We start from the raw sequence: 247,133 nt of genomic DNA, 5'->3' as shown, positions 1-247,133 counted from the left end.
CTTAAAATGTTATGTATTATGAAGAAAGTAAACCGATAACCCACAGACAGGAACAAAAATCTTTGCAAGTCAAACATTTAATAAGTCCAGGCTTTACACCTTAACAAGAAGACTGAGTCTGTGACTACACACCGTGGCACATATTACTACTAGAGAGCATGGGATGCCCCTGGTAATGGGGACCACGTGGATGTCTGGGGACTGTGCATAATTTGTCCCACCCCTCACTGGATGCGGCACTCTAGAGAGCTGGCCCCATCTCTCACCTATAGCAGCACTCTCAAGAGTGGTCTGGGCAGCACAGTGGAGCTGCTCCTGGCTTCGAGGGTAGAGATGAGTCAGCTCCGAGGATGTGAGTGTGGGAGAGCTGACCCTGCCACTTGGCTGCCATGGGTAGCACAGGTGCAGATGTCATACACACACACACACACACACACACACACACACACACACACACACACTGCTCCGCACTACTCCTGCAGTCAGGAGCTAGCCCCACCCCCACCAGCTACAGCACTCAGAACAGTCCCTGGACCTTGGCTGGAGAGCACAGCAAAACTAACCCTGGTGTTGAGGGTGCAGGTGACCCAGCCCCAAGAGTGAAAGCTCTCGGAAAAGCTGGCTCCATCATTCATCTGCTGTGAGGTGCCATGGGTATGCAGGTGATGCTCTCCCCACCTCTTCACTCCCTGCCACCTTAGGCAGTAGAGACAGCTGGCCCCCAGGGACATCAGAGTGGAAGAGCTGGCTCTGTTCCTCACTGGCTGTAGAACTCAGAATGGGCCCTGCGTCTTGTCTGGGCAGCACAATAGGGCTGGCCTTGTTCGAGGGAGAGAGGATGGGGCAGCCCAGAGGGTAGAGTGTAGGAGAGGTGGCCCTGACACTTGTCTGGTATGAGGTGGTATGGATGTAGGGGCAATGCCCTCACTGGGCCCCTCACTGCCTGAGGCAGTCAGGAGAACTGGCCTCAGGGTCATGAGAGCAGGTGAGCTGGCCCTGCTCCTCACTGGCTGCACTTCAGAGAGCAGGCCCTGAATCTCCTCTGGGCAGCACAGTCGCCTGGCACTGGTAGAGGGGGCACGGGTGAACTCCACCCTCCCATCCCCCGCCAGGTTAAGAGCATGGGAGAGCTGGCCTTGCCACTTGTCTGGTGTGAGGTGGGTGCGGGGATTATGTCCTCCTCCCCCATCTGCAGTGGCTGGGAGAGTTGACCCTGGATCATGAGAGGGAGCCAGAGCTAATGGCCCCTCATTGGCTATAGCACTTGGATGAGTGGGCCTGCATCTCACCTGGCCAATAGAGTGGAGCTGGCCCTGATGGTGGAAGTATGAGTGTGAGAGTGTGAGAAATGGCCCAGTCTCTCACAGGCTGCAGCACCTGGGAGAGTGCACCCTGAACCTTGAATGGACAGCTCAGTGGAGCTGGCTCTGGAGGAATGAGTACAGATGACCCATCCTGAGGACATGAGAGCAGGAGTGCTGACCTTGCCTCATGCCAATGGAGGGAGGCATTGACTGGCCTAGCTGCAAGAGTGCTGGAGAGTTCACTCTAGTGGTGTGGGTAAGGGAAAGCTGGTAAGCTGACCAGCTCAGCTACTACCCAGTGCAAGATCCTGGGCTCTGAGCCAGCCCACCCCAAAATCGATATTATCTGTGAACAGTTGACATGCATGAAAGGGGCATCCCTGCTATTCCAAAACTGCAGGCTCTCCATGGCACAGAGCAACAACAGGATAACCCAGAGGGGTCTCAATGAAGATCCAATATTGATGGTATCACAGAAGCCAAAGACTTCAACCTAGACCGTTGACTCATTATAATGAACATCTTCAAGTGAAGCTGTGTGGACAGAGGGAAATACTGTAGGACACACTGTGACACACTACAGCTTGCCTGGTGAGATATTTTCTCTGCTTTGTTTTGTTGGTGGTGGTGGTGTTGGTGTTGGTGGTGTTGGTGGTGGTTGTGGTGTGTGTGTGTGTCTGTGTGTGTGTGTCTGTGTGTGTGTGTCTGTATGTATGTATGTGTGTGTGTCTGTGTGTGTGTATGTGTGTATGTGTGTCTGTGTATGTGTATGTGTGTCTGTGTGTGTGTCTGTGTGTGTATGTGTGTGTATGTGTGTGTATGTGTGTGTATGTGTGTGTGTATGTGTGTCTGTGTGTGTGTGTATGTGTGTGTGTATGTGTGTGTATGTGTGTGTATGTGTGTGTATGTGTGTGTGTATGTGTGTCTGTGTGTGTGTGTATGTGTGTGTGTATGTGTGTGTGTGTATGTGTGTATGTGTGATTGTATGTGTGTGTATGTGCGTATGTGTGTGTATGTGTGTGTGTATGTGTGTGTATGTGTGTGTGTGTATTATTTTGGGGGGAGGTAGTAAGGGTGAAGAGTAGATATGAGGAGATGGAGAGATGGGCAGAACTGGGGTGCATGATGTGAAACTCACAAAGAATCAATAAAGTTTTTAAAAACTCAGAAACTAAGCCGGGCGGTAGTGGCACACGCCTTTAATCCCAGCACTTGGGAGGCAGAGGCAGGTGAATTTCTGAGTTCGAGGCCAGCCTGGTTTACAGAGTGAGTTCCAAGACAGCCAGGGCTATACAGAGAAACCCTGTCTCAAAAAACAAACAAACAAACAAACAAAAACAAAAAACTCTCAGAAACTAGTTTTAAAGCTTATCAAAGCAGACTCTACTCGCTGTTTTACTGAATTTCATCAAGCTAAGTAACTTTACAGGAGAGAGTACCTCCACCTCAGCCTCCAGTTTCTATACTACTGCAATGTAAAATTTCCAAGAGTAAGCTACGAATCTTGGACCTGTAAATTATATTTCAACTAATATATATTCAAAACAGTGAATTATAGGGAAAAAAAAAGAAAACTCCATTTATATGGTGCTTCATTCACCGTTAGTGAGCTACTTCCCTGGTTGCCACCAGGCCACCCTGTGGTGGCAGCACTGAGTACTCCTAGCTGCCAAGTCAGTCTTTGCACAATGCATTCACATGGCGATCGAACCAAAGAGCATGTTTAATGGTGCACAGCCATATTGAAGGAAGCTTGCATAGCTGGGTGTCAACAAGTGCTGATGGCAGATTGTTTTAATACTCCATCCTGCTACATTGAAAGGTCTCCAGTTGCCTTGGGCTTGGCAGAGGAGCCTAGCGGAAAGACAGGCTGCCAAAGCAGCAGTGGGATGAGGGATGAGGGATGAGGTGATGGTTAGTCCTCCCTGTCAACTTACTAGTTTGGAATCACCCGGGAGACACATCGCTGCGTGTAACTGTGAGGGGCTCTCTAGGGAGGTTAAACTGAGGGGGAAACACCCACCCTGAATGTGCGTGGCACTATAACTGAATGCAAACGGGAAAGAAAGAAACAAGCTGGCTGGGGAGCACCAGAATTCATCTCTCTGAACTGCTCTGGGTGTGGCAAGAGAAATCGGAGGATAGTGGTTATGTTTCTGCTGCTTGCTCTCTCCACCACTCATGTCCAGATCTCTGCTGCCACCCTAATCCACCCTGACTAATGCACTGAAGAGCCCATTAATCCCTGGAGGCTGGGGCTCAGCAACTGTCTCCAAAATGCCTTTGCTGTCCAGCATCAGAGAGCTCAATTCTGTCCTCTGTTGACAATGATGGGAAAATATCTTTGGGTTGAACATCTTCCCGGTGTGAATCAGTTCCAGAGAGCTAGGAAACTTTCAGAAATGATGTGGGGAGACAACTGAGGGCTCCTGACCCACATGGGAGCTGCAGGGTAAACTAACCCCATCTTCCCTGCTCCAAGCCAGTGGGTGGGCTGGTGTTTCACACCACTCTGAAATGCAAATCTAGTTGCTGACAAAGGCCAGCTGCAGAGCCTTAGGGCCTTAGGGCAGCCAGCCAGGCATTTCCTGAGGTCTGTCTATTTGTCTGTCTGCAGATGGAGAGATTCTCTGCAAGGCTTTGGTGTGTTTGCTGCTGCTGAAGGTCTGCTCAGCATTGTTTCCAGCCTTACCAAGGCTCTTGCATCTGTTCTTCAGATTCACTGTGCTGGTACACTCTGGCTGGCTCAGTTCCTATCATCTGCCACAGTTTTCCTCAGAGAAAGTTGGGGTGGCCTTTATACAACTGCATTAAAAAGAACTACTAGGCTATAAGATGGCTCAGCTGGTAAAAGTGCCTGCTGCCAAGACTCACAACCTGGGTTCAGTCCTCAGGACCAACATGGTGAAAGGTGATAGGTTATTTCTCTGCCGCTGGTGAAATGTTAAAGGCAGGTTTATTGGGAAGCTGCTCTTAGGTGAGTTCACAGACCCGGAGGATTGAGTGCAGGGCAGTTGCCATGGGGGGAAGGGGGGGTGAGGGAGAATAGAAAGCGAGATTGGGGGCACAGATGTCCCGACCTGCAGGACCCAGTTATTCATGGGGTCTGAGGGGGACCTTGCCTGAAAGAGAAAGGGGTGGGAAAGAAGAGCGAGACCAAGTAGATCCTATCAAGGTCTGGGAAGGGGTGATTCTGCGTAACTGCCCAGGAAGGTGCTATCTACTCTTAGCTCAGGGGACATTCTGTGTTTTTTCACAGAAAATTTGCAGATACTATTATCTGATCTCGATGTTGTGTCAGCTGTCATTTCAAAAGGACGGAAGTCTCTCCAGGAGGGAGCGGAACTTTGGCTTATGACTCAGTGTCAGTCCCCAACATCTCTCAAAAGGTCCGAAGTTTCTCAGGAAGGAAGGGGAGCTTTGGCTTATGGCTCAATGTCGGTCTCCAACACAGAGAGAGAAGAGAAGGAGCAGAAGGAAGAGAGAAAGAGACCAAAATGTCTGGATTACATAGGGAAGAACCTCTGGGAAAAAGGCAGCCCAGCCCCTGGGCTGGAAAGTTCAGGGTGGGAGGCAGGGTATGTCAGGTAAGGGACTGGGGGAGGATGCTGGGAGATCCCTGAAGTAGTCAGGTCTGCTTTGATATGCAAACTATGCACCTTGTCCCGGTCTCAAACCAAAAGGGAGAGAACTAACTCTGGCATGAGAGTGCATGTGCCACATATCACACACACACACACACACACACACACACACACACACACACACACACACAAGCATGCATGCTCGCACACGATAGATAATACATATACCAATATCTGAAAAGAGAAAAGGTTCTAGTGGTCAGGACAGAGAATGGAAATGGCAGAAAGACAGGAAAGTTTGAGAACGTAGGGGGTGGGGTAGGGAGACACTATGAGTGGAATAAGCCACGTTTGGTGAACGTCTAGGTAGGTACAGAAATGCAGAACCAGAGCAGCATCAGACCAGAGCAGCGTCAGACCGGCTGCAGGGCTTTTGTTAGGAGAGGGTGTTTTAGAGACACCTGTGCGCTCTCCCTGAAGCCTGGTGCAGTCAGAGAGGAAGCTTGCTTCCCAGACAGAGATTACACAGTTTCATAACCTGTCAGACCACCTTGCAGGAGAGACTGAATCCCAGCAACCAGAACCACTTGGCTATGCATGTCCTTTTCTGTTTAAACCTAAGTCTCTGAAGACCGACCAGGGGAGTCCCTGGAATTCTTTGTTCCTCTTCTCAGTGTGGCGGGACGTATTGAGTAAATCTCTTATCTCCAACTTTCACTCTTATCTCTCTCTTTAATCAGCATATTGAGGATGAGTGGCCAAGCTTATTGGTGTTGCTGGGTCAGACAATTTAAAGGCAGTCTAGGGGAGAAGCAGACCCAGGGAGTCAGAGAGAGAGAGAGAGAGAGAAGAGAGCCAGCCTTCCTCCACTCTCAAGCTCTGGAGGGGGTCTCTGCCCTCACCCTCATCCCTCCCCAGAATCCTTAAATCCTCTAGACTGTAGCTCTGATTTTACAGCTGTCACAGACTCGTCCTACTAGCCAGAGGTTGGCTCAGGTAAGCACCACTGGGGAGGTAGCCTAGGGTGCGCTGGGGTGGGTCCAGAGGAAGAGCTGCCCAGAACTGTGGGGGAAGTATCCGGACGGACCATCAACAGGGGGACTTTTCAGGGAGAATGAGAGCAATCCTCTGGAGGCCTGGGAGAGACTGCTGAGTTGCCGGTGCGCGAGTCACCAAGTCACCAACTTTTCCTGCGCTCTCGGTGTCTGGCCAGAATCCCGAAGTGGCAGCCGAGCACGGGGTGGCAGCTTCGTCCGCCGGCGCTCAAGGCGTCCCGGTAACTTCCTTTCCCGCAGCCCAGGAGCAGATGGGGCGGCTCCGGGTGCTGCTGCTGTGGCTAGCCTGGTGGCTGTCGCAGGCGGGCATAGCTCACGGTGCGGGCTCTGTGCGCCTGGCAGGCGGCCTGACGCTGGGCGGCCTCTTCCCGGTGCACGCCCGGGGCACCGCAGGGCGTGCGTGCGGGACGCTGAAGAAGGAGCAGGGAGTGCACCGGCTGGAGGCGATGCTCTACGCGCTGGACCGCATCAACGCTGACCCGGAGCTCCTGCCCGGTGTGCGGCTGGGCGCGCGGCTGCTCGACACCTGCTCGCGGGACACCTACGCTCTGGAGCAGGCGCTGAGCTTCGTGCAGGCGCTCATCCGAGGCCGCGGAGACGGCGAAGAGGCCAGCGTGCGCTGCCCTGGGGGCGTCCCCCCGCTGCGCGCCGCGCCTCCTGAGCGCGTAGTGGCGGTGGTGGGCGCCTCAGCTAGCTCCGTGTCCATCATGGTCGCCAATGTCTTGCGCCTGTTTGCGGTGAGGGCGGGCGTCTGCCACCCGTCGTCCCTCCCAGGTGGTCGATACCTTTACTAACTTCTGGAAAAATCTGTTTCAGTCTCTCCCAATCATTCAGATTAAAAAGCTGTTGTCCACAGAGGCAGATCAATTTTCCCAGCTTGGTTGGTCTGACATCTTTGTGTGAAGGGTGCCACTTTTACCAGAAGCCTGTGTCCTGACATGGTTGGCTAAGGGCAGATTGAACCTAGTCCCCACTCGTCCACCCATTCAGGTTCTGCTGACACCTTGTGCAATCTTGCAAGGTGCTTCTGCCCGTGAGCACCCATAGGTGACAAAGGTACTTAGATTTCAGGGGAACTAGGCCCTTCTTTAGAAGTCCTTAGAAGTGGCCCTGAGCTATCCCTGAAAGCAGAGAGTATTGAAGGGGGGAGTGCCACTCCTTTTTTTTTTAATCGACATTTAAATTCCATTTCAAAATGCTTGCCTTAACTTGTTCTGGTGCGCAGGGGGTGGGGGATTAGGGGGTGGGTTGGGCTCTTAAAGACGTCCAGAGCTCCCTTCTCTTTTCTATACTGCTTATCAGCAAGGCTTCTTCATCTCCAGGGGACATTGTGTTCTTTGCAGTCTGGACACCTCAGGATCCAGGGATTGGAATACCTCTGGAGATGGCATGTCTATAGCAGCAGAAGGCCTTTCTCTGCCCTCTTTCCTCTGGTTTTTGCTTTCTTGTTTACCTCCATCTGTCTCCCTGACCCTCTCTAGTTAAACCTCACCCCTCCTCCATCTCCCCCCACCTTTCCTCCCACTTTTCTACTCTCCCACTTCCCTTCCCTATACTACTGATACACTCACCCCATCTTAGAACAGCCCCCCTCCCCCCCAACCCCACCAACTCCCTCCCCTCCCCCGCTTCCCAAGACTTCCAGTCCACACCCTGGGCTACCTGCTGGTCCCTCTTTATCTCTGGAAGGGCCACCTCAGCTATCTGATCTAATGCAGATCTGCTTCCTGCCCAAGAAGTTCAGCCTCCTCTTCCTGTTTTCTCAACTGTATCCACCCCCACCCCCACCCCCACCCCCACCGCAGGTCCCACTTTCTTGTAGCTTGTGGCTCAGTCCTATAATCCCTGCTGTTAATTTAATGGTCATAGATCAAACCTAGTTTCTATCAAGCCTCTCCACTGGACTGTCTAGCCCGATTCTCCAGCTCTAATCTACTTTGATCCTAGGAGGGGGTTGCCACTGACAAAGACTGCCTCTCCTTCAGGGCAACAGAAACCCTTTTCCCCTAGACCAGGGCAGACTTTCCCTAAACTCCAGGATCCTCTTCATCTTGTAGACTTTGCAACTATGAGTGGCCCTGCTCTGAGCCCTTCCAACCATCAGGTCACCAGATGCATTCACAGATAGCCCACTAGCCCCATACTTTTAGCATGTGTGTGTGGCCCTTCCATCTGGCCTCTAACTCCCCCCCCCAAACCTGTCCCTCATCTGTGTCACAAGTCCCTATTGTTCCCCAAAGCTATTTCCAACTTGTCTGTGATTTACCCATGTCCTGAGTCCCCAATGCCATCCTGGTTTTTGGACCCTCCAGCCACAGCCTAGCTGTCTGTCCTTTCTGCTTCAGATACCCCAGATCAGCTATGCCTCCACAGCCCCAGAGCTCAGTGACTCCACACGCTATGACTTCTTCTCCCGAGTGGTGCCTCCTGACTCCTACCAAGCACAGGCCATGGTGGACATTGTGCGGGCACTGGGATGGAATTACGTGTCTACACTGGCCTCTGAGGGCAACTATGGCGAGAGCGGGGTTGAGGCCTTTGTGCAGATCTCCCGTGAGGCTGGTGAGTTGGGAGTGGGCATGGGGGTTCCAGGCAACAGTCAACTAACAAAGGAGTTAGCCAGGATCCATGGGATGGAATATAGAGGAATGGAGGGGTTCTCTGTGGCCAGGCAGGATAGTGCTCCAGGAGGGCGAGGTTCCTTTAAGGCTGTCTTGCATCCCAAAAGCTGCTACCTGACCCTTTAATACCCTCATGTTTTGATGACCCCAACCATTAAATTATTTTTTGTTGCGACTTTAGAACTGTAATTCTGCTACTGTTATGAATTATAATGTAAAAATGTTTTCCAATGGTTTTAGGTGACCCCTGTGAAAGGGTTGCTCAATCCCCAAAGAGGTCGAGATACACATGTAGAGCATTGTTACTTTAAGGGATTCAGGTCATGCTTATAGTCTGCTTGTTAGGATGCAGGCAAGCTCTCTATCCTCCAAACTCCACAATTAAGCCCTACACAGGGTATAAGTCACACACTTGTAGCATGTAGTCACAGAAGCAGCAGGCAGGTGGTTATGTGAGAGGGAGGGTAGGTGAGATAAGGGTTGACTTTGGTATCCTCGCCATCCAGGAGGTGTCTGTATTGCCCAATCAATAAAGATTCCCAGGGAGCCAAAGCCAGGAGAATTCCACAAAGTGATCCGGAGGCTCATGGAGACACCCAACGCCCGGGGCATCATCATCTTTGCCAATGAAGATGACATCAGGTGGGTCAGGTGGCACTCTCAGTCACCATGTGTGCTCTTTGATGTTTTTCCTGAGAGACCTATTCTCCCTCACACCCGGCCATGAGCAACTCCTCACATCTCCCTAAGCTCTTCCTGTCGCCCTCTGGAGTCTTTTGTTCTGGGAATGAGACAGGCCTGACTGGCTGAAGGTTCTCCGGGCCTGGCCTGGGAAACACAGGAAAACATGACTATTTTTATTGTTCATTGTGGGAGAGAGAACTGGTAGGCAAACCCCAGAGCAGAAAATGTACAGTGGGGGACTCTGCCCCAGTAAACCCTGAAACCTACATTATCCTAAGCCAGCCAAGGCTCTTTTCCAGCCTGGGAAGTTGAGCGTGACATTGGTGGATGAATTTGTAGACAGAATGGCTTCTGAGTGCCCCAGACATTCCCCAAAGGAGCTCTCTGCATTAATCCATTGGTCTTTATTATAATAAAATATCCAAGTCAGGGGCATTTTTTTAAGGAAAAGACTTATTTTTAACATCAACTCTTGGAGGTGAAAGTTCAGGCAGCGTGACACCAGCTCTGCTGAGGACCTAGCTTGCATCACATTTTGACAAATGTTATCATGGAAAGAGGGAGTAGAAGGAGAGAGAGAGTGCATGGAGAGAAGGAACATCAGAACGAAGAGGGACAGAGTTCACTCTTTGATAGCTATTCACCTTCACAGAATTACCTCACCCTTCCAGAGGTCAAGAGCAACGTCCCCAGTGACCCAATAACCTTGCACTAAGCCACACCTCTTTTTTATTTTTCATGAGGCAGGGCCTCACTCTGTATCCCTGAACTTGCTATGTGGACCAAGCTGTCCTCTTGAGTGCTGGGATTAAAGGCATTCAGTATCAGGGCTGGTTTATAAGCTCCACTTCTCAGAGGTCACGTCACCTCCCAGCGTTTACACTGAAGTGCACGCTTCCACCAGATAGAAACAAACACTCAAAGCAAATGCAAGCTATAGCATCACCCAAGGGCCAGTGTAGAGTGGGTTAGGTGGACAGAGGGCTGGGAAGATGGCTCAGCCAGTACAGTGCCTGCTACACAAGTGTGAAGACCTGAGCTCAACCCCAGGATCCTGCTGCCTGTAATCCCAGACTGGGGAGGCAGAGATAGAAGGACCTTTGGGGCTCCTTGTCCAACCATTCTACCCAAATCAGAAGCTCCAGGGCATTGAAGAAATCTTGTCTGAAATAAATGAATACATAAATAATAAGTAAGGGGTAGAGGTCTCCTGAAGTTGACCTCTGGTCACCACACACGCATACATATATATATATATAACAATACAACACATGCGCACGCACGAACGCACACACACACACACACACACACACACACACACACACTCACTCATATATACAGTGGGCAGAGCCCTGATAAACAAGGATGTGATGGATGATGTGGAGAAGGATGGAGGGATACAGGATGGGAGGCGGCTAGGACCAAACTGGAGGATGATCTCAGGTTGTAACTCATTTCTAACTCTGTTCTTACCAGGAGGGTCTTGGAGGCAACACGCCAGGCAAACCTGACTGGCCACTTCCTGTGGGTTGGCTCAGACAGCTGGGGATCCAAGATCTCTCCCATCTTGAACCTAGAGGAAGAGGCTGTGGGGGCCATCACCATCTTGCCCAAAAGGGCTTCGATCGACGGTGAGTCCCCCACCCCACTCATCCTCCCAGGTGCTTCCTGTTTGGGATGCTCATTTCCACATTTGTCTCACAGGTACCGCTCTCTTCCAGGAGCCCCACATGCTGAGTAACTCTGAGACTCTGTAGTCTCATCCCAGCAAGCAGTTGTTTGAATGAGGTTTATGAGAGAACAGACACTCAGCTCAGAGTCCAGAGCAAAGAGCCCCTAGTGTTTTGCTGTTGCTTTAAAATGCCATGCACATAATTTTGGTTGTACCAAAGGTAATTTAAGTGGGGAGGTTGGCAGCAGAGATACCAAGGACGTAGACTAGACTGTCCTTCTGATCCAAGTGATGAAGTGAGCCAGGCCTACCTTGTCTGTCTCCTTGCCAACTCCATTCCCAGCTGGGAACTCTGAGAGGAATCCACTGGTGAGGGTTCACTTTGCAAGGGGCTTTCCTATTTCTCTGAATAGGGAACTGACTCTGCAGCCTTGATAGCATGCTTCAGGGACCCAGTCTCTATGCACTTTGCCCTCCCACAGGCTTCCATCTTTTGTGGACTGTCCACTTCCACACCCTTTCTTTTAGCTAGAGTGCTAAAGAATTGTCAAGTGGACAAGCTGGTCCGAGAAGAGTATTAGCAATCAAGGAGTTTCATCTGAAGAGATCTGGAAGTGGGTGGTGCCATTGTGGATCAGTGAGCCAATGGTGTTCTCAGAGCCTTGGATTCTAGTTAGGTTTTTTTTTTTGTCTAAAGCTCTGTATTTTTTGTGCCTCTGGTTTCACGTTCACAAGGTGGATAGTGAAGCCCTGCCCATTACATAGCCATAGCATCCCCTAACCGTGACATAAAGTGAAAAATTCTTTAAGGATGCCGGAGCTGCCATGTTCCTTCCCCCCCTTTTTCCCATTTGTGTGTGTGTGTGTGTGTGTGTACGGTGTTGACATGACACAAGTGTATGTGTGTGCCTGTGGAGGCCTGAGGTTGATTTCAGGAATCATCTTCAATTCTTTTTCTACCTTATTCACTGAGGCAGGGTGTGTGGGTCCAACCCTAGAGATCACCGATATGGCTAGTCTTGCTAGCCAGCTTGCTCTGTGGGATTCCCCTGTCTCCGCCTTCAGAATCCAGATCTTGATCACAGGGCCACTCCTGGACACACAGTGGGCCAGTGACCAAAGGACATGAGAGAAGCACACCTGGCTCAGATGGCCACCACCCTCCTACCTCTTAGGATTTGACCAATACTTTATGACTCGTTCCCTGGAGAACAACCGCAGAAACATCTGGTTTGCCGAGTTCTGGGAAGAGAATTTTAACTGCAAACTAACCAGCTCGGGTGGCCAGTCAGATGATTCCACCCGGAAATGCACAGGTGAGCACTAACCAGGATGGGGAAGGTGACAAGGGAGAGGGTGGGGAGTTCAGGCTTGGTGTCTAGGGGCCAGGCATACTTCCTCTGGGCCTCCTAGGACAGGCGAGGAACGCATCGGCCAGGACTCCACCTATGAACAGGAGGGGAAGGTGCAGTTCGTGATAGATGCTGTGTATGCCATCGCTCACGCTCTGCACAGCATGCACCAAGCACTCTGCCCAGGTCACACAGGTCTGTGCCCAGCCATGGAGCCTACTGATGGCCGGACCCTGCTGCACTACATCCGAGCAGTCCGCTTCAATGGTGAGTGGGTGCCTGGCCCCACAGGGTGGGAAAAAGCCAGTTTCCATGGGTTGACTCGCAGCCCATCAGTGGGAAAAGGGACAGGATGGAAGAGAACACACCAAGACTGGACTCTGGATATCTGAGTCAAGTGTAGGCCTCTGCTTTTTAACCCACCCAGGGGCTTCATCTTTCAGAGCCACTTTGCAAAATTCAATGTTGAAGAACTGCTCTTTGATCCATCTACCTGGACCCCACAAGTCACATAGAACTTCCTGTCCACTGCAGGTAGCTGTTAAAAGACCCAGCCAGGCTCTGTGATGTGCCTGGGGCCCAGGCCAGACCCCAGGAAGCACCCTGCTGTGGATGCACAACCCACTCTGAGTTACAGGCTTCCACATGTAGCCCCAGTCAGGCTCTGAGCTGCCGGAGTAAAAGGCATGGATCTGACATGTTCTCTGCACCAATAGAAGCTGTGAAAGGTCCAGGCTCTGAGGAATGTATCTGAGCAGACCAAAGAAATTCCCTGTGTGTATGTGTTGTGGGAAATATTAAAAAGACCAGCAAGTTCCCGCACTACGCCAGGCACTGACAGGCCACATGGCTCCAGCTGGGTGATCTCGACTCAGAGGTCTCTCTGGGCCGGAGCTCCCGAGTTCCCTTGGTGGGTTGTTGCCATGCCAGCCCCATGCAATGACCATCCACCCCGTGGTCAGCTGCCACAACACCCAGCAACTTGGCAGAAACAAAACTCTTGAAGCTTACAATTAACCAGTCAGATTTATATATCAATAAATTCTCAATTCACAAAATGCCCATATAATAATTTCAGAGCCGATTGAAAATGATAAAAGGTACCCACCTAAATCAGATAAGTTATCCCAATTATTCTATTTTTTTTCTTTTCTTCTTTTTCTTCTTTTTTTTTTTTTTTTTGGTTTTTTTGTTTTGTTTTGTTTTTTGTTTGTTTGTTTTTTTCGAAACAGGGTTTCTCAGTATAGCCCTGGCTGTCCTGGAACTCACTTTGTAGACCAGGCTGGCCTCAAACTCAGAAATCTGCCTGCCTCTGCCTCCCAAGTGCTGGGATTAATGGTGTGTGCCACCACCAACAACCCCAATTTATTCTATCCTTTATGATATTAAATCTACCTGTGGCTATTCAAAGCCATGCGGATTCTGTATCATTGTGCTCAGTGCCTTCCATCTTGCTTCTCCCCATCTCCCCAGTTGCTCCAGTCCCTGTAACTCTTAGCTCCGACTCCCTTTCCCTGTCCAATCATAAGCCACCCACTGCACTAATATTTTAATGTAATTGGACAGGGAAAATCCTATCACATATATGTGATTTGTGGGATTTGTCCTTATATTCAGCTACTATCCTGCATAGAACTGTACACTCTCTATCAGGTATTTGGGATGCTTGCTATTTTGGTTTTGTGAGATTTATGTTGATGTGCACACCTTGGGTGCATGACTATGGAGGAACATCAGGTGTCCTTCTCTATCACTCCCCACCACCTTATTACTTTGAGGCAGGGTCTCTCACTAAAACTAAAGCTAGGCTAGGGCCAGCAAGACCCAGCAATCCTCCAGTCTCTGCCCCTGAGCACCGGGAGTGAGTGCTGAGATCTGAAGTCAGGTGATCATGCTTGAGCAGCAGGGGCTGTTACCCCACTGAGCCATCTCTAGCTCCTCCAAGGAGGCACGTTTGTTCCAAGTCCTTCTCACGGCTGTGAGGCAGCATTCCTCTCCATCTCTGAAGCTGCACTCATTGCTAACGAGCACTGCTGAACATGCTGCCAGGAGCTTGTCTGGTCCTTCTTTTTAATCCTGGCTAGTCTTTGAGACTTCCCAGGAAGATGGCTTTTGGGGCTGGAAAAGCAACCGGAGATGACTGGCCTCTCCCTATAGGTAGCGCAGGAACCCCAGTGATGTTCAATGAGAATGGAGATGCCCCCGGGCGCTATGACATCTTCCAGTACCAGGCAACCAATGGAAGTGCCAGCAGTGGAGGGTACCAGGCTGTGGGCCAATGGGCAGAGGCCCTTAGACTGGATGTAAGTGGCATTGGACTAAGCTGCAGGTGGAGGTAAAGGGCTCTGAATTCCTGGTGGCAGAGGTCAGCAGCCTGTGTTTTTATCTGCCCCAGATGGAAGCTCTACAGTGGTCAGGCGACCCCAATGAGGTGCCCCCTTCTCAATGCAGCCTCCCCTGTGGGCCTGGTGAACGGAAAAAGATGGTGAAGGGTGTGCCCTGCTGTTGGCACTGTGAGGCCTGCGACGGGTACCGCTTCCAGGTGGATGAGTTCACATGTGAGGCCTGTCCAGGGCACATGAGGCCGACACCCAACCACACTGGCTGCCGTCCCACTCCCGTGGTGCGCCTGACCTGGTCCTCTCCGTGGGCCGCTTTGCCCCTTCTCCTGGCTGTCCTGGGCATTATGGCCACAACAACTATCATCGCCACCTTCATGCGACACAACGACACTCCCATAGTCCGCGCTTCTGGCCGTGAGCTTAGCTATGTGCTGCTCACCGGCATCTTCCTGATCTACGCCATCACCTTCCTCATGGTAGCCGAGCCTTGTGCAGCCGTCTGTGCTTCCCGAAGACTCTTGCTCGGCTTGGGCACCACGCTCAGCTACTCCGCCCTGCTCACCAAGACCAACCGCATCTACCGCATCTTCGAGCAAGGGAAGCGCTCTGTCACGCCGCCACCCTTCATCAGCCCCACCTCGCAGCTAGTCATCACCTTCGGCCTTACTTCCCTGCAGGTGGGTCCCCAGATTCCCCAGTAACATGGCCGAGTGCCTAAGGGATGCATAGAGTCCTTCGCCTTAAAACTCAGAAAATAAGAGACTAGGGGTGCAGTTCATTTGGCAGAGGGATTTCTTAACATGCAAACCCCCTAGGTTTGATTCCCCCAGTGCAGCATAAACCCAGCATGGTGACACAATTATACCAGCACTCAGGAGGTGGAAGTAGGAGGAGCAGAAGTTCAAAGCCATCCTTGGCACATAGCAATTTTCAGGCCAATGTGGTAGCAGAAACTTTTAAACACAGCACTTGGGAGATAGAGCACTATGGTGTACATACAGAGTTCCAGGCCAGCCTGGACTACATTGTAAGACCCTGTCTTTTTTTTGTTTTGTTTTAAAATCTTCAGAGAAGAGACTTTATAGAGTCAACTTTTCCCCTTTTGGATCCTGTGTTTAAAAATAAAAAAGAATAAGTCAAATGTGGTGGTCCACACCTTTAATCCCAGCACTTGGGAGGCAGAAGAAGGGGGAATCTCTGTGAGACTGAGGCCAGTCAGGATGACACATTGAGACTCTGTTGAAATATCCAGCAGAACAAATGCACCCTCTTTTTCTTCAGGACTGAGAGCAGCTTACATTTAAACCTCTCTTCCCATTGTTGCGTTTGTAGAGGAAACTGAGCGCCCACCTGTCTGACCGGGCTGTTATTTGCTTCAGTTAACAGAGCTCTTCCACAGCCTGACTCACAGGTATCCCTGAAGCCTCAGTCACCGTGGAGTGCAGCACTCATTCCACCAGGGCCAGCATCACATGATGCAATGAAATTAAAATGAATTAAAAACCGAGGTTCAGAGTTCTCACGGAGGTTCTCCTTAGATGCTACTGTTACAATACTAGACAGATTCCACAGGCAGGACGCTTTCTATGGAGGGAGAACTAGGAGGTGAAGGACTTGATGAAGAGTCTGTGGTGGCTGGTGTGACTGTGTGTACCCAGCCATGCACTCTGAATGCTGACACAGCCTGGCCCATGTTGACAAGGCAGATTCTCCTGGGCAGATGAGTCCTTCCTTCCTGGCCTTTTATTCCCGTGTTCACCTCCCATGACATTGGTTCAGACAATGGGTTCTTTGTGCTTAGAAGATGCTGGATCTTTCTTCAGATGCCATGCCCTGAGCATCCTGAGAAGGTGCTCCAAGACTCCCCTCACTCATTGGATAGAGATGCTTACAGGAGAGTCTGTGCTCCCCAGCTCCCTCAGACCCATCTGTCTTGCCTCATGAATTTGGATACCTCACACTTTTGGCTTTTCTAGATGGTTCTATCAATGGATATGCAGCAGTATTTCATTGTCTTTTTTTTTTTTTTTTTTGAGACAAGGTCTCTCTATGCAGCCCTGTGGGCCTCACACTCACCCTGTAGACCAGGCTGGCCTGGAATTCATAGAGATGTACCTGCTTCTGCCTCTGAAGTGCTGGGATTAAAGGCGAGGCCACTACACCCACCTTCATTGCTCCTTCAATTTACCTGCGAGTAACAACTGGTGTAACTGGGCCCTTGGAGTCTCCTCCTCTTCATCGTCAGTTTTTTTTTTTTGTTTGTTTGTTTTTGTTTTTCGAGACAGGGTTTCTCTGTGTAGCCCTGCTGTCCTGGCACTCACTTTGTAGACCAGGCTGGCCTCGAACTCAGAAATCCGCCTGCCTCTGCCTCCCGAGTGCTGGGATTAAAGGCGTGTGCCACCACGCCCGGCTGTCATCGTCAGTTTTTATCCATTGCTCACTTTTTCCTCATTTTATAGAAGCTTATTACAGCAGGGTTGCAGATTCTGTAGCAGTCATGTGAGTTGTGGCTTCAGTATGCGTGTGCTGGGGCTGCTGATGCTCCTGTGGGCCATCACCCTCAGGATCTGGTTTATTTTGACTGACTTCTCCCCTACCCTAGGAGAAGCTTCCAAGGCTGCTGGGCTGGTCAGATGGGGCAGGTTTATTTCATTAGGCCCTAGTTCCTGGAGCTGCTACCACAACGTTCCTTTGGAGTGAACAAATTAGCATAAGGTCCTGCTCTAGTTTCTCTTCTGTTGCTGTGAGAAACGCCATGACTAAAAGTGAGTTCATCCATGCTTCCCAGTCACAGTACATCACTGAGTGAAGTCAGTGCAGGAACCATGGAAGAACAGTTTACTGGCTACCAGTCCAGGCCTACCTGCATAGGGACTCAACACTGGATATCTGGCTAGATTTCAGCCCTGCCTGTGCATCCATCTGGCACTCTTGCACAGTGAACAATTGGAAATAACCCTTGGGTCAGCTCCTTTGGGGTCTCACCTTTATGCAGACATCTTGATTCCTATGCCTCCATTTCCTTTGGCTTAGGGTTTGTCTGTTGTCACTAGGAAGTAGCTGAAACTCCATCTTCTCCCTGTTAGGGCTTGGTCTTTCCTGGCCTATGATGTGGGTATATTTGCTTCATCACACATTTAACTGTAAGCTCATGGCATGACATTTTCCTGTCTTTGGAGAGAAAAGGGGGTTCCTGGGAACCGGCCTTGCCATGTTGCTAGCTGTGTGTAAGCTGGTGCTGTCATGTCCATGGAGTGGCTTGGGTTTGAGGACAGAACAGCCCTTTGGGGACTGCTCCTTATTGGTGGCACCAGCATTAGCTGTTTCCCTAAGCTACATCATGTCCTCATAATAGATGATGTGGGTTCGCTGTCCTGCATATGGAGAAACTGAGGCCCCTGAGGGGGTTCTAGAACCTTGAAGGTGCTTAGGGGCATGGCGTGGCTGCCCCTAAAAGTTCAATGCCGGGTGGTCCAGTTACTGCTTACCCACCCAGCCCTGATGTGGTTGGTCCATATGTGCCTCAAGTACATCTGGCCTCTCTGCCAACCCCATCACAGGTCAGGACACACCTCTGGATGATCCTACTTCATGGAGAGTCTTTTAGGACTAAGCATCCAACTCAATAGGCCAAGAACATCTCAGGGAATCTAACCTGTCAGAGACCTGGGCGAGGGGCTGGAGCAGACTCGTCAATAGAAGAGGATATGTCCCTGACTCTGTGTTGGTTCCCACAGGTAGTGGGAGTGATAGCGTGGTTGGGGGCCCAACCTCCACACAGCGTGATTGACTATGAGGAACAGAGGACGGTGGACCCTGAGCAAGCCAGAGGTGTGCTCAAGTGTGACATGTCTGATCTGTCCCTCATTGGCTGCCTGGGGTACAGTCTCCTGCTCATGGTCACATGTACGGTGTATGCCATCAAGGCCCGAGGTGTGCCAGAGACCTTCAATGAAGCCAAGCCCATCGGATTCACCATGTACACCACCTGCATTATCTGGCTGGCTTTCGTCCCCATCTTCTTTGGCACCGCCCAGTCAGCTGAGAAGGTAACTGGATCCCCCAGCCGGCTTTCTCTCTTCACCCCTCACTCCCTACTGAAGGTCTGGATTGTCCAGGAGCTAGGCCACCGATTCTGATGGCTCGTTGGAGTGACTGCACTCAGCTCTCTCCCTTGGAACCCTGTGTCTGCCCGTCCAGCCATTCTTCTTGCCTTCTGCTCACTCGCTGTTCTTCTAGTTCCTCCTTGCTGCTCATCCTCCGTGCTCCCTTTTTCTCTTTTCATTTGATTTCTTCCTATAGTTTCTCCCCCTCATTAATCTGCTGGCCAAGTGCTTGGCTTTCTCTAGTCACTTATTTAGCACTATAGAACATTCGTTTACCTGTGACATGTTTTTGTGTGGTATTCACTCCCTTTTGAAGGCCTTGCCTATTCCCTCATTTCTATATTGAGAACGTGTTCATTCATTAAGAGTGGGACCCTTTGCCCAAATGCCACCCAACTCCTTTTTGGTAATTTGAAAAAATTGTGTGTGTGTGTGTGTGTGTGTGTGTGTGTGTGTGTGTGATATACATGCAGGTGCTCTTGTAGACCGGGTAAGGGCACAGGATTCCCTCCTAGACCTGGGATTATGGGTGGTTGTAAACTGTCTAGTGTTGCCCCGAACCATGTCCTCTACAAGAGCAGCAAGTGCTCTTACCTGCTAAGCCATCTGTCCAGCCCCTTTTCCTTTTTTTAAAGGAAAATTTAAATGTTCATGGCTTGTGTGTGTGTGTGTGTGAGAGCACGTGTGCATGTACCACAGTCCAAATTGTGTAGATTGTAAGAACATTTGGGAGTCCAGCTCCAGTTTACAGACTTGATGGCAAGTGCATTTACCACTGAGCCATCTCTCAAGATTCTCTCTTCCTTCTTACTAGTCTGCTCAGTCCGAGCCACTCCATCTTCCTGCCCACACCAGACCCACACTGTGCCTGGCCTTTCTCCTACTAACTTTTCTTTTGTTCTGATTTTCATTCACTTGACAGAAGTAACTCACCTCCAGTCTATAGGTAGTGGAGAAAGGAACGGAAGGAGAGGGAGAAGGGCAGGGAGAGGGGGAGGGGAAGGTAAAGGGGGAGAGGGAGAGAGAGAGAGGGAGGGAGGGAGAGAGAGAGAGAGAGAGAGAGAGAGAGAGAGAGAGAGAGAGAGAGAGAGAGAGAGATCGATCATGGCTAAGTCCAGTCTTGTTCCCTCCTCCATGCTTAGATCTACATCCAAACGACCACACTGACTGTGTCCCTGAGCCTGAGCGCGTCAGTGTCCCTCGGCATGCTCTATGTGCCCAAAACCTACGTCATCCTGTTCCATCCAGAGCAGAACGTGCAGAAGCGGAAGCGCAGCCTTAAGAAGACCTCCACGATGGCAGCCCCGCCCAAAAGCGAGAACTCAGAGGACGCCAAGTAGCAAGGTTGAGTGTGGGTGCCACAGGTTGCTCCCTGCCCTTCCTTTGCTGTTTGTGGCTTCAAAGAGGAAGCTGTGAAAGATCCTCAGAGACCATCGGAGGCCAGGACTGTGTAAAGATCATGCCCAGCATGGATGGCCGTGCCTCCAGAAAGAGCTAAACCATGATCTGCGCTGGACTTGTGCTTTCCTGGGCATGCCAGCCTCATCAGCCCTTCCTTCTTACCCACAGTAGGAAATACTCGCTTCCAGCATTCTTCCTGAAGACAGAGACTAAATTGACACCATCTGGGCGGGCATTCAAACCCGTGGTAAAGTCAGGGCTTGCCCAAGTTTGGTAAGATTTATCTTGATCCAACACCGTAACCTAGGGGCTGGCCAGGATGTCCGCCAGAATGTGAAAACCCCAACAAGAAATCCAGGATTAGAGCTGAGGAGGTTCAGTTGCCACAATAGGAAACTTGGGGAAATATCGTTTCCCTGATCAGAGCCTGTAGGAGGGCGTTGGGAACCGGGTTTGAGCCTGCAGCACAGAGAGGAACGATACAGGGAACTGGGGCAGGCTCCTGTGATGTCGCTTCCCTTTTGCTCTTTTCCCCAGAGTCATCCAAAAGGTTTGGCAGTTTTTCTTTGCTGTGTATGTTTTTCTAGATTGTTCCAAGCTGAAGAAATGGCAACACAATAGTGTGGGTAAGATATGATAAAGTATAGCTGGGCTTTGGTCAGGGTGTCCGTGAATTGTCTTGTTTCTGCGCTTCTTTATCATCATCATCATCATCTAGAGTGAGGGTCCCCCTATGTAACTCTGGCTGTCCTGGAATTCACTATGTAGACCAGGCTGACCATGAACTCACAGAGATCTACTGGCTTCTGCTTCCCAACTGTTTGGATCAAAGGTGTGTGTCACTATGCCCAGCTTAATTTTTAATGATTAGAATGAGAATAAAAGCTTGCTGGCATATATTCTTGGAGCACCAACATGAAAGGTGGGTGTGAAGCACATGGAGGAAGTTATTGGAAGACCATGTATGGACTTAATTTATTTCACTGTTTTTGTTTTTGTTTTTGTTTTAAACAGATTTTTTAAAATTTAGGGAACTTTCCTTTCCTTGTTTTTGTTTTAATGCATTGAGTTAAGTGCTTGAATTTATTATGAGTTCTCCAGGATTTAAGGTACAGAACTAGTTTTTGAAAGGGAGCTGCACTTCAATGGACAGATGCTCCAAGCTATAATGAGTTGTGACCTTGAGACATAATACTTTATTTAGCATTTTAAAGACAACAGGCTTCTCTTTAGAATGTGCTTTAGCTCGTCCTCCCTTGGTGTGTTCCCAGTTTCCCATGGTGCAGAGCACCCGTCTACATTTACTGCTGAGTGCGATCCAATGCTCTGGACTGAGGCTTCTGTCCTGTTTGAGTCCTCAAAAGTATGAAATGTGTTGTCTTGGCAAAGCCTTGTCTATAGGACTGTTTTCATGGTGTTTTTCTCCTCTGTGACCTCTTCTAGAGTCAGTTAGCCAAGGTCTGAATAAAGGTTTTCTTGCACTTACGGTTTTCTTTGTGTTTCTAATATGCAGTGTTTTGACGTCTAATTAAAAGCTTTTTCTCTTTTCTTCCTCTACCTCTCTCTTTCCCCCCTCTCCTCCTCCCTCCCCTTCCCTCCCCCTCCCCCTCCGCCTCCCCCCTCCCCCCTCCCCCTCGTCGTCTTCTTCTTCTTCTTCTTTTCTTCTTCTTCTTCTTCTTCTTCTTCTTCTTCTTCTTCTTCTTCTTCTTCTTCTTCTTCTTCTTCTTCTTCTTCTTCTTCTTCTTCTTCCCCTTCCCCTCTTCCTCCCCTTCCCCTCTTCCTCCCCGTCCTCCTCCCCCTCCCTCTCCTCCTCTCCCTCCTCCTCTTCCTCCTCCTCATGTTCATCTATGGTTTTCCTGGGCTTTGTTTTCCAGACTGCACTTCACAGATTCAGCTAAGGTTACTGACTAGAATCCTGGCTTCCTGCCGAAGCCCCCACTTCCTGTCCAGCCATCCTTGTCCTCTGAAGGGAATTCCTTAGTACACAATGGCTTCCACCTTCCTCCTACTGGCTCTCTCCCCAGCAATCTATTGTTGACGTTCTCCATATCATGACCAACTTTGTATAGAGCAGTAGGTCCTCTGATATTGGGAACTTTTCATATTTAGTGTAACAATGAGATTTTTTCCTTCCTGGATTCCGCAGTGTATCCAAGCTGTGACTTCGACAAAAGGTATTTCATTCCTCCTGAAATTCCTCTGCTTGCCTCTTCCTTCCTTTTCTTTTTTGTCCTCACTGAGGGACTGGCAACTTCTTAAGAGTTCTCGTCGTAGCTTCACATTACTAGATAGCTGGCCAATCAAATGGAAATAAAGATTTATGGCTTTTTCTTCAAATTTGTGAATCTTATAAGGGATTCTGCTAGAATCAGTTGTCTCCTCCGGAATAAAAGCAAGACTATACCTGAAGGTTTTATTGAATCACCTGCCCTTGAGTTGGTCCTCCTGGTATACATTAGCGGGTCCAGGAAAATCAGAGGTTTAGATTGGAGAATTAGTCTGTATTTATTATCAGTTCTTCTGTCCAGTGTGAGTAGCTTGCATCACAGGAAGGTTGTGCCTTGGTTGAGGCCCACTTCACTCACCTCTTTATAACCTTTCTTCCCATGGAAGCTGCTGAAACTTGCAGGTAAGAGGTTTTTTATTGTATATTAGTGATGTGTTTGTACTTTTTCAACAGCGTGAAATTTTTGTCACACTTATTCTGGTTTTAAGACATGCCTGCTTCTTGCAAACTTACCCTAATAAGCTATCACAAGTATTAGTTTTCAGTGTATTGAGTAAATTCTAGTTAACAGCTATAACATTTCCCCATTTGACTTTAGTTTTCTGTTGCTTCTCTAGTTATCAGTTTGCAGAATTTCTTCTAAAAATGTAATAAAAATGCCGGGCGGTGATGGTACATGCCTTTAATCCCAGCACTTGGGAGGCAGAGGAAGGCGGATTTCCCAGTTCGAGGCTAGCCTGGTCTACAAAGTGAGTTCCAGGACAGCCAGGGCTATACAGAGAAACCCTGTCTCAAAAAAAAAAAAAAAACCAAAACCAAAACCAAAACCAAAACCAAAACAAAACAAACAAAACAAAACAAAACAAAACAAAAAATGTAATAAAATGTTCAATTGTATGTAAATATTCTCCCATTATCTGATAGTGTGAAACAGCTTCAGAAATACCCGTAACTGCTCAGCGTGTCGGCGCACACCTGTGTTTCCAGCATTTGGTAAGTAGAGGCAGGAGAATCAGGAGTTTAAAGCCCAGCCTCAGCTACCTAGTTAGTTTGAGTCCAACCTGGGCTACATGAGACCCTTATCTGAAGAAACAAAGAAGATCAATAACAAAAGTGAAATACTCTATTTTTCTGAATGCTTTTATTTCTAACTGTGAAGATTTCCCAAAATAGTTTTCATCTCTTGGGATTTGGAGGTGGGGCCTGTCTGAGTGTTAGATGAACAGAAATGAAATGCTAATAGCTTTCATAGTACCGTTGGCAATGAAGTAACTTCATCCAGGGAATCCAACTCCCTCTCCTGGCTTCCACATCCACCAGGCAAGTGCAAAATAAGCCACATAAACACGTAAGCAAAACACCTATACACAGAAACAGCAAACAAACAAAAGAAGCTTAGGTAAGGCCTACCACTTTCTAGATGGATGACCTGGGCTGAGTTAATTAATTTCTTACAGCTAACAACACCAGTCTTCTTGCAGGCATCAGATCACTTGGAGCTGGAGTTCCAGGCAGTTTGTGAGCCATCCGATGATGTCGGTGCTGGGAGCCTGACTCCAGTCCTTGGGAACAACAGCAAGTGCTTGTCCCCTCTGAGCTAACCTTCAGCCACCAAAGGTCATTTGGAAAGTAGTCAGTGGATATTTTTTTTTTTAAAGATTTATTCATTATATGTAAGTACACTGTAGCTGTCTTCAGACACTCCAGAAGAGGGCGCCAGATCTCGTTACGGATGGTTGTGAGCCACCATGTGGTTGCTGGGATTTGAACTCTGGACCTTCGGAAGAGCAGTCGGGTGCTCTTACCCACTGAGCCATCTCACCAGCCCGTCAGTGGATATTGAAGAAGGTGGCAGGTCAGACATGCAACCTATGATGGCCAGGGTCACGCAAGCTTAGATAAACAGGGGAAAGGAACCCAGGTGTAAAATCAGGGCAACCGAGGAAACCCTGACAAAGAGGAAGACTGGAGACATTTGAAAGGGGAGTTTCCCTCTGCAGGACAGGACAGCGGCTGTTGGTGGGAGTCCACAAAGGAGGGGAAACTTTAGCCTCCCTCAATCAGAATGCCACAGGTACTTCTGAAGTGAATGCCCTCTGGGCAACTCATACGGATGAAGGGAAACTGAAGGGCATATTCTGCGTGTTGGGAGCCATCTGTGTGCACTGGGTGAAGCGCAGAGGGTGAATGGGATGTTTGATGAGAGCTGATGAATCAGTGCCATGGCCAGCTTACAAGTTCTAATCTTGAAAGGCCCTGAGTACTGGTCCTTCTGCCATGGTTAGGGCACACAAGTGGTCAGTCATTAAGACGGTGGTATCTCAAGATGGAAAGAATTGCTCTCCCTAGCAATTGCCTTGAGATTAACCTGATCAGCAGGGTGGAGAAAAGCCATTCTCAGTAGCTTGAAGTCTAAAATCAGGCAGATCAGAAGAGAGCACCTGGGAGAAACTTCTTTTTTTTTGGAGACAGGGTCTCTCTACATAGCCCTAGCTATTCTCAAACTCATAGAGATCTGCCTGCCTCCTTCCCGAACGCTGGGATTAAAGGCATACGTGGTACCACTCTAGCTGGAGAATGTTGTGGATAGCCCTGGTGCTGTTTGTATTTTGTTAATTCAGCTTCTCTAAGAGGGGCTGTCTGGATGAGAAGTGAATCACTCACTCAGGACTTCAGGTGACTCTTCTAATGAATAAAGAAACCAATCACTGGGCTAGTAGAAGGGACTTCTGGGATGGAGAGAGGGAAAGAAGAGGCAGGAGAGAGATACAGGCTTTTGGATAGGGACAGTGGGAGGGCAAGATGTAGCTACTAGTGTCTCCATGGTTTAGATGGTGAATCCACTAGGATTCACCACTGGAGGATTTAGATTTAATACGGCTTACAAGATTAGGATTCTCGTTATTGGGCCCAGCGATTGAATTACCATTGATTCTGAACTAAGTTTGTGTAGTGTTTTCCTTCATGCGGTGGCTCAACTGGGTTCCAGAGAGAAAAGTACAGCAGCAAAGCGTGGTTTGCCGTGCACCCCAAAGGCCATGGGAATTTTGAAGCATGGGTCTGGTGTGGTAGTGACCTGCCAGTGGGAGCTTAGCAAGCTGGGTGGAGAGATTTTGGAGCTCTGAGTCAGCATCCACAAGATGAGAACAGGCTGGCCATGCCCGCCAGTGCCAGACCGCCAGGGCAGAGAGTAGCCGGGTATAGCACGGGATGGTGCCTTTTAAAATAGTTCCTGCACCAGGAGAACACACTTATCTCAAGGGTCCCGAGAATGCACACTAGCTGTCAAAGGTAATGCTGACGTAGCTCCATCAGCCACATAGATAGCTCATGTTGCTTCAGATTAGAAGGAACAGAATGGTACCCAGGCAATGACTCTCCTAGTCAAGGCACTGCTAATCATTTGATAGATCATAAAGTCACTGTCCAGCTAATCAGCATTGTAGACATTCAAGTTGGCCCAGGTATAACTGGCTATTTACTGCCTTTCTGCCTCTTGAGAAGGAGATGAACGAATGAATATAATGTCATGTGCTACACCTGAGGAAGATAAGCTCAGAGCATGCCACCCTTCTAGGCTGTCGAGACTGTTAGCCTGATACAGGCTTCAGCCATCTGGAAGCGGCACCTTTGTCATTAACAAAAAGATGAACAGCAAGCTTAGAGATGTGACTCTCAAGCTGGACACTTGTGAGGCTGAGGCAGGAGGATCACCATCAATGTGAGGCCATCTTGGACTATATAGTGGCTTTTCGACAGGCCTGGCTTACAGAGATCTTGTCTCAAAGCAACCCAGTACAAAACGAAAAGGAACTTGGAAACTCTCAAGAGACTCAAGGTAAAGGAAGGCCAGGGAGGGTTTATCTGACAAAGGATGGGATAGGTCATATGGCTAGTCCTGAAAGCAGGCATCAGTAGCAGGAAACAGGGTGCTGCAGACTAATGCACAATCTGCAGGTGAGATTGCAGATGGATGTGTGAGAACCCAGGAAGTGCCAAGTACCCTCTTGAAACACCCTTGACATACCTAAGTGAAGACGTGTGGTGTGAATTTTCAGTCCCTCTACAGGGGAGGCTTGCCTGCACAGGTGGGATTTATTTGCTGAAAACTGAGTTTAGGTTTTGAGAGAGCCCAAAACTTCCAGGTGTGCTCAACAACCTAGAGTCTGACTGAGAGAATAGAGAATAGAGAGAATAGAGAATAGAGAGAATATCTTCTTCTTCAGCTACTGTTTTAGGGGACAAGACTGTCTAATTTCATAAACATCACTTCTACAAACCAGGAACCAAGAACTCCCCTTCTGGAATACATTTACTGGCTCTTCCATTTTCATTGTGAAATGCATTACCACCTCACAGTAGTATAGATCCTTTCTCTCCCTTGTGGTATGGAAGAGTGTCCCCAGGAACTGCATGGCTGTGAATGTGATTTCTACAAAACATATTGACGGATTAAAGATGAAAGACCTGCCCGCAGGGCTAGCCTGTCACAGCCTTTTGGGCCTGGGTCTGGCCATTGTCAGATAATGTCAATGGTACCATCTTTTATCTCAAGACCCATGGGACGGTGTGATGTTGTTTACCACTGTCAATAGAATCTTTAAGTGGCTGGATGTCCCATGGATGAAAGGAAATGAACTTTCAAATATGTAAACCGAAATTATTAGCATTCTGCTTTTTATAGTATACAGAATTAGTAACTTCAGAAATCTAACTCAAAGCTGGGTGAGGACCTGGATGCACACTTCAATAATATGGAGGTGGCAGATACACTCTAAGGCAGTAACTACAGAGGACTGACCAGGAGCAGGAAAATAGGTCAGAGCATCTGAGAACTGACCTTAGAACCCACATCTCGTGTCAATTGTATATGGGGAGATGGCAAGTCACAAAAGTGGAAGTGGACAGGAATAGCAACCATAGCTGGATGGTGGGGATCATCCCACTTGAAACAAAGCAGGTCTCTTACTCTTGTGGACAATGACTTCACTATGGTTTGGAATGGCTAAAGGGTAACGGCTATCATGGAAAAGCCCCTACTTAGGTATCATACCAGGATCATAGTTAGCTGAGGTGGGTACAACTGGGTGATACAGTACCTTTGATGACCTTTGCCTCCAGAAAGAGACCTTGAGTTCTGAAAGTTGGATTTGGGTATAAACTCTAGACTCATGGATCTTGCTAATTCTGCAATTCTGACTTGCATTATGAATGAGGTCCAGGGTGGTGATAATGAGAATGATGGTAAGATTTGGGACTCAGTCACACAATGGTCACACAAGTCAGATGACCTTTTCCAGAACACAGGTAAGAAGCAACGGGGTTGGCAGACCCAGGGGATCTGACAGAGGGTAGCCGAGACAGAAGCGGAACCATGAGATGCTTCATGTAACTGATTGACTCGTGCTTGAGTTACCTGCAGTACACCAGGCATCAGGGATGTGGGTGAGGAGAGACAAAGGGTTCTGTTAAAGTCGGCAACTTTCTTACATATGAAAATCTAGAACAAAATTTTCTTAATTTTTGTAATTTTTCTTAAATTCCTTTTTAAGTGAATTAAGAAAATTCATTTTCTTAATTTTTTTTTTTTTTTTGGTTTTTCGAAACAGGGTTTCTCTGTGTAGTCGTGGCTGTCCTGGAACTCACTCTGTAGCCCAGGCTGGCCTCGAACTCAGAAATCCGCCTGCCTCTGCCTCCCGAGTGCTGGGATTAAAGGCGTGCGCCACCACGCCCGGCTCTAATTTTTTTGTTCTATTGTTTCTCAACCTTTTGTTTTGTTTTCTTTTGTTTCTCAATCTTAAGTTTCATAATTTTGTAATTATCTTAACAAATTGTAGGGCAGGAGAGATGGCTCAGCAGTTAAGAGCACTGACTGATCTTCCAGAGGTCCTGAGTTCAATTGAAGACAGCTACAGTGTACTCATATAAACAAAATAAATAAATAAATCTTTTTTTTTTTTTTTTAAAGAAACAAGCCGGGCAGTGGTGGCACACACCTTTAATCTGTACTCTGGAGGCAGAGGCAGGCGGATTTCTGAGTTCGAGGCCAGCCTGGTCTACAGAGTGAGTTCCAGGACAGCCAGGGCTACACAGAGAAACCTTGTCTCAACAAACAAACAAACAAACAAACAAACAAACAAACAAAAAGAAACAAATTGTAAATTTGATAAACTGACATTTATGCTTTTAATGAACTTTCATTTTGGTTCTAATAGTCAGTAATTCAGGCCAATAAAAAGGCACTGCTATCCAACTGTGGCAGACTGAAGAGTAAGGTGTGTTCACCATTCATAAGATTCTCAAGACCCTTAGCATTATGCAACCTGGCTCCCAGTAACTACAACCATGATGATAAAAGACCTCAGTGTGATTAGGTACTCTCTTCTATTCAATAATTAACGACATCATCCCCTCAGCACTTATTAACTGGCTCCCTATCACTTTCCTCCAGTGTGATGCCTCTGGTGCTGAATGAGGTTTGCAGTCTGGTTGAAGGCTTTCCCGCATGTGTTACATTTGTACGGTTTCTCTCCCGTGTGAATCCTCTGGTGTTGAATGAGGTGTGTGCTTCGGATAAAAGCTTTCCCACAGGTTTTACATTTGTACGGTTTTTCTCTCGTGTGAATTCTCTTATGTTGGGTAAGGGCCGAATGGTCACTGAAGGCTTTCTCACATATGTTACACGTGTAAGGCTTTTCCCCGGTGTGAGTTCTCTGATGCTGTGCTAGGGCTGACTGGTCCCTGAAAGCCTTCTCACACAAGCCACATCTGTAAGGTTTCTCTCCAGTGTGAATTTTCCGATGGCGCGCAAAGGATGAGTTATCTCTGAATGCTTTGCCACATTCGATACATTGATAAGGTTTCTCCCCAGTGTGGATTCTCTGGTGCTCAGTAAGGGAAGAGTTCACCCTGAAGGCCTTGCCACACTCGTTGCATTCAAAGGGTTTCTCTCCAGTGTGGATCCTCTGATGCTGCAGGAAACTTGTACTCTGATTGAAGGCCTTGCCACACTCGTTACATTTATAGGGCTTCTTGCCGCTGTGGATGTGTTGGTGTTTGGTAAGATGTGCTCTGCAAACGAAAGCTTTGTCACAAAGGTGGCATTGGAAAGGTTTCTCTCCAGTGTGCATCCTATGATGGTGGGAAAGATGTATGTTCCGGATAAAGGCCTTTCCACAAACATTACATTCAAAGGGCTTTTCTCCGGTATGGATTTTCTGGTGGTAGGTAAGGGAAGAGCTCACTGAGAAGGCCTTGCCACAGTCCTTACACTGGTATGGTTTCTCGCCAGTGTGGACTCTTTGGTGATGGATGAGGTGTGTACTCTGGTGGAAGGCTTTCCCACATTCTCGGCACTCGTACCGCTTCTCTTTCATTGGTGATTTCTGACTTGGGTTGAGTTTTTCGGTATGACGTTTCTGATGCTTCTTAAGGGTGGAACTCTTAGAGAAGGCTTTCCCGCATTCGCTGCATTCAAAAGCTGTTTTGCTTGCTTGAGACCTCTGACTTTGAATGGGCGATGAGCCCTCTGCTCTGACGCTCTGCTCACCCAGTTTTGATGGAGTGTTCTGCTGGGTGAGGACCACTTGCTGCAACTTCACCTCCTGACCTTCCTGGCACTGCCAATCTAACAAGTTAGCACATGCTCTTTCCTTTGTTATCCATCGATCCGACTCTTTTTCAGGGATATCTGCCTTGAGGAATTTCTTACTCGTGGCCATTGTAATTTCCCCTGAAAGATATTGAAAACAGAAATGTCACTTTTACTCTGGTGAAATAGCTTGACGGAATAAATGAAAAGACATTAGCAATGCTAACAAAGAAATGGTAGCTAGAGACTTAAAGTGGTAATGTGAAGGGAAATAGCCAGAGAAATGACCGCAGGAGGATGGTAGAGGCTGAAGCTATGATGAGGCAGAAGTGTTGAGAGCCCAATTTCAGAAGACCTGGCTTGGAATTCTGAGAACAGTTACTTTGTCTGTGACTAAAGAGATTTTATCTGACTTTCAAAGCTCAAAAATATCCAATATAGACCACAAAAGCTGACTCATGCTTGTAATCCCAACATGTGAAAGGCTGAGGCAGAAGGACCACCATGAGTTTGAGGCTAACCTGGGTTAAAGAGTAAGTTTTGGGGGCCGAAGAGCTGGCTTAGTGGTTAAGAGCATTAGCTGCTCTTTTACAAGATTGAGGTTCAATTCCCAACACTCACACAGTGGCTAACATCTGTCTATTACTCCAGTTCCAGGGCATTCAATGCCCACTTCTGGCTTTGCATGCACCAAGTGTGCATGTGGTAGGTACATAGACATACACATAGGTGAACAAGCACACACTCGCACAGGCACACACACACACACACACACACACACACATGTGCACACACATACAAAAAATTAAATCTTTTAAGAAAGAGATTCTGTCTCAAAAATTATCTCTAGATGGAGAGGATCTAGGGGGAAGAAAGTAAAACCATGATCAAAATATATTGTATGAAAAAAATTAATCAAAAAAATGAATTGGAAATTTTGTTTTTGTTTTTGTTTTTTTTTTTGAGACTCAGTTGTGTCATGTGATGTTTTTCTGGAATCTGTCTTATGAGAGGATGTTTTTGCTGAAGCAGCCACGTGAGAGGATGTTCTGCTGAGAACAGACATGTGGTGTTTTTCTGGAAGCTGCCTGGAAAAAGGGCATGTGATGTTGTGCTGGAGCAGATGCTTGAGAGAAGATGTGGTGTTTGGAAAGGGTATGAATACAATCCACCAGACAGTGGATGGTGCTGTGTGCCATTGGTTCACCTTGCCACTCTGCTGACCAGTGTTTCTCATGACTTAGTAGCTCTCTACTATGCACCAAAGAACATCTAGTGATGTTCTGGTGGCTTCTTACCACTTTGATGGACTTGAGCCCATTGTCAGAGCCTCACATTTTCTTCTGGATCAAACTGCCGTTGCTGATTCATGAATGATGTTTGTGAGTGGATTGAGCTACTGCTGCTGACTTGTGTGAACTAAGCTGCTGATAACCTGACAATGCAGATTTGACTCACTCCAAAGGGTTCTTTCCAAACAGGTTTTCATCCTTCTTTGTTTTATTATCCTTTCCTTTCTACTGTCTCTGATAGGTGATGGACTAAAAGGGAGGATGTCATGTTTTATAAAAAGAAAGCCAAGATATGTTTTGTAGAGTGTGGTATGGTGAGGTGGGTGGGTTGCCTCGGCAGCCCATACTGAGGCATCCCTTCCCCGTGAGGTGCCAGTCATAAGATGGGTACAGTGTAGAATAGAGTTTATGTAGGGCATAGGAAGGGGAGTTGAGAAGGAAGTAGAGATAGAGAAAATGAGAGAGAGATAGAGAGGGGTGAGGGAGAAAGAGAGGAAGAAGAGGAAGTGGAGGAGGAGGAGGAAGAAGAAGAGGAGGTCGAAGAAGAGGAGGAGGAGGAAGAGAAGGAGGAGGAGGAGAAGGGGCCAGCCAGGAATACATGGAGAGTGGCAAGGGAGAGAGAGGGAGAAAGGGCTCAGGGAAAGAACAAATAATGGGGAAAAGCAAACAGGTACATTTTAAGGTTTAAATCATGAGCGTGGGAGATACACCCTTACTGTAACTGAACATGGTCAAATCTAAAGTCCATCTAGGCACATCAGAGAAGAATGACTGAAAGCCAAAGGACATATGGAAAGTGCCAGTACAGTTCCACTAAAAGTCTAAAGACTATAAATCAACGAGCTTACACAGGACGACTGTGGAAAAATCAAAAACAATCCAAGAGAAGGGAAGAAAGATAACAGGGGATTTAAAGTGGGTGAATGAACAGTAGGAACAGGAGTGCAGAGACCAACCCCACACAGAGTGCGTGTGGCTAATCTAAACAGACAGGGCCCAGCTACAGGCCATTAGCAAAGACATGGGAAAACACAGACACTGAAATAGTAAACATAAAAGAATAGAAAAGATTTAAAATTTAAAGGAAGATGGTGCTTATGATAGTATCAGACAAACCCCACAGCATTAGAGTAAATGGATTTCTGTCAAAGGGGTAACTCTCCTGGCACGTAACAGGAACATCTCCACCTATGTGTACAGGGAGAATGAACATCCAAACGTTCAAAGCCAATATCTGAGTGCTACATCTACTCCAGTAGTGACCCTTGTGACAGGCCGAAAAGCCTGGACTTGATCCCGAGGCGAAAAGTTCATGGAAACTTAGTCTCCTGGAACTGTGACATCCTGTAATAACGAATGCTCTAAATCTGTCCTTGCTTTAGTTGGTAAATGGATTGGTATGCTTTCCCTTAATATTGATTTATTATAAGTGCCTCTAAGGATTGATTTTGACATATAGCTAAGTCAGATTCCTCACCAGTCCTAGGCAGTCCTTGAGCCAACTATGGGCTTTGAATTCAGTAAGAATGTTGCCTATTCAGTGACATTCAGAATTGCCTCTAGTATTGTAAGAGAGATAGTGAAAGAAATCAGGCATTACTATCTACTACATAGAGTTAGAAATCTCAGGGCAAGTTTAGCAAAGTATACTTAGGATTTTCATTAGAGTCGGGTATGGCAGACTACATTACTTAGTAGAAAGTTCCCCCACACAATCACTTAGAATAATAGCCAAGTTACTCCCATATGCAGGAATTTACCATTATCTAGGAAGAAGGAAGGTTGTGGTCTAAGGAGGAACCAGAGTAGATACTTAGAACTATAGATGGCTGAGTTACACCCATACACAGGAATTTACAATGGCCTAGGGGGAAGGTAGACTATACAATGGACTAGAATTGGAACTATGGCAAGGGCTGACTTCTAAGACTAAGCTGACCTTAAGTAGGGCTGCTTTTGATCCCAGTTGTTAACATTGAATTTTATCCCAGTTGGTTCCTGCCAGTCCTTTGTAGGCATTCCTGTTTTGTGTCAGATACTTCCGATGTACCTTGCCTGCTGTGATACCCTACTCCTTTGTTTTCTGTATTATACAAAACTGATGCTCATTTTGAGACAAAATACATTCAGATTCAGCACACTTCCTTGTGTCCGTGTCTGTCTGTCACCCCCTTCTTGCCAACTCTTTGCCCACCTGTAACTGGAACCAGAGTTTCACACGTAGATCGAGGACCCAAGTGAGGTTCATCTGCGGCATCTGAGGAAGAGAAAGTGATGCATTTCTGCATTACTGACACATCAAAGGAGAAATCACGACACCAATTAGAAGTCTTCTGAACTGAATGGTGCTATAAATACAGATATAAACGAGATCACAGGACAGCTAAAGCCTTCAAATATAGTAGATATATAGATATTGACTATTAGTCTGAAGAGATTAGTAAAAGAGAAAACTAAATCCAACAAAGAGGGAAATAATACAGAAAACAAGGTACCAAGAGATTATAAAGCAAGAATTAAAAAACCCGATATGCCTTTAGCAAGACAAGTGAAGCATGAAAGACCCTGTTATCTATGCCAGTTTTCAGTAGTGTTCACGGGAGGTACTCTTTGTGTTTCTCTGGCTTAGAGTATATAGTGTCTCATGTGCTAAAGCGGCATCAGGGAAGATTGCATAACGACTTGTAAGATAATGAGACAGTATGGCAATAACAATGGCTAGACTCACACTCCAAGGAGTTTGCTGTTTTAATAGACTGGCTGGAGTGCTCCCTGGGTGCTCCCTGGCATCTTTCCACCGCTGCCCTCCAATGCTAGGGTTATAGATGTGTGCTGCCATGTCCAGCTTTACCTAAGAAGTACAGATCTGAGGTCTTCATGTTTGTGCAGCAAGAATTTGCACTCTGAGCCTCTCATCCCCAAGTCTTAATCTTATGTGATGGTTTGACAAGGAGTGGCCACCCCCCATAGACTCACGTGTTTGAATGCTAGGCCCACAGGGAGTGGCACTATTAGAAGGTGTGGCCTTGTTGGAGTAGGTGTGGATTTGTTGGAGGAAGTGTGTCTCTGTGGGAGCAGGCTTTGATGTTTCCTATGCTCAAGCCATGCCCAGTGTGGCACGCAGTTAACGTCTGCTGCCTGTGGATCTAGATGTAGAACTCTGATCCTCCAGCACTGTGAGTGCCTGCATGCCACCAGGCTTCCTGCCATGAAGATAATGGACTAAACCTCTGAAACTGTAAGCCAACTCCAAATTAAATGTTTTCCTTTATAAGAATTGCTGTGGTCACGTAGCAATGAAACCCCAACTAAAAAACCTTATTAATTTGAAGTCCCAGTAGAATGAGCTATTGGCAAAAGGGCTTGGTTGGAGGAAGCATGTTCCTGGGAGTTTGTCTTTGAAAGGTGCATCTTGTTCCTGATCCCTTCTTGTTTTGTCTCTTAGCTTCCAGGCCACCATGAAAGCAGGGGCTCTCCTCCCCTACCTCCTATGGTGTTTCTGTCTTGCTGTAGGGCCAAAAGCAATGGAGTCAGCTCACCATGGACTGCAGACTCTAAAACTGAGCCTGAATAAGTCTTACCTCCTTCTGAACCACACCTCTCGGGTATCTTGCCACAGCAAGAAAATGTGATTCAGAAAAGAAACCCAGGACATTTGGCAGAAAACAAACCTAGTGGGCTAAAGAGATGGGTCCACATCCAGGGGACCTAAGTTTTGTTTCTAGTAGCCTTGATGATGGTGGTGGCGACAGCGGTAGGGGTTGTGTGTGTTGGGGTGACTTACAACTGCTTGTTAACTCTAGCTTCAAGGGAATCTGACGCCCTCTTTTGGTCGCTGGGAGCACTGCACACACATACGCAATCTGCCCTCCACCCCAAACACTATGCACAATTAAAATAATGTAAAACAAAGCCAGGCGTGGTGGCACATATTATTATTGGAGGAAGAGACAGGGACAGGAGTTCAAGGCTAGCATCATCTACAGAGAAAGTTCCAGGACAGCCAGGCTACATAGATAAACCCTGTCTTAAAAAAACAAACTATTACCACCACTATTAATCATCATCATCACAATAATAATAACAACAATGATAATAATAAATATTTAATACCGAGCTAGAGGCTTTCTGGTATACTAGGAGGAAGAGTGGTGAGAAGCCACACTGGACTCCATTTCTTATTCTCATATCTTAAGCTGGGTGGTAGGATATGAGTACTGCGTCTTTACCACTGTTTGAACTCCTTAGGACTGGGTACACAGCTTAGTGACAGAGTGCTTACCCAGCATGCATGAGGCTCTGGGTTCAATTTCCAATACTGGAGAGTAAAAGTAAGACTTTTTTTCAGGCAAAGGAACACATAATTTTAGCACATAAAACTTCAAAAATTATGTTATTTTTATAGTCAGTGTACAATATTCAAAATGAATATATTTTAAGGATTAAAAAAAAAGAAATGATAGTGCTAAGTGAAAAAATAAAATTGCAACGTGGAAGACCAATATATCAGCTCTAGAAAATTCCCCAGTAAATTTAAGACAAAAAAATGCAACAAAGAGGGAGGAGAAGAGGATATAATACACAATTAAAATGATAAATGGGGGTAGGGATGGTGGCTCAGTATGTAAGAGTGATTGCTGTAGATGTTTGTGAACCCAAGTTCAGATTCCTAGCCCCATGTAAAAGCTGAGTGTGGCCACAGCTGCCGAGACTCCAGCACTGAGGAGGAAGGGGAGAGGGACAGGAAAATCACTGGGGCTTGCTGGCCACCTGCATAGCTGAAAAACAGCAGGCTTGGGTTCAGTGAGGAAGTCTATCTCAAGGCAATAAGACATCCTCCAGCCTCTGTAGACGTGTGCACTTGCACACACACACATACATTCACAGACCAAGAAAGAGAGTAGGAAGCTAAAAAGTATGAGATGCAGAGACCTAACGGATGAATACAGGAAGAGGAGGGTATAAAAGTGACCAGCAGCGACTTGAGATGGGAAGTCTGGTCATTATCCATTGGATTCTGCCTGATTAAAAGTGATATGGGACGCATCAGCTTTGGGCTCAGTTGGCTCTGTGCTAATTCCAACCTTCCATCCAAGAGCCGCACCAGTGCAAATTCATTGTCTTCACTGGGTAGCTGCAGAGGGCACCCATTATTCTTGCTCTGTGGGACATTAGGGGTTAAACGTGTCAGCAAGCATAAATGTCTCTCGCCCAGACCACCCTGTGTGTCACTTCATTGCCAGCTCTCTCTGTCAGCTCATGGCCCAGAGGACAGAAAATGTAAAACGCAAAGCCATCTAGCATGATGTTTTTCTTTCTGTGAGTAAAAATAACTGTCTAAGAATGAGTGCTGGCAAGGAGTTGGGCACAGAGAAAGCCTTATTGGCTGCTGCTGGGAGCGCAAAGCACAGCCTTGTGGAAATCAGTGAGGATCTCTCAAAAAAATTAAATATAGAATTACCATATGACAGCGCTATCTCATGCCTGAACAGATCCCCTAGCCCTCTGCGTCCTGCCATAGCCCATCTGTGTTTACTGGTGCTTAATTTGCAATAGTAAGAAAATGGAACCGGTCGAGATGTCCGTTCATAGGTAATGATAATGAAAACGTGGGAAATACACAGAGTGAATGTTATGAAACCATGCAAGTTTCAGCAAAATGGAAGGTGTAGTGGGATGGCCTAGTGCTCCTTGTATTCTAACGCTAGTTTGGGTGTCCCCAAGAGTAGTTGCCCTAGAGAGAGGAAGACACTGAGTGGCCTTGCCCGCAGTTAATTGTGGTTGGTAAATAAAGTTGCCAACCGCTGGGTAGAAGAGACATAGGTGGAGGTTTAGGTTTCCTGGGCTTGGGACAACGAAGAGGAGGATACAGGAAAGGGAGGAGGAGAAGCCGCCATGGGTTAGCTGAGGAGAAGCCGCCATGGGTTAGCTGAGGAGAAGCCACCATGGGTTAGCTGAGGAGAAGCCACCATGGGTTAGCTGAGGAGAAGCCGCCATGGGTTAGCTGAGGAGAAGCCACCATGGGTTAGCTGAGGAGAAGCCGCCAAGGGTTAGCTGAGCCATCAAAACATGGCCGTGCGGGCTGGCCAATTGAGTTAAGAGCAGTCCAAATGGAATATAGTTAATAGTAAGTAATATCTCGGGGTTCTTGATAGGAAAGTAGATGCTAATAGCATGGAGGGTAAGCAGCTGCCCAGCTATTGTGCTGTTTAGGGTTTGTCATAGGTATAAAGGTGATGTGTGTGTATTCTATCTGGGAACTCAATAACTAAAGGTGGGGTAGGAGCTCTGAGCTCAGGATATTAAATACTTTTTACTACAAGAAGAAGAGGGAAAGTATTATATAAGTGGAGGCAACCCAGACTCAGAAAAATTACAGAGCAGTGGTGGTACAAACCTTAAATTCCAGTACTTAGGAGGAGGCTGAGGCAGGCCAGTCTCTGAGTTTGAGGCCAACCTGGTCTACAGAGTTCCAGGACAGCCTGGGCTGCAAAGAGAAACCCTGTCTTGAAAGATCAACTAACCAACCACGCAATGTTACATGCTCTCGCCCATTACGTCCCAGATTGTCACGTTTCTTTGTGTTGTATGTGAGTGCTGGTATAGGCTATGAATAAGCAAGAAGGGAGACCACAAGAGGGTGAAAGATGGCTGAGAAGGAGCGGGCAAGAGGACATAATGCAATATAAACGTGAAAGAGAGGTGGGAGTGGGGAGGTGGGTATGGGGCGATCAGACGGGTGGAGGAGAAGAACATGGGAATCAACAAAACAAATCTTGTTTGAAAATACTGTAGTGAAACCTAGTGCTGTGTGTGCTAATTAAAACCAACGGTCTATGCTAAGCCAAGAGTAAGAGGCACCATGATGAGAAAATGCTAATCTGAAAGATCTGAGCAGCCCTTGACTGAAATGCCTAGGAACCGTGTGCACTTGCATAATGCCATGTTTTCAGGATGGGACCCAAGATTAAATATGACTCACCCCTTATGATTGTGTATATCTTATTCACAAACCAAAGGTAATTAATTATATAGGAGAGTTTCAGTGTCTGAATTTTGGTTGTGACCTGTCACCTGAAGTCAGGTGTGGTGGTCTGTCAGTACTTAAAACGTTGGAGATTTTGGGCTGGTAAGATAGCTCAGTGAGTTATGGCATTTGGTTGTCAAAGATCAAATCTACAGAATATTCTATAGGAGTGAGTTAAAGGTTTTCTTTATTTCCCTGTACTGGGGACTGAACCTAGGACACCAAGCAAGCTCTACCACTGAGCTTCATCAGTGGTAAGTTAAATACTTTTGTAAATAACTGAAATTTTGAGTTATAGTTAAATTCCATCAAACATTGAGTCCTAGACATTTGAGGTGGTTAGATGTTAACTATAAAATAGAAACCTTTGCCAAATTTCACTAGATTACAGTGGAAAAAAAATAGTAAGAGGTCTTAACAGATACTTTACAGGTCAAGTATGGTGGCATATCCCCATCTTTGAGTCAGAAGCCCCAGGGGATACCACAGGACAAGCAACAGCCACTGAGCTGTCACGTTCTCCCCATTTCCAGGCAGCAAGTCTCACTAGCAGGCACACGCTGCTCTACGTGTGAGCAGTGCAGCAAAGAATATGATAATCCTGGCCCTTCTGGCACCTGTAACAAGGACCGAGCCTGGCACAGGAGGACAGTTAAACTTGGGTGACTATACCTCCATGTGGCTAAAGAACAAGGATGGGAGGACATGGATGTTTGCTTCACTAGAAAGAAAGGAACTTCAGCAAGTGCAGAACTGTTTCCAGAACACCAGAGAGGCCCCTCAAGATGGGTATGTGCAGAACATCAGAGAGGCCCCTCAATGGGGACGTGCAGGCAGCTCCTGTGTGTTGGATTTAGAATAGGCCACTCCAACACAGGAGTGCGGCAAGCAGACTGCTAATTTTCTGCGGGGCAGATATTTTTAAAGATTTGTTTATTTATTTTATGTATGGGAGTACACAGCCATTCCTTCAGACACACCAGAAGAGAGCATCAGATCCCATTACAGATGGTTGTGAGCCACCATGTCCTTGCTGGGAAATGAACTCAGGACCTCTGGGAGTGCAGTCAGTGCTCTTAACTGCAAAACCATCTCTCCAGGACCTAGACTGCTAATTTTTAAAAATTCATTTTTATTTATATATATGAACATGTGTGCAGTGTGCCTGTGGAAGCCAAATGAGGATGCAGGATCCCCTGGAGATGGAGTCACAGACAATTCTGAGCTGCCTGATGTGGGACCTAGGCACGGAAGCTGGATCCTTTGGAAGAGGGTGAGTGTTCTTAACAGTGGAGCCACCTCTCCGGCCACAGACCACTAATTTATGGGAAACAAGGAAAGAAGGAAGGGCTCAGACATGGACAGACTTCCATACAGAATGCCAGTTTGGATATGCTTGCTGGGACCATGTGACCCAGGCATGCCACATTTGCTGAGACTTCATGCAACTGCACCCACCAACTGGGCTCCTTCCAATGTCTCCCACATGCATGGCCCTTACCCAGAACAAAGCCCTCAGGAGCCTCCTCTGACACACATTCTTCCACTTCCTCCAGGGGAAAGAACATATCTGGTCGGGATCCTAAGAGACCTGCTAGTGAAGGAGAAAGAAAACCATGACGTAATCTGTTCATCCTGTGATAAAAGTCATTGTAAAGATAAGAGCTGGTCCCCAGAATATTCTAGAAATGGGGATTAGAGAGGTAGCATAGCGTGTTTGCAAGGGACAAGACGGCTTGGGACCTGACACAGAGAGCCTGTTCCCACACCCCTTTCACTTGTGACACATCTCCAAACTTCAACACAGCTCTGGGGACACCAAGGGAATAGATATACATTAGGAGTGAAGGCAGGATCATGAGCGAGCCCAATTCCAACCTAACCTGTTGTTCAGGGGCCCCAATCAGTCCTGGAAAGGTGACGCTGAGCCCCATGCTGTCCAGCTTACCTCAGGGACCCCAGCAAGTCCCCCACAGGTGACACTGAGCCCCAGCTTACCCAGTGAGACCAGGTTACTGTAGTTCTCTAGCATCACATCCCGATACAAGGCCCTCTGGGCAGAGCTCAGCCGACCCCACTCCTCCTGGGTGAAAAGCACGGCCACATCCTTGAAGGTCACCAAGTCCTGTGACACAGAACACTTCCTTACCAACCTGGGCATACCACAGAAAAGCTCAGGCTGGCTGTCTCCACAGCTCTCTTGGATCATCTTACAGGTCTCCTGCAGGAGGCTGGTGTTCAGGGACAAGCTACATGTCCTCAGCATCTCCTAGTGGCTGAGCCTTGTGCTGCAGACAAACTTTGTCTCCAACTTTGGCACCAATTGTAGAGAAGTCGTTATTAAAGACTGTGCAGTTGTTCACTGGGCCCACATCTCCCAGTCTCTCCACAGCCCTAATGTAGCTGTGTAACGTCTCAGCCCAACACATATTGCTATGTTCTTACTCATGGTGGTGTAGATAAACAAAGGGCACTGGCAGAAGTGTAAAAGCATACAGCACACAATACTGTACAGGGCTAACACTTTATAATGACAGCAAACCATACTGATACACCTAATGTCCTCTTTTTAAATCATTATTTTAGCATACACTCCCATACACTCAAGTAATCTTTCCTGTGGAATATTATGTCACGTTTCACCAGCAGCAGCCTCACCTGTTTTGTGTTTCTGCATCCCTGGATTAATTAGGAGGCCAGGCTGAATGGCTCACCCAGACTATCTGGTTTTCAGAAATGCCCTCTGTGTGTTCACATGAACACCAAACAGCTCCATGACGCACTTCTCAGAATGGGCAGAGTCCTTCTATGGCATATGCTCACTGTTTTCAGTAAGCTTTCCTTCTCATCTGCTCACCCAAACACACGTGTGAATGTACACACACACACGCACGCGCACACACACTATGGAAATAATCCTTCTGTATTGTGACACCATCTATGTCTTCTTTGATTACAACTCATCCCTTCCTTGGAAATTCTGACCAAGGACAGAAAGAGTCTCTCTAAGAAACCTGGAATATAGCATGGAAAACAGCACCTTGCACAGTGTGGTCTTCTGAGCTAAGAAGCCAGGGAGGTAGTGTGCACTGAAGAAGGTCCAAATAATGGAAGTCCAGAAAAGAAAGCAAAGGATCTAAGTGGAGGGACTCTAAGCATATTCTAGACTCCATTTCCATAGCCAAAGTCTGTTGTATCTCTGTAATGTGTTTCTGATAAATGCCTGCTTTAGCTTAAGATAGCTTAGTTAAGTTTGTTACATGTACCCAAACCCTTGGTGCACAGCAAGGAGCCAAGAAACACTTGCTGGAGGTGAAGCCATGAGTAGATTTACTAAGAACCATTGCTCATCTCTGGTTTCTGACACAGCTAATGAAGCTGATACATTGTCTATCCCTAAGCGCTTCTGCCTGATGGCAGCCAAATTACAGCAGCATGCGAACAACACAATAGTGTTTAACTGCCATGCCTGATATAGCTTATCCCTCCAAGGTCCAAGTGCCTGTGTGAATGTGTTGGGAAGTGGGACACCTTGAAGAGGTGGGGCTTATATGGGGCATGAGTAGTCTCCTGGAGCTCCATTCCCTAAAGGGTTCAATGCACATCTTGTAGGATTGGGAGGAATGGGGCAGGTCTCTCTGGATTGCAGTGGCTATTAAGAGCAGCACATTGTTATAAAGTGAATTTAGCACCTTGGACCTCTCTCATTTCCTCTCACCATGCAAAACTCCCCACACCTTTCTCGGTCCTGTCATGTGGTGCCATCGGCTACATATGATGCAGCCTAGAGCCCTTGCAACCTGGGGCTGCCCAATCTTGAACTTTCAACCTCTAAATAAAGCTCTTTGATTACCAAACTCAAGAAGAGAATGAGCAGTCAGCAAGCTGGAACTGGTTGGTGGTTCTTCCAGCTTCTGACCTCCCATAAATCCCTGTCCCAGATAGTTAAAGACTTAAAAGAAAAGGAATTAGAACAGGTTTTACCTAAAGAGACTGGTACCACTCAGAATGCCTTTTAGATCTGAGCTCTTTGTAGACAGGCTCTCCATGTAGCCCAGGTTAGCCTCAATTTTCAATCTTGCTGCAGTCTGCCAAGTATTATGAATTCGGTGTAAGCCACCATACCCAGCTTTGTGTGTGTATATGTGCCAGCTTTGTGAGAGTGTGTGTGTGGTGCTGGAGACTGAACTTAGAACCCTATGCATGCCAACCAAGTATTCTACCACAAAACTAGCCCCCTAGCCTATAGAAGTAGAGTTCTTCAATTATTTTTGTACCACTTATATATTCTTCTTAAACAAAAGTTACACGTTATCTTTAAAAGACATCAATAACTACGTGGCGTCTAGGACACCCCATGTTCACGGGAAACATTTCAAATTCCTTCTTTTAGATCCTATGTCAGTTCCTGCCTTTACCATTTTGGACCACCATCTTACTGGCTAACACAAGTAGAAAGGTTTTCATTTTATACTAACCTAGAATCCTGCCCAGATGTGCCACTTTCATGCCTTACAGAAAGCTCTAAAGCTCACTAGGAGGAGATGTGTGGTGGGAGGGAGCAGCTGGGGTCTTTAGGGACGGCTGGAAAGGAAGCTTCTGGTTAGAGCAATGAATGAAGTCAAGGACACAACTGGGGGTACAGAGGGACAACACTGGACAGTGGTGACTCACCTGGACCAGGACCGGGAACTGGCTGACAGCCATTTCTTTTCTCTGGTGAGCTGAGGAGCATTGAGCAGGGAGGAGGCAGGGGAGGAGGTTACAACTGCGGGGGTTCTCTGGCTAGACGCATCTGTACTCCTGTGATGAGAGGGCCGGGTCAAAGCTCACAGGGATGTGCCTCACCATTCACATCCTGGCTCACTTTGTGTTTGCTCCCAGTTCATACTCCCTCTAAAGGTAGCTGTCCTCACCCAATCTGTAAAGTGACTTCTCCCCATGCCAGTTCTCCTTCGCATCTTTCCTGTAGTCAGATCCTGCATGCCTTCCCGTTTTGTGTGGCTTTGGCTTTTCCCTGCAGAAAGCTTGCGGGGGCCCAGTTCTCAAACTCTACCCATTCTCTGTCCCTTCCCCTGCAGCTATGCTTTGGCGTCTTAAGACAGCCTTTCCTCCTGGGACAGCTCTATCCCAACTAGAAGGAAGGAGGAGGCAAAGAGGTGACTTTCTCCTGAAAGGGAAGGGGAGTTAAACAGGCCAGATCTCTCTCTCTCACTCTCTCTCTCTCTCTCTCTCTCTCTCTCTCTCTCTCTCTCTCTGGGGGGGGGGGGGGCTGTTTCGGATGGGATAGTGTGGGGGGCGGGTTTCCGGGAGAAGAAATCATTCACATAAGTCACCCTCCACAGTTTCGTCAAGTGCAGGGGCTGCAGTGAAGGTGTCCCTTTCTCAAGTTCCTCAGAGAGAACTTGGAGCCACGCCGGGAATATAACCAGCATCTGTATGCAACTGTATTTCTGAGTTTGCTGCAAGATGAGCTACCAACCCTTCTCAACGTGCAATCAGGTTCGGATCCCTTAGCTCGACTACAAAACAGTTCTGCTGGTCCTTTCCATGTGTGGAATCAAATTTCAGTACATGCACTGCAAAGTTAAGGACATGGGATCCACGCCATCTAAAACGGACCACAATCCACCCTTAGTCTAGGTACCCTCCGTTCTCAACTCCCAGACCTGACCTTCAGTCTCTGGACACTGCAGATCACCGTGGGGCTTCCCTTAGAAGCTTGTCCACTGCGGAGCATAGCCTCGACAGAGTAGTCAGGACACAATGAGCAGGAGCCTGCTCCTTGACGCGGAGCCGCGCCTGCGCGTTTGTCCAGGAGCCGGGAAACCTAATTCCCACAAATCTCTCTGCTGCAGCGCTTAGATTTTTGGACTCCTTTTCTCAGAGGGAGACCAGGAGCAAAAAGCGATAAAGCGCGCCTGCGCCTAGTCACTTTGTGGCCGAAACTACAATTCCCAGAAGGCTCTGCGGTGCATTAGCCTATCGCTGGGCAGACAAGTGGTCTAGTCTTGTGGAGACCAGCAGTGAAGAAAGGTCCAGGATGCTGTTATCAAGGTAACTAGACTCTAGGATCTGCAAGCAAAGCCAGAGAACATCCAGAAACGTCGTAATAGCGCCTAACGACAGAGAAAGGTCTTGAAAGACAGTATCAAGCTCTCAACAAGTGCTACAGCCTTTGTTGGAGCTGGACTGGAGAGGCATGGTAGACCTTGAGTGCAGTGAGGGTTTGAGTAGCAGGATTACAGGGAGGGGGAGGTGCGGGGGGGGGACGGGGAGGACGACGGCGCTGGAAGTCTCTGCAGAGTAAACAAGTGTCTCTGGGAGCACGGGATAGTATATAGAGAAGTTTGGATTTACTTCTGATGACTGTATTTTGCTGGGGCCTGTGAGTATTGAGTGATGTACCAGAATCTTTCCCTGAAGATGTCTAGTTGCCTTTGGATATGTACTAAGTATTCATGGAGGAACTTTCTTATTGGGAGAAAAGTGAGACAAATTTAATTAAAAATATATGATTTGAGATTGACACTTCTGGGATTGCTGGCCACCCTTTAGGATACAATGTCAGTGGCTCTGTCCTGGGCTTTAACGATGTCATTCTCTCACTTAGGGCACACACATATATAGGTTCAGGCATAGAGCAGAGAGTGGTGAAACGGAGTGACTCCTGCACTGCAGTTTTTGTGTGACTAGGGAAGGTGGTCCATCAAACAGAAAATATTCATTAGGAGTAAATGAAAGGACAGCAATGCTGACTTAGGGGTTTCAGAGTGAGAAGGGGCAGGGTGTTTGGGAAATTTTACTGTCCCAGGAAGAGCTCCCCACAAAGAATTTGGCTTAGGGTACTTGATGCTTAGCAAGACCAGCATGTTCACCAGGGACAAGGAAAGAAAAAAGGGCTCAAGATGACATTGTGTGTGACTGAGGTTCTGACCCCATGGTAAAAATGTGGATTTATTTTGTGTGTGATAGGAAAGCAATGGAAGTTTCAAGTGGACAGATGAACTTATCTGTGCAGACTATGGCCAGTTCTGGGCAGGACAGATTCAGGGTGAAAACTAGGAATGGTCGTAGAACAGTGACTTAGCATCTGTTGGCTTGATTCCTAACAATCAAAACTCATCCAAAACAACAGCAAAATAAATTAAAAATCCAGACTATGGAGTAGTTGAGGGAGAGAAAGGACAGTAGACTTGGAGTTTTCTGCAACAGCCAGTGTGTGGCATACCCTCCCTCCAGTATACACCTCTTGTAAGGCTGGGATGATCGGTTTTGTTCAGGGTGTAAGATTGTCTTTGTATTATTCAAATGGTGATTTCTGTACCAGCAGAGATCTGAGTACATCCCAGACACTGGAATTGTTAAGCCACACCTGTCTTAGTTGCTTTGTAAAAGCCTCTAACACCTTCTGATTGGTTTAATCAAGAGGTGAACAGCCTATGGCAAAGCAGGATATGATAGGTGGGACTTCCAGGCAGAGTTAGGAACTCTGGGAGGGAGCCTGAGGAGTGAGATTCCTCAATGAGACACAGAAGAGAGATTCTTCGGTCAGACTCGAGAGATGGAAGGGTCTCTATCCAGACAAGGAGGAAGACAGACATGGAAAACTGAGGAGAGGCAACCAGCGATGTGGCAGAGATTAGATTAATATAAATGGGTTAGTTTAAGTTATAAGAGCTAGTTGGGAACAGTTCCCCCAGGGACTAAATCCTTCATAATTAATAAAAAAATCTCCATGGCATTGGTGGGAAGCTTGTGGGTTACAGTTAACCCAATGGGTTATTTTCTATGACATTTGCTTTGAGAGCCTAGTGATTCCCCTAGGAGCTGTGGGTTCTGGATGGCAGACTAGTAAATTTAGACACCAGTTTTCAGATGTATCGACAATTAAATAGCATGTAGGACTAGCTGTGTTAGGCATTTCCCTAAGCACTTTATTATCTAAAACAACCAAGAGCAGTAAGGTTTACACCATTAAGAAAGGAGGAAACAGTCTCTAATTATGGAGCACCTTGAGCGAGGCCCCAGTAAGCAGGTGGGACCAGAGATCTCACCCCCGGTAATGAAGGAATATGAAGCATTCACCCTGTGTGTCTAGACTAGCTAGGAGGAGACACGTCTTCCAAAATCTTTGATGAAAGTAGTGAAACTTCCGTTTATCTGATTCACTCCTGCAGGGGCTAAGTGAAGTCATTAGGGAATTAATATCATATGGGTAGCCTTCCGTGTGTATGTGTGTGGGTGTGGTGCACTCACAGGCGCCTGCTGTGTATATCACACAGAGAGACATGCACAGCCTCTAAACAGCACTGACGTGTAGCTCAATTGGTAGAGTGCTTGCATGAGTATGTGATTTCCACACCTACTACGTGTAGCTCAATTGGTAGAGTGCTTGCATGAGTATGTGATTTCCACACCTACTACAACTGCAACTCAGGAAGTAGAGACAGGCGACAGATTGAGTTTAACAGCAGCCCGGATGAGACTGTCTTAAAGATTAAAGCAACTGAAAACACACTGTAGTGACCCCTTTCTCCTCAAATGGCTCTAGCTAGGATTCCCTTAGGAGCTTTCCTTACTGTTCCTAGCTTTCACCAGGCCACACCCATTTTCCTCATGCACTTTCTTTCATTAGGATCCAGGCTAAGAAAGAAAGGGGTTGGGGGACACCAAAACTATTTTCCTGTCTGTTATCCCTTTGAGCTCTGGATATGCAAATTAAAGTTTATATAGGACCAATCTGACTTCTTCAAGACTGGTTACTACTTAGTTCTTAGCGCTGTGCTGCAGAGCCTATCCATAAGATCTTTGCATTAGGGTGAAACACCTTCCTTTAGCTTCATTTCCTGTTACTTTGGCTGCTCTCAAATAACTAACCCCCCAGAATTTCCTAGATGTACTGTTTTTTTTGTGCGTGGGGGTTGCCATTTTTCATTGATCCCGTTGCTCTGCTATCAGTTGGCTCACTCCCTGGGGCACCCTGAAGTGGGGGCTACTTTTCAGGAGGGACCAGGGGTTCTCCATCCTATGTCTGTGAGTAGAAATGTTTGTAGTTAAGTTATTGTTCTAGTCAAATATGGTGGGCAGAGATGAACTCATGCCAACTAGTGTAAATATAGGCAAGTGCCCTACCTCAACTATATCCAAAGGAGTCAACTTTCAGGGCTGTTGGTGTTCAGTGTTACCTTGGATGATCTCAAGAAAGAGCCACTGTAGGATGAATCTAGGATTTTCAGAAGTAGCATGTGTTAGGGTCCAAGAATCGCGGAAGGAAGACCCCAGACTCAAATAATATGCCAGGGCAAATAAAGCGAAATAACCAGCATTAAGGGGTCAACCATGACTTGAGAGGCTCGCAGGCCCCTTTTATGCAGGAGCAGGGGGAATTTCCCAGAAGGAGTAGGTAACCTCTGATATGATTGCTAGGGGCAAAGCAGTGACAGTAGGCACCATTTTGATTGGTTGCTATGTTAGTTTCTTTATATGTGGTGATACCTTGAAGAGTTTTGGAAACCAGCTCAGTTCTGGCCTTGTTATCTCCTCCAGCTAAGTGTCTCGGGACCTCACTCAGCTCTGGATTTCTCCTCCCTAAGTCAGGGCGACACTTGAGTCAAGGCCATTGCCAGTGGCGACACTTGAGCAAAGACCATTGTCAGTGCTCATTGAGAAGCCCATCATGCCTTCTGGAGAACTGACTTGTTTTTATTCCCAAGTTTTTGAACCTTTCAGGTTCTCTGATGGACTGAACTCCCCACTTTGCAGAGCCTCTTCATTGTTACACAGGGGTGCCTTTAGTAAGCCAATTTCCACATACCAAAACATCTTATCTCATCTAGGAGTTTTCTGAGGGAACCATTATATTAGCAATTCTCAGACATACAATACTTTCTGGTTTGCCAGGTATGTCTTGGGACTAGGTTATGCCAAGCTTTAGTGATTCGTTCAGGAAGAGCAACTCCATAAATTTCAGGTAACAGCCATTATTTACAAAGGCTATTTCAAAGACTACTGGTGGCTTCTGGTCCTACCACTCCAGAATTCATGCCAGATACAGGTATGCTAAAATTCTGCTACACAGGCTGCCTTCCTTTTTTCCTTTCTTCAGGTAAAAGTATTTTTTTATTTGCCAGAGTAATTGTTGCCTCAGATGCTTGATGCCCCCTTCTACTAATCTAGGCCGAGTCCTTGAGGCTTCTAGCCGTCATTATAATCTTACCCAGGGCCTAGAGTTTTTTCAGCCTGGGACTTACTGCTGACTAAGCTCATCCTTTCTTGTTCTTTCTGATCACTAGCTGGCTGGTTCAACTTAGCTGTTCTGGCACAAACTCTTCTCCAAGCTGACTGATTCAATCTGGCTTCTCTCTCAGCTTCTCCTGAATTGCTGTACTTGGCAATCTGTCCTAATCTATTGGATCCTTCTCATTTTCTGGATTGTTCTGTCTTCACTGGTGTCTAGCTTGTTCTCCTCTGCAACTTTCTCTGTACATCTGGTAAATTGCCTTCTGTCTTTTTCCCCTCCCTGCATTGCCCCTTAATTAGCTTCTAAGCAGCATCCCCTTCCCCTCTCTTATCATGAGAGTTGGGCATATCTGATTCTGTCTAATCTTTCTCTGATTGATCTCTTTGCCTCTGAATTAGATATCACTTTTTAACATGGATGCTTCTTTCTACAAACTAACTTTACCTTCATAGTTTGGGATTAAAGGTGTACTAAGGGGCTGAGCCACACCACGACCAGAAATAGTTCTTTTCAGTAAATAGCACAATCTTGGCATTCACAGTGTGATCAAATATTCTGCAACAAGTTCAAGAACCAGATGTGGGCCTTCTTAGCAGCCAAATGTTGGAGGCTGTGGCACAAGAGCCATAAAGGCACAGGTAGGACCTTCCTTCCTGCCCCAGCTTATGGCCACCTTAGGATGCTGCCACAGAAGTTGTCAAAACAGTGATGCCTCAGCCTGCCGCTGTCCTTGGTGCTGATACATGATTTCCTGACTCAGCCTGCTGCCTTCTACAACAGCAGCCATCCACTCTGGCAGCACCTCCTCTCCAGCCTCCTTGAGCAGCTCCACAGAAGTGGTGCCTCAGTCAAAGTCACCTGTGGCTGGAAAGGGCTTCCTAACCCATGGTCCTGATGCAAGAAAAGGGAGATGAAAATAAGCCACCAATCCCTGAGCTTCCCACAAACAAACAAACAAACCCACTGTTGGGTCTGGAATGGCTGCACAAGGAGAGGTGTGACATAATTTGGAATTAAGAGGAGATGTACCCTCTGGTCCAATGACTGCTGCATTAATTAGCCAGGGTGAACTTGGAGACATCAAGGATAGAGGGTTAGAGCAGTCTCAAAAAGAAAAGGCATGGCTAGGAAAAAGTTAGTACTTAATTTTCCTAGTTACTTGAAGAATAGGATCTGAGAATGCCTAGAGATATACTAGAGCTAGCTGTTTTTCTTGCATAAACTTTAAAACTCGGTAAGAAATCATCTTAAACCTAGTAGTACGTCACCTCTCTGTTCCTACATGAATGCAGTTAAATAGACTGCTGTTCTCACCAGGAAACTACAAGAGCAGTGCCCAGTTACCTGTGAAGAGCAGGCTGTGTAAACATATAAGGAAATGTGCTTTTGCTTTGTATTTATTTTCTGTTTTAAGGAAGCAGGGGTAGAAACTAATGATCTGGGGTTCATAAAGTTAATGAAAATTTAAGAATTTCTAAAAGTATTAGTAATAATGATCAAAGCATTGATGATATAACTTTAGTAAATAAAAGACTGGGTTCAGACTCTCTGGTCAGGGGAAGGTTAAAGCATGAGAGGGAAGGAAAAAGAATGAGAAGGAAGAATGGTTAAGTCTCCTGGAACAGAGAGAGCACCTGAAGTGACAGCTTGCATCCACCACTGACTCCGAGTTATTATTGAATTAGCATCGCTCCCATTCCCACCTTTCCCAGGACACCCCTCACGCTAAGGGTGGACATCGGTAGACCACAAATCCCTGAAGAGAAACAACCACTAATCTATGGACAGAAAAACCCACCAATCCCTGAGTTCCCCAAGCTCAGGACTTGAAATCCCACGAAACCTCACTCTGGAAATCCCTATCCTTAAAAGTTGTCCCATAAGAAATCCTATATAACCCTCAAATAAATTTCTTTTATGAATGGGCTGCCTGGTGTGACTCTCATCCACCAAGAAGCAATGAAGAGAAGGGAAGAATAGAAGAAGGGGTGTGGGGCTGAGGTTCCTGAGCACCTCAGCTCAGCTGTGGTTACCCCCCATCCCCGTCGGGAGCTACACTGCCTCTACTGAGGAATCTTCCTCTCAGAGCTGTGTGGTTCCTGGGCTTTTATGTTTCAGGATGCCCCTTCCATTGGGACATTGTTCCTTGGGAAATCCAAGAGCTGTGTAGTCCCTGGGATCCAATGTCTCAGAATGCCCTTCCATTTTAGCTTCTCCCCTCATAGCTGTGTGGTTCCTGGACTTTGTTCTGAGTCCTAGGATACAATTTCACCCAAGCAGGAACACTTACAAATGAAGACCATTACTTGGGGGTGTTCTGCATTATGCAAGACAATTGATCGAATACAGAGAGACACTGAGGATAGATTTAGGCTTCTCAGCAACAGGGGGATCTGTTGTGGTAAATCTCTCCATCCCAAATATGCCCTGGCAATGAAAACATGACTCAGTTAATATGACTACATGCTGTGCGCCTAGATTGGGCAGATCTACCACTATACTACCATCTTCCACATTGATGAGACCCCTTAGCACTTGGGGTTTCTTCAGGCCATGTGCTTCTGCTCTGCTTTTCTTTTTCCTCCTCTGCATCCTCTCCCTCTTCCATTTTCTCCTTCTTCTCCCTCCTTCACGTTCTGTTCCACCTTCCCTTTTATCTGCCCAATCATCTGCTGTACTTTATTTTACAAATTAAGATGGGAAGCAGGTTTACAGGCTATCCACATTTCCCCCTTTCTGTCCAATTAAAATTATTTATCTCAGATATAATTGAACATAACTATTATTATTTTGTAATTTATAAAGTACAAGGAACTAACACCCAGTCCATCATCCTTGTTAATTAAACAGAACCTCTGTCATCTATCCTTATAGACTAACTTAAGACTATAGTTCTGCACCTGGCTATGTGTTGGTTTTAGATTGAATGCCATCTGAAAACCATCCTCTCAAATCTGTTCTTTGCAAAGTAGAAAGCCTATGACTATGTAGTTTTTCAACCCCATCAGAAATCCAAGAACAACTGGTATTAACTGAAAATATATAGGAAGCCTAGCACAGCTACCAAAACTTAGCCAATTTATAGAGACCGCTGGTCACTTGGACAGTCCCTTACTTCAACACGTTGGAGCATCGGTCTTCAGCCTACTGGCCAGGGTCATCTGACAGAGAAACAGGAATATTAAGGACTAGCCTACTCTGTCTCGGCAGAATCAAGCTGTCCTAACCTGTAATTGTGTCCTTTCTTTGGACAGTATTATGTCTGTAGATGAATGAGGCAATTCTTGCCTAGTGGCTATTTCACCACAACTGGAGTAACTCAAAGATGCTCAGTTTCTTCTTTGAATCCAAGACAGGGAAAGCTGTCAGGAGCAGACTGGTCTCAACAACAAGTGAATAAATAACATTAAATGTCACATTCTGTAAAGTTCTGATGTTTCTGAAAACCAACTATCTAGGTGAAGTAATCTGGACTTTTCTCTGTTACCTACTCTCAGCCATTTCTGATTAAAATAACTGAAAACCCCCTAACAATAAACTTAGAGCCATGAATTTCCTACTTGGCCCTTAACTCACAGGCTTAAATATCTCAGATCTGTTTATAATAACAGCAATAGAAGGACTGGGTCCAAGCCTTGTCCTTCAAAATTTTTAGTATCAAAGGCAACCTATAATAACCACATCCAGCCCCAAAGCTTTGGGAACTGGGACGACGACTCTTCATAACTTCTTCAAGCTGAATATGGGTGTTGAGATATTTTTGAAGGGAGAGGGAAGAGTAGGGAAATTGGGGAGTTGATTGGCCTTAAGATGGCCACACCAATGATTGTATTAGTCTCTGATGTCTGTGTTCTGACTAGATGCAGATGAAAAACCAAGACATCAGCAGTTTTCAGTAGGTCAGTTCAGCATATCTGATGATGAAATTCACCAAGACTCTATGTTCTGTAATATATAAATCTCAAAACAAAATTTTAGTATCATCAATATAACCTTTTTGTTTGATTCTCTGTAATCTAGTTCTCAGGGGGTCTCCCTCTATCAAATCTGATCCATAGAACTCTGGAAGGTATAAATACCTTAATCACCTTTTCCAAAAACACAAAGACAGACAAACCCTTTTCCCCAAATCAGCATAGCCTTCAGCCGGTAACCAGGAAAACCTGTAGCTTGCCCTCTGTCCCAGAGGAACAGTAAAACCACCACAATACTCAAAAATCACACACATTTTAGCCTATTTAGGCCTTTCTAATTTGTCATGTCAGGATATTAACCCAAAATTCCTGTGAAACCCACGTTAGACAGAACATGAGTCTCTACAGACTTTATTATATTTAAAACAATTTATTTACACTTCTATTTTCCTTTCCTTTCCCTCTTTTCCTTTCCTTACCTTTCCTCTTTCCTTTCCTTTTCTCTTTCCTTTCCCTTCCCTTCCTCTCCTCTCCTCTCCTCTCCTCTCCTCTCCTCTCCTCTCCTCTCCTCTCCTCTCCTCTCCTTTCCTACTTATAAGAAGCAGCTTGTCAAACCAGGATTTAAACCCAAAATTCCAGGGGAGCCCACATTAGACAGAATATGAGTCTCCTGTAAGACTTATTAGAGCAATATATCTTTATACCATCTTTAAAGCAATTAATTTAAACTTCCATCACTATCTGCCTATAGGAAGCAGATAGTTATTGTTAAGCTCTCTGCCTAGAATAGCCATCCTATTATACCATCTATCTGCTGTGCTCTCTACCAGGAGCCACAGACATTTATTTAATTAATACCTATTATAATATCTATCTGTTATGCTCTCTATCTGGAGCCACAGACTTCTATTTAATTAATACCTGTTATAGTGTGTTATGCTCTCTACCTGGAGCCACAGACTTCTATTAATTAATACCTGATCATAGCAGGCAATTATCACTGCTCTCTTTACTTGGAGTCAGTGACTAATATTCCCTATCTAGTACTGAACCTTTATCTCAGGTTAGTTGAATTCAAATCAATACGTTGGGCTCCATTTTGTTGCGGTAAATCTCTCCATCCTAAATATGCCCCAGCAATGAAAACACGACTCAGTTAATATGATTACATGCTGTGTGCCTAGATTGGGCGGATCTACCACTACACTACCATCTTCCATATCTATGAAACCCCTTAGAAGTTGGGGTTTCTCCAGGCCACATGCTTTTGCTCTGCTTTTCTTCTTCCTCCTCCTCTGCATCCTCTCCTTCTTCCATTTCCTCCTTCTCCCCCACCTTCCACTCCACCTTCCCTTTTATCTGCCCAATCATCAGCTCTCTTTTATTTTACAAAGTAGGTGAGAAGCAGGTTTACAGGAAATCACCTGAGTGCTGACTCATTCCTTGTTCACAGCCACTCACAGAATGGAATTAACATCAAATATAATTAGCCCCAGGGCTATTCACAACAGGGATCAGCCTCTCAAGGACTGAACACCGATAGCTTCCTAGAAGCTCTTCTCATCGTTACAGAAAAGGTACCTCTAGCAATTTCCATGTACCAAATCTTATTCTGACCTATGGTTGTCTTGAAAGACCCATCACCTAAGCAATTCCCATCATCCAAGTCAAACTCTGCCATATGAGACTTTCAGGTTTGCCAGGCCCGTCTGGAGACCAAGTTATGCAGAGGTTCTAAGACTCCTTCAAAGAATAACCCCATAAAATCTCAGATAACAATCACTGACAAAAGGCTACTTCAAAGCTTAGGTGCCACTACTCCAGATTCAATGGTGCTGCTAAAATTCTGCCTCAATCACTGTCCCACAAAACATGTTGTTATGTTTACAATTATGAAACCCAAAATAGGAAATTCAAATCCCTCTGGACTCCTCTTGTTCAAATAGTCATATTTAATCAATGAACAATTTTCTGAGTTCTGTGTCATTATCAATTTGGTATCATTTCTCCCTTCATCACACTGCCACATTCATAGCTGCTGAGAAATTGAAAAATATATAAACTTAATCTTAGTTTTCTGATTATAGCTTGCAGAGGGCAAAAGGTAAGCACACAGATAAGCCCTGAAGTAAGACTGGAGAAGCAAAGCTGCTTTTTCCAAAGGGAGAAGATATTTGCTGTTTTCCTGAAATGCTGAAATGTAGTTTGCAACCTGGTAATCTTTTGCTAACTATAGAGACAAGCTCCACCTATATTCCTCAATATTGTTTGTTTTTCCTAGACTTCCCCTCCCCCAAAACTTGAGTATTGTTATAGGTCATAAAATTCATCGTTATGAATGATGCCTTGTCTCTTCTTGGACTAACCCGTCCCTGCCATCCAGAAAGCCTGCAGGGATTTTCCCACATATTTATCTCTTAGGACTCAGTCAATATGTGCTTAATAAACCTAATATTATCATGATGTATAAACTATCCCAGTGGTGGTTCTGAGTAGGTTTAGAATGGCAGATGTTTTATTAATTTGTGAATTCCTATGTCTATTAGTGTCTTAGGGTTTCTATTGCTGTGAGGAAATACCATGGCCAAGGCAACTTGTGGAGGAAAAGGTTTATTTGACTTACATGTCTATATCACTTTTCATCACCAAAGAAAGTCAGGACAGGAACTAAACAAGGCAGGAAACTAGAGGCAAGAGCTGATGCCATGGAGGAGTGCTGCTTGCTCAGCCTGCTTTCTGTATAGAACTCAGGACCATTCGCCAAGGGATGGCACCACCCACAAATGGCTGGATCCTCCCCTATAAATCACTAATTAGGAAAATGCCCTGCAGGTATGCTTATGGCCCAATCTTATAAAGGCATTTTCTTAATTGAGATTCCCTCTTCTTAGATGACTTTAGTTGACAATCAAGTTGCCATAATACTGTCCAGCACAATTAGTGTTCAATTCATCTGTAGATTTCTGTGACTCTCCAATAAGACACAAAGATATGTATTTGATTCCTAGATAATTAAAGATTATATTTAAGTCACATTGTCATCTAAATAGAGTAAATTTATTTAACAACAGTTTAATGACTATTAGCTGAGAATTCAAAACAGCATGCTATGGCATTAAAATATGCACAATTTATCTGCCACCCAGTAGCAACTAGCTTACATTTTAAGAGAGTTAGTAATTCAGGGATTTGAAGGACAGTAAGAGTCAGAGGTAGAAAACTTTAACCTAAAACACCCCCAAAATACTATGAAATAAAAGCATCTCCATAGCAAATACAACAGCAATTACCAAAAAATTCACTGAATCTTCGTGTTGGGCATTTTGGATAATATAGATCCTACAGACTTTGTATATCCCAAATCTCTCATTACTAGATAAAGGGCTCATGGGAGGTTAGAACTGGGTTGAATCAGATTTTTTGGCTGTCCAGTTAATCACTATCACATTGTCCATTCAATGTGAACTTTGTGATGCGCAAATCAGATTTCCCAGTGTGACACAATACAGCTTCATCTTTTATGTCATAGCTACTCAAATCTGAATCAAGGGTTCTCCACTTTCACATGGTTACTCTCTATGATTTTATCATGTGCTCTGCTATATTGTTCTTCAACTAAAAAGTTACCACCACATTAGTTATATTTACTAAGTATCTACATCAGTGTGACATCTGATTGGTATCAAAAGATTAAGCAAAATGAAGGAGTTGGCGAGAACTTTTCTCATGTATGAGTCCTTTGATGTCTTGTAAGGTTTGTACTCCTACTGAAGGATTTTCCACATTCATTGCACTTATAAGGTTTCTCTCCTGTATGTATCCTCTGGTGCACTATAAGGGATGAATTCTTAATGAAAGCTTTCCCACACTGATCACATTCATAGGGTTTTTCACCAGTATGAATCCTTTGATGTTCAATAAGATAGGCGCTTTGGCTGAATGCCTTTCCACATTCAGTGCACTCATAGGGCTTTTCTCCAGTGTGTAGAACTTGGTGTACAGTTAGGGATGATCTTCCAGTGAAATGCTTTCCACAGACCATACACTCATAAGGTTTCTCACCAGTGTGAATTCTGCGATGCTGAGTAAGGGAAGAATTCTTACTGAAAGCTTTTCCGCACTGATTACATTCAAAAGGTTTCACTCCAGAGTGAAGTCTCTGATGTTCTATAAGGTATGTACTTTGACTAAAGGACTTACCACACTTGTTACATTTGTAGGGCTTTTCTCCAGTGTGATTTCTCTGATGAAGAGTGAGAGTTGAGCTTTTACTAAAGGCTTTCCCACATTCACTGCATTCATAGGGTTTTTCTCCAGTGTGACTTCTCTGATGAACAATAAGATGCATGCTTTGGCTGAAGGCCTTACCACATTGGTTACATTCATAGGGTTTTTCTCCAGTATGAGTTCTCTGGTGCACTGTAAGATTCATGCTTTGTGTAAAAGCTTTCCCACAATCATGACATTTGTAGGGCTTCTCTCCAGTATGAATCCTTTCATGTTGAATAAGGGATGAATTCTTGCGGAATGCTTTCCCACACTCTCTGCACTGATAAGGTTTCTCTCCAGTATGAGTTCTTTGATGAACAGTAAGGTTCATACTCTGACTAAAGGCTTTCCCACACTCATTACATTTGTAGGGTTTTTCTCCCGTGTGAGTCCTTTGATGCACAGTGAGGGAGGAGCGTTCGATGAAATGCTTGTCACATACATTGCATGTGTAAGGTTTCTCCCCAGTGTGAATCCTCTGATGCTTAAGCAGGGATGAACTCTGCCTGAAGGTTTTCCCACACTCATCACAGCCATGTAGTTTCTTTTGTACAAACATTCTTGAAGTTTTCATTAACTCAGAATTTTGTTTAGAATCTTTTCTAGATGAATTCCAATTACAAGGTGTCACAGGAATGCTTTGTGGTGTATTAAGCATTGATCCCTCAATGGAAGGGTTCTCAGGTGTATTACCTCCACACACACTCTTCTCATTATAGATTTCCTTTTGGGCCACTGTCACTTGGCCCAGATATCTCTCCTGTTGCCCCTTTAACCAACAGGTAGGATCCCAGACAGCCCCCAAAGCTGAATGCCAGAGATCTTCCCTGTCCATTATGACCCCATAGGGCAAAATTCCAGTAATGGTGGACTTTGGAGTTGATTCTCTTGTTTCAAGTTTTGTCTCCCAGCCTGAAAAAGGAAAAAAATTCAGATGCATATTGATTCCTGTGCTAAGTGACTAGAAGCCACATGTGGTGGAGGGCCTAAGAGAATAAAGGTAGAATAACTGTTACCTATACTGAAGAGATTTTGAACAAAGGTCTTCAATTCCTAGAGAAATCTAAAAGTGAAGAACAATGTAGCAGTCCACAAAAGTGGAAGAACCAAGACAATGACAGATCCACTGCAGAAGTGGAGAGAAGGGGACACCTCATCCAGGAGGGACGGATCAATTGCTACTGTAGAACTCGGGGACAATACCCAGAAGAGACTGGCTAGGGAAAGCGGGTGAGGATGCTGTGCTCTATTTGATGATTACTTAATCCACTTGACAGAATTCAGAATCACCTGGCAAGGCCATATCAATGCAGGATTACCTAGACTGAGTTGACCTTTGGAGTGTTATTGTGATTCTACTAATCGATGTGAGAATGCTCATCTGGGCCTGCTCTTGGGCAGGGGATCCTGTATAAGAGGAGGATAGACAGGGAGCTGACCACTACCAAGCATGCATTCATTGTTCTCTTCTTCTGACTGCTGATGTAATGTGACCAGCTCCCTCAGCCACTTGCCACTGTTGTCTTCTCTATCAATAATGGACTTTACTGTGAGCTGTGAGTGAAATGAACACTTTCTAAGCTGCTTTTGTCAGAGTATTTCATCACAGCAACAGATAAGTAACTAAGACAGAAGTTGGTACTAGAAGTGGGACCTTTAGTGTGTTACTTGACTGCTATTCTTACGCCTTTGGACACATTTGTGGCTGAATGTGGAAGAATCTGGTACACTGAATGCAGGAAGCAGAGTTTAACTCATGCTGGGGAGAGCTTACAAGAGTGAGATAAAGATGGACCATATGGTTTCACAGGAAAACAAGGATTCTATCAGGGACTGGTCTAAGGGCCATTAGTGCTATACTTTGTTGAAATATCTGCCTTTATTCTGCCCATGTCCTGAGAATGTGAATAAACTGTATTCCAAGACAGTGGAGTAATTACTGTGGACAGTGGTAGGGTAAATTGAGCACACAAGGGCATCTAGGTTATGTCTTAGAAAAGAGATGGATTAAATACATTTTATAGCATGGTAATGAGCCTGTGGAGACAGGGGTAGGTTATGGTTTAAAATAGATTAGTTTTGGTATCATATTGACAAGGGGTAAAATTGGGAGCATCGTCATTGTTAACTTAATCTAGATTTATCTGGGAAGGAAGCCTCAATGAGGAATTGTTAGGTTGGGTGACCTAAGGACATGCCCATGGGGGATTATATTGATTACATTAATTGATGTCAGAAGACCTGTATAGACTGTGGATGAGATTGTTCCCTGGGCAGAGAATCCTTTATAAGGGGAATAGCTAGCTGAGTACTGGCAAGCCCTGTGCTGTGTTCATGTGACCAGCAGTCTCTGTCTTCTTCTACCGAGTTTTCTCTGCCATGATGGACTGTAACCTGGTAGTGTAAGCTGAAATACTTTCTTTCTGCCCTATGTCAGTTAAAGAAACCAAGATGCCTATCCATCTGGCATTCCTACTAGTAATTTCTTACAACTCTACACTAAATCAACCTAATGAAATATCAAAGCATGAAAATATTGTTGCCCTTCGAGTCACACATACAAGTTTATACTGAATTTTAACACTACCTTAATGGTTTACTTGTTTACTTCCATATGGACTTTTACAGATGTAAAGGAGGATAAAATTCTCGATAGTGAGTAAGACACTATATGTAAATTGCTCTTAGCTAATACCCGCATCTACAACAGAAAAACAGAATATATCTGAAGCTCCAACTCTTAATGGAGGATGACGCTGTCTTCCAGGCTTCTCCTCTTAGCCATTAAGCAGACAGTTCTACTCATAAATGCAATAGGCCTAAACATCCCTACTCTTGCCTCAAATTTCTTTCTATGAAGTTGAGAATTCGTGCTGAGCAGAGGAAGGTGAAGAGAATCTGCTGAACTGCTTGCTACAGGTAACTGAGCAGAAGAAAGGACCCCGAAGCTGCTCAAATTCCTAAGACCCCAGTTCGTATCACAGACAAAAAAGTCCAGGAGGCAGTGAGGAATGAGGACAGGAAACTGGAGCCTGAGTACCAGCTTTAGGGCTGTCAATCAGAGTTAACAGCAGAGATTAACATGGGGGAAACAGAAAACCAAAGGCCGAGAATCAAGAAATATACACAACAGGGCTTTCCCTTTCCGTGTTGATCTGCTCTAATAAATAAAAAGAAATCAGAAGTCAAGCAGGAATTACCACCAAATATATGTCCTAAAGAACTCTGCAGAGAATGTCTATCTCGTGGTATTAGCACGCAATATGAGCTGGCAGTGGTCTCTTGCTCCATCTCACTCTGGCAGCATCCAGTTATCCAATTCAAGTTCTTTGAGAAGTGTGAATTGCTACCCAAAATCCAACAAAAAAAAATCCAGGAGAAAATCTTTAGCACAGACAAATGGTGCCACCGTAAAGAAGAGCCAGAGAAGGGAATTGTGACAGCTGACCTTGACTGTCAACTTGACTGCACTGGGGCCACTCTCATCATGGAAACGGCAACATTTTGTCCTTACTGGAATAGATTCTTTTTCTGATTATGGGTTTGCCTTTCCTGTATGGAATGCTGCCAGCAGTGCCATTTGTAGACTGACAGAAAGCATTGTTCACTGTGATGCTATTCAATATAGCATTGGTTCTAACCGAGGAACACATTGGCAGAGAAGTGTGACAGTGGGCCTATGCTCATGGAATCCATGATCCTTAAGCAGCTGGTCTGAGAGAAGGATGGGATTGCCTTTTGAAGACACAGTTATAGTGCCAATTAGGGAGCAGCAGCCTGGACGGCTGGAAGAAGGTGTATGCTTTTAGTCTTCACCCAATATGTAGTACTTCCACAGAATTCACTGGTCCAGGAATCAAGTGGAGGGAGGAATGGGAATAGTTCCACTCATTATCAACCCTAGTGATCCGCTTGAAAAAAGCTTGCATCCTGTTCCTATGGTTCCTATGACCTTAAGTTCTGCTGGCTCAGAAGTTTTGGTTCCAGATGGGGCTGCGCTCCTGCCAGGACACAACAGAACTCCACTGAACTGGAATCTCAAACTCATCCCCTGGCCACTTTGGGTTTCTGATCCTCTTAAGCCAACAGGCTAGGAAAGGAAGAAGAGCGTTAGGAGGGGCGGCTGGTCCAGATTACCAGGAAGAAATTGAATTGCTTTTCTACAATGGAGGTAAGAAAGATTAAGTCTGGAGTGCAGGAGATCCTTCAGGGTGTGTCTTGGTGCTACCAGGGTTGGTGATTAAAATCAGTGAGAAACTAAAACAACCCAATCCAGGCAGGGGGACAAAGGGTCCAGACCCTCAGGAATGAAGGTATGGGTCACTCCTCCAGGAAAAGAACCAAGACCTGCTGAGGTGCAGAATGGGTAGTTAGGCCACGAGATAGAAAAACAAATTACAATTGACATGAGTGTTTCTTTTCTATCTTGTTAAGGATGAGTTTGTGCATATATACATATATATTAATTGATATTTGTGTTTCTTTTATTTCTTTATCATATAATATCAATTGAGATAATATTAATGGTTATCATATGTAAGTTATGAGACACTAAAAGACCATCCATTCTTCAGGGGATATTGCCACCTATAATACATTTATGGTTAAAGTTGGTGTGGTTACATCTTGTTAAGTGGAATTACGACCTCATTATCATTTTCAATTGGTAACTGGCCACGATGTGATTGTGTGTCAAGTTGACAAGGAATAGACTTGTGATGGCTAATCCTGGTTGTCAACTTTACGACATCTGTAATGACTAAACCCCGACAGCTGGGCATATCTGTGGGGGGAGTTATTTGATTGGATCCTTTGAAGTGGGAAGACAAATTTGGGCCACCTGCAGTAGGGTCCCTCCCCCCTAAATATGGGCCGCAGTGGGTGGCAGTCCACACAAAAGGACGTGGAGGAAGGAAGCGTCTGCCTGCTTGCTCTCACTCTCACTAACAGCTCAGCTGTCCTGCTCCCAGGGCATCCCTGTACTGGTATCAGAACCTACTTCTTTGCGATTCCAGTACAGATTGAAGAGCAGCTGGCACACCCAGACTCACGGATTTTTGGCCTTTTCTTTAAGAGACAGCCATTGCTGGACCAGAGCCTGTATACCGCCCTAATAAATCTCCTTCCATTTCTCTAGAGAACCGTGACTACTATAGAAATTATCACAAGTCAGAATAGTGCTCAGTGCTGGGGAGAGGTGAGTGCTTGCCTGGGATGCTTGGTCTTGGTCTAGGTTCTGGACCCTGGGCATCTGCTTTCTTTATTCTTCACTAATTTTCATCATCACCAACTACAAAGAAAAGCAGGAGGGCAGAGTGGTTAGGTAATAACTCTGGGCCAGATTACCTATCCTGCTCATATTTGATTCCAACCACTATTAGCTGTGTGATTTTATGAAGGCTTCTTAACTTTTGTGTGTGCCAGGCTCCTCATCTGTTAAATGGTACTCATCTTTGAGTGTTTATATAAGAAAAAAAATAGTAAAGCGTTAATTCATTAAAGGTGTCATAGAATATGCATTGTGTCAAATAGCATATGCTTTATAAATCCTTCTGTGTGTGTATATATATACATTTCGGAAACCAAAAGGGGGAAAAAATAAATCATGTTATTCTGCAAAATTGCTAACAGGTTTTTTTAAAACTGAGAATACCATTAAAGAGCTTAGTAAGGTTCAATATATTCTTTATTATATTTAGATGCCTAATTTAAATGTAAATTCTGAAGGCTTAACTCTTAAGAAAAAGAAAAACAAAAAGGTTACCTACAAAGTTTTAAAACCCGGCCTAGGAGATCCTCTCAGGAGCACAGGATGCTCAAAGACAACGCGCCAGGCCTGCAAAGGTGAGGAGAGAGACATGTGACTTGAGACGTGAACTCAGCCATCACTGCGAATGCACAGCAACCAAGACACACCTCTGCAGTCAGACATTTCCCCTCCACCATGACACCACTGAACAGGTGACCTGACAGTGATCTGCTCTGCACCGCACTCACTGTCCTCCCTGGCTTTCATCCTGTTTTCTTTCCTAGCTCTTCAGTTTCTCCTTCTCTAGAGGATAATTCAGATCCATTCCCCGAAGAACACAGCAGAGGGCCTCTTCTCTTCCTTCTTCCCTTCTGTCTAGCCTTGATGAAACGTCAGGCTGCACTTGCTTCTGTACTCTCCCCAGCACAGCCCCTTAGCAGGGAACACGTTCTTCCCTGGGTCACACGTGGCTTCCCAGTTACTTCCCAGTGGCCCACAGGCACTTTATCTTTTCTTACTTGACACTGCTGTATTCTTTCTGATTTTCCTTTTTCCATGACCCAGCTCCTTCCTCATCCCCGGGCAGGCTTCTGTAATCTGTGTGGGAGCACTCTGGCCTTTGGTTCTATCCTGATCATTTTCCAGTTTGCGCTGGTATCAATTTCACAGATATGGTTACAGTTCTCAAACCTACAGCAACCTGACTTCTAGAAGTTCTACTTAATGCCATCCAATATTCACTCAACAAATATCATCAAATATTGACTCTGGCAGGCAGCGAGTTAGGCATATAATGAAACCGCATGCCTGCAGACAGATAGACAGACAGACAGACGTCTCAGAAGACAGGGAAATAACAGTGTGCACTTCAAATCATAAACAGCTGAGGCAGCTTTTGGATCCTTCCCGATGGAAAAGTCTGAAAGAAGGTAAAGGGGTGGGGTGGGAAATCGTCATCCAAAGCATGGGGCTCAGGATGCAGCGGAGTGGGAAAGCTTGTGCTCGGATGTGAGAGGTGAGGATTGATCTCTAGAACCGCCAGCAAACACTTCCATCCATGCCTCTAGAAACCTCAGCACATGACAGCGGGATGAGCAAAAAAGAACCCTAGACAAATGTGCTAAATCTGGGGAGTACAGAAATACATCACTACATGTCTATACCAACAAACTCCAAAACTACCGAAACGCTAACATTCCTAAAGCAAGAAAAGTCCATGCACTGCTGACAAAGGGAACAGGAGCCCTGGAGATGGCTCTGCAAGCGTGAGGACTGAGGTCCAATCCCAGCACCCACATAGACAGCTGAGCATGGGCGTTTGTGCCTATAGTCCCAGTGCTACGGGAGTCACACACAGAACTGCTGTGGCTTGCTAGCTGCCAGCCTGGCTCCAGGTTCAGAGACCCTATCTAAAGGGAACAAGGCAGACTGGTAAAGCAGGACACTGGATGTCTTCTGGCCTCCAGTGAGCATACCACCACACACATGTGTGTATGCACCACACACAAATGCATGTGTCACACACACGCACCCACACCATACACAAGTGTATATACCACACACATGTGCATACATCAACCCAAGTCAATATAACAGAGAGAGAGAGAGAGAGAGAGAGAGAGAGAGAGAGAGAGAGAGAGAGAGAGAGAGAGAGAGAGAGAAAAGCAATGCAGAAATAGAAAATCTCCAAGCAGAAAATATGTGTTTTTTCCTCTGGAGTTAAAGAACTATATTTTGAGGACTCTTTTTGCTCAAGGCTCTCTCCCCTTTAGAAGAGCAATCCCCTACATCAGAGCCTTGGTCCTTGCTGTTCCCCACGCCAGAATACTATCCTAGACCTAGGTAGAGAGAATCTCTGTGAACCCTTTGGAAGCATCAACTGTCAATAAAAAGCTGATGGCCGATTAGCAAGTCAGCAAATAGAAGGGGGGAGTTCTAGTAGAAAGACAGGAGCTCTGAGGAGTCAGTCAGGCATGGGACATTCGTCACTTGGACTCGGAGGAGATGGACATATGAAACTGAGGAGCAGTAACCAGCCACATGGCACACATAGAAAACAATACAATGAACAGATTGTGAAAGCTGTGAGCTAGTCAGGACCAAGCTTATGGCCTAGGCATTTATTAGTAAATAATTAAGTCTGCGTCATTACTTGGGCACTAGGGTGCTGGTAGAAAACAGCCTGGCTACAGACCTATGGCTTTATTTAAGCATCTCTGTTCAGAGTCTGTTCAAAGTGGATCTAACCTGGCTCTAGGCTGCTTTCTCTTTCCACCCACTCACTGTCGGTGCTGCTCCCGCCTCATTAACTGCTTTCTTCTCTCTGCCTTCTGCCACGTCTCACCCTTCTCTGTTAATGTACTATGTTCTTAACTAGAACATGAGCTCAAGGAAATTCTGCCTTCGTTGTTTTCTTGCTATAATCCCAGTGCCAGAAAGACTGCCTAAGACTGTTTGTTATTTACAAACAATAAACGTAAGTAGCAAGAGTAATCAACGCCACAGAAATCCATAATGAAAGCAATTAAGCTCCCTAAAGGGATCATATTATATCAGATAAGTGAGCATTACAAGCATAAAACGGGATTAAAGTTGTACAACAAGCAGCAAGACCTCTAAATGCATATACCCTTCAACCCAGTGAGTCATCTTTTAGAGTCTTGTTCTCAAGGAAACTCACTAAAAGCCAGCAGTAGTGGTCAGGACATTTTATTCATGTTGTAAAAATTAAGCATTCATAAAGATTTTTTTTGTGAATTTCTTCATGCAAATACCAGATGGGCAACTTCTGCATGGTGATATAAAGATAAGAATACAGAATAACAACAACACAGCCCAGTAGCCAGGATTTTTCCACTTTGCAAAAACTCATTTACAGATGGTTCCCCCACCAAGGTATACACTGTTTGTTTATCATTTCCTTTTGTCTATACCTATAAAAGTTGTAACAGCTCCCTTTTCTTCAGAAAGTACATTCAGGGTAACTGCTATACCTATACTCAGAGTGTCTGTTTTCCTGTTTCCTTGCTGAACTGCACAAACAGATGCCTCTAAGCATCTGCAGAGGCCCCCAGGGAAAGGCCAGCACATAAATGACAGTGAGACAATGGCCAGTCTCTCCCCAGCTTCCTTGGTGCATTGATAATCTTGTAAGTCTGAATCCACAGAAATGAGAGAAAAATGAACACATCTGACGCTCACCCAGAATCTCTGGCTGCAGACACTTGTGTGTTGTGCACAAGCACAGGCTTTGCTGGGCCACTTCTGATCTCACTGATTTAACACGCCACCCCTGAGTACCCCAGCATCTTCTGAGGACATTTTTCCAACAAGTCACATGGAAGGGACAATGGCAAGACAATCGCCATTAATGTAGTACTTCATCCTTTTGTTTTTGAGGCAGGGCTGATGTCGGGTGTCTCCACCACTCTCCATCTTATTGTCTGAGACTGGGTCTCTGACTGAACCTGGTGCTCACCCACTTGTCTACAGTAGCTGGTCAGAGAGCCCCAGGATTCTTCCTGTCTCTGCCTCCTCACTGCTGAGTTACGGGTGTGTGAGGCCTATACTCTACAGGCATGGCTTCTGAGTGAACACTGGGAGTAGAACTCGGGTTTTCATGCTTACCCAGCAAGCATGTTACCAACAGAGACATGTCTAGGTCCCATGCTCACTCTCTAGCTTTAAAAAAATATATTTTATAAGAATGGAGCTAGAAATGTGGGAAAGGCAAGATATAAAATGTGTTTTCTGCAGAGAAAAGCTAATGATATCACCTCACAGAGAACTCTCAGCTGTGAGGGAGACTGACCAAGGCACAAGCATGAAGAGCTACTGGGCAGGGAATAAATTGATGGTGGACACAGATGAGACTTTTAGAGAAGAAAATAGGATGTGTAAGATGTACAGCTGTTAGAATGGCAAACAAAAGTAACAGTCATTTCTCACTTTTTAAAATATGAAGCCTATTCAAAATTCCTATCAAGGAAGGAAGAAAGGAAAGCTCTCAAATGTTTACATATACAAGGGGAAGGAAGCTAGGAATAGAGGTTAGGCCTAGGAACAAAGACAGTAAAGGGAGGTGTTTCAGTCAGGGACAGACTTAACTGAACACAGATGGAGACAGAGGGGAAACAGCCACTGCTAACGTTTCCAGTGCTCAGTGGCTCCAGGCACTGTACAAGTGCTACATGTGTAGTTACTCAAGCCTCACAACGCGCGCCATCCCCTCGTGCAAGACCAGGACATAAGCTTGAGTGACAGAGGACAACTCTCATTGGCACAGTGGCACTGTCTTCATAAAATACACATCTGTAGGAGCTGGTCTTTCTAGAGACCCCACAATCCTGTTCACACTTCCTAGTAAGACACACACATGACAGTCCTTGCATCCTGACACCTACCCAGAGAGATGCAACCTGGGAATTCTCCTTTTCTCGGGGTCAGTTCTTGTTCCAGCTCCAAGATCACATTTGGTTTGGACGGCTGATACCCTGCTTGGGAAGAGGGAGACCAGGTTTGGGTTCTGACCTCAGTCAGCACGCACCCTCTGCACTGTTCTAATTTCCCCCTTGTCATGTTCTCCATTATCTACAGACTTTCCACTGTGAGAGAGGGGCACTAAAGCATTATCCTGAACAATGCCCTACAAGAGCAGGGTTTTCAAGTCAAACCTGTGTCTTCCATATTGCAGGTGGCTGAAGGTGGGGGTGCTCACCCAGGGAGAGCAGGGCGCTACAGTTCTCCAGCATCCCTCTGCCATTCAGGTTCCTCTGTGCAGAATATAGCTGCATCGACCCCTCCCAAGTGAAGTCCTCAGACACATCTTTGTATGTCAGTAACTCCTGAAAATACAAAATTCTCCTTGAGAAGACACCAAGCAGGACCGAAGGATGAAGGTATAGGCTACATTTCTGACCAAAGCAAAATATGTGTAACAAATGACAGACATTATGAGCCTGAGGAGAAAATAACACAGAGTGGTTTGAGAGTTGTGGTAGTTTCCTTTCATGTTTCTATAACAAAATACTCTGGCAAAAACAACTTAAAGGAGAAAGGACTTATTTTGGCTCACCGTTCAGGGGTGCCGACCATCATGCTGCAAAAGACAAGGTGGCAGCAGCAAGAAGCAGCTGGTCACGTGACATTCACATTTTTTTGGAAGCAGAGAGGGATGAATGCCTACTGCTCAGCTCCCTTTCTCCTCGCACAGCCCAGGGTCCTGCCTAGGGAATGGTGCCGCCCACTATGGGAGGATCTTCTTACTTCAACCAAATCAAGATGGCATCCCAAAAGCCCATCTCCCAGGTGATTCCAGATTCTGTTAAGGTGACAATTAACACTGACGATCTCAGGAACCAAGGATAGGGAACCAAGGTACACATAAGTTTGTCCTGAGGTGGTTTGACCCCAAAGGCTCAAGTGTTAGAAGCTTGGTCCCCCTGTGGCAATGTTTAAGAGGCTGTAGGAAGACTGGGGAAGATGGAGCAGTAGCTAAGAGGGAGCAAAGCAAACAAGCAGAGCTGAGTTAAGATCCTGAGGACTCAGATAAAAGGACTCATACGTTACTGGTTAGCTAACACAGCTTGAATGATGAGCTTCTGGTTCAGTGAGAGACCTTGTCTAAACATAGAAATATCATGAAGTGATAGAGGAAAATATCTCTGACCTCTTCTGGCTTCTGCAAACATAAGCATGGGCATGTACATCTAAACACACACACACACACACACACACACACACACAGAGAGAGAGAGAGAGAGAGAGAGAGAGAGAGAGAGAGAGAGAGAGAGAGAGAGAGAGAGAGATGCAGTCTTCACCGTTGCTAAACAGAAGCCAGTGCTGTAAGATTTAACCATGCTGTGTACATGGCAGACTCTCAATCCCCACCATGGAGGAGCGACATGACACATAACTGCTAAGACGGACTCCATATTGAAACATGTACCTGCATCACAGCAAATCCTCTGTGACATCCTTTCCCAGACCATGAGATGGGTGGACACTTCCTCCTTCTCATAGCCCTGACCGTCCCTTTCCTAGGCTTTTCTGACTCTTGACCATCCATAAGCCCTAGAAGCACCGATCCACCTCTCCTGTGACCTTGGTCCCCTCTCTAGACTTTGAGTGCCATTCAAGAACTCCAGTGGCAGCTGAGAACACAGGTGAGGGACAGCGAAGGGACCCAATACTCTGACACATCTCTGTCCTCTGTAATCAAGTCCATTCTCATTGTGGGAGTAAAAGATGTCTGACAATGATGTCTCACCTGAGCTGCCAATGGCAGAGGCCTAACAGCCATTGCCTTCCTTCTTCCTGGGAGGCCTTCTTAGAAAATGTGCAGTTTCTAGGGACGGCAAGGAAGCCATGAGAGACTCCTGCTGCAACAAAAATAAAATTCCTACAAATAAATAAGCATGTGATGTCGACACATATACAGTTAAATATTTTACCTATAAACTTTCAAGCTTACTTAGTATATAAACAAATGGAGAGGCATGCTCTATTCCTGAGAAGGATGGCTCAGGATTCTAAACTATTAGTCCTTGACCTGAATTTATACACTTGATACATTCCTAATCAGGTTATAAACCTCAATGACAGTATTTTAAAGTTAATTATGGAAAAATTATTAGCTAATCATGTTGTATAACTTTTTTTTGCTTTATTTGTGTATCAGTAAGTGATCTGACAGCATGTATGTATGTGTGCCACGTTTGTGTCCGGTATTGGAGGAGGTGGGAAGAGGGTATTTGATCCCCTGAAATTGGCATAAAAGATAGTTTTAAGTCACAGTGTGGGTGCTGGGAACAAAACCTGGGTCCTCTACAAGAGCAGCAAGGAATCTTAGCCACTAAGCCATGTCTCTAGCCTTTTAAAAGAAATCTGGTTAAGACAAACACCAGATGTTCTCACTCATGTGGAAGCTGAATATGTTGATCTCATTGAAGCAGAAAGTATGTAGTGGATACCGGACACTGAGAAGGGTAGGCAGGCACAGAGAGAGGTTAGTTACCAGGCACAGGGATAAAGTTAAGCAAGGGACATATCTTTTAACCTTCCACAGCACAAAAGGTCAGCTATAATTAATTCACATCAGCCTATTTTTAAATTAGCAAGGAATTTTCATTTTTTTTGATTGTGTATATGTATGTGTGGTATGTTCACATGTATTTGTGGACATATAGAGATACGTGTGTGTGTGTGTGTGTGTGTGTGTGTATTTGGTGTCCTGCCTTATTCCTTGAGACAGTCTCTGAACCTGGATTTTGGCTCCTGGACAGCAAACTCCAGTAATCCTCCTGCCTCTGTGCTTCACCTCCCCAGCACTGGAGTTCATCTAAAGCTCTCCCAGATTCTTGCATGGGCGTTGCCTCTGAATTCACGTTGTCACACATGCACAGAAGCACTTCTCCCAACCCAGCCAGCTCTTCACTTTCCCTTTTCATTTTTTGAGACAGGGTCTCACACAGCCCAGGCTGGCCATGAACATGTTGTGTAATGGACAATGACCTTGATCCCCTGCCTTTGGCTCCCAGCTGCCAAGGTTACACTCAGCTGAAGAAAGCATCTTCAATGCTCCCAACACAAAGAAATGGATTATGCTAATTTGTCTCATTTGACCAGATACAATATAATCAAATTGTAACACTACCACATAAGCATATGCACATTGTTTCAATTCAACACTAACAGTCATGAAAAAGAACTTGTCCACCAGAATTTTAAATGACATTAACTAGAACACAGCTGTCTGAGGGTTACTGTTGCTGCAATGAGGCATCAAGACCAAGGCTTGGGGAGCAAAGCCTTTATTTGGCTTACACTTCCATATCACTGTTCATCATCAAAGGAAGTCAGGACAGGAACTCAAACAGGGCAGGGACCTGAAGGCAGGAGCTGATGCAGAGGCCATGCAGGAACACTGCTTATTGCCATGCTCAGACTGCTTTCTTATAGAACCCAAGATCACCAGCCCAGAGATAGCACACACACAATGTACTGGGCCCTCCCTTCTCAATCACTAATTAAGAAATGCCCTGCAGCCAGATCTTATGGAGGCATTTTCTCAGTTGAGGCTCCCTCCTTTTGGATAACTCTAATCTGTGTCAAGTTGATACAAACCAACACTATTACTGAAGAACCTCTGACAAATTAAGTATCTTGTCAACATCAACTATGAGAACAGTGGCATGCTAAGCAATCTGAGAACAGCTGTAAATACAACAGGCAGACTCTACCACCACCACCGCCCCTACCCCCCCCCCCGCCCCCGGATGTTACAGACCAACAGGGAACACCAATGCACAATTGCAAATCCTAGCAGTGCAAGCGGTTCAGGAAAAAAAGCATGCATATATAGGAATTCAGGAATAATTCATTGAGTTATTATAGCTCAGTAGAGGCCCTGGATTTGACCCCTACTACAGTAACGGCAGAGGGGTGGGCTGGGTGGACTGAGGATATGAGAAAGTTGGCACTATCAAGAAAGGATTCAATATACAATAACACATAGCAAGGGTTGTCATTTGGAAAAGAATAGAGATGCAAAAACAGAATGAGAGTTCTACTAGAAAGTATAAATGAACATCTTCGTGATGAAGTGAAACAGAAGGCCTCTCTAATTATGGTAAACATGGTGGAAGTGGAGGAGGAGGGAGCTGGCCCTGGGGAATGGCTTAGCACTGGGCAAGCATGAGGACCAGAAAGCAAGCAGGAGGATGAAATGCCCGAGGGCTTGGAGGAAGATGGAGGATGCTTCTCGGCACTGACCTCAGGTCTTCACCTGAATGTGCATATATGTGCACCTGTTCCCATGCATACATGCAGCCATGGATACATACAAGTGAAATGTAAAACGGTTTATATGACTATAGCAATATGCAACTTTTCTGTAGATTCATCTGTTTGTGCAACAGATGCAAAAGTTAGGAATAAAATGAGCTGGAGTTTAGCATAAGGGTATTATTTGAAGGAGGGTCTTCTCACTAAGTAGCCTTGGCTGGCCCAGACTCTATGTGGAGCAGGGTGGCCTCAAACTCATCCCCCTGCCTCTGTGGGATTCAAGGCACACACTACCACACCTAGCTTGCACCTCTCCAAAGCTTAAGAGACTACTAGCACTTCCAGTTGATGTGGGGCGTCAGTCACTCTTAACACTGCAACCATCTTTAGAAACTGCTACTTTTCTGGAAAGAATAAGACAGGAGATGCCCAAAGGTCTAATTATAACATTGACCTAGAAATTTCACTACAAGGTTTTGTGGAAAGAGGCAAAACAAAGAATGACATAACTGTGCCATTTACAATGTTAAAATAAAAACAAAACGCAACAAAACCAAAAAAGCCCAAAGGTCCAAAGGGAACATGAGCTTTGGCAGTCAGTCATACTTTCCCTATCATTCGTGAAAATGACAGCTTTAACTGCTCTTAAAAATTAGTGTCTTAAGGCTATTCTCATCTCCATTGGGTGGTGGTTTAGATGCACTTCAAGCATCTTACAAAATGCCTTTTGTAACTCCATTTTTAAAAGTGAATGGAGGAAAGGCACCAACATCCTGTTTTTTTTGTTTTTGTTTTTTTCTTTTGGAAGCAAAAGGCTTCTATTTATACATATAACACAATACATGGACTTTAGGACAAATTTCGAATGATTTCGCTCGTACATTTTCTAGTTGACCAATAATGACCAATAATGAACTTAAAGAGAGGGTGGGCACGTTCTCGCTTAGTCGGGACCCATTTTACAAGCTCCTCCTTCGCCCCCCCCCCCCGCCCCCAGGCAGAGGGCGGGTCCCCAGCAGCGGTGTACACAATGGACAGAGCCCCGGACTGTGGTCCCGCGCCCTGCCAAGCTTCAGAGAGCGGGTCTACCACGCATTCATAGTGCATACCGAACCAGAGCTGCTCGGCCAGGTAGAGCTGGAGAGCAGTCGGGCGCGAATGACGCCGGGGTACGGGGGATACCGAGCTGGGGGTCTCGGTTAGGGTGTCCTGCGGCCTGGCGCGCGCGTGAGCTGCGCACCTGCGACTTCGTGCTCCTTGCGGACGAAGGATCACCTTTTGCCTGGCCGGATCTGCCCTCGGGCTGCAGAGTTTGGCACCAGAGCCCCGGGCTCCCAGTGGGAACGCCTCCGCCTCCCGCCCGTGGACCACCCGCCCGAGGAAGCGCACTCACCACAGTCACTGAAGAAGCCAGAGGCTGGCGGCACAGGCAGCCGCACTCGGCGCGCGGGACTACATTTCCCACAAGACCATGAGCCCTCGACAGGGCTTCCAGTTGCGCAGGCGCAACCGCAGGGCTGCGGGCCAGCGATTGCTCCCCTAGTGCTCAGGCAAGGTTTGCCACCTTAAGCTTATTTTCTTAAAGAAACTGGTTCTAGAACCTTTTCCTTTCCTAAATTAAGAGAACCCTGGACACCCCCTTGCATGAGGTTAGGATGAGAGGTAAGCTACTAATGTAATGTAGATACTTCACGGCGCTCTGTGACCAGGTAGTAAATGATGCACTGACTGGGTGAATTGTTACTGTGGAAAACCAGCCACCTCTGTGAGTGAAACTTGTGGGTGCTAAGGTAGTTTCGGCTGCATCCACGGCTTTGGAACTTGGAGAATATCTTAGGATAATTTCCATCCTATCTTAGGATAGAAAGATAGGTTACAGACTGTAATATTGGGTTCTTGTGTGGTCGCTTGTTTTTTAACGTTTTCTTTAAAATCTGACATCATGATACTTGAATTCAGTGCAGTGTGATCACATTCACCCCCAGCGACCCTCGTTCATGTGCCCTTCTTTCACTGACCTCCATCCTTCCCAACTAGTCCCTCTTCTATACTTTTGGTCCTTTCCCCCTCACTTCAGCATGTAAAACTTCTATTCCATGCAACAAAGACTATGTCCTGAACCAAATGTCGGACAGGCATCTGGAGGCCACTTTTTGACGAGACTCAAAAATCCTACTAGCCAAACGTGTGTGCCCAAATTCCTTTTATCCCACACCTTCCGTCTTAGGTCTTTGACATTGTGTTTCTGCTCTGATGGGAGGATATCCTGGGACTCGGAAGCTCAGGAACCACACAGCTCTGAGGTGGGACAATGTCCCAAAAGAAGGGCACCCTGAGACATGGGAGCTGAGGAACTATAATAGCTCTAAGAGGAAGCCTCCTCAGCAGAGGCGATGCAGCAACCAGGGCATGGCGTCCTCAGCGGAGCTCAGGAGCCTCAGTCCCTCTCCTCATCATTTCTTCTCTTCATTGCTTCTTTTCATTTTCACTTCTGACCAGGCATAAGAATCTCATGAAAGAGGTTTATTGGATGGACCAGGGTGTGAAGGGATGAATCCAGGGATGGCTGCTCTCTGTTCTAGGGAACAAGCAACAGGGAATTAGACAAAGTGGCAGTACTTATATAGGATTTCTTAGGGGGCGGAGCTTTCCAGGGCAGAGATTTCTAGAGTGATGATTGGTGGGATTTCAAGTCCTGAACTTGGGGAGCTCAGGAATTACTGGATTTTCTGCTCAAGGATTGATGTTTTGTTTGGGGGAGGGAGCTCAGGAATTGGCGGCTTTTTTCACCCCCTTTTCCCTGCATCAGGCCCATGGGTTAGATGTCTTTCCCAGCCGCTGGTGGCTTTGACTGAGGCACCGTCTCTGTGGGTTGGAGAGGAGGTGCTGGCATTATGGACATCTGCAGTGGTGTTTGACCAAGGCTGTGGGCTGAGGCAGGAAAGAAGGTGTTGCCACCGTGGACAGCTCTTCATGAAGGCAGTAGGCAGAGGTAGGAAAGGTGTAGCCATGTTGAACAGTTCTTGAGGGCCAGCTCCTGCTGAGGCTGCTGAGGCAGGAAAGGCGTGCACCACTGTGAATACCTCCCATGATGGCAGCAAGCTGCGGAGATATCATGGTACCATCATTTTAACAGGAGCCTCCATTTTGGACACCTCACATGGTAGGGGTTGTGAGAAGAGGCCTGCTGCCATTTTGACTGCTTTTGTGGTGCACAGCTCTGGGACTACAGACATGTCTTTAGCAGGTAGCTCCTCTTTGGTGTCCACTATGCCCTCTCCTTGTTGGCTTTAAGTCTCCAGCTGGCTTTTTTTTTCTTTAAATTCAGAGATGAGCTCTTGTTTAATGCAAGTGGCTACCCCTATTGCCAACATACTGAATAAAAATTTATTGCTCTTTACTGGTAGTGTCTGGCTTTTTTTCATAGTTGTCTGGACTATCTAAAAATATGGGAAAATGAAAAATGTCACAATTGAGGGCTTGAGAGATTAAGAAGTTAAGAATGATGACTGTTCATGTAGAGGTCTCAAGTTCTGTTCTTAACACGTACTCCAGGCAGCTCTAATCAGCTGTAATTCCATATCTAGGGCATCCAATCCAATCTCTGGCCTCCATGGATACCTGCACTCATGTGCACACACCCACACACGGACTTTTTTTTTTTTAAAGAATTGACAATTTATACAAAATATCACAGTAACCCAGTAAAAAGCAATTACAGGTGAGAATGTGTTTCTTAGTTGGGCTTACTGACCAGCATCTGCAATCCCAGCACTGGGGAGGCAGAGGCAGAAGGACTGATACAAGTTCAGAGACTCCTGAATGCTGAAATCACAGGCCTGCATGCAATTCTAGCTCAGTCCCACCACGGTTATTTTTGGCCTATCGTCTCAGTAACTGATAGAAAGGCTGACCAAAAACAACACTACCAGTGAGGAATCTTTGAAAAACAAAATTAACAAGTTTGATAGATATCTATAAATAGTTCTCCAAAATCTGAGAAAAATAGTTTCTAGATATGATTTTATATTGGTTTGAAATTAGCCACACATTTAACAGAATTGGTCTATAGATTATATTCTTTGATGATATAAGTATGATAGATACCTTTTTTAAAGACTAGAGAGTTTGTTGTTTCTAAGATGAAGAGACTATTTAGAGGAGTAATTGAAATGGAAAGAGAACTACAGTAAAGAAAAGACTGCTGACCTAGTAGAACATGTGTGACCTTAATAGTTAATAGTACAGTCAAAGATATGCTACACATACTCTGCACAATATAGTACCTCGACATCTGAGAAGACAGAAGCAGAAAGCTCACCTTGCTCTCTACTCTGAGCATAGCATGAGATTCTCCTGCAAGAATTGATCCCATCATACCCAGAGAAAAGGAAGATCATTTTCTCTTAAGTCCTGGGGTCGCAGAGAAGAGCCCGAGAAAACAGATCTTGCTATGGCTCCACACCCAGTGTATTACTATTAGACCACACCCTCTTTGTTCAGTTACATTTCTCCAGGAGGCAGAAGGAGAAATGGCGAGGTCCCACAAGGCAGTTCAAGGGCACATCCCAAATGACCTAAGCCCCACCCATAACACTTCCAAGTAGTTCGATCCTGGGAATTAGCATCTCTGCCACTAACTTGAAACATACTTGTCCTGTCTGCCATAGATCGCCCACCACCTCCATTATTATTTTCCTGGTCCTTATGAATGTTTTTTCTTAACAACTATTTTAGTAATATTTTATAAAAAACTATGAATCTTTTTTTTTAATTTGGCTTGTTTTGATGCTGTTAGATCACAGCCAGATCAGCTCTCCCCCATTATATCCAACAATATTTTATCCAACAATATAATAACATTGTTACTAACAGAACAGGGAAACTATTTCTTTGTAGTTTTTTTTTTCTTCTCATCCTAACCATGTTGTTTCTAAATAAAAATGCATATGATAGACGTTTAAATTTCTGAGCAGGAGCACACTCTTAAGAACCCCACAGCCAGAGTTCAGTGTAACAGCCCTTGCCTGTGGCCCCAGCAATCAAGCGGCAGATACAGGAAGATCATGCATTGGAAATGGGCTGAACAGTGAAGTCCTGACAGGATGGGAGGGAGGGAGGAAAAGAGAACAAAAACCAAACCAAACCAAAAAACCCTCAAAAAGTAGGCTATTAATTGGCCAAGCTCTGGTACTAAAAAGGTCAAAGGCTTTGTAACTTAGAACAGTACAGAGGCTAGAAATAAACATTTCTCTTAACTCTTATTCAGGACTTTCATGGAAACTTATATTTCAAAATGAGAAAGGTCTTTACATTTTTATGGGACATGATAGTAATGAAATAACTTTATAACCTGAGAAAGACAGACCTATTAAGTTATATCTTAAGGCTTTGAATGGCTGACTACAACTTGATTTTGAAAAACATGTTAGGCTGAGTAATACTTTTACCATTTGTAGCAAACTATCTGGCCAATTGTCTGGCTCTAAGAGCAGACCTAGGCTTTCCATTGCTCACTAAGAATATTTTTTTCTCAGACCCCCAAACTTCTCCCTGTGTGTAAGAGACAGTTTCTCAAGCTGGGGGTTAAGTCACCTTTTCAAATCAGTCATTCTATCTTCATGATCTTCATGTCTAACTTCTTATAGCCTAGACTACAGGTGCTGCTCAAGATCTCTGATGGTCTAACTCAGCTTTCACTTCAAGTACCAATTCTCTTTAGCAGGATCCCTCCACACGAGGAAGGCTCTCTCCCATTCTTCCTACAGATGCTGGATCCACACTTCCTCTGGGCTTTTTTTTTTTTTCTGGCAGTACTCTTTACTTTTATTTTATGCATATAAGTGTTTTGCTTAAATGTATGTATGTCTCCCTCATGCATGCCTGATGCCTGCAGAAGCCATGAAAGGAATTCAGATGCCCTAGGACTGATTTACAGACAGTTGTGAGCTTTGGCAGTCTCTTAACTTTGCCTTCTCCTTCCTGTCCAGATGTTGTTACCGTTCTGTCTATTGTACAGATGTGGATGATAAAATTTTCTGGGGCTGGAGAAATGGCTCAGCAGTTAAGAGCTCTGGCCGCTCATGCAGAGGACCTGGATTTGGTTTCCAGAACCCGTGTGGCAGCTCACAACCATAACTAGGATATCAGATGTCCTCTTCTGACCTCCTCAGACACTGAGAACACAAGTTACATCTACATGCTGGCAAAACACTCATATACATAAAACTAAGAAGAAACCTGACTAACACACAAACGCACACATTATACAGGTTGGCCAATCTAGACTTATTTCATCCATGCACCATCAGAATTGGGACACGTGCTGGATGCACAATGCATACCTATAACCTAACATTTAGGAGGCCAGGAATTTTGTCCTATGTATGTCTGTGTGTGGTGTGCAGGTTTGGGGGTTCATCTGTATGGTGTGAGTGTAGGGGGCGGTTGAGGTTGGGTGTCTTGCCTAATTGTTCTCTCTCAATTCATCTTGACAACTGTAGCTAGTCTGCTTGCTCCAGGGTAACTAAGACAAGTATTTAACACTTGTTAAATACTATTACTATTATTTATATGTGTTAAATACCTAGATGTCATCTATGCAGTTGTCTTCCTGGCCTCCTAAATGTTAAGTTATAGGCATGCATCATTGCATCCAATATGTGTTCCAATTCTGATGGTGCATGGATGAAATAAGTTTAGATTGGCCAAGGGTAACTACTCAGGACATGGCTTCATAGTTAATGTTTCAACTCAATGAAGGAGAATAATTCACAGCCCAAAATTAGAATATGTGTATTAAATGTGGGAAGTTAGGAAATTAGAAGAACAAAATTAAAGACAGTTCTCTTTCTTTCTCTTTAATAAAAACCATGCAGTTTGACAGTAGCTTAGGAAAAGACAGTACGAGGTAGTTTTTTTGTTTTGTTTTCCTTTCTTTAATTCTGCCCATTGATTTAAAAATGCATATATTTTAAGTATTTACTATTAAAATATTACATGTAGTAAGTATGCTAATAGCTGGTATTCCTTTTTCTAATGACAAATCAACACTCTTGAACTCAGATTTTTCTAGTGTTTCTATATTGCATATTTTATATTATGTGGATGAGATAAAAAGGTGTTTCTGTTACCTTATAAATGGCCATTGTCAATGTCTGCTACAGTTAAGTGTCTGGTCTTAAAAAGTGACTGGCAGGTATGAAATTTTCTCTGTTAATTATTATATGACCACAGTCTTATTCTTGTATTCTCAATATCCCATAGGACTAAATTAATAAGTTTCCTCATAGTCACTATAGTTATTGTCAATATGAAGAATATATTCTCTGAGGAACTTTGGTTAATTGTTTACTCATGCAAATCTGTGTTCAAGGTGTCCTCTTCGATATGAATTTTATAGTGATTGGTTAGGGAGGATCTCTGGCTGAAGAGCTTGCCACAAGCACTACACTCATAGGGTTTCTCTCCTGTGTGAATCCTCTGATGGGCAATAAGTGAGGAGCTCTGCCTAAAACTCTTCCCGCACATGTTACATTTAAAGGGTTTCTCTCCTGTGTGAATCCTTCGGTGTTGAATAAGAGCTGCACTTTGACCAAATGACATCCCGCATTCCTGACATCGGTACGGTTTCTCTCCGGTGTGGATCCGCTGATGGTTGCTTAGGGATGAGTTACACCTGAAGGTCTTGCCGCACTCATTACATTTATAGGGTCTTTCTCCAGTGTGCATTCTCTGATGTTGGATCAGAGCTGAACTTTGTCGGAAGGCTTTCCCACAAACTTTACATTTACATGGTTTCTCTCCAGTGTGAATTCTTTCATGAATAATAAGAGTTGAATGGGAACTTAAGCCTTTGCCACACTCATTGCAATTATACAATTTCTCTCCCGTATGAATTATTCGGTGTCTATTGAGTCTTGAGATAGAAGTGAAGCCTTTCCCACACTCATTGCATCTGTAGGGCTTTTCTCCAGTGTGGATTCTTTCATGCTGAATAAGCGATGCACTCTGACTGAAGGCCCTACCACACTCACTGCACTTGAAAGGTTTCTCTCCGGTGTGGATCCTCTGATGATAACGAAGGGATGAGCTAGACTTAAAGGTGTTGCCACATTCGTTGCACAAGTAGGTCTTCTTTCTGGAATGAATTCTCTGGCATCCTGAAAGGGAAGTGGATGCCTTCCTTCCTGGGTTATATTTATGAGGATTTTCTCGGGCATGGATTTTTTGGTGCAAAAAAAGGCCAGACCTTCTGCTAAAAGATTTTCCACATTCTTTGCATGTATAGGATTTTTCCAAAGTATGAGTTCTTAGGTGCTTGCAGAGGGATGCACTATGGCTGAAGGCCTTTCCACACTCTTTACATATATAGGGCTTCTCTCCAGTGTGAGTTCTTTGATGTTGAATAAGGGCAGAACTTTGGCTGAAAGCTTTCAAACAGTCTTTACACTGAAATAGTCTCTCTCCAGTATGGTTTTTCAGATGTTTGTGAAGGGATGAGTTGTGAATGAAGGCTTTTTCGCAAGTACTACATTTATAGCGTTTCTCTACTGTCTTGAGTTTTGGTTGACTAAGTAAAGTTGAATTTTCCTTGAGGCTATTTCTTTGTGTTTTTTCTCTTGCAATCTTTTGCTTACCAATTGACTTCAGGCCAACGCTTGGACCAAATTCAAAATTCTTATGGCTTTTATCTATAGTAAGAATTTTTGTATGGGTGATTGAAATTATTTCTAAGCTTTCATTTGTATCCTGTGTCCTAAAACTGTTGTCAGGTCTGCCGGATTTTCCTGAGGTGAAGTCCCAGGCCTCATCCCTGTTGAGTTGTTTTCTCTTTAATTCCTGAAACAATGACTCTTTAGTTTGAGTTGATTTTGTGGTTTGAAGACTGCTATGACATCCTGGAAGAAAAACCAAAATTACAGTGATAGCTGTGGTTAGCTCAGATTAAATTTATAGGAAGAATGTTAATGTTACCTAATTAAATACTACATGCCTATAGATATTAGCAAGAAAGAAGAAATGGAAAATAAACACTTTATAAGATACTGGATGAGTGCCAATCAATTGGAGTGAACAAAAGGATAAACAAGCTCACTTAAGGAGGTGAGAGCTAGAGTAACCAGGAGAGGGTTAGAGAGGCACAGACTGGGAAGTGTAGCCTGGTATGGAACTCATGAATTATGGTGCTTCTGCCATTCTTTTTTCATTTTGGATGTATTAACCTCTCTTTTCTACATGTTAGAGTCCTTACCAGCCTTCCAATGCAGTGCAGGTAACTCCTCTGTTGCATCTTTTCCTGACTGAGTCTAACAATCCACAGCCCTCCTCTTATTCTAGCACTTATTACAAGATGCAGCAATATGTCACTTAATGACAGGGATGTGCTCTGGGAAATGTGGCGGGTCATTCTCATGTAAGCCTCCCAGAGGATATGTGACACAAATCTAGATGGTGTAGACAGTGCATGTGACAGACTTTGTGTCTTGATGCAATCAAAGGATACGGCAGACAAAAGAGGTATGCAGCTGCTGCCCCGCATCACAGTGCCTCCTTAAGCTTTCTTCCCATGAGGACAAGCAGACTTTAATACACAACATTAAAATACAAACCCAAAGCACAGTGACTAAAGTCACTGCTATTATCAAATATTATGTACTGTAATAATTCTAATACTATACTTTTATACTTCTAGCAACCCAGGATTTTTTTTTTACATCAGCATTGCTGCAAACACATAGATGGTACATTCTGTTAAGTTTTATTTATTCAGTGTGGAGAACAGGGCTCACAGCGATCTACATGCTTCTGTCTCGTGAGCACTGGGATTAAAGGAGCACGTGGCCACTTTAACTAGCTTGCATTGTGTTGCTTTATGTTTCTAAAGTTAGATTTATGTGTTTTACTTTCTGTATGTCTTCTTGTATGTGCATCTGTATGTACAGAAATGCATACTAATCGCCTGCAGAGGTCAAAAGAGAACATCAGAGTCTCTGGAACTAGAGTTATGGACAATTGTGAATCACATGGTGTTGTGAGTGTCCAGGACACAAGTGCTCTTAACCTGGCTATCCGTGTTATACTCTCATGGCACACCATTGTATATGCAGCTCATCATTTGCTAGAATATTATTGTACAGTGCACAAGTACATTATACGTATTTAAAGAAGCAGTCAATGAGACTCTGTGTCACACAGATAATAAAGATAAACAGGACTTGAGGAATACCTCAACAGCATGATAAAATTCAAACATTTTAGTCCTAAAGCCAATCATTTTGTTAATGAAGAGACATTAAGTATATTTCACTGCAATCAAGAATGAAGCCAATATATCCATTTCCCTACTATCCAGCTGTAAGGAACTATTAATTATTGCAGTTGGACAATTAAATTAGAGAAGTTGAAAGACTGCCTGTATTTGCTGATGATATCACATCTCTTAAAACTGATTTCATGAAGAAGCATATATAGAATTGGCACACAAGAGTATTGTTATAAAGAATAAGAGGAATACAGGAAATTTGAAAAACTATATGAGTGAATTTTTATAGGCATCTTGAATGAAAATGCTACTCTTGGATGTTACAACCCCGTGTTCTGAAAATGCCACAAAAGTCAGGATATAGCTCAGAATTTCTCAGTAGCAGATGACATCCAGGGCCAGATAATTCTCTGTCTTTGGGACTATGTTGGGGTGACCTTTCCTCACACTGTAATAAGGTGTGTCTCTGCATTTTTGATTGTTACTATATACTGGCAGAGAGCTATGTCCTGGCAGTATTTGAGTGTTGTCATTTCCTATCTCTAGGTTTTCTATTTGTAAATGCTTGCCCATCCCACCTGCCCAAAAGAAGATGGTCAGATAGCCCGCAATGCCTAAGGCAACCAAAGAGATGGACCAGATGCTGTCTTACTGCTGATTGGTTATAATAAAGAGCTGACAGCCAATGGCTGGGACAACATGTAAGGAGGCAGAACTTCCAGGCAGGTGGGGACACTGGAGGGATGCAAGCAGAGTCAGGAAAATTGAGACCTGCAGGGAGAAAGCAGAAGGAAGACTAAAGTGGGGCAGGAGGTAAAGAGCTAGCCACATGGCGGGGATGCAGGCCAGGAAGGCAGGCTAAGTTAGAACTTAGCTAAGAGACTACTCCAGCCAACAGCTTTAAACTATATAGTCTTCACTTCATGCAAGACCTCAATCTCAGCATCATGTGAAGGCAGAGAATGCCCAGACTATAAAACAAGTGTAGAAGAGAAAAAGTGAACGTCAGACAATATGACATCTCTCATGGTGTGAAGTACCATGATTCTATTTCCCTCCCTGGATGGCAAGTGTATCTGTAAAATCTGTCCATTAGATTTCAAAACCCCGGAGCCTGTGCAGCATCAACAGGAAGGCTTGAGCGGGAAACTGAAGTGCATTTCATGCAGCAGCAGCTACCCACCTTTCAGCAGCCAGCTCCAAGGAGCAAGCTGCTAGCATCCCTACAACAGCCGTACAACCAAGAGGCAAGAAGGACCAGCTACAAAGCAGGGTGGGGCGGGGCTCCACTTTTATCTCCACCCGACAATTAGGGGGGCAGTGTCCTTCCCCCTTTGCTTGCCCCTCCCCTGATTTTTAAAACCAGACACATTTGTCGCTTATCATAACTAAAGAGAAAAATCACCCATCACCCCAGCAGGCCCTGGGAAGTGGAAGATTCGGATGCTTACATTTTAATAAAAAATGACAAGGCAGGGGACTGGAGAGGGGGCTCAGTGGTTATGAGCGCTGGATGCTCTTTCAGAAGTTCTGGATTCAATACCTAGCACCTCACCTGGCAACTCACAACTGTCTAAACCTCCAGTCCCTGGGGAGCTAGCACTCCGTTGTGGCTTTTGTGAGCCCTGCACCCATGTGGTGCGCAGACATTTTTGCAGGCAGAACATCCAAACACATAAAAATGAAAACAGTTTTTTGTTTGTTTGTTTGTTTGATTTTTAATATCACAAGGTAGAAGACAAACAGGAAAATAGGTCCCTTCAGAGGAAGGGATATGGCTGGAAGTGTAACTCACTGGTAGAGCACCTGCCTAGCAAGTGCAAGGCCTGGCTCTCCAGCACTACAAAACAGTTGCCTTGGTAGTTTCCACAGAATTTCTGTATTTCTCCAAACAAAGGTTTCAAAGATAGACAGCCGTGGTCTCTATATCAGAAACTGTCACTTTAGACTGAAAAAGAAGGGCTCTCGTATTCAGGGTCTATCAGAACAGGGTCTATAAGAACAATAGTCAACCTTCCAGCTCTTCCTTAATCCTCAGTGTCTGACCTGACCCAACCTCAGCCCTGTCTCCCAGTTCCCCCACTCCAGGCTCTAAGCCCTCAACTCTTCCTGTTAAGGGCAGGGAGACAGTGCTGGGCCCATCTCTGGGTGTTTATGTCTCCTCAGGGTTGGGATTCAGACCCAGGACAGGCAGCTGAGGTGCTTAGCTTGCATATCCAGGTTCTCCCAGCATCCCTCAGTCCCACCTGTTCCAGGCAAGGCTGGCTTACCTGAACTTTCTAACTTCTCTCCCAGGAGCTCTTCCCTATAGAATTCAGATGTTTGGCTCTCCTCCCCCACCTCTGCATTTTCTCTCTTCCTACTCAAGCTCCTTCCCCCCCCCCCCCCGTCTCCCTCTCAATGGCTTCCCTTGTTGTCCCCACTAAAATATCCGGGATCATAAAATTCTCCTTAAACTTCTTAGCTATCCCTGTTATCCACAGGCCAAAGCTCTTAGCACAGTACCAAAATCTAGTGAGGCCACCCAAGCTCATTTCCTTTGTCTCGATTTCATATATATATATATATATATATATATATATATATATATATATTCTGTGCAGCTAGAAAAAAATTACTTCCAATATACCCTTAAATATGCTGACTTCTTGTACATGAAAGGCAGCTCTCCTCAGAAACAAAAGGGACCATAGACAGGAGGGGAAGCTAGGGGCTGGGAGCCTGGGATTTTCCTTTCCCATCATTCCATGAGGATCAGGTACCTGAAGAGGTCTCTTGTTGAGGGACAGGCCAGTCTAAGGCTTTCTGGAGAGCCTGATGAATGGAAAAGGAACATAGTCCCTTATCGGAAGTGCTTGGCAGAGCCGGTAACGGCCTGGGGTCCGGGCTTTGGCAGAACGTCAGCTTCAGATATGGAGAAGCCAGTTCTTCTGACGCCAAGGGGCTGTGGTTCTCAGCCCCAAGGTCACTGTGCACTCAATCTGTGACATTCTTAAGATACCCTGCATTCCCCTTGTGCAAATTGCTCAATTAGCTTCCCACTGACTCCATCTCATTGTGTCATAGCTGTCTGCTCACTCTGTCCAATTTCCCCCACAGACGGTATACATTAGATGCAGTATTTCCTAATAAACTTGCTTGGAATAAGACATTCCTGACCCCAGCCTTCCTATCTCCTTTATCTTCTCATCCCTTGGTCCTTCCCCCTAGGATTCCTGTCACTGAAAAGCAACTTGCTGGTACAGCTCAGTCTCCAGGCACTGAGGCTACCCTCTGTTCTTTCTTTTTTTTTTTTTTTAAAAGATGTATTTATTTATTATATGTAAGTACACTGTAGCTATCTTCAGACACTCCAGAAAAGGGCGCCAGATATTGTTACGGATGGTTGTGAGCCACCATGTGGTTGCTGGGATTTGAACTCTGGACCTTCGGAAGAGCAGTCGGGTGCTCTTATCCACTGAGCCATCTCACCAGCCCCCTACCCTCTGTTCTTATTTTGCAGAGATTCTGGGGTATTTCAGGCCCACCCACTTACCAAGAGGGGAGCATCCATGACTTTCTTTCTCTGATTTCCAGGGTTCTTCTCCTTGTTGCAACACGGAGATCATCTTTGGTTTGGTAAATGGGAATCCTAATCGCAAACAAAAGTAGCAATAACACTAAAAATATTTGGTCTTGTTTTAACGTGGACAAGCATTAGATGCGTGGGGAACCCAGCTACACCTCTACTGGGTACTTAAGCTTTTCCTTGTCATGTGACAGGATATGTCAGGCAGAGGCCAAGTGGTTCACAGGAGAGAAATGGGAGAACTAATTGCACATTATGGAAATTCTATAAACGGGCAGCTTTAGCATTCTCGAAAAGGGCTGTTGGGTGTGCAGATAGAATAAATACAGACAGGTATCTGTGAAGAGGACTGTTTAAAGCGAGAAACCATTTGATTTCTTTTCAAGAATAGTGTGCACAGCATTTGACTGGAAAAAGAAGTGGGAAAGGCAGGAAACAGGAGAGGGGGGCTGAGGGAAGACTTTGTTTACAGGCAACACAGAATAAATATAACATGAAAACTGCTGCATCAACACTGGAGGAATTTCTACTGTCAAGTTGCAGACAGCAGGGAACAGTATGAGTATCAACCCCCTATGTTCTCCTATTTGGGGCATTTAGACACCTGGAAATGGAAAAAAAAGTTTCAATATTTAATAGAGATCTGGTTTGTACAGCCCTACAGCAAACCTCAGCTAGAGTGTTTTAATGACCATAGTCTTCATTCGGGGAAGAAGGCACCGAGGTCTCGCTTGTGAGTCTCTGCCCACAGGGCACTCTCTTACCCAGCGAGGCCAGGTTGCTGTAGTTCTCCAGCATCACCTCACGGTACAGGCTTCTCTGAGAGGGGACCAGCTTCTTCCACTCATCCCGGGTAAAGAGCACGGCCACGTCTTCAAATGTCACCGACACCTGTGAGGAAAAGCCGTTCCAACTCAGCAGCCTCATACAGCACGAGGGAGGTGACAGTGTGGAAGGTGGACAGGCGATCATGAAATGATGTCACTGAGGGTTCTGAAGAGGCTAGGTCATCTACCATTTAGTCATCAATTCAACCGGTGACAGACACACAAACAACAGCAGTGAGTCAGATCCTGGCTTTCTGTACAGGGATTGTGGCCAATAAGCGCAAGGACATCATGGTAATTAGAAGTTCTTCTGGCAAAAGGTCTCTTGGGTTCTTGGTTTTTGAGACAATCTATGAAGCTCTGAGTGGACTGGAACTTGGTATGGTGGACCAGACTAGCCCCAACCTCGCAGAGATCTACCTGCCTCTGCCTCCCTGGTACTGGGATTAAAACCCTGCACCACCATGTCCAGCAAGATTTTTTACTCTGCTTTTTCATATGCATGCAATGCCTGTAGGAAAAATAACTTTCTATGAAGAGAATATAAACGATAATCTTTGCTTTAAAGACTTTCCGAGCCGGGCGTGGTGGCGCACGCCTTTAATCCCAGCACTAGGGAGGCAGAGGCAGGCGGATTTCTGAGTTCGAGGCCAGCCTGGTCTACAAAGTGAGCTCCAGGACAGCCAGAGCTATAAAGAGAAACCCTGTCTCGAAAAACCAAAAAAAAAAAAAAAAAAAAAAAGACTTTCCGATCTAATCAGTACACAGGCATGTGTAGAAATCATTTCAACAATGTAAAAAAAAAAAAAAAGCTGTGTAGCTGGTCTGGTAAGGCCCACACACCATCTCCTGCTTCGGTCCTCACTCCAGAGACAAGAATGTGAGGTCAGCACTGCAACTGAAGATTTCCACCTTAGAGCAGATACCACGGGGGTGGGGGTGGGGGTGGGGGATAGTCTCAGTGAAGGAGATGGAGAAGGCTCACACACACAGGGATGGAGGTTCAGGGCATGAACACAACTTGACTCTCCTGGATGGAATGTAAAGGCTTAAGACAATGGAGTTGCCCAAATCTCAGCCTCTTATGGGTCCAAAGATAACCTGACCGATCCTACAAGGGGATGCTGTTATTTTTATTTTATCGGTAAGGAAACTGAGACACAGAAGTTAGACTTACTGATTCAAGGCCCATAGATGGTAACAGAGGGGGTAGGGTAAAAATCAACTGTCTTGAGCCTCACACTGTGCTTACTAATTTTCTGCCAAATATCCCACGAAACCCTCTTTATGGCTTCTTGATAAGTTGTCTCCTTGCTCTCAGAGTGAGGCTCCTGACACTGTGTTCCCTGCAGTGTGGCTTTCCCCTGTCCACGCAGCAGCTCACCTCGATGGGGGCAGCTCTATATTCCCGCACCTCCAAATGACAGGTCAAGAGTAGTTTTCACAAGAATGGTACAATCCAAACCTAGGATCCATAGAGTATAGTAGGGGAACCACGGGATGGAGGAGCGCCGCAAACAATCTTAAGGGCAAAAAGAAATAGATGGGCAATCCAGGTGAGGGCTGAGAAAAATAAACATGAGGGAAGCAGACCAGAAAGGACTTCTGCCAGCTGTGTCCCTAGTGATAACGGACATCTGCATGTCGCTGTCAATGTAGTAAGCGCAACAAACCGGGATCAGCCAACAGCAACTCAAATACTGTGAGCGAGCTGTGCAGTGTGCTTCCTAGACAACCAGCTCCTCCATGGGCACCAAGTCCTGGTGAAGGCTGTACTGGTTGGAGAGCCTCACTCTGGAAGGAAAACCAAAACCATATAAAATACTCCTTCTGCCATGAACTGAGACGGCAATGCGCTCACCTGAGACTTCCCTTCCCTTTGCTCTGGAGCCATGCTCTCTTTCTGGGCTTTTCTCAAAGATGGGTACAGTATCCAAAAATGTGATCTGAGGGAAGAAGAAAGAAAGATTGCTTCGCACCCCTCAGAAGCCGCATCTCTGAATGCGTCCCACCAGCTGAGCCTGGCGCTTCTGCTTCCAGAACGGAAAGCGGGAGCTGGGGGCGGGCGGCAGAGAATTGACAAGTCACCACTCTTCTGGTCTCTAGATTTCCAGAAACAAGACTCAGGCGACACTGGATTGCATGTCACCGAGGAGACTCACTATGCCTCCGCGAGTCAGGCATCACCCTATGCTGTTCACCACAGCTCAGTTGGCAGTGCCAGCCCCCTTCAGATCAGAGTGCACTGAGGCCAGAGTGCAGCCACAGTGGGAACACAAACGTTTTCCACCCGTTCAAATCTGTCCACGGGCCCACTCCATGTGCAGCCCACCCAACTGCTCTGCTGCTGTCAAGGGATCAATTTCCACATCCCCAGAGAAAACTCCAGAAAGGGGACCAGAGTGACTCATGGCGGCCCACGCTGAAGTCGCCACAGGCCTCCGTGTCCTCCAGCCTGGCCGCTCACCTCCCCCCAGCTCCCGCCACGCCTCATGAAGGCTCGCAGCTGCCAAGCTTGGATACTCAGACTGGGGAGCTAGATCAGAGCAGCGAATCGAGCCACAGACACCCGGCGGCCTGATGGAGCTCACAGGGGGCGGGGCTGGAGGGGGGAGTAATGAGGATGGCTGATGCAGAGGCCTCTGGGAAATGTAGTTTACCTCGGGACTCAAGGATTCTGGGATATAAAGTTGACCGCTTTGGTGCGCAGCTGCAGTAGAGAGCCCCCCTCCCCAAACTCCCAAAAGGCTCTGTGAAGTCTTAGATGTGGTATGCATTTTAATTCCATTTGTGTGGATGGGGTAATGCCAGCGGCCAGCGGCCAGCGGCCAGAAACAGACTGGCAGTTACATACTAACATCATGTTGTAAGCCTTTTGAAATAAATCAAAGAACAAAAGGGACATCACTTGGTAAGCAGTGGTTTTTAGTAGGATAAAGAGTAGACAGTGAGCTGTGGAAATAATTATATATTGATTTAGACTCAGAGGGTGTTACAGGAAAATGCGAAAGAAAGGCTAGCTGAAACCTGGCGCTCTGGGATTTAAAATAAAAATGAATGAATGAATGAATGAATGAACGAACAAACGAATACATGAATGAATGAATGAATGAATGAATGAATGGAGAATGGTAGATGAAGACACCTGATATCGACCTCTGGTCTGAGTACAATGTACAACACACACACATACACACACACACACTCGAAAGCATAGAAAATATGATTGTGGAAGCCATAGTATGGCAGTGTGACACACAATACAGTACATCCCTATATCCACATATCTTCATTTGCAAATATTTATTGCAATGAGTCATTGGTCTGGTTCAAGATCTCTGGCTTCTATGACACCATCAATGTTGGACCCTCACTGAGACTCCTCCCAATTATCCTGTTGTCATCCTATGTGTTAAAGATCCTGTAACAGCTTTGGATCGGCAGGACTGGCCCTTTCATGTGCCCCAACAATTCACACATGATACAGATTTTTAGGGAGGGACAACCAGAGCCCTGGATCTGGGCCTGGGTGGCAGCTGAGCTGGTGAGCTCAATGGTTGCCCCTTATCTGAATCACCAGGGTAAACCCTCCAGCACTGTTCAGCAAGGCCACAGTCAGCAGGAGGCAGGATCACCTCTCCTACTCCCATGCCTTTGGGTCAGCTCACCAGCACCTTTGTCATCAGGGCATCTTCACTGTGTTGCCCAAATGAGCTATAGGGCCTGCTCTCCAGAGTGCTGCAGCCAGTGAGGAGGCAGGACCGGCTCTCCTACGTCTCATGCCCTCCAGGTGCTACCTCAGATGGTAAGGGACAGGGTAGGGGAGGGTATCACCCCCCTCCCCTGTCACCCAGGCCATTGAAATTCCTCTTACAGAATAAGGTGTTCACAGGGGCCAGAGTTAAAAGGATACAATGAAAAAGGGAGGAACAGAGGCAAGGATACATATTGAATGGAATTGCAAGCAGTTCACATCAGATCAAAGAAACACAAAGTTACTCTTAATTACAAATAGAAACATTATTTAACAAGGACTTAACTAGGGACAAACAGAAACTTACTAACTAGGATTTAACACAAGACAAACATAAACTTCTTAATAACTATGAGAAGCCTTGTCCTGTAAAGACTTAACACAGGACAACCAGGAACTTCTTTTTGACTGTCTTAACTGCAAACAGAACTCAAGGTTCTGCAAGGTGTAGTTTTCTGTTTTTGCCTCCCATTACTTTCTGAGATACTCTTTCTTGTTCTGGTCTCATGGCACCAGCGTGAATGAATATTCTTAGCTCCTACTCTCTGTAGCTCCCGTTAACCCAATACTGTAAGCGTTCATTACAGTGACAGGAATTTGCTAATTCTCCTGCAGCAGAACTGTCTTCCTGATGAGCCCTTTGGCGGCTTATAAAATGCTGGTGTTGCTCGAGACTAACTCCTGGGGTCTTCTCATCACTGACTCTTGAGTTCTCCCTATTATTATTTTAATTGCCTTCGATTCTCCAATATTCTCCCAGTTTTCTTCTGAGTTCTGGTAATCCTCCAGATATGCCCTCTGAACTCTGTCATCCAGTTTTTTTTTGTTTTTGTTTTTGTTTCTTTTTGAGACAGGGTTTCTCAGTATAGTCCTGGCTGTCCTGGAACTCACTTTGTAGACCAGGCTGGCCTCGAACTCAGAAATCCACCTGCCTTTGCCTCCCAAGTGCTGGGATTAAAGGTGTGCTCCACCACCGCCCGGCTATCATCCAGTTTTAATAGGGGCTGAGAGAGGGTCTCAAGTAGCCACTCTCAGATTTGTTATACAGACAAGATGAGCCTTGAACTCAAGGTGCTTCTGCCTCTACCCCCCAGTTGTAGGGATAGAAAATCTGACTTGCACAGAGGCATTCTAAAGATTGTTGTTTTTATAAGGACTTCTACATGGGCAGTTGAGTAGTATTTCACTGTCACAGTGCCCTGGAGCAAATATTTTTGGGGTGTATTGTGGTTAACCACAAACTGACCTTGAGGCAATAATGGTCTTGCTCTGAGTTGTTGAAGAATATTTGATCATATTATGAACCCCAAGATTGAGAACTGGAAAAACCTGTTTCTTGTTGTGGTGTGGCTCAGTCCTAGCACACACCTTTAACCCAAAAGCCGCCGCCTTCTTCTTCTTCCTCCTCTTCTTCTCCTTCTTTCTCCTCCTTTTCTCCTTCTCCTTCTCCTTCTCCTTCTCCTTCTCCTTCTCCTTCTCCTTCTCCTTCTCCTTCTCCTTCTCCTCCTTCTCCTCCTCCTCCTCCTCCTCCTCCTCCTCCTCCTCCTCCTCCTCCTCCTCCTCCTCCTCCTCCTCCTCCTTCTTCTTCTTCTTCTTCTTCTTCTTCTTCTTCTTCTTCTTCTTCTTCTTCTTCTCTTTTTTGAGACAGGGTTCTCTGTTGTAGCCCTGGCTGTCCTGGAACTCACTCTGTAGACCAGGCTGACCTCGAACTCAGAAATCCACCTGCCTCTGTCTCCTAAGTGCTGGGATTAAAGGTGTGCACCACCACTCCCCAGCAACTTCTGCTTTCTTTAAAAAGTCAGCTATGTCAAAAAGGTATTTTTCCTGAAGCAGATACAAGTAAAAGAATGTTTTGCTAAAACAGACACATGAAGGAACGTTTCACTAAAGCGGACACAGGGGAAAGGAAGTTTTACTAAAGCAAACACGTAAAAAGACACCTGATGAAAGATTCTTCACTAACAACACACATATATTGATTCACCTTACACTGCATAGCTGAGCTCCATTTATTATGACAACATAGAGAAAAGCACACCAAAAGACATTTGGTGATGTTCTGGCAGCATCTTGCTGTTTCCACGGACTCAGGCCGATTGACAGAGTGATGTCAGCTGATACAGACTCACGAAGTTTTACTGAGACACATGGTGAGACAAGACCTGTAGAGGACATGTAATGTTTAGAGGGATATAAATAAGACTCAACGGACAGAGACAGGGACTTACTTGCATAGCTAGCTTTACAATGTTTCATTGGTTGCACATCTTCATCTTCACTGATTTTCACATGAAGAGATGCATGGCAAAGAACTCCTGGTGTTCCTAGTGGTCCTGGTTCCTCCTGCTGACTTTTGCTGACTCCGCAGAGACCTGGCTGTTTCTGCTGAGTCATGCCACCACTGCTGATTCTTGTTTGCTATCTCAACACTACTAAACTGGTCTACTAGTATATTCATGAACTGTTTGTGAGTAGATAGAGCTGCTACTGATTTCTATGAACTAAACTGCTGATTTCCTGACAACACAGATTAGATTTGTTCTAATGACCAATTTCTAACCAAGTCCACTTTTCCCATATCCTAATAACCTTTCTTTCCCACTACCTCTGGTGGGTGGTGGGCAAGAAGGAAGGTTAAAGCATTTTTAAAAAGTCTTATTAAAATTAAGATTTTAAAAATCTAAACTACACAGGAGCTACCTGGCATTTTTGGATACTTCTAAAATCTAGAGCTCCAACAGTCTCTAAGTGTACTTTTCTGGTATTGGTGGTCCCTGAGTTCCTTTCTTCTTATTCGCCTATTCTTTGAAAACTTCATATATGTATATGATATAGTTTGATGATAACCAGTTTCCTCTTTCTCTTCCGACTTCTCCGAGATCCCCTCATACCTTCACATCTTCTTCTTTATAGCCCACTGAGTCCAGTGAGTGCTGGCCCTGTGTGCCTCTGTGTAGGTCGATCCACTGGGGCATGGCAACTTAGGAGAGGCCATAAACTGCAGATACCTCTCAGCTAGGCTTGAAGACTCACAAGCCTCTCCCATCCATGCTGCAATGCTGATGGGCCTGATTTCATGTGGGACTTGTGCAGGCAGCCACAGCCACTCTGATTCCCTCGGCTGTGTCCACTCCAGAAGACACTGTCTCACAGCTGTCCTTACCATAGCTCTGGCTTTCCCCAGATGTCCTCTGAGCCTCGGGAGGAGGGGTGACATACACATCCCATTTGGGGCAGAGCACTCATACTTCAGGGTTCCATTTGCAGAGAAAGTGTAGGCTCTTGACTAATTCACTGCTTCCAAAGCAATCTCCTGGGGGCTTTGCTGCTTTCCAGAAAATACGGTCTGCAGAAATAAACAAGGTTAGCAGATTTTTAGTTTTTATTTATCTTTTGGAGTTTGACACCTGTCAGTGTACTCGATAAGATCTGATAAAGTCTCTTTTAAAGAGGCTGAAATACAGGCTGGAAAGAAGACTCAGTAGTTAAGGATGCTTGGTGCTCTTGCGGAGGGCCTGGGTTCAGTTCCCAGGGCTCATATGGTAGCTCACAGCCAGTGTAACTCCAGCCCTAGGGGTTTCAATAACCTTCTATGAACCCCGTGGGCACCTGCACTGCAACATGTGCACATAATTTAAAAATAAATAACGTATATGAAGCTGATTGCTTGGATGTCTTTATGGAGCTAAAGGAGCACCAAGGTTCCTGGTTAGTCTGGGTCTATTTGAACAATTTACCAAGACCTGGTAGAGTTTTGTTTTCTAATGCTATGTCTTGTCATTGTTGTTGTTGTTATACTTTACCACTGGGTCCTTAAAACCATCTAGGTGGCAAAAAAAGTAATCTTTAAAGAATTTAAGGAATTAATTTAAGGAATTAACCACTCCAGGGTTTTTGGATGTTGCTTTTAGGGACTTATAGCTTGCCCCATGGCTCCTTTAATTTTTAACTCTACCACTGTGCCATATGACAGTCAGGATTTTTCTGGTCCCGTGGCTTCCATTGGAGCGTAGGGAATGTTTCCGCCTCTGATGATGCTCCTCTTCTTTGCAGGTGGTTCACTGGCTACAACTCATCCTCTTGGATCTCTATGGTCTCTCTGATCAAAAGGACAGGTGGCTTAGAGGACAAGGGACAAAAAAAAAAAAACCCAAGCTTTTAAAAAATTATTTTTAAAGTTTCTTTATGCTCATTTGTTTAAGCCTCCAAGTTTTGGTTGTTGAGCACCCAGAAGGACACTTTAATTAGTCTTGAAGTAGTGGGTTTTAGCTTTGACTTTTCTGTAACACTTACAAAGCTTAGGAATTGCCTTGGGTGGGAAATCTGAGCGATGTTACACTACCCATCCCCCCTCCCCCAAGACAAAGCCCGCATAAGTGGAGGCAATACAAGGGAAATCGGGTCCCCATGGACTGGTTTACATGGGACATGAGAGGAACTGGTCATCACCTGCTGAAATACCCATGGGTATCAGGGACTGGAAGACCATGGAAGGGCAGGTGTGCTGAGGTAAGGCCCCAAGAGAAGTGGTGTTTGGTGTCCAGTTCACTGGGTCAGGAAGGACACTGTTTAATTCATAACAGTGGCAAAATTACAGTTGCAAAGTAGCGATGAAAATAATGTTATGGTTGGGGGTCACAGCATGAGGAACTGTGTTAAAGGGTCACAGCCATAGGAAGGCTGAGAACTACTGTCTTAGAGTGTGCAGTGTACACTTCGGACTTGATGATATACTGTGTACTAGTGTAATATGCTATATTATATGGGAGATGGGGGCAGGGAATTGTCATTTGGTCCAGGGCCTTTTCCCAGACAGTACAGTTGATAGAAAGGCAAGGGTCTGGAACCTATCACAACAGGAGACCATGAGGCAGTCATGACAGGCAATAACATGGACCTTGTTCCCGTTATTGGTTTTGTTTTTGTTTTTGTTTTTTTGTTTTTCAGCTTGACACAAACTAGGGTCATCTAGGAAGAGGGAAATTCAGTAGAGACAATGCCTCATCAGACTGGCCTGTAGACGAGCCTTGGGGCTTTTTCTTGGTTGGTGATGTGGCTGGGCTGGGCCTCTGTGAGCAGTGCCATCCCTGGCAGGTGGTCCTGGGCTGTATAAGAAGCAGGCTGAACAAGCTGGGTGGAGCAAGGACGGTGAGCGGAGTTCCTCCAGTCTCTGCTTCAGTTCCTGCCTCTGGGCTTTGTCCTTGGCTCTGGTCAGGATGTGTAAGACAAACTCTTTCCTCCCCAAGTTGCTCTTGGTCATCATGTTTACCAGTGATAGAAAGCAAACTAGGAAAGCTTTGCCTACTTTGGCCTCATTCGGGCAGAGCAGTGCAAGCTCCTCACAGAGTCTCAGAGATGGGAAGATGTGCAATGGCCCCACAAGAGCAGCAGCCGACCCCAGGATGACACTGAATAAACGTTGAATGGCTTCAGGAAATGCCAGTGTATTATAGAAGGCTAGACTAATGCCCTCCAACCATCTCACTGTACACAATGTTGCCCTTCTTATGAAACAATCAAAAGACACAATGTGGTCCTACCATGGTGTGTTGGCCCTTGCTAATGCACCCCCACCCCACCCCAGAGCTAAGAACAATTGTGACTGCTTAGAATGGACAGTGCTGGGGCCTTCCATGATCTTACCCATCTTCTGCAAGTATATATATATGTGTATATATATATATGCATATATATACATATGTGTATATATATACACACAATACACACATATATATACATATATATGCATATATAATGCTAACCTTTGATGGCTTTATAAATTTGGAAAAGCATCTTAAAGAACAGCAATTGTTGGATGAAGATCCTGATGTCAGGACTCAGTTACTTCCGTACAGTTTTTTGTTTTTTTCTTTCATTTAAAGAGACAGAGTCTTACTATGTAACCCTGGCTGGATTGTAACTTACTATGGAGTCCAGGCCAGTATCAAACTCAGAGACCTGCTTATTTTATTCCTCAAGAGTGTGAGAATTAAAGACATGTGCCACCATCCCCATAATACTCCCCTATAATCTCTTGGCCATAAACTATAAAGCCTATTACCATTATTGGTGGTTGCGTGCCAAGCCTCTATTACCAAAGACACCATATGCTTTGGTTTCAGGACGTTGAGAAATCAGGCTGAGATTAAGGGGAACGTTTCCTTCCTGCTGGGTGACTTTTAGAAGACATTGTGCAAGATCCTCGGGAAGAATTGTCATGGGTGGTCCTGCTCGGCTTATTGCACTACCAACTCGCCAGGCAGAAATCGCCTGCTCATGAAGTCATGGCATTACTGTTGTTGGCGCACCTAACTGCTTTCTGTTTGGATTCGGGCCCACTCCCTAGAAGCTCATTCACTTCTGATACCATAAGGCAAAGCCCACGGAGGAGGTTGCCATAGGCCGCACTGGGCGAAGCAGCTGCTGTTTTGTTTAGTGGATGGGAGGTACCTGTCAATTTCCCTTCTGAATATTTGTGTTTATGCCCGTATTGGTTACGATTGTCAACCTCAGTCGTGGAGGGAAGCCTTTCGTCACGGGTGGTATATTGCGGAGACTCATAACCCATTCGGGTTCCAAGTTATGGATGCGCCACAGTGGTCCAAAGCTCAGTTATAGTTGGAGGAAAATAAGCAGACCTCCCGTCTCCTTCAAAGCTTGGGCAGTTGGGGGCGGGAGTAAAGGTTACAATGTAGTGTTCTTCCTTCAGAGGGAGGCAGCAGGTTCATAAGATGTGGGAAATAAAGGAAACTTGCGAAGCATAGGGAGCTTAAGGTTGAAGGGTTCACAGGTGCCTTCTCCAAAGTTATAAAAGCAGTGGACAGTTGACGGGGAGAGGTGATTGCAAATTGTACAGAAAGCCTCCACCGTGCCAGTTTCACGAGGCATCAGCTGAACCAAGCTGGACTTTTTGTTGACTTATTTGCCTTTGAGTTACCCATACTCCAGCTGGAGAAACCCCTTTCTTATGCTCCGATAAGAAACCCCAGTAAACTCACTGGCTTGCTTAGTCAGACTTCGGGAGAATCGTTTCTTTGTTTTGTTATATTGGGTGAATACACATAAAACTCCATGAAAAGTCACACAATAGAGATTTTTAAAAAGAGATTATTATAGATAAGTACACTGTTGCTGTCTTCAGACACACCAGAAGAGGGTGTCAGATCTCATTACGGGAAGAGCAGCCAGTGCTCTTATCCTCTGAGCCATCTCGCCAGCCCCACAATAGAGGTTTTGACGTGATAAGAATTGGGCTGTCGAGCTGGGTGTGGTGGCGCACGCCTTTAATCCCAGCACTCGGGAGGCAGAGGCAGGCGGATTTCTGAGTTCGAGGCCAGACTGGTCTACAAAGTGAGTTCCAGGACAGCCAGGGCTATACAGAGAAACCCTGTCTCGAAAAACCAAAAAAAAAAAAAAAAAAAAAAAAAAAAGAATTGGGCTGTCCTATCCCAGGTGTTTGGATCAGAGATCTGTTAGAGTGTCCAGGTCTATCTGACTCTTTCCTCAAGAGTCTTTGAACATGAGTCGCTGCTTCTACAGTGCGATTGTTTCCTTCATAGCAATGATAACTATGTCAAGATGTTTTCTGTATTAGTCACATCTAGTTGAATGTAGGATGTTTGCCATTCGGCTGGTTGCATGGTCTATAGTTAAGACTATAAATGTCTAAGTAAGACTATAAATGTCAGTAAATGTCTAAGGAAGTGCTTTAGTGTCCCCTGATGCAGTTCTGCATAGTGACCACCAGAGGGCAGTGTTGTCCTACTACTTTCTGTAGGACAGGCTCTTTGCTTCCTGGGATCTTGGATAGTTGCTCCTGGACCAGAAAGAAGAGCTCTGAATGTTACCTGCAAACACCCTGGCTTGTCAGGTTAGAAAACACTATACCTTCTGCGCTCCAGATATCCCTGTGCTAGCCTCAGGCTACATTCCTATCACTCACTAGCTCATGCTCATCTTATGTAGCCTAGGCCCATCAGACTAATGTTGGTGCAGCCAACAATGGGTTGGGCCATCCCACATCAATCACCAAAAAGACCATCTTTCACGGTATGGCATCAGCGGAGACTGAACTAGGCAATCCTTCAGGATGCCTCTAGGCTGTGTCCAGGTGGCAGAGAAGCTAATAACCAGGGTCCTGTCATTAACTAGTTCTGCAGAGAGCCTCCTGTGGTGGGCTCCTGAAACCTGGGAAACTCAAGGAAGCTAATAGCTCCCTGAAAGCCTGTTACACACCATCGGGGGACTGGTATATAGCCTGGCATTTGGCAATATAAGACCATTTGCCCTGGTTTGGTTTCTTGTTGCTGTGGTAAAAACACTGACCAGAATAAGCATTTGGCAGGAAAGGTTTGGTTTGCCTTTATAGACATAGTGAATAATAAAGGAAAGCCAAGGCAGGAGTTCAAAGCAGGACCCCCCCCCCCATTTCTGCTCAGCTTTCTTATACAGCCCAAGACCACTTTCTTAGACCACTTTATTAGGGATGGTGCCACCCACAGTGGGCTAGACAATCCCACACCAATGAATAAGAAAATGCCTCACAGACATGGTCACAGGCTAGTCCAATCAGGGAAAGCCTTCAGCTGAGGTTCTCTTTTCCTAGGTGGCTCTGTTGTATCATGTTAGCTGTGACATTTTCCTGTGTCTTACAGAGACATGGAGGCCAGTTTTCAACATTTAAGTAAGAAAAATCTGACCTTGTAGGCTATTCCCAAAATAAATAATTTCATTGGTTGGTTAGGGTTGAGTAGGAAACTCCCACTACCTGGTACTTGGCTGCATGGACAAGGCCCACAGAGCCAGTGAAAACCATATGGCAAGGTTTGGGGTGTAGCTCAGTAACACGCACAGAGCCCTTGGGTCATACCTAGTACTGTATAAACTGGGTGCGGTGACACAAACCTGTCACCTGAGCACTTGGAAGGAGAAGACATGAGTCTCATCCCGCAGCTGGTCTGAGGCTAGACATAAAGCCCTTTCTCCAAATGGGGAAAAAAACAGGGCTGGAGAGATGCCTCGGTAGCTAAGAACACTCGATGCCAGGCACAAGGACTAGATTTTTAAATTATTATTTCAGCATCTGCACAATAAGCTGTGTACCCCTGCAGGTCTCAAACCCCACTGAGTGCGCCACTCAAGAGGATCGCTGTGACTCGCTCTGCCTCAGAGGAATAGGCAGAAAGTGGCAGAGGACACCCAACACCCTCTTCTAGTCTCTCTGCCTGTGCACGTGTGTGCCCTCCCGCACATGGATATGCACGCACGCATGCACATGGGCACGCCTGCACACACGCACGTCTTTAAAAATAAACTGCATGACAGAGGCATCCCCTGCTCCTTGAATTTAAGCACTGTGTATTTGAGAATCTAAATGAACTTAAGAGACATCTTCCACCCCACGGAGGGAGTGAGATGCAGTCTGTGACCATTCGCTTACTGAGGAAGTAGCTCATTGGCTTTGGGCTAGAGAATCCAGAGTCTCTGCTTCTGCTTGGGAAAGAAGGCTGGGAAGTAATGATGCACAGGACTTCGCCGTGGAAGCTCACCAAGGTCATAAACCAGAGGGCAGATGAAGTTGGCTTCCTGTGGTACACAGCAGCGATGGGGGAGTGGTTCTGTGTCTTGACTTTTTCCCTCTGTGACATGGTGGAAGGAGCCTGGAAGGAAGAGTCTGAAGGGCGATGAAGATTCTGCAGGGAGGCCACCTCACAACATCCAAATATAAGCCAAAGGGAGTGGGGCCCCAGCAGTCAGGATGCCTCTCCTGTCTGGGAGCCCAAGGACCAGAAGGTCTGTGCTTTGGTTTTCTTGTCTTCATGGCAGTGCCTTATGAACTGCAACGGCAGGCTCTCCAACTGTGCTTAATTTCTGTAGTTTGACGACGTCTTTCCAGACCACGCGCTCATGAACTCCCAATCTAAGTTTGGGGCACCAGCTAAGATAGAGGGAATCTGGTGGCATAGACTTTCACAGGAAACTCTGGAGACAAAGTGTGGGTTTTGCATACACGGGAGTGGGGAAGAGTTCTGTCTCTATCCTCGGGGACCCAAGGCAGCGCCCTCACAGTCCTCTCCAGATAAGTCCTGGTCCAAAGCGAGGGTGAGAGGGCAGATAGACGAGATGCCATCAGTCTGGTTTCACTGGCCAGCATCCAGTGGACAGGTGGGAGAGACACTGTCGCTGACTTGCTTTCAGGTCTCTGGAACACGGGACAGGACGGTAGTGTGAGAAGCCAAAAAAAAGTCCGGAACGTGATTGGGTTGCTGCAGGTTATAGCCACAGGGTGGGACCTCACAGCACCGCTTCCCTGGAACACCGAGAGGAAGGAAGAATTGAGGAGGCACATTTCCAGTCTCCCCTCCCCCCACTCCTATTACAGGAGAACAGGGTTTTTCCTCCCCAGTTCTGTAGGTTTCCAGAAAGTCAAGCACTCCTTAAAAATAAAATGGCCCTGCATTCTCTTCCACAGTTAGGCTTTGTAGGTCATTTCTGTGTTTTTATGGAGGAAGACCGATTAGCCCCGGAACATCCATACATGTCCAGGAAACCCCACAGTATAAAGAGAAGGGCACACAGCTTGGTTAGAGTCACAGAAGACACTTTGATTGCTGGAGGACACTTGGCACTGCCCGCGCTAGCCGGGATCCCAGGAGTCTAATTCCAGAGTCCTGTGATTGCTTGCAACAGCAGCAGCACCTCCTTTATAAGGAGCCCATGAACAAAGATCCTCGAGGTCTCTGTATCCCTGGACTGAAGAGAACTCTGGCTTCGTCTGGAATTAACCTTGTGCTATCTGCAGTCCTCAAGAAAAGTTGAAAGGGTAAATCAGACTATCAGAAATAAAAATAAAAAATAGAAAGAAAAAAAAAAAACCTGTCCCTGTCAGGAGACTTAAGGGTTGTGGGTTCAAGCCTTCCCTGTCCTCCTGTGCCTTCAGACAGTGCCTCTCACTGAAGTCTTCCACCTCAGAGCTCTCTTCTGGGAAAAATCACCTTGCATACCTAGTCTGGTGACAGCCTCTGGCTGTTATTTTTCCTCCTTTCTTTTATGATTTTCAAAATCAACTATTCCCAGAGAAAATAAAACTCAGATGAATGCTTCAAAAACTTTAAAAATTCCAGGCAAGTAAATGTCCGGCAGACCTGCTGTGGTGTTAGAACCATTGGCGGGGGGAGTCATCCAAGTGGAAGCTCTGGTCACACCCCTCCTTGATGCCCACGGTTGCAGTTTCGAGGCAAAGCCACCCCTCCTTGATGCCCACGGTTGGGAGGCAAAGCCACAGGAGCCATCAACGCCAACGCAGCTCTGACCCTCAGGGTTCGCAGGGCCTGTTAGAGAGGTAGCCGTTAACGGACTCCCCGGAAGCCCCGAGAACAGTTGCATAACCCTGTGCAATTTTTTTCTGCCCCATTTGACCCAGGTAGGGCAGAGTCTACTCCCACCCCCACCCCCCACCCCCCACCCCCCACCCCCGCGCGCCCATTTTCTTCATCTGCCGCAACGAAAACGAAGTGCCTTTCTAAGATGCGCTATTTTAGAGCCGGGTGTGAAACCGTAGAGTGTTGCTGGCCCAGCGTGTGCAATAGCTTCATCAAAGACAGAGCTGAATAGTAAAAAGCGGAGAAACATTTAATTCAGGGTGTTTTACTTGGGAAGAAAAGGGACTTTGGTGTGAACTGGAACTAAGATCCCAGGAAGGTTGGAATTTATAGCAGAAAGAGGAAAGTGATATTAAGATGACTAAGGGAAAACGGGAAGGGTAAGAGGGGATTCTGGGTAAAAGGGACCGAACCTCGTTCTTGCATCGCTTACATCAGCTATCATTTGGAGGTGTAGAGGACAATTAGGAAGATCAGATATGAAGAATGGAATACTGGCTATCCATCCACCTTAGCAGGATTTTTGCCAACATTGGACAGTTGTAGAAAACCTTTAAAAATCATTGTCGGATGACTCCAATCTCTGGCTTATTCCAGAGAGTTGGAGAGATGCAAGCCCTTTTGGGAGTCAGTTTAACGTATGCAAGAAACTCCACAATCTCCTCTTTTTTACCTTGCTCTGGTCTAAGGGCTCCCAGGGTCTTCAAAAAAATTCAAAAGATAAAAATAAAGTCTTAAAGTGTCTATAGCATTTTAAAATCTTGAGCAAAGATGGGTACACTAAACTTTGACCTTTCATTTGCTTATTGGGATTAACCTGGACTGCTTCCTCACTTTTTTTTTTTTTTTATGGTTTTTCGAGACAGGTTTTCTCTGTATAGCCCTGGCTGTCTTGGAACTCGCTTTGTAGACCAGGCTGGCCTGGAACTCAGAAATCCACCTGCCTCTGCCTCCCGAGTGCTGGGATTAAAGGCGTGGGCCACCACACCCGGCTTCTTCACTTTTCCTGAAGGGTGCTGTACCTGGAGGGAGTGTAGGTCACTAGACATTGGATGGAACACATTCCCCAAGATTTCTGGGCTTGCCTGCTTACCTCAAGATGCCCCTGTGTTTCTAGCCATCCTCTGCGTTCCATGCTGACTACCTCTTATTATCTACCTGGCCATCCATTCAACACATTTTAAAATTGACTCTTGTAATCAAAGCAGTGAGTTTGTTTGAAAAAAAAAACCCAGCTTCTTAAAGGCTCATTTCTTTATTTATGAATATGTATGCGTGCTACATGAGTAGGTCAGAAGAGAGTGTTGTATTCCCTACAGTTGAGAGTCATAGGCTACTGTAAGATACATAACCTGGGTGTTGGGAACCGAACCCAGGTCCTCTGCAAGAGGAGCAAAGTGTTCTTAACAGGGGTGGGGTGGGGTGGGGTGGGGGAACCATCTCCCAACCCCCAGACTGTTTTCTCATAATCCTTTTTTAACTTGTATCTGTCTTTTTGCTACTTTGTGAGTTCTTCTTTCTTTCACCCTTCTCCACCCCCTTCCACCCTTTCAACCCTCCTAACCCTGTATATTAGAGAAAAAAGAATAGAAAGGAAAGGGAGAAATGTTATTGTTAAATTACTTCCTGTTGATTAGGGCATTGAGTTACTTGGCACAAGTTTGATCTTCTCTGTCAGGATATCTTCCTTCCTTCCTTCCTTCCTTCCTTCCTTCCTTCCTTCCTTCCTTCCTTCCTTCCTTCCTTCCTCCCTCCCTCCCTCCCTCCCTCCCTCTTTCTTCTTCTTCTTCTTCTTCTTCTTCTTCTTCTTCTTCTTCTTCTTCTTCTTCTTCTTCTTCTTCTTCTTCTTCTTTCTCCTTCTTCTTCTTTCTCCTTCTCCTCCTCTTCCTCCTCCTTCCCCCTCCTCTTCCTTTTTCTCCTCTTCCACCTCTTCCTCCTCCTCTTTTCCCCCCTCCTCTTCCTTTTCCTCCTCCTCTTCCCCTTCTCCTCCTTCTTTCTTCTTTGTGCATGACTACTTAACAACCAGTGACTACAGCATCCAACAGCAACCAAAAACAGCCAACCAAATATCCACCACTAACCCACCAACCACAGCAACCCCACCGCTCCAGGCCCTAGCATTTACACACCCTCTCAAAACTCCCCAGCATCCCAAACATCACACAATCACAGAAACTATCTGCAGCTGGCAAAATCACATCCCTGCTAGAGCATGAGACAAATCATTGTCAGCTGCTGGAGACAATCTGAAGCAGCCCTATGCTCCCACATCTGGGGTTAAAATGAAAGCATGTCCCTATTTCCCTCTCTCTGTGTGTTTTTTTTTTTTTTTTAAGAAACCAAAATTCTCACCACACTTATATTTAAATTTTTTTAGTGGCATAAAAACCAATGTTTTATCTTGACTTTTTTTTTTCAAGACAGGGTTTCTCTGTGTAGCCCTGGCTGACCTGGAGCTCACTTTGTAGACCAGGCTGGCCTCGAACTCAGAAATCCACCCGCCTTTGCCTCCCAAGTGCTGGGATTAACGATGTGTGCCACCACCGCCTGACTTATTTTTGACATTTTCATACATAGGTGTGACTGTGCTTTGCTCTTACTTCCACCTACTGCTCACTACCCTTCCTATCTCCTCTTGGTTCCTTCTTCTTTCTCAATGGGATGGAATTCTCAGAAGAATTATGTGGCTACTCATTACTTTTAAGTGCTCAACATCATTAGCCATCAAGGAAATAAATATAAATTAAAACTCCACTGAGACTCTACACAGTCCGGTCAGATTGGTGTTCCTCGTCTCTGGGGGTTTGGTAGACTCTGACACTGAGTTCTGGCCTCGTTATTGGGAGACTTTGGTAGCTTCATTGCAGATCTGTTTAAATTGTTTAGAGTCTCTTTATTTAACTTTGGGAGATTGTGTGTGTTTGGGAATTTATCCATCATATCTTCTAGATTTTTCCAGATCTTTTGGAATAGGTTTTCAAATATTCTCCAATGATTCAGTGGATTTCATTGGTATGCTTTGTGACACACCTCTTTTTTTATCTCTAATTTTGTTAATTTGGATGATGTTTCCCTTGCTTTGGTTAGTTTGTCTGAGGGGTTTTGGTTTTTTTATTTTCCCCATGAACCAACTGCTTCATTGATCTTGCTTTTATTTACCACGTGATCGATGTCTACCCTGACCACAATTTTGAGATAGACTTAACTCTTTTTTTATTTAAACCCACCTTGAGGCACATCATAAGTAACTTATTTGAACATATGTGAAAATTGGTATCAGTTTTATTGTAACATTGAAACTGAAGCTACCCTAAACGACACTCTTGGTAAGTGAGTCAGATGGCACTGTGCATTGGAATTTGTTTTACGCCATCTCTCTTCCTCTTCTGCCTTGCGGTTTTAATTGCACATAGCCCTCTGCACAGCGATCCTACCATGCAGTAACCACAGCAGGGGCATAAAGTCCTGCACCAGAAGGAACACAGGGAAAAAAGGCCTTGATGCAAAAAATGTGCCTCAAGACCTTTCTGGGTTATTTGATTTTCATTCCATGGAGTCTCTGAAGCCTTTAGCTTTGGGACCACCTTACAACTCTGCGAGTAGTGATGCAAAAATAACTCAAACTAATGTAAATGGTGTCCCTGGAATGTCAATAAACAATCCTTCCCAACATATAATGGCTGTTTTCACTCCTCTTAATGTGTCTCTTTTTTGGATTGGCCCAAATAATTACTTATTCATTATCACTTAATCACTGATCACTTAATTTTTGAGAAAATATGTTTTTTTCATTGTTGTTTTTTGTTTGTTTGTTTTTCTATCTGAGAGAAGCATCATTTTACTTTTTATCAAACGTTGTTCTTTTTTTTTTTTTTTTGGTTTTTCGAGACAGGGTTTCTCTTTATAGCTCTGGCTGTCCTGGAGCTCACTTTGTAGACCAGGCTGGCCTCGAACTCAGAAATCCGCCTGCCTCTGCCTCCCGAGTGCTGGGATTAAAGGCGTGCGCCACCACGCCCAGCTCAAACGTTGTTCTTAACAATAAGCCACAGAGTGGGGGGAAACCAAAAACCAATAAGCCACAGTGATATTTGTGCTTCTCAAACAATTGAACAAAACACCAAGTCAACTCTGCCTCTTTCTTGTGTGTTTCACGGATGACTGAGGGGCCACGTGGTAACAATAAGAGCAACAGGATGGACATGGGCCACAGGAAAGGAATTAGCATATATGGTGCCTCATCTTTATTTTTAGAAAGGAAGGGACCGGGCGTGGTGGCACACGCCTTTAATCCCAGCACTTGGGAGGCAGAGGCAGGCGGATTTCTGAGTTCGAGGCCAGCCTGGTCTAGAGAGTGAGTTCCAGGACAGCCAGGACTACACAGAGAAACCCTGTCTCGAAAAACCAAAAAAAAAAAAAAAAAAAAAAAGAAAAATAGAAAGGAAGGAACATCTGTGTACATACTCATATTTTTGATGACCATAAATAAATCGGAAACAGTTGCTTATGATGATTGGTGTTGATAATGGCCAAGATCACTGTTGAGCAACTTTTATAAATTGTTTGCATATTCAAAAGGTCTTAGAACTAATGTATAAGTAGACATGCTCCACAGAGGTCAGAGTTCCTCTGTGTGCACATCCTGGGTCTCCCTCCTGATACTGGGGCTTGCTATCCCTGTGTGTGAAGAGTTAATATTTTTCCTTTATGTGTGTATATATGATAATGTATCATGCCAGGGTCATTTGTTAATTTTAAAATACTTTTTTTTTCATACTTTAAGGCTCTATGATATGAGAAACTGAAGACTTTCTTAAAGAGAAACTTCTTAGTAGGAGGCTTTTTAAATGTAGACACACACACATATATATTAAATGTAGACACACACACACATATATATTAAATGTAGACACACACACATATATATATTAAATGTAGACACACACACACATATATATTAAATGTAGACACACACACACATATATATTAAATGTAGACACACACACATATATATATATTAAATGTAGACACACACACATATATATTAAATGTAGACACACACACATATATATATTAAATGTAGACACACACACACATATATATTAAATGTAGACACACACACACACACACATATATATATTAAATGTAGACACACACACATATATATATTAAATGTAGACACACACACACATATATATTAAATGTAGACACACACACACATATATATATTAAATGTAGACACACACACACATATTAGGAATATGTAGACACACACACATATATTAGGAATATGTAGACACACACACATATATATATTAAATGTAGACACACACACATATATTAGGAATATGTAGACACACACACATATATATATTAAATGTAGACACACACACATATATTAGGAATATGTAGACACACATATATTAGGAATATGTAAAATCCCCATTTGAGTTACAAAGAACAAGTATGTTTGTATAAAGTACCTTTAAGGTATGTCTTGCTTGATCAGAGAAAGAGCTTTCTTGTTGGGATGTGGGTGTGCACACTTGTAACACCAGCAACACTCAGGAGACTGAGACAGGAAGACTGAGAGTTCAAAGCCTGTCTGGGCTGCACAGCAAGTTCAAGGCCAGCCTGCAGCACAGAGTGAGATTGTGTCTGAATAAAGTAAAACTAAACCAAACTTTGCTGAGAGACATGGAAGTCTGAAAGAAATGACACGAGGCACCTTGTGTTTGGTTAAGAAAACTTTTAACGTTATCCAGGACTCTCACACTTCAGTTGTTGGTCATTGTGGTTCTGGTACCAGGGCAGAGAAAGGACTTGGTGGCCCGCAGCTGCCCCTATACCCATGAGAACCAGTGAATGGAAACATGTGACCTTACAAAGCTAAGGGAAAGTTACAGCATGGTACAGGAGTAACTTGTTAGCTGATTGTGGGGCGGGGTAACAAACAGTAAACACAGAACTATATCACTACACATAGTAAATTAAATTTCAGATGACTCAAAGCATAATGTCGTTAACCAAATGATGAAGAGAACATTGGAGAGGCCACTGAAAGCCAAGAGCTCATCAGCTGGGTTCTTCTGCCAAACATAGAGCACAGAAAACGAACCAAACGACCCTTCTAAATTCTACCAGTTCTACAAAACGGGCACAATTCTAGATACTTAAAACAAAAGTTAAGTCCTTATATACAATAAGTGTTTAGGGAATTAGGGTTTAACTTTCTTAGGGAACCCGCGTTGAAAAAGGCAGAAAACAAGTAACAGACCATGGAAAGCAGTCTCCATATATACAAGCAGCACCCCCAGCATTCTCTCAGTGAAAGACGGCTCCATCGACCCACAGATACCCCCAACTCAGAGGCTACAGAGAAGAAAAAAACCGTAAACCTTTGATGAGCCCCCAAATCTGATCTCTCACTAGAAATCAAGGAAAATTTAAAGATGAGTAAAAGTGACATCATTCTCATTTGTCAAAAAAGATAAAACAAACAAACACCTCCAAGGATGTTCTGAAACTAATATTTTTGATGGTCTCAGGACTAGTGGAGTTATGTTTCAGCATTTGTGTGTATTGGTTCTAGACCCTTTTTCAGAGACCCAGATCCAAGAACATTCAAGTATTTGCATACTATCTACATAACCTATGCAAATTCCCAGGGGCAAGTATTTGCATTCAATTTGCATAACCTGTGCAAGTTTACCGTTGTCATCATATCCAAGGGCCTCAAGGGTCCCTGGACAGCTATGAATGCTTCCCAATACATTTGCAGATACAGCGCTTCACAAAGCCAAAATGTCGGACATGCCTGCATCATTTCTGTGTTATTTTTAAGACCTAATACCATGTAAAGCTACATCACTTGTTGCTAGGCTGAATTGCTAATAAGGACAATAAAAATCTGTGCACGCACACCTACACACACACACAGAGAACACATTTGGAATCCACAGAACGCATGTTTTTGACTTTGTTTTTTTGAGACAAGGTCTCGCTCTGTATCCCAGCTTGACGTGGAGCTCACGGTGTACTTCAGACTGCACAACTGAAGACCCTCCCGGATACTGAAATTTCAAGCATAAGCCACCCAGAGAGCTTGCACATCTAGGATCTGACTTCATCATCTTTCCCAAAGTTTGTCTGGTGAGCCACATAAAACACCATGACGTCATCAACCAGGCTATATTGTGTTTCTTGGGTGGAGGGGCTGAGACCAAGGCACTTCGGTGGAACAAAAAAAAAAATCCTTTCCTGGGAACGACCGCTTATGAGCCTGGTATGGTTTGTGGACAAGTCTGCCTCAGGTCAAGCAGTTTCTTTGCCATGAGCAGAGTATGTTTAAACCTGCAGCCGATTTTAAAGGTTAAGGCAGAGGCAGACCACGCTGATGGCATCCTGTGCTCTGCACCAGGGACTGCTCACTGTTCAGATCGGTAAAGGTGTTTTGGAGGTAAGAAAGACTAAGGGGAGAAAGACTATGAGCAACCATGCTCATAAAATAGGGCCCGGTGGCAGCACATCTGCTGAAAAGAAAGGGAAGTCGGGTGGTGATTTCCGAGGGACTGGGTCACAGCTCAGGGTCTCCCACTGGGATCTCAGTGAGAAAGCTTTGGGTTCTTTCTTGGCTACCATTCACCAAGATTATCCATCGGCCCTTTCCCCATTACCCTCCCATCTCTTTGAGCTTTTTTAGCCTGTATCTCCTACCAGCTAACCCCCTCATAGTGTCTCAGCTCCTCACCCTGTCGACAGCTCCTCAAACTCTCCCCCTACCTCTTTTTCCATTTCCAATCTTGAACTGCACCCCCACCCCACCCCACCCCACACGTTTCTAGGTTCACCTTTAGGAGAAAAGAGGGCCCCCAATTTTCTCGTGTTTCAAGAGGGTTATGGAGAGAGGGTGACTTATCGCCACTTAGTTCCAGGACTTTGGCGTCTCAAGGCTGAGGGGAAACATGGGTGGGGGTGGGGGACAGGGCAGATGACCAGTGGGGGCTGGGTGCAAGGTAGGGTACCAGTCCTCAGGCTGGGGAGGAAGAGCGAGTGAGGCACCCGTAGAGGGCTGGGAGGGGAGAGCATGGCTGTAGGGATGAGGGAAGCAGGGCGCTGGTGGAGGTGGTGTCCCATAGGTGTAGGGATAGGCAGAGGATTCTGGCAAGAAGCCAGAGAAGGTGGCTGTAGACAGATGGGCTATCGGCTGGAGAAGTGACCGCTCTTGCTTCCGTTGCTTAGCCCTGCGGTTCTGGAACCAGACCTGGGGGGAGGGAAGAGAAGACACATCACATTGGCACTCCTGTCCCAAATGGGTGACAATGTCTCATAACCCCCAACGACAGGGAGTAGGCATCTGTTGTGTCACTGGAGCAAGGACAGCTTGCTCTCCATGAGGCTTGTCTGAGTCAGGGCTGCTGAGGAAGTAGAAACCTGTCGCTTGCTTCCAACCTGCAGCCAACACTCCCAGCTCTGATAACCTCAGAGTCGGAAATGGCAGCTTCCAAATAAGATGCCATGTCAGTTTTCTTCCCCCAGAGGGCTGGAAGTGTCCTTCAAGTGGGGCTGAGAACTGAAGCCCAGGAAAGTGTTGTTGCACGGGGAAGGCTGGGTTTAAGAAAGAGTTTGGAGTTCAGGTCATCTAACCCTAGCCTGAGACGTCAGGAATGTGAGGTTTATAGAAATATAAGACTGGCCAGAGGCAAGAGAGCTACACGTGTGAACAGTTAGGGTTGCCTGTTTGTTGGAGTTGTGCCAATATTAAAGGCTGGAGTGTGGGTCTTGACTGTATTTTTGTTTGTGCAGTGCTGGAAGGTCAGACCCAAGGCTTTGTATGGGCTAGGTAGGGACTTTACCCCTGAACTATGCCTCTGCAGATCTACATCTGATATCCATCAAGGTGGATGAGCTTAGAGCTGGGGTCAGGTGCACTGGAGGTAGTGTTGACTGGTGAATATTTAAATTAGGGTTAAAAGTCCCATATAAATGAAGAAAATACCTAATTAAAAAAAAAAAGAAAATGAAAAAGGAAAAAATGTTTAGCGTGTCTCATAAGAAAAAAAAGTCCCATGGTTAGGCCCAGACAACCCCCCTTCCCCCCAATGTTTGTTTCTTTCCCGAGAACCTTAGGGTATCATCACCTGGATTCTGGCTTCACTGAGGCCAGTGTCTTGGGCAAGCCCCTCTCGAGCCCAGATGTCAGGATACTGGTTCCTCCCAAAGGCTGACTCCAGCTGTTCCAGCTGTGCTGGGTTGAAGGTGGTTCTGTGGCGGCGCCGGGAGTGGGGGCGGCCTCTCTGTGGGCAAAGCTTAGGTCTCCCCAGCCCTGTGCCAGAGAGCCTCCTATAAGCCTCAGAGCTCCTGTCTATGGAGAGAGAAAAATGGAGGGAGACCCCCCCTTATTAATGGGACCACCAGCCCATCCTCGCATCAATGTTGCGGGGTCCCCCGTGTTCTGCTTCGGTCCTGAGACGTTGCTTTCCCATGGGACTCCTCCACAAGAACCGTGTCAGCTTTCAAAATCACAGCTCCTGTCTTCAGCCTTTACCGCTGCTCTGGCTGCACGCCCACACATTTGTGTGTCACCTTCCTGCATACATATAACCCACAGGACACACTTTGAGGGGGTCCTCTTTGCTGTCTATCAAGGACTTCTCTGGTTGCCACAGTTTTCATTTCCCACGCACCTCCTTCATCTGTCTCTCCTCCTCCACACGCCCCGTCCCGCCCCGCCCCCTCTCAAGAGGATGAAGTGTTCCCCCTCCCCCTTACATGCAAACACATTCTCCACCCTGGGGTGAACTTCTTGACTTGTCTCTTCCCTCTGCCCTGGCCATGCCACCAGCCTGCAAGAACTTGAGCTCGTGGGAAAGGCTTGCCTCTCTTCCCCAAAAGCTCCCTAAGCCTTCACATTAATTAGTCTAAGAGCCACCAGGGCAGAGAGAACAGAGAGGGAAGAGGAGACACCTGGGAAGGTGGGTGCCAAGGAAAGGAGGGGTCTGGTGTAGAGACACCTGTCGTCAGGGGAAACTAATGATTTGTGGCTCCCCCAGCCCCCACTAAGGACCCAGTGTCTTCAGACAGGCACTGCACTGCCCTCTCGGGAGGAAAGCCCTATTCCTCCAGCTCCCTCCGAGGAGGAGGGACCTTGGGCAAGCAGAAGGCTTCCGCTTTGCTGCTGCCCCAGTGCTGAGCCGGTGCCTTTCCACCGCTCCCTCAGCCAGGGCCTTACTTCCCAACCTGTAAAGCGAAGGATTTCTGCTGTCTCACTTCCTAAGGTCCCCAAACCTCCAATTCTGTTTTCCACCTGTCAACCTTCTGAAGTACAAACCATTCTCCAAAGCCAATGTGGACCCACGGACCCACGTTTGCTGCTCCCTCGGGGACCCAAGCCCATCCTGGGGATTCACTCACCTACCGTGGAGATCAGAGTCCCAGAGGCCACTCGTGGCTCAGGCAGGGATCGGCCACAGGCATGACCCTTCATTTGCTTTTCCTGCTGGCTCCTTCTTTGAGCTTCCATGGCTAGCCACCCAAACCAAAGATGGTCTAGCCTGCTGTTCTCTAGTCTGTGACTCCCCGAAGTCTTTCTCTGCTTCTGTCTATCTTGTCTTGTCTTCTGTTCTCTCTTCTCCCTGTTTCTACCTTCTACCTTTTTCTGAGTCTGACCCTTGCTCTCTCTCTGTGTGTGTGTGTGTCTGAAGTATAGCTAGATATAGCTAGATACCTGTTTTCTCACCGTTTTCCCCTTTCCTAACCCTGCATCCTTCCTCTGAATTGACATCTCACTCTCTCTCTCTTGGCTTTGCCCAGTTTTCTCTCTGCCTCTACTTCCCGATGCTGCTCTGTTTTCTCTAAGCTATTTATGTTCTCACGCTGCCTTTCTCTCTCCTTTAGTCTTGGAGAAGAGACCTCCTCCTGGCCCCATGAGCCCATCCAATCACTTCTTGGTCACCAGAGCCCCCCGGCTCGGGGGGAGGATAATGAGTCAGATGAGAGAAGGTGCTCTGTCAGAGGGTCCAGGGGCTGAGGCCAAGAGCTCATATTCCCAGGGGACCAGATTCTTTTGTCCTGTTAAATCCACCTTCTGGGAGCAGGCAGGGGACAGAGGGGGGGAGACATTCCTACCGAGACACCCCTCCTCTGAACCCCACTGTAGGGAGGGGGAGTGGCGAGGAGGACATGGGGTGGAAAGAAGGCATGACACCCCAGCATGTGAGTGAGCGATGCTCATACTCACATTGAGGGTGAAAAATCACAAGTGCATGCCAGTCCTCTCGGATACCTTGGTAGCCCTAGGACAGTAGGACCCTCAGGACACACTGAAGCCCAAGAACCTTCAAGCACGACTAGGTGATCCACACCCACACCCTCCATAAAACCTGGCATCGGATCCCACACCTGCTGGCCCCTCCCTGACCCAAGCCCACCGGGGATTCACTCAGCCTCACCAGCAAGCTTCCAGGCCCCAGAGTTCAGAGTATTCTCTGATTTCCTCATTCAGCCATTATCACCTCCACGCTCATTCAGAACCCTGAGGGTACCATGACATGGCAAGGTGACCTCGATCCTCCAGAGCATTTCAATTCCAAGTGTATCCTGCCCAACCGAGACCTCAGGTCTCACCTTGAAGAGAATTCAGGTTCGCAGACTCTGCCATTCTGATTCTTCAAGGACACCCTGATACTTAGCTTCTCTGAGAGGTCAGGACAAGCTGGTGCCCCCAACGCTGTCTCTTGAGGTGATTTTGACTGTGGAAGTCTGTTCTAGTATCCTTAGGATATCTTTCTTTTTTAAGGGCAAGGCAACATCTTAGAACAGACATTAGGGCTTTCCAAGACACACTGAAACCGGGGGACTCTTTGACAACCAGGACTTCCCATCTCCGCTATATGATTCCCACCCCTCCATAAAGTCCTTGCTTCTCAGGACACACACTAACCGATGACTCATGAGTCCCTTCATAACTTCACTGTCACCATAGGACAACCTGATCCCCAAGGTCAGACTAACTCCTCAAACACAGCCCTTAAAACCATCAAGACTAATCAAAACAGAATAACCATCAAGGTCCATTTGAAAGACTAATTAACTTGGTATTATGTGTGTGTGTGTGTGTGTGTGTGCGAGTGAGTGCACATCTATAGATGCCATGGTATGTGCATGGAGGTCAGAGGAAGATTTGTGGGGAGTGGGTTCTCCCCTCCCCCCAATATATGAGTCTCAGGGATCAAATTCATATCTTCTGGTTCAGCATCAAGTGACCTGACCCACTGAGCCATCTCCTAGGTCCCAGGCCTCAGGGTCTTAATGCTCACAATATGATCCACAGAACAGCAGCACATAGGAGCTTGATGGGGGTCAATATTTTGGACCCTACTTTCCCAGTGCATCAGAACCTGAGACCTTCCAAGATCCGCAGCCGAACTGAGTGCACTTAGAACTGCAACCAGCACTTAGTCCCCATCTCCTGGTCTGCATCCCCTCACAGAGCTTCCTCACCCTCCTCAAAGAGTGGAAGGAAACTTGTGGTTGAAAGTACAAATCTTTACTCTCCTTGTTCCTCAGATACTTTGTAGAGAGGGAGGCTAAATTTCCATTGTCATTAATTTTTTAAGAAAATTACTTTAAAAAATGATTTGATCATATGAAGACTCTAATTAGAAATCAATCCAGCATATATCATATGGCTATAAAGTAGGTCTATAAAAAAAACCAAACCACAGGTGTCAACTCCAGGAGAAGGACATGTTTTACTAGGGCTGGAGTGATGGCCCAGCAGTTAAGTGCATTGGCTGCTCGTGCAGAAGGCCCAGGTTGGATCTCCAGCACCCACATGGCAGCTTACAATCATCTATAACTCCAGTACCCCAGCATCCGATGCCTTCTTCTGACCTACTGACGACCAGGGACACACATGGTGTACAGATATCCATGCAGGCCAGACACACATACACATACAGATGAAAAGAAAACAAATCTTAAGACATGTTTTATAATTTTAAGAAAGTATTTTCAAGGGAATTGCTAACTCAGCCTTTTGTGTTTCCCCAGGAAACCCACAGTGAAACGCAAAAAACTTCTTTGCTTCTCTAGCAGCTTCTGGTTTTCTATGTCAGGGACAGATTCATTGTCACAGGGATTAAAACACAGAATTGGCTTTCTGTTTTTAGTCATTACTTTCTTAGTATAAATCAGCAAACTGAACCTTAATCCTGAAGGCTTAGGGGCCATTCAGAATGAAGTCTAAGCAATTACCAGAGTGTTCAGAACAAAGCTGCCGTGAGGTTCTCTGACGTCCAATTTCATCAGCTTTATAATGGACACGGGGCACAGGACCAGGCATATGGTACGTGTGGTATGGGCCTCAGAGGACGATGAGGGTAAGTAGGACCCAGGACTGGGAAATAGTCTCTGGTAGCTGCTTTGCCCTGATTGAGCAGAACCAGCCATATGTCAAAGGTCTGAAAGGGAAGTCAGACCTGTTGTCTTGCTTAATGCTCGGCAGCTGGATTTCCAGGAGAGGGAGGATTGTGATAGCAGTGGCCCCTGGCAGGAAGGACTCAAGGACAGGCACCTTAGAAGATGGGCTTCCCTACTGTGAAAAGGAGCTGACTTTCAACAAAGTAGCAGGGGCCAAGGTAGGGTTCCACCCACCTGGAAGAATTCTTCCTGCACCAGAGCCACACCTCTGCTAGGAGCCCCTTTGAATCCTGCAGAGAGGACCAACTCTAACTTGGCTCTGAATCTTAGAAACTTTCCTTAATTTCAGTATGGCTATTGTATATCACCATGACTGCTTCCTTCTGAGAACTCAATCCAAGAATACACTTTGGTAAACAGATATTCATGTAAGATTGAATTCGATTTCATAAATATGTACTTGACAAACACAAACAAATACTGGCTATATTATGGAACCATAGATGGATGTATGAAATAATAAAAACGTGTAGGGGAGAAGAACATGGATCAGTTGGTAGAGCTCTTGTCTAACATGCATTCCCAGCCCCATGTAAGCCAGCTGTGGTGCTCACCCTTACAACCACAGTCGCACGGGAGATGGGATAACTGGCAGTTCTGGGCTATCTGTATAGTGAGTGTGAGCACAGCCTGGGCTTTGTGAGATCCTGACTAAAAGGGTAAGAGAAAAACGCCTTGATATCATGAAACTGAACTGTGTTCACCTTCTCCATCTTCTGATTTCTCAGATGGAAAAACAAACTCAGAAGAAGAATGTTGCATGTCCGGGTTCAAGTAACAAGTCTGAGCACCAAACTGTTCTCGTCTTGAAGTATTCCGAGTTCAGGGTGCATGTGTACCTCTAGTGAGGAGCTACAGGGAGTCAGCCCTGGTGGCCCTCAAAGTTGGCAACTTGATTCACATCGTCCTCAAGGAACTCACAGTCCCCAGGGAGGGAGGATCTATTAATTGGCTGCCATTCTTCTTCTTCCTCCTCCTCCTCCTCTCCCTCTCCCCTCTCTCTCTCCCCTCTCCCTCTCCCCTCTCCCTCTCCCTCTCCCTCTCCTTCCTCTTCCTCCTCTTCCTCTTCCTCCTCCTCCTCCTCTTCTTCTTTTTTCTTCTTCTTCTTCCTCCTCCTCTTCTTCCTCCTTCTTCCTCTTCTTCCCCCTCCTCCTTTTCTTCCTCCTCCTCTTCCCCTTCCTTCCTTCCTTCCTTCCTTCCTTCCTTCCTTCCTTCCTTCCTTCCTTCCTTCCTTCCTCCCTCCCTCCCTCCCTCCCTCCCTCCCTCCCTCCCCCCCTCTCTTCCTATGCAAAAGCAAGAGGTTTATTTTCTGGCAAGTTGGGGTCAACACTCAATCAGTCCCTCTAGGGTGAGTGACGAGAAGACTGCCATTCTTCTAACTGACTTGTGGAGGGCCCTGTGTCTTACTAGAGTGCTCTCCAGTGAGAAAAAGGTCTATCAGTTCTAAGGCTGAGCTGTGACTTTTCACCATCCAGGCTTAAACAGGGAGTCTACCGAGACAAGGCTTCTATAAAGGCATCTGACTGCAGAAGAAAGCAGCTGGTGAAGGGGGCCTGGGGAAGTTAAGATGCCACTATCTCAATAGCACACATGTCCACACAAGCACATGCTTCCTATAAAGTTCCCATCTTCCTTCCAAATGTAGAACTGAGTGCCACATCTAACTAATTTTCTTACTTTGTTTAAGACAAAGAAGTCTCTGAGTAGAATTCTGCACAGTGACAACAGTTCTTCTGTCCACAAGGACATTATGATGCTGTGTTACAAGGTTGGGAATAAACCGTCAGACTGGTCCTTCGCAGCCTAGAAATACCAAGTGCAGCGAGGGGTAAAGAGGAACCTAAAGCAATCAGAGTTGCATAAACAGCATTGTCCTCAGCTGAAGGGACAGATGATAGCCATGAGAGCTATGGCTATGTGGTTTTGTTTCGCGTCCTTCCTTCTGTTAAATGACACTATTTCTAACTTTCAGACTTTAACACGGTGACATGAGAAGATGTATGCCTGAAAGGAAGGGCAGTGAGTGGCTCTCAGCTTGTCTATAAATGAGACATAATGAAAATGTGGAGGAAGGAACAGGGAAGAACTAAACAGGGGCCTTAGCTGTTCTATGTTGGCTAAGTATCATGGAATCCATGACTGGGGAACACTGTTCACTTCTGATTCTCTCTCTCGCCACCTCTAGACCTCTTCATGAATTCTTTATATAATGTAATTATCAGAGGATCAATAAATAATAGTACATGAGAGAAATGTGCACACTAAATGTCCATTAAATATGATATGTGAATTAAGCTCATGCAACCAAACATAAATAAGTATTATAGAGATTGACCAGCTATGCATTTCAGCCAAATGCACTCCACAGGATTATCTTAGGCTCTGAGGATGCAGCTGGGAGGCATAGCATCACCCTAGCACATATGAGGTGACCATCATAATTTCCAACATCCCCCCACACTAAGCTAAAATCTCTTTAGTACATGGAGCCTGATCAATTACATCTTCCTTTTACTTTCAGTTACACTTTGTCCCCCAAGAGACATGGCCTGAGAGAACTAGATGACAGCTACAGAATTCCGTTCTGGGGACTCTCTGGAAAGTCAGATAAAGAAGAGATCATTTTGGGGCTGTTCTTGGGCATGTACATGATCACCGTCTCTGAGAACCTTCCCATCATCCTAACCATCAGCTGTAACCTTCATCTCCACACACCCATGTACTTCTTCTTGGCCAACCTCTCCAGTGTTGACATCTGCTTTTCCTCAGTCACTGTCCCCAAGGCTCTGGTGAACCACGTGTTGGGAAGCAAGTCCACCTCTTACGCAGAGTGTATGACCCAGATCTATTTCTTCATCACACTTATCAACATGGATGGCTTCCTCCTGAGTGTGATGGCCTATGACCGTTATGTGGCCATCTATCACCCTCTCCACTACACCATGATGATGAGGCCCAGACTCTGTGTCCTCCGGGTGGCCATATCATGGGTCATCATAAACCTGCGTGCTCTCTTGCATACTCTCCTCATGGTTCGACTCACCTTCTGTTCCCATAATGCAGTGCACCACTTCTTCTGTGACCCCTACCTTATCCTGAAGCTCTCTTGTTCTGACACCTTCATCAATGACATCACAGCCTTCACTGTGGGTGGGCTGATCTCTATCACACTATTTACATGCGTCACTGTTTCCTATGGGTATATTCTCTCCAATGTGCTGAAGTTCCCATCTATTCAGAGAATAAGGAAAGCCCTGTCGACGTGAGGGTCTCACCTCACTGTGGTCTCTCTCCTCTATGGGTGATACTGACCATCTGTTTGCACCCTTCATCCTCCTAGTGAAAAACATGGTGGCCACTGTCATCCTAACAGTGGTCACCCATGGTCAATCCCTTCATCTACTGCCCTAGGAATCCTGACATGAAACAAATCATAAGAAAACTAATAATTACAAGGCTAGTTTTGTCAAGATTCCAGAACTATTAAATTTTAGAACTAAGATCAGAGATGCTCAGTTGGTCTAAGAGGCATGCACTGCCATTTCTCTCCTTAATGCTATGTCATTCTGAGTATTCTTTGAACTGGAGACTGACACATGTTCACAAACTATGAGTGTGTTATTGACTTATTTTGTATGGTGGGGTCAACCTTAACACCACCATATAATCTCTGTCTCTGTCTGTCTCTGTCTCTCTCTCTCCTATCTATGTATCTATTTATGTATCTTTTATCTATCATCTCTCTACTTATCATTTGTCAATATCTATCATCTATTTATATCTATATATCATGTATTTATCTATATCTATCTTCTGTTTATTTATCTATCTCTATCTATCTATCTATCTATCTATCTATCTATCTATCTATCTATCTATCTATCTATCTATCTATCACCTATCTGTACATCATCTACTTGTCTATCTATCTATCTATCACCTATCTGTACATCATCTACTTGTCTGTCTGTCTATCTGTTTGTCTATCTATCTAAGTGAAAGTGAGGCTCAGAAGGGTTGTTCTACTGATAAAGTTTGATTCCCAGATGTATCTTTAAGGGTGAGTTTAGCAGCTGACACTATGATTTGGGACTGTAAATCATGAGTGAAAAATTATATATGCCAGATGTTCATCAGCATTTAATGAAGTTTGAATTCAGCTGCATCTAATCAAACATGATTAAACATTATAAAAACTATTTATTTCAACAAAGCAAACACCATAGAATTGATTAAAGTGAATTAATTTTCAAACAGCAGCAAAGGAAAGTAGCATAAAAATTTTGCTTGAGAGATGTTTACAATAACTGAAGTTCCTACATTTATTAAACCATATTACAATATGGTTGTAATCAAACTACAGAATGGTCAAAGGTTCTGTAGACTAGAAATGAAAAGCTAGACATAGCCGCAGGGGCAGAATGGTGGACCAGAAATTTCCAGAGGCTCATCTCTCATCAAAAGCAGTATCAGAAAACATCATAATTATTTCAGAACTTTGAGTCTAGATTGGCCAGTTGAACAGTCAGGAAGTTCTGTATGAGGCAAAAGTCCACAGCTTTGTGAACTACCAGCATTCCCTACTCATCAGCTCACTGTGTATGTAGGGAGAGCAGCTTCCATTTCAGAGGGACTCATGGAGTGTTTCCTACCAAAATGTGTGTCTGAGTGATTTGGTTGATCTAGCAGAACTCAGAGGGAATGGCAGAAGCATACTTTGATTACAGCCATTTATGCTGTAACGGCTTCTACCAATGGCCTTTTTAGGAGATTTTAGGGGGATACTGTATGAAATAAATCACGATGGCTCATTTTCCGTCTGGGGAATGTAATCCATCAAGAAGTACACTGGACACTTGTCTTCCCTAGCTAACAGCTGGCACCTTTTTACCTGGATGCTTCTCAGTTCATCTCAGAGTTGCAGATAGTACTGAGCCCAGAGATCTGAAAAGGAGGGACTGTCAGGCTTCGGGAAGATGGGGAATCTGGGATGGGGGCTATGCTAGAGGTGGGAACATTGTATCACTCTGAAAACTCCTGATGAGGAGGAATTCAGGGAACAAAGAAGTGTGATTAAGTGTGAGAACCTCTATCATTGTTGTGTGGTGCTTGCAGACAAGAGCCTAGCATAGCAGCCCTCTGAGAAGCTCCACCCAGCAACTGACTGAGATAAATGCAGCTATCCACAGACAAACTTTGAACGGAGGTCGGAACCCTCATGGAAGAGTTAGAGGAAGGCTTTAAGTCCCTCTGGGAGATGGCAACCCCACAGGAAGACCAACAGTGCCAACTAATGTGGACTCCAGGGAACTCCTAGGGACTGACCTAATACTGTAGACACTTGATGCACCAGGGATGGAAGATACTGGGTGGGAGGGGTGTTACTTTCTCAGAGTCGAAAGGGAGGGGACAGCATTTGAGATGTAAATTTTAAAAGAATGTGAGAACCACTGTTTTGCACTAAATAGGCACGCCAGGTGTTTTAGTTTTAGTTTTAGATTTTGTTTTTGTTTTTTGTTTGTTTGTTTGTTTGTTTGTGTTGCCTTTTCTCTAAGCTGACATGTGACTCTTTGAGGTAAAGACCTAAAGTGTTTGTCTTACTGCTCTGACTCTTCTCCAGTGCTCTCAAGATGGAGCGAGGATCAGGGTTTCTAACACTTGAACCCTTCCAATGCCTTTTCTTCTTCTCTTTTGCTCAGGCATTTAAAGAGACGCCAGTCAAGTCACTGCTCAACCAGAGACATAGGAATCAGAAACCTCAGGGAATTTCAAATAGCTAAGAACACCAAGTTAGAAAAATATTTCACATAAGTATAACCTAGTCAGCTCTGCCATGCTCAGACAACTAAAATTAAGAATGACTGTCAGGAATAATACAGTGTGTAACTGAATCCTAGAGACATTTGAAAGGAAATTAGATTTTATTTTTTGAAACAGTGCATCATGTAGCCCAGGCTGCCCTGGAACTTGCATTGTAGCCAGGATGTCCCTGAACTTCTGATCCTTCCACCTCTGCCTCTCCAGTGTTGAGGTTACAGGGGAGCTCCATCTGGTTTTTGTGACTCTGTGCATCAGACCCAGGGCATGCACAAAGGCAAGCACTCAGAAAGCTAGGAGTATTATTCCCATCTCTACTATGATCAGTTTGACAAATTGGGTGAAAAGGGAAAATTCCAGGAAAAAGGAAAAACTTCAGCAAAAAGTGTCCAATTAAATAAAAATAAACTCTTAGTCACTCAGTTAATGAAATTTTCATTTTATATCTTCTAAAATCAAAACCTGTTGTAATTCTGTTGGTGTTAATATTGTTATTTCATAAACTCAGAAAATGCAGTAGCACAAAACTTTCCTATACATATATGAAGTCAGTATAACATATATACATACATGAAGTCAGTATAACATATATACATACATGAAGTCAGTATAACATATATACACATATGAAGTCAGTATAGCATATATATATGTCCTAGTCTCCGCAGTCTCAGGCCCGCGGAGACACGAACGACACAGACACCAAGTCGGGTTCACGCAGCAAATTTACTTCGGGCTTTTCCTTTTATAGCTCTCTTCCCCAGCAGCTTCTTCTTAGGGCAAGGGCTAAACTACTCCTATTCTACTTCTCTTACTCTACTTCTACTCACAGCAAGGGCTAAACTACTCTTATTCTATTTCTGGCTTCTACCTAGGGCAAGGGCTAAACAACCACAACTCACTACTTGCACGGGCTCACCTCCTTCTAGCTCCACCCCACCTCATCCAATCAAAATTCACACACACACAAGCTCCAGTCACTAGCTTAGGTCGTTCACAGATAGGCTTAGGTCGTTCACGAGGAACTGTCCAACCTGGCAGGCAGCCCACGCATGCAGCCTCACTGCGCATGCTCGGGCAAGGCAGTAAACAAGTGGGTTTCATGGGGCCTGCCGCCACACCCGCTTCCCGCATATAAACATATATGAAGTCAGGATAACATATATACATATATGAAGTCAGTATAACATATATACATATATGAAGTCAGCATAATATTAGTACTGAAATTTTAAATGTTACAAGAAATCAAACTACACAACCACCAGTATCATCAGCATTAATATGGACTAAAGAAAGCAAAAATGGAGCCTGTATCAGGGTCTCCATCATTAGAGGAACTGGTCAATTGCCAAAGCTACAGCTGTAATAGATGCTATTATAACCATAGGCATTGGTACAGGAAAAGATAGTAACAAGAGAACATTAATAATAATAGAAATACCCAATACACTCCAAATCAAAAGACTCTTTGACCTAACAAAGAGCCTTTATCAAACACATAGAGCTGGAGCTAGGAATGTAGCTCAAGGGTGGGGAACTTGCCTAGCACACCTAAGGCTCTAGGTTCGATTCCCAGCACTGCAAAAGAAAAGACAACAGCCCATCTAAACAACAGCAACAAAATACAGGAATAAACTTAACTAAGATGAATACTAAATGTTTCTCTCTGCATAAATGTGCCTCCAAGGGAAGGTAATGTCCTACACAACACTGGTAGAAATACTAGCCAGTGCAATAAGGCAAGAGAAGATAAAAAGAAAGAAATATTAAAGTTCATCTTGTCTGTAGACAAAGTGACTTCCTGTCACACATTTTTTTTTTTAATTTCACAAAGAAAGAAAGAAACTTTACCAAATATCTAGTTCTGTAGTTAGGAAGGTGTCCTGGTTCAGTTTCTGTTGCTGTGATAAACACAATGGACAAAAGAAATTTGGATATGAAAACATATGTTTCATCTCGTAGGTCAGACTCCATCATCAGAGGAAGCTAAAAATCAGAAAAGGAAGCAGTGGCCACAGAGATCCTCCATCTGCCTAGGACTGGTGTTGCCCGCAGTCCCTAAATCTATAAGAAATTGGGAAAATGTCATACCAACATGCTCACAGCTCTTTCTGATCTAGGCAATTCTTCTGTTGAGTTTTCTTCGTCCCAGGTGACTCTGAGATGTGTCAAGTGACAGCTGAAGCCAACTATTCCAGAGGGTGGCAGGATATAAGTCAAAACTCAAAATTCATCATTTTGCTATACAGCAATGGTGAATAAGTGAAAATTCGCAGTTTCTTTTTTTTTTTTTTTAAAGATTTATTTTATTTTATGAGTACACTGTAGCTGTCTTCAGACACACCAGAAGAGGGCATCCGAGTCCATTACAGATGGTTGTGAGTCACCGTGTGGTTGCTGGGAATTGAACTTAGGACCTCTGGAAGAGCAGTCAGTGCTCTTAACTGTTGAGCCATCTCTCCAGCCCCAATTCCCAGTTTCTTAAGTGACTTTAAAGTAGTATAAAATCACTTGAGCTGGTGTAGTGGCACACGCCTTTAATCTGCACTTGAGAAGCAGAACCAGGAGAAACTCTGGAATTCAGGCCAGCCTGGTCTACATAGCAAGTTCTGGGCAAGCCAAGTCTAAACAGTGATACCCTGCCTCAAAAAATTAAAATATGAAATCGAAGTTAATAAATGTAAAGCCTATATCCTGAAAACAAACAAATGAAAAGGAAATCTGAAAAATGGAAAAAAAAAGAAAAATCTTGGAAAACCCCTTATGTACAGGAAACCATTGGCTTATCTGCAGGTTGGCTTATCTGCAGGAAACTATTGGCTTATCTGCAGGAAACCATTGGCTTATCTGCAGGAAACCATTGGCCTATCTATAGGAAACCATTGGTTCAGAAAACAACACATGGGTTTTCCATGAGCCAAATTGCTGTATTACACAGAAGAATTTATTTCCCAAGAGACCGACAAACAGCTGTTAACCTTTTCTGTGGGAAATGAACTAAAGTTGCACAACTTGGAAAAGAACAGGGTTGGGGATTGCTATCACTAGATCTCACGATTCATTAGAAAATCACAGAAGGTTAGCAGAGGCATAGACATGTGGATCATGGGACATGTTGAGTTCGTCTGTATGTCCACACACATGTGACCAAGTAGATGTGAGACAAAGTCTCCCAATCAAGCCAATGGGAGAGTATAATCTTTCAACAAATATCCATGATAATCAATTGACCATATTAAAAAAACTCAACACAGCTTAGCTTCGAATTAAATTAAAAAAATTAACTCTAGAATAGTTATTTAAAAAGTTAAAATGATATATTTCTAGGAGAAACAAATAGCAATAAATTTCTGTGATATTGTGTTAGGCAAAGTTTTTGTAGCAACAGCAACAAAAGCATGACTCAAAAACACTTTTAAAAATTAATAGTCACAATTTAGTATAATTCAAAATGTATCCTCTTCAAATATTTCCTAAAGGAAATAGAGGGCTATGGGGGAAGAGAGAAGGGTCTAGCCACAGTATGAAGGGAAGAACAAGGGGGGATAGTAGGGGAAGAACACACACACACACACACACACACACACACACACACACACACACAGGATGTCATGTTTCCTCTTGTGTGGATATAGATTCAAATATATGTGTGTATGTATGTATGTATGTGTGTGTGTGTGTGTATGACCTGTGTACATGTGTATGAACATATATGTATAACCTAAGAGGAGATGAAGACAAATTGAGGGAGAAGAAATCAGCAAGGAGGTAAGATGGAGACACAGGGGATCATATGTGAGGTGAACATGAGCAAAATGCAGTGATATGTATTCTATCATATATATACATATGTGATATATACACATACATATGCATATATGATATATACATAACACACATATATACATATACCACACACATATATACATACACACATTATATATGTACACACACATACATATATGAAAATATCAGAATGAAATCCATTATTTCACTAAAACTAATACATTAATAAAGCAAACAATTGAAAACACTCAAGGGAAAAAGTGGAAAGAGCCTCTACAGGCCCGTTTCCTGAGTCCAGGAAGGAACTGTACACAGTGAGCTCCAGCGCGTGCCTTTAATGAGGACTGCTGAGGACTCAGCCCGAGGGGCGCTCTGACTTGGCAGTGATCTTTATGAAAAGCTGGATCTCAAGGGACGGAGGCGCTGCTTATTAGTTTCCAATCACTTAAACTTGACCAGAGGGAGCCATGTGTTTCCCCAGTGAGGGAGACACCTTTGGTTTTTCAACCCCAACTGTGACTTTGTGTCCTCCAGCTTCAAGCACAGAGGCAGGAGGGATGGAGACTCGGTAAAGGCTGGGACAGCAGCATAGAAGAGCAGGTGAGAGGGCCCAGCAAGCAATGAGGGAGGGGCACCTTCACCCCCGATAGAAGATGGATTCACATGGATGCAAACGTATGAAACGATATGGAGAAAAAACAAAGTGAGGCCTACCCAGTTCCCCTGCATCGGACCAAGCTCAAGGGAGAAAAGGCCTGTTCTCCCTCATATATGCAAGGTCTCTTCTGTCAGGGTGCCCTGTCTGCTGAGAGTACAGCAAAGACACATCCAGGGTGAAAACAGAAAAGTACAAACTGCTAAACAGCCCACGGCTATCAGCAGGCAGGGCTAGGAGCTCAGAGGCAAGAGCCCACTTCACTATACCTTTGCTTGGATATCTCGGGCACACAAAGCAGCCTTGTTCACCCTTTAATCTCCATGTTTGTGTCCACTGTTTGCCCCGATCATCCTCTTTACTGTCAATTATACAACACAGTGTCTCCAAGGCAGGCCACTTAGATATTCTGCCCAGCCCCACAGAGGGGTCTTGGTTTGAACCTGAGCCCACAGATTAAGCAGCCTTAATTTTACGGTCCAGGATCACAAACACTGGTGCAGATGTGCTTGGTGTCTCAGATAGTTATACACTTGCTCAGCTCATGAGAAATAATGGATGAGAGCAGAGTCAATGTACGGAAGTCAGAGAAACTGAAATCACCATTTAATGGAGTACTAGAAACACCATCTCCCAGTGAAGAGGCTGTGGGGTGGAGATGGTGCAGAATTCTAGTGCAGAGGATGCCCAAAGTACACCCAAGCATTAAGAAGACTTAGGTACATGGCGTGCTGTACTGTGTGACTTCCTTTGGAGGCTCAACTTGCTAGGGGTTTAAACCATGGAATGATTTTATTGTCCAGCAACTCAGCCTCATAGAGCCAATCATTCTAGAGGCAGTGTAACAACAGCATTCAGCCTAGTGACAGTTCCACGTGATATTTCAAATACTAGACTCCTCCCCTGAAATCCTACTACCTCTCTCTATCTCTGACCCCACTATGGGATCTGTCCAGAAGAACAGATACTAATGTATATCAGACATGTAGTCTCCCATGTGTCTTGATATCACCTGTCTCTCGCTCATTCCTCAAATTCTCTTTAAAAATACTCTTACAATGTTTGTGTGCACATGCCAAGGTACACAAGTGGAGGTCAGAGAAGAACACGCTGGAGTTGGCTCTCTCCTTCCATCCCATGGGTCCTCTGATTGAACTCAGCTCACTGAGTTGCCTTGTTGATGACAGGCACTCATACCCTCCGAGCCTTTTTCCTGGCCCCAATCCCTCACATTCTAAGGTGCATGTTAGCCACATTCCACTGGGAACATTTTCCAATTTTAAAAAGATACTTCCCACCTCATCTCAGATCTGGGTCTTAATCCTGTGCTGATGATTTCAAATCTCAGCATTTTGGTAATTTCCCTGGTGGAGCTCACACCACGGGTGGATTCATTACCCCCAAAGTGTCTACACACTAACCAGGCTTCTCAAAATGTTGATGTCAGGCACACCAGTGTACCCTGTGTCCCAGCAGGCAGGGCAGTATCACACACATCATCTCTTCTGTTTTCCTTTCCCCAGGATTTTGGTCACTGAGAGACCAGCTCTCCTCTCTTTGTGTTTAAGCACCCTGGATCTTAGACACAGCAGTCAAAGACTTCCCTCAGCCCTTTCCGGCTGTGCTGGTTTCTCAGTCCTGGAGTTTAGGTTTAGATAGTCTGCATTTGCTCCTTTTCTGTCTGTAAATTTCTTTCTTCCAGTAGAAAGACAATCCAGCTGCTTCAGGTGTCTGCTCTTCTGCCTGAAAGAAAGGGAAGAAAGCCTCTTACCCAGCTCACTGCATCCCTGCAGCCGAGGCATGACAATGTAAGGGCAGGTAAGATGCTGAGCAAAACTGTCAGTCTGGTCTCTTCACTGTAAAGGTTTCAGCTTCCAAGAAAATTAGAACAGTTGTGGGTAAAATCTTCAGGATTCTAGAGTAGCATCAGATAAAGGATTTACTTCTTGGTTAAAATTTCAATAAATGTTAGCTACTCACAGTACAGTGTGAAAAAACAACAACATTTGGATAAATCACCGACCTCATTGCCTCCAGCTTCTGTTGTTTCACCTATAACGTGAGATATGATAACACAGTTATTAGACCAAGGGAAGTTTTGCATAGGAAAGGACTTATATATGCAAACGGGAGTGAGGAAGAACACGGTCACTGCAATCAAAGCGAAGTTAACCAGACTCTTCTGTAAATGTTCCGTTAGACTACTCGGGTTTAGTAAATTCAAAACTAACAGCTAAGCTCTTCCAAATTATATTGATGATTTTGGCCTACGTGTTGACATCCAATCATACCTCGCAATGGAACTTTCTCCCCTACAGATATGGTCAGAGAGAACCAGTCAACAGCCATAGAATTCCTCCTTCTGGGACTTGCTGGGCAGTCAAAGGAGGAAGAGGTCATCTTCGGAATGTTCTTGTGGATGTACTTGGTCACCGTTTGTGGGAACTTTCTCATCATCCTGGCCATCAGCTGTGACCCTCATCTCCACACACCCATGTACTTCTTCTTGGCCAACCTCTCCAGTGTTGACATCTGTTTTTCTTCAGTCACTGTCCCCAAGGCTCTGGTAAACCACGTGTTGGGAAGCAAGTCCATCTCTTATGCAGAGTGTATGACCCAGATCTATTTCTTTATCACATTCATCAACATGGATGGCTTCCTCCTGAGTGTGATGGCCTATGACCGCTATGTGGCCATCTGTCACCCTCTCCACTACACCATGATGATGAGGCCCAGACTCTGTGTCCTCCTGGTGGCCATATCATGGGCCATCACAAACCTGCATGCTCTCTTGCATACTCTCCTCATGGTTCGACTCACTTTCTGTTCCCATAATGCAGTGCGCCACTTCTTCTGTGACCCCTACCCTATCCTGAAGCTCTCTTGTTCTGACACCTTCATCAATGACATCACAGCCTTCACTGTGGGTGGGCTGACCTCTATCACACCATTCACATGCATCACTGTTTCCTATGGGTATATTCTCTCCAATGTGCTGAAGTTCCCATCTATTCAGGGAATAAGGAAAGCCCTGTCTACTTGTGGGTCTCACCTCACTGTGGTCTCTCTCTTCTATGGGGCGATCCTGGGGGTCTACATGCATCCTTCGTCTACATATTCAGTACAGGACACGGTGGCCACTGCCTTTTTCACAGTAGTGACACCCATGGTCAATCCCTTCATCTATAGCCTGAGGAATCGTGATGTCAAAGGAGCCCTTAAGAAACTCATGTGTAGGAGACTCACTTCTTCAAGATTCTACAACTAGACAGTTTTAGGACAGAGAAGACTGACAATGAAGCAACTGAGTCTGAGGTGAGTATAATCTTCATGATTGTATTTCTTACTCATGTTGCCATCTTTAAGTGCCACAATGCTGAATGCTCATAACTATAAAATCATGAATTTATTGTCTCTGTGTGGAACAAGTTGTGTGACCTTATTTTAGAGATAAACACAAATCTGGGGCTTAGGTGAGCATGTTTGCTAACTTCATGTGACACCTCATTGTGCTTTGCATGGTTGTGCCTAGCAGTATTAGAAGATGCTAGTAGATGCAAGAACTTGAGACTGCATATTCCATCCAAGGGTCCCATGCAATACGGAAGCTTGCAAGTGATCTTTCCTGCATAGTGTTGAATAAAATATACTACAATATTTATTGAATAATTGTAATATGTTAAAGAGTATCTCTGCATCAAATTTGTTTTGAGGCAGGGTCTCACTATATAACTCTGGCTACCCTCGAACTTGCTATGTAGATGAGGCTGGTCTCGAACTCCAAGATATCCACCTGCTTCTGCTTTCTGAGTAGTAGGACTTAAGGTGTGTTCCACCATTCCTGGCTTATCTTTGCATCATCCTATTTAAAGCTCACATCCTTGTGATATCATGCTGCACACATTTCCTGTCTACAGCTCAAGGATATTGAAAAACAAAGAAATTGACCTGTTTAGGTCTATAGAATCACTAATGACACTTAGAAGCAGCCAAGACCTTATTGAAATAGAAACACAAAAACTACCAAACGCTGGGAAGAATGAAGGAATTAGAAAGATGAAAGTGTTGGATTTTATCCCAGACACCAGCTTGGGGTGAAAACATACACGGTGGTCATTTCTGTACGATCCTCAACTATTGAACGGTGTGCTGTTAGGGACCAGTTCTGGCCCCTTTTCTGATTCTTTGGTGAGCGGCATAACAAGCCAATCATGGAGGTAGAGGTCTGAAAATTGTCCCAGAACATTCTCTAGGTCCACGAATAGCCTCGAAGCTGGCACTTAAATGGTTGTGAAGGAGACTGTGTATGGTTCCTATTTTAATCACCTCAAAAGTTACTCAAGAAATGAATACCTTTTTGTATGTTTCTGTGCAGCGTGCCAGGCACAGAGTGTGACTTTAATGTGTAATCACCGTGATCACAGGTTTTGTGGCATTCACTCAGATGTATCCATCAACATGCAGGGTGTCAGCATGGAGCTCTGAAAAAGGCACTTGAATTTGGGGCTCCTCTACATTCACTTATCAATAGCTTCCACCAAGAGGGGCTTTTGTTTCTGCTGCCAGGACACCATTTGGACTTGGCTCTTTAGGAGCCTCATGGAGCTCCCAGGGAACAACTTTTACACCAGCTCGTGAGTGCCAAGGTCAAGGCTGACCCCTCACATTTCCCTCTGCAATTCATACAACACAAACATGGGAAGACCCAGGTGTGGTAGGCCAGCCACGTGACTCCAACACATAGGACACTGAGGCAGGAAGATGCAAGTTCAATACCAGTCTGAGCTTTAAGGCTCCAGTTTTTACCTTCAGTACTGGGAGGGAAAGAAGCTGTAATAAATAAAAGACCAGCAAAAATATCTATCAGGAACATGAATATTCATATTAAATTATCACAAAAATGGACATTTATAATCTATGTTCATATACTACATTATATATGTATATATGTGTATATATGTATGTGTATATACATAACATTTTACAACAAATTCAGTGAGTATGCAAAAATTTCAGTTGATTTGAATAGAAAAGTTTAAAATTAGATCCAGGCACAAAATTGTGGGTTGGAAATCACTAAGGGTCAATCTCCTGCCCACCACAAATGGTAAAGCAGAAATCTCACACTATTTCAGAACTCCATATCCTGCTCAACAATGACCAAACCCAGCATCACTTCATGAGAAATGGCCATAGTTCTTTGGTAAGAGGTTGGTAGGCATGAACTACCCACCGTTCTCCATTGCTCAGCCCACATGTGTTTGTAGGGATAGCAGTCCACATACCTAGAAGGGCTGGTTGGTGTCTTACCAAAACCTGGGCTCAATGCTTTGTTTGGCCTGGCAGATCCCTGAGGCAAGGATGTATGTAACTACCTTGCCTCTCACATAGGGTGCAGAGACTCCCCTCCCTGAATAGCATTCATTACAAGATTTAAAGAAACAGCAACATTTTCCTACATTTCTCCCTACGTGTAACCAGTGCTATGTCTGTCCACTAGCTAACTGCAGAGAAGGTGAAAAACTCCTTCATGAACTACATATAATTAAGGCTTCCATGCACACATGCACACATGAACACATAGACATCAATGTTACGCACAGAAGCCAATTATTGATGGTCACCAATCAATAAACTACTTTGAAAAATTGACATGTGGACAGGTCCACTCTAACACAAGCAGAAATATCAATGACCCCCACAATTCCAGAGGCTTAGCCTACTACCACTAACATAACATAGTACTCAGACATAGATCTGTTTTTGAGACAGGGTCTCACTATGTAGACCAGACTAGCCTGGAACTCACAGAACTCTTCTTGCTTTTGCCTCCCAAGTACTGGGATTTAAAGGTATGTGCCACCATGACTGGAAGAAATATATCTTTAATAAAAATTATATTTTAATAAATCTTAAGTTAGCTTTATTACAAGTCAGTTGTTATAATTTCAAGATAGCCACCAATAAAGTAGCCTAAAAATAAACAGAGCAAGAGAGGAAGAGAGGCGAGCTGGCAATGTGACATTGGTGAAAGGTATGATGAAAAATCTATAGAATAAATACCCAGTGGCACAAGAAAACAGTTTTTATAAGTAACCACACTCAGTGCATGTGTATTAAACGCTCAGACTAAAAGGCAGCAGTTCGGCTACTGGGTATAGGATTCACCTGGTCCCCTAACAGGGCTGCCTTGTCTGGCCTCAGTGGGAGAGGATGTGCCTAGTCCTTCAGAAGCTTGATGTGCTAGGGTGGGAAGATGCCCAGGGGGACCCACTCTCTCAGAGGAGAAGGGGAAGGGTGGGAGAGGGACTGGGTGAGGAGGGTATGGGGGCAGGGGCAGTGATCAGGATGTAAAGTGAATAAATAAAGAAATTAATGGAAAAATATGATTCATTTGAATATGTATACACAGTTTGAGGGGCTCTTTAAAAATATGGATCTAGAGTAATTTTAAAAGGTTTATCATTAAAAACAACTTTAAAAACTGGATAAAGTATCTGGTGAAACTCTATCAGTGATTGGAAGTTAAAGACAGAATCACATATGTCAAACAAAGCAAATTTACAAAAAAAAGTGATGTGGCTGTGTTAAGACAAAAATGTATTTCCCAGCATAAAAAAGAAGTTTGTGTTCACAAGAAAGACAGTACAATTTAAAAATACAGGTACACTCAAAGTTTAAGCTCAACATGCATGTGAAAGAAAAACTAGCCGAAATAAAATTCTCCTAGGAATTGAACACATAAACTAGAAAGTCAGCAAGGGTAGGAAAGAACTGAGCACACTATTAGCCAGTTTGACATCACTTGACATTAAACTACATTGTACTTTCAAGTGGACACAGGTCACTTGACATTACAAGCTTGGGGCAAGGGAGATGGTTCAATGGGTAAGATGGTTCAGATGATTCTGTGGGCTTGAGGACCTGAGATGGAGTCTTCATAACCCTGGCACCCACATGAAAAGCCAAACAAGGCTGTGCATGCCTATAGCCCTGGCACTGAGAGATGGCTGCAGGTGGATGCCAAGAGCTTGCTGGCCAGCCAGCCTCCCTGAAACAGCAAGCTCCTATTTGGAGAAAAACCTTGTCTCAAGGCAATAAAATGGCGATGGATAGTGGAAGGCACCAGACATCCTGCTATTGTTAATGGTGGCCGTAGGTGCCACAGCAGAGAGAGAAGCTCATCAAGATGCTAAATCTTCATTTTCTTTTCTTTTCTTTTAAAATTAATTTATTTTTCTACATGCCATATTCCATTCCCCACCCCCATCCCACACCTCCTCCCCACCCCCTTTCTCCACGTGGATGCCCCCACCCCACCCCACCTGACCTCTAAACTCCCTGGGGCCTCCAGTATCTTGAGGGTTAGGTGCTTCATCTCTGAATGAACACAGACCTGGAATTCCTCTACTATATGTGTGTTGGGGGCCTCATATCAGCTGGTGTATGCTGCCTGTTTGGTGGTCCAGTGTATTCGAAATCTCTGGGGTCCAGATTAATTGAGACTGCTGGTCCTCCCACAGGATCACACTTCTCAGCTTCTTTCAGCCTTCCCTAATTCAACAACAGGGGTCAGCTGCTTCTGTCCATTGATTGGATGCAAATATCTACATCTGACTCTTTCAGCTGATTGTTGGGTCTTTTGGAGGGCAGTCATGATAGGTTTCTTTTTGTGAGTGCTCCTTAGCCTCAGTACTAGTGTCAGGTCTTGGGACCTCCCCTTGAGCTAGATTCCACTTTGGGCCTGTTGCCAGACCTTCTTTTCCTCAGGCTCCATTCCAATTCCATCTCTGTAATTCTTTCAGACAGGAACAATTATGGGTCAGAGATGTGACTATGGAATGGCAACCCCATCCCTCACTTGATGCTCTGTCTTCCTGCTAGAGGTGAGCTCTATAACTTCCCTCTCCCTACTGTCGGGTAGAATCTAGAAACAACCTAGATGTCCCACTACAGAAGAATGAATACGGAAAATGTGGTTCATTTACACAATGGAATACTACTCAGCTATTAAGAACGAGGACATCCTAAGTTTTGCAGGCAAGTGGATGGAACTAGAAAATATCATCCTGAGTGAGATTCTCAGACCCAAAAGGACGTGCATGGTATATACTCACTAATAAGTGGATATTAGCAAAAGAAAAAGAAAAGAGAGAAAGAAAGAAAGAAAGAAAGAAAAGAAAGGAAGAAAAAAAGGGACGGAATACCCAAGATACAGTCCACAGAACTCAAAAAGGTCAACAAACTGAAGTTCCCAAGTGAGGATGCCTCAGTCCCACAAGTGGGGAGGGAGGGAGGGACCTGGGAAGGAAAGTAATGGGGAAGGTTAGTGGGGGAAGAGGGGAACCTGATCTGGTATTGGTGAGGGAAAAGGACTGGAGCTCTGAGGGCCAGCAGAAAGAATGGAAACAGGTAACCTCAGGAAATAGGAGGCTGGGGTAACCCTCCAGAATGCACCAGAGACCTGGGACGTAAGAGACTCTCAGGAATCAAAGGGAAGGACCTTAGAGAAACCTTCATTTTCTGAAAGATCAGATGGGTTCATGTTTCTTGGAAAAGACTCACCCCAACTAGCTCACTCTAGTTACTTTTACTCAGGCATTATTAACTGAAAAAGTTGCCAACTACCAAAGTTATCTTGTCCTTGCTGCCCCTGAGAGCATACCACCCACACAGATCTCAGTCCCTTTTGACCGCAGCTAGCCATAATCAAAAGTCAGAACTCCTGGTCTGCCAGGAGGGTCTTAGGACCAAGGTTTGTGCAGCTGCAAGCTCTCACGTAGCACCAAGTGCAGACTTTCCAGGGAGACAACATTTCTTCAAGATTCGGTCAGTCTCAAAACAATTTCTCATCTTCCGGTCTGACCAGCACCGGGGTAGCTAGGGCGCAGGGTCGGCTGACACCCGCCAGCTACCCATGACACCCGCCACAGGATCTTGAGACTTCTGGTGAGTGGAACACAGCTTCTGCTCCAGTCCAATCGCGCGGGAACTGAGACTGCTTTGGTTGGGGAGGCAGAAAACCGGCCTGAGTAGGGCCACAAGCCTCTTCCGGTCTGACCATCACCGGGGTAGCTAGGGCGCAGGGTCGGCTGACACTCGCCAGCTACCCACGACACCCGCCACAGGATCTTAAGACTTCTGGTGAGTGGAACACAGCGTCTGCTCCAATCTTTTTTTTTTTTTTTTTTTTTGGTTTTTCGAGACAGGGTTTCTCTGTGTAGCCCTGGCTGTCCTGGAACTCACTTTGTAGACCAGGCTGGCCTCGAACTCAGAAATCCGCCTGCCTCTGCCTCCCGAGTGCTGGGATTAAAGGTGTGCGCCACCACGCCCGGCTGCTCCAATCTTTAAACAGTGACAACAATAACAACTAACCCCAGAGATTACCAGATGGCGAAAGGTAAACGTAATAATCTTACTAACAGAAACCAAGACCACTCACCATCATCAGAACCCAGCACTCCCACTTCGCCCAGTCCAGGGCACCCCAACACACCGGAGAAGCTAGACCCGGATCTAAAAGCATATCTCATGATGATGGTAGAAGACATCAAGAAGGACTTTAATAACACACTTAAAGAAATACAGGAGAACACTGCTAAACAGGTAGAAGACATTAAAGAGGAAGCACAAAAATCCCTTAAAGAATTGCAGGAGAACACTGCTAAACAGGTAGAAGACATTAAAGAGGAAGCACAAAAATCCCTTAAAGAATTGCAGGAGAACACTGCTAAACAGGTAGAAGACATTAAAGAGGAAGCACAAAAATCCCTTAAAGAATTGCAGGAAAACCAGACCAAACAGGTGATGGAATTGAATAAAACCATCCAAGACCTAAAAAGGGAAGTAGAGACAATGAAGAAAACCCAAATTGAGGCAACGCTGGAGATAGAAACCCTAGGAAAGAAATCTGGAACCATAGATGCAAGCATCAGCAACAGAATACAAGAGATGGAAGAGAGAATCTCAGGTGCAGAAGACTCCATAGAGAACATCGGCACGACAATCAAAGAAAATACAAAATCCAAAAAGATCCTAACTCAAAACATCCAGGAAATCCAGGACAAAATGAGAAGACCAAACCTATGGATAATAGGAGTAGATGAGAATGAAGAATTTCAACTCAAAGGACCAGCAAATATCTTCAACAAAATTATAGAAGAAAACTTCCCAAACCTAAAGAAAGAGATGCCCATGAACATACAAGAAGCTTACAGAACTCCAAATAGACTGGACCAGAAAAGAAATTCCTTCCGACACATAATAATCAGAACAGCAAATGCACTAAATAAAGATAGAATACTAAAAGCAGTAAGGGAAAAAGGTCAAGTAACATATAAAGGCAAGCCTATCAGAATTACACCGGATTTTTCACCAGAGACTATGAAAGCCAGAAGGGCCTGGACAGAAGTTATACAAAAACTAAGAGAACACAATTTCCAGCCCAGGCTACTATACCCAGCCAAACTCTCAATTACCATAGATGGAGAAACCAAAGTATTCCACGACAAAACCAAATTCACACATTATCTTTCCACGAATCCAGCCCTTCAAAGGATAATAACAAAAAAAAAAAAAAAAAAAAACAACAATACAAGGACGGAAACCACGTCCTAGAAAAAGCAAGAAGGTAATCCCTCAACAAACCTAAAAGAAGACAGCCACAAGAACAGAACACCAACTCTAACAACAAAAATAAAAGGAAGCAACAATTACTTCTCCCTAATATCTCTTAATATCAATGGACTCAACTCCCCAATAAAAAGACATAGACTAACAGACTGGCTACAGAAACAGGACCCAACATTTTGCTGCTTACAGGAAACTCATCTCAGAGAAAAAGATAGACACTACCTCAGAATGAAAGGCTGGAAAACAATTTTCCAAGCAAATGGTAGGAAGAAACAAGCTGGAGTAGCCATTCTAATATCTGATAAGATTGACTTCCAACCCAAAGTCATCAAAAAAGACAAGGAAGGGCACTTCATTCTCATCAAAGGTAAAATCCTCCAAGAGGAACTATCAATTCTGAATATCTATGCTCCAAATACAAGGGCAGCTACATTCATTAAAGATACTTTAGTAAAGCTCAAAGCACACATTGCACCTCACACAATAATAGTGGGAGACTTCAACACACCACTTTCACCAATGGACAGATCATGGAAGCAGAAACTAAACAGGGACACAGAGAAACTAACAGAGGTTATGAAACAAATGGATCTGACAGGTATCTACAGAACATTTTATCCTAAAACAAAAGGATATACCTTCTTCTCAGCACCTCACGGTACCTTCTCCAAAATTGACCACATAATTGGTCACAAAACAAGCCTCAACATATACAAAAATATTGAAATTGTCCCATGCATTCTATCAGATCACCATGGACTAAGACTGATCTTCAATAACAAAATAAATAATAGAAAGCCAACACACACGTGGAAACTAAACAACACTCTTCTCAATGATACCTTGGTCAAGGAAGGAATAAAGAAAGAAATTAAGGACTTTCTGGAGTTTAATGAAAATGAAGCCACAACATACCCAAACTTATGGGACACATTGAAAGCATTTCTAAGAGGAAAACTCATAGCTCTGAGTGCCTCCAAAAAGAAACTAGAGAGAGCACACATTAGCAGCTTGACAACACACCTAAAAGCTCTAGAACGAAAGGAAGCAAATTCACCCAAGAGGAGTAGACGGCAAGAAATAATCAAACTCAGGGGTAAAATCAACCAAGTGGAAACAAGAAGAACAATTCAAAGAATCAACCAATCGAGGAGCTGGTTCTTTGAGAAAATCAACAAGATAGATAAACCCTTGGCCAGACTCACTATAGGGCATAGGGAAAGTATTCTAATTAACAAAATCAGAAATGAAAAGGGAGACATAACAATAGACCCTGAAGAAATCCAAAACACCATCAGATCCTTCTACAAAAGGCTATACTCAACAAAACTGGAGAACCTGGATGAAATGGACAAGTTTCTAGACAGATACCAGGTACGAAAGTTAAATCAAGATCAGGTTATTGATCTAAACAGTCCCATATCCCCTAAAGAAATAGAAGCAGTCATTAATAGTCTCCCAACCAAAAAAACCCCAGGACCAGATGGGTTTAGTGCAGAGTTCTATCAAACCTTCAAAGAAGATCTAATCCCAGTTCTTCACAAACTATTCCACAAAATAGAATCAGAAGGTACTCTACCCAACTCATTCTATGAAGCCACAATTACTCTTATACCTAAACCATATAAAGACCCAACAAAAATAGAGAACTTCAGACCAATTTCCCTTATGAATATTGATGCAAAAATCCTCAATAAAGTTCTCGCTAACCGAATTCAAGAACACATCAAAACAATCATCCATCCTGACCAAGTAGGTTTCATCCCAGGGATGCAAGGATGGTTCAATATACGAAAATCCATCAATGTAATCCATTATATAAACAAACTCAAAGACAAAAAACCACATGATCATCTCGTTAGATGCTGAAAAAGCATTTGACAAAATCCAACACCCATTCATGATAAAAGTCTTGGAAAGATCAGGAATTCAAGGCCCATACCTAACCATGATAAAAGCAATCTACAGCAAACCAGTAGCCAACATCAAAGTAAATGGTGAGAAGCTAGAAGAAATCCCACAAAAATCAGGGACTAGACAAGGCTGCCCACTCTCTCCCTACCTATTCAACATTGTACTTGAAGTCCTAGCCAGAGCAATTAGACAACAAAAGGAGATCAAGGGGATACAAATCGGAAAAGAAGAAGTCAAAATATCACTTTTTGCAGATGATATGATAGTATACATAAGTGACCCTAAAAATTCCACCAGAGAACTCCCAAGCCTGATAAATAGCTTCGGTGAAGTAGCTGGATATAAAATTAACTCAAGCAAGTCAATGGCCTTTCTGTACACAAAGGATAAACAGGCAGAAAAGGAAATTAGGGAAACAACACCCTTCTCAATAGTCACAAACAATATAAAATACCTTGGTGTGACTCTAACTAAGGAAGTGAAAGATCTGTATGACAAGAACTTCAAGTCCCTGAAGAAAGAAATTAAAGAAGATCTCAGAAGATGGAAAGACCTCCCATGCTCATTTATTGGCAGGATCAACATTGTAAAAATGGCTATCTTACCAAAAGCAATCTACAGATTCAATGCAATCCCCATCAAAATTCCAACTCAATTCTTCAACGAATTAGAAAGGGCAATCTGCAAATTCATCTGGAACAACAAAAAACCTAGGATAGCAAAAACTCTTCTCAAGAATAAAAGAACCTCTGGTGTAATCACAATGCCGGACCTAAAGCTGTACTACAGAGCAATTGTGATAAAAACTGCATGGTACTGGTATAACGACAGACAAGTAGACCAATGGAACAGAATTGAAGACCCTGAGATCAACCCACATACCTATGGTCACTTGATCTTTGACAAGGGAGCAAAAACCATCCAGTGGAAAAAAGACAGCATTTTCAACAAATGGTCCTGGCACAACTGGCAGTTATCATGTAGAAGAATGCGAATTGATCCATTCCTATCTCCTTGTACCAAGGTCAAATCTAAGTGGATTAAGGAACTCCACATAAAACCAGAGACACTGAAACTTATAGAGGAGAAAGTAGGGAAAAGCCTGGAAGATATGGGTACAGGGGAAAAATTCCTGAATAGAACAGCAAAGGCTTGTGCTGTAAGATCAAGAATTGATAAATGGGACCTCATAAAGTTGCAAAGCTTCTGCAAGGCAAAAGACACCGTCAATAAGACAAAAAGACCACCAACAGATTGGGAAAGTATCTTTACCTATCCTAAAACAGATAGGGGACTAATATCCAACATATATAAAGAACTCAAGAAGGTGGACTTCAGAAAATCAAATAACCCCGTTAAAAAATGGGGCTCAGAACTGAACAAAGAATTCTCACCTGAGGAATACCGAATGGCAGAGAAGCACCTGAAAAAATGTTCAACATCCTTAATCATCAGGGAAATGCAAATCAAAACAACCCTGAGATTCCACCTCACACCAGTCAGAATGGCTAAGATCAAAAATTCAGGTGACAGCAGATGCTGGCGAAGATGTGGAGAAAGAGGAACACTCCTTCATGGTTGGTGGGATTGCAAGCTGGTACAACCACTCTGGAAATCAGTTTGGCGGTTCCTCAGAAAATTGGACATAATACTACCAGAGGATCCAGCAATACCTCTCCTGGGCATATATCCAGAAGATGTTCCAACCGGTAAGAAGGACACATGCTCCACTATGTTCATAGCAGCCTTATTTATAATAGCCAGAAGCTGGAAAGAACCCAGATGCCCCTCAACAGAGGAATGGATACAGAAAATGTGGTACATTTCCACAATGGAGTACTACTCAGCTATTAAAAAGAATGAATTTATGAAATTCCTAGGCAAATGGATGGACCTGGAGGGCATCATCCTGAGTGAGGTAACATATTCACAAAGGAACTCACACAATATGTACTCACTGATAAGTGGATATTAGCCCCAAAACTTAGGATACCCAAGATATAAGATACAATTTGTTAAACGCATGAAACTCAAGAAGAATGAAGACCAAAGTGTGGACACTGTGCCCCTTCTTGGAATTGGGAAAAAAAATACCCATGGAAAGAGTTACAGAGATAACATTTGGAGCTGTGAAGAAAGGATGGACCATCTAAAGACTGCCATACCCAGGGATCCATCCCATAATCAGCTTCCAAACGCTGACACCATTGCATACACTAGCAAGATTTTGCTGAAAGGATCCAGATATAGCTGTCTCTTGTGAGACAATGCTGGGGCCTAGCAAACAGAAGTGGATGCTCACAGTCAGCTATTGGATGGATCACAGGGCCCCCAATGGAGGAGCTAGAGAAAATACCCAAGGAGCTAAAGGGAACTGCAGCCCCATAGGTGGAACATTATTATGAACTAACCAGTACCCCAGAGCTCTTGACTCTAGCTGCATTTGTATCAAAATATGGCATAGTCGGCCATCACTGGAAGGAGAGGCCCATTGGACTTGCCAACTTTACATGCCCCAGTACAGGGGAATGCAAGGGCCAAGGGGTGGGGGTGGGTGGGTGGGGGACTGGGGGGGGAGTGTATTGGGGACTTTTTGGATAGCATTGGAAATGTAATTGAGGAAAATACCTAATTAAAAAAAAAACTTTCTCAGCCTTTGCTGATTAACCCAAACATATCAAAGTGTTTGCTTAAGCATTTCACTCAAAGCCAGACATAAAGGCTTTACTATACATATCACTACATCCTGCTCTGGCTTCCACATGTGCACATGCAGGGGCACACACCTAAATACTCATATGTGTATGACACACACACACAGCTCACGCATTGTAGTCTTTGACCAAAACGAAAATCAATCAAGAAATACCAATAACATATCAAGAAACTAATCCCAAATATTAGCAATCAAACAGCACACTTCTGAATTATGCATAGGGCAAAAATTATGCATAGTTTACAGTAGCATTTCCGGGAATCCAAATGAACCCACAAGAGCTGCCCTAGTTCTGAGAAGGACAGTTTCTTATCACATACCACATGTATGTGAGGTGGGAGCGGTTATTATTCTCAGTGTCTTACCTATGAAATGGCATTTCTCTTATTTCTGAAAAGGCTGACCAGGACCATACTTTCAACAAAAATCTCTGCATCCAAAAACATCAACTAAGGCAGGCGCAGGAGCTGCACATAAAAATTTGTTTGAATTGCTATGTTGGACTTGAGTGCTCCTGATGATACCCTTAGATATAATCTTCCCATCCTAGTCTACAAAGGAAACAAGAAAAGAGATTTGAAACTCCCTGTGCTGAGAGATGGGATCTGTGTATACTTCTCTGTTGCTGTAATAAAATACCATGACCAAAAGCAACTTAGAGAAGAAACAGTTTCTTTTGGCTTTCAGAAGAAGAGTCCATAATGGCAAGGAAGGAAGTTGGTAGATCACATTTTCACTCACACACAGGAAGCAGTAAAGGGAGAACAGGAAGTAGAGCGAGGCTATAAACCCTCAAAGCCTGTCCCCTGTGATGCACTTCCTCCAGCAAGGCTGCACCTTCTAAAGTGTCCCTAACCTTCCTAAACAGCGCCATCAACTGCGGGATCAAGGGTTCAAATACCAGAGCCTACGGAGGCCATTTCTCATTCAAACCATAGCAAGATCATTACCACCTACTTCAGTTTACTTCTTCCTTGTTTATAACTTGTAAACAAGAGTGTCATACAAATGTCACAGAGTTATGGATTTCCCAAGGATCCCGGGACCTCACACAAACCTATGGATGCTCAATGAAGAGATCTGGCATATGTAGACACTTAAACTAGCTTAGTTCTCTGTATAGTCAGCTATCTCCTTCCTGGAGCATAGGAAGATGCCATGAACCCGACTGTGACTAATCCTGCCTCTTGCATCTGGTGTTAAAACGTCTCTCACAGACATGATCTACAGATGGCAACGCTGTGAGCCCATCACCGTACGTGCCTTAAAGCACCAAGAACCACTGGACAGTACTGAGGATGTGAGCGGAGAAAGATGAAAGATTCATCTGGAGGAAAGAAAAGCTAGTAAGGCCAAGGGCACTAAGTCTGTGAGGGGAGGTTGAGGAACAGGCAGAAAGCATCTGAACCATGAAGATGTGTCAGCAAACCTCCTTCCCGCCACCTACTCCAACTGCAACGATGATAGTGAAGATACTGTGAACCCATCTTTCCAAAGGTATTGAAGGAGAAATATTGCTGCAGACCCTCTGGGCCCCTTTGTCTGGGTGGAACGGGTCTCTGGAGCAGGTGGGCAAAACGTCGGATGGGATGACAGACAGATGCACACAGGAGAGGTTGTGTAGAATCTGAATGTAATTTGTCAAATCGAGCATCAAACTTTTTATACAGAAGACAATAAGGAAGTTGGGTGACACACCAGCAAGGTACAAAGAGGTTACTGGATTCTTACATAAAACAGAGGAATGCAAACACAGAAGGTCTAACAGGAACCACCCGGGATAGAATTCATTGTTAACAACTGGGATCAACAGGAGCTCCACCTAAGAGTCACTTAATCTTAGAAGCCAGGATCAAGGGCTTCGTGCCCTTGCCATAGTTCCTATTTTAGTCTATTGTATAGTCCACCTTCCCCCTAGGCCATTGTAAATACGTGTGTATGGGTGTAACTCAGCTATCTATAGTTCTAAGTATCTATTCTGGTTCCTCTTTAGGTCTCAAACTTCCTTCTTCCTAGATGATGGTAAATTCCTGTGTAGGGCAGTGACCTAGCTTTTATTCAAAGTGATAGTGTAATACCAGAGGCTATTCTGAATATCACCGAATAGGCAACATTCTTCCTGAATTCCAAGCCCATGGTCTGCTCAAGGACTTTCTAGGACATTGGAACACTGGCGAAGGCTTTAGCTATGTCAGAATTCAATCTTAAAAGGCACTTATAATAAGATACTACTAAAAGAGAGCACGTGGATCCATACGCTAGACTTACGTGGGAATAGAATATTAATGTATGGGTTAGAGAGAACGCCAGACTCCAGGAGTGAGTTTCCATGAAACTCTTCTGCCTCGTGAGTAGCTTCCAAGCCTCTGGGCTTGTCAAGCTGACTGACCAGAGTGCGTGACAAAATATGATTTGAAAAAAAGGTCTTGCCATCCATTGAGTGCCCTGGCAGGAAGTCCCTGATAGCTTAGAAGTGCATTTGCTTCCTGTCCATCAGAGGATGCTGGCGTGTACCCAACTGAGTTCACAGAAAGACACTTCTTCATCTTGGCCTTCACTGGGCTCATAGATCAGACATGTGAAGCTCAGCAATGGAGCATGGGTTGCTACCATCTGTGTTGCTTTGTATGAACAACGATGACTGGTATCACTGGGGGATGCATTTGTCCTCCTGGGTCTGCAGGGGGCGCAAGTGAGAAGGTTTGTGTAACTGTGCGTATTTGGCGGAACTTGTAAAGAAAGACATCAGAGTAGAGGAATGTAAGCCCAGCATGGTTCTGTTTCCCAAACCTTCAGGCTGAAAGGGGCTCCCGTGTGGTGAAGCTGCTGCTCTGGGTGCTGTGGACCAGGTTGCAAGTTCAGGTGCAGCTACACCAGTGAGGAGATATGTAATTGGATTCAAGGATGTCTCTATTCTCAAGGATGGCAAGGGCGCCAGAGTAAACCTGAAAACAGACAAAGGAAGACCCCCTCAGATACGGACCTGATGTGTCACAAAGAAGAAAGTGGCACTGAATACACACACACACACACACACCCCTTTAAAGACTCTGCCATGCTGAGACCTGCTAATAAAATAAAAACCTTGACAAAACTGGGCAGGACAAGCTCCAACCAGATGAGTACCACCGTACAAACAGTTTCATGAACATCACATTCACTGTGAGGCTTAGTGTTAAATGTCAATCTGACAATTAGAGTCACCTGGGAATGTAGTCTCACTGAGGGATTGTCTGGATTAGGTTGACCTGTGAGCATGCTTGTGCAGGGACATCTTGAGGTGGGAGTGTCTGCCCATGATGAGCGGCAGCTATTCCTTAGGCAGGTGATCCTAGATGATGTGAGAGCCGAGAAAGGGAGCTGAGCACTACGTAGCATTCATACATTTATGTACCTCTGCCTTTCAGAGATGCAGTGATTGGCCAGTGTGCATGACTTCCTGTCACCATGACTTCCTGGAGTTGGGTGGTGGTTTGAATGAGAACGGCCCCCATAAGCTTGTATATTTGAGTGCTTTGTCTCTAGTTTGTAGAGTTGTTTGGGAAGGATTTAGGAGGTGTGGCCTTGGAAGAGGAAGTGTGACACTCAGGGCAGGCTTTGAGGTTTCAAAAGCCCATGCCATACCCAGTGTCTGTCTGTCTGTCTCTGCCTCTTGCTTGTGGATCAGATAATATAAGTCCTCAGTTACTACTCCAGCATCAGGTCTGTCTACCAACATGTACCTGGCCAAAATGGCCCTGGACTCACCCTCTGAAGCTGTAAGCAAGCCCCCAGTTAAATGGTTTATTTTATAACTTGCCTTCATCATAGTGTCTCTTCATAGCTGTAGAACAGTAGTTAAGCAAGCCATAAGCTAGAGGAAAAAAAACCCCTGTTTTCCCTAGGTTGCCTTTGTCCAAGTATTTCATCACAGCAACAGGAAATCCTGACCATCCACCAAATCCACCACCCCGCTCCCCACTCTGGAGTTGGGGCCTGTAGTCTCAGTGTGGGTGCTTGGGTGGTACAGAGCCTTGCAGCACTTCTGCTGGTGACCCCAGCATGCCTTCAACATGACATAAGCTATTGACTATCAGCATCAGCTCTGAACCTTACTTTGAAGATAGACTAACCAATCAAATCCCTATTATTTCATAGAACCTATTATTCATTATGAGACTGGGAGACACATTCAATTTACAATTGAGATAGTTTCATCCAACCTTAAACAGAAGGTGAGCTCTATGTTCAGCTGATTCATTGTGGGGAGGGTGAAGAAAGACAACTTGGATCATGAGACATTTCATAATGATCTCTTTAAAAAATCCCTCTTCTGAATAATTCCTAGTCCTCCTGACTTCCAGGAACGTTCTAGTTCCTGTATACTGAATACTGTAGCCAGAATAGAAGATGTTGGCTTTTCCTGAGGTCAAGGCTATTAGGTCCAAAGGGAACCACCAAATCCCCCCAAATGGCAGGGACATTGACTATGACAGTCAGGGCTCAGCCTCAGCCTGGACTCAAGGGTTTCTGGCTGGCAGATCCCTGCTGTCAGCATTTCTCAGAAGCACTCCTCAGAAAATACCTCTTCCCTTATCTCCCCTTGCCTCTGTCATGAGGAACCTGGTTCTCTATTGGCATACACCTATGGTGTATATCAAAGCTACTAGGCTCTTCTGCCTCTAAACATCCAGGCTGTTCCAGCCCCTCCCCTTGACAGCTCCTGGTTCTCTTTAAAACATGCAAGTCCACCCCTGCCCCCACCATCCACTTTTCTCTGCTCTCAAGAGGTAGACATGGAAGCTTTGCACTCTCCCAAAAGACCACCTGAGAGACAGCTACAGGGCAGTTTCATATTCATAATAAACCTTTCTTCTTTATACCTAGGGAGTGGTCCAGTTCAGTGGTTTCAAAGCATCCTCACATTCAAAGACATTTGTGTAAAAAGCACAACGTGAAGACTCCAGAGTCCTAGATGGCTATGGAGTCATCGAACCGACCATGCTGGGTGGTCCTGGGGTGTGTTGTTCTGGGACATTTGCTAATAGGTGTTAGCTGTTCTTCAGGATGACGTGCCCAGAACTCTAGGGAATGCTACTGCAGGGTTATAGGCTGGAGGAGCCCCTGAACTGTAATGATGATGTGCGTTAGCTGTTGAGAAAATTGCTGGTAGGAGAAGCTTTCTGACAGGCTACCATTCACCCAGGTACTGTCAACCTTAGACAGAATATGATCACATTGAAAACCTATACAGATACTACGCTTTGTGAGAAGTCTACCAATGCAGGACTCGATTGTTCTCCTGAAGCAGCAGCCTGGGACCAAACATCTTCAACTGCACAGCTATATCTGCCTGGCATGAGATTGTTGCCACCCAAGCCAGCAAGTCTCTGCCAGGAGACATGATGTTGAAGTGTGTACAGGTCTGGAATTTATTATTGTTTTCTGTGTGTGGGTGCTTTGCCTGGATGTCTGGATGTGTACCACATGCGTGCCATGTATAATGAGGCCAGAAGAGAATACTGGATGCCCTGAAACTGGAGTTACATCTCCCCAGCGCCAGCTGAGATATTTGCCCTGGCGCTAATATGACTGTCTATACTGTTTTGAATAGGGATGTTTTGGAATCAGAAGGCCTACTTACAGTTTCACAGGACATGTTTTTCTAAAAATTTGGGCTTCATAAAAAAACTGCCAGTATATTACCACAATGTGTTTGATATTTACTTTTATAATTAAATATTATGAAATACTGTTAATAAATCTAACTGTCCCCTTGGTAGCACAGATAAGAAAAATAAGGGAAATGGATGAATTCGAGGAAGCTGTGGATTATTATTTAAAAGGCTAAAAGCCCCCTTAAATGTATGAAGGATGTCACCTCAATTTTGTCCCTCTCCTGCAGGAACCAGTGCAATCTCATTTGTTTGTGTGACAACCATGTCTCTAATTTGTGCCACACACAAGTGAACCCAGATTGATAATTCTTTAAAAGTTTCTTAGAACACGAAGGATTATTAGAGAAAGCAGAAACAATATCAAGAAGTGAATCGGTGGGGTTTCCTTTTAGTTTCCCTGGTAGTATTGACTTCTACATTAAGCAAAATGGAAAATAGTAGGAGATGTGATGAAAGCCTGGTTGTCTTGCAAGCACAGAGATCTGAGTTCAACGCCTAGAAACCACACAATATACCCAGCTGCTGGGTGGCACCTGCCATTCCAGCACAGAAGGAGAATGAGACAGGAAGGTCCCGGGAGATCACTGTTCAGCTAGCCCAGCTCAGTCAGCAAGTGAGAGACTCTGTCTCAAAAGACAGGGTAGAAATCACCTGAAAAACAGCACACAAGGCCACACACACACACACACACACACACACACTCACAGACATTCACAGTCACACACAGAAATACACAAACATGCTCACACACGGGCACACACACTCACAGACATGCACAATCACACACAGAGATACCTATGCACGCACACTCACTCACAGACATACACAGTCACACATAGAGATACATATACACTCACACACAGATACTAATAATAAAAGGCTGGGGTTGCTGTCTGACATTTGTCATATTAATTGAACACCCTTCCGTGTACAGTACATGGCAAGTTTTAGCACCAGTCAGTTGTGAGTTTGCTGTTTGTACTGTAGACACCTGTGTGTGGTACTGGGGTCATACCGGGAGTGAATCGATGTCTCTCCACCTCACACACTAAAGGGAAAACCACAGTGGAAATGTGTGAGGATGTTAATTGAGTGATAATGGAAATAAATTGTATACAAACATGTGCATGTGGGCTGTTTAGAGAGAGAATGTGTCCTTTTAAATGGCGACATTAATAAAAATACAAAACTATGGGCCGAGTACTTATGCAGGAACTGAGTTTTCCCCATTCTCAGTCCTTTGGTTCAAACTGACAATGCAAACAATGAGCACTGAGCACGAGTCCCTAATGAGGACCTCTGAGGAATCAGCCCTGGGGATGCCTCAGTGCGCCGACAAACCTCCCACCCTCGTGGAAGTCCTGATCTCCAGGGACAGAGTCTTCATTGGTTTATTTTCTCTCCATCACCTAAACTACTATAAAAGACATCTCACTTTAAATGTCTTTGTAAAAAGAACTCCCTTAGATCTCACCTTTCATTATGAATTTCTCATCATCCAAGTCCAGGGTGGGACCAGCAGAGATGGGATTCTGGGAGCCTCTGAGAGCAGCAGGTGAGAGGGCTGGGGACACAGGTTAGTGAATAGTTCACCCAAAGTCATTCATTCCTGGAGGAACCCTCCACCAAACATTTCTGTGTCTAGTCAAGCTTAAAAGAAAAGTATTTCTTGTCCCAGTAGTGAATAAGGAGGGGACAACGGGCTGTGATGCTCTGGCAACAGGCTCCTAACAGCTTATCCTGGGAAAAGACTCCATTCCCCTCTCAGACATGCGTTTGTGCCAGCTGCTTCCCTATTGACTGTGACCATAACAAAGGGGTCTCAGACTTAAGCTACTTTGGACACTATTCTGAGCCCCATATAGGGAACTAGGCTAGTCTAGGAACTACTCGGTTTTAATTGTACCTCCCAGAGATCCAAGCTCAGGTACACAGCTAATGTCAGATTTGGTCGTTAGCACGGCTCACAAGAAGCTGAAGGATGGAAGCAGATCTCAACTGCTCGAGTCTCACAAATGAAGAGTCACCGTCAATAATAGCAGCACTGTCTCTAGGAGGAAGTTTATGCGGATGCTGAATTCTACTTCAGAATATACCTGGTGGGTATCCAGTCAGAGTGGGAGGGATTAGGAGTGTGACATCAGAGCACACAGTTTTTCTAAAGAAGTGCAGCTTGCTGAAGTATCACTATCACTTTCCAGCAAGAATCCTGCCTACACTAGGCCACCTCCTGTCACAAATACTATAGTAGGAGAGCATGGGAGTATGTCACCAATTTCTAGTGTGTAGGGCAAATCCCTTTCGGAAGGCGTTTCCACCCTTCTCTTTGTTTCTGCTATGGGAACTGTCTTTCCTTAGAGTCTAGGCACTCTTACATCTGTCTTGACAGCATGTGTCAAAACTTCACCCTTCAGAATATATGGTTACCATTAGCCATCAAGGCCACAGGGCCATTGTCTAGGTTTCTCTAACCATGCTCCATATTCTGTGGCTCTAGGAGTTATTCTAGGTTTTAAAAAAGTACTTCTTGGGGGTCTAGAGAGAGCTCAGTCGTTAAGAACGCTGGCTGCTCTTATGGAAGACTGGCATGGTGACTCACAGTCATTTGTAACTCTAGTGCCAGGGAATCCAATGCTCTCTTCTGACCCTGAAGGACACCAGGCATGCACATAGAACACACACATACTTCCAAGCAAAAAATGCTTGCACAAAATAAAATAAACAAATCTAATAAATTTTTAATGATTTCTTATCTCGGCACTTTCCACTTAACTTCATGAATTTAAGTCCCCCAGAAGTAGTCACCATGCCCAGAATAAGCACTTCCTATAACCAGTTCCCCCAGATATCCCCTGTTTAATTCCCTATCCCAGCAGTCAGGGCTCATCACATAGAACAGTGGTTTTCAGCCTTCCTAACGCTGTGACCCTTTCATACAGTTCCTCATGCTGTGCTGACCCCCAGCCATAAAATTATGTTTGTTGCTACTTCATAACTGCAAGTTTGCTACTGTTATGAATCATAAAGTAGATATCTGATATATAGAATATTTGATATGCAACCTCTTGGAAAGGTCATTCGACCTCCAAAGCAGTCATGACCCACAGGTTGAGAGCCACTGACACAGAGGCTCTGCTTTTCTTTGCCTTTGATCAGCGAGGCAGGCTGTGTTCTCATTTCCAGGGGAAGCTCCTTGAATTATCTCAGGAGCACTGCAGCCAACATGTTCCCACTCACCAGAGAGGATTTATCCAGCCTGGCTTAACTTTGCCAGTTAAGGCTGCATTGGATTTTTTTTTTTTATGAGTTGGTAATTGCTTTGCATCTCAGGAAAATACTCTGATATGATAGCACGTGGCTTTCCTTTTTGGAGTGCAGTGAGGAGGTGGGTAATGTAATGCTCACCCTAGAGCCTGAGAAACAGCCCTGATAGTATCATAGCTTTTTGTCTCATTTTGCTTTCAAGACAGAGCTTCTCTGGGCAGCTCTAGCTGTCCTGGAGCTCACTCTGTAGATCAGGCTGGTCTCACACTCAGAGATCCACCTTCCTCTGCCGCTCAAGTGTATGTGCCAAGCAGGCCTGACTCTGTGATAGCATCTTAGTGACAGATACAACACGGAGAAAAACCAGCCAACAGGTCGACCAGAGGCCACACACTTAACAGTTTTCCTGAAAGTAGAAAAGACAGGAAAAAAATCTTGAGGATTATAGTCTAGAGATCTGACATGGCACTTGCTCCTTGGTTAAAATTTCCATAGATGAAAGCTATTAAAATTCAGGCTAAAGAACAAAGCACTAAGCTGGTCTTGAACTTTTTATTCCATTGGCTTCACAAATGTAGTTTAATGACTTATTGACCCCGTCCTGAATTTCATCATCTATAAACAAATGCATCACCTCAATTATTAGACACAGGTAAATATTATGTAGGAAACGTCCTGCATGTGGGGCTTAGCAAAGAGGAGTGGAGTTCAGAAGCTATGGAAGCAAGAATTGCACCCTGCTGCTTAGCAGGGATTTCACTGTAAAATTCTACAATATGGGACGCATGCTTGCATTCATTCTCCAGCAACCAGTAAAGCATTGCAATATAGAAACTGCTTTTGCTTAAATGTTGGCAAATGACCTAACGGGCTGGTGATACTTTCTTCCTCATAGACATGGATGGAGACAATGAGACTATGGTGGCAGAATTCCTCCTTCTGGGACTCTCTGGAAAGTCAGAGCAGGAAGAAGTCGTCTTTGGAATGTTCTTAGGCATGTACTTGGTCACCATCTCTGGGAACCTTCTCATCATCCTGGCCATCAACTGTGACCCTCATCTCCACACACCCATGTACTTCTTCTTGGCCAACCTCTCCAGTGTTGACATCTGCTTTTCCTCAGTCACTGTCCCCAAGGCTCTGGTGAACTACATGTTGGGAATCAAGACCATCTCTTACACAGCGTGTATGATCCAGATCTATTTCTTCATCACATTCATCAACATGGATGGCTTCCTCCTGAGTGTGATGGCCTATGACCGCTATGTGGCCATCTGTCACCCTCTCCACTACACCATGATGATGAGGCCCAGACTCTGTGTCCTCCTGGTGGCCATATCATGGGTCATCACAAACCTGCATGCTCTCTTGCATACTCTCCTCATGGTTCGACTCACCTTCTGTTCCCACAATGCAGTGCACCACTTCTTCTGTGACCCTTACCCTATCCTCAAGCTCTCTTGTTCTGACACCTTCATCAATGACCTGATGGTCTTCACTGTGGGTGGAGTGATATTCCTGACACCGTTTTCATGCATTATTGTTTCCTATGTTTACATCTTCTCTAAGGTCCTGAAGATACCCTCTGCCCGTGGGATAAGGAAAGCCCTGTCGACGTGTGGGTCTCATCTCACTGTGGTCTCCCTCTTCTATGGGGCGATCCTGGGTGTCTACATGCGTCCTTCATCCTCATATTCTCTGCAGGACACGGTGGCCACCGTCATCTTTACAGTGGTGACTCCATTGGTCAATCCCTTCATCTACAGCCTGAGGAATCAGGATATGAAAGGAGCCCTAAGGAAGATAATGCTCAGATCTTAGTACCTGAGAGGATTCCTGGACATCATGCACTTGTTCATCTTTCTGGAAAAACCGATGCACAGATTGGTATAGAATTCATGCACAACTTTTCCTGTGACTAATACCAAATGCTTGTGGTTGTATTTTATTTCAAGATGGCAGATGCTCGTTTTCATAAAAGCAGGGATTTGCCATCTCTGAAAGGGGCTTCTTCTGAGGAGCTCATTTCACAGACAAGAAACTCTGGGATAACTAGTTGTAATTGGTTTAAGGTGATCCTGCCCAGCCTGTCAGATGCTCACTCCCACAATACCTCGGGGCTTTTACAGGACTCCAGAGCCAACCCCTCTGATTTGCTCTTGCCGGCTTCTGATGAGGAACATCTAGTTTATCCGCTGGTAGGAAAATGGCACCCGCCTTAGGCTTAAACCTCTCTTCTACATTTTACATATCAGAATGTATGCCTTGCAGACTCTCTGCTCCCCTCCTACCTCTATTGTCCTTTTCCTCCTCAGCATGGGCATCTGGATGCCTCAGGGATGGGTTTCGCATAGAGATAAATACCAGGCTGCAGACAGTAAGCAATATTATTGTTGTAGGCAGAGGATATGGTGGCGTAATAAAAGATACTTAATGAAACCATGTAAAACTAAATCAAATATAGAAATAATCCAGCAGGTTATGAGTATTTTCAATTAACAAATAGCAATTAATAGTCTTCATATGCCTGAACAATGTCCAGGTACAAAACAGAATGGGCAAGGAGATCACACTTATAATAAGAGCACACTGTGTGGAACACAGAAGAATGAAGTTAACAGTAAATGTGAGTAGACATGGCATTGTACAAGGGAATGCATCTTTCGAATAAACAGACAATTTCAACATTACTGAGATGTGGTTTTCCTTTTGTCTCTAACTGAAAAGCAGTAGATGATAATAAAAATGCCAATTTCATCTGGCACTGTAAGGGTTAGCACTAGAGTTGCATAGAAATGAACATGTATCTTTACTTTATATAAACACACATTACAAATGCCTGAGTCAAATCAGAGGGCAGTCCAAACATCCAACAGACCAGGGCAGGAAGAACTGAATCAGACACCAGTGCAAACGGTGGACAGGAACTTGTAGGCATTGATCACCCCAAATGGTAACCACAAAGCAGAGAATCAATCATAACTAACTATTTCAGAGCTCCAGAGCCTGCTCACAGTGTGTAGAAACCTGGGACTCCCTGATGAAGTAGAAGGCTGTAGCTCTAGGTAGGAAAGCGCTTGGCATACATGAAGCATTCTCCCTGGTCCTAAGCATAGAGAGCATTCCACTTACTGAGCCAGTTGGTGCTAAAGGTGGCTGAGGCCCGCTGCCTTCCAAAATTAGTGAGTGGGAGACTTGAGTGATCAGTAGGGCCTCTGAGAGAATGTCAGGGCTGTCAGCCTCACTGGAGGGACTAGGGCTACAACAGCTTATCAGAACCTAGGATCTATTAGCTTTCCCTCTTATTCCAATGTTTGCAGCCAGACATTTAAGGAAGTCAAAAGGATGTCCTCTGTCTCATAAGATCTTTTTATAAACAAACAAACAAACTTGCAGAGAACATTATATTTAAGATGAAAGACTTAATCTTTTCTCTTCTAACTCTGGGGCAAGGTCTCTGGTCAGGTCATCCTAGACCAGCATGGCTCTGGCAGTCCTACCTGATTCAATGGTGCAAGGACAAAAGGATACAGAGATTGAAATGGAAAATAAGACTATGAATAGCATTTTCTGAATATTGAAAATGCCAAGGCATGTTTCAAAACCAAACCAAAGCAAGCAAACAAACAAAACCCACAAGGAAAACACAAAGGATGGCCAACTCTCAGGTTTTGAAGATCATAGTGTGTGAGGTCAACACTGAAAACTAAACCATTTTTCGATGTGCTGGTTATGGAAACTGAAAGTCAATATTTTTTAAAGTACATGGAACAATACTATCAAATATAAAGCCAATCATGGATTGAGTGTTAGGTCCAAAGGAGACCCCTAGTTCCCAAACTCCAAAGGGCAGTCCGTGTATCCAGAAAGAACTCAAGCTTCACTGGAGGATTCCTGAGCTAGAGAAAAGGTAATTTGTAAAATCAGTTTCCATTGGCTGAAAGGTGTCATTTCCCTAACTTCTGGCTAAGGAAACACATGGGCATCTGCGGTGCCTGTCAGCAGATCAAAGTGCCTGCTGGCCTCCAGGCTTCCTCAGTATCACAAGTACCTGCTACATAATATAAAAGCCATGCTATCATCCTAGCTCCTCCAACCTCCTCCCTTCCCCTGAACTCCCTGAGTTCAAGGATGTCCCACGCCTTCTACTCATTCTTCTCACAACCCAGCTATTCTCACATCGTTGCTGCTCTCCACTCTGGCTCTCCTCACTCGGCTCTCTCTATTCTCTAATTATTTATCTTCTCTCACAGATAACCTTGGCCATGTCGAGTCTGCTGGCCGTGCTCAGTATATTTCTTTCTCTTTCTGCTCTGAAACCTTCCAGATGCCTCTGGCTATTCTTTCTTGCATCAATAGAAACCTTCCCATAACCATACCATGCAGTAGTGGTATTTACAGTTTCCTTACTGTGCCTCTTCATATGTAGTAAGATCTTTAACCCCAGCTCTTAGAAGCCTGAGACAAAAAGATGTGATTTCAAGGTCATCAGAGGCTATGTGGTGAGCCCCTCTCACAAAACAAACAAACAAAAAAGAAACAATAAAATTTAATGGAATGTGTGCAAAGGCTAATGTTGATATCTACAAGATAATTTTAAAGAATTTCTCTCTGTGTGTGTGTGTGTGTGTGTGTGTGTGTGTGTATGCACATGTGTACATGGCATGTGTGCCATGGTGTTAATATGATGGTCAGGGGCCATCTTTCAGAAACCAGTTCTCTCCTTTGACCTCACATGTTCTGAGGATCAAACTCACACTTTGTGACAAATGTCCTGCTGAGTGGTTAAGTTGGCCCTACAAGTCATTTTCTTGTTTTCTACAAGATGAAAAAGGAAAGGATAAATTATTAGAAATGCATGGAATTGAAAGCTTAGAAGACTCACTGTGGGTAGGAAATAAATTACTTCCTACAAATAGTGAATGGATTTATTGATGCCAAATCAAATACTGTAATATATATATATATATATATACATAATATATATATATATATATATATATATATATATATATACACATTGATGAGCACAGTCTAACAGTTATATGAACAGGGGGCTGAACTAGCCTAGCATCTCCATAGGAGGATGGAGAAAAAGCAGTTGAGATATGTGATAAATAAAAATTAACACTGGGCATCTTATTGGTTGTAATTAAATCTTTTGTAGAGATCTTTTATCAAGGTGAGTAGTTATCTGATTAGGAATTTACTGGGAATTTTTACAGTAACTAATATTTTAAAATTTTTGTCAAGTGCGTTTTCTGCATCATTTCATATGATTGTTATAGAAGCCAAGGCAAATGGGTTTGGTAATTGATTAGTTCTTGATAGAGGACTCCAATTTTGTTTTTAGTTCATATTGAGAATGATGAAATTAATTGACTTGTGGTTTAATTTCTAGTAATATATTTGTTAGATTTTGGTATCAAGTTTGTACTAACCCTTTAACCTCTGCTGTTACTTGACAAAATCTTCATTGTATTGCTATGTGATACATAATATTTATATATTGTGATATTTTATATATACACACACTTGCATGAATACAGGAGCATGTGCCTACATACATGCACACACATACATGTATATATGTATTTACATGTATGTATGTATGTATGTATATATATATGTGTGTATATACAGATATGTGTATATGTATATATGTATATGTGTATATGTGTGTATGTGCGAGTTTCTCAAAACCTAGCCTCAAATATGGCACCTGCAGAGACAGAGCTTCCCTGAAGACATCTGATTAAAGTCATAGAACCCAGGTAAGGGGGCTAAGGAAGCAGGAGAGGGCACCATCACTGCAACAGCAGACAGATTCCTGTGGGCTTGAGCTCATGCGATGACATTTGAGAAAGAACTTCACTCAACCCCTCTGCCTCTGACCAAGTTCAGAGGAGGAAGAGCTCCTCATTGCAGTATATGCAGGCCTGTTCCCCATCAACTGCTTTGCACTAGGAACACAATGGAAGCTGTAATGTGGGTAGAGGAAGCATAGAACACAGCCAATTTTATCAGGTTAGGACCAGTACGACAAGCTGCTAGATAACTTGTTCAGAAGCAGAGTGGGGCGGGGAGGGAGGCAGAGACAGACAGAGACAGACAGACAGACAGACAGACAGACACACACACACACACATACAGAGAGAGAGAGAGAGAGAGAGAGAGAGAGAGAGAGAGAGAGAGAGAGATGATTTTATCCTGACCCTTCGTATTTGCTCTGTGTTGACCCTCTGGGGTATGTGGCTTTATTGTGAAGGGGTGTCACAGTGTGACTGCTCAGATGTTACTGAAACTGGACAGTGGCATGCTGACTCTTGCTGGAGTCCAGAGACAAACTTTAAGGTTCAGGGTCTCAAGTACCCCGTGATGCAGGCACATCTGCACACCTGATATCTCAGACACCCCACACACCTCGACACTCCCACGACTCACAGAAGTTAATGGAGCAAAACAGATGCACATTTAGGTTTAGGTTCTTTTTGACACTCTTGGTGGCAGCCTTTCCTCTCCACAAGGAAGCTTAAGGTGGAGTGGGATTGAAATCCGAAAGCCGAAGGTTAAGAGACAAAGTAAGAGGCATCCATGCATGACCTAACCTACCATAATGCACCAGTGTCCTGTGGAACCTGCACACTAGGACTTAATGTATGATATTTTCTAGGTCTGCTCCCAGCAATTGAACATCTTGTCTATCTCTCAATACACAGGAAAATACACAAAAAACTGCAGCTTAACGTCCTCTGGGTTTACCTTTAGCTGTGGTCCTGCCCCACTGGAGCAAGCATCTCACTGCATCTCTCTTTCTGTCTTGGATGGCGAACTGCCTGGAGTCTAGAACATTAGCATCTCTAGTCGAAGGAATCTCGTTTGTCCTTCTGGACTACCTATCACTCCCTAGTCCACTGACCCCGTGACCCATCAGAAGCATATTCTAGCTTTTTAAACTTTAATACGTGTATGGTATGCATGTGTGCTGTAGCACTCATATAGAAATCTGTTCCTCATTTCACCATGAGAGTACGGAGGCAGAAATGTGCACTGTGGTGTGGGGTTTTACATGGACTCTGGGGATTTGAACTCAGGTCTTCACACTTGCATGGCAAGTGCTTTATCTACAGAGCCAGCTTCCTAGCCCATGCTTTAGCTTTGTTTATTCGTTTATTACATTGTTCTATATCCATTGCAACATTGTAGAAGTTAACTTGGATTTCACATCTCAGCACTTTGCTCAATTTTGCCCCTAAAGTAGCAGTTCACCGCCCTGTCCTTACAATATGCATATCTTATAACCAATATTATCAATCTCCTATATCATGTTCTGTCCCTGAAGTCGGGCTATTCATGTTATCGTTGCTGCCCATCATCTCTCTTCTCTGTCCCCAGGCCTTTGATCACTTGTGGGATAACTCTCCTCCCCCTCCCAGCTTGAACAGCCTTGTACTGCTCCTCAGGCTTTGCTCACCTCCTGCCCCGGTGATTTCTTAGTCTTGGGATTATCTTTTGAGATATACATGAATTTAATTTTATCCACCTGTAAAAATTTCCTTGCCAATAGAAAATGTTCTTGGAACCATCTTTAGAGTGCGGAAAGGAGAGAGACACAGCACACAGGAGTCTGGCCAGCAGCTCAGGTCAGCACACAAAACACTGTGAGATGTGGTAAAGACATCTTAGCAGCAGAGAGAATGCTGAGGATCAACTCCAGGCAGGCCCATCAAAGCCTAGCGGCTCTCCAAATTGTGAGAAAATAGAAAAGCCACAGAAAAATGTTCAGGTTTATATATGACACTTAGTAGTGTTTTTCATTTGATGAAAATTCAATAAATGGTAGCTAGTAGAACATAAAAATCGCCGGGCTGTGGTAGCTGTCTACAGTCCCAACCAGTTGGCTATGGACGCAGGAGAATTATTTGAGCCTAGACACTTTTGGTAAGACAAAAGGACTTGTGAGAAAAAGTGTGTGTGTGTGTGTGTGTGTGTGTGTGTGTAGTATGTGCTTCTCATGAGTATGTTGTGCATGGCGTATGCTCATGAATGCACATGTGGTTGTGTTTGTGTATGTGTGTACATACATGCCCATAGGTGTATATGTATAACACCAAGAACAGGACCGTCAGCTCATTTTGAACTCCCATTGATATTGATCAGCCAATCTTGATAAATCACTTGGATGTCCACTTCTCAGTTTCCTTATACATATAGTGGTATATACTATATCAGCTCCTAGACTGAGTTAACTATTGTATAAAATGTGCATATATAATATAGTGTAACATAAATATATATATATATACATGTATATATAAAATTAAGCAAACAAGAGCAGAATTAATAAAACTATAGTCACTAGAATTCAATCCTCTCAAAATGGAGCACTCTTTTGCTAAAAAAAAAATACACAGTGAGGCAACTGGCTAGCAGTAAATTCTCAACCAGTGAGTAAATATTTGCAAACTGCCTTTTTCTTCCAAGTATTGGTGAATAAAATTTCACTGCATGATCTCACTTTCTCCTGCAAAAACATGGATGGTCCCAATCAGACAGCTACAGAATTTGTCCTCCTGGGATTCTCTGGAAAATCAGGGCAAGAAGAGATTGTCTTTGGAATGTTCTTGGGCATGAACATGGTCACCATCTCTGGGAACCTTCTCATCATCTTGGCCATCAGCTGTGACCCTCATCTCCACACACCCATGTACTTCTTCTTGGCCAACCTCTCCAGTGTTGACATCTGCTTTTCCTCAGTCACTGTCCCCAAGGCTCTGGTGAACCACGTGTTGAGAAGCAAGTCCATCTCTTACGCAGAGTATATGGCCCAGATCTATTTCTTCATCACATTAATCAACATGGATGGTTTCCTCCTGAGTGTGATGGCCTATGACCACTATGTGGCCATCTGTCACCCTCTCCACTACACCATGATGATGAGGCCCAGACTCTGTGTCCTCCTGGTGGCCATATCATGGGCCATCACAAACCTGCATGCTCTCTTGCATACTCTCCTCATGGTTCGACTCACCTTCTGTTCCCACAATGCAGTGCACCACTTCTTCTTCGACCCTTATCTTGTCCTGAAGCTCTCTTGTTCTGACACTTTTATAAATGATGTTGCAGCCTTCACTGAGGGTCCCTTGATATTCCTGACCCCACTTATATCCATTGTTCTTTCTTATGCCTACATCTATGCTAAGGTCTTGAAGATGCCCTCTGCTCACAGGATAAGGAAAGCCCTATCCACATGTGGGTTTCATCTCACTGTAGTATGCCTCTTCTATGGGGTGATCCTGGTGGCTTATAAGCATCCTTCTTCCTCCTACTCACTGCAGGATGCAGTGGCCTCTATCATCTTCAAAGTGGTGACACCCATGGCCAACACTTTCATCTACAGCATGAGGAATCATGACATCAAAGGAGCCCTAAAGAGAATAATTCTCAGAACCTAGAATCTGAAGTTTCTAGAGCTGAGAGGACTCCTCTACACCATGTATTTCTTCAGTTTTATAAACAGAGATCCAGACAAGTCCAGTGCTTAGCATTACTGTGCCTGAGGGTAATGGTAAATAATTGAGATCAGGCTTTTGAATTGGATGATGCCACATCATATCTTTCAAAGAGTCCAAAATTTATCTCTTCAAAGGGATGATTCTAAGTTGCTCATTTTACAGACAAAAAGAAGAAAAGAAAGCCCTGAGAACATTTGCAATTACTCTGATTTGTGATGTGTTTAACATTTCCTTATGTCACTAGTTGCTACATGATCAGGGATTTTGATAGATGATCGAGTCACCTGCCCCTATGGCCTCAAACAAGTAGGTTGTGATTAATCTGGTAAACTACCCACAGAAAGTTTAGTTCACCCATGCTAGACCACTAGAAGTTGTTAGTTAGAGAATTCTCCATGCTCAGAGCCGCTAGTGGCTGTGGTGTTGGTAATTTCCCTTTGTCACAGCCTTGGGTCCCTCTCCTACATTCCACAGCTCAGAACATCACTTCTTGCCTTCTCTTCCCACCTAACATTTTATTCTTCAGCATGAGTACTGCATGAGGATGTATTCATAGGGATGATTAGGGACTACTAGGAAACTCTGGGCAGTGGCTGTGCTCATCCATAAAATTCATGATGTCCCATCAACTTTTCATGGCCTGCAGGAAGCAGAGACTTTCTTACCAAGCTGAAGTGTCTGTCTAGAGTTTCAGCAGTGCTGAGGGGTAATGGGACTTGAACTGATGTCAGGTTTATTGGAGTGGGTTGGTCTGTTACTGCTATGTGTTCAAATGCTAAATACTGGTCCCTGAGATTTGGTTGCCTGTGATGAGGAGATCCTTAGAGATGGGGAGACCCTCAAATACAAGCTGTGTAACCTTGCTCTCCAAGCTAATTGGTCAATAAAATGTTAAAGCCTGTGATTGGGTAGTAGATAGAGATAGATGGGTTTTCAGTTACCTGGCTGGGGTTTACACGTAGAGAAAAAAAGGACACAGAGGGCAGAAGAGGCCACCATGAAAGAACCATGAGCACATGGCCAGGAGAAACAGCAAGTAACAAAGGACATATGGCTGAGGTGTAAGGTAGAATAGCTCTAAAACCTGCCCAAGCCAGGTTTCAGCTTATAATTAAAATACCTGGGTTGTGTGTCTTTTATATAGGCTAGCAAGAATGTATAATTCTTTTACAGATTATAATTGGATGTAGGGTCTTCAGAGTCCAAGTTTACTCTGGTCTATGGGCCAAGGTGTCCAGAGCTCCAGCCCTCTCCTAGAGTGTACTAAACACCAGGTGCCCACCATGTTAGTTGTCAGGTTCTTTCCTCATGTCCAGACACATCTGCCCTCCATCTCCTGGGATAGGGAAGTGGTTGGTCCTCAGGGGATCTCCCTTCATGGTCTCTGGTTCCTCTCTTCATCGCCCCCCCCCCCTGCCCCCGTCTCCTAGCTTATGGGCCCTTGTTAGTGTCACCATTATTAGCTCGTTCCAGACTGTTCTGCCTTTGACTTCAGTGATCTTGATCCTGGTCTCACTGCTTTCTTTCTCTCTTTCTTTCTTTCTTTCTTTCTTTCTTTCTTTCTTTCTTTCTTTCTTTCTTTCTTTCTTCCTTCCTTCCTTCCTTCCTTCCTTCCTTCCTTCCTTCCTTCCTTCCTTCCTTTCCTATGTATCCTTTTCCTACACACAGGCTCTATTTGTTCCTCCTCAGGCATCAACAGGGTCCCATCATCCAACACTCACAGAAATAGTGGCAAGGTAAAAATACTACTTCTTCATGTAGAAAAGCCTTACAGTGAATTGGCTTCAGGATTCCCCACTAAATTCTTCTCCTGGCCCCCCAGAAGCTCAGAGTGTAGTTCCAGCAGGTTCTGGGTGGCACTTGGAACTGACTACAACTTCCTCAAGTATTCTCTATTCTGGTGGCAGGGATGTCCCCTCCCACGTTTGTTACTACAACATGCAATAGCCTTTGTTAAAATAACGTACGAATCAGAGTCCTAGACCAGATAGTTAACGTGGTGGCTTGGATGAGATTGTCCCTTAAAGGCTCTGATATTTGAACAGTTGGTCTCCAGTTGGTGGTGCTATTTGTGGGGTTTGGAAGGTGTAGCCTTGCTGGAAGAAGTATGTGGGTGGGGGCTATGTGATCCTTCTAGTTCAGTCTCTCTGCACTATGCTTGCCTTTGAAGATGAGTTCTCAGCTTCTGTATCCTGCAGCTTACTGTTGTGCTTCTCTGTTGTGATGTACTCATCCCTCTGGAACCATCAGCCAAAATAAACTCTCTTCTCTAAGTTGTCTTGGTCATGGTGTTAATTTATCACAGCTACAGGAAAATAGCTAATGCTGTTACTCTCCTGGGAGAGTTGTCTCTCTCCTGAGTGGGTTCTTGGCCTTCCAATAATAGAACAGCTCCTTCCTGCTCTCCATGGTGTCTGGTCTGACCACTCTGGAATTTCTCAGCTGCTGAAGAAGCTGAGAGCTGACAGTCATGGGAGTCTCCTGAGACTATTAACCTCGAGGATCACTAGAAGTGCCGTTGAGTGCCTGGAGTTTGAAGGTCAGAATTTCATCTGTTCATATCCAGTTCAGCTCACTCTGGCTGAGATAAGGGCCACAAACAGATAATTTTAAAAAGTAGGATTTATTGAGGGTTACAGCACAGCATGGAGGTGGGTGTACAGGAGAGAAACCCACCTGTCTGACAGTGGGGCTGAAAACTGATGTGAAAACTTCTAGTTCTTTGGAACGTTAGTTATGTCAAATGATGTTTTGCTGGGGCACACAGGTGAAAATGCAAAAACATGAAAGATTGTTTTCCTGTAGCAGACACAGGTGAAAGGAGGTTTGGATATAGCAAGTATACAAAAAGACCTGTGATAAAGGATTATAAGTATGACGCCACAGACAGTGGGCACTGATCATTGGTTTGGTTTGCTCTGCCTCTCTATTCTTTGCTAAATACTCTCATGTATTGGCTCACCTTACACAGTGTTGTTGAGCTCAACACATGGTATCGCTGCCATTGAGAGAAACTCTCCCAAGAACTGCTCCTGGGGTTCCTGCAGCATCTTGCTACCTCCGAGGCCTATTCTTAGGCCACTTGGTAAACATGGCTGTTTCTTCAGGATTGAACTACAGCTGCTGCCTGGTGTCCCCTTGCTGAAAGAACTAGACTATATAGCTTCTGGTCCATACTTTGATATCCCTGTCTAGAGGACTGGTCTGTACTGTAGCTGCTAGGTCATGTTTGGTGTTTACGACGGGACTGAACTGCAGAGAAAGAAGATCGAGGTCACCCCCAAAGAATTATTTCTGAACAGGTCTTCACTTTTCTCTTCCACTATCTCTCCTGGGTGGTGGACTAGAGGAGAGGTTGAACCCTTATTAAAAGTGGGTTACAAGAAAACCGTGTTACTTCTCTTGCTGCAGTACGTGTGTGCACAGCTTCTCAACTCTACCAATAGCAACTTCTCATATAAGGAGTCTAGTTCCTTTGATTACACATCTTGTATGTACAGTCTCTCTTCAGTCAATAGTGAGCTTGCTTCTGAGTTTCTGGTCTCTGGCAGATGTGCTTTTCTGAGGCTGGAGTAAGAACAGCTGTATCACTGAGGCAAGGTCACCTAGGACTCATTGAAGTTTGTTATGGCCACCGAGAGCTATCTCACAGTCAATATCAATTGTTTAGAATAGCCATGACTAAAACATGGTCTCCTGAGAAGTTCTGACTTCAGCAGCCAGTCTCAGCTACATAGAAATTTTGAGGCCAGTCTAGGATACACAAGATCCTATTTTAACTAACTAACTAACTAACTAACTAACTAACCAACTATCCATCTATCTATCCATCTATCTATCTATCTATCTATCTATCTAATTAAATAAATGGTAATTATCTGATGGACAGCTCTTGTTCAAGATTCCTGCACAGCAGGGCAGGGTCTGACAGCTGCCAATCAAAGGGTCAAAACAGTTCAGTTCCCAAGACCCAAGCTGTGTTGTCTAGTTTTATGTCAACTTTACATAAACTATAGTTGACTGAAAGGAGGGGAACTTCAACTGAGAAAATGCCTACACATTATCCAGTTATAAGGCATTTTTTCTTTTTTTTTAAAAGATAGTTATATTCTCTAAGAATTTCATACAATTTAATTTGACCATATACATCCCTGACTCCTGCCCTAACCCTTCCAGGATCTACCCACCACTCCCTCCCAACTTCATATCTTCACTTTTGTTTGTTTTAATAACCCACAGAGTCCAATTTGTGCTGCCCATATACTCCTGAGTATGGGGCATCTGTATTTTCATAGTATTGATTGGGGAGATCCCAGTCCATGGTGGATGGTGCCTTTCCTGGGTCCTGGGTTCTATAAGAAAGCAAGCTGAGAAAATCATGAGCAAGCCAGTAAGCAGTCCTACCATGGCTTCTGCATCAGCTCCTGCTTCCAGGGTCATGCCATATTTCAGTTCCTGCCCAGACTTCCTTCAATGATAAACAGTGCTGTGGAAGTGTAAGCTGAATAAACCCTTTCCTCCCTGAGTTTCTTTGGTCATGGTGTTTCATCACAGTGATAATAACATTAACTAAGACACTTAAGTAAAGGAAAGCAAATACTAAAGAGTGCATTCAGTAAAGGCTAACTGAACATTGTTGATGTTTGTAACTTTATATAATAGGACTTCATGCTCAGGCAAAGCTTTTGGGAGAGTTGGGCTATTCTGTCTGAGTCAATGGAAAATTGAGAAGTAACAGACAACAAATCTTAGAGCCATGACCATTAGAATCTAGGGAACTCAAGCCCTGAAAAGCCACTGTGGAATGGAAGATGTTTCACTGAATTCTGGACCCAGAGAAACAGCAACTGAAAGAGCTGTGTGCAGAGCCCAGGATTTTTAGGGATGAGTCTTCTTGTGTTTTCCATGCTAGGTTAAAATTCTTGCATTCAGAAATCCTCTTGCTTCAGGGTGCTGAATAACTAGTACTACTGGTGTCTGAGCTTCGAAAGTTGGATGTGAACAACGTATCTGATGGTATAAAAACAAATAGTGAGAGTGTAGTCACGAATTACGTAGGTTTAGTAGTGTTGGTTGTAGGCTCCAAGAATCGTGATCTCACTATCTGTGGGTAGTTGGTTAGGTTTCAAGTACCAGGAATGATTTTCCTCTTTTTGAGCAGATCTGGAGTCCAATTTAGGAAGCTCAGGAAACACTGGGTGAGAGGGGACAGAATGTTTTAAGAGACAGAGGAACGGAGTTTTCTGTGAGATTGTGTCTCCTGGGAAAGTCAGAAGCTACACCCATAAAGTCTCACATGCACGATTGCCTAAGCAGTAAGATGGATAAGGGCATCAACAACAGACGTACCAAAGTGACTGGGGAAAGCCCATGAGGCCTCAACCCTATACAAAGAACGACAGGGAACTAAGGGATGCTGGGAGTAGGAAGAGCACACCACTTGATTATCCAATACCAAATGGTCAGCCCTGAAAGCATATATGTATGTATGTGTATACATATGTGAGCAGTATATATACATATATAAAAATATAAAAGATATATGTAATTTAGAGAGGTGCTGTGTATTTGTGTGTGTGCACATAAGTGTATATGCATGTGACAAAAATTAATAAAAGAAAAGAGGCCATGAATTTAAAGAAAGTAAGAAGATTTATATGGGAGAATTCGGAGGGAGGAAAGGGGAAAGGAAATTTACGTAATTCTATTATAATTTCAAAAAAATGAAAGAAATATCTTTTTAAGTTGAATGAAAAGGAAGATAGAAGATGAAGATGAAAGCCAATGAAGTTATTAAAGGATAGAGAGACAAAGGGAAACCATTCTCTATTCACATGTGCCTCTTATAAATTGTCTTAGAAACTCATTATTCACCGGATAGCTGTATTGGTGGGCCCATTGCATGCTGGTTAATTCTGTCTACACAAATATCTTGCTTTTCATTCTTCTTTGCATGAATGCACACTTCTGTTTATCTTTCTATCTTCCTGAATTATTTCTCTCCAGCTCCCTGCACAGGGAGACACAGGAAGAAGGGAGAGATTTCTCCAGAGGTGTAGGCCTCCCTGGTCCTAGTTGTCTGTCTGTGAGGAACTCGTGAGTAAGAAGAACAAGGTCCCACGTGGAGTCCTTGGTGCCCTCTTCCCTCAGAGGCAGAACCTGTACCAAAGTTGCATCTTGTTCTCCAGTGGCAGCCACATTGTCTGGTGACTTACCTCCTAGCACCTGAGTTAATAGAGACCTGGCCTAGAGACTTTGTTCTCTCAGCCTAGACTCCTGGGAGACTCTGCATTCTCTCTTTTCTACATGCAATTTCTACTTACTACTAATTAGCCTTTGGGGAGTGAACTCTTGGTGTGCCAATTAAACAACTGAAAAAAAAAGTTTGGTATTAGCTCAATGGATGTTGAAACAAATGGTCATCTCTCAACCGTGCTTGATTCCCCAGACACTGCTCTCCCAGAGGGACGTGTGACTGTGTCACATCGGGGCCACTGGAGTCTCATGGAATCACCAAGGCTATAAGCCTGCCAGGCCTATGTCTGTTACAAGCAGAAGAAGCCTCCATGCCATTGGCTGGCTATTACAACCTTCTAGAAATTATTATTCTATGGTAGTTTGACTCCTGATGTCTCAGAGTAAGGTCAAAGCTTTCTTCTTTTATGTGAAGTCAATGGATTTTCAGTAAATGACTTTTTTCTGGGCATTACCCTCTTGTCACTTGAGCCTTGGAAGTTGGCTTTGTCTACTTCCTGAGTCCTAAGTCCTGATGAACCTGGCTTTCTAGACTGAGTCCTCATATATATGTCTGAACCTGTTTTCAAACACTTGTCCAGCGTCTGCCTTAAGTTTCATGTGTGTGTGTGCGCGTGCATGCGTGCTTGCGTGCATGTGCGTGTGCGTGTGCGTGTGTGTGTGTGTGTGTGTGTGTGTGTGTCTGGACCACAGGCAGTGGGGGGAAAGTGGCTGATAAGATCTTGGTGCATCTTGTTCTGTAGAAAGAGAGTGATTTCCAAGAACTGGGAAGGAAAGGGGGAAGGGAGAAGGGGTGAAAGAAAAAAAAAGACCAGAGAAAAGAAAAGAGGGATAAAGCATGCCAAAAAGACACAGCAGCCACAACAAAGGTGCTTCCCATGGCTAACAGACAACAGATAGTGTGGCAGGCTGAGCATTCCTAGCTCAAAATCTGAAATTTTAACAATTCCTCCAGACCTGAAACTTTTTGAATGCCAACATGATACATAAATTCTTCGGGTAACCTTGTATTATCTGAAGCAGGCACACTAAAAACACTCTATAAAATTATCTCAGGCTGCATATACATATACAGAGGATCCATGAAGCAAACACAGAGTTTCATGTTTAGACTGGCTTTTCGTTATGTGCATGCAAATATTTCAAGATTTGAAGAATTTGAAACACCAAACAGTTCTGATCCCAAGCACGGTGAGAGAGGGATGCTTGGTGTCATTGTGACTCAAAATAGGAAATAAACACGAGTAAGTCCATCCTGATGAAAGCAGGCAACGGGATCAACATGGGAACAGGGAAGAAGAAACAGGATCTTCCAGCAGAGGTCCTGGTAGTGTCAGTGCCACACCCCTGTCACCTCTAGCAGGGTGTGGAGCTTAGTCCTCTCCTCCCCTTTGAAAAGCAGCTGGACTGAGTGACTTGCAACCAAAGAACAGATTACTGAAGGGGAAATGATAAAACATTCTTTTTACCAAGCAATAAAGTTTGACATCATCAATGATAAATCACCCTGATATGCTATATCCCTGCCATGGCATGAAGGTGTGAGGAAATAAAATCCCACAGAGGTGACCCTCCCCAAACTCATTTTTTTTTTTATATACGCATAATATTTTTAATCATAAAAAAACACATCATTGTAATACCAATACAAAAAAAAGACATAAACCAATGCAATGTTACTGGGAAAATATGTATTCATTTGTGGTCAATACATTTTTAGTAACAGTTGCAGAATGTACAATACAGAAAAGACTACTTTCTTCAATAAAATATTTGAGAAACTTGGATACTATCATGTAATTAGACCCTTATCTCACATTGTAATACACATATATAAACTTCACGTGACTTTAAATCAAAATGTGAAACAGTAAACTACTAAAGGAGACAGAATTTAAAAAGTTTCTGAATAATTTTTAAGTAATAAAATTAAAATCAATATATGGATTTAAAAACTGCAAAGTGAAAAGATTTTTTCTCAAAATATACTCTACTAAGTAGTTAATACACAAATATTTAAAGAATTCAACTGTCTAATAAGATAACATTTGAAATTTATTTATTTTATTCTTTCTTTCTTTTTTTTAATTTTTAATATTTTTTTTCTTTTTTTGTATTACATATTTTCCTCAATTACATTTCCAATGCTATCCCAAAAGTCCCCCATACCGCCCCCCACTTCCCTACCCTCCCATTCCCATTCTTTTGGCCCTGGCATTCCCCTATATTGGGGCATATAAAGTTTGCAAGTCCAATGGGCCTGTCTTTCCAGTGATGGCCGACTAGGCCATCTTTCGATACATATGCAGCTAGAGACAAGAGCTCCGGGGTACTGGTTAGTTCATCATGTTGTTCCAACTATAGGGTTGCAGATCCCTTTAGCTCCTTGGGTACTTTCTCTAGCTTCTCCATTGGGAGCCCTGTGATATATCCAATAGCTGACTGTGAGCATCCACTCCTGTGTTTGCTAGGCCCCTGCATAGTCTCACAAGAGACAGCTATCTTTGGGTCCTTTCAGCAAAATCTTGCTAGTGTATGCAACGGTGTCAGCGTTTAGAAGCTGATTATGGGATGGATCCCTGGATACTGCAATCTCTAGATGGTCCATCCTTTCATCACAGCTCCAAACTTTGTCTCTGTAACTCCTTCCATGGGTGTTTTGTTCCCAATTCTAAGAAGGGGCACAGTGTCCACATTTTGGTCTTCATTCTTCTTGAGTTTCATGCGTTTAGCAAATTGTATCTTATATCTTGGGTATCCTAAGTTTTGGGTTAATATCCACTTATCAGTGAATACATATTGTGTGAGTAACTTTGTGATTGTGTTACCTCACTCAAGATGATGCCCTCCAGGTCCATCCATTTGGCTAGGAATTTCATCAATTCATTCTTTTTTTTTTTAATATTTTTATTACATATTTTCCTCAATTACATTTCCAATACTATCCCAAAAGTCCCCCATACCGCCCCCCACTTCCCTACCCACCCATTCCCATTCTTTTGGCCCCGGCATTCCCCTATATTGGGGCATATAAAGTTTGCAAGTCCAATGGGCCTCTCTTTCCATTGATGGCCGACTAGGCCATCTTTCGATACATATGCAGCTAGAGACAAGAGCTCCAGGGTTCTGGTTAGTACATCATGTTGTTCCAACAATAGGGTTGCAGATCCCTTTAGCTCCTTGGGTACTTTCTCTAGCTTCTCCATTGGGAGCCCTGTGATACATCCAATAGCTGACTGTGAACATCCACTCCTGTATTTGCTAGGCCCCGGCATCGTCTCACAAGAGACAGCTATATTGGGGTCCTTTCAGCAAGATCTTACTAGTGTATGCAATGGTGTCAGCGTTTAGAAGCTGATTATAGGACGGATCCCTGGATACAGTAGTCTCTAAATGGTCCATCCTTTCATCACAGCTACGAACTTTGTCTCTGTAGCTCCTTCCCTGGGTGTTTTGTTCCCAATTCTAAGAAGGTGCACAATGTCCACACTTTGGTCTTCATTCTTCTTGAGTTTCATGCGTTTATCAAATTGTATCTTATATCTTGGGTATCCTAAGTTTTGGGCTAATATCCACTTATCAATGAATACATATTGTGTGAGATCTTTTGTGATTGTGTTACTTCACTCAAGATGATGCCCTCCAGGTCCATCCATTTGGCTAGGAATTTCATAAATTCATTCTTTTTAATAGCCCAAACTCATAATGATACTATAATTATGAAGTTAGCAAATCCATGTAGAATAATATTGGATAAATCTGTCTGCCAAAGATCCCTCCAAACAATTAAGAGTGTGAAAGACAAGGAAAGACAACATTTTTTACAGACAAGAGGAAAATTCAAAATACTTGGGGCCTAACTGGCACTTGTTTTGAAATAGGCCCTTTTACGCCATACAGATGTGTTTTCTTTAAATATAAGTGAGCAGAAATTAAATACCAATACAGATTTACACATAGCTACAGGAATAAACTAATACACAAAATTTACATTTATCTCCATTTAGATATATACACACATTATAAGGTTATTATAATCAAACCCATGAGCAGTCTAAAAATTCTTCAGATTAGAGTAGAAAGTTCATAAATGCATAAAGATGCAAAAATGGGAGAGCAGTTATCTCCAGGGTCTTTTGCTCAAAATAGCCATCAAAGATAGAAAGCCATCAGAGAAAAACTGAAAACAAGAAAAGTGGCTCCTTGTAAGAAGTAAGTGATCCTCAGTAAACATCAGCCATGTTTCTCATCAGATACCATGTAGGCCGGATGATGTGGACAGCATATGTATAGGCTGACAGACCTGGTGATGGACGTCTGTACTCCCTGTACAAGGAGGTCAAGACAGGCGTTCATGAGGTTTAGTTCAGCCTAGGCTGCATAAGGAGTACCAGGTCACTCCCACCTACTTAAGACAAAATCTTTAAAATACAAAAGTAAATAAATAAGAAAAAAACAAGCTAAAAGAAAGCAAATCCTTAGAATTATTAATTGGAAACAGCTATCCTTCACATAATGAAGAAAAAATTAAGATATTTCTGGATTAGCAGAAGTTGAGGAGTGCATTTTCAGTAAATTTGTACAATATATAGTAAAAGGAAACCTTTAGGCTAAAATGAAAGTGTGCTAGACATTGATGGTGGTAAACACACAGGACGATGATTATTGTATTTGGGTCAACAGCACTGTATTTCTATGTGATTCAAAAGGCCAATGCATAAAATAATAACTATAAATTGATATTAGTTGTCAAACAATATATAAAGATGTAATATGTAGTCTTGATAAAAGGAGAGAGACAGAGGCATATATGAACTCATTTGAACCCAAGACATTGAATCTTAAGATGGTGTTACTCAGCAAAGTTGTAAAAAGACTAAAATGTTAGTTACAGCTTTCGAAGTAATAATCAAGAAACCAATTTAAAATACACAGAAAAGGGGAAGAGAGAATCAAAGTAGAGTGACACAAAAAAGAACCAACTGAATAACAAAAATTGATAATAAGAATAATTGAGAAACAAAGGATAAACCTTGGGAAGGAAAACTTAATGGCAGAGACAAGCCCTTGGATGGTGATCCTACTAAATATAAATGAGTTAATTTATTTTTGATAAGCAGAGATGCATTCCAAGAATATCCTCCCACATCGAGGTTCTTACATGAATCAATAATCAAGCAGTGTGTGTAGGGGTAGACAGCATGTAGTAAGCAAAGTGTTAGGATAAAGGGTTTGGGGTGGGAACATGGAGGTGGGAAGGTGGGGAGGGCGAGAGGATCTGAGGTGTGAAAATGCCGCAAGCTCAGTATTTACACCTATGAAATTGTTGAAGGAAAAAAATAAAGGATGTCATAAAAACTGAAAAATAGAATCTGCATGTAAAATGTATCCTGTTACATGAAGAACTCTTAACATTTAGGGGAGGCAGGTATTTCTTTTATAACCATATCTGGGCTACCATAAATGGCCTTGATACAACAACTTAAAACAATTGCTTTGTATATTTGGATAAGAGGGCAGGGAAAACATGACTTAGCTAATAAAGATGCTGCTCAGCTGATAACTTGGACTCACTGGATCCCCAGAACATGCTTAGTGGAAGGTGAGAACCAGATCCTGCAAGCTGTCTTCTGACCTGCCTATGTGCATCCCCTCCCCTACACATACACAGGAAGGTAGGTGGGGAGGGAGGAAGGATAAAACAAGGCTGGAGGGACAGAGCACCTTGCCTGGCATGTGTGAAGCCCTGTCTTCAAAATCCTCAGCACAGTAATAAAATAAGTAAGTAAGTAAATAAATAAATAAATAAATAAATAAATAAATAAATAAATAAATAAATAAATAAATATAGTGAAATCAGCATGCTCACATTAATGGATGATAAATCAACAAAATTGTCCAGTGACAATGGAGTCAGCATTACTGTTTACTTGGCACTAGAAAGGTGGTAATGTCCAAGTAAGCCAGTGAGAGGAAGGGCAAAGAACACATGATGCTTACTACTCTCTCTAACTCCAGTAGCACTCCTGGCTCCTCCATCACTGCATAGGCATGCAAAGGCAAACACTTATACCGATAAAAAAAAATACAAACAGCAAAATTGTATCTCTGAGGGTTTTCAGTTTCTGTTTAGTGTCACTACAATCCCCATCTCTGAGCTGACTCCTGGCTACTTCATCATGACAGTGCGTCCTTTTCTCTGCCCTTCCTCTCATCGGCTTGTCAAAGGACAGCAAAGGAAAGAGAGGCAAGGTGGCCATGTCTGTAACAGTATTTCACAAGAAATGACTTCAGGACAATATTTTCAGTGTTCAGACAGAATGTAAACAGTCAGCACTTAGTACTGGTCTCTAGTGGGGACCTCCAAGGAATGACTCCTAGGGGTGTCCCAGTGTGTTTGTCATTGTCATGGCAACCCTGATCTCTAGGGATCGTGGGTCTATTTATTTACTCATCATAGCTTGACCGTAGAGAGCCATGCATCTCTTCCTAGATGTTCTCCAGCGGTGAATGTCCCACAAATGAATTGGACCAAATCTAGCATCAAGCATGGAATCTACAGAGACGGGAATTGTGTGAAAGCCACGGACAACACAGACAGCAGCAGGTGAGTCAAGCTGGGCAGGTAAGTGGGCAATGCCATCCCAGTAGCAGACAGGGTCACCGAGACACAACTCAGGGAATGCGTGCGGTAAATCAGGTCCAGGATCAGAAGCAAAGCTTCTTGGTCAACGCTCAGACCTTTCTCTGTCAAGATGTGCTGCCCATTAAGAACAGGGCAGCCTCTCCCCAAGACAAAAGTTCTGAAAAAGTTCAGGAAAACGAAGGGGGCAAGTTAGGTTTAGCAGGGTGAGAAGCAGAGACTACAGTTTACTGAGAAGCTTGGCCAGATATTCACAGCCAGGGGGCTAAAGGGAGGAGGAGGAAGAGAAGAAAGAGAGGAAAGAAGTGCAAGAGAGAGACAAGAGAGTGAGAGTAACAGGGAGTGGGAGAGATGGGGAAGAAGAGGGAGATGGAGTAGGAGTGAGATGGAGGTAGAATGAGAAAGAGACCCAGAGAGGCAGAGACACTAAAAGATAGTCTCTGGGTAAGATGCTCCAAACCTCTGCCTTAATATTTCTTTTTTATGTCCATCCATTGTGATCTGTGATCACACAAGGAATGTGCTTCTGACTAAAGCTACAGGGATGCCATTCATAGTCCCACAGAGGGATACTGTTTGATTCTATTCCAGGGAGTAACATCCTGCACTTGGAGATTCAGGGTTATCAGCACCCAGTGATGCAGACATATCAGGTATCTCAAACACAGTCACACAGCCTTTGACTCCTAAAAGATTAACATAAGTCAACCAAATGTACATGCCAAAGGTACTCTCTCTCTCTCTCTCTCTCTCTCTCTCTCTCTCTCTCTCTCTCTCTCTCTCTCTCTCATGTGTTTGTGCACTCTCTCACACTCTTGTGTTCTCTCAGAAACCTTCAAGGGAGATGAATAAGATTTATAAGATACATCGTGACTCTCCAATCACAGCATGAGGAACCATGGTCTAGCTTTAAACCATAAAATTTATGATTCCATAATAATAAACAGACCCCTTACCATCCTACTCTCTTTTCCAAAAATGTCATCTACCATGAAGACCAGAATAGTATAAGCAGCAGCCAGCGCACCCCCTTTCTGCTTCAAGACCTATCCCACAAGCTCCCCTGACCCCTCACCTCTCAACATCCACGGCCCCTCCCTTTACCTGTGGCCCATTGGCACCATCTTCTAGATGTCAACTGTGGTTCTAGATGTTAGTACAGGTAAGATGAGCTCACATCTCTGCACTGTATTCTTGCTTTCACCAATTTCTCTCACAGTGGCCGGCACCTCACTGTCTCCACAAGATGTACATCTTCAGCCAACCCCCACAAGGGCTCTCTGTATGCTTTCCCCTGCTGCTGTTTCTTTTTCCCCTCCCAAGTCCTTTGATTTCTAAGGGAAACCACGTCTCCTTTCCTGCGGAAACAAGACTTCTCTAACAGATAGTGTAGACATATTTTACCTGACCCCGTGTCTCTGGACTTTTCTCCTGCTGGGAGTATCTTTTAAAATGCACTGCATGGATTTTCTCTTTGCCAGTCAGCAATCCTTTTTCTTCCAGAGAAAAATAGACCAAGGGCTGGAGAGATAGATAGTTCAGTGGTTAAGAGCCTGCACTGCTTTTATAGAGGACCCAAGTTCAGTTCCCAGCATCCATGTTAGGTGGCTCAAGATAACCTGTAGAATCAGCTTCATGGGATACAATATCCTCTTTTGGCTCCATAGGCAATACAGTCAGCTGCACATATGTACACAGAGACAAACACAATAAGTAAATAGATAAATAAATAATTAAACCCTTAAAAGAAATTCATTCAATTGTATCTGCTCTTCTTGGGATGCAGGAAGCTGGAAGAGCTTTGTGGAGCTAGAGCAGGAGACCAAGAGCTGTGAGCTAGGGTGACAATGGTTTCATGACAGACATAGTGCCGAGAGTTTAAAACCAGTAGACAAACCTATCAAAGCCCAGGTCCAGTTGGTGGCAGAAAATAGCATAGCTACAAATACAACTGCACATTCATAGGACAGCATTTAATAAACTGTTTGCCATGTGGTTAAACTGTCAACAAATGGCAGCTGTGTGAAACAGCAGAGAGATTGCAAGATGGGTACTTCAACCCGCAATCCCCAGTGCTGATCACCCTAAGACTGGGGGGATAGCAGATTGCTTGAGTCCTTGATATCTGGGTACCATAGCCATACCATGTGTACTGGCTGGATTTTTGTGTGCCAACTTGGCACAAGCTAGAGTCATCAGAGAGGAAGGAGCTTCAGTTGAGGAAATGTCTCCTTGAGGCATTTCTTTTGTGGGGGCAATCCTGAGCATTTTCTCAATTAGTGATCAATGGCAGAGGGCCTATTGCCCTGTGGGTGGTGCCATCCCTGGGCTGGTGGTCCTGGGTTCTGCAAGAAAGCAGGCTGAGAAATCCATGGACAGCAAACCAATAAGTAGGGCCCTTCCATGGCCTCTGCATTAGCTCCTTCCTCCAGGTTCTAGCCTTGTTTGAGTTCCTGTCCTGACTTCTTTCAATGTTGGACTATGATCTGGAAGTGTAAGCTGAAAAAACTCTTTCCTCCTCAACTTGCTTTTTTGTCATGCTGTTTCATTGCAGCAATAGTAACCCTAACTAAGACATCCTGTCTCAATAACATATAATTTACACACACGCACACAGGCACATACTCATGCACTCATGAACACATATGCATATTTATATTTATATGGTAAAAGGAAAATCACCACATTATTTTCAATTCTCTTTTCTAATATGTAATTGATTAATTACATGACAGCTGTTTTTGTTTTTGTTTTGTTTTGTTTGGTTTGGTTTTTTTGAGACAGGGTTTCTCTGTATAGTCCTGGCTGTCCTGGAACTCACTTTGTAGACCAGGCTGGCCTCGAACTCAGAAATCTACATGCCTCTGCCTCCCAAGTGTTGGGAGTAAAGGCATGCGCCACCACTGCCTGGCTTTCCTTTCCTTTCCTTTTCTTTCTTTCTTTCTTTTTTTTTATTTAGAATTAATTTTTTATTAGGTATTTTCCTCATTTACATTTCCAATGCTATCCAAAAAGTCCCCCATACCCTCTCCCCCCCAATCCCCTACCCACCCACTCCCACTTTTTGTCCCTGGCATTCCCCTGTACTGGGGCATATAAAGTTTGCAAGTCCAATGGGCCTCTCTTTCCAGTGATGGCCGACTAGGCCATCTTTTGATACATATGCAGCTAGAGTCAAGAGCTCCGGGGTACTGGTTAGTACATCATGTTGTTCCACCTATAGGGTTGCAGATCCCTTTAGCTCCTTGGGTACTTTCTCTAGCTCCTCTTCTTTTCTTTTTTTTTACATGACAGTTTGAATAGGTTTCTTTATCCATAAGGTGAATTATATTACCTCAATCATTATATTAAGTTTAATATTGTGAAAAAAAGCAAACAAGTTTGGAACAAGCCAGCAGGAGTAGTTTACAAAACTACACTCACTTATAAATGAAATGTGATGAAACTAACCAGGATTTTGTTTAAGATTACAAAAGAGACAATTTAGTTTTAGTTTGTTCTCAACCTATCACTAAACCATTTTAAATCTTATGTTTTTGCTCAAATGTTAGCGAATGATCTGACTGCATAACAAAACTGTTCTCCACAGGCATGGATGGGGACAATCAAACAATTGTCACAGAATTTATCCTCTTGGGACTCACTAGACAGTCAGAGAAAGAAGAGGTTGTGTTTGGGATGTTCTTATGGATGTACTTGGTCACCATCTCTGGGAACCTTCTCATCATCCTGGCCATCAGCTGTGACCCTCATCTCCACACACCCATGTACTTCTTCTTGGCCAACCTCTCCAGTGTCGACATTAGTGCTCCATCTGTCATTGTCCCCAAGGCATTGGTGAACCACATGTTGGGAAGCAAGTCCATCTCTTACACGGGGTGTATGACCCAGATCTATTTCTTCATCACATTCAGCAATATGGATGGCTTCCTCCTGAGTGTGATGGCCTATGACCGCTATGTGGCCATCTGTCACCCTCTCCACTACACCATGATGATGAGGCCCAGACTCTGTGTCCTCCTGGTGGCCATATCATGGGTCATCACAAACCTGCATGCTCTCTTGCATACTCTCCTCATGGTTCGACTCACCTTCTGTTCCCACAATGCAGTGCACCACTTCTTCTGTGACCCCTACCCTATCCTGAAGCTCTCTTGTTCTGACACCTTCATCAATGACCTGATGGTCTTCACCATTGGTGGATTGGTATTTCTGACTCCATTTACATGCATTATTGTTTCCTATGCCTACATCTTCTCTAAGGTTCTGAAGTTAAAATCTGCCCATGGAATAAGGAAAGCCCTGTCGACGTGTGGGTCTCACCTCACTGTGGTCTCCCTCTTCTATGGGGCGATCCTGGGCATCTATATGCACCCTTCATCTACATACACAGTGCAGGACACAGTGGCCACCGTCATCTTCACAGTAGTAACACCCATGGTCAACCCCTTCATCTACAGCCTGAGGAATCGTGACATTAAAGGAGCCCTGAGGAAGATAATTCTCCGATCTTAGTATTCTAAAACTTTAGAACTGAGAGGACTCCTAGACATCATGCTCTGTTCATCTTTACAGAGAAACCAATGTATATAGGTCTACAGGTCACTGTGACCATTCCTGGAATTAGTGCTACATGATCCCAGTTACCCTTTTAAATCTGAAATTTACAAGAGGTTATTATCCCCAATGCAACAATTTGTTATGTATTTAAAGGGCTGGTTTTTACAGTATTTACTTTATAGCCAAGAACATTTGAAGTTTGGAGATATTTGAAATTATCTGAGGAAAGGTCCATCTGAGGCAAGGCTCCCACAGTGAACCAGGGACTTCAGAGGACTTACAAAGAATCCTCTTCAGAGTTTTAAGTCCTGAGAGGCCTCAGTTGTCCTGGTGACTTAAATAGAAAGACTAGTTTTCCTGGATCTTAACAACTATGGGCTATTAATTATAGAATGATCATCTCTATTGTGAGGGTTTCTTCATTGCTATAGGGATCAGAGGAAACCCTGAGTAAACATGTTTTGTTGGCACAGGGACAGCCATGTAGAGGACTCCATGCAGAGGTAGGTAAGGCTCAATAGGGAGGGCAAAGCTTTCCTTGGGAATTCAAGTGTGAGTGAGTGACCAGCGTGTGCAAAGGTTAGCAACTATAGCTTTCTCCTCTGGCACGTTAACTGCCTGAGACTGCTCACCTACAGAGACCTCCTATGAAGATTAGGTAACCACTGCCCCTATGTAGTGCATAATAAACACACTGAGGTTCTGGGGTGCGGCGGTAGTAGGTGTCCTCCATCAGAGTGCGCACATTCTACCTGATACCAGCTCTCCTTTACATGTGTCTGCCCTTTTTTCATTGCTTCATCATCCTGTGTCACGATTCCAGGATCCAAGCTGCAACAGGTCACAGTACATTGCTGTTCAGGTGCCTCTTCCTGTGTCTTATCACCTATCACAGCTCAGGATGTGGTTCTTTAGGAGCTCTCTCTCTCTCTCTCTCTCTCTCTCTCTCTCACACACACACACACACACACACACACACACACAACACAGAGAGAGAGAGAGAGAGGGAGGGAGGGAGGGAGGGAGGGAGGGAGGGAGGGAGAGAGAGAGAGAGAGAGAGAGAGAGAGAGAGAGAGAGAGAGAGAGAGAGAGAGAGAGAGAGAGTTTCGGTGTTTCCTACTGAGCACAGGTACTAGACAGGAATGGGCAGTAGAAGCTTGAGACAGCATCTGTGTCTCAGATGCCATCTGCACTGTCCCTTCAAGTCTCTTCTGGAAGCAGAGAGTCTCTCAAAGCCGAGGTGCACCATATTACTATAGCACCTTAGGGACAAAGGAATATATGTAACAAGGGGAATAAGGGACTGGTGAGATAGCTTGCTGTATAACCTGACCAGTTGGGTGGATCCCTGGATCACACAATGGACAGAGAGAATTGATGCTCAAAAGATGGCCCCTGACCTCCACAAGTCTTCTGTGTCACTCATGGGCCCACTCTCCAATATTACAATAATTAAAGAGGAGGGTAAGGACAGTCAGTGTGTTCATCAATGGGTCATGAGTCAAAAAAGGAAAAATAAATCTCTCCACCTCCCCCTTATTAGGTAAGTTATGATTTGTCATAAAGAACATTATGCTTAGAAGGAGTAAGAGAGTGTTTATAATTGAAATATATTATGTACATTTGTGAAAAGGTCATATGAAATTCATCCTTCTTTATAGGTAATATTAACTAATTTAAAAAACAATAAACATTTAAAATGAAGTAGGCCTCCACAAAGGACCTTGGCAATTTTTTTTTTCTAGAGCTTGAGTTAGTAGACTTCAGGTCTGGCCCAAGAGCCCCCTTTCCCTCAGCCTAGATGCTGAGAGCACAATATGGACAATCTCTGTCTTGTACTAATAAGCCTTTGGGGGCAACCATTTGTAAACCAATGGCAACAGGAGAAACTTTTGACCTCAGGTGGTTGTTGAAACAGATGACGCTCCCTCTCTGTGTACAGTTCTCCAGACACCCCTGTATCCGGACAAACCAGAGATCAGGGATTGGCCTGAGTCAGGACATCTAGAGCCCCATGCATCACCTGCTTCTGTCTCTCCCAAGTATGCATTCCACAGCTAGGCCCATAGCTGTCTGTCAATGTCCCAGGGAGCTCTTCTTGGTACAGGCTGGGGATTGACCTCCCATTGACTATGATGGTTCCTCTGTAGTACTGCTGGTGCTGCAGGGCAGAAGTTAAGCTTTCCAGAACTTCCCTGTCAGCAGATGATTCAGTTTTGGGCACAGCCTTTTTTGGCTCATGTGTTTCACCTACTCAGTGGATTCTGAGTCTTTTACCTAGTTGTCTAGAGTATGTGTGAGTCTCAGAGCCCTGCTGGGGCAATTTTGAACATTTTCAATCCTTGACTGGTACATTCATCAATTTTCTGTTGTTGTGATGAAATGCCATGACCAAACCAAAAATGACTTAGAGGAGAAAAGTTTCAGAAGGGTTACATGCAGAGAAAGATGTACAGAGATGGCATTTCATCCCTGCAAAGGATACAAAGAAGCTAGGGGTCCCACACCCAATGACATACTTCCTCCAGCAAGGATCTACCCCCTAAAGGTTCCACAACCTTCCAAATTAGTGCCACCAACTGGGGACCAATTGTTCAAATACCCGAGCCTATTGGGAGCATTGCTTATTCAAGCCACCACATCAGGGAATGTAGCTCAGCCTAGAAATTAGCCAAGTGTTCTAGAACCCCTAGGTTTATTCTCCAGTATGGTGCTACTAACCCTGCTCCAATCCTACTCAGATTCAAACATGCCATAGTGTTCAAATTATGCTGTATTTCTGGTCCAACATTGCTGCTTTGTGATTTCGGTGGGGGACGGGGAGATGGCTTATTTTAGGTTCCTGGAATCTTGGAGTATAAGGTCAGTGGAGGGAAGAAAGGAACAGGCTGTGGGGAGTTGCCCACAAAATCAATCTGAATGAACTCCAAACAGTCACATCCAGAACCATTAATCAACAGTGAGCACCCTGGCAAGAAAATCAAAATGCTAAGACAATCCAAAAATCTCATATTCACAAGTACCAACAAGATAGCACAGGTAGAAAATTCCAGAGCTGACCTTACCAGGTAGGTGACAATCAAAACTTGGGCTCACTAAAATTTTGTACGAAGTTACTTTTAGGCTATACGTATAAGTTACATATAAAACACACAAATTCACTTTACATTTAGGTTTAGTTTTATTCCACGTTGTTTTATTATACGAATGAAAATATTCTGAAATACAAAAACAAAAAACAAAAAACTTGAAACCTGAAATACTTTTGATCCCAGGCATTTTGGACCAAAGATATACAACTTGTATTGCATTGTGACTTGAAATATGAAATAGATTTTAAAAGCCAATACTGATTAAAATCACTATTTGAATAAGCAAATAGATGAATAAGAACAGGTTTTCCATATAGAAAATTCCAAATGGAATGGGTATCCTGTGGTGGTTTGGATAAAAATGTCTCCCCAAGGCTCATGTGTGAATGTTTATTCACCAAGAAGTGGAACTGTTTGAGAAGGATTAAAAGGATTAGGAGGTGTGGCCTTATTGGAGGAGGTGTGGCCTTGTAGGAGGAGGTGTGGCCTTGTAGGAAGAGGTATGTCATTGGGGGTGGGCTTTGGTGATTCAAAAGCTCAAGCCAGGAGCAATCTCTCTTTCTGCCTATGGATCAGGATGTAGAACTCTCAGCTACTTCTCCAGCACTGGGAGGGAAACTATGGCTTAGTGACTCATAGGAACCAGGAAGGGGAAAGTACACCCGTGCAATTCATATTTACTCCCTCCACCGCCATGTTCACTGTCCAGGGATCCAGCCCATAAATGAAAGAATTCTTTTCTAGCTAATTGCAATTAATTTTCAGAAGCTGCATTTCCTACCATACCAAAGAAAAATCTTTAAGAAGAGATGTGGTGAGGCCAACCAGACAGGAGTTGGGGAACCCTTGTGATAATATACTGCTTAAATTGGCATTGGGATTCACCATTAAGTCCCATGGGTTAAAGAGACACAGACAGAAGAAAAAGATTTTGCCTCATTTCTCCTCCCACCCCCATGATCCTCACCCACTAAAGCTGAGTGAAGGCTACAAAGTCATACCACAGACAGAGCCCTCTCTGGCAATTCTAAACCAGTGGATAGAAAGGCAATGCTTTTTGGACTGTGTTCAAGGCTGGGCACAGTGCCAGTTTGCTTCTGGGGAAGGTCATCATGAAAGCCTTGACACATTTCATTTGTTCAATAGGTGAATATCAGCTAGTACCAGAATCCAAACAAACTCTATGCACACAGCTTTGCCTATCTCTCTGACCAGAACAGTAGGTATACTTTTTCTTGAATTAGTTTTTATTAGATATTTTCTTCATTTACATTTCAAATGCTATCCCAAAAGTCCCCTATACCCTCCCCCCGCCCTGCTCCCCTACCCACTCACTGCTACTTCTTGGCCCCGGCTTTCCCCTGTAATGGGGCATTTAAAGTTTGCTAGACCAAGGAGCCTCTCTTTCCAATGATGGCCAACTAGGCCATCTTCTGCTACATATGCAGCTAGAGACACGAGTTCTGGGGGTACTTATTAGTTCATATTGTTGTTCCACCTATAGGGTTGCAGACCCCTTCAGCTCCTGGGTACTTTCTCTAGCTCCTACACTGGGGGCCCTGTGTTCCATCCAATAGATGACTGTGAGCATCCACTTCTGTATTTGCCAGACACTGGCAAAGCCTCACAGGAGACAGCTATATCAGCAAAAATCTTGCTGGTGTATGCAATAGTGTCTGTGTTTGGTGGCTGATACTTTTTTTATAAAAAGATGTCTAGGTGCTGGTTCTGCCAAGTACACCACAGATATAAGATATAATGATAACATTTGTCACAATGGCATCTAACATCAAATGATCCCCTGGAAGGTAGGAAGCTATGTTCCAATACCCAAGGAGCTGGGAGATTGAAAATCCTAATCCAAATGCTATGGTGCTGTGTTGCTGTAATGCTGTGTTGCTGTGTTGCTGTGGTGCTGTGTTGCTGTGTTGCTGTGGTGCTGTGTTGCTGTGGTGCTGTGATGCTGTGTTGCTGTGTTGCTGTGGTGCTGTGATGATGCTGTGATGCTGTGATGATGGTATGATGTTGTGATGTCATTGTGTCATGATGCAATGGTGTTGGGCTGTGATGCTCTGATGGTCCATCCTCACATTCAATGTTTATGGACCTAGACTCGACATGGACACATACCTTTGGGCATGTCTACAGGTATGTTTCCAGAAATGTTTAACTGAGGAGACACCTACCCTGAATGTGGGCGCCACCATCCCAGGTGAATTGAGTACCAGTATCCACCTCCCACTCTCTGCTTAGTAATGGTGGCTGTAATGTGACCAGCTGCCTCCTACAGCCACCACCATTGTGTTTCTCTATGATACAATGTGTCCCCTCATACCATGAGACAGAACAAACCATTCCTTAAGCTACTTTCATCAGACATTTTGTCATAGCAATAAAAAGAGACACTGAAGAAGGGTCACCCATTCCAGTGACCATTGCATGAAATTCTCCAGCTTTGGATGTTGGCCAAATCTCCCAATAATTTTTAGGGGAGGAATTTTACCCAATTTAGAACAAATATATTCTAAAAGCAGACTAGTTAGGGCTATTGCCAAATAGGATCTGTGTTCTTCATGTCTCTCCTCACCTGACAAGAGTACATAAATGAGCACAGAATATTTACAAGGAACATTGCCAACATCTTTAATGACTCTACAGGGGTGCCATCCCTGACACTTGAACTGTATTTAAAAGTTCCCCACTCCTGAAAAAATGTTCAACATCCTTAATCATCAGGGAAATGCAAATCAAAACAACCCTGAGATTCCACCTCACACCAGTCAGAATGGCTAAGATCAAAAATTCAGGTGACAGCAGATGCTGGCGAGGATGTGGAGAAAGAGGAACACTCCTCCATTGTTGGTGGGATTGCAAGCTTGTACAACCACTCTGGAAATCAGTCTGGCGGTTCCTCAGAAAATTGGACATAGTACTACCGGAGGATCCAGCAATACCTCTCCTGGGCATATATCCAGAAGATGTCCCAACCGGTAAGAAGGACACATGCTCCACTATGTTCATAGCAGCCCTATTTATAATAGCCAGAAGCTGGAAAGAACCCAGATGTCCCTCAACAGAGGAATGGATACAGAAATTATGGTACATTTACACAATGGAGTACTACTCAGCTATTAAAAAGAATGAATTTATGAAATTCCTAGCCAAATGGATGGACCTGGAGGGCATCATCTTGAGTGAAGTAACACAATCACAAAGGAACTCACACAATATGTATTCACTGATAAGTGGATATTATCCCAAAACTTAGGATACCCAAGATATAAGATACAATTTGCTAAACGCATGAAACTCAAGAAGAATGAAGACCAAAATGTGGACACTGTGCCCCTTCTTAGAATTGGGAACAAAACACCCATGGAAAGAGTTACAGAGACAAAGTTTGGAGCTGTGATGAAAGGATGGACCATCTAGAGACTGCCGTATCCAGGGATACATCCCATAATCAGCTTCTAAACACGGACACCATTGCATACACTAGCAAGATTTTGCTGAAAGGACCCAAATATAGCTGTCTCTTGTGAGACTATGCAGGGGCCTAGCAAACACAGGAGTGGATGCTCACAGTCAGCTATTGGATGTATCACAGGGCTCCCAATGGAGAAGCTAGAGAAAGTACCCAAGGAGCTAAAGGGATCTGCAACCCTATAGTTGGAACAACACGATGAACTAACCAGTACCCCGGAGCTCTTGTCTCTAGCTGCATATGTATCGAAAGATGGCCTAGTTGGCCATCAATGGAAAGAGAGGCCCATTGGACTTGCAAACTTTATATGCCCCAATATAGGGGAATGCCAGGGCCAAAAGAATGGGAATGGGTGAGTAGGGAAGTGGGGGCGCTATGGGGGACTTTTGGGATAGCATTGGAAATGTAATTGAGGAAAATATGTAATAAAAAATATTAAAAATTAAAAAAAAAGTTCCCCACTTGAATGCACCATTGACCTTCAGTAGGGACAATCTTCCCCTTCCTTTATAAGTCCTTAGGGAGTCAGAGAAAGAAGGCAAACTCCCTCCTGAATCACCTGTAATAAGGCACTTTGGGGGTTCTCTTGCTTGTAGACATCATAAAACGACTAACATGCATGAAGTGAAACTATGTTCCAGCCCAGAGGAAGGCAAACTGTTCCTCCAGGAGCCCAGGTACAGCACCCTCACCACAGAGACGTGAGAACACAAGGGGCCACCACCTGCACAGGGGTAGCCACTGTTGGTCAACTTTTTCCTTAATTGCGCACAGGTTCATGGCACTTGCTTTCTTGCCTGGCACCAGTCAGCAGTGAAGAAGGTAAGGATTTGATGGGTGGGGGAGAGTCTTGATATATTTAGTTGTCTAGATAATATTTTGGATGTTGTTTCATAGTGGCTTGAGAACACTATGCCTCACCAACTCTATAACTCCTAGAAAATGTGTATTTGGCCATCCCTGGAACTGGTGCAGAGGTCCAATTATGTCCACACTCACCTAAGTAACTGTAGATCTCACACCCCCAAAGTTCCTCCAGATTAACCTTGTCTTCTGCACAATGACTTTATAAAGTGTACTTTAAACCGCTTGACATAATACTGCAGGGCCACCCTAAGCCCCAATCTATAGAGGTTTTAAACATCTTAATGGAAAGGAAGCAGACCACTTTGGGGAGATAGTGGAGCCATGTGGATGAAGCATCAGATAGGTTTCAGCAAGGAGTCCCCTGGCTGGCAGGTGGAACCATTCATGTGGCCAGGACCCCTGCCAAACACCTCTGCTCTGGTGGGCTGTCATGGAACATCAGTTTGCTTTCAGAGAAATGAGTGGGTGCCAGGGCCAGAATTGTGGGAAAGGAATTCAGACCAGCTCAGGCAGTTGGGTGCCACGCGCTCTGGTCGAGTCAGCTTGACAAGCCGAGGCTTGGAAGCCACTCACTGAGGCAGAAGGGTATCATGAAAACTCACTCCTGGAGTCTGGCGTCCTCTCTAACCCATACATTAATTTTCCATTCCTGCGTTAGTCTAGTGTATGGATCCACGTGCTCTCTCTTAGTATTATCCTATTGTAAGTGCCTTTTAAGATTGAATTCTGACATAGCTAAAGCCAGTGTTCCAACAGTCCTAGAATGTCCTTGAGCAAGACCTTGGGCTTGGAATTCAGTACTGCCCCTGGTATTACACTATCACTTTGAGTAAACGTTAGGCCACTGCCATTCACAGGAATCTACCATCACCAAGGAAGAAAGAAGTTTCTGACCGTAGGAGAAACCAGAATAGATAACTTAGAATTATAGCTGAGTTACACCCATATACAGGAATTTACAATGGTTTAGGAAGTAGATCAGGCTGTGGTTTTAGAGTATTGCATTATTCATGAGATGGTTAGCTAGAACGGAACTCCCTAGTTAGAACCATGACTTGGGTGTAAAAGCCCTTGCCCTAGGAGTGAAAAGATCTCACACTAGACTATAGCTGACCTTAGATAGGGCTAACTTTGTCTCAGATATTTTATTGCCCAGTTCCTGCCAGTCTTTGCGTTTTCATTCCTCTGTTCTGTGTAAGAGTCATTAAGCATCCTGTTACCTCATTTGTGCCTTAGGGGTATGTCACCCAACTTCCTTATTGTCTTCTACATAAACAGTCTTATGTTCGATTTGACAAAATACATTCAGATCCAACACAACCTCTCCTGTGTACATCTGTCTGTCAATTCATCCGACACTTTGTCCACCCATGACTAGAGACCCGTTCCACACAGACAAAGGGGCCCAGAGGATCTGCAGCAGTTGGGTAGGATGAGTGTAGTTTTAATTAGGGAGTTGTTCTGTCACCTATGACATCTAGGTCTGGGTCCAGCATGCTACAGGAATGGACTGGGATTTTGAGCCTGGGTTTCCAGGTTCCTATGTCCTGGTATAAAATTATGAACAGAGACATGTGCATGGTAGCAGAAAAGGAGATGGTCTGGTGAAGGATATAGGCACTTCCAAGTGGGACAACTGGCCTTGGCTGGCAAAAGCTCAAAGGCTCAATGACACCAGGTAAACTGACACATTTGCACAAAGCATGGTTTTTCAGCGCATGTTTTGTTTCATGTCAGCCCTGTGTGTTCTCTGTCCTTGATTTCTTTCATTTGATAAACTTCTGTGGTGCTGATACTCAAACCCAGTGCCTTGTGCATTCGAGAACAGTACTTAACCACCCAATTATTCCCTCTGTCTTCTCGATACCTCTCCCTCCACCCTACTCACCTTTTACTCTCCCCTTGGTCACAATGTGACTTTACTTAGTGTGGGAAGGGCCTTATATTCTTTACTGCATTCTCTTAGTGTTCTTTGTGGTAGTGACTCTGATCAAATAAATTGTGGGACAGCCTGGTAGCTGTAACCCTTCACTTCCGTTTACCAGGATGGAGTCAGACACTGTAAGCACACCCTCCCCTTGTTTTCCACTATTGTCACCCACACTTGATGAGGGGAATAACTGACAAGAGCCATCCATCTGCTCAAATTCTAGATTAAACAGGAGCCAGGGTGGGAGCAGGATCACCAGCTTCTGCTGCCGTTGTCTGCCCCATAGTGCAGAGGATGGGATGTGGAGAGCAGGAGGGGGCTCCACTCGAAGTACAAGGTTCTGATCAACCAGAAAGTGTGCTAATGTCTCTCTTGAGATTATTAAATGATGGTAGGTAATGCTGAGTTCTAAAGAAAATATTTTTAAATTGTTTTTTATCATGTGATATTGTCTATACGTTTTCCCAGTAAGCCAATCACCATGTACCTGAGACTCTTAAAAAAAAAATCTATTTATTTTACTTGTATGAGTATACTGTCACTGTCTTCTGACATAACAGAAGAGGGCATCAGAACCTATTATAGATGGTGGTGAGCCATCATGTTGTTGCTGGGAATTGAATTCAGGACCTCTGGAAGAGCTGCCAGCCATCTCTCCAGCTGGTACCTGAGACTCTTTTTTTTTTTTTTTTTTGGTTTTTCGAGACAGGGTTTCTCTGTGTAGCCCTGGCTGTCCTGGCACTCACTTTGTAGACCAGGCTGGCCTCGAACTCAGAAATCCGCCTGCCTCTGCCTCCCAAGTGCTGGGATTAAAGGCGTGCACCACCACGCCCGGCAACCTGAGACTCTTAATAATTTTTATACATCTCAATTTTCCTTTGCTATCTTTCTTATTCTTCTTTCTCCATTTCATCCTCCTTCCTTCTTTCTTCGTCCACTCCCTCCCTCCCTTCCTCCCTTCGTTCGTTCTTTTGTTTCTTCCTTTTTTCTTTCCCGCCTGTCTTTGTACTTGTGTGTATGTGTATATATGAATGCACTTTTGAGACAGGGTGTCATATATCTCCCAGGCTGGTCTCCAATTATATGATCAAGTATGACCTTGAATTTATGACCCTCCTGGCCTCCATCTCTGGAGTGCTAGAATCACAGGTATGAACCACCACTCCTGGTTTGTGGTGTGCAATGGTTCAAAGCCAGAACCTCATGGATGGTAGGCTAGTGCTCTACTGAGGTGCAGCCATGCCCAACCTCCTCTCCTTGGAACTTGTCAGTTTTGAGTCTCTTTGGAGCTTTCTGGAACACATCAGTATTACCACAGGGCAGGGTTTGGTCCTAATTTTCTGGTGGTCTGACGGGGACAAAACAGCACACTTCATGTGTACCTGCTCAGTGCCTGAGTGAGCAACAGGACGAGAACCCTTCATTTCTGCCATTTCACTTTGAACCTGAATAAAAGTTAAAGGTGTTCTCTTAGAATTCAAACTGTGTGATGGCAGCTATCTCAGTCCCAGGAGGTGGAGGCAGAGTTGAGGAGTTCAGGTTCATCTTCTGCTATATAGCAAGTTCAGGGCCAGCCTAGGCTATATCAACGCAAAAACAAAAAAGAAAAAACAAAAAAGGAAAAAGCAACAAACAAACAAACAAACAACAACAACAACAAAAAACCCCGAGCTGGGCATGGTGCTGCACGCCTTTAATCCCAGCACTCAGGAGGCAGAGGCAGGTGGATTTCTGAGTTGGAGACCAGCCTGGTCTACAAAGTGAGTTCCAGGACAGGCAGGGCTATACAGAGAAACCCTGTAGCGAAAAACCAGGAAAAAATGCCTTACACTTTGTTTCTGTTTCGAGTGATAGAAGTGAATGGTTTATATCTAAAATTGCCTTTTCATAACAAACAGCTCAGCTTTTAGAGCTGCCTCAGAGTCTCCACCACCCAGAGCACCAGGCAGATCCTAGAAAGGTAACAGGCAGGAAGTGTATACACTGTGGACATTGCCCCCAGTGACTCCAGGGCCAGATGAGCAGGGGACCATGGGGATCAGAAGACTGCCTGGAGCAGAGAATGTTTGCTCTGCTGCCTGGGAAGTCCCCCATCTCTGCTGTGCCTCCTAGTCTACTGGGGACATTTATAAACTTACAACAGAGGAAGGATCTGCAGGGACACAAAGGAAGTCAGCACAGAGAGCTGTTACAGGGCACTTTCTAAAGCATAGTGGTTTTTCATTGATATGAGTGCATCCAATTTCCTGATTGATTGATGCCCTATGAGAATGAGTGGATGATTGTTCTCAGGCTAAGATTTCCCAAGAGTCAGAAATCCAGCTTTCCTGTGAATTTTTTTTTTAGCTATCAGCCTGTGTGAAATGATTTGCAGGACATTAAAAATCTGTATTCATCAGCATCCATCGCTGTTAGTAGCATCTGGGGCAGTCCACTTACAAAGATGGCAGGTTGATTTGGGCTCATGGTTTTAGAGGGCTTTGCTCCAGAGACAACTGACTCCTTTGTTTGTAGCCTATGGTGGGGCAGCACATGCTGGTAGAAGAGTGTGATGTAACAAAGCCATGTGTGTTGACCAGGACAAGAAATAAGAGAGGGGATGGACTGGGGTTCCCTCAAGCACACAACCCAGTGGCCAGAAGACCTACCAGCAGTTTAACCCCAAATTCTCTCCCTCTCTCTCTCTCTCTCTCTCTCTCTCTCTCTCTCTCTCTCTCTCTCTCTCTCTCTCTCTCTCTCCCTGGCTATCATCTACCTATCATCTATGTATCATTTATCATCTGCCCATCTATCTATCATCTATCTACCTATCATCTATCTATTATCTAATTATCATCTGTTTATGTACTGTCTGTCATGTATCTATCATCTATCTATTCATCATCTCTCATTTGTCTATCTATCATCTATCAGTTATCTATCTACCCATCATCCATCTATGTATGTATGTATCTATCTATGTATCTATCTATCTATCATCTATTTATCTATCTATCTATATTTGTATGTATGAGTGTTTTGCCTGCCATCTATGTAGTACACACTTGTGTAAGGTACCCATGCAGACTAGAAGGGGGTATCATATCTCTTAATCCCCTAAAACTGGAAGTATATATTGTGAGCTGCCAAGAGCAGCCAGAGCTCTTAACCAGCCAAGACATGGCTCCAAGACCATGCCCTATTTCTTCAAGTTTTAACACTTCTCAGCAGATCACCCTGGAAACCACAACAACATAGAAGCCTTCAGGGAACAGGTGAGACAGAAGCTCATAAAAATATACATGGAGGAGAGATCTGGGTGACAGAAACAAGTTTACCCACCTCTGATCCCAGTAGTCACAGGCCCTGTGTCACTCAGAGTCTGGACATGCCATCCTCTTTCACAGTGACACAGAAGAAACTCCTATAGACCATGACCTTAGACTTGTCAACACTGGCCGGGGCTGAGCACTGTCAGGGTCAGTTCTCAATTCTAACTATGTAGGAGTGCACATCATGTTTGAAATGTCTATTTTAGTTTGTTTGTTTTGTTTTGTTTTGTTTTGTTTTGTTTTGTTTTGTTTTGTTTTGTTTTGTTGTTTAATTTGTGTGAGGGAGTATGTTGAGGCAGGTGCTTTTGGGGGCCAGTAGAGGGCACTAGAATTCCTGGAGCTGGAAATACAGACAGTTGTGAACCTCCTGCATTGATTGCTGAGAATAGTACTTTGGTCCCCTGAAAGTACAGGAAATACTCAATCACTCAGCCATTTGTCCAGCCCCTCGGTTTTCTTTCTTTTCTTTTCTTCTCTTCTCTTTTCTTTTTTAAAGATGTTATTTATTTTATATATGTGAGTACACTGTCACTGACTTCAGACACACCAGAAGACGGCATCAGAACACATTACAGATGGTTATGAACCACCATGTGTTTGCTGGGAATTGAACTCAGGACCTCAGGAAGAGAAGTCAGTGCTCTTAACTGCTGAGCCATCTCTCCAGCCTGGTTGAATTTCTTGGATGGACTGCTTAATTACAACCAGACATTTCTACTGCAGCTGCAGTTTTATGTTGCTGGATTTTAGTGTTCAAGAGCTTTGTGAACATTCTATCCTTTGGCTACTTTCTTGGGCACCTGCTATGTGCCAGGCATTGTTCCTGGCACTGAGCAGTGCCTGAGACAGATGTGTCTCTGTTCTGGGGAATGCATGGTCTCATGAGGAAAACATTCCATAAATGACTCAATGAAGGAGAAAATTTAATAGAGGTGTAAGCAAGGAGCTTGCGCAAGGAGGAACACCTGATGAAGCTGCACAGACAGGGGCCAGTGAGGTGGCTCAGAAGGTAACCGTGGCTGTGAGTCTCTTAATTAGTGATAAGTGGTGGAGGGCCTAGCCCACTGTAGGTGGGGCATTCCCTGAGCTGGCAGCCATGGGTCTATAAGGAGCAGGCTGAGCAAGCCAGTAAGCAGTACCCGTTCATGGCTCCTGCATCTGCCATACTTAGGGTTACTATTCCTGTAAGGAAACACCATGACCAACGTAACTAGGGGAGATAAAGGTTCACTTGGCTTAGACCTCCACGTCACTGTTCATTGGACTATTAAAAAGGGCAGGAACCTGGAGGCTGGAGCTGATGACATGGAAGGATGCTACTTTCTGGCTTGCTCAGCCAGCTTTCTCATTGAAACCAGGGCCCCCTAACTCAGGGATGGCACCACCCACAATGCTCCTCATCCCCCATCAAACACTAATTAATAAAATGTGCTGTATACCTGACTACAGCCTGATCTTATGAATGAGTTTTCTCAATTACAGCACTCTCTTCTCCTTTGACCTCTGCTTGTGTCAAGTTTATGTAAAACTAGCCGGCACATTTCAAGCTTGAGCACCCGGGTTCCATCCCTAGAACCAACGGTAGAGGGAGAGAACTGACTCCTTAATGTTCTCCTGTGACCTACACACACACACACACACACACACACACACACACACACACACAGAGAGAGAGAGAGAGAGAGAGAGAGAGAGAGAGAGAGATCTGGTAGAAAGCTCCTACCTATGAGCTATGACCTGAGTCTGATCACACATTGAGTTCCAGTGTCCAGTCTACCCCATGCAGGAGCCTGAGCCTCTGGAAGATGTCCAAGGGGAGGGAGAATGAGACTGGAGTCAGCGAGTTTCTCCTGCTTGGCATCACCAATGACCCACAGCAGCAACAAATCCTCTTCTGGGCTTTCCTGTGCATGTACCTGGTCACGGTAGCTGGGAACACACTCATCTTCCTGGCCATCATCTTCGACCCCCGCCTGCACACCCCCATGTACTTCTTCCTCGCCAACCTTTCCTTCGTTGATATCTGCTTCACTACCAATCTCATCCCCAGGCTCCTGGATAGCCATGTGGCTGGAACAAGGACCATCTCTTATGCACAGTGCCTGACTCAGCTGTATTTCATAATTTCTTTTGCCAATGTGGACACCTTTCTGCTGCCTGCCATGGCCCTGAACAGATTCGTGGCCATATGCTACCCACTACAGTACCACACCATCATCACCCCCCAGCTCTGTGTGGGGCTGGCAGCCATTGTGTGGATGTGCTCTGGCCTCATCTCTCTGGTGCACACACTCCTCCTAAGTAGACTGAGTTTCTGCTCCTCCATCCCAGAGATCTCTCACTTCTACTGTGATGCTTACCTGCTCATGAAGTTGGCCTGTTCAGACACACGAGTCAATAAACATGTCTTCCTGGGAACCTTGTTTCTCTTTATGGCCCCCTGCATTCTCATTGTGGTCTCCTATGTCCGAATCACCATGGCGGTCTTCCAGATCCCCTCTGCCAAAGGCAGGCACAAGGCATTTTCCACGTGTAGCTCACATTTGTCTGTGGTCATCCTGTTCTATGGCACGATTATGGGGATCTATATTCGACCTCCGGGCTCCTTCTCCATCCAGGACTCAGTAGCCACCATCATGTATACTGTGGTTACCCCCATGCTGAACCCCTTCATTTACAGCCTGAGGAACAAGGACATGAAGGAGACAGTTACAAGGCTCCTCAACAGGGGCTCTAAGTCTGCTTAGCACAGTGCATATCTGCTTGGTGAACCTCAGAGCAACCTGTGGGAGATGGCTGTTGCTTTGGTCATGATTGCTATTGTCCAGTCTCATATTGGTTAGAGTTAGACATGTTGCAGCTTGAGGTGGAGCAGGAATCCCCTCAGAGAAGAAAGAAAGGGTCAGACAACACACAGGGGCAGGCTGGCCACACACCCGGTCTTGTCTTGTCATGGTGACAAGCCTGGAGCCATACACCCAGTCTTGTTTTTTCATACTGACAAGCCTGTTGCCATGCTGCTCTCTGAAGGACAAACATGATTTAGAGGTGAAGAGATCTAGTCTGACTGTGTGACTCTCTAGACTGACTGTGAGTGAAAACACAAGCTACAGATGGGACTCTACACTGTTAAGGCTGAACCCCTCAGTCCTAGCCATGAGTGAAGTACCTCTAGACTCAGCTAGAAAGTACAAGAAAAGGGACTTAGGGGTCTTGTGAGTGCTTTCCATAGTCATATGGGTGCTAGTATCCAAGGAGGTCAAAAGATGGTGTGGAACCCCTGGAACTGGGGTTACAAGTAGCTGTAAGCTGCCTGACTGGGGAACTGGGAACTGATCTTGGGTCCTCTGGAAGAGCAGCAAATGCTCTTAAGAGCTCCTGAAACCAACTTATTTTTAAAGAAATAAATTTCCTCTGCTGATTTCTTCTCTATAGAGAAAAATATCTCGTAGTGTTCAAATTTTGCTCATTATACATTCAATATATGCTAATGTCAAATACGGCACCTCATTCTAAATGAAACAGCAGAAGTAAGAAAGCATCCTAGTAAAACATCAACATGTTATTAAAGCAGCTACTATTTTTGAGATTTTCTTCATTTACATTTCAAATGTTACCTCCTTTTCTAATTTCTTCTCTGAAAGTCCCATATACACCCCTCCCCTGCTCCCCAAACCTCCCACTCCTGCTTCCTTGCCCTGGCATTCCCCTGTACTGGAGCATATAATCTTTGAAAGACCAAGGGCCTCTCCTCCCACTGATGGCCGACTAGGCAATCCTCTGCTACATATGCAACTAGAAACACAAGCTCTGCGGTACTGGTTAGTTCATATTGTTGATCCTCCTATAGGGCTGCAGACCCCTTTAGCTCCTTGGGTACGTTCTTTAGCTACTTCATTGGGGACCCTGTGTTCCATCAAATAGATGACTGTGAGCATCCACTTCTGTGTTTTCCAGGCACTGGCATAGCTTCACAAGAGAAAGCTATATCAGGATCATGTCAGCAAAATCTTGCTGGCATATGCAATAGTGTCTGGGTTTGTTGGTTGTTTATGGGATGGATCCCCAGGTGGGACAGTATCTGGATGGTCCTTCTTTCTGTCTCAGGTCTGAACTATAACTCCTTCCATGTGTATTTTGTTCCCCAGTCTAAGAAGGAACGAAGTATCCACACTTTGGTCTTCCTTCTTCTTGAGTTTCATGTGTTTTGCAAATTGTATCTTGCGTATTCTAAGTTTCAAAACAGCAAGTTTTAATGTGCTTCCTTTTTGAGATGGTATCTAGATATTTAACCCAAGTTAACTTAAAACTAGTGCTCTTCCTGCCTCAGCTTCCTGTATCTTGGGATTACAAACAGTTACCAGCATGCCCGCCAAAGCAGAAAATAGTTGCCTATAGTATGTGAAACATATATTTCAAAGTGTGCTATTAAGGGCTAAATGAATATATATTTTTTAAAATTGAATTCTTGAGCTTCTATTAATTATGCCTCCTTATTTTTGTATCTTATGTTTTGACATTTTGGCATGGGGGTCCTCTGGGATGAGAAAGGGAACCCCTCACTGCAGTTCAAGCAGGGTGATGGCCTTTATATTTCACGTAATTCAGAAGCCAGAACACCTGACGTCAGCCTTTTACCCTCTATCATAATAACCCAAGGTCTGGTTATCTGGCAGTAGGGTTTCTAAGTGTAGGGCACATGGGAATGATTCAAACCAACCAGCCTAAGCCTGTGTGAGTCACCTTTTCACCCCTACCTGCAGAACCCACAACAGAGCCTCTAGTTCCTGTTTCCCTGAACACTCCAAGCAACCATGGGCTTCCCTGTGTGTCCACACCTGCTGCTGCTGGATTCTGTGAGTGCAGAAACCTTGTGGCAGTCACTCCTGTGCCTGCATGTCTCCCCATGTGAGCAGCTGTGGGGAGATGGCTCAGCATTGCTTACAGTTGTCAGAGGAGTATTCTTCTTCCTTAGAGACCTTCACCCCATAAAAGCTTGATCTTTGTGTATACCACAAAAAAGGCTTTCCAGGACCAGTCAGAAAAAAAAAAACAGTTGGATAGTTCAAGTATCCAAGGGACTCTTAGGAAAAGGACAACACACACCAAAGACACCGGTGTCTTAGCAAAAGCTTACAAAGGTGCTTTGTTTATGTCATTTCAACCAGGTTCAAATGCTAAGCAGAGTATCAAAATTAAAGCTTTTAAAACATAAAAAGATAGGGATTACTTCTTTCTCTTCTTTTCTTTTTGTAAATAAAATCATAAATAGGTACAACCTGCATTCCATCCCTGGGACCCGTTGGTAGAAGTAGAGAACTGGTCTAAGAATTATCTCCTGACACTGAAATCTTAACAATAAAATAAAATAGCAGAAATGTATATGTTCATCCTATGTGACAGCTCTTAAAGTAAGAGCATCCCATGACCCTAGAGTGTTGAGACAGGCCCTCAGACTTCAAGTCTAACTGGAATTAATGGAGTGCAAGTTTAGAAATGCAGCCTCTGGGTCTGAGAGATGACTCAGCCAGTAGAGATGCTTGCAGCTTGTGCTAGTCAGGGTTCGCTTGAGTCACAGAACTTATGGACTGTCTCTCTATATCGAGGTTATTTATTGTGAGGACTTACAGTCTATAGTCCAAATAACCCAACAATGGTCAGCTGTGAACAGGGAGGCCAAGTATTTAGTAGTTGCTCAGTCCCATGAGGTTGTTGTTTGAGCTGGTCTTCTGCAGAAGGGGCTGCCAACAGATGTGCTGGTAAGTAAATGCAAGCAGGCGAAGAAGAGTGAAACTTCCTTCTCCCAATGTCCTCACGTAGGTCTCCAGCTGAAGGTGTGGCCCAGATTAAAGGTATATACCACCATGCCTGAATCTAGGATTTGCTTTGTCCCAGGCAGACTTTGAACTCAGAGATACCATTGCCTTAGTCTCCTGGGATTAAAGACTTGTCCTACCTTGCCTGGGCCTAAGCTTCTCATGGCCACTATGCCTCAAGATCTCCATGCCAAGATCCCGGTCAGAAACTTGTGTCTTCTATCCTCAAGATCTGGATTACAGGTGAGCCCTCTAATTCTGGATATAGTTCATGCCAGATATATTCACGTTGACAATCAGTATTAGCCACCACACAGCACAACCCTGACAACTAGAAATCTGCCTTCAGACCCAGGGTGGAGGGAGAGAGCTGACTTACAGAAGTGGTTCTCTGACCTCTACATGCATCGTGCTGCAGACACATGCCTACAGTCATGCACACACACCATATGACACACATACACGTAATAATAACAAAGTATTTGTAAATGTGAAAACTAAGTCTTCCTCCTTTCTGAATTTCCAGTTTTGTGTCACATGTACATATATGATTTTACACATCTCTTTTAGGATCTAGAAGCCACAAATGGAAGAAAGCACGCAGTATTTGCCTATCTGATTCTGACCGATTTCACTTCTCAAGCCTCACTCTGGTTCCATCTATTTTGCTGCAGAAAACATAACGTCACTCTTCTTTATGGCTGAAGAAAGCTCATGGTCACATCACAGCTTCCTGTCTGTCCTCAGCCAATGGACATCCAGACTCTCTGTCACTCGCTCCTGGGAAGGGCAGTAATTAATACTGGGTGTGGTGGATTGACTTGGAGTCCTTGTGGGATGGACAAGCACAGAAGAACTCAGCTCCATCAGCCCCCACAGCCTGCTGCAATGCAGGAAAGACTGTTACCATTTGGGCTGGCTGGCCACTCCTCGTTCTTTCTGGAGGTGTGTCCACTCTTGATTGTGTGCTGACTATTGGTTTGTGTTATACAGATTCATAATTAAAGGGTAGACTGTAATCCCAGAGCTTGGGAGGCTGAGGCAGGAGACCACTGAAAATGCAGAGTCCACTTTGTGAGTTCTTAGCCATTTTAGAGATACCCTGTTTGAGAAAAAGGGGGGAAATTGTCCTTCTCCATTTTTTTTTCCTGAAGCTGGTGGTCTCTTCCTCCCTCTGGTGTCTATTTTTGGTACTACAGGTCATTGGGTCCTGCCTCAGTTCCTGATCCATGTTGTTAAACATTATGCATGCACAGAGACAGAGACAGGAAAATACAGAGAGAGATAGAGAAACAGAGATACAGACACAGAGAGAGACAGAAAGACAGAGACAGACACACACATACACAGAGACACAGACAAAGGAAAAGACAGAAACACACAGAGACAAACAGACAGATGGACACAGAGAGAGACAGAGAGACAGAGAGGGGGAAGACAGAGAGTTGTTGGGTGTTGCACAAGGATCAACCTTGGCTAGGGCTGTGTTCTGAGAGAAGGGGTGTCTAGGAACAGCGAAAACAAATGCCTTGAGGTCAAATCATTGGTCCAAGCTGGTGGCCTATGATCTGCTCAGGATGGTTCTCTAGACAGCTCTTATAAATAGCCCTTGGCTTTGTAGTCTGCTGGAAATGGCTTTTCAGATTTCATTCTCCTCCCTCTCCCTCCCGCTTCCCCTCCACTCCACTCCCCTCCCCTCCTCCTCCCTTTCCCCCTCCTCTTCCTCCACCTCTCCCTCTCCCTTGCTCTGTTTTGCTCTACTCTAGACAGCTTTTCAGATAGAGCTCTCTCTCTCTCTCTCTCTCTCTCTCTCTCTCTCTCTCTCTCTCTCTCTCTGTGTGTGTGTGTGTGTGTGTGTGTGTGTGTGTGTGTTTTGTGCTCTGCTCTAGACATCTTTTTCTTACCACTCTAAAAACTTTATGGTTGAGACAGCTAGCTTTCTGCTCGAGACAGCTCTCTCAAGCTGTTTTGAAGCCGTTTGGTTCTCCCCAGTCCTGGTTTTAAGGTATGATGGTGGGACTGGAGGAACACTCAGGCTGAAGTAGACCATGTCCTCCTCAAGAAAAACCACGGTGCATACTAGGCCAGTGCCCCAAGAACTGTGACATCTTCCAGTCTGTAAGTTGGTGCTTTAGTTAGGGTTTTACTGCTGTGAAAATATACTAGGAACCAATGGAAATCTTATAAAGAACAACATTTAATTGGGACTGATGTACAGGTTCAGGGGTTCATCCCATTGTCATCAAGGTGGGAACATAGCAGCACCCAGGCAGGCATCTTACAGGAGGAGCTGAGAGTTCTACAACTTCATCTGAAGGCTGCTAGCAGAATACTTGCTTTCAGGAAGCTAGGATGAGGGTCTTAAAGCCCTCACCCCCAATGACACACCTACTGCAACAAGGCTACACCCACTCCATTAGGACCACACCTTCTAATAGTGCCACTCCCTGTGCCAAACATATACAAACCATTTTATTTGGGTACAGTCATCACTTCTGACCCTCTGCTAACAGATGTGGTTCTATCAGGTCAGCCTCTTCTGTGCCTCATGAAGCTCTGAATGTGTCAGCCCACAATCCACTAAGTACATGGATCCTCTGAAGACTTAGGAGTCTATTTCCAGTAATTCTGTTCTTGCCACCAGCTCAAGTCCAAAATACTGCAAAGAAAACAGTCCTAAGGGAGGTGTGGCAGCTGTCCCCTGTGTTCCTAACACTCCAGGGACTAAGGCAGACAGATCAAGATTTTGATGCCATAACATTTTCCTTTGTTATGCATAATTTCACAAGTTTTCAAAACTGCATATCAAACAAACAAACAAACAAGCAAAGCCATATCTCTCCTAAATACAGAAAAGAATGAAAGAAAATCCCAAGTGGGTCCTGGCATCAGACACATGTGACCATCAACCAATAATGAGAATTTGGATTATAAATTCTCCCAGGGGAGAACTAATCCCCAGACTCAATGCCTTGGTGTTGTTGTAAATGCTATTGATTAACTCCATTCTTTCTTATTATGACCCAGGCCGTCTTGAAAGATAATTCCCCAAACCTCATATTGACAAGTACCAACAAGAAACCACAGGTAGAAAATTCCAGAGCTGACCTTACCAGGCAGGTAGTAATCAAAACTTGGGAGCACTAAAATATTATACAAAGTTACTTTTAGGTTATACGTATAAGTGACATATAAAACAGACAAATTCATTTTACATTTAGGTTTAGTTTCATTCCAAGTTGTTTTATTATACAGATGAAAATATTATGAAATACAATAAACAAAAAACTTGAAACCTGAAATACTTTTGATCCCAGGCATTTTGGACCAAAGATATACAACTTGTATTGCATTGTGACTTGAAATATGAAATAGATTTTAAAAGCCCATACTGATTAAAATCACTATTTGAATAAGCAAATAAATGAATAGGAACAGGTTTTCCATATAAGAAATTCCAAATGGAATGGGTATCCTGTGGTGGTTTGGATAAAAATGTCTCCCCAAGGCTCATGTGTGAATGCTTATTCACCAAGAAGTGGAACTGTTTGAGAATGATTAAAAGGATTAGGAGGTGTGGCCTTGTTGGAGGAGGTGTGCCTTGTTGGAGGAGGTGTGGCCTTGTAGGAGGAGGTGTGTCATTGGGGGTGGGCTTTGGGGATTCAAAAGCTCAAGCTAGGAGCAATCTCTCTTTCTGCCTATGGATCAGGATGTAGAACTCTCAGCTACTTCTCCAGCACTGGGAGGGAAACTGTGGCTTAGTGACTCATGGGGACCAGGAAGGAGAAAGTGCATCCATGCAAGTCACATTTTCCCCCTTCACCACCATGTTCACTCTGTCCAGGGATCCAGCCCATAACTGAAAGAATTCTTTTCTAGCTAATTGGAATTAGTTTTCAGAAGCTGCATTTCCTACCATACCAAAGAAAAATCTTTAAGAAGAGATGTAGTGAGGTCATCTAGACAGGAGTTGGGGAATACTTGTAATAAACTATTGTTAAAATTGTCTTTGGGATTCACCATTAAGTCCCATGGGTTAAAGAGAAACAGACAGAAGAAAGATTTTGCCTCATTTCTCCTCCCACCCCCATGTTCCTCACCCACTAAAGCTGAGTGAAGGCTACAAAGTCATACCACAGACAGAGCCCTTTCTGGCATTCTAAGCCAGTGGATAGAAAGGCAATGCTTTTTTGACTGTGTTCAAGGCTGGGCACAGTGCCAGTTTGCTTCTGGGGAAGGTCATCATGAAAGCCTTGACATATATCATTTGTTCAATAGGTGAATATCAGCTAGTACCAGAATCCAAACAAACTCTATGCACACAGCTTTTCCTATCTCTCTGACCAGAACAGTAGATAAACTTTTATAAAAATATGTCTAGGCACCGGTTCTGCCAAGTATACCACTGATATAAGATGTAATGATAACATCTGTCACAATGGCATCTAAAATCAAATGATCCCCTGGAAGGTAGGAAGCTATGTTCCAATACTCAAAGAAGTGGGGGATTGAAAATCCTAATCCAAATGCTATGGTGCTGTGTTGCTGTGTTGCTGTGTTGCTGTGTTGCTGTGTTGCTGTGTTGCTGTGTTGCTGTGTTGCTGTGTTGCTGTGGTGCTGTGGTGCTGTGGTGCTGGGGTGCTGGGGTGCTGGGGTGCTGGGGTGCTGGGGTGCTGTGGTGCTGGGGTGCTGGGGTGCTGTGGTGCTGTGTTGCTGTGGTGCTGTGGTGCTGTGGTGCTGTGGTGCTGTGGTGCTGTGGTGCTGTGGTGCTGTGGTGCTGGGGTGCTGTGGTGCTGTGGTGCTGTGGTGCTGTGGTGCTGTGGTGCTGTGGTGCTGTGGTGCTGTGGTGCTGTGGTGCTGTGGTGCTGTGGTGCTGTGGTGCTGTGGTGCTGTGGTGCTGTGGTGCTGTGGTGCTGTGGTGCTGTGGTGCTGTGGTGCTGTGGTGCTGTGGTGCTGTGGTGCTGTGGTGCTGTGGTGCTGTGGTGCTGTGGTGCTGTGGTCCTGTGGTGCTGTGGTGCTGTGGTGCTGTGGTGCTGTGGTGCTGTGATGCTGTGGTGCTGTGGTGCTGTGGTGCTGTGGTGCTGTGATGCTGTGGTGCTTGTAGTGCTGTGATGATGCTGTAGTGCTATGATGATGGTGTGATGCTGTGATGATGCTGTGATGCTGTCATGATGGTGTGATGCTGTGATGTCATTGTGCACCATTGATGCAATGGTGTTGGGCTCTTATGCTCTGAATGTCCATCCTCATATTCAACGTTTATGGACTTAGACTCAACATGGACATATACCTCTGAGCAGGTCTACGGGTTTTCAGAAAGGATTAATGTGCGGCATTCGCTATGCACAGGCAGCCTGTTCTCCAGTTGAGGCTAGATGTTGAATCCCAAGACCAGGTGGTGATAATTAACCTACATTTGACAGAAAGGGTTCTCCGATGTCTCCTAGAACCCTGGCTCCTGTCCAAGTTACTGCCCCTACAGCCTCCACAAGAGAAGCATGGTTAGTAGTCACATAGGCTATGTCCCAAGCTTCTGACTTTCAGGCTAGACTCCTCCCCAGCTACCTAGCAACAGTAAAGATAACACCACACCATAAGAAGGGCTGTTTGGCCCCACCTCACTCTCTTGCTCTCTTACTCTTACTCCTCTTGCTCTCCTCTCTCTCCTCACTCTCTTCCTCTCTCTCTCTCTCTTCCTCTCTAACCTTTCTTCTCTCTTTCTCTTTCCCCCTTCTCTCCTCTTGGCCATGGCCAGTCTCTCTCTCTCTCTCTCTCTCTCTCTCTCTCTCTCTCTCTCTCTCTCTCTCTCTGTCTCTCTCTCTCTCTCTGTCTCTCTCTGTCTCTCTCTCTGTCTCTCTCTCTCTGTCTCTGTCTCTCTCTCTCTCTCTCTCTCTCTCTCTCTCTCTCTCTCTCTCTCTACCTTTTCTCTTCCCCCCTGCCTTTCTACAATAAAGCTCTAAAACCATTGACTGTCTCTGCTCATCAAGACCCACTGTGCTCACTCTTGGCTGAGTGGGAACCTCTCCATCTTAGCCCTCTCTCCCATAACCCTGGGGCTACAGCATGTTGACTCGGAGTCCCAGGTCAGGGGCTGCCCCTTTTCCATCCCCAGTTGAGTGGGGGTCAGTGGCTTAGATGCCCACCTGGGGCAGAGTGGAAGGTGTCTGGCAGACCTCTCAAAACTGCCTGCCCAGAGCATAGGGTGAACTATGGCTGGGCTCAGGCTATCCTCCCTGCCCCTCCTTCCCCTGCCCTGTTTTAGTTCCCATAGATTAACTGAGGGGATACCTACCCTGAATGTGGGTGCCACCACCCCAGGAAAGCTCAGTACCAGTATCCAGCTCCCTCCCTCTGCTTAGTAAAGGTGGCTCTAATGTGACCAGCTGTCTCATACAGCCACCACCATTTCATTTCACTATGGTCACTGTGTCCCCTCAAACCATGAGCCAGAACAAACCATTCCTTAAGCTACTTTCATCAGAAATTTTGTCATAGCAATAAAAAGAGACACTAAAGAAGGGCCACGCATTCCAATGACCATTCAATGAAATTCTCCAGCTTTGGATGTTGGCCAAATCTCCCAACACTCTTTTGGGGAGGAATTTTACCCAACTTAGAACAAATATATTCTAAAAGCAGACTAGTTAGGGCTATTGCCAAATAGGATCTGTGTTCTTCATGTCTCTCCTCACCTGACAAGAGTACATAAATGAGTACTGAATAATTAGAAAGCACATGGCCAACATCTTAAGTGATTCTACGGGGCTGCCAGCCCACTGAGATTTGAATTGTATTTAAAAGTTCCCCACTTGAATGCAGCATTGACCCGCAGTAGGGACAATCTTCCCCTTCTTTGTAAGTCCTTAGGGAGTCAGAGAAAGCACGAAAACTCCCTCCTGAATAACCTGTAATAAGGCACTTTGGGGGTTCTCTTGCTCGTAGACATCATAAAACGACTAACATGCATAAAATGAAACTATGTTCCATCCCAGAGGAAGGCAAACTGTTCCTCCAGGAGACTGGGCACAGCACCCTCACCACAGAGCCGTGAGAACACAGGGGGCCACCACCTGCACAGGGGTAGCCACTGTTGGTCAACTTTTGCCTTAATTGCGCACAGGTTCATGGCACTTGCTCTCATGCCTGGCACCAGTCAGCAGTGAAGAAGGTAAGGAACTGATGGGTGGGGGGGAGTCTTGATATATTTTAGTTGTCTAGATAATATTTTGGATGTTGTTTCATAGTGGCTTGAGAACACTATGCCTCACCAACTCTATAACTCCTAGAAAATGTGTATTTGGCCATCCCTGGAACTGGTGCAGAGGTCCCATTATGTCCACACTCACCTAAGTAACTGTAGGTCTCACACCCTCAAAGTTCCTCCAGATTTACCTTGTCTTCTGCACAATGACTTTATAAAGTGTACTTTAAACCACCCGACATAATACTGCAGGGCTACCCTAAGCCCCAATCTATAGAGGTTTTAAACATCTGAATGGAAAGGAAGCAGACCACTTTGGGGAGATAGTGGAGCCATGTGGATGAAGCATCAGATAGGATCCACCAAGGAGTCCCCTGGCTGGCAGGTGGAACCACTCATGTCAACTCCCAGGACCCCTGCCAAACATCTCTGCTCTGGTTGGCAATCATGGAACACTAGTTTGCATTCCAAGAGATGAGTGGATGCCAGGGCCAGAATTGAGGGAAAGGAATTCAGACCAGCTCAGACGGTTGGGTAGGACGAGTGTAGTTTTAATTGGGGAGTTGTTCTGTCACCTATGACACCTAGGTCTGGGGCCAGCATGCTACAGGAATGGACTGGGATCTTGAGCCTGGGTTTCCAGACTCCTATGTCCTGGTATAAAATTATGAACAGTGACATGTCCATGGTAGCAGAAGAGAAGATGGTCTGGTGAAGGAGAAATGCATTTCCAAGTGGAACAACTGGCCAGGGCTGGCGAATGCTCAAAGGCTCACTGACACCAGGTAAACTGACATATTTGTACAAAGCATGGTTTTTCAGCGCATGTTCTGTTTCATGTCAGCCATGTGTGTTCCCTGTCCTTGCTTTCTTTCACTTGATAAACTTCTGTGGTGCTGATACTCAAACCCAGTGCCTTGTGTGTTTGAGAAGAGTGCTTAACCCCCAAATTATTCCCTCTGTCCTCTCGATGTCTCTCACTCCACCCTACTCACCTGGTCACTCCCTTGGTCACAATGCAACTTTACTTAGTGTGGGAAGGGCCTAATATTCCATACTGCGTTCTCTTAGTGTTCTGTGTGGTAGTGACTGTGATCAAATAAAGTGTGGGACAGCCAGGTAGCTGTAACCCTTCACTTCCATTTACCAGGATGGAGTCAGACACTGTAAGTACACCCTCCCCTTGTTTTTCACTATTGTCACCATACCAGGTGAGGGTGACTGAGAAGAGCCACCTGCTCAATTTCTAGATTAAACAGGAGCCAGGGTGGGAGCAGGAGAACCAGCCTCTGCTGCCATTGTCTGCCCCAATTTCCTCTTGTGTGGCAGTGTGCAGAGCATGGGATTTGGAGAGCAGGAGGGGACTCCACCCAAGTACAAGGTTGTGATGAACCAGAAAGGGTGCTAATGTCTCCCTTGAGATTATTAAATGGTGGTAGATAATGCTGAATCGTAAAGAAAATATTTTTAAATTGTTTTTTTTTTAATCATGTGATTTTCTCCTTACGTTTTTCCCTGTAAGAAAAATACCATGTACCTGAGACTCTTTTTTAAAAAAAATTAGGTACTTTCTTAATTCACATCTCAAGTGCTATCCCAAAAGTCCCCCACACCCTCCCCCCCAACTCCCCACTCACCCACTCCCACTTCCTGGCCCTGCATTCCCCTGCACTAAGACATATAAAGTCTGCATGACCAAAGGGACTCTCTTTCCACTGATGGCCTACCAGGCCATCCTCTGATACATATGCAGCTAGAGACATGAGCTCCGGGAGGCACTGGTGAGTTCATATTGTTGTTCCACCCATAGGGTTGCAGTTCCCCTCACCTCCTTGGGTACTCTTTCTAGCTCCTCCATTGGGGGCCCTGTGATCCATCCAATAGCTGACTGTGAACATCCACTTATGTGTTTGCAGGCCCCAGCATAGTCTCACTAGAGACAGCTATATCAGGGTCTTTTCAGCAAAATCCTGCTAGTGTCTTTTTTTTTTTTAAAGAGATCTATTTATTTTATTTGTATGAGTACTCTGTCGCTGTCTTCAGACACACCAGAAGAGGGCATCAGAACACATTACAGATGGTTGTGAGCTACAATATAGTTGCTGGGAATTGAATTCAGGATCTCTGGAAGAACAGTCAGTGCTCTTAACCGCTGAGTCATCTCTCCAGCTGGTACATAAGACTCAATAATTTTTGATACATCTCAATTTCCTTTTCTTATCTTTTTTATTCTTCCTTCTTCCTTTCTCCCTCCCTCCCTCCCTCCCTTCCTCCCTTCCTCCCTCTCTCCCTTCCTTTATTCCTTCCTTCCTTCCTTCCTTCCTTCCTTCCTTCCTTCCTTCCTTCCTTCCATCTGTCTGTCTTTGTAACTGTGTGTATGTGTATGCATGAATGCACTTTTGAGACAGGGTGCCATATATCCCCAGGCTGGTCTCCAATTATTTGGTTAAGGATGGACTTGAATTTTTGACCCTCCTGCCTCTACTACCAGAGTGCCGAAATCACAGGAATGCACCAGAACTACTTGTTTGTGCTGTGCTAGGGGTCAAAGCCAGATCCTCATAGATGCTAGGCCAGTGCTCTACTGAGCTGCAGCCCCTCCCATCCTCATCTCCTTGGAACTTGTCAGTTTTGTGTCTCTTTGGAGCTTTCTGGAAGACAAAGGTATTACCAGAGGGCAGGGTTTGGTCCTGATTATCTGGTGGTCTGACGGGGACATTACAGCACACTTCATGTGTATCTGCTCAATGCCTGAGTGAGCAACAGGACAAGAGCCCCTCGTTTCTGCCATTTCACTTTGAACCTGAATAAAAGTTAAAGGTGTTCTCTAAGAATTCAAAGTGCGTGATGGCAGCTATCTCAGTCCCAGGAGGTGGAGGCAGAGTTGAGGAGTTCAGGTTCATCTTCTGCTATATAGCAAGTTCAGGGCCAGTCTGGGCTATATCAAAGCAAAAATAAAACAAAAAACAAACCCCCCACCAAGAATGCCTTACACTTTGTTTCTGTTTCGAGTGATAGAAGTGAATGGTCTATGTCTAAAATTGCCTTTTTGTAACAAACAGCTCTGCTTTCAGCTCAGCTTTTAGAGCTGCCTCAGAGTCTCCACCACCCAGAGCACCAGGCAGATCCTAGAAAGGTAACAGGCAGGAAGTGTATACACTGTGGACATTGCCCCCAGTGACTCCAGGGCCAGATGAGCAGGGGACCATGGGGATCAGAACAGACTGCCTGGAGCAGAGAATGTTTGCTCTGCTGCCTGGGGAGTCCCCCATCTCTGCTGTCCCTCCTAGTCTACTGGGAACATTTATAAACTTACTGCAGAGGAAGGCTCTGTGGGGACACAAAGGAAGTCAGCACAGAGAGCTGTTACAGGGCACATTCTAAAGCATAGTGGTTTTTCAATGATATGAGTGCATCCATTTTCCTGACTGATTGATGCCCTATGAGAACGAGTGGATGATTGTTCTCAGGCTAAGATCTCCCAAGAGTCAGAAATCCAGTTTTCCTGTGATTGCTTTTTAGCTATCAGCCTGTGTGAAATGATTTGCAGGACATTAAAAATCTGTATTCATCAGCATCCATCGCTGTTAGTCGCATCTAAGGCAGTCCACTTACAAAGATGGCAGGTTGATTTGGGCTCATGGTTTTAGAGGGCTTTGCTCCAGAGACAACTGGCTCCTTTGTTTGTAGCCTATGGTGAGGCAGCACATGCTGATAGAAGAGTGTGATATAACAAAACCATGTGTGTTGACCAGGACAAGAAATAAGAGAGGGGATGGATTGGGGTTCCCTCAAGCACACAACCCAGTGGCCAGAAGACCTACCAGCAGTTTAACTCCAAATTCTCTCTCTCTCTCTCTCTCTCTCTCTCTCTCTCTCTCTCTCTCTCTCTCTCTCTCTCTCTCTCTCTCTCTCTCTCTCCCTTCCTGTCTATCATCTACCTATCATCTATGCATCATTTATCATCTGTCCATCTATCATCTATCTCTCATCTATCTACCTATTAACTATCAATTATTTATCATCTATCTATCTACTATCTGTCTATCACATATCTATCTATCATCTATCATTTGTCTATCATCTATCAGTCATCTATCTATCTATCTATCTATCTATCTATCTATCTATCTATCTATCTATCTACCTATGTATGTATGTATGAATGTATCTATCTATCTATCTATCTATCTATCTATCTATCTATCTATCTATATTTGTGTGTATGAGTGTTTTGCCTGCTATCTATGTAGTACACACTTGTGTAAGGTACCCATGGAGACCAGAAGGGGGTATCATATCCCCTAATCCCCTAAAACTGGAAGTATATATTGTGAGCTGCCAAGAGTGGCCAGAGCTCTTAACCAGCTAAGACATGGCTCCAAGAACATGCCCTACTTCTTTAAGTTTTAACACTTCTCAGCAGATCACCCTGGAAACCACAACAACATAGAAGCCTTCAGGGAACAGGTGAGACAGAAGCTTATAGAAATATACATGGAGGAGAGATCTGGGTGACAGAAACAAGTTTACCCACCTCTGATCTCAGGAGTCACAGGCCAGGTGTCACTCAGAGTCTGGACATGCCATCCTCTTTCACAGTGACACAGAAGAAACTCCTATAGACCATGACCTTAGACTTGTCAACACTGGCCCTTGCTGAGCACTGTCAGGGTCAGCTCTCAATTCTAACTCGGTAGGACTGCATCTCATGCTTGAAATGTCTATTTTAGTTTGTTTAAAATTTTTTGTGTGAGGAGTATGTTCAGGCAGGTGCTTTTGGGGGCCAATAGAGGGCACTAGATTAACCAGAGCTGGAAATACAGACAGTTGTGAACCTCCTGCAATGGTTGCTGAGAATAGTACTTCCGTCCTCTGAAAGTACAGGAAGTACTCTTAACCACTGAGCCATCTGTCTAGCTCCTCAGTTTTCTTTCTTTCTTTTTTTTTTTTTTAAAAAAAGATGTTATTTATTTTATATATGTGAGTACACTGTCACTGCCATCAGACACACAAGAAAAGGCCATCAGAACCCATTACAGATGCTTGTGAGCCACCATGTGGTTGCAGGGAATTGAACTCTGGACCTCTGGAAGAGCAGTCACTGCTCTTAACCGGTGAGCCATCAACCAGCTCAGTTTAATTTCTTGAATGCACTGCTAATTACAAACAGACATTTCTACTGCAGCTGCAGTTTTATGTTGCTGGATTTTAGAGTGCAAGGTCTTTATGAACATTCTTTCCTTTGACTACTTTCTTGGACACCTACTATGTGCCAGGCATAGTTCCTGGCACTGAGCAGTGCCTGAGAAAGATGTATCTCTGTTCTGAGGAATGCATGGTCTCATGAGGAAAACATTCCATAAATGACTCAATGAAGGAGCAAATTTGATAGAGGTGTAAGCAAGGAGCATGTGCAAGGAGGAACACCTGATGAAGCTGCACAGTCAGGAGCAGTGAGGTGGCTCAGAAGGTAACCGAGGCTGTGAGTCTCTAAATTAGTGATCAATGGTGGAGGAGGGCCTAGCCCACTGTAGGTGGGGCATTCCCTGAGCTGGCAGCCATGGGTCTATAAGGAAGCAGGCTGAGCAAGCCAGTAAGTAGTACCCGTTCAATGCTTCTGCATCTGCCATACTTAGGGTTACTTTTCCTGTAAGGAAACACCAAAGTAACTTGGGAAGATAAAGGTTCACTTGGCTTAGACCTCCACGTCACTGTTGATTGAAGGAAGCCAAAAAGGGCAGGAACCTGGTGGCAGGAGCTTATGACATGGAAGGGTGCTACTTTCTGGCTTGCTCAGCCTGCTTTCTTATCAAAGCCAGGACCCCCTAACCCAGGGATGGTACTACCCACAATGCTCCTCATCCCCCATCAAACACTAATTAATAAAATGCGCTGTATACCTGACTACAGCCTGATCTTATGAATGAGTTTTCTCAATTACAGCACTCTCTTCTCCTTTGACCTCTGCTTGTGTCAAGTTTATGTAAAACTAGCCGGAACATTTCAAGCTTGAGCATCCGGGTTCCATCCCTAGAACGAATGGTAGAGGGAGAGAACTGATTCCTTAATATTCTCCTGTGACCTACACATACACACACACACACACACACACACACACACACACACAAACACACAGAGTTTTGGTAGAAAGGTCCTACCTATGAGCTATGACCTGAGTCTGATCACACATTGAGTTCCAGTGTCCAGTCTACCCCATGCAGGAGCCTGAGCCTCTGGAAGATGTCCAAGGGGAGGGAGAATGAGACTGGAGTCAGTGAGTTCCTCCTGCTTGGCATCACCAATGACCCACAGCAGCAACAAATTCTCTTCTGGGCTTTCCTGTGCATGTACCTGGTCACGGTAGCTGGGAACACACTCATCTTCCTGGCCATCATCTCTGACCCCCGCCTGCACACACCCATGTACTTCTTCCTGGCCAATCTTTCCTTCGTTGATGTCTGCTTCACTACCAATCTCATCCCCAGGCTCCTGGCTAGCCATGTGGCTGGAACAAGGACCATCTCTTATGCACAGTGCCTGACTCAGCTGTATTTCATAATTTCTTTTGCCAATGTGGACACCTTTCTGCTGGCTGCCATGGCCCTGGACAGATTCGTGGCCATATGCTACCCACTACAGTACCACACCATCATCACCCCCCAGCTCTGTGTGGGGCTGGCAGCCATTGTGTGGATGTGCTCTGGCCTCATCTCTCTGGTGCACACACTCCTCCTAAGTAGACTGAGTTTCTGCTCCTCCATCCCAGAGATCTCTCACTTCTACTGTGATGCTTACCTGCTCATGAAGTTGGCCTGTTCAGACACACGAGTCAATCAACATGTCTTCCTGGGAACCTTATTTCTCTTTGTGGCCCCCTGCATTCTCATTGTGGTCTCTTATGTCCGAATCACCATGGCGGTCCTCCAGATCCCCTCTGCCAAGGGCAGGCACAAGGCATTTTCCACATGTAGCTCACATTTGTCTGTGGTCACCCTGTTCTATGGGACAATTCTGGGGATCTATATTCGACCTCCGGGCTCCTTTTCCATCCAGGACACGGTAGCCACCATCATGTATACTGTGGTTACCCCCATGCTGAACCCCTTCATTTACAGCCTGAGGAACAAGGACATGAAGGAGACAGTTACAAGGCTCCTCAACAGGGGCTCTAAGTCCGCTTAGCACGGTGCATATCTGCTTGGTGAACCTCAGAGCAACATGTGGGAGATGGCTGTTGCTTTGGTCATGATTTCTATTGTCCAGTCTCATATTGGTTAGAGTTAGACATGTTGCAGCTTGAGGTGGAGCAGAAATACCCTCAGAGAAGAAAGCAAGGGTCAGACAACACACAGGGGCAGGCTGGCCACACACCCAGTCTTGTCTTGTCATGGTGACAAGCCTGGAGCCACACAACCAGTCTTGTCCTGTCATGGTGACAAGTCTGTTGCCCTGCTGCTCTCTGAAGGACAAACATGCTTTAGAGGTGAAGAGATCTAGTCTGACTGTGTGACTCTCTAGACTGACTGTGAGTGAAAACACAAGCTACAGATAGTACTCTACACTGTTAAGGCTGAACCCCTCAGTCCTAGCCATGAGCGAAGTACCTCTAGACTCAGCTAAAAAGTACAAGAAAAGGGTCTTAGGGGTCTTGTGACCACTTTCCATAGTAATATGGCTGCACTTATCCAAGGAGGTCAAAAGATGGTGTGGAACCCTTGGAACTGGGGATACAAGTAGGTGTAAGCTGCCTGACTTGGGAACTGGGAACTGATCTTGGATCCTCTGGAAGAGCAGCAAATGCTCTTAAGAACTCCTGAAAACAACTTATTTTTAAAGAAATAAATTTCCTCTGCTGATTTCTTCTCTATAGAGAAAAATATCGTAGTGTTCAAATTATGCTCATTATACATTGAATAAATGCTAATGTCAAATACGGCACCTCATTCTAAATGAAACAGAAGAAGTAATAAAGCATCCTAGTAAAACATCAACATGTTATTAAAGTAGCTAGTATTTTTGAGATTTTCTTCATTTACGTTTCAAATGTTACCTCCTTTCCTAGTTTCTTCTCTGAAAGTCCCATATAAACGCCCCCCCATGCTCCCCAACCCACCCACTCCTGCTTCCTTGCCCTGGCATTTCCCTGTACTGGAGCATATAATCTTTGAAAGACCAAGGGCCTCTCCTCCCACTGATGGCCAACTAGGCCATCCTCTGCTACATATGCAACTAGAAACAGAAGCTCTGGGGTTCTGGTTAGTTCATATTGTTGATCCTCTTATAGGGCTGCAGACCCCTTTAGCTCCTTGGGTACGTTCTCTAGCTACTTCATTGGGGGACCCTGTGTTCCATCAAATAGATGACTGTGAGTATCCACTTCTGTGTTTACCAGGCACTGGCATAGCTTCACAAGAGAAGGCTATATCAGGGTCCTGTCAGGAAAATCTTGCTGGCATAGGCAATAGTGTCTGGGTTTGGAGGTTGTTTGTGGGATGGATGCCCAGGTGGGGCAGTCTCTGGATGGTCTCACTCCAAACTCTTACTCCTTCCATAGGTATTTTTTCCCCGTTCTAAGAAGGAACGAAGTATCCACACAGGTCTTCCTTCTTCTTGAGTTTCATGTGTTTTGCAAATTGTATCTTCGGTTTTCTAAATTTCACAACAACAAGTTTTAATGTGCTTCTTTTTTGAGATGGTATCTAGATATATAACCCAAGTTAACCTAATACTAGTGATCCTCCTGCCTCAGTTTCCTGTATCTTGGGATTATAAACAGTTACCACCATGCCAGCCAAAGCAGAAAATAGTTGCCTATAGTATGTGAAACATATTTCAAAGTGTGCTATTAATGACTAAATGAGAGAAGCTAACAGCTTCTTGGACAGGCGGTGGCCACAGAGCTTCTAAGGCAGCCCCCTTTTCCGGCCCCAGACATCTGGCCACTTTCCTGGCCAGAGGATAGGGGTCCGCCCAGGCTGTGAGCGCTTGGCCTGAGCATCGGCTGCAGACATCTTGGTTCTAGGAGTCCTCCGAGAGTATTCTGCACAGGTGAGAGTGTAGAATACAGAAGCTAACAGCTTCTGGGACATGCCAAATCAACTCAGCTTCAGGACAGGTTCTGTTTTGGGCCTTCATCTTTTGCCAGGAGGGAGGTCCTAAAGCAAGATATCTATGCATCTTCCCTGTAAGAGGAGAGCTTGCATGCAGAGAGTGCTCTGACCACTGAAACTCAGAGGAGAGAGCTAGTCTCCCATGTCTGCTGATAGAGGCTAACAGAATCACCTGAGGAACAAGCTCTAACCAGAGACAACTAAATCAACTAACTCCAGAGATTACCAGATGGCGAAAGGTAAACGTAATAATCTTACTAACAGAAACCAAGACCACTCACCATCACCAGAACCCAGCACTCCCACCTCGCCCAGTCCAGGGCACCCCAACACACCCGAAAAGCTACACCTGGATCTAAAAGCATATCTCATGATGATGGTAGAGGACATCAAGAAGGACCTTAATAACTCACTCAAAGAAATACAGGAGAACACTGCTAAACGGGTAGAAGATCTTAAAGAGAAAGCACAAAAATCCCTTAAAGAATTAGAGGAAAACATGACCAAACAGGTGATGGAATTGAAAAAAAACCATCCAACACCTAAAAAGGGAAGTAGACACAATAAAGAAAACCCAAAGTGAGGCAACGCTGGAGATAGAAACCCTAGGAAAGAAATCTGGAACCATAGATGCGAGAATCAACAACAGAATACTAGAGAGAATCTCAGGTGCAGAAGATTCCATAGAGAACATCAGCACAATAATCAAAGAAAATACAAAACTCAAAAAGATCCTAATTCAAAACATCCAGGAAATACAGGACACAATGAGAAGACCAAACCTACGGATAATACGAGTAGATGAGACACATAATAATCAGAACAACAAATGCACTAAATAAAGATAGAATACTAAAAGCAGTAAGGGAAAAGGATCAAGTAACATATAAAGACAAGCCTATCAGAATTACACCAGATTTTTCACCAGAGACTATGAAAGCAAGAAGAGCTTGGACAGATGTTATACAGACACTAAGAGAACAAAAATGCCAACCCAGGATACTATACCCAGCCAAACTTTCAATAACCTTAGATGGAGAAACAAAAGTATTCCACTTCAGAACCAAATTCACACATTATCTTTCCATGATTCCAGCACTTCAAAGGATAATAACAGAAAAAAAAACCAATACAAGGATGGAAACCATGTCCTAGAAAAAGCAAGAAGGTAATCCCTCAACAAACCTAAAATAAGACAGTCATAAGAACAGGATGCCAACTTTAACAACAAAAATAATAGGAAGCAACAATTGCTTTTCCTTAATATCAATGGACTCAACTCCCCAATAAAAAGACATAGACTAAGAGACTGGATACACAAACAGGACCCAACATTTTGCTGCTTACAGGAAACCCATCTCAGAGAAAAAGATAGACACTACCTCAGAATGAAAGGCTGGAAAACAATTTTGCAAGCAAATGGTCTGAAGAAACAAGCTGGAGTAGACATTCTAATATCTAATAAAATCGACTTCCAACCCAAGGTCATCAAAAAAGACAAGGAGGGGCACTTCATACTCATCAAAGTTAAAATCTTCCAAGAGGAACTATCAATTCTGAATATCTATGCTCCAAATACAGGGGCAGCCACATTCATTAAAGAAACTTTAGTAAAGCTTAAAGCACACATTGCACCTCACACAATAATAGTGGGGGACTTCAACACACCACTTTCACCAATGGACAGATAATGGAAACAGAAACTAAACAGGGACACAGTGAAACTAATAGAAGTTATTAAACAAATGGATCTAACAGATATCTACAGAACATTTTTTCCTAAAACAAAAGGATATACCTTCTTCTCAGCACCTCATGGTACCTTCTCCAAAATTGACCAATAATTGGACACAAAACAAGCCTCAACAGATACAAAAATATTGAAATCATCCCATGCATCCTATCAGATCACCATGGACTAAGGCTGATCTTCAATAACAAAATAAATAATAGAAAGCCAACATTCATGTGGAAACTGAACAACACTCTCCTCAATGATACCTTGGTCAAGGAAGGAATAAATAAAGAAATTAAGGACTTTTTGGAGTTTAATGAAAATGAAGCCACAACATACCCAAACATATGGGACACAATGAAAGCATTTCTAAGAGCAAAACTCATAGATCTGAGTGCCTCCAAAAATAAACTAGAGAGAGCACACATTAGCAGCTTGACAACACACCTAAAAGCTTTAGAACAAAAGGAAGCAAATTCACCCAAGAGGAGTAGATGGCAGGAAATAATCAAACTCGGGGGTGAAATCAACCAAGTGGAAACAAGAATAACTATTCAAAGAATCAACCAAACGAGGTTCTTTGAGAAAATCAACAAGATAGACAAACCCTTAGCCAGAATCAATAGAGGGCACAGGGAAAGCATGCTAATTAACAAAATCAGAAATGAAAAGGGAGACATAACAACAGATCTCGAAGAAATCCAAAACGCCATCAGATCCTTCTACAAAAGTCTTGTACTGGCTAATTTTGTGTCAACTTGACACAGCTGGCGTTATCACAGAGAAAGGAGCTTCAGTTGAGGAAATGCCTCCATGAGATCCGGCTGTAAGGCATTTTCTCAATTAGTGATCAACTGGGAAAGGCCCCTTGTGGGTGGGAGCATCTCTGGACTGGTAGTCTTGGGTTCTATAAGAGAGCAGGCTGAGGAAGCCAGAGGAGGAAAGCCAGTAAAGAACATCCCTCCATGGCCTCTGCATCAGCTCCTGCTTTCTGACCTGCTTGAGTTCCAGTCCTGACTTCCTTTGGTGATGAACAGCAGTATGGAAGTGTAAGCTGAATAAACCCTTTCCTCCCCAACTTGCTTCTTGGTCATGATGTTTGTGCAGGAATAGAAACCCTGACTAAGACAAGTCTATACACAACAAAATTGGAGAACCTGGATGAAATGGATAAGTTTCTAGACAGATACCAGGTACGAAAGTTAAATCAAGATCAGGTTAATGATCTAAACAGTCCTATATCTCCTAAAGAAATAGAAGCAGTCATTAATAGTCTCCCAACCAAAAAAAGCCCAGGACCAGATGGGTTTTGTGCAGAGTTCTATCAGACCATCAAAGAAGATCTAATCCCAATTGTTCACAAACTATTCCACAAAATAGAAGTAGATGGTACTCTACCCAACTCATTCTATGAAGCCACAATTACTCTGATACCTAAACCACAAAAAGACCCAGCAAAGATATAGAACTTCAGACCAATTTCCCTTATGAATATCGATGCAAAAATCCTCAATAAAGTTCTCGCTAACCAAATCCAAGAACACATCAAAACAATCATCCATCCTGACCAAGTAGGTTTCATCCCAGGGATGCAAGGATGGTTCAATATACGGAAATCCATCAACGTAATCCAGTATATAAACAAACTCAAAGACAAAAACCACATGATCATCTCGTTAGATGCTGAGAAAGCCTTTGACAAAATCCAACACCCCTTTATGATAAAAGTCTTGGAAAGATCAGGAATTCAAGGCCCATACCTAAATATGATAAAAGCCATCTACAGCAAACCAGTAGCCAACATCAAGGTAAATGGTGAGAAGCTGGAAGAAATCCCACTAAAATCAGGGACTAGACAAGGCTGTCCACTTTCTCCCTACCTATTCAACATTGTACTTGAAGTCCTACCCAGAGCAATTAGACAACAAAAGGAGATCAAGGGGATACAAATTGGAAAAGATGAAGTCAAAATATCACTTTTTGCAGATGATATGTTAGTATATATAAGTGACCCTAAAAATTCCACCAGAGAACTCCTAAACCTGATAAACAGCTTCGTTGAAGTAGCTGGATATAAAATTAATTCAAACAAGTCAATGGCCTTTCTCTACACAAAGAATAAACAGGCTGAGAAAGAAATTAGGGAAACAACACCCTTCTCAATAGTCACAGATAATATAAAATACCTTGGCATGACTCTAAGGAAGTGAAAGATCTGTATGATAAGAACTTCAAGTCTCTGAAGAAAGAAATTAAAGAAGATCTCAGAAGATGGAAAGATCTCCCATGCTCATGGATTGGCAGGATCAATATAGTAAAAAAGGCTATCTTGCCAAAAGCAATATACAGATTCAATGCAATCCCCATCAAAATTCCAATTCAATTCTTCAACTAATTAGAAAGGGCAATCGGCAAATTCATCTGGAATAACAAAAAACCTAGGATAGCAAAAACTCTTCTCAAGGATAAAAGAACCTCTGGTGGAATCACAATGCCGGACCTAAAGCTGTACTACAGAGCAATTGTGATAAAAACTGCATGGTACTGGTATAGCAACAGACAAGTAGACCAATGGAATAGAATTGAAGACCCAGAAATGAACCCACACACCTATGGTCACTTGATCTTTGACAAGGGAGCAAAAAACCATCCACTGGAAAAGACAACATCTTCAACAAATGGTGCTGGCACAACTGGCGGTTATCATGTAGAAGAATGAGAATTTATCCATTCCTATCTCCTTGTACTAAGGTCAAATCTAAGTGGATTAAGGAACTCCACATAAAACCAGAGACACTGAAACTTATTGAGGAGAAAGTAGGGAACACCCTTGAAGAAATGGTTACAGGGGAAAAATTCCTGAATAGAACAGCAATGGCTTGTGCTGTAAGATCGAGAATCTACAAATGGGACCTAATAAAATTGCAAAGCTTCTGCAAGGCAAAAGACACCGTCAATACGACAAAAAGGCCACCACCAGATTGGGAAAGGATCTTTACCTATCCTAAATCAGATAGGGGACTAATATCCAATATATATAAAGAACTCAAGAAGGTGGGCTCCAGAAAATCAAATAACCCCATTAAAAAATGGGGCTCAGAACTGAACAAATAATTCTCACCTGAGGAATTCCGAATGGCAGAGAAGCACATGAAAAAATGTTCAACATCCTTAATCATCAGGGAAATGCAACTCAAAACAACCCTGAGATTCCACCTCACACCAGTCAGAATGGCTAAAATGAAAAATTCAGGTGACAGCAGATGCTGGCGAGGATGTGGAGAAAGAGAAACACTCTTGCATTGTTGGTGGGATTGCAAGCTTGTACAACCACTCTGGAAATCAGTCTGGCATTTCCTCAGAAAACTGGATATAGTACTACCAGAGGATCCTGCAATACCTCTCCTGGGCATATATCCAGAAGATGTTCCAACCGGTAAGAAGGACACATGCTCCACTATGTTCATAGCAGCCTTATTTATAATAGACAGAAGCTGGAAAGAACCCAGATGCCCCTCAAAAGAGGAATGGATACAGAAAATGTGGTACATTTCCACAATGGAGTACTACTCAGCTATTAAAAAGAATGAATTTATGAAATTCCTAGGCAAATGGATGGACCTGGAGGGTATCATCCTGAGTGAGGTAACCCAATCACAAAGGATCTCACTCAATATGTACTCACTGATAAGTGGATATTAGCCCAGAAACTTAGGATACCCAAGATATAAGATACAATTTGCTAAACGCATGAAACTCAAGAAGAACGAAGACCAAAGTGTGGACACTTTCCCCCTTCTTAGAAATGGGAACAAGAGGGAAGCAGAAACTGGCCTGAGTAGGGCCACAGGCCTCATCCGGCCGGATAGCTAGAGAGCAGGGTCAGCTGACACCCGCCAGCTACCCACGACCCCCGCCACAGGATTTTGAGACTGCTGGTGAGTGGAACACAGCTTCTGCTCCAGTCCAATCACGCGGGACCTGAGACTGCTTTGGTTGGGGAGGGAGAAATTCGGCCTACATAGGGCCACAAGCCTCTTCCGGTCAGAAAAGCACCGGGGTAGCTAGGACGCAGGGTCGGCTGACACTCGCCAGCTACCCACAACACCCGCCACAGGATCTTAAGACTTCTGGAGAGTGGAACACAGCTTCTGCTCCAATCCAATTGCGCGCGGGACCTGAGACTGCATTAGTTAGGGAAGCAGAAAACCGGCCTGAGTAGGACCACAGGCCTCTTCCGGCCGGACCAGCACTGGGGTACTGCCAGCTACCCACGACCCCCGCCACAGGTTTTTGAGACTGCTGGTGAGTGGAACACAGCTTCTGCTCCAATCTTTAAACAGTGACAACGACAACAACTAACCCCAGAGATTACCAGATGGCGAAAGGTAAACGTAATAATCTTACTAACAGAAACCAAGACCACTCACCATCATCAGAACCCAGCACCCCCACTTCGCCCAGTCCAGGGCACCCCAACACACCGGAAAAGCTAGACACGGATTTAAAAGCATATCTCCTGATGATGATAGAGGACTTCAAGAAGGACTTTAATAACACACTTAAAGAAATACAGGAGAACACTGCTAAACAGGCAGAAGACAATAAAGAGGAAGCACAAAAATACCTTAAAGAATGGCAGGAGAACAATGCTAAAGAGTTACAAATCCTTAAAGAAAAACAGGATAACATAATCAAACAGGTAGAAGTCCTTACAGAAAAACAGGAAAACACATCCAAACAGATGATGGAAATGAACAAAACCATACTAGACCTAAAAAGGGAAGTAGACACAATAAAGAAAACCCAAAAGGAGGCAACACTGGAGATAGAAACCCTAGGAAAGAAATCTGGAACCATAGATATGAGCATCAGCAACAGAATACAAGAGATGGAAGAGAGAATCTCAGGTGCAGAAGATTCCATAGAGAACATCGGCACAACAATCAAGGAAAATGTAAAATGCAAAAAGATCCTAACTCAAAACATCCAAGAAATACAGGACACAATGAGAAGACCAAACCTACGGATAATAGGAGTGGATGAGAATGAAGATTTTCAACTCAAAGGACCAGCAAACATCTTCAACAAAATTATAGAAGAAAACTTCCCAAATCTAAAGAAAGAGATGCCCATGAACATACAAGAAGCCTACAGAACTCCAAATAGACTGGACCAGAAAAGAAATACCTCCCGACACATTATAATCAGAACAACAAATGCTCTAAATAAAGATAGAATACTAAAAGCAGTAAGAGAAAAAGGCCAAGTAACATATAAAGGCAAGCCTATCAGAATTACACCAGATTTTTCACCAGAGACTATGAAAGCCAGAAGATCCTGGACGGATGTTATACAGACACTAAAAGAACACAAATTCCAGCCCAGGCTACTATACCCAGCCAAACTCTCAATTAACATAGATGGAGAAACCAAAGAATTCCACGACAAAACCAAATTCACACATTATCTCTCCACGAATCCAGCCCTTCAAAGGATAATAACAGAAAAAAAACAATACAAGGACAGGAACCACGCCCTAGAAACAACAAGAAGGTAATCCCTCAACAAACCTAAAAGAAGACAGCCACCAGAACAAAATGCCAACTTTAACAACAAAAATAACAGGAAACAACAATTACTTTTCCTTAATATCTCTTAATATCAATGGAATCAACTCCCCGATAAAAAGACATAGACTAACAAACTGGCTACACAAACAAGACCCAACATTTTGCTGCTTACAGGAAACTCATCTCAGAGAAAATGATAGACACTATCTCAGAATGAAAGGCTGGAAAACAATTTTTCCAAGCAAATGGCATGAAGAAACAAGCTGGAGTAGCCATTCTAATATCTGATAAGATTGACTTCCAACCCAAAGTCATTAAAAAAGACAGGGAGGGACACTTCATACTCATCAAAGGTAAAATCCTTCAAGAGGAACTATCAATCCTGAATATCTATGCTCCAAATACAAAGGCAGCCACATTCATTAAAGAAATTTTAGTAAATCTCAAAGCACACATTGCACCTCATACAATAATAGTGGGAGACTTCAACACACCACTTTCACCAATGGACAGATCATGGAAACAGAAACTAAACAGGGACACAGAGAAACTAAGAGAAATTATGAATCAAATGGATCTGGCAGATATCTACAGAACATTCTATCCTAAAACAAAAGGATATACCTTCTTCTCAGCACCTCATGGTACCTTCTCCAAAATTGACCACATAATTGGTCACAAAGCAGGCCTCAACAGATATAAAAATATTGAAATTGTCCCATGCATCCTATCAGATCACCATGGACTAAGGCTGATCTTCAATAACAAAATAAATAATAGAAAGCCAACCTTCACGTGGAAACTGAACAACACTCTTCTCAATGATACCTTGGTGAAGGAAGGAATAAATAAAGAAATTAAGGACTTTTTAGAGTTTAATGAAAATGAAGCCACAACATACCCAAACTTATGGGACGCAATGAAAGCATTTCTAAGAGGAAAACTCATAGCTCTGAGTGCCTCCAAAAGGAAACTAGAGAGAGCACACATTAGCAGCTTGACAACACACCTAAAAGCACTAGAACAAAAGGAAGCAAATTCACCCAAGAGGAGTAGAAGGCAGGAAATAATCAAACTCAGGGGTGAAATCAACCAAGTGGAAACAAGAAAAACTATTCAAAGAATCAACCAATCAAGGAGCTGGTTCTTTGAGAAAATCAACAAGATAGATAAACCCTTAGCCAGACTCACTAGAGGGCACAGGGAAAGCATCCTAATTAACAAAATCAGAAATGAAAAAGGAGACATAACAACAGATCCTGAAGACATCCAAAACACCATCAGATCCTTCTACCAAAGGCTATACTCAACAAAACTGGAGAACCTGGATGAAATGGAGAAGTTCCTAGACAGATACCAGGTACCAAAGTTGAATCAAGATCAGGTTAATGATCTAAACAGCCCTATATCCCCCAAAGAAATAGAAGCAGTCATTAATAGTCTCCGAACTAAAAAAAGCCCAGGACCAGATGGGTTTACTGCAGAGTTCTATCAGACCTTCAAAGAAGATCTAATCCCAGTTCTTCACAAACTATTCCACAAAATAGAAACAGAAGGTACTCTACCCAACTCATTCTATGAAGCCACAATTACTCTGATACCTAAACCACAAAAAGACCCAACAAAGATAGAAAACTTCAGACCAATATCCCTTATGAATATTGATGCAAAAATCCTCAATAAAGTTCTTGCTAACCGAATCCAAGAACACATCAAAACAATCATCCATCCTGACCAAGTAGGTTTCATCCCAGGGATGCAGGGATGGTTCAATATACGGAAATCCATCAACGTAATCCAGTATATAAACAAACTCAAAGACAAAAACCACATGGTCATCTCGTTAGATGCGGAAAAAGCATTTGACAAGATCCAACACCCATTCATGATAAAAGTCTTGGAAAGATCAGGAATTCAAGGCCCATACCTAAACATGATAAAAGCAATCTACAGCAAACCAGTAGCCAACATCAAGGTAAATGGTGAGAAGCTGGAAGAAATCCCACTAAAATCAGGGACTAGACAAGGCTGTCCACTTTCTCCCTACCTATTCAACATTGTACTTGAAGTCCTACCCAGAGCAATTAGACAACAAAAGGAGATCAAGGGGATACAAATTGGAAAAGATGAAGTCAAAATATCACTTTTTGCAGATGATATGATAGTATATATAAGTGACCCTAAAAATTCCACCAGAGAACTCCTAAGCCTGATAAACAGCTTCGGTGAAGTAGCTGGATATAAAATTAACTCAAACAAATCAATGGCCTTTCTCTACACAAAGAATAAACAGGCTGAGAAAGAAATTAGGGAAACAACACCCTTCTCAATAGTCACAAATAATATAAAATATCTTGGCGTGACTCTAACTAAGGAAGTGAAAGATCTGTATAATAAAAACTTCAAGTCCCTGAAGAAAGAAATTATAGAAGATCTCAGAAGATGGAAAGATCTCCCATGCTCATGGATTGGCAGGATCAACATTGTAAAAATGGCTATCTTGCCAAAAGCAATCTACAGATTCAATGCAATCCCCATCAAAATTCCAAATCAATTCTTCAACGAATTAGAAAGTGCAATCTGCAAATTCATCTGGAATAACAAAAAACCTAGGATAGCAAAAACTCTTCTCAAGGATAAAAGAACCTCTGGTGGAATCACCATGCCGGACCTAAAGCTCTACTACAGAGCAATTGTGATAAAAACTGCATGGTACTGGTATAGTGACAGACAAATAGACCAATGGAATAGAATTGAAGACCCAGAAATGAACCCACACACCTATGGTTACTTGATCTTCGACAAGGGAGCTAAAAACATCCAGTGGAAGAAAGACAGCATTTTCAACAAATGGTGCTGGCACAACTGGTTGTTAACATGTAGAAGAATGCGAATCGATCCATTCCTATCTCCTTGTACTAAGGTCAAGTCTAAGTGGATCAAGGAACTTCACATAAAACCAGAGACACTGAAACTTATAGAGGAGAAAGTGGGGAAAAGCCTTGAAGATATGGGCACAGGGGAAAAATTCCTGAATAGAACAGTAATGGCTTGTGCTGTAAGATCGAGAATTGACAAGTGGGACCTCATGAAACTACAAAGCTTCTGCAAGGCTAAAGACACCATCAATAAGACAAAAAAACCACCAACAGATTGGGAAAGGATCTTCACCTATCCTAAATCAGATAAGGGACTAATATCCAATATATATAAAGAACTCAAGAAGGTGGACTCCAGAAAGTCAAATAACCCCATTAAAAAATGGGGCTCAGAACTGAACAAAGAATTCTCACCTGAGGAATACCGAATGGCAGAGAAACACCTGAAAAAATGTTCAACATCCTTAATCATCAGGGAAATGCAAATCAAAACAACCCTGAGAGTCCACCTCACACCAGTCAGAATGGCTAAGATCAAAAATTCAGGTGACAGCAGATGCTGGCGAGGATGTGGAGAAAAAGGAACACTCCTCCATTGTTGGTGGGATTGCAAGCTTGTACAACCACTCTGGAAATCAGTCTGGCGGTTCCTCAGAAAATTGGACATAGTACTACCGGAGGATCCAGCAATACCTCTCCTGGGCATATATCCAGAAGATGTCCCAACCGGTAAAAAGGACACATGCTCCACTATGTTCATAGCAGCTTTATTTATAATAGCCAGAAGCTGGAAAGAACCCAGATGTCCCTCAACAGAGGAATGGATACAGAAATTATGGTACATTTACACAATGGAGTACTACTCAGCTATTAAAAAGAATGAATTTATGAAATTCCTAGCCAAATGGATGGACCCGGAGGGCATCATTTTGAGTGAAGTAACACAATCACAAAAGAACTCATACAATATGTATTCATTGATAAGTGGATATTAGCCCAAAACTTAGGATACCCAAGATATAAGATACAATTTGATAAACGCATGAAACTCAAGAAGAATGAAGACCAAAGTGTGGACACTGTGCACCTTCTTAGAATTGGGAACAAAACACCCAGGGAAGGAGTTACAGAGACAAAGTTCGTAGCTGTGATGAAAGGATGGACCATTTAGAGACTGCTGTATCCAGGGATCCGTCCCATAATCAGCTTCTAAACGCTGACACCATTGCATACACTAGCAAGATTTTGCTGAATGGACCCAAATATAGCTGTCTCTTGTGAGACGATGCCGGGGCCTAGCAAACACAGGAGTGGATGTTCACAGTCAGCTATTGGATGTATCACAGGGCTCCCAATGGAGAAGCTAGAGAAAGTACCCAAGTAGCTAAAGGGATCTGCAACCCTATTGTTGGAACAACATGATGTACTAACCAGAACCCCGGAGCTCTTGTCTCTAGCTGCATATGTATCGAAAGATGGCCTAGTCGGCCATCATTGGAAAGAGAGGCCCATTGGACTTGCAAACTTTATATGCCCCAATATAGGGGAATGCCAGGGCCAAAAGAATGGGAATGGGTGGGTAGGGAAGTGGGGGGAGCTATGGGGGACTTTAGGGATAGCATTGGAAATGTAATTGAGGAAAATATGCAATAAAAATATTAAAAATCAAAAAAAAAAAAGAAAAACAGGAAAACACATCCAAACAGATGATGGAAATGAACAAAACCATACTAGACCTAAAAAGGGAAGTATACACAATAAAGAAAACCCAAAATGAGGCAACACTGGAGATAGAAACCCTAGGAAAGAAATCTGGAACCATAGATACCAGCATCAGCAACAGAATACAAGAGATGGAAGAGAGAATCTCAGGTGCAGAAGATTCCATAGAGAACATCGGCACAACAATCAAGGAAAATGTAAAATGCAAAAAGATCCTAACTCAAAACATCCAAGAAATACAGGACACAATGAGAAGACCAAACCTACGGATAATAGGAGTGGATGAGAATGAAGATGTTCAACTCAAAGGACCAGCAAACATCTTCAACAAAATTATAGAAGAAGACTTCCCAAATCTAAAGAAAGAGATGCCCATGAACATACAAGAAGCCTACAGAACTCCAAATAGACTGGACCAGAAAAGAAATACCTCCCGACACATAATAATCAGAACAACAAATGCTCTAAATAAAGATAGAATACTAAAAGCAGTAAGAGAAAAAGGCCAAGTAACATATAAAGGCAAGCCTATCAGAATTACACCAGATTTCTCACCAGAGACTATGAAAGCCGGAAGATCCTGGACGGATGTTATACAGACACTAAAAGAACACAAATTCCAGCCCAGGCTACTATACCCAGCCAAACTCTCAATTAACATAGATGGAGAAACCAAAGTATTCCACGACAAAACCAAATTCACACATTATCTCTCCACGAATCCAGCCCTTCAAAGGATAATAACAGAAAAAAACCAATACAAGGACAGGAACCACGCCCTAGAAACAACAAGAAGGTAATCTCTCAACAAACCTAAAAGAAGACAGCCACAAGAACAGAATGCCAACTTTAACAACAAAAATAACAGGAAACAACAATTACTTTTCCTTAATATCTCTTAATATCAATGGAATCAACTCCCCGATAAAAAGACATAGACTAACAAACTGGCTACACAAACAAGACCCAACATTTTTCTGCTTACAGGAAACTCATCTCATGTAAGGAGCCGCCTTCACATTCACCATTACAAGATGGCACTGATGGCACTGACACCCGTGTTCTAAGTAGTAAACAGGCAAGCTGCGCATGTGCCGGGGTAGCTTTCCACGCCATGTGCTCTGCCTTTCCCGTGACGACAACTCTGGCTGATGGGCTGCAGCCAATCAGGGAGTGACACGTCCGAGGCGGAGGACAGTCCTCCATAAAAGGGAGGGGGCTCCGCCATCTCTCTCTCTCTCTGGCTCTCTCTCTGGCTCCCTTCTCCACTGGCTCCTGATGGGGTAAGCAATAAAGCTTGTGCTGCAGAAGATTCCGGTTGCCCTGAGCGTGTTCTTACCAGGGGGACACAAAAGCAGCGGGCAATAAATGGTGCCGGAACCCGCGAGCTACTGCATCACGGAGAAGGAGCGGTTAATGAAGTGTTCCCGGAAACAGACTGTTGAGAAGGACCCGGTGTAGGTTCAGAACTCTACAGCTGGGGAACTGTGGTAATGAAGTGTTCCCGGAAACAGACTGTTGAGAAGGATCCGACGTAGATTCAGAACTCTTCAGCTGGGGAACGGACGGCGCGTTACAGCTTTACAAGGTATGTCTGGTCTTGAACTTTCTCTAGTGTTAAAAGCCTTTTTATTTCTTTTCACATGTCAACAAGTGGTTAAGGCAGGGTGGAGAATTCTGGACAAAATTCAAGACAGTCTATCAGAAGTAAAGCGGGGAGAGAGAGCAGGAAAAAAGAGAAAGCATGGCGCGCGAAATAAGTATACAGGCCTTTCCACGGGTCTTGAACCCAAGGAAAAGTTAATGTCAGGGAAGAATACCTGGGGAGAGATTAGAAGGAAAGAGGAGAAAAAACAAAGGAAAAAAGAAAAGTTAATGTCAGGGAAAAATACCTGGGGAGAGATTAGAAGGAAAGAGGAGAAAAGAGATGAGTTTAAAGAGCCAGTTCTTAGTAGCTGTGAATCAGATAAAGAAATTAGCCCTTCTGAGGAAACAGACTTGGAGGAGGGAGCAGCTCGTTATGAGAGAGAAATTCGAGCTTTTAAGTCAAGAAAAAAGCCAAAAGCAGCTGGCAAAGGCCAGCTTGCTGCTTGGCCTCAGGGCAGTCGGCTTCAGGGTCATAGTGCACCTCCGCCCTATGCGGAGCCCCCGCCCTGCGTAGTGCGTCAGCCCTGTGCAGAGAGGCAGTGCACGGACTCGTTCATTTCAAGAGAGGCACAAAGGAAGATACAACAGGCATTTCCGGTCTTTGAAGGAGCCGAGGGTGGGCGTGTTCACGCTCCGGTTAAAGAGCTTGCTGAATCGGTCCGTAAATATGGAACCAATGCTAATTTTACTTTGGTGCAGTTAGACAGACTTGCCGGCATGGCACTAACTCCTGCCGACTGGCAAATGATTGCAAAAGCCGCTCTCCCCAATGCGGGCAAATATATGGAATGGAGAGCTCTATGGCAAGAGGCTGCACAAACGCAGGCCCGAGCAAACGCTGCTGCTTTGACTCCAGAGCAGAGAGATTGGACTTTTGACAGGTTCAAACCTTGGCAGCCACATCCAATGATTGGGCAGTTTTAGTTACCTCCTTTTCAGGACAAATAGATTACCATTATCCAAAACATCCAATTTTACAGTTCGCCCAAAATCAATCTGTTGTGTTTCCACAAATAACAGTAAGAAACCCACTTAAAAATGGGGTTGTGGTATATACTGATGGATCAAAAACTGGCATAGGTACCTATGTGGCTAGTGGTAAAGTAGTATCCAAACAATATAATGAAAATTCACCTCAAGTGGTAGAATGTTTAGTGGTTTTAGAAGTTTTAAAAACCTTTTTAGAACCCCTCAATTTTTTAGAAGTGGCTGGAGTGATTAAGCCTTCCAGTAAAGTTGCCAATATTTTTCAGCAGATACAATTAGTTTTGTTATCTAGAAGATTTCCTGTTTATATTACTCATGTTAGAGCCCATTCAAGCCTACCTGGCCCCATGGCTCTGGGGAATGATTTGGCAGATAAAGCCACTAAAGTGGTGGCTGCTGCCCTAACATCCCCGATAGAGGCTGCAAGAAATTTTCATAACAATTTTCATGTGACGGCTGAAACATTACGCCGCCGTTTCTCCTTGACGAGAAAAGAAGCCCGTGACATTGTTACTCAATGTCAAAGCTGCTGTGAGTTCTTGCCAGTTCCTCATGTGGGAATTAACCCACGCGGTATTCGACCTCTACAGGTCTGGCAAATGGATGTTACACATGTTTCTTCCTTTGGAAAACTTCAATATCTCCATGTGTCCATTGACACATGCTCTGGCATCATGTTTGCCTCTCCTTTAACCGGAGAAAAGGCCTCACATGTGATTCAACATTGCCTTGAGGCATGGAGTGCTTGGGGGAAACCCAAACTACTTAAGACTGATAATGGACCAGCTTATACATCTCAAAAATTCCAACAGTTCTGCCGTCAGATGGACGTGACCCACCTGACTGGACTTCCATCTAATAAAACAGAAAGGGGGAGTCGAGGAGGCTCTACCCCGAGTACCAAGAGTGTCTGTGTCTACAGCACTCTTTACATTCAATTTTTTAAATCTTGATTCTCATGGCCATACCGTGGCTGAACGACATTGTTCAGAGCCAGATAGGCCCAAAGAGATGGTTAAATGGAAAGATGTTTTAAATAACAAATGGAAAGGCCCGGATCCTATTTTGATAAGATCCAGGGGAGCTGTTTGTGTTTTTCCACAGAATGAAGACAACCCATTTTGGATACCAGAAAGACTCACCCGAAAAATCCAGACTGACCAAGGGAATACTGATGTCTCTCGTCTTGGTGATGTCCAGTGCGATAACAACAAAGGGAGAGCAGCATTGGGAGATACAGAATTGGACGGCTAAATTTGAACAGACCCTTTGAAAATTGAGACTTGCCCCACGCACTTGGACCTGTCCCTGACCTAAGGACTATCTTTTCAACATTTTCCTTCTTTAAAGAATGGGTGGGGGTGGAATTATTTGGAGCTGTTCTTTGCTGTGGATTAGTGTTGCTTCTTTGATTGGTCTGTAAGCTTAAGGCCCAAACTAGGAGAGACATGGTTATTTCCCAGGCGCTTGCAGCACTAGAACATGGTGCTTTCCCTTATATATGTTTATCTATGCTTAAGCAATAGGTCGCTGGCCACTCAGCTCTTGCACCCCACGAGGCTAGTCTCATTGCACGGGATAGAGTGAGTGTGCTTCAGCAGCCCGAGAGAGTTGCACGGCTAAGCACTGCAGTAGAAGGGCTCTGTGGCATATATGAGCCTATTCTAGGGAGACATGTCATCTTTCAAGAAGGTTGAGTGTCCAAGTGTCCTTCCCCCAGGAAAAACGACACGGGAGCGGACCAAGACCCCTTTGGGTGATGAGCCTGGGAGGAGGTTTTGTGTAAAGCCCCTATTTTACACACTGGGGATTTGACCTCTATCTCCACTCTCATTAATATGGGTGGCCTATTGCTCTTATATAAAAGAAAAGGGGGAGATGTAAGGAGCCGCCTTCACATTTGCCATTACAAGATGGCGCTGATGGCACTGACACCCGTGTTCTAAGTAGTAAACAAGCAAGCTGCGCATGTGCCGGGGTAGCTTTCCACGCCATGTGCTCTGCCTTTCCCGTAACGACAACTCTGGCTGATGGGCTGCAGCCAATCAGGGAGTGACACGTCCGAGGTGGAGGACAGTCCTCCATAAAAGGGAGGGGGCTCCGCCATCTCTCTCTCTCTCTGGCTCTCTCTCTGGCTCCCTTCTCCACTGGCTCCTGATGGGGTAAGCAATAAAGCTTGTGCTGCAGAAGATTCCGGTTGCCCTGAGCGTGTTCTTACCAGGGGAGCAAAAGCGCGGGCAATAATCTCAGAGAAAAAAATAGACACTACCTCAGAATGAAAGGCTGGAAAACAATTTTCCAAGCAAATGGTATGAAGAAACAAGCTGGAGTAGCCATTCTAATATCTGATAAGATTGACTTCCAACCCAAAGTCATTAAAAAAGACAGGGAGGGACACTTCATACTCATCAAAGGTAAAATGTCCAAGAGGAACTATCAATCCTGAATATCTATGCTCCAAATACAAAGGCAGCCACATTCATTAATGAAACTTTAGTAAATCTCAAAGCACACATTGCACCTCATACAATAATAGTGGGAGACTTCAACACACCACTTTCACCAATGGACAGATCATGGAAACAGAAACTAAACAGGGACACAGAGAAACTAAGAGAAATTATGAATCAAATGGATCTGGCAGATATCTACAGAACATTCTATCCTAAAACAAAAGGATATACCTTCTTCTCAGCACCTCATGGTACCTTCTCCAAAATTGACCACATAATTGGTCACAAAGCAGGCCTCAACAGATATAAAAATATTGAAATTGTCCCATGCATCCTATCAGATCACCATGGACTAAGGCTGATCTTCAATAACAAAATAAATAATAGAAAGCCAACCTTCACGTGGAAACTGAACAACACTCTTCTCAATGATACCTTGGTGAAGGAAGGAATAAAGAAAGAAATTAAGGACTTTTTAGAGTTCAATGAAAATGAAGCCACAACATACCCAAACTTATGGGACGCAATGAAAGCATTTCTAAGAGGAAAACTCATAGCTCTGAGTGCCTCCAAAAGGAAACTAGAGAGAGCACACATTAGCAGCTTGACAACATACCTAAAAGCACTAGAACAAAAGGAAGCAAATTCACCCAAGAGGAGTAGACGGCAAGAAATAATCAAACTCAGGGGCGAAATCAACCAAGTGGAAACAAGAAAAACTATTCAAAGAATCAACCAATCAAGGAGCTGGTTCTTTGAGAAAATCAACAAGATAGATAAACCCTTAGCCAGACTCACTAGAGGGCACAGGGAAAGCATCCTAATTAACAAAATCAGAAATGAAAAAGGAGACATAACAACAGATCCTGAAGACATCCAAAACACCATCAGATCCTTCTACCAAAGGCTATACTCAACAAAACTGGAGAACCTGGATGAAATGGAGAAGTTCCTAGACAGATACCAGGTACCAAAGTTGAATCAAGATCAGGTTAATGATCTAAACAGCCCTATATCCCCCAAAGAAATAGAAGCAGTCATTAATAGTCTCCCAACTAAAAAAAGCCCAGGATCAGATGGGTTTAGTGCAGAGTTCTATCAGACCTTCAAAGAAGATCTAATCCCAGTTCTTCACAAACTATTCCACAAAATAGAATCAGAAGGTACTCTACCCAACTCATTCTATGAAGCCACAATTACTCTTATACCTAAACCATATAAAGACCCAACAAAAATAGAGAACTTCAGACCAATTTCCCTTATGAATATTGATGCAAAAATCCTCAATAAAGTTCTCGCTAACCGAATTCAAGAACACATCAAAACAATCATCCATCCTGACCAAGTAGGTTTCATCCCAGGGATGCAAGGATGGTTCAATATACGAAAATCCATCAATGTAATCCATTATATAAACAAACTCAAAGACAAAAACCACATGATCATCTCGTTAGATGCTGAAAAAGCATTTGACAAAATCCAACACCCATTCATGATAAAAGTCTTGGAAAGATCAGGAATTCAAGGCCCATACCTAACCATGATAAAAGCAATCTACAGCAAACCAGTAGCCAACATCAAAGTAAATGGTGAGAAGCTAGAAGAAATCCCACTAAAATCAGGGACTAGACAAGGCTGCCCACTCTCTCCCTACCTATTCAACATTGTACTTGAAGTCCTAGCCAGAGCAATTAGACAACAAAAGGAGATCAAGGGGATACAAATCAGAAAAGAAGAAGTCAAAATATCACTTTTTGCAGATGATATGATAGTATACATAAGTGACCCTAAAAATTCCACCAGAGAACTCCCAAGCCTGATAAATAGCTTCGGTGAAGTAGCTGGATATAAAATTAACTCAAGCAAGTCAATGGCCTTTCTGTACACAAAGGATAAACAGGCAGAGAAGGAAATTAGGGAAACAACACCCTTCTCAATCGTCACAAACAATATAAAATACCTTGGTGTGACTCTAACTAAGGAAGTGATAGATCTGTATGACAAGAACTTCAAGTCCCTGAAGAAAGAAATTAAAGAAGATCTCAGAAGATGGAAAGACCTCCCATGCTCATTTATTGGCAGGATCAACATTGTAAAAATGGCTATCTTACCAAAAGCAATCTACAGATTCAATGCAATCCCCATCAAAATTCCAACTCAATTCTTCAACGAATTAGAAAGGGCAATCTGCAAATTCATCTGGAACAACAAAAAACCTAGGATAGCAAAAACTCTTCTCAAGAATAAAAGAACCTCTGGTGTAATCACAATGCCGGACCTAAAGCTGTACTACAGAGCAATTGTGATAAAAACTGCATGGTACTGGTATAACGACAGACAAGTAGACCAATGGAACAGAATTGAAGACCCTGAGATCAACCCACATACCTATGGTCACTTGATCTTTGACAAGGGAGCAAAAACCATCCAGTGGAAAAAAGACAGCATTTTCAACAAATGGTCCTGGCACAACTGGCAGTTATCATGTAGAAGAATGCGAATTGATCCATTCCTATCTCCTTGTACCAAGGTCAAATCTAAGTGGATTAAGGAACTCCACATAAAACCAGAGACACTGAAACTTATAGAGGAGAAAGTAGGGAAAAGCCTCGAAGATATGGGTACAGGGGAAAAATTCCTGAATAGAACAGCAAAGGCTTGTGCTGTAAGATCGAGAATTGATAAATGGGACCTCATAAAGTTGCAAAGCTTCTGCAAGGCAAAAGACACCGTCAATAAGACAAAAAGACCACCAACAGATTGGGAAAGTATCTTTACCTATCCTAAATCAGATAGGGGACTAATATCCAATATATATAAAGAACTCAAGAAGGTGGACTTCAGAAAATCAAATAACCCCGTTAAAAAATGGGGCTCAGAACTGAACAAAGAATTCTCACCTGAGGAATACCGAATGGCAGAGAAGCACCTGAAAAAATGTTCAACATCCTTAATCATCAGGGAAATGCAACTCAAAACAACCCTGAGATTCCACCTCACACCAGTCAGAATGGCTAAGATCAAAAATTCAGGTGACAGCAGATGCTGGCGAGGATGTGGAGAAAGAGGAACACTCCTTCATGGTTGGTGGGATTGCAAGCTGGTACAACCACTCTGGAAATCAGTTTGGCGGTTCCTCAGAAAATTGGACATAATACTACCAGAGGATCCAGCAATACCTCTCCTGGGCATATATCCAGAAGATGTTCCAACCGGTAAGAAGGACACATGCTCCACTATGTTCATAGCAGCCTTATTTATAATAGCCATAAGCTGGAAAGAACCCAGATGCCCCTCAACAGAGGAATGGATACAGAAAATGTGGTACATTTCCACAATGGAGTACTACTCAGCTATTAAAAAGAATGAATTTATGAAATTCCTAGGCAAATGGATGGATCTGGAGGGCATCATCCTGAGTGAGGTAACATATTCACAAAGGAACTCACACAATATGTACTCACTGATAAGTGGATATTAGCCCAAAAACTTAGGATACCCAAGATATAAGATACAATTTGTTAAACGCATGAAACTCAAGAAGAACGAAGACCAAAGTGTGGACACTGTGCCCCTTCTTGGAATTGGGGAAAAAAAATACCCATGGAAAGAGTTACAGAGATTACATTTGGAGCTGTGAAGAAAGGATGGACCATCTAAAGACTGCCATACCCAGGGATCCATCCCATAATCAGCTTCCAAACGCTGACACCATTGCATACACTAGCAAGATTTTGCTGAAAGGATCCAGATATAGCTGTCTCTTGTGAGACAATGCCGGGGCCTAGCAAACAGAAGTGGATGCTCACAGTCAGCTATTGGATGGATCACAGGGCCCCCAATGGAGGAGCTAGAGAAAATACCCAAGGAGCTAAAGGGAACTGCAACCCCATAGGTGGAACATTATTATGAACTAACCAGTACCCCAGAGCTCTTGACTCTAGCTGCATTTGTATCAAAAGATGGCCTAGTTGGCCATCACTGGAAGGAGAGGCCCATTGGACTTGCCAACTTTACATGCCCCAGTACAGGGGAATGCAAGGGCCAAGGGGTGGGGGTGGGTGGGTGGGGGACTGGGGGGGGAGTGTATTGGGGACTTTTTGGATAGCATTGGAAATGTAATTGAGGAAAATACCTAATTAAAAAAAAATTTCTCAGCCTTTGCTGATTAACCCAAACATATCAAAGTGTTTGCTTAAGCATTTCACTCAAAGCCAGACATAAAGGCTTTACTATACATATCACTACATCCTGCTCTGGCTTCCACATGTGCACATGCAGGGGCACACACCTAAATACTCATATGTGTATGACACACACACACAGCTCACGCATTGTAGTCTTTGACCAAAACGAAAATCAATCAAGAAATACCAATAACATATCAAGAAAGTAATCCCAAACAGTTTGATAGCTCAAGCATGAGGGGACATTAGGATTAGGAAAAGGACAACACACACCAAAGACACCGGTATCTTAGCAAAAGCTTACAAAGGTGCTTTGTTTATGTCATTTCAAACAGGTTGAAATGTTAATCAGAATATCAAAATTAAAGCTTTTAAAACATAAAAAGATAGGGATTACTTCTTTCTCTTCTTTCCTTTTTGTAAAGAATATCGTAATTAGGAACCACCTGCATTCCATCCCTGGGACCCACTTGGTAGAAGTAGAGAACTCGTCTAAGAATTATCTCCTGACAATGAAATCTTAACAATAAAATAAAGTACCAGAAATGTATATGTTCATCCTATGTGACAGCTCTTAAAGTAAGAGCATCCCATGACCCTAGAGTGTTGAGTCAGGCCCTCAGACTTCAAGTCTAACTGGGGTTAATGGAGTGCAAGTTTAGAAATGCAGCCTCTGGGTCTGAGAGATGTCTCAGTCAGTAGAGATGCTCGCATCTTGTGCTAGTCAGGGTTCCCTAGAGTCACAGAACTTATGGACTGTCTCTCTATATCGAGGTTATTTATTGTGAGGACTTACAGTCTGTAGTCCAAATAACCCAACAATGGCCATCTGTGAATAGGGAGTCCAAGAATTTAGTAGTTGCTCAGTCCCACGAGGCTGGTTGTTTGAGCTGGTCTTCTGCAGAAGGGGCTGCCAACAGATGTCCTGGCAAGTAAATGCAAGCAGGTGAAGAAGAGTGAAACTTCCTTCTCCCAATGTCCTCACGTAGGTCTCCAGCTGAAAGTGTGGCCCAGATTAAAGGTATATACCACCATGCCTGAATCTAGGATTTGTGTTGTTCCAGGCAGACGTTGAACTCAGAGATACCCTTGCCTTAGTCTCCTGGAATTAAAGACTTGTCCTACCTTGCCTGGGCCTAAGCTTCTCATGGCCACTATGCCTCAAGATCTCCATGCCAAGATCCTGGTCAGAAACTTGTGTCTTTCAAACTTAAGACCTGGATTACAGGTGAGCCCTCTAATTCTGGATTGTAGTTTATTCTAGATGTAGTCAAGTTGACAACCAGTATTTGTGAGGAGCCACCCTTGCATTCGCCATTACAAGATGGCCCTGACATCCGGTGTTCTAACTGGTAAACAAGTAGTATGCGCATGTGCTGGGGTATTTTTCCATTACTTGTGCCCTGCCTGTCCCATGGCGTCATCTGGGCTGATGGTGAGCAGCCAGTCAGGGCGATGCACGTCTCCAACCACTCTTCATGGTCTATATAAGGAATGAGTTTCCTGTGCTCTGGGTCTTCTCCACAGAAGCTGATCATCTGTCTCTAGAGATGCATTAAAGCTTACTGCAGAAGGATCCGAGTGCCCTGTGTGTGTGTTTTTACTGGCGAGACAATAACACAGGGACATCCGGTGCCGAAACCCGGGAACTACAACATGGCTGGCACTGAGGAGACCCCCTGGAGACAGGGCGGATTCAGAACTGCAGCGGAAGGTAAGTTCGGAGAGGTATGTCTGACCATGAGCCTGTTGTTCCTTTTGACTTTGATCTTAATCTAGAAGCACCGTGGGATGGGTTGGTAGAAGCTTTGGTTTTTGTAATCCTGGTGCTTTTCTTCTTTCTCCTGGTGTCTTATTGTGTTCATCGTGGTTGGTGTTAATTTTGAGGTGCGGTCAATCCGACGTAGATAAGCGGCAGCACTGTCAAGCTCTGTCAGTCTCTCGTACGTAAGGGAGAAGAGCATGGCATTTTACTTTCACTTCTGCTTCAGGAGTGGACTTCTGCTTTAGGAGTGGAGTGTGGTTTTTTACTTCCACTTCTGCTTCAGTATGCCTTAAGTTGGATGTAGATAAGCCACAGGTACAACGGGGTCATCACAGTCAGTTGTAAATGCACTGCAAGTTGTTCTTAAGCAGCGAGACCTCTAGATTGCCACACGCACTCTACAAAATTTTGTCAAAGAGATTGATCGTGTTGCCCCATGGTATGCTTGTTCGGGTTCCCTGTTTATTCCTCATGGAATAAACTGGGAAGAGACCTAGATAAAAAATTTGAGGAGGGAGACTTGAGCCTAGGCACTAAGGCAATTTGGAAGTTAATAAAGAATTGCTTAGAAGATGAGACCTGCCAACCTGCGATGGTTGAGGGACAAGAGACGTTAGAAGAGGTTCAGGACAGCATGTCAGATACCGAACGGAGCGAGAGATTAGGAGCTTGTAAAAAGAAAGACATGTCTAAGAAAAAAGGCCCTCCCCAGAAGTTAGAAAAAGGGGGAGTGAAAAAAGGGGAAGGTGAAAACGTGCCCCCTACAGGTAAACTTAGTAACATTTATCCTATTCAAGATTTAGAAGCCCTAGAACTTGATAGTTCAGATCCTGATGATTTAGACCCTAGTGAAGAGGCAGAATTAGAAGAAGAAGCAGCAAAATATGAAGAGGAAAGGTATGGCCCTGATCAAGGAGTACAGCAAAAATAATAAAAAAGGTGGCATACAGCTGTCACCCAAGCCCTCGGCGCCTCCACCATATAATCAAGATATGGTGCTAGTTCCTTTTTGCCTCAGGAGGAATTAAAAAAGATTCAGATGGCTTTTCCAGTCTTCGATGCTGGAGATGCTGGACACATGCATGCTCCTGTAGAATACCAACAAATTAAGGAACTTGCCGAATCTGTCCATAATTATGGAGTCAATGCCAACTTCACCTTAGTACAGGTCAAGAGATTTGCCAATACAGCAATGACTCCGGCAGACTGGCAAATGACAGTTAAGGCCACTCTACCTAATATGGGACAATACATGGAGTGGAAAGCCCTGTAGTATGATGCTGCCCAGAATCAGGCAAGAATTAATGCTGTGGCAGAAGATGATAATCAGAGGCAATGGACTTTTGAATTGCTAACAGGTCAAGGACAGTTTGCTGCCAATCAGACTAACTATCATTGGAGAGCATATGCTCAGATATCGGCGGCTGCCATTAAGGCTTCGAAAGCTCTTACAAGAAAGGGAGAAGCTGGAGGCCACCTTACAAAGATCATTCAGGGCCCCCAGGAGCCGTTCTCAGACTTTGTAGCGAGAATGACTTAGGCCGCAGGGAGGGTTTTCGGAGACCCTGAACAGGCCATGCTGCTAATTGAACAGCTTGTTTATGAGCAGGCCACACAGGAATGCAGGACTGCAATCATGCCAAGAAAAAACAAGGGATTGCAAGATTGGCTTAGGGTATGTAGAGAACTGGGAGGCCCACTTACCAATGCGGGGCTGGCTGCAGCCATATTACAATCACAAAAGTGCCCCTCTACCAGCAAACAAAGAGCTTGCTTTAACTGTGGAAAAATAGGCCACCTAAAGAAAGACTGCCCCCTCCCAGAGCAGGCCTGAGTGGCTACTCTTTGCTCTCATTGTGGAAAGGGTTATCACAAAGCTAGTGAGTGCTGCTCTGTTTGCGATATAAAGGGGAGGCTTTTGCCCCCAATCAATGAATCTGACAACCGCCTACCAAAAAAACGAGGCTGTGGGCCCCCAATCCCAGGGCCCTCACAAATATGGGAATCGATTTGTCATAAGCCAGAGCAACTTAGTGGAAATGAACCCCGAGGAGTCACAGGAGTGGACCTGCGTGCCACCACCGACTTCCTACACATGCCACAAATGAATGTCCAGCCTATCCTAGTTGAGGCCCTGGAACACTTACCTTCAGGAACAGTGGGCCTGATAATAGGGCGAGGATCGCTGACTATGCAAGGACTTATAGTTTATCCTGGAATAGTAGATCATCACCATTTACAAGAAATCCAGGTCCTTTGCTCCTGCCCTCAAGGAATTTTCTCCATTACATCAGGAGATAGAATTGCACAAATGATCCTGTTGCCCACAGGGAGAGAGGAAAGAACACAAACACATGGACGCAATCGTATGGACTCTTCTGGCCAAGATGCAGCATACCTAATTATGCCACTAAACAATAGACCCACGCTGCATTTAACAATCAATGGTAAGGTTTTTCAGGGAATTATGGATACAGGAGCCGATAAGAGCATCATCTCCTTACATTGGTGGCCTTGGGCCTGGCCTGTAAATAAATCTTCCCACTGGCTACAGGGCCTAGGGTATCAATCATGTCCTACAATCAGTTCTACACAATTGGAGTGGCAGACTCCGGAGAGGCAGAGAGGCCTATTTACCCCTTATGTCCTTCCATTACCAGTCAATCTTTGGGGGAGAGATGTTCTTTCAGAAATGGGCCTGACCTTAACAAATGAGTATTCTACACAAGCTGTTAAAATCATGAGTAAAATGGGTTACAAGAAAGGAAAGGGATTAGGGAAAGGAGAGCAGGGTAGACTTGAGCCTATCCCTCAAGAAGGTAATAATGGGAGACAAGGCCTGGGTTTTTTCTAGGGGCCGTTGGGGGCTCTATGCCCATACCATGGCTTACAGAGGAAGTTGTATGGGTTCCTCAATGGCCTCTCTCCTCTGAAAAATTAGAAGCAGCCACAAAACTGGTCTCTGAACAGCTATGCTTGGGTCATTTAGAGCCCTCTACCTCACCCTGGAATACACCTATTTTTGTAATTAAGAAAAAATCTGGCAAATGGCACTTATTACACGATCTTAGAGCAATTAATGCACAAATACACCTGTTTGGGTCAGTTCAGAGAGGGCTTCCACTGCTTTCTTCCCTACCCAAAAATTGGGAAATTATAATTATAGATATTAAAGATCGTTTTTTCTCTATACCTTTATGCCCTCAAGATAGGCAAAGATTTGCATTTACCATCCCAGCCATTAATCATTTAGAGCCTGATCAAAGATACCAATGGAGGGTCCTACCTCAGGGGATGGCAAATAGCCCCACCATGTGTCAACTGTATGTGCAATTGGCACTTAAGTCAGTTAGAAATCATTTTCCATCATTACTTGTGATACTTTACATGGGTGACATTTTGATTTGCCATAAAAATTTACAGTTATTGCAAGATGCATACCCTATATTAATAAAAACGTTAGGGCAATGGGGACTGCAGGTGGCTACCGAAAAGGTGCAAGTTGCTCGAATAGGAGCATTCCTAGGGTCACTCATTTATCCTGACAAAATTGTTCCTCAAAAATTAGAGATTTGCAGAGATCATTTACACACCTTAAATGATTTTCAAAAATTATTGGGAGATATAAATTGGCTGAGACCATTTTTGAAGATTTCCTTGGCTGAGTTAAAACCTTTATTTGATATTCTGGAAGGGGATTCTCATATCTCCTCCCCTAGGACTCTTACTTCTGCCGCTAATCAGGCCTTGCAAAAGGTAGAGAATGCCTTGCAAAAAGCTCAATTACAGTGCATTGATGAGTCACAGCCTTTTGATTTGTGTGTCTTTAAGACAGCCCAGTTGCCAACCGCAGTTTTGTGGCAAAATGGACCTTTGTTATGGGTTCATCCAAATGCATCTCCTGCTAAAATAATAGATTGGTATCCTAATGCAGTTGCGCAGCTTGTGCTTCGAGGGATAAAAGCAGCCATTACTCATTTTGGACAAGATCCTAATTTCTTAATTGTGCCTTATACTGCTGCACAAGTTCAAACCTTGGCAGCTACATCTAATGATTGGGCAGTATTAGTCACCTCCTTTTCAGGACAGATTGATAACCATTATCCAAGGCATCCAATTTTACAGTTTGCCCTAAATCAGGCTACTGTGTTTCCACAAGTAACAGCTAAGGAACCACTTAAAGATGGGATTATAGTATATACTGATGGATCAAAAACTGGTATAGGTGCTTATGTGGTTGATAACAAGGTGGTATCAAAACAATATAATGAAACCTCACCTCAAATTGTAGAATGTCTAGTGGTACTGGAGGTTCTTAAAACCTTTCCAGGGCCGCTTAACATTGTATAAGATTCTTCTTATGTAGTTAATGCAGTTAACCTTCTTGAGACAGCTGGAGTAATAAAACCTTCCAGCAGGGTGGTCAATATTTTCCAACAAATACAATCTATATTATTAAATAGAAGATCTCCTGTTTATATTACTCATGTCAGAGCACATTCGGGCCTTCCTGGTCCTATGTCTTTGGGAAATGATTTGGCGAATAAAGCCACTAAGGCTGTGGCTGTTGCTCTGTCTTCCAAGACAGAAGCTGCAAAAGAATTTCATAAGCGCTTTCATGTGATGGCTGAAACTTTACGTTTCCGCTTTTCATTAACTAGAAAAGAAGCTAGAGAAATTGTTACTCAATGCCAAAATTGCTGTGAATTTTTGCCTGTCCCTCATGTGGGAATAAACCCGCGTGGCATAAGGCCTTTACAGGTCTGGCAAATGGATGTTACTCATATCTCTTCCTTTGGAAGACTTCAGTATTTACATGTTTCTATTGATACCTGCTCTGGTATCATATTTGCTACACCTCTAACAGGAGAGAAGGCCTCACATGTAATTCAACATTGCCTCGAGGCATGGAGTGCTTGGGGACAACCTAAACTTCTTAAGACAGACAATGGACCAGCCTATACTTCTCAAAAATTTCAACAGTTCTGCCATCAGATGAATGTGACTCATCTGACTGGTCTTCCATACAACCCTCAAGGACAGGACATTGTAGAACGTGCCCATCGCACTCTTAAGTCCTATTTAATTAAACAAAAAGGGGGAGTCAAAGAGGCTCTACCCTCAGTACCAAGAGTAGCTGTTTCCATGGCACTCTTCACTCTTAATTTTTTAAATCTTGATGCTCAAGGCCATACTGCAGCTGAATGTCACTGTTCAGAACCTGATAGGCCCAAGGAAATGGCAAAGTGGAAAGATGTCTTGACAGGAAAATGGAGAGGCCCAGATCCTATTTTAATAAGATCCAGGGGAGCTATATGTGTTTTTCCACAGGAGGAAGATAATCCTTTTTGGATTCCGGAGCGCCTCACTCGAAGGATCCAGCTCTCGGACAATGAGTCACAAGAATGAGATCCCAAGACATCGATGGATCATACCCCTCATGCTGGAGATTCTGGTTCCTAGTATATCTGGAGAGTTTAGATGGGGAATTATGTCAACTTTCCCTCTTCCTATGCCAGTTATGCATAATGCACAAATATTTCCACACTTTTTTTACTACAGATAAAGAACTGGGACTTGCCTATTTACCCTTAGATGAACAGATTCAGGCTTTACAAGAAAATAGAACCTTCTTCCTACAGGGAAGCCTGTGCTTTGTGCTAATTTCTTCATTACAAGAAAAGAGTCAATGCATATCTTTGTATAATCAGTCAGCAGCCTGGTTAAAGAAAGATTCTTGGGACTGAATGACTGAGGTAAAGGCTGATGCCATAGTTATAAGAGGATGGTGGCCCAGCCGAAAATCTGGAAATAAGCCGCCTCCACAACCAAGAATGGCACCCTTTTGCAAGGAACGGTCCATGGAAGATTTAATGCTGCCTTGGACAGGCTGCCAAGCTAAAAAATATACTAGGGCAGTAGAGAAATATTTTTCCTTTTCCCCATATATTAGTAGAGAGTTTAATGATACTTTTGCTGGATATGATTTTACTTCTATGAACCCCTTTTGAGCTAATACTAACCCTTTTGATCAGTGGTTGCTTTGTGGGGTTAATGGAAGCTGTACTGATCTCACCCCCATGGCAATGATTGGAGGAGGTTCTAGTGAGAAAGGAGAAATGACCTTTGAATGGAAAGGTACCTTAAGGACCAGCCGGTATGATAAACAGAGTTCAAACAATTTTAAATGGACTACCTCCAATGTTAAATATAAAAAACAAAAAGAGGTAAGTTATACCGCCACCCCGATGTGTGTATGGCCCCCGATTTTGTGGGTGGTAAGTAACAGAAGATTAAATCAGAATCAGTTAGAGATAGATTGCTCACAAGAAAAATGTTTTTATGCCCTATGCTGGGATGCTAATAAATATCCTTTTGCTTTGGTTACCCACATGCCTAGATTTGTCCCTGTTCCTGTAGATGCCCCCAATAGCTTGACTTTGTTTCGAGAGAAAAGAGATTTTGGTATTTCTGTTATCATAGTTGGATTGGTAGCCACAGCGGTGGTTGCAGCCTCTGTCATGTCCTCGGCACTCGCTCTATCTACTACTGTTCAAACAACACAAACTATTAACGAGCTTTCTATGATGGTCACAACGGCCTTAGATAAACAGGCCACAGCCAACTCACAGATACAGGGAGGGTTGTTGCTGATAAATCAGCGCATCGACTTAGTCCAAGAGCAGGTGGATATTCTTTGGCAGTTGGCTCAATTGGGTTGTGAATACAAGATGCCTGGTCTTTGTGTTACTTCTGTTCAGTTTGAAATTTTTACAAGAGCAGCAAATTTGTCAAAAACTTTGTCTCATTATATGTTACAGAATTGGACCATGGAATTTGAACAAACACTTCGAGAATTGAGAGTTGCTATTCTGCAAGTGAATTCTATGCATCTCGACCTTTCACTGACGAAGGGTTTCTCCACCTGGATTTCCTCTGCATTTTCCTACTTTAAGGAGTGGGTGGGGGTAGGCTTGTTTGCGGTGATCCTATGCAATGGAGCATTGCTTTTGCTCTGGATGGTCTGTAAACTTAAAGCCCAAACAAAAAGGGACAAGATGGTGATAGCCCAAGCACTTGCAGCATTAGAACACGGTCCCTCCCCTGATATATGGTCATCTATGCTTAAGTAATAGGTCACTGGCCGCTCAGCTCTTGCACCCCACGAGGTTAGTCTCATTGCACAGGATAGAGTGAGTGGGCTTCAGCAGCCCGGGAGAGTTGCATGGCTAAGCACTGCAGTAGAAAGGCTCTGCGGCATAAAATGAGTCTATTCTAGGGAGACATGTCATCTTGTATGAAGGTTGAGTGTCCAAGTGTCCTTCCCCCAGGAAAAACGACAAGGGACTGGACCAAGACCCCTCCCAGTGACTAGCCTGGGAGGAGGTTTTGTGTAAGGCCCCTATTTTTGCACACTGGGGATTTGACCTCTATCTCCACTCTTCAGAATTGGGTGGCCTGTTGCTCTTAAATAAAAGAAAAGGGGGAGATGTGAGGAGCCACCCTTGCAATCGCCATTAGAAGATGGCGCTGACATCCGGTGTTCTAACTGGTAAACAAGTAGTCTGTGCATGTGCTGGGGTATTTTTCCATTCCTTGTGCCCTGCCTGTCCCGTGGCGTCATCTGGGCTGATGGTGAGCAGCTAGTCAGAGCAATGCACGTCTCCAACGGCTCTTCATGGTCTATATAAGGAACGAGTTTCCTGTGTCCTGGGTCTCCTCCTCAGAATCTGATCATCTGTCTCTCGAGATGCATTAAAGCTCTACTGCAGAAGGATCCAAGTGTCCTGTGTGTGTGTTTTCCCCGGCGAGACAATAACACAGGGACAAGTATTAGCACCACACAGCACAACCCTGACAACTAGAGATCTGCCTTCAGACCCAGGGTGGAGGGAGATAGCTGACTTCCAGAAGTGGTTCTCTGACCTCTACATGCATGGTGCTGCAGACACATGCCTACAGTCATGCACACACACCATATGACACACATACACGTAATAATAACCAAGTATTTTTAAATGTGAATACTAAGTCTCCCTCCTTTCTGAATTTCCAGTTTTGTGTCACATGTACATATATGATTTTACACATCTCTTTTAGGATCTAGAAGCCACAAATGGAAGAAAGCACGCAGTATTTGCCTTTCTAAATCTGACCAATTTCACTTTTCACGCCTCACTCTGGTTCCATCTATTTTGCTGCAGAAAACATAACTTCACTCTTTTTTATGGCTGAAGAAAATTCATGGTCCGTGTACATCAGTTTCCTATCTGTCCTCAGCCAATTGACATCCAGACTCTCTGTTGCTCGCTCCTGGGAAGGGCAGTATTTAATAGTGGACGTGGTGGATTGACTCGGAGTCCTTGTGGGATGGACAAGCACAGAACTCAGCTCCATCAGCCCCCACAGCCTGCTGCATTGCAGGGAAGACTGTTACCATTTGGGCTGGCTGGTGACTCCTTGGTCTTTCTGGAGGTATGTCCACTCTTAATTGTGTGTTGACTCTTGGTTTGTGTTATACAGATTCATAATTAAAGAGTAGGCTGTAATCCCAGTACTTGGGAAGCCGAGGCAGGAGACCACTGAAAATGCAGAGTCCACCATGGGCCTGCAATGTGAGTTGTTAGGCTTCTTAGTGAGACCCTGTCTGAGAAAATGAAGTGGGGAAATAGTCTTCCTCCCCCACCCCCTTTTTTCCCTGAATCCAGTGGTCTCTTCTTCCCTCTGGTGTCTATTTTTGGTACTGCAGGTCATTGGGTCCTGCCTCAGTACCTGATCCATGTTGTTAGACAGTATGCATGGACAGAGACAGAGACAGAAAGATACAAAGAGAGACAGAGACACAGAGATACAGACACAGAGAGAAACAGAAATACAGAGACAGACACACACATACACACAGAGACAGAGACAAAGGAAAAGACAGAAACACACTGAGACAAACAGAGAGACAGATGGACACAGAGAGAGACAGAAACAGAGAGACAGAGACAGAGAGGGGAAGAGAGTGAGTTGTTGGGTGTTGCGCCAAGGAGCAGCCTTGGCCAGGGCTGGTTTCTGAGAGCAGGGGTGTCTGGGAACAGTGAAAACAAATGCCTTGAGGTCAAATCATTGTTCCAAGCTGGTGGCCTATGATCTGCTCAGGATGATTCTCTAGACAGCTCTTTGTAGATAGCTCTTGGCTTTGGTTTCTGAGAGCAGGGGTGTCTGGGAACAGTGAAAACAAATGCCTTGAGGTCAAATCATTGTTCCAAGCTGGTGGCCTATGATCTGCTCAGGATGATTCTCTAGACAGCTCTTTGTAGATAGCTCTTGGCTTTGTAGTCTGCTGGAGATGGCTTTACAGATTCCATTCTCCTCCCCTCTCCTTCTCCCCCCCCATTCATCTCCCTTTCTCCTCCTCCCCCTTCTCTTCCCCTCCACCTCTCCCTCTTCCTCTCTGTTTTGCTCTACTCTACACAGCTTTTCAGATAGCTCTCTCTCTCTCTCTCTCTCTCTCTCTCTCTCTCTCTCTCTCTCTGTGTGTGTGTGTGTGTGTGTGTGTGTGTGTGTGTGTGTGTGTGTTCTGCTCTGCTCTAGACATCTTTTACTTGCTACTCTAAAAACTCTATGGTTGAGACAGCTAGCTATCTACTTGAGACAGCTCTCTCAAGCTGTTTTAAAGCAGTTTGGTCCTCCCCAGTCTTGTTTTTAAGGCATGTTGGTGGGACTGGAGGAACTCTCAGGCTGAAGTAGACCATATCCCCGTCAAGGAAAACCATGCTGCATGCCAGGCCAGTGCCCCAAGAACTGTGATGTCTTCCAGTCTGTAAGTTGGTGCTTTAGTTAGGGTTTTACTGCTGTGAACAGATACTATGACCAACGCAAATCTTATAAAGAACAACATTTAATTGAGGCTGGCTTAAAGGTTCAGGATTTCATTCCATTGTCATCAAGGTGAGAACATAGCAGCATCCAGGCAGGCATGGTACAGGAGGAGCTGAAAGTTTTACAACTTCATCTGAGGGCTGCTGGCAGAATACTTGCTTTCAGGAAGCTAGGATGAGGGTCTTAAAGCCCATACCCACAATGGCACTCCTACTCCAACAAGGCTACACCCACTCCAACAGGGCCACAGCTTCTAATAGTGCCACTCCCTGGGCCAAGCATATGCAAACCATCATAGTTGGGTAAAGTCATCACTTCTGACCCTCTGCTAACAGATCTGGTTCTATCAGATCAGCCTCTCCTGAGCCTCATGAAGCTCGGAATGTGTCAGCCCACAATCCACTAAGTATATGGATCTTCTGAAGACTCAGGAGTCTATTTCCAGTAATTCTGCTCTCACCACCAGCTCAAGTCCAAAATACTGCAAAGAAAACAGTCCTAAGGGAGGTGTGGCAGCTGTCCCCTGTGCTCCTAAAACTCCAGGGACTAAGGCAGAGGGATCAAGATGTTGATGTCATAACATTTTCCTTTGTTATGCATAATTTCACAAGTTTTCAAAACTGCATATCAAACAAACAAACAAGCAAGCAAAGCCATATCTCTCCTAAATACAGAAACGAATGAAAGAATATCCCAAGTGGGTCCTGGCATCAGACACATGTGACCATCAACCAATAATGAGAATTTGGATTATAAATTCTCTCAGGGGAGAACTAAGCCCCAGACTCAAGGCCTTGGTGTTTTTGTAAATACTATTGATTAACTCCATTCATTCTTATTATGACCCAGGCCGTCTTGAAAGATAATTCCCCAAACCTCATATTGACAAGTACCAACAAGAAACCACAGGTAGAAAATTCCAGAGCTGACCTTACCAGGCAGGTAGCAATCAAAACTTGGGAGCACAAAAATATTGTACAAAGTTACTTTTAGGTTATATGTATAAGTGACATATAAAACAGAAAAATTCATTTTACATTTAGGTTTAGTTTCATTCCAAGTTGTTTTATTATACAGATGAAAATATTATGAAATACAAATACAAAAAAAAAAAAAAAAAAAAACTTGAAACCTAAAATACTTTTGATCCCAGGCATTTTGGACCAAAGATATACAACTTGTATTACATTGTGACTTAATATATGAAATAGATTTTAAAAGCCCATTCTGATTAAAATCACTATTTGAATAAGCACATAGATGAATAGGAACAGGTTTTCCATATAGAAAATTTCAAATGGAATGGGTATCCTGTGGTGGTTTGGATAAAAATGTCTCCCCAAGGCTCATGTGTGAATTCTTATTCACCAAGAAGTGGAACTGTTTGAGAAGGATTAAAAGGATTAGGAGGTGTGGCCTTGTTGGAGGAGGTGTGCCTTGTTGGAGGAGGTGTGGCCTTGTAGGAGGAGGTGTGTCATTGGGGGTGGGCTTTGGGGATTCAAAAGCTCAAGCCAGGATCAATCTCTCTTTCTGCCTATGGATCAGGATGTAGAACTCTCAGCTACTTCTCCAGCACTGGGAGGGAAACTGTGGCTTAGTGACTCATGGGGACCAGGAAGGAGAAAGTGCACCCATGCAAGTCACATTTTCCCCCTTCACCACCATGTTCACTCTGTCCAGGGATCCAGCCCATAACTGAAAGAATTCTTTTCTAGCTAATTGGAATTAGTTTTCAGAAGCTGCATTTCCTACCATACCAAAGAAAAATCTTTAAGAAAAGATGTAGTGAGGTAATCTAGACAGGAGTTGGGGAACCCGTGTGATAAACTATTGTTAAAATTGTCTTTGGGATTCACCATTAAGTCCCATGTGTTAAAGAGACACAGACAGAAGAAAAAGATTTTGCCTCATTTCTTCTCCCATTCCCATGTTCCTCACCCACTAAAGCTGAGTGAAGGCTACAAAGTCATACCACAGACAGAGCCCTTTCTGGCAATTCTAAACCAGTGGATAGAAAGGCAATGCTTTTTGGACTGTGTTCAAGGCTGGGCACAGTGCCAGTTTGCTTCTGGGGAAAGTCATCATGAAAGCCTTCACACATTTCATTTGTTCAATAGGTGAATATCAGCTAGTACCAGAATCCAAACAAACTCTATGCACACAGCTTTTCCTATCTCTCTGACAAGAACAGTAGATAAACTTTTATAAAAAGATGTCTAGGCACCGGTTCTACCAAGTATACCACTGATATAAGATGTAATGATAACATCTGTCACAATGGCATCTAACATCAAATGATCCCCTGGAAGGTAGGAAGGTATGGTCCAATACTCTAAGAGCTGGGGGATTGAAAATCCTAATCCAAATGCTGTGGTGCTGTGGTGCTGTGGTGCTGTGGTGCTGTGGTGCTGTGGTGCTGGGGTGCTGTGGTGCTGTGGTGCTGTGGTGCTGTGGTGCTGGGGTGCTGGGGTGCCGTGATGCTGTGGTGCTGTGGTGCTGTGATGACGCTGTAATGCTATGATGATGGTGTGATGCTGTGATGAGGCTGTGATGATGCTGTGATGCTGTCTTGATGGTCTGATGCTGTGATGTCATTGTGTCATGATGCAATGGTGTTGGGCTCTTATGCTCTGATGGTCCATCCTCATATTCAATGTTTATGGATTTAGACTCAACATGGACACATACCTCTGAGCAGGTCTACGGGTATGTTTTCAGAAAGGATTAATGTGGGGCATTGGGCTATGCACAGACAGCCTGGACTCCAGTTGAGGCTAGATGTTGAACCCCAGGACCAGGTGGTGATAATTCACCTACATTTGACAGAAGGAGTTCTCTCATGTCTCCTGGAACCCTGGCTCCTGTCCAAGTTACTGCCCCCACAGCCTCCTCAAGAGAAGCATGGTTAGTAGTCACATAGGCTATGTCCCAAGCTTCTGACCGTCATGCTAGACTCCTCCCCAGTTACCTAGCAACAGTAAAGATAACACCACACCATAAGAAGGGCTGTTTGACCCCACCTCACTCTCTTGCTCTTGCTCTCCTCTCTCTCCCTCTTCCTCTCTAGCCTTTCTTCTCTCTTTCTCTTTCCCCCTTCTCTCCTCTTGGCCATGGCCAGTCTCTCTCTGTCTCAATCTCTCTCTCTCTCTCTCTCTCTCTCTCTCTCTCTCTCTCTCTCTCTCTCTCTCTCCCTCTCTTCTCTTTCACCCTGCCTTTCTACAATAAAGCTCTAAAACCATAGACTGTCTCTGCCCATCAAGGCACCCTGTGCTCACTCTTCCCTGCGTGGGAACCTCTCCCCGTCAGCCCTCACGCCCATAACCCCGGGGCTACAGCGTGGGGTCAGTGACTTAGATGCCCACCTGGGGCGAGTGGAAAGTGTGTGGCAGACCTCTCACACCCGCCTGCCCAGAGTATAGGGTGAACTCTGTCTCCCTGCCCCTCTTCCCCCTGCCCAGTTTTAGTTCCCATAGAATAACTGAGGGGACACCTACCCTGAATGTGGGCGCTACCATCCCAGGTGAGCTGAGTACCAGTATCCACCTCCCTCTCTCTGCTTAATAATGGTGGCTGTAAAGGGACCAGCTGCCTCATACA

The 247,133-nt window shown here is 44.3% G+C and overlaps 11 protein-coding genes and 2 pseudogenes across 18 annotated transcripts; 9 read left to right on the top strand and 4 right to left on the bottom strand.

Moving 5' to 3' along the window:
- The first annotated feature begins 6,194 nt into the window (after positions 1–6,194).
- Grm6 (glutamate metabotropic receptor 6) lies at positions 6,195–20,060 on the top strand. The gene is made up of 10 exons (XM_021177510.2): positions 6,195–6,680; positions 8,289–8,505; positions 9,071–9,206; positions 10,725–10,879; positions 12,096–12,236; positions 12,339–12,539; positions 14,430–14,575; positions 14,668–15,291; positions 18,352–18,663; positions 19,863–20,060. The coding sequence occupies exons 1-10, from the start codon at positions 6,195–6,197 to the stop codon at positions 20,058–20,060; spliced, it is 2,616 nt and encodes an 871-aa protein (XP_021033169.1).
- Positions 20,061–28,562: 8,502 nt separating this feature from the next.
- Znf454 (zinc finger protein 454) lies at positions 28,563–44,104 on the bottom strand. 2 transcript variants are annotated; one of them, XM_085830047.1, is made up of 6 exons: positions 43,933–44,104; positions 42,933–43,061; positions 40,257–40,383; positions 39,760–39,852; positions 33,426–33,488; positions 28,563–30,080 (listed from the first exon to the last, which is right to left on the bottom strand). In XM_085830047.1, the coding sequence occupies exons 2-6, from the start codon at positions 42,963–42,965 to the stop codon at positions 28,786–28,788; spliced, it is 1,611 nt and encodes a 536-aa protein (XP_085686173.1). In that variant the 5' UTR covers positions 42,966–43,061; positions 43,933–44,104; the 3' UTR covers positions 28,563–28,785. The 2 variants fall into 2 exon arrangements, with proteins under 2 accessions (XP_085686173.1, XP_029339231.1); XM_029483371.2 differs by having other exon boundaries at positions 39,760–39,849.
- Positions 44,105–55,940: 11,836 nt separating this feature from the next.
- On the bottom strand, positions 55,941–72,694 carry Zfp2 (ZFP2 zinc finger protein). Of its 6 annotated transcripts, XR_015045075.1 has the most exons (7): positions 72,611–72,661; positions 68,702–68,813; positions 67,151–67,277; positions 66,837–66,929; positions 62,453–62,520; positions 61,894–61,974; positions 57,337–57,596 (listed from the first exon to the last, which is right to left on the bottom strand). XR_015045075.1 is itself a non-coding variant. In XM_085830049.1 (6 exons), the coding sequence occupies exons 2-5, from the start codon at positions 68,732–68,734 to the stop codon at positions 62,501–62,503; spliced, it is 273 nt and encodes a 90-aa protein (XP_085686175.1). In that variant the 5' UTR covers positions 68,735–68,833; positions 72,611–72,694; the 3' UTR covers positions 57,412–57,596; positions 62,453–62,500. The 6 variants fall into 6 exon arrangements, 5 of the variants coding, with proteins under 5 accessions (XP_085686174.1, XP_085686175.1, XP_085686176.1 ...); XM_085830049.1 differs by lacking the exon at positions 61,894–61,974 and having other exon boundaries at positions 57,412–57,596; positions 68,702–68,833; positions 72,611–72,694; XM_085830050.1 differs by lacking the exon at positions 61,894–61,974 and having other exon boundaries at positions 57,412–57,596; positions 68,702–68,810; positions 72,611–72,685.
- Positions 72,695–78,071: 5,377 nt separating this feature from the next.
- Positions 78,072–88,453, bottom strand: LOC115029026 (zinc finger protein 354B). Of its 2 annotated transcripts, none has more exons than XM_021177504.3 (5): positions 88,344–88,453; positions 87,738–87,822; positions 85,814–85,940; positions 85,017–85,112; positions 78,072–80,117 (listed from the first exon to the last, which is right to left on the bottom strand). In XM_021177504.3, exons 2-5 carry the CDS (start codon positions 87,768–87,770, stop codon positions 78,568–78,570), a joined length of 1,806 nt encoding a protein of 601 aa, XP_021033163.1. In that variant the 5' UTR covers positions 87,771–87,822; positions 88,344–88,453; the 3' UTR covers positions 78,072–78,567. The 2 variants fall into 2 exon arrangements, with proteins under 2 accessions (XP_021033163.1, XP_085686172.1); XM_085830046.1 differs by lacking the exon at positions 78,072–80,117 and adding an exon at positions 84,106–84,295.
- Positions 88,454–108,932: 20,479 nt separating this feature from the next.
- On the bottom strand, positions 108,933–111,530 carry Prop1 (PROP paired-like homeobox 1). Its single transcript, XM_021178486.3, has 3 exons — positions 111,422–111,530; positions 110,149–110,372; positions 108,933–109,271 (listed from the first exon to the last, which is right to left on the bottom strand). The coding sequence occupies exons 1-3, from the start codon at positions 111,528–111,530 to the stop codon at positions 108,933–108,935; spliced, it is 672 nt and encodes a 223-aa protein (XP_021034145.1).
- Positions 111,531–114,384: 2,854 nt separating this feature from the next.
- Positions 114,385–117,977, top strand: LOC110304478 (olfactory receptor 1f45-like; annotated as a pseudogene).
- Positions 117,978–127,071: 9,094 nt separating this feature from the next.
- LOC110305815 (olfactory receptor 1f45-like) lies at positions 127,072–128,019 on the top strand. Its single transcript, XM_021177942.1, has one exon. It carries the CDS (start codon positions 127,072–127,074, stop codon positions 128,017–128,019), a length of 948 nt encoding a protein of 315 aa, XP_021033601.1.
- Positions 128,020–144,732: 16,713 nt separating this feature from the next.
- On the top strand, positions 144,733–150,755 carry LOC110306173 (olfactory receptor 1f45-like). The gene is made up of 2 exons (XM_021178378.2): positions 144,733–144,748; positions 149,830–150,755. Exons 1-2 carry the CDS (start codon positions 144,733–144,735, stop codon positions 150,753–150,755), a joined length of 942 nt encoding a protein of 313 aa, XP_021034037.2.
- A 6,713-nt stretch (positions 150,756–157,468) lies between these two features.
- On the top strand, positions 157,469–158,389 carry LOC110306179 (olfactory receptor 1F1-like). Its single transcript, XM_021178380.2, has one exon. The coding sequence runs from the start codon at positions 157,469–157,471 to the stop codon at positions 158,387–158,389; it is 921 nt and encodes a 306-aa protein (XP_021034039.2).
- A 16,531-nt stretch (positions 158,390–174,920) lies between these two features.
- Positions 174,921–175,862, top strand: LOC110305751 (olfactory receptor 1f45-like). The gene has a single exon (XM_021177837.2). The coding sequence runs from the start codon at positions 174,939–174,941 to the stop codon at positions 175,860–175,862; it is 924 nt and encodes a 307-aa protein (XP_021033496.1). The 5' UTR covers positions 174,921–174,938.
- A 14,534-nt stretch (positions 175,863–190,396) lies between these two features.
- On the top strand, positions 190,397–191,338 carry LOC110304479 (olfactory receptor 1D2-like). The gene has a single exon (XM_021175909.2). It carries the CDS (start codon positions 190,397–190,399, stop codon positions 191,336–191,338), a length of 942 nt encoding a protein of 313 aa, XP_021031568.2.
- Positions 191,339–207,851: 16,513 nt separating this feature from the next.
- Positions 207,852–208,793, top strand: LOC110306220 (olfactory receptor 1D2-like). The gene has a single exon (XM_021178416.2). It carries the CDS (start codon positions 207,852–207,854, stop codon positions 208,791–208,793), a length of 942 nt encoding a protein of 313 aa, XP_021034075.2.
- Positions 208,794–224,148: 15,355 nt separating this feature from the next.
- On the top strand, positions 224,149–226,034 carry LOC147001534 (igE-binding protein pseudogene; annotated as a pseudogene).
- Positions 226,035–247,133: the final 21,099 nt, after the last annotated feature.

This window comes from Mus caroli, unplaced genomic scaffold, assembly GCF_978045245.1.
Source record: "Mus caroli unplaced genomic scaffold, Mus_caroli_1 scaffold_13, whole genome shotgun sequence".
NCBI classification, from domain to species: domain Eukaryota; kingdom Metazoa; phylum Chordata; class Mammalia; order Rodentia; family Muridae; genus Mus; species Mus caroli.
This window is presented reverse-complemented; position numbering and strand designations above follow the sequence as displayed.

Excerpts from the sequence above, each read along its gene's own strand:
- Grm6 (XM_021177510.2), top strand. The coding sequence starts at position 6,195 with ATGGGGCGGCTCCGGGTGCTGCTGCTGTGGCTAGCCTGGTGGCTGTCG. Across the intron at positions 14,576-14,667 it reads CAGAGGCCCTTAGACTGGAT|ATGGAAGCTCTACAGTGGTC; the intron begins GTAAGTGGCATT and ends TATCTGCCCCAG. Across the intron at positions 15,292-18,351 it reads TCGGCCTTACTTCCCTGCAG|GTAGTGGGAGTGATAGCGTG; the intron begins GTGGGTCCCCAG and ends TGGTTCCCACAG.
- Znf454 (XM_085830047.1), bottom strand. The coding sequence starts at position 42,965 with ATGGCTGTCAGCCAGTTCCCGGTCCTGGTCCAG. Across the intron at positions 40,384-42,932 it reads AGTTCCCGGTCCTGGTCCAG|GACTTGGTGACCTTCAAGGA; the intron begins GTGAGTCACCAC and ends TCTGTGTCACAG. Across the intron at positions 33,489-39,759 it reads TCCTGAGGGCTTTGTTCTGG|ATGCCGCAGATGAACCTCAC; the intron begins GTAAGGGCCATG and ends TCTCTTCCTCAG.
- Zfp2 (XM_085830048.1), bottom strand. The coding sequence starts at position 57,519 with ATGGACAGGGAAGATCTCTGGCATTCAGCTTTGGGGGCTGTCTGGGAT.
- LOC115029026 (XM_021177504.3), bottom strand. The coding sequence starts at position 87,770 with ATGGCTCCAGAGCAAAGGGAAGGGAAGTCTCAG. Across the intron at positions 85,113-85,813 it reads CAGCAACCTGGCCTCGCTGG|GATTCCCATTTACCAAACCA; the intron begins GTAAGAGAGTGC and ends GTTTGCGATTAG. Across the intron at positions 80,118-85,016 it reads TCATGGATGCTCCCCTCTTG|GATGTCATAGCAGTCTTCAA; the intron begins GTAAGTGGGTGG and ends TTTTTCTTCCAG.
- Prop1 (XM_021178486.3), bottom strand. The coding sequence starts at position 111,530 with ATGGAAGCTCAAAGAAGGAGCCAGCAGGAAAAGCAAATGAAGGGTCAT. Across the intron at positions 110,373-111,421 it reads GACTCTGATCTCCACGGTAG|ACAGGAGCTCTGAGGCTTAT; the intron begins GTGAGTGAATCC and ends CTCTCTCCATAG. Across the intron at positions 109,272-110,148 it reads TCAGTGAAGCCAGAATCCAG|GTCTGGTTCCAGAACCGCAG; the intron begins GTGATGATACCC and ends CCCTCCCCCCAG.
- LOC110305815 (XM_021177942.1), top strand. The coding sequence starts at position 127,072 with ATGGTCAGAGAGAACCAGTCAACAGCCATAGAATTCCTCCTTCTGGGA.
- LOC110306179 (XM_021178380.2), top strand. The coding sequence starts at position 157,469 with ATGGATGGTCCCAATCAGACAGCTACAGAATTTGTCCTCCTGGGATTC.
- LOC110305751 (XM_021177837.2), top strand. The coding sequence starts at position 174,939 with ATGGATGGGGACAATCAAACAATTGTCACAGAATTTATCCTCTTGGGA.
- LOC110304479 (XM_021175909.2), top strand. The coding sequence starts at position 190,397 with ATGTCCAAGGGGAGGGAGAATGAGACTGGAGTCAGCGAGTTTCTCCTG.
- LOC110306220 (XM_021178416.2), top strand. The coding sequence starts at position 207,852 with ATGTCCAAGGGGAGGGAGAATGAGACTGGAGTCAGTGAGTTCCTCCTG.